Below are 237,761 nucleotides of genomic sequence, written 5' to 3'. Positions count from 1 at the left end.
TCCCAGGTCATTAGCCTAAGAAATACATTAGGACCATGCCCACTCCCACCCTTTGCAAGAAGCTTTCCTCCTATGATACCATTGATTGAGAGGAGAAGGTCTAGCATGCAGCTTGAGGAAAGTTTTAACCAAGCAAATGGAGAACTGATTCCAAGCAGGAGGAAGAAAGGTGGTTAGAGGGATCTCTATTCCTTCCAGAGGAGCCTGATTCCAAATTTGCTAAGAGGTCAAAAATACCAGAGGGGTGATTCACAGAGTGGACTCAGCATGAGCCTGGCTGGAGGTTGTTCAAACTAAAAACGGAGACTTTGGCATCTGAAAGCCTGAGTTTCTATCCCAGCTCCACCATTTATCAGTATTGCCACCCTGAGCAAGTTATTTAGATTCTCTGCCCCTTAATTTTCTCATCTGTAAAATGGAAGATAACAGCAGGACCTAACTCCTAGGGTTGTTTGGAAGTGTGATGAGACAGTACACATAATTTTCTTAGAATAGTAGATAAGAAGCCCTCAGTAAATGCCAGATGTTGTTACTCCCCAGAGCCATGACCAGAAAGAAGCCCTGGGAATCAGGAGCCGTGGTTCTAGTCTTAGAAGTGAATTATGGGCTATGTGACCTTGGATTAGTCGATTCTCTCTGAGCTTCAATTTCCACTGCCTACTGTACCCTAAGGAGTGTCAACAATATAGTGTTTCCAAACTTTAGTGTAGGTGGTAGGCTGAAAAATGTGCCATCTACCTCCTGCCAAAGAGATCACATCCTAATCTGTGGAGCCTACAAATGTTACCATGTTTGGAAAATAGGTCTTTGTAGTTGTAATTAAGTTAAGGATCTTGAGATGGCAGATTATCCTGGATTATCCTGGTGAACCCTAAATAAAATCACAAGAGTCCTTATAAATGGGATATAGAGGGAGAAGAGACACACATAGAGAAGAAGGTGATGTGATCATAGAGGCAGAGATTGGAGTGATACAGCCACAACCCAAGGAAAGCCAGCAGCCCCCAGAAACCGGGAGAGGCGAGGAACCAATTCTCCCCTAAAGCATCCCAGGGAGCACAACCCTGCTGACACATTGAATTCAGCCCAGTGAAACTGGCTTCTGACTCCCAGCCCCCAGAGCTGTGGAGAACACATTTCTGTTGTTTTAAGCTACCAAGTTCTGGGTGATTTGTTATAGCAGCCATGGGAAATTAATACCATGTACATAAGAATCCCCTGGAGCCCATACTTAAGATGCTGAGTCCCTCACAGGCCCTGTCACGGCCACTTCTCCCACCCCCAAATAAAGTTCTGATTTACCAGGTCTGAAGTAAGACTCAGGAAACCACAGTTTTTAAGCCATTACGTCAGAGGTGATACAAATGCAGCGGGGTCTGAGAACCTCACTCGGAGAAGTCAGTGGGAGACCATGAGTTAAGCACTTAGCTAGGTGGGCAGGTCTAGGCAAGGAGAAGGGTCTGCTCCCCAAGTGTCTAAGACAAAATGCAGTTTCCCAGAATTCACCAGAAATTCAAGGCCAAGATGACTTTCAGAGATCCAAGCCAGCATCAGAAGGGCTTGACTATGGCCCCTGCCCACTTGGAGGGCCCACCTTCCCTGATTCCCCTGTGTAGTCCACTCTCCCTGATTCAAATTCCACCCCCACTATTAAACTCATCCAGCGTTCACAGTGACTTTTCACCAACCCACAAAGTTGACCCGGTCTCACTCGGATGGCCCCACCCTCCCGCAAAACCAGAACCCCACTCCCTTCAATCAACACAGAATCCCCTCCAGCACACTGGATTCCAGGAGAAATCTAGCAACCCTGCACAGGAATTGAAAGGAAAAATTTATTTGTACTTTCGAATCTAGTACCTACTTATATGAACCTTGTAGTTGATTTCTGTCTACCCAGAGAGATCGTTTCAACCACAAACCCAACCATGTCACTTCCATGGGCTGCTCATTTCTCTTGGGATAAGAACAAGGGGGTTTTTTGCCAGGCCTCTAAGAGCCTATGCAGACTGGCCCTCTTCAGCTTGTCTCTCCCATGCTGCAACTTCCTCTCTGCTCTCCAGCTCCCTGCTTTGCACCACTGAGCCCTCTGCCTGTGATGCTCTGCTCCCTGTTCCCCACCCCTGTACCAGTGAACTCCTGCTCCTGCTTCACACCCCAGGCGCCCCAGGGAAAGCTTTCCAGATGGCCTACACTAAGCCACTTCCTCTTATACACTCCCATGGCAACCTGCAAAGCCCTGCCCAGCACTGGTGTCTGTGTTCATTTAATCAATGCCCCTCTGCTCCACCAGACTCTGATGTCCACGCGGACAATTTTCCATGCTTCTTTTGCTCATCTTTGTATCCATGGAGCCTAGAAAGCTCCTGGCACATAGTAGGGACCCAATAAATATTTGTTGCATGAATAAACAGCCACAGGGTATAACAAGTACAGTGGTTTAGATATTTACACCATCTATAATGGATCCTTCAGGCAGGTTCATTAGTTAATCAATGAGGATCTATCTCCAAGGATTGTTTTCCCTGGCTCTGTTTCTCCCCATTCCTCCCTGAAATATTCCCTTCAGACAGACTAAAATGAACAAGCCCTTCCTCCACCCAACTGCAGAATAAGCGCAGCTGGTAATTTTCTTTCTCCATCAGGGAACTCCTCTGGGGCTGGAAATCTCCTTCCCACCCCACCGGCCTAAATTATCTCACTTGCTTGCATCCAGATGCTGCACAGACAAACCCTTCCTCATCTAGGCAGACAGGTCAGAGCCACTGCAAAGAGAGCTCTCGTTCACCCCGTCATGAAAAGAAATGAGCAGAGTCAGGAGCAGTCTCTGCTCACAAGCCCCTCCTGAGTAGACAGCCGAATGCCTGCGTCTACCGGTTATGCAGCCAGAGCCCGAGAGAAAGCAGCCAGCACCTGCTGCCTCTCTCAACCTGGACAGATGTCTCTCCACCTTACGCCCAGACACCTGCAAGAGCCAATGCTAGCTCCCATCCAGGAAGCCTCAGAGGCTGACTAAGCTGTCTAGAACCTCATGCCTGACACACACCTGATGGCACCTACACAGGAGGAATTCTCAGCAAACAGCCCAGGTGAATGCCGCTCCCTTTCTGTCCCCCAGCCAAGTGCCAGCTTTATCCACAGACAGCTCCTCCTCGGCTGGAAGGGCCAGGGCTGTTTTAACCCCTTAGCAAGGAAGATAAATGACCCTAGCTGTGCCCAAAGGCCCAAGTGTGCTTTCAGACAATTAAATTTTGCAAAGCTTGTTGTCTTGCAGAAGCATAACCTTGGAAAAGGGAGGGTTGAAATTCTCTCCTGGGGCTTCCCACTTCAGAGTGCTCAGGCAAGCAGGGGAAGAACCCAACATCGAGAACATCCCACAGGGGAAGGGCTGCTATGATCTAAACACTCATTGGTAGCCTCTAAGGAAAAGATTGGTCCCCATCTGCCCAGGACAGCAAGTGCCCCATACATGTCAAAGGGCTCCTGGAGCTACAAGACTGAGCCCCTATCTCATCAGACCCGAGAAAACAGAAGGCTTGGTGGATCAGGGCATGTGGACTCATCCCTCTCCACGTCTTGGCATCTCTCATCACATCTTGGGATAACGCAGCACCTGGCAGGATGAGCTCAGTGGGCCCAGGTGATAAACCAGCTGACTGCCTCCCCGTGGCCAACTAAGATCCTGCTGTCTATGTACTAACACTGTAAAACCTCACATGTGAATAGAAAGGTTAGGTCTTCTTCACTTGCCCCTCAACTTGCCTTAAAGATGATGTTCTCATTTCTTGGCACAGCACCATGACCCTCACCATCTGACCGCTGCCCCAGCCCCATCACCAGTCACAGCTCTACCTGCTCCATGCTTCCTCCAAACAGAACTGTGGAAATTCCCCCAAACTTGCCAGAACTTTTTACACCTCTGTGCTCCCCCTGAATGAAATGATACTCATCTTCTTCTCTCCCAGCTTAGCAACAGCTAATCTTTCTAGATTAAGTTCAGGTAGCACTTCCCCAGAAAGTCTCCAAGATAAAGGCCATCCTGTGCATCCCACGGAATTTTCATCATTGGTTTGCTTCTCTGTTCCACATCTCCCCTCTTACCACTAAACCTTTGAATGAAGGACTGTATTTTTCATCTCTCTGTCTCTATCCATCCTTATCTCAACCCCCCTCCTGTGGCCTAGTAATGTCACATAATAGATGCTCAATTGATTAATAACTAACTAATAACTAATTAAATATACAAGTCACATTCAAACTTCCTACCTCACACTTTTGGATTTGCAAGAGACAGAGTGTGACTAAGCCCAAGAAGGGTATAATTATAGGAATTCAAGATCACCTGTATACTTGCGGTCTCCTATTTCATGCACGATTCTCTGAAAATGTTTGCAAGTGTGACTTAAACCAAGACAACCTAAGAAGGGCTTAGGGAAGGGATAAGATTATCTAGAGAAAATAGTAACTCAAGTGAAAAGTACCATAGTGCAGCAATAAGAGCCCTAGACTGAGAGTCAGGAGCCTGGATTCCAGCCTTGGCTCCGGCACATTCTCACGTTCAGCCTGGAGAAGTCACTTCACTCCTGGGTCTTGACTCATCTCACAGAGGACTGGGAGGCCCAGACACAGCTCTCCCCAGTATCCACTTGCTCTCCAGGTTACATGCTCTGGAGCAGGAGCTCCTGAGCAAGCTGAGTACATCCAGCAGCACCAGAGCCAGGCCAAGTTCTCTCAGAAGAACATCAGTTACAAGGCACACACTGGACATCAAACCCCAGCTGAGCCTTTGATGTACATCATCTCATTTCTGCTAGAGCAACCCTATGTGGTTGTCACTATTATTCACCAGGTTTTACAAATGAAGAAACTGAGTTTCATCACACAGTTAATAAGTGGCAGAACCAAGACCTGAACCCAGCCAGATTCATCTGAGCTAAAAGCCCATGCTCTTATCCTGGATACCATAGTCCTACCATTTTAAACTTTAAAACATACAGACGGAGTTGAGCTGGCGGAGCTATTTTCCCATCCCAGACAAAGTCCCCACAGGGGCTGCTTGGTTCCCGCTGCTCAACATGGGTGAGACACTTCCCCTTTTCCCAGCAGCAGGTAGCAAAGCCCAGGGGTACCAGAGAGCCCCTACTCCTCGCTGCAGCCATCACAGGGATGTGGGCTCAGATCAGCTGAGATCCCAGATAGCTGAAATTAGAAGTGCAAGCAGCGACAGACAGTGGGAACCAGTTTTTAAAGATATCAAAGCCCTGTCCTGGCTCCAGCAGCTGGTGGTCTCTGCTGCCCCCTAGATCCCTGACTCATCCTAGCAAGCCTTGTGGAACTCAAAACCAAGTCCTTGGCATCACATCGTCTGTGTAGTGACACCCTTTTCCTATTCTGCTCCTCAGAGGGTGATTGCTAGCTAGTTTGTTGTTTTGTGTTGCTTTTTAAAACAACCATAAAGAATATTTTAAACCTATTTCCAAATGACTAGGGCATTTTAAGGGAAAGAATTATGCATTTATCCTGCCTTCTTTTTATATGGACTGTATTTTAATTAAATAGTTGATAAGGTAATGTTTATCCTTATAGAGGAATTGCAGCTAATACAAGAAATAGTAATAGAATTAGAAGATCCACCATTTTTCAGCCTTTAATAAAATAATGAACCTAGGCAACATCACCAATAGGTCCTAAAACCATTAGACGAAAGGCTAATGGGGAACTTTATAATGGGTGGATCAGGCTGACAACACCTAAACCCACTTGTCAATGTGAGCATCTCTAAAAATGGTACATTATTGCCTTCTGAAATGATGTCATAGGATGTACAATACTGAACCACCCATAAAGAATTCTGTCCCTTTCCCATAAATGAACCTGAATCTAATCAAGCTCCTAGATCTAACTGCCATTTTAGAGAAAATAAGAGGACAAGCAGGGGGTTTTCAACTTCTGCACTATTGACATTCTGAGCTAGATAATTCTTTGATGTAGGGGTTGTGCTATGTGTAGTAAGACGTTTAACAGCATCCCTGGCCTCTACTTGCTAGATGCCAGTAGCATCCCTTAGTCAAGATAATCAAAAATGTCCAGATGTTGCCAAATGTCCCTAACTGGCAAATTCATGCCCAGTTAAGCACCGCTGGAGAGATACATGTTAAATGACACCTTGTGTATATAATCAGCCAACTCCAGTATGTGGGAAATCCTTGAGACAAATTATCCATTTTCTTCAACAAATGAAAGGCATGAAGAAAGAACAAATGAGGACAAGGCTGTTATAGATCTAAAGGTACTTAAATCTGTCAATCAAATGCAATGCATGGACATTCTTTGGAAACCAATTAGAATAAACTGTAAAAAGGCATTTTGGAGACAATTGGAGAAAACTGAACACAGATTGGGTATTATACACAATATTAAGAAATTATTGTTTAATTTGTTGGGTGTAATAAAGGTAGTACAGCTATAGATAAATTTGTAATCCTTATCTGATAAACAGTAACACAAGTATTTGCAGGTGAAATGATATTTGCCTGCCCTTTGTTTAAAATAGTCAAGAAAAAAGTGTAAGGGAGAGTAGATAAAACAAGAAATTGAGAAAGCTGATGATTATTGAAGCTGAGAAATGAATCCAATTCTTCTCCTCTCTTTCCTTTTGTGTATTTTTAAATTTGTCATAATAAAGAGGTAGAAAATAAAATAAAATGAGTGGGAAAGGTCTTCTAGCAATAATAGTAGATTAGGTAATTCAGAAAAAACCTCCCACTAAGGACAACAAAACTCCTGGATGAAAGTTTTTACATTTTAAAAACTTCAAAATTTTAAGATACCTAGGACTGACCAGACCAAAATCTAGGGAAAGGCAAGAACCCAAAGAGATAAGTCACGAAGGCAAAGCTGCTTTTTTCCTGGGAGTGTTTTTGTTTGTTTGTTTTTGCCACCCCTGAAGGAATGACTGAGAAGTAGCTTTGAAACTGAGCTGACATTTTGGCAGCCTTGTGGGAAGAAGGGGACAATATTCATAGCTCAGGACCTACTCAAGGTGAGAAGTCTAACCCCCTCCCAAACACTTTAAAGCGGGACCCTGCAGGTTCACCTCCTGAAGGTAAAGGCAACCAGAAGTAAATTATCACCTAGAATTGCAACCTGGGTCTCGGTGACCTGTCCAGGGAATCTCAAACCTTGAAGGAGGATTGAGTGGTCCAGGACTCAACACAGGAGTCTGATCAAAACAAATGAAAATCCTCTTTGGAGAAAGGTGACATCTTCCTAGGCCTCACATTATTCCTATAAATGATTTTTCAAGTGCAGTGTTTATCTAGAGTCAGAAGTAACAACAGGAAACAGAGACCCACAAAGACTTATGCTTTAGGAATTTTCATATGCTGACCATAAAATCCTGAAGATTCTTATGATTAAACCAATAAAATGCAAACTTGAAAATATTTGCATGAACAGGAAGCTACAAAAAGTTACACCATGGATTTGAAAAAGAATGTAATAGAACTTCTAGAACTGAAAATTTTAATAATCCAAATTCAGAACTCATTGGACAAGTTTGACAAATTGGATATAACAGAAGAGAAATTTCGTGAACTGGAAGATAGACCAGAAGACTGAAGCATAGAGAGATTAAAAGGTGGAAAATACAAAAGATAGGGCAAGAGACATAAAGAGTACAATAAAAAAAAAAAAGTCTAATAATGTATAATTGAAGTCCCAGAAGGAGAAGAGAATTAGAAAGGGGTAGAGAATCTTGAAGTGATGATGGCTGAGAAAATAAAGGTATCAAACCATGATTCAAAAAGCCAAATAAAGTCAACCAGAATACATAAAAAGAAGTTCACATCTAAACACATCTTGGAAAAAGGAGAAAAACAGAGACAAAATGTAAATCTTAAAGATATCCAGAGTAAAACAGAATAACAGATTGACAACTGACCTTCTCATCAGCAACAATGGAAGCCAGAAAAGAGTGGAATAAAATTTTCTATGCACTGAAAGAAAATAAGTGCCAACCTAGCATTCTATATCCAGCAAATATACCCTTCAAGAATTAAGCTAAAATAAAGATAATTTCAGATAACAAAAACTAAGAGAGTATGCCAAAAGCAGAAAAGGAAATTCTAAATCATATAGTTCAGTTAAAAGAAAACTGATTGCTGATGAAAGGTCTGAGATGTAGGAAGGAATAAAGAGCAAAGAAAGAAGTAAATATGTATGTGCATCTAAATGAAAAGTGGATAAAATAACAATAATAATAATGTTGTATGGAGTTTTAAATATAGAGAAAATGAAAATACATAATTACAATAAAATAAATCAGGATGGGATAAAGGAAATTTAAGTGTCCAGAAAGTGGTGAAAGTTCTAATTTATATCAGACTTTAATAAGACAAAAATATATGTTATCATCTCTAGGGTAACCACTAAAAGAATAGTAAAATCATGTATAACCAAACAAGCTAATGGTGAAATGGAATAATAGAACTTTAATCAATAGAAAAGAAAGAAAAAAAGAGAGAAAAGAGAACACAGAGTAGATGGGGAAAATAGAAAACAAAAAGAAGACAGTGGAGGGTGGCAGGGCACGATGGCAGCATAGGGAGGTGTGGTATCTAGTTAGTCCCCTAGAACAACTAGCAAAAGCCATTAATAACTAGTAACTAATCTGGAACAACTGTTTGGGGGACTTTTGTGACCAGACACACATCGTACACCAGTCTGGAATGGTGGAATGGCTGAGATCACAGCATAGAACTGTAAGTAAAGCTCCCCAAACTGAGGAGCTGTTGCCCCTCCCCCACTGGCCCAGCAGGCTGAGTTGGAACACTTCCCTGTGGGAAAAAGGAGCAGTCTACTAGGAGCAAGGGAAAGTAGCATAACCAAGTTCCAACTGCAGTTTTAATTAACAAATCTGGACTACTGAATACAAGCTACAAGCACAGATAAACCTGGAGCAAGCAGGAAAGGAACCCAGAGGTTTCTCCTGGAAGAGAGGAGGCAGGGCTGACAGAAAAAAAAAAATACATAAATAAATAAAAACAGAGGCTTTTGGAGTTGGCTGAGTTCAGAACACTGGAAAAGGACCGTGTCCCACTGGGTACCAACTCTAGTTCCTGACTGGTCGGGACTGACTCTGAAAAGGGATTTCTTTCCTTTTTCCTTTTTTTTTTTTTTTTTTCTCTTATTCTAAATAGCTCATTAGAGAAAAACTCAGGCATTTTCAATTGTCAGTGCTGACCCAGGCAAGGGTGGAGTTAAGCTAGTCAGAGAGTCAAAGAAGAAGTCAAGCAAAGGAGATAATTCCCTAAAAGGCTTATCTTCCCTAAGGAAAGTAGGGGACAGAGCCCAGCTCAAGTGGCTGCCCTCCCTGAGAGGACTCAGACCCCAGGGCTGGGGGGGGCGGGGAGGACAGAAACAGCTTAAGCTTTGCTTCTGTCACTTTCAGCCCCTGACAGGACTGGGTCCACTGAGAATTAAAGGGACCACACCTCTTTATGCCAGTGGGGAGCTATAGGCTGACAAGCACCACCTGCTGGGCAGGATAGGAAAAGCAGAGTATCTAGAGGCCTCACTGGAAAGTCTGACAATCTGCTTGGTCTCATCCTCAGGGAAACTTGATACTGATTACACCCTTCTCCTGAGACCTGGGACCATCTGGCATGGGAAAATCTGATTGGGGTAATCAAGGAAACCAGATGCCTAGACAACAAAAAATTATGAATTACATTAGGAAAAATGAAGATGGACCAGTCAAAGGAACAAACTTACACTTCAAATGAGATACAGGAGTTGAAACAACTAATTAAAGATCTTCAGACAAATCTGCTAAATCAATTCAAAAATCAAATCAATGAGTTGAAGAAAGAGATGGAGGATATAAAGAAGACATTGGACAAACATAAAGAAGAACATGAAAGTTTGAAAAAACAATTGGCAGAACTTATGGTAATGAAAGGCACAATAGAAGAGATGAAAAACCCAATGGAGAGGTTAAGCCTGTTTATAATTGTGCCTAAGAGTCATCCTCAGAAAATCTCTTTTGTTGCTCAGACATGGCCTCTCTCTCTAAGCCAATTCTGCAGGTAAACTCACTGCCCTTCCCCACCCATGTGAGACATGACTCCCAGGGGTGTAAATCTCCCTGTCAACATGGGACAGGACTCCCAGGGATGAGCCTGGACAAGGCATCATAGGATTGAGAAAGACTTCTGGACCAAAAGGGGGAAGAGAAATGAAACAAAATAAAGTTTCAGTAGCTGAGAGATTTCAAGTGGAGTCGAGAGGTCATTCTGGAGTTTATTCTTATGCATTGTATAACTATCCCTTTTTAGTTTTTAGTGTAGTAGAATAGCTAGAAGGAAATACCTGAAACTGTTGAACTGCAATCCAGTATCCTTGATTCTTGAAGATGATCATATAACTATATAGCTTATACAATGTGACTGTGAGATTGTGAAAACCTTGTGGTTCACCCTCCCTTGATCCAATATGGATAGGTGAGTAGAAAAAAGGGGGACAAAAAGTAAATGAATAATAGGGGGGAAGAGAAGTATAAAATGTTTGGGGTGTTCTTTTTTACTTTTATTTTTATTCTTATTTTTTATTTTGGGAGTAATGAAAATGTACAAAAGTTGATTGTGGTGCAACCTGTGCAGTCTCACAGGGCCCTGCTCTCAGAAGGGCCCCTGCTTGAGTCACACTCTGCTGTCACTGTCCTGAAAGTATAAATTTTGATGACCAAATAAATGAATTTGCAGAAAAGTAAGCCAGAAAAATCTTACATACGATCAAGATGTCACATTAATAAAGTAATATTATATGTTGTATTATAATTGACACCAAAAATTGTATTTTTTGCAATTTGTAAGTTTATGTTGTTACATATCACTAAAACCCTTATTACATACTATCAGTAAAACATATTTTTAAAGGAAAAAAGCTTTATATGTTAGTACCTTATTGGCACTTTTTCCCTGGGTTTGGAACAAGGGGTCTACATTTTCACTTTGCACTGAGCCCTGCAAATTGCATAGCCATCTTTGAGGGTAGAATCATGCTCCACTAATTTGGCTGCCCCCATAGGCATCTAGAAGAGAGGAGCAACACTTTAAGCTATAATCCATTGTTTGTGCCTTAATGCTGAAGAATTTCAGATCCTTTTCTGAGAGATTTTCAACCGTGTGAGAAGAGATCCCAGGGGCACTACATGGCCTGGAAAATAGAGAGAACACCACTAAGGTGGGGAAGAGAGATGAAAGGAGGATCAGGGCCTGAAGACAGATTCCAAATTTTGCCCAGGGTTAGGCCCTGTGAGAATCCAGTTCCTGATATTCCTGAGCAAAGCATACAACCCAGCTATTAAAAACTGAAAATTAAGATGTCATTTATATGAGTCATAAAAAAATTCCCTTATCACCAGAAGTACACTCAACACAATATATAAAATTAAACACTCAGGGACATCATTCAACCTCTTGTTTAAAACTGGATGTGAGAGATCCAATTCCAGAGAAATGGCACTCCTTTTTATCATCTGAGGCTCTCTAGAGGAATATCAATTTCTCAAAGTTCTAAATAGAGAAAAAAAGTCTGGAATTAATTAAAGTGTGCCAATACTGTCATTTTCCATGTGGGGTGAAAGGAACTAATGTGTAGTTAGGATATCATCAAAAGACTAGTAAAAAATGTAAGGAATTGGTTAATTGCACAACTCCTGGGAGATGATCAAAACACATTTTTTTCCATCTGTTATGTGTATATTGGATATTTCTATATGCACAGCTACCGACCAAGATGGCCTTAATGCTTCCCTCAGCTTGACTAAACTTTAGACAGGCCCCCTCCTGCTTCATCTCCCTACCTTCCTCTCCCCCCAGTCCTGACATCATCCACACCCCCAACCAAGGCATCATGCCTTTATCTCCTCTCCCTTTCCCCCAGTGCTTAGAGGACCCAGCCAGCCTAACAACAGGAAACAAACAAAAACAAAAACAAAAGCATTCCAAGCCAATGGCTCCAAATTCCAAGCTCAGCAAACCGCTCGTTCCTTCCCATTGATCAATGCCTCTTAACATCCTCCACTACTTTTCCATTAGCCCACCCTAGCCCTTCAAAAACCCACCACTCCTTGTTTCAACTCAGCTGAGTTCCAGCTTGGCTCTGGTCTCACTCCCCTACGGCAATAGCTCTTAAATAAAGTCACCCTTGTCTATTTAACATTGTCAAGTGCAATTTTCTTTGGCACCATCTTGCGCATAAATGAGAACCTATTTCAAGTGAAAGGAACTTCCACAGTTAGCTACGCTCCAGGCTAGGATAGTAGAATAAACAGAACCACTCCTGTTCTAAACAGATTTCAGACTCAGAAAGAATCTCTTGGGTGCGATAAAAATAATGAATCCAAGAGACTTTTGCCCATAACATTTTGACTGTATACCCTCAACAAATACAAAAAGTACTGTAAACACATATTGAATACTAGTTAGTACTCGGTAGTATGGGTCAGCAATGCTGAAACTGCTTTCTGTGTATTCTAGGATTAAATAAATGAGTAAATAAATGAGAATGATTGGAGCCAAGTTTCTCACTGTTGGAGGAGGGAATTACAAATATGGACAGGGGAAAGGTTAGAAGAATCACGTGGTGTTGATTCAGAATTAGATGTATCAGTATGAACTCGTATTTCAAAGTACAACTTCTTGTAAGTTAAAATTACAACTGTCATAAATACAGAGTGAGCATGGATCAAAGGTTTATTTGCCTAGCTAATGAGAGAAACAACAGGATGGTAAAGCAGATTCAAAGAGAATTTGAGAGATTAAGTATTTATAGGCACTGATTAAAGATTGTTAAAATAGGATTGCTGGATTATACACAAAATTAGTTAATATTATATAGGGCAAGAAAACTATAACCTTTGGGTTTTGGGGGTTGTGATTTTGTTTTTAGTTTTTGTTTTTATTTTTACCTGGTAGAAATTATTTGCATCTGTACCAGACAACCTACAAGATAACATACAACTTTAGAGAATCTGGGCCCTATTCAACAGTGAATAACAAATCAAACTAGTGCTCATAGGTGTTTGCAGTTCTTTTCCTAAAGAATAAGAAAAGCCTTTGGTGGGCCTGTCAGCTGGAGAGTAGGCAGAACTAGAGAGAACAGAGATCTATCTGCCACAAGCACCGAGAAGCATTGCTACTTCAGTAGGATTAAGCACACAGATCTTGGTTTTTAAACACCATTTTCCACAAAAAGGAACCCAGGTTCCTTGAAGAAATGGTCAACTGCAAGATGATGAGGTTTGGAAATTGCTGCTCAACATGCAAGGCTCTGTGGTTTGTGGAGACAGTAGGAAGCACCTGAACATTCTGGCCTCCAAGTCCACCACGACCACAAGACGGCAGTGACTGGATTCAGTGGCCACTCCCCATTCTGAGCTTGCTTGACCTCTCAGCTGCTGTTGACTTTTTCTCCTTAAAAACATCTGTTCCCTCAGCTTTCATTGACAATGATCTTTCTTGGTTTTTCTTGTGTGTCACTGGTCATTCTTTCTTGATCTCTTTTTACCAACTTCTCACCCACCCCCCACCCACCCCCTTCTCTGCCTATTCTGTTAGTGTAGGTGATATTCAAGGTTCTGGTCTTTTCACCCTTCTCAACCTCCCACAGCAAGTTCAGCCAGGTTCATGGCTTCAATCACCACCTCATGCAATGATTCCCAAATCCTTACTTCCTACCCGAGCTGTCTTCTGAGACCCATGGACACATTTCCAAGTGTCCACTGGATATCTGCCCCTGGATATCCCAGAGGCATCTCAAACTCAACATGGCCCAAACTGAACTTACCATCCCACCTTGTTCACTCCCCGACATTCCTACTTCAGTCTTCCCTCTCTCAGTAAACAAGCTGATTCTCAAGACAAAACCCTCCAGCACATCCAGGCAATCACTTGGTTCTATCTTTTCTCTGCCAAGTCTGTCCACTTCTATCACAACAGCCACCCACTGCCAGTCCATTCATCCGTATCTCTCCTTGGATCATTGCAACAAGCTTCACTGGCCTCCTTCCCCCTCCAACCCATTTAACACACTGAACTCAAAAGCCTTGTTTTAAGTCCTATTGATGTTCATTCAAATTCTGGCTCCTGGTCTCCTCTCTGGCCTCATCTCTCAGCACCTCTCCTGTCTTGGACTCTACACACCAGCCATTGTAAACCTCTTCCAGCTCCTCCAACTCAATATTACTCTCTCTTGCACATCCTCATCTGTTTGGAACTCCTTTCTCTTTCCCATCCTCTCTCAATAAACCTGCCCCCCCACACCCACCCACCCTCACATGAATTGAACTTAGCTCTCAGGTCTCAGCTTGGTTATAACTTCCTCAGTGAACCCTTCTAGGACTCCTGCAGTCTGAGTGAGGCTGGCTTGTTTCTGCCATAGCATTTAGCACAACAAATTGCAATGACCTGTTTACTTGCCTATATCCTCTATGAGGACAGCACCATGTCATGCTCATGGTTGAATTGAAGCCTCATTATCAGCATTATGCCTGGCATGTTACACCTGGCACATACCTGTCATAGATAAAAGATACAGATAAGTAGATAGATAGATATATGAGACATAAAGATGACAGATGGATGGATAGATACAGATAGATGATAGATATAGATAGATAGATGATAGATATAGATAGATAGATGATAGATATAGATAGATAGATAGACAGATAGAGAGGACTCTATATCCAACTCCAGAAGGCTCTGGAATCTGGAGTTGTGATTGCCTGAGATTCATAGCAACACACTTTGCCAGTTTTAATTGTATGTGCTGAAAAGTATCTGTTCTAGTTTGCTAATGCTGCAGAACACAAAACACCAGAGACGGATTGGCCTTTATAAAAAGGGGGTTTATTTGGCTACACAGTTACAGTCTTAAGGCCATAAAGTGTCCAAGGTAACACATCAGTAATCGGGTACCTTCACTGGAGGATGGCCAATGGCATCTGGAAAACCTCTGTTAGCTGGGAAGGCACGTGGCTGGCTTCTGCTCCAAAGTTCTGGTTTCAAAATGGCTTTCTCCCAGGACATTCCTCTCTAGCAAGCTTGCTCCTCTTCAAAACATCACTCACAGCTGCACTGAGTTCCTTCTCTTTAAGTCAGCTCATTTATATGGCTCCACTGATCAAGGCCCACCCTGAATGGGTGGGGCCATGCCTCCATGGGAATATCTCATCAGAGTCATCACCCACAGCTGGGTGGGGCACATTCCAAGCAAATCTAATCAGCACCAAAACATCTGCCCCACAAGACTACATCAAAGATAATGAATTCATTCAAACATTCAAACTGGCACAGTATCAAAGGCCTTTTGAGGTAGAAATGTTCTCCACAGCTGAAGAGAAATTGGTGGTTTTCTTGCTTTAAAAGAACAAAGCTGCATTTTGCCACTTGGTGGAGCCAATGCAACACCTAAGAGGCTTGCAGAGGAACCATTTTACCCTCATCCTCTGACTGGGTGTGACATCATCCACTGCTGTTCACAAAGGAGAGCATTATTTTGGTGTTAAAAAAAAAAAACAAAAAAACGAAAGGCCTACATTTATTTTTTCAGGAAATCTTGTTGCTCTCTGAGACCCAAAGAAATCATCCCTGCTCCATAAAAGACTGGAGAGGGTTATGTTCTTACCACTACCAAAAGGGGCTGCAAGGGGCATGTGAGCTTGCTATTTCACTGTGAGTGGGAGAAGACTGGGAGAAGCCATGGGGAATTATTATTTTCTAGAAAAGTGAAGTCCTTTTCCATCAGAGCCTGCCCGAGGGGCAAGTGGAAGCAGGGCTCTGCCACCCTGGCCAGAGTTCAGCATGCTTGGAATGGGGCGCGGGGGCTCTCTCAGCCAGAGCTGCCCAAGATCCTTCCCCGTGCCCATGGTCTGACCACAACACTTACCCCTTAACATTTCCGTGGCTCCCCCATTGCTTTTACAAGGCCCTGCTGAATCTGGCCCCTCTCCACCTCCCCAGTCTACCTCTGGCCTCCTCTAGCCCCTTCACATCAACCCCACTATCTCCATGCACAGAATTCTCAGGAGGTCAAGGAAGCTTCCAGGGTTTCCAGGATCTCCAGCACTTTTTTCACTGGGGTTGTCTTCATTGGTGTTAATGGCCAGTGTAGCCCCACTCCCTCCACAACACCCCTCTTATGCATACCCCCACCAAAGGGGATGGGCAGGTCTGCCCCAGAAGGGGTGAGGACAGTAGAAAACACTTGCTCGGCCTTGGTCCAGGAAAATTCTCACCTTTCTCCCAGAGTAGCTGTCACAAGGGCCCTACCCAGGAGGGGAGGAGTCTTTGGGTGCCCTTGAAAAGAGGGATGGTGCAGCCATCTAAACACAGATACCTGGAACAATCCTGGTGGATATTAAATCTGGGCTCTTCAACACTTTCAATTCAGGGGCCCCTTTATCAGGGCCTGGAGCCCCAAGCAGCGTTCCCCCCACCGTGTCAATGATACCAACAACGAAGGCACCAGCAAGCTTTGTCATCGGTGAGCCCTGCGTCTATGAGCCTTCGTTCAACAGACCTTTCCTAAGGACCCACCTGGTGCCAGGCATCACAAAGGTCAAAGGTTAGTGAGAAAGACACAGTCTCTCCCTTTCAGTAACAACTTACAAGCTAGTGGGGAGTCAGACCCAGGTATTTATAGTACCTGATGATAGGTGCTCTAATAGAAGTTATGTGAAAAGCACTGAGGTGACAGCTCTCCTTATTCATTCTTGTGCTTTTCAATTCATGTTCAAACCCATGTCACAGACTATAGCTTAGAGAGCACTTATGTCCTTATGGGACTCACATTTTTGATCAGTCCATAGACTGCCAGGGTGGAAAGAAACTCCTCCAGGACACTCCCTTCTGAGTATGAATCAGGCGGCCGAGGCCCTCCCAGCCTGACCCGGTCAGAGGCTGAGTGATGGGCCTCGGGACACTCAGCACCAAGCAGCAGACCGGGTGTGGTCTCAGAAGCGGGCAGGCTGTCAAGCCCTCCTCCATGCATCTAGCAACCCCTGTGCTGGCTTCTATGGCTGCTGGACCTTCAGCTGCCACAGCCCTTCTCCGGGCTTCAGCTTCTCTGCAGTGGTTAGACGAGATAAGAGGGCCCTGCCCTTCTTTTCCACTTCTAAGCTCGTGCATTTGTGATTCTCATTCTTCCTACTAAATGCTGAAGACTCTCCGTGCTCTGAGTCAGAAGCTGTGCGGCCTCATTGCTTAGAGGTGACTCAGACCCAGACTTGGCTCTGGGGTCCCTTTTGTAATATTCCCTTATTTGGCCCCAGCAGGGTCTCTGTGTTCCCTCTGGGGAGGTGATGGGCAGAGCCCCACTCAGAGCCAAAGAGATGCCTCCAGCCGACATTCGTGCTTCAGACTGTGACAGCTGGTGCAGCAGCCTCTAGAGCTTACTGGCTCAACCTCGTCAAACACCATTGCAAAGGAATGTTTTTCCAGGATTTTAAATAATATGGAGAATAATTTGGAAGTCCAAATTAATGCTCTTGAAAATAAAATATCTTAGAACTCCCATTCATTGCTGGTGGGAATGCAAAACGGTGCAGCCACTTTGGAAGACAGTCAGGCACTTTTCTTACAAAATTCGTCACATGGCAAGGCACATGGAGGTGTCTCCTGGTCTCTCTCTTCTCTTCCAGTTCAGCTTCTTGCCTCCTGCGTCTTTCTGTTTCTGGTGTCTGAATCCATTCCGCTTATATAAGACTCCAGTAATAGAATAAGATACATCCTGACTGGGCTGGGTCACACACACCTTAACTGAAATAACCTCATCAACAGGTCTTACTTACAATGGGTCTACAGCCACAGGAATGGATGAGCTTTAAGAACACGTTTCTCTGGGGTGCCTCAAACCACCACAGATGCCTTCAGAAGAAAGGTGCCTTTGTTGATGACAATACCAGTAATAGCAACCTGAGGTTGCACAGTTCCCAAAGCAATTGAACAAATGAAGCTGATTTCATGCCTGTAACAACCCTTTGAACTATGAAAAAAATATATATCATTTCCACACTTTAAGAGATAAGAAAACTGATGGTTAAAACTTTGAAAATTGCAAAGTACTGACAAATACAGATATAATGTATTATTAGCAAAGTTATCTTTAGGACAAATCTGCTATGAAAATGCCTGCCAGACTCAGTGTTTGGTGGGTGAGGAGCCAGCAACCCTACAGCTCAGCCCTCCAGGCAGGGGCGGGATCTAATACCCTGAGCTCCACCGACTGGCAAAACAAACGAAAGGCCCAGGAAGCTGTCTGAGCTGTTGGAAGCTTTCTTTCCAGAGTTTTCCACTCTCCTTCTCTCAGCACCTCCCATCTTTTGTAACACCAGGGAAAGGCCCATCCCATCTCCTCTTCAGCCCTTGGAATCCCTACTGGAAGCCCCCCACCCTGCTGAGTGGTGTCTCACCGGCCTGTCCAACATCCACGCTGTTCACGCGAGAGAGTAAATAAATCCTGTAGCCGCTCCAAAAGAGAAGTAAATCTACTTTAAAACAAAATCATTTTTTATAACACTGTCAAATTCATATTCTCTCTGGATTCTGATCACAGACCTGAAAGTGGGAGGGGAAGAAAGAACTGGCTTTTCCTCAGCCTCAGCCCTAGTGCAAAATGCAAGACCCCTGCCATTCCCCTTGCCCATCTAACCAGGCAAAGGGAGACCCAAGAGGACAATGGTCCAGGATTTAAGTACCTCTAACTCACACGAGCTGACCCTCCACTGGACTTCCGTTTTGTCAACTGTAGAATGAGGAGCTATGATGTCCCTTGACCAACTGTGCAGATTAAATGTGCAAATGAATATAAAGCACGAAGCACAGTGCCTGCCACCTGGAGGGGCTCATCTGAAAAAAAAAAAAAAAAAAAGGAGCTTCCATTATTACCTCTAGAACCTGCAGATACATCTGATACATCTCAAACATCCAGGGCCACTAAGTTAGCATGGCCTAGAGATTTTACTTTCTCCTCTTTCCACTTAGAAAAAATAATAAAAAAAAAACAAGGCTGCAAAAAGCAATTCTGGTGCACACACACACACACACACACACACACATATCCCGGCTGTGGCCAAGGACCCTGGCAGCTTTGTATAATCCCAGCTGCTTCTGTCTCACTCACCGCCCTGGGGGCTAGTGATTCATTCCAGGAAGGTTTTTCACAGTGAGGATCATGGTTTGTGTGTCTGCACCTGTGTGTCCCTATGAAAGGGATTGTATGATGAGAGAAAATACAAGACTTTGCCGGGCCCAGTGAGATAGCATTGTGTGAGAGGCTTTGAAAAGTACAGAGAGCAGTGTTTATTCAGATTTTAAAACCAGGCCTTGCCCAAATGGTGGCAGCATTGTGTGTGTTTGCAAATAAATTTTAGCAGCTCTCCCCAGCCTAAGGCCCACGTGACGCTGAGCCCCATGCACAGGGAGCCCTGGAAGGCTTGTGGGATCCACGCTCGGCTGCTCCCTGCATAAAAGAGGGCATTGCCCAGGGTGGAGAAGAGGAAGTTTTGAGTGAGCCAGGAGGCTCTGCCGCCCCAAGGGCTGCGTGAAGCTTCCAATTTGACTGGAGTTAAGTCTCTTCTGTCCAGTTCCTTTGCTGCTTAGAGGACCTGGGAGGGGAGACACATCCACCTGCCAGGGAGGAGGCACTTCCTTCAGGGGTTGAGATTGGCAGGAGGAAAAGTCTGAGAATCTGCAGGACACACTCCCAGATGCTCTGCCACACTGGGCAGGAAGGCAAGCTTACTCCCCAAAGCCCAGAGGCCAGAACCTAGAAGAAACCACCTTGGGCCCAATGGAAATTGGACAATGAAATGAACAGCTTCAAGGAAGGGCTGTCTCTTTCCTCTGTTCTCAGTTGTCATCATTTCATAAAGACCCTTACACCAGAAGCTAGAAATAAATGTTTGCGCCCTCATCTCATCCAAAGGGACAGAAAGCAGACCCTGATGGTGTGCAGATGTACTGTGCACCAGGCAGCATTCCCAGACCAGCAAACTAGAGGTGGAGGGGAAGAATAGGTGAGGGGAAAGGGGAGAATATTGGTATACTTAAAATAGATAAATAAATAAAGTTTAAAAACTCAAAAGTAGGGTGAACACATAGAAATGGGGTGCCTGGTGACTCCACTTGTGAAGCACTTAGTGCAAAGGACTCAGTTCTTAAACCTGAATAAATAACAATGCAATTCATATATCCTAAGACTCCTTTTCCTACATGTGAAATTTAGAACATGAGGAGCAATAGGCAGTCCCCAAAAGACTTCGAGGGGTGAAGAATAGTTCCTTCAAAATGTAATAACCCCTTATGAAACAGGTGTGTGGCCACCCAAGGACAAGGTCAAGGCTGACTTTAAAGCTAAAGAGAATCTGGCATCCAGGGAAGGCTGGAAAAGTACTACAGAGTTGGCTTATGCCACCTGCCAGCAAACCCTCTGGTCGTGGACTCTCTGGCTATGAAAGGACCTCACAGGTCACCAGGCTCCAGCTCTGCAGGGCCATCCAGCAGGAGTCACCAACTTGGCTGGCCCACATCATTAAAGACCAAAGACTTCCTGACCCACTGAATCAGCATCTCAGCTGTGGGGCCTGGAACCTGTATTTTAACAAGCTCCTCAAGTGACTCTGATGATCAGCCACGTCAGGACACCCCTGACCAGAATCAGCCACTGCTTGAACACCACCAGTGGTTAGTACTTGGCATCATAAGACAGCCCACTCCACGTTACACAGCTCCGGCCACTATAAAATCAGCTTTTAGGTTAAATTAAAATCTGCCTACCTTTAAAGTCTAGCTACTCATCCCAGTTTTCCCTCTGGAGAATGAATACATTCCATATTCTCCATGAAAATCTTATCAATACTTGAAATAAGCCTCAAGTCCCCCAATATTGTTATCTTACCCAAGCAAAATGCCTCCATTTTCTTCTAATACTTCTCATCCATTTTATTTATTTAACGATTATTTTCATTTCCCAGCTGCTAAATCAAATACCTTTTGGGTTTGGCTTAAACAACAAGAATTTATTGGCTCATGGTTTTGAGACTAAGAGAAGTCAAAAAATCAAGATGTCACCAAGGCAATGCTTTCTTCCAGAAGACCGCGGCATTCCGGGGTGGCTGCTGGTGATCCTTAGTCCTTGACTTCTCTGTCACATGGCGATGCACATAGTGATGACTTCTCCTTTCTCCTCCATGTTCCTTTGGTTTCCAGCTTTTGGCTACTCCCCATGGCTTTCTTACTCTGTGACTGAATTTCATTCTGCTTAGAAAGGCTGCCAGTTATAGGATTAAGACCCATCCTGATTCAGTTGGGCCACACCTTAATTGAAGTAACTTCATCGAAAGGGTTAAAAGGGTTTGCTCCCACAGGGATGGATTAAGATTAAGAACATGTTTTTCTGGGATACATAGCTCCAAGCCAACACAACTATCAGTCATCAAGAACCTATAACGTGAATGATACATACAAAGCATAAAGCACAGGGCCTATCTCAAAGTGTCTGTTGGAAGACACTTTTTTAAAAAGGTAAAATAATGACTCTCACACAAATAAAAAATGAACACATGTCAAAGATTTTACCTAATTCATTAATGAATAAGGAAACTGGTAAAGCTTTTTTTTCAAAAAAAAAAAAAATGGTTGAAAGGAGAATCCAAATGAGCAAATCCATATGTGTGTGTGTGTGTGTGTGTGTGTGTGTGTGTGTGTGTGTGTGTGTGTGTGTGTGTGTGTGTGTGTGTGTGTGTGTGTGTATAGTACATCAGGAATGCTGAATTGAAAAGATGCAAACCTGACTTGGGAGGCGGGGAGGGTTTTAGGGTTAATTGCATTTCCACCACAGAAAACTAATTTGCCAGGAATTTTTTTTTCCTGCCTTCACCAAGCATTCCCTGCTTCTCTTTCCCCATGCTATAGGTAACTTAAAAAAAAAAAAAGGAAAAAAAGTAAAACCAATACTCTCATATAGAAAGAAAAATGAACTCCTATTAAAGACTTCATTTAACTCTTTAACTGAATGAGAGAACCAGAACCAGGCAAAAGTTATAACTGGTTCAAAGGGGAAGACAACGAAGCACAGATTTACATGGGGCAGGGACTCGGGCACGCGCCGGCCTCCCGCATTTGCTTGGTCCCGCGACGCCCTTCGCGGCTCTCTGAGAAGTATCTGCCGCCCCCCCCACCAGTAAAGGAGTGGGTCTCGCTGCAATTCCGCCGTTAATTACCGCTATATATGCCCAGGAATAAAGGTAAGGGACATAAAAACAGGCGTGGAGGTAAAAACGAGAAAGAATGTGAAAAAGAAAGTTGATGCTTAAAGAAGATGGACAAGAGTATGCCGAGGTGATCAACATGTTGGAAAATGGAAGATCCAAAGCAATGTGTTTTGATGGTGTAAAGATGTTATGTTTATCAGAAGGAGGTGAGGAAAAAGGTTTGGATAAATACCTCGGACATATTGGTTGGTCTATGGGTCAATCAGGATAACAAAGCTAATTTTAAAAGTAATTAAAATGTAATTTTAAAATGCATTGCAAATGAAGCTGGAAGTCTGAAAGCATATGGCAAATTTCCAGAGCATAGTAAAATTAATGAAACGGATACATTTGGTCCTGGGGACAATTTGAAATTCAATTTGTTGACATTGGTGATGATGATGAAATTGGTGACATCTAAATGGAATTCAACGTTGTACATTACAGTTTTTCTGAGGATTGTTCTACAGTTTGGATTTTGGCTGTCACATATTAAGAAAACTAAACCTTCATTTAGCATAAGTATAGTTTGCTAAAACAGTTCAATATTTGGTTTAAAGTACTTATTATATTTCCCTAAAAACTGGTGATGCCAAAGTATCCTAAGGGAAATGTTAACCCACTTTATTCTTTTGATGTTAGGGAACTTAAGGGTAAATATCTGCTGTTATAAAAAAAAGAAATGCCTTTGCTACTGTGACTACTTACAGTAAATAAATGGATATACTAAATAACTTGCTTGGCTTGTAATCACCAAGTAGTATGATGAGCCCTAGTGTGAACAAGTATAGGTACTATACAGACTCTGCATGTTCCAATTACCTAGATGTTCTCTTGTGATTTTGATAAAATTTAAGGAAGGCAGAAATCTGCAGTTGAAGTCAAAATGATTGGGGTATTTTCATATTTATGTAGCCATGTGTATGTCAGATTAGCTTTGATGCTGCATACATTCATTTCACCCTTATTTGTTGCCACTCTCATCAAAAAAAAAAAAAAAAGCAATTCAAAAATGCCGATTTTAGAAAGTGGTTTGAATAGCAGTTTTCAGTTCATGAGAATAGTAGTTGCAGATACTGGGTTGATAATCAATTATCCTAACTTTGGAAATATAGATATATTAGTTGACAGTGTTTTTACTTAAATGTATAGACAATTCCTCAAACAAAAGATAGATTTTGAAGGCAAGATTCACAGAATATTTTTACCATGCAAAAAATTTTACAAACACTTAAGTTAGAAATGTATAAATGAAAAGTTAACTTCATAATAAATTTTATAAAATACATTTTTCTCAAACTATCCCTAAGCTTGGTGTTTTGGTTTGGTAAAGCTGCCAAAATGTAGTCTACCAGAAATGGGTTGGCTTTTAACATTGGGGATTTATTAACTTACAATTTATAGTTATTAGGCCAGGAAAGTGTCTAACTCAAGGTATCAACAGGAGGATGCCTGGACTCTGAAGACAGGCTGCCAGCATCTGGGGCTCCTCTGTCACATGGCAAGGCAAAGGGCATCATCTGCTGGTCCTTCTCTCCCAGGTTTCATTGCTGTCAGCTTCTGGCTTCAGTGGCTCCCTTTCTCAGCTTCTCTGGTGCTCTTCTCTGTGAGCTTCTCTTATTTTCATCTCTTAGCTTCTCTATGTGTTTTATCCTCTCATAATGGACTCCAACAAGAGGATCAAGACCCACCCTGAATGAGGCAGGTCACATCTCAATTGAAATACCCTAATCAAAAGGTCCCACCCACAATAGGTCTGCACTCACAAGAATGAACCAAAAGAACATGGCCTTTTCTGGGGTACATAACACTTCAACCTACCAACTGGGGGAAGGGGAGGGAACCCCAACTTAATGAAAAGATGTTTTCTAATTTCTGAATGGAACAGCTACAACTAAGATCTATGATAAAGAAAATCATGTCAAATATATTTTTTTTAAATTATATGGAGCATGGAACTAATAAGTGATTATAGCAAGAATACCAGGTTAATATATAAAAGTCAATTGTTTTCCTATATACTAGCAATAAACAATTGGAATTCAAAATTAAATTAAAAACACAAGCACAAAAAAAAAGTAAAGTAAAAGAAATACTTAGGTGTAAATCTAACAAAATATGTATAAGATCTACATGAGGAAAACTACAAAACTTTGATGAAAGAAATCAAAGAAAATCTAAATAAATCGAGAGAGAGTCCATGTTCATGGATAGGAAGATTCAATATTATGAAATGTCAAGTCTTCCTGACTTGATCTATAGAGTCAATGAAATCCTAATCAAAATCCCAGCAAGTTATTTTGTGGATTTCAACAAACTGACTCTGAAGTTTATATGGGAAGGCAAAAGACCCAGAATAATCAACACAATACTGAAGAAGAACAAAGTCAGAGACTGACTTCAAAACTTATTATAAAGCTACAGTGATCAAGACAATATGGTACTGTCAAAGAATAGACAAATAGATCAATGACCCCCCCCCCAAAAAAAAGCCAGAAATAGACTCACACAAATATCATGAACTGAGGTTTGACAAGAGAGCAAAAGCAATTCAATGGAGAAATGATAGTCTTTTCAGCAAAAGTTGTTGGAAAACTGAATATCTATATGCAAAAAAAAAAAAAGAATCTAGACACAGAGTTTACACCTCTAACAAAAATTAACTTACAATGATTTATAGACCGAAATGTAAAATGTGAAACCATAAAACTTCTGGAAAATAACATAGGAGAAAATCTAGGTGACCTTGGGTTTGGGGATGACCTTTTTTAGATATAACACCAAAAGCATGATTCAAGAAAGAGAAAATTGATGATGGGCTTCATAAAATTAAAAACTTCTGCTCTGCAAAATACACTGTTAAGAGAATGAAAAAAAAAAGTTAGAGACTGAGAAAAAATATCTGTAAAACACATATCTGATAAAGGACTTGTATCAAAAAGATACAAAGAACTCTTAAAACTCAACAATAAGAAAACAACTCAATTAAAAATGGGCAGAACATTTGAACAAACACCTCACCAAAGAAGATATACAAGTGGCAAATGAGCATCTGAAGATACATTCATCATATATCATTAGAGAATCAAATTAAAACAACGACATACTACTACACACCTATTAGAATGACTAAAATCCCGAACACTGACAACAACCAGATATTGACAAGAATGTGAAGAAACAGGAACTCTCATTGATTGCTGGTGGAGACACAAAATGGTACATCTACTTTGGAAAACAGGCACTTTCTTACAAAGCTTACCATGTGATCTAGCAATTGCATTCATAGATATTTATCAAAATGAGTTGAAAACTTATGTCCAGACAAAAACCTACACATGGATGTTTATGGCAGCTTTATTCATAATTGCCAAAAATGGGAAGCAACCAAGATGCCTGTTCTAGTTTGCTAATGCTGCTGGAATGCAAAACACCAGAAATGGATTGGCTTCTATGAAGGGGGTTTATTTGGTTACACAGTTACAGCCTTAAGGCCATAAAGTATCCAAGGTAACACATCAGGAATCGGGTACCTTCAATGGAGGATGGCCAATGGTGTCTGGAAAACCTCTGTTAGCTGGGAAGGCATGTAGCTGGCATCTGCTCCAAGGTTCTGGTTTCAAAATGGCTTTCTCCCAGGATGTTCCTCTCTAGGCTGCAGTTCCTCAAAAATGTCACTCTTAGTTGCACTTGGGGTATTGGTCCTCTCTTAGCTTCTCTGGAGCAAGAGTCTGCTTTCAACGGCCATCTTCAAAATGTCTCTGTAAGCTGAAGCTCCTCTCTCAGTTCCAGTGCATTCTTCAAAGTGTCCCTCTTGGCTGTAGCTCTTCTTCAAAACATCACTCACAGCTGCACTGTTCCTTCTGTTACGTCAGCTCATTTATATGGCTACACTGATCAACTTAGACCCACCCCAAATGGGCGGAGCAACACCTCCATGGAAATTATCCAATCAGAGTCATCACCCACAGCTGGGTGGGGCACATTCTAAAGAAACACTCAAAGAATTACAATCTAATCAACACTGATAACATCTGCCCACACAAGATTACATCAAAGATAATGGCATTTGGGGGACATAATATATTCAAACTGGCACAATGCCCTTCCAAAGGTTAATGGATAAACAAACTGCGATATAGCCATACAATAGAATATTATTCGGCAATAAAAGGAAATGAGCTATCAAGCCACAAAAAGATGTGGAGGAAAATTAAATGCATGTTGTTAAGTGAAAGAACCCATCTGAAAAGGCTATATACTAAATGGGTCTAACTATATGACATTCTGGAAAAGACAAAGATATGAAGATAGTAAAAAGATCTACAGTTGCCAAGTGTTCAGGGGAAGGAGAAGAAGGATGAGTAGGTGGAGCACAGGAGCATTTTTAGGGCAGTGAAACCATTCTGTATGATACTTTAATGGCAGATACACGACATGCATTTGTCAAAAGCCATGGAACTATACAAGGCAAATCCTAATGTAAATTTTAGTTAATGGCCTAATAGACTTTAGTTAATAATAATGTATCAACATTGGTTCATCAATTATAATAAATGTACCACACTAATACAAGATATTGATAATAGGGAAAAGTGGAAACAAGGAGACATATGGGAACTCCATGTACTTTCTTCTCAATTTTTCTGTAAACCTAAAACTACTTAAAAAAATAAAGTCTATTAAAAATGTATATGAAATAAAGAAATATTGAAATGAATGTGTAGTTTTTCCCACAGAGGAGAGGGTCGTTCCTCCACTGGACAGAATTCATTGCATGTCTAAAAAGGAGAATTATTTTTCATTGCTACATTTATCTGCAACTTAAAGTTGTAAGATAATTCAAAAACAGTGTTCTAGAGCAGAGTTTCTCAACCTCAGAGAATTTTGGATCAAATAATTCTTTGTTGTGGGGAGCTATTCTGGGCATTGTAGAAGGTTTAGCAGCATCCTGCCTTCTACCCAATAAAGAACAGTAGCAATCCCAACCCCTACAAACCATGAAGTCATGGCAATCAAAAATGTCCCCAGACATTGTCAAATGTCCTTTGGTGTGGGTTTGGGGGGCCCAAATTACCCCCAGTTAGAACCACAGTTCTAGACAATGCAGTTTTCCAGTGAAACACAAATTCTTCCCTATACCAAGAGGAAGTAACCTTTTCCAATCCATACACCTTTAGCACATACCCATTTCTTTCTGTGTGCACTGAGAGAATTACATACTCTTTCTCCCACAGGGCAGTCATAGTAACTACTAACATGGCACTGTTCTAAGTATCTACTGTGGGGAACTGAGTCTTCCATGTTGCCTGAGGCATATTTGGGGTGGTGGCTTAGAATGCTGAGCTGCAGGCCTGCATAGAATGCCATGCAGGCCCGCCCTGCAAAGATGTGTGTCTTGTGACTACCATTGTCTTAAACCTAGATTGTATGCACCTGATGTAAACATAAGTATTTGGTGGGCTCTCCCCCACCTGAGCACCTTTAGCATATACACCTGATCTTCTGAAATAAATAGCTGGAGCAAGGCTGCATTGTCTTCCACTTAGCACGAGATGCAAGTGGGCCCCCTGCTCCCTTAATTCTTAGCTTTGTGTCCGTGTCTCATTCCTGCATCGCCCTGTCAGCAATAAGTGGTGCCCGAACAGGGACTTAAGAACCGGACCTGGTTCCTGACAGAAGAATCACTTGAATGAAGGAGATACAGCGGCGCTGGAACTCGGGTGGAGGTAACGGCCGTGTTTGTATGCATTCCATTGTAGAACGACCCCGAGCATTATAAGCAGGGTAATGGGTAATGTTGAAGGACACAATAAATATGTTTCCTATATTTCCCTCTTACAGCAGCTGCTGCGGGCCAGCGGTGTCAAGGTGGGGGAGTCACAAATCTTAGAATTGCTACAGGTTATTGAAAAATACTGCTCTTGGTTCCCTACCCTTGGCTCCCTTGAACTGCATGACTGGGAGCGGGTAGGTAAGGAACTGAAACAAAAACATATGCAAGGAGTTGATTTACCTGTTACTATTTGGTCTACATGGTCTTTAATTAAGTCTGTTCTTAAAACTTTAAAAACTGATGATGAGGAGGAAGAATATGAGTCTGATGACAATACTGGTCCCAATCCTCTTTCTGATGATGATAAGGGTAAAAAAGATCCAGTAAAATCTCAGGTTTTTATTCTTGTCAATGCCCCAAACCTCCTTCTGCACCTTGCTGGGAGGAATGGCCCATGCCTCCTCCGCTGCCTCTTCCTGCACATAGCTGTACCCCGGCAGTTAAACCTGGCTGCCTCTCTGGCATACAGCAGGGTCTGGCAGAAGCCAGGCGGCAAGGAGATTTAGAGGCCATATGTTGTCCTGTTGCCTTCCCTGTTACGGTTCGTGAGGAAGTGCCTCCTGGACAAGACGCTAATTATCCTGATGGAGTTTATACTTACTTCCATGAGCATGTCCCATTTGCAGTTCTTAAAGAGTTGAAAAAAAGCTGTACAAACGTATGGGGTTCATTCCCCTTTTTCAGTTGGCATATTGCAAAATTTAGCTGAAGGTTCTCGTCTAATTCCTATAGATTGGACCACATTAGCCCATACAGTCCTTAGCCCAGGAGAATATCTACAATTTAGGACTTGGTGGACTGAGCGTGCAGAACGACAGGCTGCACATAATCGGCAACAGAAAGTAAATATAAATCTAGATCAATTACTGGGCCAAGGAGTTTATTCCACTGTTGAAAATCAGTCTGTTTATAATGATCAGGCAATTGAGCAGATTTGCTGTTGTTGTTTGCAAGCTTGGAACAAAATTGAAGCTAAGGGTAAAGCTGCACAATCCTTTCAAAAGGTTTTACAAGGGCCAAAAGAATCGTATCCAGATTTCATTGCCTGGCTCCAAGAGGCAATACACCAGCAGATTACTAATTCAGAGGCTGCCAATACTATTTTGCAGCTGCTAGCATATGAAAATGCTAATAAAGATTGTCAACGAGCCATTGCCCCATTTAAAGGTAAAGCTGATCTTACTGGCTATATTCATTTATGCCAAGATATTGGGACTGAAGGTTATAAAGCAGAAATGATGGCTCAAGCCATGGCTAATTTGAGAGTTGGCTCTCGTTTCCCAGGAAAATGCTTTTCCTGTGGAAAAGTGGGTCATACCAGAAAAGAGTGTGGTCACTTTAAAAATAAATCTCCACAAAAGTAGCCTGGTATGTGCCCAAAATGCCAAAAAGGTTGACACTGGGCTAACCAGTGCCGATCTGCTTTTCATAAGGACGGCACCTCCCTTTTGGGAAACGGCAATCGGGGCGGGCTCCCAGCCCCTCACAGAAAGGGAGCGCAGCAGTAGACCTCGCTGCCAATGCTGAGGTATGTCTTCTCCCCAATAATCCTGTTAAGGTCCCCACTGGCTATTACGGCCCCTTACCTAAAGGGACGGTGGGTCTTTTGCTTGGACGCAGTTCTCTCAATCTTAAGGGTGTTCATGTACACACTGGAGTCATTGACTCTAACTATACTGGGGAAATTCAGGTGGTCATGTCTTCTTCTATTCCATGGACTGCCCATAAAGGTGAAAAAATTGCTCAACTCTTATTATTACCTTACGTACCTGTTGGTTCCTCCTCTAAAAATTGGGAAAATGGAAGTTTTGGTAGCACAGGAAAGGCAGGAATTTTTCTCACAGAGGCTCTGCAGGAGCCGCGCCCTATGTGTACTCGTACAATTCATGGGCATAGCTTTATTGGGCTTATAGATACAGGTGCAGACGTCTCTATTATTAGTCAACAACATTGGCCCCGACATTGGCCTTTGCAAGAGGCATGAATTACTGTTGTGGGCCTAGGCTCCCCTCAGGGACTTATACAAAGTGTTCGTATTTTGCCTTGCCTTGGCCCTGAGGGACAGAAGGCCACTTTACAACCTTATGTAGCTGCTCTGCCTCTTAATCTTTGGGGCAGAGACCTACTTGAACAATGGGGTGCTACTGTACATATCCCTCCTCCTAGTGGAGTGTACAGTATTCAAAGCCACAAAATGATGGCAAATATGGGGTATGCCCCTAGCTGTGGGCTTGGCATACATTTGCAAGGTACCCCTTCACCCACCCAAGTCTCACCAAAATGTGACAATTTGGTTTAGGATATAAACCTTTTTAGTGGCGGCCGCTGTTCATTCACCTCCCCAACCTGTCCCATTAGTATGGACGACAACAAAACCAGTATGGGTAGAGCAGTGGCCGCTTACAAAAGAAAAATTAGAGGCTTTACATGAATTGGTTCAAGAACAATTATCCTTGCAGCAAATCAAAGAGTCTTTTAGTCCTTGGAATTCTCCTGTGTTCCCAATAAAGAAAAAATCAAGAAAATGGAGAATGTTAACTGACCTAAGAGGTGTTAATGCTGTCATTCAGCCCATGGGACCTTTACAACCTGGGCTCCCCAATCCTAGCATGATTCCTGAAAACTGGGCTTTAGTGGTCATTGATATTAAAGACTGTTTCGTTTCCATCCCTTTAGCTGATCAAGACAAGGAAAAATTTGCTTTTACTATTTTGTCCCTTAACAATAAAACCCCTTCTAAACGATATCAGTGGAAGTTTACCACAAGGTATGCTAAATAGTCCTACAATATGTCAATATTATGTCGACCGGGTTTTACAGCCTGTCTATTTAAATTTTCCTATATAATCCATTATATGGATGATATTTTGTGCTCTGCACCTCAGGAGACTGAAGTAGAAGCTTTGTTCTATGCTGTTCAAAAAGCTTTACAGAATGTAGGATTGCATATTGCTACTGACAAAGTGCAACGTACTTTACCTCTACAGTATTTGGGTTCTAGTATCAATAGACTTACAATTCAACCCCAAAAAGTACAACTCCGCAGAGATGCTGTTACCACCTTAAATGATTTACAAAAACTACTAGGGGATATTAATTGGCTTCGCCCCAAAGTAGGTATAGCTAACTATGAGCTCTCCAACCTATTTTCTCTCCTTTGTGGAGATTCTAAATTAAACAGCCCTAGATCTTTAACTTCAGCTGCAGAGAAGGAATTACAATTAGTGGAAGCTAAAGTTCACCAAGCTCAGATATCCCGTGTTGAAAGATATTGTTTCTTCCTGTCCTAATTGTCAACTGCTTACTGCTCCACCTTTGCAGGATCCTGGTGTTAACCCTCGTGGTCTAGCCCCTAATGATTTATGGCAAATGGATGTTACTCATATCCCTTCCTTTGGCCGCTTAGCCACTGTTCATGTCAGCATTGACACACACTCTGGCTTTCTTTGGGCCACAGCACAAACCGGTGAAACATTTCGACATGTTCGTACTCACCTTTTTGCCTGTTTTGCCTCTATGGGCTTGCCCCGTGCTTTAAAAACCGATAATGGCCCTGCCTATACATCTGCAAAATTTGCTACTTTTACTACGACTTGGGGCATTCATCATACCACGGGTATTCCTTATAATCCTCAAGGACAAGCTATTGTTGAGCTTGCCCATCATACTTTAAAAGCTATGTTAACAAAACAAAAAGGATGATGGAACTCCCCATGAACGATTATCAAAAGCTTTATTTACTTTAAATTTTCTAAATTTTTATGAAAAACTGGGTGGCACTGCCGCAGAACGACATTTTCCAACTGAAAAAACAACACTGAAACATTATTTCCATAAAGCACCTCCTATATGGTGGAAGGACATGCTAACTAATGAATGGACAATGGGTACTTTATTAACATGGGGAAGAGGTTATGCTTGTGTTTCCCCAGGTGACGGACAAGCACCACTTTGGATACCAGCCCGACGACTGAAGCCATACCATGAACCCAGCAAAGAAAAGAAAATTCCTATGGGACATCGAGCCACCAGTAATGCAGTTCCAGGGTCTGACACTGAAGACAACAGGGATCGGGCCAACACCCTGAACTAGGGAAGCCCGACATCCAACTTGGGGGCAGATAAAGAAATTATGTCAGGATGCTGAAAAACAAGTCCAACGAGACAAGCTGCCTATGACAGGTTCTAACCTGATGGCAGCAATGTTGGCTCTTATTGCTATTGCTGTGAGTATATCTCCGGCATGTGCTCATTCTGGAAATTATACCTATTGGGCTTATATTCCTAACCCCCCATTGCTGCAACAAGGCAACAGTTCGTTCAGTTTTCCCTCCTCCTTATTTTGGCTGCCTGGGTCCAAACCATTGTTGGGCATGGAGGCCACGGGGCATAGGCTGTCAAGGAGACAAAACTAACCCTCTTGGGGGGCATTGCCCCTCCCTCACATCACCCTGTATGGCCCTGGAGGATGGCTGGTTAGCCAGAGACGGGTAAGATTCCTCAGGGAAGGAACAATCTAAGACAGGCACAGTCGCAGAGGGGCCATCAGGAGAAAACTTGGGGGCCAACAGAGGTGGGGCACAGAACCTCACCCCCCCAGCTTTGTGAGGGTCTGAACCCTCACGCCTTTTTAAGGGAAGTCTCCTGCCCCCGTGGCTACTTTGTTTCCCACGCCCGGCTCAGATCGGAACCCCAGTGGCAGACAGAGATCTAACCAGAGGCTAAAATAAAAAGGGGGATATGTGGGGAACTGAGTCTTCATGTTGCCTGAGGCATATCTGGGGTGGTGGCTTAGAATGCTGAGCCGCAGGCCTGCATAGAATGCCATGCAGGCGCGCCCTGTAAAGATGTGTGTCTTGTGACTACCATTGTCTTAAACCTAGATTGTATGCACCTGATGTAAACATAAGTATTTGGTGGGCTCTCCCCCACCTGAGCACCTTTAGCATATACACCTGATCTTCTGAAATAAATAGCTGGAGCAAGGCTGCATTGTCATCCACTTAGTACGAGATGCAAGTGGGCCCCCTGCTCCCTTAATTCTTAGCTTTGTGTCTGTGTCTCATTCCTGCGTCGCCCTGTCAGCAATAATCTACCAGTACTAACTCAATGAATTCTCCCAACAACCCTAGGAGGTCAGAACTAATATTATTCTCCTTTGCCAAATGGGGAAACCAGAGCCATAGAAACCAGAGTCACAGAAAGGTTAGATAACTTGCCCAAGAACAACACACAGCTGCTTAATAGTGGAGCTAGGATTCAAACCCAGGTGGGCTGGCTCCAACATCTATGCTTTCAACTACAGACATACCACCACCTCCACCCCCAGCAGTTACCGCACATAACATGATGCTGAAAGATGTCTGTTCAATGAAGGAATCAGGTTGCTTGCTTTAGAACCTCGTCCTAACCCTGAGCCTCCACATGTGGGCCCAGCTGGCCTGCATTGCAAAGCTAGATGCCCCAGAGTTAGAGCACCATGAAACGTCCTTGATTAGGGTTGCAAGATGAAAAACAACACTCCCGGTTAAATTTGAATTTCAGATAAACAAGGAATTTTTTTTTTAGTATAAGCATATTCTGTTCAATATTTGGGACATGCTTATACAAAAAAAAAAAAAATTATTCCTTGCTTATCTGAAATTCAAATTTAGCTGGGCATCCTATATTTTTATTTGCCAAATCTGGCAACTCCATCTGCAATCCTATAGCTGATCAGTAACAGTGTAACTTCGTGACTTTTAGTTGTGCAACATTAGGAGAGGTCATTTAACGTCTCGGAGCCTCAGTTTTCTTATCTGTAAAATGGGGACAGTAACGGTACCTTCTTCAAGGAGTTGCTGGGAGGATTAAATGAGGTAATGTATATAGAGCCGTTAGTACAGTGTCTGGCACAAAGTAGGGCCCAATTAATGGTAACGAATCTAGTCTTACTGACCCCACTCCCCAATCTCCTCATGACTCACAAGGTGTTTCCTGGATAGGCACAGTTGTCCCGGCCTCGGGTTTCGCCCAGCCTTCCTCCCCGGAAACTGGGAAGTTGCCAATCGGGTTTTGATTTGAGCCACGACAGCCGAGCCCCGCGGCGCCGACTGTGCAGCGCCGCCCCCCTCGCGCCATGCCGGGAGCGGCCCGCAGGTGGCACCACAGGCCGTCGCGCGCCGCCGTCCCGGGCCGGAGCTCTCCAGGCACCGGGCTCGCGGCGTCCCGGGCCTCGCCGCCGAGCAGGCCGGGAGCGGCCCTGGCCACACCCAGCCCGGGCGGAGGAGCATTTCCCCTTCTGGATGAATCATCGTCCGCAGCTGCCGCTCCCGCAGTCCGGTTGCAGCGCGCCCGGGCCCTGCCAGCGCCTCTGACCTGCGCAGAAAGCCGAGACGCCCCCATCCTCGCTCCTCTCTCAGCCCGGGACCAGCACCATGGCGGGAATCGCGGCCAAACTGGTGAAGGACCGGGAGGCGGCCGAGGGGCTGGGCTCGCACGAGAAAGCCATCAAGTACCTCAACCAGGACTACGAGGCGCTGCGGGACGAGTGCCTGGAAGCCGGCACGCTCTTTCAGGACCCCTCCTTCCCGGCCATCCCTAATTGCCTGGGCTTCAAGGAGTTGGGCCCCTACTCCAGCAAAACGCAGGGCATCGAGTGGAAGAGGCCCACGGTAGGAAGCGCGCGGCAGGATGTGTGGGCAGGGCGGGGTGCAGGGCGGGGAGGGGGGCTCCAGGGCCGGGAGGCGCCAGCACCCACCGAGGCCCGGGGGCCAGGGGGACCGGGCCATGTGCTGGAGGCGGGGGCTGGGGGCGGAAAGCAGCGCTGGGGGAGGCCGCAAACCAGAGTGAGCCTTCCCGCTGGCTCCCTCCGTGCTTCCTGAGCCCCGTTACTCTGGGCCCCGTGGGGAGCCTGGGTTTCTGGAGGTCGTTGGACCACAGAGGGGCCTGTCCCCCTCTTCCACTCCCAACACCCAGGACGCTGCACACAGGTCGTGTAGAAGTGGGTCACTGTCCTCAAATCCCGTTTGCAGGCCTGCTAGGGTAGCCGCCTTTAGACTTCACAAAACTTCACAAAAACTCGGGGTGACACAGGGAGTTTGGGAAAACTTTTATTGGACCCTAGTGGGAAGACGTTGGGAGGTGGGGAGGAGGGCCTGCATGAGGCAGTATCTGACAAAGTCAGTCTCTAACTCGGCTTCTGTCTGCTTCAGGGAGTGGGGAAAAGTCCAGAGCCTGGTTCACTTGGTGACTAAGTTTTGTGTCACGCAATTGTGGTGGTTAGATGTATCGCTTAGGGTTTTATGTTAATTTCCCCAAATGGGACCTAGTGAAACCTCCCCATAATGTTCACATTGGTGATTAACAAAAGACATGAGAGTTGCTGCAAAGAGCAAGTTTGTCATCATTCCAATGCCCCCAGAAACCTCACCCAGAGAACTCGGGTCTCCTCCAAGCTCCCTTTTCCCTCCCCCAGGGGATCTGTCCTCCCTGCCCTGGCACTTTTGCAGGCCTGACACCTGTCTCACCTCCTCATCTAGATGTTCCTTCAGTTCCCAAGAAACCCCTTCTGTCTCATGCCCTCTCCTACTGGACATGTCACCAAGCTTCCCCCACCACACCTAAATGAGACTTCCTAGGAAATCCAACCTCTAGATCACTACAGGAATAAGCGTCCCTGCCCTGCTTCCACTTCCTGAGCCTCCCGGGTCACCCCACTCTTCTGGTACCCAGACAAGTAACCCAACAGTCGGTGATGCCTATGGGACTTCTGGATGAGGAGATAGAGATCTGAAGGTCTGGGATAAGTTATGGATTTGGACCTTATCACCATTTTAGGGCACTGCGTAGGGTGTGGCAGACTGTGTGCTACACAACCAAGGGGAGGTGTGGCCGTTATTATTCCCATTAAGCAGCTGAAGGAATTGACGTTTCAGGCGAACATGGTGGAGCCAGGACAGTTAACAGCCTGTGTGTGTTTGGAGTCTTCAACTTTACAGCTCTCCTCACTGCCTGTCTGTCCAACTTCTGTCAAACACTACTGGAGTCAGGCAAGAAAAAAAAATTCCCAATGGATTTGGACATCACTAAGGATCGGTGACTAGCAGAGTCATTTCGAGGGGAAGGTGGTAGTAGAAGCCAGATTGCAGTAGACTGAGGAGTAAATCTACTCCAAAGGAAGGAACTGGGGTGGAGGAAAGCGAGACAGGAAAGGGTAGGTAGAGCAGGACCTGAGGTTGGGGGGGCTGTTGTTTCAGATGAGAGCAACCTGAATGTGCTCTGTGTTGAGCCACCAGAGAGGAAGGAATTAAAGATAAAGGAGACAGGATCCCTGAGGAAGTAAGAGTGTCCCCCTGGGAGTACAGGGGTCTGTTAGCCTTGGCATGAAGGGAGACTGCTCTTCCTCAGGGAGAGGCTGGGGTCCCATGGGCAGGGCCGGAGGACAAGAAGACAAAGGATTTCATGATACTGGCAAGAGTGGGGCTCCAGGGATGGGAAAGGGGATAAAGCAGGAAATGGCTCAAGTCACGGTGAGCTCCTGGATTGGTGCAGGAAGCACAGGGAGGAAAAAGACTGTCGTGACCCAAGGATGTCACATCAGAAGCCCCCAGCAGCAGTCAGGCAGGAGCCAGGGCAGGTATTTTTATTCCCCATTCTTCCCCTGAGGTAACCAAGCCTCCGAGGTGTTTATGACTCACTTACTTTGAGCTGGCTAAATTCAGCCTCAAATCCACATCTCTTGCCTCCAAGGTCAGTGATTATTATCATCAAATTCTTTAATAATATTGCTGATGATAGGTAACATTTATTGAGTGCTTACCAAGGCACATTTACATGTTTATTTCATTTAACCCTGGAAACAAAATGTGGTAGATATACTTATCACCATCCCCATTTTACAGATGAGGAAACGTGGGCCTAAAAGGCTAAGTAACTTGCCCAGCATCAAAGAGCCCATATGACAAGTGGCAGAGCTGGGTTTTAAGTCCAGGTTATCTGAATCCAAAGCCCAAGTGCCCAACCACTTTCCTCCAAATGTTACGTCTTCGATTTAATTCAGTACCTTGATGCCGTGCACAAGGTTCAGCTTTCTGAATCATCTCTGAGCACCACTCTGAAATTTGACTTTTTTGGAGAGGCTGCCAGAGGCAGGAGAAAGTTTCTGAAACATAATGGAAAAACCCTTCAGGGTAAGTACCTGGCACATTGAAGATTATCAATATGAGTCTGCATAATAAAGAGCCTCCCAGCACTACAGCCAATCTATCCCAGCAGCCAGATAACTGCTTCCCTGGCAGGCCTTGGGCAATGCAGGTTTCTTTTGGCTCAGCAGGAAAGCATTCTCACAGTCTCTGGTGACCCCAACTGAGTGACCTGAGCAGGGATAGAGACAATGCAGAGGCAATGAAAGGAATTTGCTGTGCTGCAACATGTGGCTCAGGAAGAGCCTCTACAATCCAAGCCAGCTTGGACAGGAGCTACATCCAGGTGTCACCAGGAAGGATGGGCACACACCCCAGGGTGTGGGGCTGAGGCACCCACATACGATGCTCCCAGCAGACATGAGATGTAGGAGCATCTCGTACGAAACAAGGTCATCCAAATCAAGAGCAGCCCAGATTTATGTCCCCAACTTCCTCTGTGGCTTTGGGGTGGAGCTCTTAAGGATCAGGAAACACACTCAGAAAGGGCTGCTGAAAGACCCTCGGCCAGAAGTGTTCAAGGTTGGTTTCATCCAGCTGCTTGAAGGACAGTTGTCCCTGAGGTTTTAATGCCCTTGGAGTCCTGTTACTAATCAGTTAGAGGCCATGCAGGTGTAACAAGTGTGTGCGACAGAGTCAGACCGGTGAGTTCCGATCCTGGTGCCATCTATCACCACCAGCTGGGTAACTTCAGACTTGCTGCTTTACCTCTTTGAGCCCATTCCCTTATCTTGAAAATGGGGATAATACCCATCTTGTGTTCCCGAAGTTATTTGAGATGAAGCACTAATCACAATATCTGAATCCAGAGCCCAAGCCTTCAACCCGTTTCCCCTGACTGATTTAAAATGGCAAGTTTTACATTATATATATGTTGTATTTTTTAAGAATTTAATATTAAAAAAAAAAAAAAAACTTGCAGGACTGGATGTGAGCATGGCAGGTGGGGCAGCTCCAGATTGTAGAGGGTCTCAGAGCCTGGCATAGGAGTCTGGGCTTGATGCTTGCACAGCCACCAGGAAATAGCCCAATGGGCGTAGGCTCCAGTCAGTTTGGAGTATGTGGGGTTCAACTACTGACCTTCTCAATCAGGAACATCCCTCACCCACCCATTGGGACCCAGAGGGCAGGGATCTAACCATGACTGCAGAACAGAGCCTTCCCTTGAGGAAAACTTTTCCCAGAGGAGAGGGAAAGGGGAAGAAGTGGTCCAACGTACCTATTGGGAACGGAGGCATGCTAAATGCAAACGTGCATGCACGGTGGGCTGACAGCTCTCTGTGGATTGGTCTCATCCCCAGGAGATCTGTGATGACCCCCAGTTTATTGTTGGAGGAGCCACCCGCACAGACATCTGCCAAGGAGCCCTGGGTAAGTGGTGGGACCCAGAGCAAGCTGTGGGGTCGTGTCAACAAGGCTGCGGGTGGAGAGGGTGACAGTGGCTTCTCCCCTTCACAAGTAGCTTGGTGATTTCCATTTCCAGAAACTTTCTGAGCTCCTAGAATGTCTTGTCCCTGAGGGTAGCAGTTCTATACCCAGCCTAATGCTAAAGTGCACAAATGCACACAAAAATGGGCTAGTTGCTGGGGTTACAAAGATGCTCCCCCTGGGAGAACAGAGGCTTCTGATTTCAGCCACTGCTTGGTCTCTACCTCCTGGGCCATTGTTACCAGGTGGCCCCTGAAACGGTCAGTGTCTGGGCTGAGGGTCGGGTGGGAGGACTCCCCCAGGCCAGTAACAGGGTTAAGATATAGTCCTCTGAGATTCAGGGAGGCAGGGTGTGACTCGTTGTGAATGAAGAGGAAACCCTATTGTTTGCTGCTGAGAGGAAGTGCCAGTACCTCAGAGTTCTCAGTGTTTGCAAGACAAGCTCGCCATGGTTTCACAACAGTGGGAAGCAGTGTTTTTTGTTGTAAAGGCAGTTGGAATGCTCATTTAAGTAAAGCTAACTGGAGTAGCTAAGTTGTGAAGGTCTGCAGCTTTTGCTCTCTGAAGGTGAATTCTGATATGTGTTTCTGGATATAGTGCTATTTGTGGATTTGAACCCATAGTCCTCCAACTTTAAAATGAAAGCTCCCGAGGCTTCACCAAAGAAGTCCCAGTGGTGGGGCTTGAGACTATTATTTAAAATTCTCATTGAATCCACCCTTGATTTGTTTTTGTTGATGATAAATATGAGCCTATAATTGCTTGAGCAGATTGTTTGTTCTGGTAAACCAAAAACTTGTTGCCTGCCATCAGTTTCAGCTAGCTCCTTAAATGAGTTCATCAGCTTGAATTCTGACACTCACAATAACTAACATTGATTGGACATTTACGATGTGCTAGAAACTAAACTATGCCTGAGAAAACTCCGAGGTTTCACGATTATTCCCGTTTTATAGATGAGGATTCTGGGGTCCTAGTAACTTCTTTAAGTTTCACAGCTGAAGTGGGGACCTGGTGTGCATGCAGTCAGTCTGTGCACTTAGTCCCTGAGCTAGACTCCCTAGAAGGAAGGGGGCCAGGAAAAATTCCCACCCCTGGCGAATGTCAGGCAGCTATGTGAATCATTAGGGAAGGGAGCGCCACGGGAAATGCCTCTGAGGGACGGCTGAAGCAGCTCTGGGCCAGCAAAACCAGGCTGGTCTAAGTTCATAACCTGTGCACGGATTCCTGAGATGCCAGAGCACATTCTCACCTGCAGGAAACATGCCTCCCTGTTTCCACCTCCCTGTCTCCCATTTCCCCCTCTTCCTTCAAAAGAAGGAAGGCTAGGGGTCCCTGGGCATCTAAGGTGGGTGCTCTGGGGAAATCCATTTGTTAGAGAAAAGGGAAGTTAACAAGGCTAGAAGTTAGACTCCCCGGGGCTTTAGAGAATCCAGAGACAAATCTATCAACTGCCACACCTAGACTAACAACAGCTTCAGAGCCAAATTGCAAGTAACAAACAAATGATTTAAGTCTTATTTAAATACTACCAGGTTATCTGGAGAGGAGGCAGGCGAAGCTTACCTTCTGGGGGGAATGTGCACCAAATCAAACAAAAACAGGGTTAAATGTCAGCCTTTTTAAAGTTTCTCAGTAACTGGTCTGTGCTTTCTAAGGTGTGTTACACCATGTTGGCCTTTTTGTTCTCTTGGCATTTTTATACGGGAGGATCCTGGTTACATTACAGCCTTGGAAATGCCATTTACTGAACTCTCACCCCAATTGTGAACCTTACCAAGTCCTAACAGGCCCAGAAGTGTCAGAAATGGGCTATGGCAGCAACTGCCCATGGAGCCAGAGATATGAGCTGAAGCTCAGCTCTGCCTGTCACGAGTTGGGAGACTGTGGGCAAGTCTTTTCACTTCCCAGCACTCAGTTTCTTCTAAAAATGAGGAGGAAGCAGGGTGAATGAGGTGACTACAAAGACCCCCGAAGATGAGGCATTCAGCTACTCACAGCTGCTCCTCATGCCTGATGCTGGATTTTGTCTTAGAGCATCTTTTGTCTGTAATATGGAGTAATAACAGTGCCTGATGCTTGTATAATAGTGCTTGTATAATAGTATGCACTATTATACCTCTTAGAGCATTTTTCATCACATTATCTCATGTAATCAACTCAACTCTGAAGTAAATATTTTCACCCCTATATGCAGATAAGAAAACCGAGGCACAGAGAGGGGAGGTTATACATAAAGCCGCAATGCTAGGAATTGCCAAAGGAATAAATCCTAATCTTATTTAAAATCCTGCGCTCTTTTCATAAACCCCATGCTCCCTCAGTATTGCAAAATGCTGTACTGAGAAACATGGAGGTGAAATTCTCAAAGCATAATTCTCTATATATACCTATTTGGCTTTCTGCCCTGAGACTTACTCAGTTCACCGAGTGAACCCATCCTTGGACTTGTACGTTTCACAAGGCCCTGCCAGCCTCAGCTGTGCTGCCCAGCAATGGTTAATCCACAAAGTCCACCCTCTTTGCCAGAAGGCTCAGCTTTGACATGCACCACAAAGTAATTTAAACCATGTTTGCAGAACTCTGCTGAATGAGCCACCTACAGTTTAGAACATGGTTGTGCTAAGAATCGACTCAGTGAAGAAAAATCTGCCCATCTGGAGGAAGGGTTAGAGACCCAGACGGAGCCTCAGCAGGCTGACCCTGCATGGGGCATGCAGCTAAATGTGGCTCTGTAATTGCCTGGTAGCAAGTGTATTCTTACAGGTGATTGCCACTTGGTATGGCCCCAAGGGGCCCAGAAAATTCAAAGGCTGTCTCCTCTAACCACTGGTGGTTTTCCCTGGGCGACTGTCAAGCTTTCTCTACTGCTCCTCCCCCAACCTCTCCCAGCTCACAGGTAAAAGTAGCTGCTACAGGCCTGGAAGGCCCAGGTCACTGTGTGCCCATGGGCCCCTGACTCCTTGGGGGCAGCCCAAGGCTGCCAGCACTGTCAAATCTGTTGAAACGGACATAGCCCTGTTTCACTGTAACCTGGCAAATGTCTTCTGTCCTGCTTAGAAGTGGGTCAACTGCCTCCACCCCCACGGAGTCACGCAGGGCCCCCTAGAACGCTAGCTAGGAGGTGTTTGGCTACATGGCACCCCTCTCCACAGCCCAGCTCAGCAGAGTGGAGAGAGGGGCAAAAAGGATGACTGATGGGAAAGGTATGTTAGAAGACAGTTTCCAGACCCTGCTCCCTCTGCTGCTTACTAACCTGTGCTTTCTAATTGGATAACATACTTGATAATAGGTATCTTTTTTATTTTAATAGACTTTTTTTAGAACATTGAGAAAATAGTACCAAGTTCCCATATACCCCACACCCCGTTTGCCCTATTAACATCTTTCATTGGTGTGATACATTTATTACAATTAATGAGCCAATATTGATTCATTATTATTAATTAAAATCCATATTTTATTCACATTTCCTTGGTTTATACCTAATGTTCATGTTCTATTCAAGGATCCCATCCAGGACACCACATTACATTTAGTTGTCATGTGTCCTTAGGCTCCTCTAACTATGACAGAGTATTTCATATTTTGAAATACTTTCAAACTTACAGGACAGTTGCAAAAATAATACAAACCCCGTACAGAGAATTCCAACGTACCCTCTCTCCCTAGATACCCAGATCCACCAATTTTAACATTTTGTCACATTTTCTGTATCATTCTATCTGTCCATTAATCTAGCAATTCATCTCTCCATCTCTCCCTCTATCTGTCTATTTACCAATCTTTTCTGAACACTTGAGTGTGGGTTGTATACATCGCATTCCTTGAACACTTAATACTCTCATGTACATTTCCTCAGAACACGGATATTCACTTATGTAACCACCTTACCTACAGTTAGCAAGTTCAAGAAATTTAATATAATAATTTAATATAAAACTTACTGTCTATATTCCAGTTTTTTCATATTGCTCAAAAATGTCTTCTGGGCCTTTTCTTCTCCCTTATTAGATCCTACCCAGGATCATGTATTGCATGAATTGCTATTGGCTCTTAAGTTGCTCATTCTTTTTTTTTTTCTTTTTTAAACTGTGGGGACATATATACAATATAAACTTTCCCCTTTCAGCCACTCCCAAGCATACCATTCAGTGGAATTACTTATATCCACACTGTTGTAGTACCCTCACAACCATCCACCACTAAAAACCTTCCCATTTCCACATGCAGAAATCCTAAACCCACCATGCATCAACACCCCATTCCCCCCAACCCCTGCCACTGGCTAACTGCACTCTAAATTCTGTTTCTGTGAGCTTGCATGTTCTCTGATGTTTTCTTTGTAGTTACCATGGGGCTTAAATTTAGCATCCTGAATTAATAACACTCTTGTTTGTTTAATACCAACTTAACTTCAATGGTATACATCACCTATGTTCCTATACCCCTCCGTCTCTCCATCTTTTTGTAATTCTTGTCACAAATTACATGTTTTTACATTATGAGTCCACAATTACTGATTTATCATTACATTTTATGCGTTTGCCTTTTAGATCCTGTAGGAAGTAAAACGGAGTTGCAAACCAAAAGTACAATATTACTGGTATTTATATTTACCCATGTTGTTAACCTCACCAGCGATTTTCATCTCTTCATGTGGCTTTGGTCTATTGTCTAGTGTCCTTTCCTTTTAATCTGCAGAACTTTCTTTAGCATCTCTTGTAGGGTTGGTCAAGTAGTGATGAACTCCCTTAGTTTCTGTTTATCTGAGAATGTCTTATCTTCTCCCTGATTTTTAAAAGACAAGTTTTGGATGGATACAGAATTCTTGGTTGGCCATTTTTTGCTTTCAGCCCTTTTAATATGTTATCCCTGCCTTCTTGCCATGAGAAATCAGCATTTAATCTTATTGAGGTTCCCTTATATGGGAAACACTGCTTCTCTCTTATAGCTTTCAGAGTTCTCTATCTTTGGCATTCAACAATCTGCATATAATATGTTGTGATGTGGGCCTATTTGGAGTTCATTGAGCATCTTGGATGTGTATAGTCTGCCTGAAGTTAAATTTGGGAAGTGTTCACCCATTATTTCTTTGAATATTCTCTCTGCTCCATTCTCTCTTCTCCTTCTGGGACGCCTATAATACATATGTTGGTATGCTCGATGGTATTCCACGGGTTCCTCGGGCTCTGTTCACTTTTCTTCATTCATTCTTCTTCCTGCTCCTCAATCTAGGTGATTTCAGTTGTCTTATCTTCAAGTTCATGTTTCTTGCTTTTGCCAGCTCCAATCTGCTGTTGAACTCTCTAGGGAATTTTTAATTTTTGTTTCTGTGGTCTTCAGCTCTGTTTGCTTCCTTTCATGATTTCCATCTTTCTATTGATATTCATCTCTTTTCCTGATTTCCTTTCATTCTTTGTCCATGTTTCCTATAGTTCTGTGAGAATATTTAGGGCTACTTTTGTAAAGTCTTTGTCTGGAATGTCTCAGGTCTGGCTCTCCTCACTGATGGTTCTAAGGCTTTCATTTTCTCCCTTGCCTTGGTCATCACTTCCTGTTTCTTTGTATGTTTTGTAATCTTTTGTTTAAACCTAGACATTTTGATATTTTAGAGTGTTATTGCTGAAATTTAGATTCTGAGGCATCTATTCCTTAAGCTTGTTTCCAGCTAATGTTATGACAGAACTTTCCTTGAATGCCAGGAAATAACACAAAAAAAAAAAAGAGAAAAAATGAAAACACCTTTCCCAGTCTTTGCAGATTGTCGTGGGCAAGCACTCTCCTTCAGAACTTATCCATACAATTAGTTTGGAAAATAGCTCTAGGCCAGAACATAGGGTCCTCCTTGGACCTTTCTACACACTTGAATTTTCTTGGACTTGCATGTGTAGCCCTAGGAATTCCCCCATTTACACAAATACAAATGTCATCTCTTCCTTAGGAAACAGTTTCCTAATGGTCCTGGGCACTGCACTGAATGTCCTGCAGCCAGCAATCCCTTGCCCCAGCAGCCACTTGACTGATCTCCCAGTGTTCTGTAGGAGAGCTCTGTGAGCCGCCTTCAACATGCAAGACAAGTTCTGGGCCAGCGACTCCCTCAGGCCTCCACCAGATAGATTAGGTCAGACACACATGCTTTAAGTATATGCACAAGGGTTACTCTGCTCCCCTGGAACTAGGACCAAGTGTCGACACTGGGAGCACAGGCCAGCTCCACACAGAGCTGGTGAGGGGTGAGGAAGGGGCTGGCCAGGACGTCATGAGATCCTACTACTTTTAAGTAGTCTTTTCTTGATTCAGCCCTTGCCCTGTTACTGCAATCCTTTGAATGTTTTCTGGAACTTTGAGAAAGATGTTCCTGCAAGTTCTTGCTGGTTGTTCAAAGCTTCTGTGGGAGGATGGAGCCCTGAAGCATCTCACTCTGCCATCTTGATTGGGGCAGAGTATATCCCCCCATTAGGATTTGCAGGTATCTTTTTAAAAGTAGTTTTTTTAAAAAAAGACTTGAAAATAGGTATTGGTTGGTTTGATTGAGAAAGTAAATCCATTCTTTTTCTTAAAAACAATGTTTCATCACTAGCCGCAGTGCCACCCTTACTTCCCCAGACCCTACCAACCTCTTGGAGCAGGTGTTAGGTGCCATTTCCCCTCAGCTCCTCTTCTGGTTGTAAATGAATGCTCTCTCACAGCTTTTCTTCCCAGTGGCTACTGCCCATGCTCCCAGCTCCCTTCCCCTGCTGTGTCTAGACAGTTTCATCAACAGGGCAGGGACGAATCTCTAACCTGCTATTTTGCTCAGAGGCTGCTGTCCTGCCCTGGCCGGCCCCAGCCTTGGCTATTACACAGCAAGTTCCAGCCTCATTGATGCCTGAAGGACAAATCTCTCTTTGGCTGTTCCTGGTTCTGGGAACCATCCCCATAAGAATTTCCCTTCTCTCTCATACACTTTCCTCTGAAGCCACAGGATGCCTAGAAGGGATTGCCAAGGTTCCAGCCTCCTACTTGGGTCTGTTAGTCAGGGTAGCTTTTTGCCTGTCGAGGTGCTCTCCAAATTTCCCACTGGCTTCCTATGGGCAGGAGCCGGACCATGCCCCTGTATGGCCTCAGTCATCTCAATTCTGAGATGAGAGGTTCAGATCAGCTTTTCCTAAGGCCCCACTACTTCTGACAGTCCATGACTCTAGGACCTGTTACCCACCACTGGCAGCCACTATTCACCCCTATATCCCTACACATGTTTGTGTACAATAACATCTCCCCTCTGAGGTCCATGGAAACTTGCTCAGCATCAGCCACTCAGTAGTATCGGCCACAAAGGGGATCCCATCCTGAGGATTCTAGAAATGAAGGACCTTGTATTCTGTGAGTTCTGGTGTCATCTTGGCCAGCAACGCCATCTGGACAATGAAGCCCTGTATTGAGGGTGGTCAGCACCATGTGCAGCTGGCCTGAGAGGAGATGGCCTGATCGTCAGAAGCACAGTGAGACAGACTCTACACCAGCAGAGTCCAATAGAACTTTTTTGCAATGATGGAAATGTTTTACATCTGCACCATACAACTTGGTAGCCACTAGCCACACGTGGCTATAGAGTACTTGAAATGTGACTGATGCCACTGAGGAACTGAATTTCTAATTTAATTTAAATTTAATAGCCACATGTGACCAATAGCTACTGCATTGGACAGTGTAGCCTTGTTTGAGCCTTGGGATCCTGTCTCCCATCGTTGGCTCTCCACAAGGTGGGATGGTCCTCACAGGCCTGTGTTTCCAGACAGAGTCAAGCAAGGCACATAAATCAATAAACATCTACGAGCATCAGAGTTAAGAGCAAGGACTTGAGCATCTGTCCATCAAGGGTTGGACTCTTAGCTCTGTCACTTTGGGTAAATTGCTGTACTCAGTTACCTCATCCATAAAATGGGGGATAGTTTTAGTACCTACCTCAGAGGGTTGTAACAATGAAATGAAATAATGCATGCATATCTCAGCACACCAGAGGCAGACACATAGTAAGGGCTTCATAAATGTAAATAAAAGTCGTTTTGGGAGAGAATGTTGCTGGAGGGGAGAACTATGAAATAAGTTTGGAAGGATGGAGCCAGATCACAGAGGATCTTGAATACCTGATTGGGTTCCAGCTTTAGCACTTAGCATGGACAACCAGTGAAATTTTGGGGAGGGGTGTGACATAGAAGAAGGCAGTGTTTGGTAAAAAGTCCAAGAAACTTGGTTTGTCTCCTGCCCCAACTTCCAGGGGTCATCCATGGCCTTTGCTTCCTGCTGTTCTCCCCAAGGGGCCACAGCCCTTTAATCCATCAGCTTGGGCACTCTCCTCTCAGCACACATGCTTGCATTCATGTACCCCTATCATTTTCAACCACAAGCTTCCACTTACCCATCTGCGAAATGGGAACAATGACGTCGTTGGCATACTTCATTTTTCCACGAGGTGGAGAACTTTGAGACCATGGGCCTCTTGTGGTTTCTCCATCTCTTTGGGGATTAGGATTAGAGTAAGAAAACCTCCAATATTTGTGCTTGTTGGCCAATCCACTATATGATCTTTCTCCTGCATTTTGCTGCCCCAACCACAATGAGACTTTTTTCCTTTCAGTTCAGCACTGTAAATGCTCCCAGAAAGTCAAGGAAAGTAGATATTGTTCCTCCAGAGGTGCAGAAGGAGAGTTCTTGAGGGGTAGGAATTTAGGACAGGAGTTGGCAGCTGAGGACAGGGCTCCACCTCCCCCCTCTGAGGTGGGAATCTGTGATGACAATAGGATTAGGGGAGGGAGGGTTGGGTTTGCTGCCTGGTGGTAAGGCAGCCATGAGGAGCCATCTCTGGAGTCCTGGAGATAAAACTCAGCAGGAGTGGCAGTGGGGCCAGGGCCCAGCTGGGTCAGGGCCACAGGGAACCGAGGCACAAAGATGCAACCTGCAACAGGCTGCTCACTGCTGCTCACAAAGTGGGTCAGCCACCAGGGCAGGGGCTCCCCAAGAGTCCAGTAGCTGCTACCAAAATTCAGAGTGGGAGAGTGGGAGCGTCAGGCCTCGGCTTCCTTGTCTGCCCCCTTTCCTGGAGGAGACACAGGGGTAGGGGAAACAGAACGCGTCATTGGGATACTTTGCCCTTGCTCACAGTGCTGATGTACAGTTTACTGCAGCAGGCCAGAGACCTTCATGTTGGTAAGGATTGGGATGTGAGTAGCTTTTGAGATCTTTTTGCCCTCCCCTCCCAGCCCTTGGTGTAAATGAGAGGTGGTTGTGCATGTGTGTGGAGTTCCGGTTGGGGGTGTGCTTTTCTGGGCTGCTGCCAGGCTGTGAAATGAGTAACTTATGTGGACTCATCAGTGTGACTCATCAGCCACCATCTCAGGCCGGCTCGCTGGCAGGGTGTGCACTTCCTCTGGAGAACCCCCTCCCTGCCCACCTCCGGAGGGGGGCTGTCCCTACTTGGCTCTTGGCTCTTCAGAGGGTGGTTCCTTCCACTCCCTTCAAAAGCTAAGACTTCGGCTGCCTGAGAGTGTGGCTCCCTCCCTCACTGGGCTGCATGGAGCTGAACGGTCACCTTGAGATTCATCCCTTGAGGGCAGGGTACTGGTCAGCCAGAGACTGTTAAAACGCCTTGTCTCAGGAAGGGTCAAGTTTAGCCATTGATCACTTATCTATCTGTCACCATGGAAAGCAAAGGAACAAGCTACTAAAGGAGTGGGAACACAGGACAAGCAAGATTTAAGATAAAGCAGGATTTCCCGGCCTTGGTACTGATATTTGAGGCCAGGTAATTCTTTGTTGAGGGGTAGGGTGAGGGGTTGTCCTGTGCTCTGTAGGATGTTGAGCAGCACCCCGAGCCTCTACCCACCAATGCCAGTAGCACCCCCTAGTGTGATAACCAAAAATCTCCATAGACCTTGCCGAATGTCCTGGGGGGTGGGGGCAGGCACAAAGTGGCTCTGGTTGAGAACCACTCATATAGAGGAAGAATCAGGGAGAGAGATGGAAACATTAAGGACAGGGGGCACGAAGGGGATGACTAGGCGTCCAGGGCACAGAATGCCGGTATTGGTGCAGGGAAGTAGCAAGTGAGGAAAGGATCCTAAAATGGGAGTTGGGAAAATACTAGCAGCCGTCATTAGCATGTAAATTGCTGAAAACAAACCTTACACACTTTCTTTCTGGTTTTGCTTCAGCCTAACCCCAGCCACAGTTATGCATGACTATCATAAAGAAAAGAGAAAACAGAATCAGGGTGGCCGTTGCTGGGATGTTTGATGTTGTGGGAGAAGAGCTCCTGCCCCACCAGCCCCATGAGCTATTGCAGTAAAGAAGGAGGTGAGGCCCTCCCCTGCTCTGTGGAAAAGCTCCCCTGCTGGCAGGGCCTGCTGCCTCATCAGCTTCCTTTACCAGGCATGGTCCAAAGCCCTCCTCAAGAGGGCAGGATGCACATCTGGGGTCCAGGGGTGCCCTGGGACCTCGGTGGCTGGGCATACTGGGCCCATTGGCACAGACACCCAGGCACTGGTATCTGTCCACGTTGACTCTGTTCTTTTGCTGGAGCCCCCCAGAAGGGGAAACCCTGTTAGCTGGTGCATCTTATGGTCCCTGGTATTAAATTTCAGACTCCCTGGCACAGATTTCAGGAAGATCTCTATATAGTTACACCTAGGTCTATTGTGTACCAAACCACCCCCAACCAACAATCACTTTATCATCATCTCTCATGGTTCTGAAAGATGCCTGGGCTCAGCTGAGTGACTCTCAGGGTGTCTCACATGGCTGTGGTCAGACAGGGGCTAGGGGACCCAAAGCCTCCCTCACCCACACGTCTGGTGCCTGGGTGGGGAAGGTGAGGGGTGAGCTGGGCTCCCTGGCATCTCGCCTTCTCCGTGTGATCTCTACCACCAGAGCTTTAAGGTAGCTGTGCTGTCGGCCAGAAGACAGACACCCATTACCACCTCCAGGGGAGGAGGCTCACAAGAGCTTACCTGTGCCTGCCACCAGGAACAGCAGTCCTGGGTCCCAACCCACTCCATGAGCAGGTGTCAGGGTCTCCAACAAAAACACGACTCACACAGGCGCTGGACGGAACAATGTCCACTCACAGAGAGAAGAGACAGAGCCAGGCCAGCTTCACCAGTGGGCGTCAGACCCCGGCTGATGCAGGGAGCTGCCTCTACCCGCCCCTCTTGCACTTATGCCATAGTGGATGGAGCCAGGAACAGATACAGCAGCAGCGTGTGTGTGTGTGTGTGTGCGCGCGCGCGCGTGTGTGTAAGATATAGCAGCAGCATGTGTGTGTGCGTGCATGTGTGTAAGATATAGCAGCAGCATGTGTGTGTGCGTGCGTGTGTGTGTGTGTGTGTAAGATATAGCAGCAGCGTGTGCGTGTGTGTGTGTGTGTGTGTGTGTGTGTGTAAGAGAGAGAGAGAGAGGGACAGGAAGCGAGCCCCATAGAATACACGTACCGTAGCCAGGCAGTCTGCGGTGAATGTTGACCTATGCTGGGGTAACAGTGGAAGGAATGTGCCACTATCTGCAAGGGGATGAGTTTTACCTCAAGGCACTCCCGAGAAGGGAGTCAGCCAACATCTATCATCCGGTCCTAGGAACCAGGCAGCACATCTAGTCCTCAGCAGCAGGGTTATTTGTGGGTCAGAGGGAAAGGCTGTGCTCCGAACATCCCCTCCATGTGAACCTTTTACACAGAGCCTGGGAAGCTGTCTTACTCTTTATGACTGTGCCCCAGAAGTCCCAAGGCATCTTATATACCATATGCTAATTGAGACTCACAGGGCCCGGCCAGGTTCAAGGGGAGGGGACAAGGAATCTGTCTCTTGATGGGGAGTGACAGGGTTCTGGAAGAACACATGAAACCTGACGGACTGTTGAGGCCATCGTGCCGCCATTCCTCTCCTTTGGGTAATGGCCTTTTTGTCCTTCACCAGGGTGGGACCCACGGCTGCTTGGACACTAGTTCATCCTGGTGGAGACTGGCCGTGTGTTCTCTGGGACCTCCCAGGCTGTGAGACAATGGGGGACGCAGCTAGCTGGGCTGATGCTACCAGCTCAGGACTCCATTCACCAGCCAAGCCTTGTGGAGACCCCTTGCTGGGCCCAGGAGCCCTGAAGGCCCAGGCCAGGCACTTGTCTCCCCTGCTTCCTCTATTCAGCTTATCATGCGGCTACTGTAGGAAGAGCAATGGGCTAGGACATCGGGTGAAAGAAAACAAAATAAAACACAGCCTTTTCTCTATACAAAACTCTAGCCTCTGCCTCCCCTCCTCACACCCAGCTAGTCCTCTCTATTCTAGGTCCTTAGTTCCTCTCCAGGTGTCCTCCTCCTATCCCCCCATTGCTCAAAGGTGGGCCCTAATTCTCACCTGGACTCCTGCTCTGGGTCCTACCTGTCTCCTGTCCTTTTTGGACATTTCTGCCAGAGGTCCTGCCCTCAGGGATCAGATGGCCCAGTGGTGAGAACAATCGATCAAATGGGCAAATTAAGTATGAATTTGATTCTGCTGTGATAGGGATCAGCTTGGATGCAGTGTGAGCACACAGGAGGGGGTGAGCACAGGGTGGCATTGGGTCCCTGGGGATGACTGGGGGAGCGGTGGAAAGGGGAGAAGGAGAGGTGGAGGAAAGGGGGAGGGGGAAGTGGGGATGGAAGGAGGGGGAGGGAGAGGTGAGGGGAAGGAAGAGAGAGAGGTGGAATGTCTGTGTGTTTGTGTGTTTGAATTCACTGAGCACCTGCCCCACTGGGGCTGTACAGGAGCCTAGACAGAAAAGACCCCTGTCATCACAGCTGTTGGGAGCGTCCAAAGGCAAACAGGCTTCCTTTTGTGGGGGAAAGACAGTAATGGAGGAAGGGAAAGAGGGAGAAAGCACACAACAAATATTATGCTCGTCTCAACAAATATACTCGTCTCTTGCAAAAACTTCCCGCAGCCACAAATGTTAGTAACCCCCCCCCCCGCATTCCACCCCCCATGGGCCCCAGGCAGCCACGGCCTGTGCACAGAGCTGACCTTCATGACACGCTCAGAGGCTGGGGCTCTGGAAACTTACTGACATGGCCCTTATGTGAATTTATCTTTTCCACCCAGGGGCCTGAAGCTTAAAGGGGCCATTCATCAGGGCTCCTTGGGAGTGCTGTGTCCTCAGAGAAGGGGCTGGGTGGGCGTGCCCCGGGCTGGGTCCGTCTGAGTGCTGCATGGGGAGGAAAGACTGTGCAGTACCATGTGTGCTCCCCGTGGGGCTGGGAGGAGGGCAGGGCGTTAGCTGCAGAGCCAGCCTAACTGGAGAGTTTTTCACCTGGAGACAATTAAACCTTTTATCAAGGTAAGACCAGGTTGTGTAAGTCCGGAAGATGAGGAAGCTCTCCTTAACGCTCCAAAAATCTGATTCAAACCACCTTTTAAAAAATAATAATAAACTTTGTTTTAGAGCAGTTTTAAGTGGACAGAAAATTGCACAGAGGGTTCCCATATACCCCCACACACGTAGTTTACCCTATTATTAATATCTTACATTGGAGTGGTATATTGTTTCAATGGATGAACCAATATTGATGCATTATGAGTAACTAAAATCCTTAGCTTTCAGTAGGGATTTATTCTTGGTGTATGCAGTTCTGTGAGTTTTGATGAATGGGACAGCATTGTCCAAAATAGTTTCACTGCCCTAAAAATGCCCTGGGCTCCATATATTCATCCCCCCCTCCCTCCCCCTGAACCTCTGCAACCACTGATCTTTTTATTGCCTTTCAAGGTTTGCCTTTTCCAGCTAACCTCCTTCTCCCAAGCAAATCAGAAGGGGAGGGAAAGCCTGAGCTTGAGGGGGATTCCCTGGGGTCCCAAGCTTAAGTGATCCCCCCACCACTGTCAGGCTCACCTTTCCTGGGGCAGCCTTGCCAGATGTGGCCAACGCTTGGCACATGACATTGCCCTCAGTTGAGACTTCACCTCATCTGGATCTCAGTTTTCTCACCTATAAAATTAGAAAAAGGTAAGAGCAAACACAGACACTGTTCTAAGTGCTTTACATATTTTCTACCATTTAATTCTCAACTGTGAGGCAATTTTCTATTATTATCCGCATTTTAAATATGAGGCCTCTGAGACACGGAAGAGTGAGTAGTTTGCCCAGGGTCAGAGGCAGAATTTAAACTCTGCATTCTGGCTCTCCTGTTTCTTAATACTGGGGGTGAGGGTGGGAGAGAATCCCGATTCCCCTCCCTGAAAAATGCATATATTCACACAAATGCTAATGTAGCACAATGCACCAAGTTCCAGATCTGTGGAGCCCATCCATGGACTCCAATTTACCTTTTTTCATCTGATCCTAATCTTCTCAGGTTACATCTCATTATCCCCTTCCACAAGGGGTGAGCAAGCATAGGTTCAGAGAAATTAGGAAATGTATTCAAGGTCGCACAACCTAGATGGCAGAATCAGGGTTCAAATCCGGATCTTCCAGCCACACATCCATTACTTGTCCCCACTCACCCTGTAGTGGAGCCTGTCCCTGGGTGGGTCTAGGAGACCTTCGCAGGCTGCTCCTTTCTGGTGTTGTGATTGGCTGAAGGCGCGTTGTGGCCATGAGTGCCCGCAGAGCGTTTGTGCTGTGCGGGGCAGCCTGGCAGCAGCCAGCCAAAGTGCTCGGCGTGAGCGGCACATCAGCCCCACCCTGATTCTGTGCACTCATCACCTGGACCCTCGGCCTTCGAGGTTCTGAGTCCGCCGGGCCAGTGCGAGGTGGGGATGGGGGCGGGGGTGCCCACTCATCACCTGGACCCTCGGCCTTCGAGGTTCTGAGTCCACCGGGCCAGTGCGAGGTGGGGATGGGGGCGGGGGTGCCCACCTGACCCGTTGGCCTGTCCCCCTAGCACAGGGCTGGGGCAGAGGGTGCCTGAGCCATGATTTGACCAGCCCCTGGGACAGTGCAGATTGGAGGGAAACACTGCCTTGGGGAGGAGGGATGGGTATTCCTAGAGGAACAAACAGCCAAAGGGAATGAGTGGGTAGCTGAGAGCCTAGAATCTCACTGAGGAACCCAAGAGGGTGGCAGAGTCCGGGGAAGATGCCTCCTCCTGTTGGGATGCAAAGAGATGCATGGGAAGGTAAGAGAGTAAAGCCAGAAGCAAGATATGATGCCAGTGAGGTCAGGTCTCTGAGGAAACTAGTGTGAATCCAGCCTCCAGGAAGACACGCCTTTTACTTGGCTCCAGATCCATGTGTCATATTTCTCAGTGCCAACCTAAGTAAAAGATGAAGGGAGCTCTGGGGCAAGGGAAATGTTCAAAAATAGTTTGGGGGTGATGAATGCACAACTATATGATGGTACTGTGAACAGCTGATTGTACACCATGGATGATTGTATGCTATGTGAATATATCTCAATAAAACTGAATTTAAAAAAAAAAAGACGAAGGGAGCAAGTCTGGCTTTGACACCGTGGCCCCTTCCCTGGGTGACTTCCTCTCCACAGTGCTGGCTCTTTACCTCCCCAACTGAGCTCCAGCCCTGCAAAGCCTTCCCTCTTCCTTCTCCCATCTCCCCCCAAAGACCTGCTTTCAGCCATTTTCACTTTAGGGCATTTAAATACAAAGAGTCCCTTTCCCACAGGCATTTAAATTCTAAGTTTGATCTCTAAATGTGGGGAGAGAGGCTCTTTGTTCTGTTATAGAAATTAAGGCTGGATGTAGGGAGGTTAGTGGAGGAGATGGGCAGGCTGCCCCTGAAATCCCATCCTTAAGGCAGCCCCTCCTCAAGGAAGCACGACGCTGCTGTGGCAGGCCAAGAGGGTTTTTCCTAGGTAGGAAGCAGGGCAGACAATCTCCCCTGCCCCATACCCCCATGCTCTTGGCCTGTGCTGGTTGACTGTCCTCCAGGACAGAAAGCAGAGGACAGAGCTTACCTGGGAGGGAGGGAGCCCAGACGTGGGAATGGCCAGGCTGTCGAGTCTGCGGGCAGAGCCTTTGCTGGGTGACTCGGGAACCCTGGACACAGCCCAGACAAGGATAGGGCCGGGAGCAGCCTGCTGAGAGGAGATGCCCCTGAAGCCAACTTCCTCCCCTAGGGAGATGTACAGTTTGTCCAAAGGATGTTCAAGCGCCTGTGCTGGTTGGACCGAAGCAGGCTGCGTTCTGGAGACCATGCATGAGGCTCCCAGGGTAAGAAAGGCAGATGAGAGGTTGTGAGCCAGAGCTTTAGAGTGGGTTAGGCAGAATTTGCTACTATTTACACATGCCTTACCTCATTCCACAGAAAACTTCAGGCCTAATTAAAAAAAAAAAAAAAAATACAAGAAAACCATATACTAAAAAGAAAAACTTCAGTTCCAAAGAAAAGACCAGAAAGAAGAGGGTGTTAAAACCTATAGAGAAAAAAATAAAAAGGTATAGATGCTGTCAAAAGGATTTCATGGCTGCTAGAGGTAAGCCCTACATTCAGCGCGGTCATAAAACACTCTCATTGCTCTACCAGGGAAAGTTGGCACCTGAGCAAGTAGCTTCCTGGAGAACCCCAAGTGCTTCCTGGAGAACCCCAGCATCCCCAAAAGGCTCCATAACACTGGCTATGCAAGATGTCCACCAGAACGTCTCCAAGGTCAAATAAGTTTGGGAAACGTACATTGTACCCCAATCTCCCTACCCCTGGGAGAGTCACAGTAGTCTATATATACATAGCATTTGAAAAACTCTGAGAAGTCTGCACTTAACCTGGTTAGCTTTGCATTTCCTAAACTGAACTGACTATGGAACCCTTTTCTCAAGGAATACCTGTTAACTTATTGAGAAACTAGCTGTACAAAATACAATTTTTAGAGAAAGCTGGTATAAGTAAATTAATTAACTGTTGATCTTATTAAATATAGACCAATTTTAATAGAGGACTCTACCAAAAATAATAACTTTCATTTTAGAATAATATTAAGGTCTTTTCTGTGTGTGTAGTGTTATTGATATATGTTCATACACCATACAGTCCATCCAAAGTACTCAATCATTGGCTCACAGTATCATCACATAGTTGTACATTCATCACCACAATCAATTTTAGAACATTTTCATTGCTGCCCCCGCCAAAAAAACACAAAACCCAAAACATCCCACATCTCTTATCCCCCTTTATTATTGACCCCTAGCACTGGTGTGGTACATTTGCTACTGTTGAAAGAATATTACAATATTACTGTTAACTATAGTCCATAGTTTGCAATAGGTGCATTTTTCCCATGTACCACTCTTTTATTAACTCCTTTTATTAACAAGTGTAGGGATGTACACTTGTTCTAGTTCATGAAAGAATATTTGTATATTTGTACTTTTGATCACAGCCATCATCCACCACAGGGTTCACTGTGTTATACAGGCCCATGTTTTATCCTTTAGCTTTCCTTCTAGTGACACACACAACTCTAAACTTCCCCTTTCAACCACAATCACACCCATAATTCAGTGCTGTTAATTATGCTCTCCATAATGTGTTATCTCCTCTATCTGTTTCCAAACATTTAAATGCAATTTAGTAAAAAAAAATTCTGTGCACATTAAGCATCTGCTTCCCATTCTCTACCCTCATTCTATCTCCTGGTAACCTATATTCTAGATTTTATCTCTATGAGTTTACATATTATAATTAGTTCATATAGTTAGATTATACTGCATGTGTCCTTTTTCTGTCTGATTTCACTCAGCATAGTTTCCTCAAGGTTCATCCATGGGACTGCATGCATCAGGACTTCATTCCTTCTAACTGCTGAATGATATTCCATTGTATGTATATACCACATTTTGTTTATCCATTCATCAGTTGATGGACACCTGGTTTGTTGTCATCTTTTGGTAATTGTGAATAGTGCTGCTATGAACTTCAGTGTGCAAATGTTTGTTTGCATCCCTGCTTTCAGTTCTTCTGGGTATATACCTAATAGTGGAATCATATTTAGCTTCCTGAAGAACTGCCAAACCATCTTCCACAGCAGCTGTACCATTTTACATACCTCAGTAGCAGTGAATGTGTGTTTCTATTTCCCCACATCCTCTCTAACACATGTAGTTTCCTGTTTGTTTAATAGTGGCCATTCTAGTCAGTGTGAAATGATATCTCATTGTGGTTTTGATTTACATTTTCCTAACAGCTAGTGAAGTTGAGCATCTTTTCATGTGCTTTTTAACCGCTTATATTTGCTCTTTGGAAAAGGATCTATTCATGTCTTTTGCCCAGTTTTTAATTGGGTTGTTTGTCTTTATTGAGTTGTAGGATTTCTAAATCCTTAGCAGATATGTGGTTTCCAGATATTTTCTCCCATTGAGTCAGCTGCCTTTTCACCCTTTTGACAAAGTCTTTTGAAGCATAGAAGTATTCAAATTTGAGGAGGTCGCATTTATTTATTTTTTCTTTTATTGCTCGTGCTTTGGGTGTAAGGTCTAAGAAACCGCTGCTTAACACTAAATATGGAAGATGTTTCCCTACATTTTCTTCTAAGAATTTTATGGCACCAGCTCTCATATTTAGGTCTGGGATCCATTGTGAGTTCATTTGGGTATAGGATGTGAGATAGGGGTCCTCTTTTATTCTGGATATATGGATATCCAGGTCTCCCAGTACTGTTTATTGAAGAAACTGTTCTGTCCCAGTTGAGTGGACTTGGAAGCCTTATCAAATTCAATTGACCATAGATCTGAGGGTCCGTTTCTGAACTCTTAATTTGATTCCATACACTTTGGAGGATTGTATGTTATGTGAATATATCTCAATTAAAAAATTTTGATTCCATTGATCAATGTCTATCTTTATGCCAGTACCATGCTGTTTTGACCACTATAGCTTTATAATATGCTTTAAAGTCAGGAAACATGAGTCTTCCAACTTCGTTCTTCATTTTCAAGAGGTTTTGGCTATTCATGGCCCCTTACTCTTACCAATAATTTGATAATTAGCTTTTCCATTTCTGCAAAGTAGGCTGTTGTAATTTTGATTGGTGTTGCATTGAATCTGTAGACTGGGCAGAATTGACATCTTAACAACATTTAGCCTTCCAATTCATGAACATGGGATGTCCTTCCATTTATTTTGGTCTTCTTTGATTTCTTTTAACAATGTTTTGTAGTTTCCTGAATATAGGCCCTTTACATCCTTGGTTAAGTTTATTTCTAGATATTTGACTCTTTTAGTTGCTATTGTAAATGGATTTTTTTTCTTGATTTCTCCTTGAATAGCTCATTACCAATATATGGAAGCAGTACTGATTTTTGCATATTTATCTTGTATCCCACCACTTTGCTGAACTCATTTTTTAGCTCTAGGAGCTTTGTCATAATCTTTCAGGACTTTCTAAATATAGGATCATGTTGTCTGCAAATAGTGAAAGTTTTACTTCTTCCTTTCAGATTTGGATGTCTTTTTTTTTTTTTTTTCTTTTCCTTACCTAATTGCTCTAGGTACAACTCCTAGCACAATGTAGAATTAAAGTGATGACAGTGGGCATCTTGGTCTTGTTCTCAATCTTAGAGGGAAAGCTTTCAGTCTCTCACTGTTGAGAACAATGTTAGTTGTGGGTTTTTAATATATGCCCTTTATTAAGTCGAGGAAGTTTCCTTCAATTCCTACCTTTCAAAGTGTTTTATCAAGAAAGGGTGCTGTATTTTGTCAGATTCCTTTTCTGCATCAATTAAGATGATCATGTGGTTTTTCCCTTTCAGTTTGTTAATGTGGTGTATTATATTGATTGATTTTCTTATGTTGAACCACCCTTGTATACCTGGAATAAAGCCCATTTGGTTATGGCATATAATTCTTTTAATGTGCTGTTGGATTCAATTTGCTAGTATTTTATTGAGGATTTCTGCATCTACATTCAAAAGTGAAATTGGTCTGTAATTTTCTTTTCTTGTAGTATCTTTTTCAGGCTTTGGTATTAGAGTGATGTTGGCTTCATAGAATGAGTTAGGGTAGTGTTCCCTCCTCTTCAGTTTTTTGGAAGAGTTTGAACAGGATTGGTACTAATTCTTCTTGGAATGATTGGTAGAATTCACCTGTGAAGACCTCTTGCCCTAGACTTTTCTTTGTTGGAAGGTGTTTTGTTTTATTTTGTTATGTTTTTTACTTTTTTAAGTGCAATTTTATTGAGATACATTCACAAACCATATAATCCATCTAAAGTGTACAGTCAATGGCTCACAGTATCATCATATAGTTGTGCATTCATCACCATGATCAATTTTAGAACATTTTAATTACTCCAAAATAAAGAAAAAATTAAAAATAAAAATAAAAGAACCAAAACATCCCATACTCCTTGTCCCCCCTATTATTTATATATATTTTTTGTCTTTATTCTAATTTAAAATGATGTTGAAAATGATTACCTACATTTTTCCTGGTGACTCTTCCCCCAGAGGATTTTCTATTTCTTTGTTTCATTTTAATACTCAGCACCAAAGAAAGAACCAGTTAGAATATTTTTCAATCCCTATCAGTAATTCAAGTCATTGAGTGAGAAGTTTAAAAGGACTTATGAACAAGCATCTTTTCCTTATCCCATATGTGAAGATGACTTTGTTCTCCATTTACCCAAATTTATAATACTCATACAAGAGTTTTAAATGTGTCTCAGAGTTTGTGAATGCTTTTTTTAGACTATTCCAGATACAATGGAGTTTTGTTGTTTCAGTGAATAGTATTTATTTCACTATAATTTCTAGTCAGCTACTTCTGGAATAGAGCATTGTACTCGGAGAAGCCCATGGACCAGTAGCATTGGCATCACTTGAGAGCTTGTTAGAAATATAGATTCTCTGGTACCACCCCAGACCTAATTAATCTGAATTTGTCTTTAACAGGATTCTCAGATGATTCACGTGGACATTAATGTTGATAAATATTGGTACAGAAAAATTTGATGTATAGAACTATTCACCTAATTTTTCTTTGGAGAAAAACACCTTCAGTAGTGGGGGGCAATAGGGGGGACACAGTGATTCGATTGTCCCACAGCACTTCCTCTTCTGCTATTAGCCCCTGCTGTCTCAGATCCCATTTTTTTTTTTATTTTAAATTCAGTTTTATTGAGATATTTTCACATACCGTACAGTCATCCATGGTGTACAATCAACTGTTCACAGTACCATCTTATAGTTGTGCATTCATCACCCCAATCCATTTTTGAACATTTTCCTTACTCCAAAAAGAATAAAAATAAAATTTAAAAAGAGCACCCAAAGCATTCCATCCCTGCCATCCCACCCGATTTTTCATTTAGTTTTTATTCCCATTTTTCTACTCATCTGTCCATACACTGGATAAAAGGAGTGTGAGTCACAAGGTTTTCACAATCACACAGTCACACCGTGTAAGCTATATAGTTATGCAATCATCTTCAAGAATCAACGCTAATGTGTTGCATTTCCACAGTTTCAGGTATTTCCTTCCAGCTATTCCAATACACTAAAAACTAAAAAGGGTATCTATATAGTGCATAAGAATGCCCTCCAGAGTGACCTCTCAACTCCACTTGATGTTTCTCTGCACTGAAACTTTATTTTGTTTCATTTTGCTTTCCCCTTTTGGTCAAGAAGATTTTCTCAATCCCATGATGCTGGGTCTAGGCTCATCCCCAGGAGTCATGTTCCTTGTTGCCAGGGAGATTTACACCCCTGGGAGTCATGTCCCACTTAGAGGGAAGGGCAGTGAGTTCACTTGCTGAGTGGGCTTAGAGAGACAGAGGGCCACATCTGAGCAACAAAGAGGTTCTCTGGGGGAGACTCTTAGTCACAATTTTAAGTAGGCTTAACCTCTGTTGAGAGGTTTTTGATAACTGATTCACTTTTTTTATTTGTGATTCATTTGTTGAGGTCTTCTATTTCTTCGCGAGTCAGTGTAGGTTGTTCATGTGTTTCTAGGAAATTGTCCATTTCATTTACATTGTTTTATTTGTTGGCATACGTTGTTCATAGCATCCTCTTAGGATCTTTTTTATGTCTATGGGGTAAGTGGTAACGACCCCCTCTCATTTCTGATTTTATTTATTTGTATCTTCTCTCTTTTTGTCAGTCTAGCTAAAGGTTTGTCAGTTTAATTGATCTTCTTAAAGAACCAACTTTTGATTTTATTGATTCTCTCTATTGTTTTTGTTCTCAATTTCATTTACTTCCACTCTAATCTTTGTTCTTTCTTTCCTTCTTCTTGCTTTGGGATTAGTTTGCTGTTCTTTCCTTAGTTCCTCCAGGTGTTCAATTAGGTCTTTGATTTTCGCTTTTTCTTCCTTTTTTAATGTAGGTATTTAGGGCTATAAATTTCCCTCTCAGCATTGCCTTTGCTGCATCCCGTAAGTTTTGACATGTTGTGTTCTCATTTTCATTCATCTCAAGATATATTATGATTTTTCTTGCAATTTCTTCTTTGACCCACTGATTTTAAACTTTAAGTGTGTTGTTTAGCCTCCATATGTTCGTGAATTTTCCAGTTCTCTGGCTGTTATTGATTTCCAGCTTTATTCCATTGTGATCATAGAAAGTGCTTTGTATAATTTCAGTCTTTTTAAATTTATTAAGGCGTGTTTTGTGCCTGGAGAATGCTCCATGAGCACTTGAGAAGAATGTATATTCTTTTGTTTTGGAGTTCAATGTTCTATATTTGTCTGTTAGGTCTAGTTCATTCAGCATATTATTTAGATTCTGTTTACTTACTAATCCTCTGTTTAGATGTTTTATCTATTGATGAGGGTGGTTTGTTGAAGTCTCCCACGATTATTTTAGAGATGTCTGTTAATCCCTTCAGTTTTGCCAGTGTTGCCTCATGTACTTTGAGGTACCTCGATTAGGTGCATATATATTTATGATAGTTATTTCTTCTTGGAGAATTTCCCCCTTATTGATATATAGTGTCCTTCTTTGTCTCATAATACTTTTGAATTTAAAGTCTATTTTGTCTTACATTAGTGTTCCAGATTGCTAACAATGCCATTATGTGAAATACCAAAAATGGATTAGCTTTATAAAGGGGTTTTATTAGGTTATAAATTTACAGTCCTAAGGCCATAAAAGTGTCCCAACTTAGGCACCAACAGAAGGATACCTTCACTGAAGAAAGGCTGATGGCATCCAGAATACCTTTGTCAGCTGGCAAGTCATGTGGATGGCGTCTGCTGGTCCCAGGTTGTGTTTCAGCCTCTCTCTCTCAACTCCTGTGTGTCCTTGCTTCTTTCTCCCAGGTTGTTTCTCTCTAAGCATCTGAGGGTCCTCTCTTAGCTTCTCCATGCAAACTCGGGACTTCATCTCTTAGCTTAGCATCTCCAAACGTCCTTCTTCCTTATCTCCAAGCATCTCTTAGCGTCTCTGTTGGCTCTGCCTCTGAAGCTCTCTTAAGTAGTCCAGTGAACTAAGCAAGACCCACTGTGAATGGGCAGGGTCCACATCTATATGGAAATAATTCAGTCAGAGGTTCCACCCTAATCAACAGATTAATCAGTCTGCCCCCACAAGATTGCATTAAAAAATATGGCTTTTCTGGGGGACATAATATATCCAAACCAGCACATTCCTCCCCCTGGACCCCAAAAAAACATATTCTATCCAAATGCAAAAATACATTCATTCCATCACAATATAGGTAAGTACAAAGTCCTAACATTCTCCTCTGGCTGTGGACCTGTGAAACTCAGAACAAGTTATCTGCTTCCAATATTTTCCAGTCATAAGATAAACAACCCCAATGCCATAGTGAAAAATAGAAAGGAAAACAGGGGTCATGGGACCAAAACAGTTCCTAAAACCCACAGGGCATACTTCATTAGATTTCAAAGTCTGAGAGTCATTTATAGAACGATATTTTGTTCTTGGTACTTGAGAGAGCAGGAGTCCAACCCTTTCCAAAGACTTATGCCCTAGGCTTTTTCTCTCCAAATACTGGGGTGAGTGCTCCAGCATATCCACGCATTGGGGAGACCACCTTCTTCTCACTCCCACCCTCCTCAAACATCAGGGCAGCACATGGACTCTTTTCCATCACCAGGGCCCAGACTCTCCCCTTTCCAAACAGTGGGGTGGTGGCCAGGCTCTCCCCCATCCCCAGGGAATGTGCTCTACCCTCTCTGAGGCCTGGGGTGGCAGGGCTTTTCCTGAGCATCAAGGCAGAAGGCCCATCCTCTGCCTCCAGGACAAACTCACCCTCTTCATGTGCACAGTTTGCTCTGCTCTCCTTGTCCGAGATTTCTTGGCTTCAGACCTTGGATTCCAAGGTTCTGCCTTCTCTGAAGTAATTTTCCTTCACCCTGTCCCTTTTAGTCCAGACTGCAGTGGTTCTGTCTATACAAATCTCGCAAAAAATAGTTGGCTTGGCATGCAGCATACAGGGGTCAAAACGTTCAGACAATAGCACTTTCCACAAATCCTTTTTGGATAACTCCATCTCAAATTCTGGCTTGTACTGAAATGGCTGGCTGGTTCCAGGTTTCGTTAAATCTTCACATGGGGCTGTAGCCTCTGGGGTTTCACTTTTTTGAAGCCCAGAGTTTTCCAGACCATCAATTTCTGGTTTCTTTGTACCCAAGAGTTCAGTTCTCAGCTTCTCTCTTTCCTCTCACATTTTACTGTAAGCTGCAAGGAGACACCAGGCTGCATTTTCCACACTTAGTTTGGAGATCTCTTCAGCTAAGAATTCCAGCTCATCGCTTTCAAATTCTGCCTTCCGTCCAACACCAGGACTCAATTTTGCCAAATTCTCTGCCACTTTAAAACAAGGATTGCCTTTCTTCCAGTTGGCAATGACACATTCATCATTCCTGTTTGAGGCCTCATTGGAAGTCTCTTTAGAGTCCATATTTCTACCAACAGTCTCTTCAAAGCAGTCTAGGCTTTTTCTATCAAGCTCCTCACAGTTCTTCCAGAATCTTCCCCTTATCCATTTAAAAAGCCATTCCAATATGTTTGGTATTTGCAAAGTCACCCCACTCTTCTCTTTTACCAAAATCTGTTGCGGTTTGCTAACACTGCCATTATGCGAAATACCAGAAATGGATTGGCTTTCATAAAGGGGATTTATGAAGTTACAAATTTACAGTCCTAAGGCCATAAAAGTATCCAAACTAAGGCACCAACAAGAGGATACCTTCACTGAAGAATGGCCAACGGCATCCAGAATACCTCTGTCAGCTGGGAAGGCATGTGGCTGGTGTCTACTGGTCCTGGGTTGTGTTTAAGCTCCTCTCTCTCAACTCCTATGTGTCCTTGCTTCTTTCTCCCAAGGGTGTTTCTCTCTCAGCATCTAGGGGTCCTCTCTTAGCTTCTCCAGGGCAAACTCAGGGCTTCCTCTCTTAGCTTAGCATCTCCAAACATCCTTCTGTCCATATCTCCAAGCATCTCTAGCCCTCTCTGCAAGCTCTGGCTCCAGAACTCTCTTAAGTAGTCCAGTGAACTAATCAAGACCTACTGTGAATGGGCAGGGTCCACACCTCCTTGGAAATAATTCAATCAGAGGTTCCACCCTAATCAACAGACTAATAAGTCTGCCCCCACAAGATTACATTAAAGGATATGGCTTTTCTGGGGGACATAATACATCCCAGCTGGCATGCTGGCACAATTAGTATGGCTGTCTCAGCATTTTTTTTCCTTTTGGTTACTGCTTACATGGAATATCTTTTTCCATCCTTTCACTTTCAACCTATTTGCCTATTTGTATCTTTGGGTCTAAAATGAGTCTCTTGTAAAAAGCATATAGAAGGATCATATTTTTTATCCATTCTGCCAATCTCTGTCTTTTGATTGGGTGGGGGGTTAATCCATTAACACTCAATGTTATTACTGTAAAGGCAGTACTTACTTCAACCATTTTGTCCTTTGACTTTTACTTATCGTATCTATTTTTTCTCTGTTCTTATCCTTTTAGTTACCCTTATCGGTAATCTTCATTTCTATACTCTCCTCCAAGCCTCTCTCTCCTGTCTTGTCTTTTCAGCTGTCAGAACTCCTTTCAGTATTTCTTGTAGGGCAGGTCTCTTTTTAACACACTCTCTCAGTTTCTGTTTATCTGTGAATATTTTAAACTCTCCTTCATTTTTGAAGGACAGCTTGCCAGATAAAGAATTCTTTGCTGGAAGTTTTTCTCTTTGAGTATCTTAAATATATCATGCCACTGCCTTCTCACCTCCATGATTTCTGATGATATTTGGCACTTAGTCTTATTTGGTTTCCTCATATGTGGTGAATCTCTTGCTGCTTTCAGAATTCTCTATCTTTGGCATTTGACAGTCTGATTTGTGTGTGTCTTGGAGTGGGTTTATTGGATTTACTCTGTTTCGAGTACACTGGGCTTCTTGGATTTGCATATTTATATTTTTTATCAGGGTTTGGAAATTTGGGGGCATTATTTCCTCAAGTATTCTTTCTGGCCCTTTTCCCTTCTCTTCTCTTCTCTTTTTAGGACACCTGCTTGGTGTTGTCAATCATTTCCCTGAGACCCTGCTCAAACTTTTATATTCTTTTCTCCATCTATTTTTTTCTGTTTGAATTTGGGTGCCCTGTCTTCTAGCTCACTGATCCTTTCTTCTGCCTCTTCTAATCTGGTGTTGTGTGTCTTAGTATATTTTTATTTTCATCTATTGTATCTTTCATTTCCATAAGATCTGTTATTTCTTTTGTATGCCTTCAGATTCTTCTTTATGCTCACTTTACCTCTTTAGCCATCTCCTTGAATTGATTTAGGAGATTGGTTTGAACATCTTTGATTAGTTTTTCCAAATTCTGTCTTCTCCAACTTTTTAATTTGGTCATTTGACTGGGTCATATTTTCCCATGCTCTAGTATGCCTTGAGATTTCTTTCTGATATCTGGGCATCTGATTATCTTGATGGGTTTATTCTGAAGGTCAGTTTCTCTCTCTAATCTAGCATTTTGTTGTTAATTGGGTTTGTATTAAGGCTCTTCTCAGACAGTTGGTTTGTCTGTATTTCCCAGCCAAAATAGGGCCAGGTGCCTGTGCAGGGGGCATAGACCAGATCCAGAGGGCCCTGGGGCAGGGTTAGGAAAGGTTCCAAAAAGCTGTTTGTTCTTCCTTCCAGTCACCTGGCTGCCCTTTCCACCCTGCCCACTAGGTGGTGCTTCTTGGCCATCTGGTCCCATCAGACCTATGAAGGCAGGCTGTTATGGCTCTTTGCCAGTTCTACCTCCGATGTAGTTGAAACAGTGGCACCCAGAGGCCATCTGACCAGAACAGGCTGCAACTGTGGAATTCTGTGTTCTAACTTTGCCAGCCAATATCCGGCTCAGTATTGGGCTTTGTCTCCCTCTGTACTTGGGGCGAAGAACTCCTGTGGCTCTTCCAATCCTCAGCCACCCTCCAGGCAAGGATCAGGTCTCCCGCCACTGCTTCCCTCAAGGGTGGGGGGTGGGCACCAGGAGCTGCGAACAGAATTACTCACACTCTCTGACCGTGGTCTCTCATTGTCTTCATCTGCACTCCCCCAGATGTTGTACTGAAGTCCCCTGGTCTCTGTATCCCTGAAGCAGTTGATTGGACAGTTTCTGCCTGGCTACTCTGCTTTGGGGAGAGAAGTAGGTTCTGCTGTTCCCTCCCTATTCCTTCATTTTTCTAAGCTTTTTTTTTTTTTTTCTGATTGTAGGTAGCTGACATAACCAATCTTCTATTGAGAGCAATAAACTAGAGCTTCTGGTAATGAAACCACATTCTACATAATAGATCATCCAAAGATGACTTCAGATTATTAAGATATAAATTACAGAAAGGGGCAATACAGTTTCCCCATTTTTCTCTTTTTACAAATAGTGGCACATGACACTTAGCATATCTTAGAGAACATCCCATATCAACAGAGAACATCTTCATTCTTTCTCATGACTTCCTAGAATTTCATTGTATAGATGTGCCAATCCATTTTTACTAAATTCCTACATTTGGAACTGTTTCTGGACTTTCTATTCAGTGTCATTTATCTATATACTCATGCATAAGGGCTGTACTATTTTAATTACTGTAGCTTTGTATGTCTTTTAATATCTGATAGATATTTAATATCTGATAGATCTCCTTTCCTTTTAGATTGTTTTCAGGCTTTACTTCTGAAAAAGTAAACTTATAAAGTTTAGAATCAGCTAAGTTCCAATTTTTAAAAATATTATTGCTATTTTTATTGAGATTGCATTACAAATGTAGACTAACATAAGAGGAAGAGGCATTTTCATGATGGTGAATCTTTCTAACCAAGAACATGGGTCACTTTTTCGAATTAGTAAATGATTACCTAAGCCCCTCCAGACAGGATCACACCCTGGGAGTTAAGAAGTGATAAACTGGCTGAGGTGAGCCAGAACAAACTAGTCAGGGGAGACTTGAACATTTTTGAAGATAAGCAGCTTTTGTCTGATGCTTTCTGTAATCAAATAAGGAACTCTCCCAGTAGAGGGCCTGGATCTGTGAGTTGGGATGTTGTCAGGACCCTGGAACTGTGAGTGAGTCGTGGGCAGGTGGCTGCCTTGAGCGGTGCCCTGCGGTCAAGGGACACAGAGGGGGCCAGGGAGAAAAATGCCCTAACTGCACTCTCCTCCCGCCCTCTGATCTACCCCACCAGCACCCGAGGGCCTGGGAGCTCATGGTTTTGTCAGCACAGGGCAGCTCCCGTCACCTCCCGGCACAGAGAGCAGGACGTGGGGAGACAAATGGAAGTGTCAGGTACTCAGCCCACCCCAACCCAGGCATGCAGGTCCCTAAGAGAACTGTTTCTGCTCTAAGATAAATGGAATAAATCAAGATCGAAAGGTTACCAGAAGGTAACCAAATATAAACAGATTTTGTACCTGAGCAGGAAGGCTAAAAGCACACAGAAAACACAAAAGGAAAAGAAAAGATGAGTTCCATTGTACAGGGCAGAGTGTTCAGCGACAGTTCCCCAAGGTGGACCAAGACCTGGATGGTCAACCTGCCTCACCTCTGCCAGAATTTCTTCTTGCATGACTGGAGGACAGAGACAAAAAAATGAACATGAGGGGAAATATGTAAAATAATATTTAAGGATTATTACATAACTATATAATAATATAAAATATTTTCACATCATTTTAAAACCTGTATCCAGATCTTTTTCAAGCCCCATCCATGTGGCAACTTTCTAGGAGAGGCCTTGGTCACTGCAAGGCACACCGGGGTCTTCACCAGAGCGAGAAGTAGGAAAGCCGTATAAACATTTTGCAGCTTTGCAATTAAACTGGTCACCTGCCTGTCCAGAACTAGCCAGCCTGGTTTTATCCAGACCAGGATATAACTGACCCAAACAGTCCTTGACAGGAGCAGACTGTGTTGGCTTCTCCATCCAGGTCACCTCTCCAGAAGTAAGTTAGTGCAGAATTATCCAGAAGAAAAAGGTTTTCGTAAGTTATTTTAGGAACAGTAGATTCCACACTGATGGGGAGAGCCAAGGAAGGGAGGGACTGAGTGGAGGCTGCAGCTGATGATATTCTGCAAGAGGGTCCATGATGGGGAGAAAACCCTCCTGGGGAGATGGCCAAACAGGTGGAGTGAGCAGGACGTCTGTGAGAGAACAGTATGAGGCCCGGATGGTGAAACAGAATCGTGTCACCTGTCAAGGGAAAAAGTCCCAAGATAATGTCCTGTTAGATGAATTAGAAATTGACACCAGCCTATTTTGAAAGGACTGTTTAGGTTAGTGATTTAAAAGCATGAGCTTTGCTCAGACAGACCTGACTGCCACTTATTGACTGGGACCTTTGGATAAGCCACTTAGCCTCCTTAAACCTCAGTTATCCTCAACTATGAAACAGGGTGGTGATAACTGTACATACCTCATATTGTGTTTTTTTTTTTTTTTAAATAAATTCAAAGTTATATGAACAGTTGCAAAAACAATACTAGCCCCATACACAGAATTCCATCATACCCTGACTCCCCCCTCCCCCGGTAGCTCAATCCACCAACTTTAACTTGCTGTCACATTGCTATTTCTTTCCCTCCCTATCATCCATCATCTATTGCTCTGTCTTCTGAACATATGAGAGTTAGCTGCACACATCCTTGAGCATTCACTATAATTCACGTATACACTTCCCATGAACAAGAAACATTCTTTCATGCAATCCCATTAAGCGCAGCTAAGAAGTACAATAGATTCGACAATGATAAAAAGCTTACATTCTTTATTTCCTTTTCCTTATGTCTCAACTGTGTCCCTTTTTTTTTTTTTTCATTTTTATTGAGATTGTTCAGATACCATACAATTATCCAAAGATCCAAAGTGTACAATCACTTGCCCCTGGGTACCCTCATACAGTTGTGCATCCATCACAATTAATTTTTGTTCAATTTTTAGAAACTTTTCATTACTCCAGACAAGAAATAAAGTGAAAGATGAAAAAAGAAAAAAAGGAAACTCTAAACCTCCCCTATCCCTAACCAACCCCCCTCAATTGTTGACTCCTAGTATTGATATAGTACGTTTGTTACTGTTTATGAAAAAATGTTGAAATACTACTAACTGTAGTATATAGTTTGTAATAGGTATATAGTTCTTCCCTATATGCCCCTCTATTATTAACTTCTAATTGTATTGTCATACATTTGTTCTGGTTCATGAAGTGATTTCTAGTATTTGTACAGTTGATCATGGACATTGCCCACCATAGGATTCAGTTTTATACAGTCCCATCTTTTGACCACCAACTTTCCTTCTGGTGACATATATGACTCTGAGCTTCCCCTTTCCACCTCATTCACACACCATTCGGCGCTGTTAGTTATTCTCACATCTTGCTACCAACACCCCTGTTCATTTCCAAACATTTAAGTTCATCCTAATTGAACATTCTGCTCATACTAAGCAAGAGCATCTACATTTCTTCCACAAGGCAGGAGGGAGAGTCAAAGAAGGTAGAGAGGCAAAAGAAAGAGGAAACAAAAAAAAAAGACAGCTAGGAAGCAGCAAAAGGAAAAATAACCTTAAATCAAAGTAGAATAAAGAATCAGACAATACCACCAATGTCAAGTGTCTAACATGCCTCCCCTATACCCCCTCTTGTCTGCATTCACCTTGGTATATCACCTTTGTTACATTAAAGGAAGCATAATACAATGATTCTATTAGTTACAGTCTCTAGTTTATGCTGATTGCATCCCTCCCCCAATGCCTCCCCATTTTTAACACCTTGCAAGGTTGACATTTGCTTGTTCTCCCTCGTAAAAGAACATATTTGTACATTTTATCACATTTGTTGAATACTCTAGATTTCACCAAGTTACACAGTCCCAGTCGTTATCTTTCCTCCTTTCTTGTGGTATCTCACATGCTCCCCATCTTTCTCTCTCAACCGTATTCATAGTTAGCTTTGTTCAGTGTACTTACATTGTTGTGCTACCATCTCCCAAAATTGTGTTCCAAACCACACACTCCTGTCTTCTATCACCCTGTAGTGCTCCCTTTAGTATTTCCTGGAGGGCAGGTGTCTTGTTCACAAAGTCTCTCATTGTCTGTTTGTCAGAAAATATTTTGAGCTCTCCCTCATATTCGAAGGACAGCTTTGCTGGATATAGGATTCTTGGTTGATGGTTTTTCTCTTTCAGTATCTTAAATATATCACACCACTTCCTTCTTGCCTCCATGGTTTCTGCTGAGAGATCCGCACATAGTCTTATTAAGCTTCCTTTGTATGTAATGGATTGCTTTTCTCTTGCTGCTTTCAGGATTCTCTCTTTGTCTTTGACATTTGATAATCTGATTATTAAGTGTCTTGGCATAGGCCTATTCATATCTCTTCTGTTTGGAGTACGCTGCGCTTCTTGGATCTGTAATTTTATGTCTTTCATAAGAGATGGGAAATTTTCATTAATTTCCTCTATTATTGCTTCTGCCCCCTTTCCCTTCTCTTCTCCTTCTGGGACACCAATGATACGTACATTATTGTACTTTGTTTCATCCTTGAGTTCCCGGAGACGTTGCTCATATTTTTTCATTCTTTTCTCCATCTGCTCCTTTGCGTGTAGGCTTTCAGGTGTTTTGTTCTCCAGTTCCTGAGTGTTTTCTTCTGCCTCTTGAGATCTGCTGTTGTATGTTTCCATTGTGTCTTTCATCTCTTGTGTTGTGCCTTTCATTTCCATAGATTCTGCTAGTAGGTTTTTTGAACTTTTGATTTCTGCCGTATACATGTCCAGTTCTTCCTTTACAGCCTCTATCTCTTTTGCATTATCTTCTCTAAACTTTTTGAATTGATTTAGCATTAGTTGTTTAAATTCCTGTATCTCAGTTGAAGTGTACGTTTGTTCCTTTGACTGGGCCATAACTTTGTTTTTCTTAGTGTAGGTTGTAATTTTCTGTTGTCTAGGCATGGTTTCCTTGGTTATCCGAATCAGGTTTTCCCAGACCAGAACAGGCTCAGGTCCCAGAGGGAAGAAATATTCAGTATCTGGTTTCCCTGAGGGTGTGTCTTAGAAAATTGCTCCACCCTTTGATGCCTCGGGTCACTGTGCTTTTCTGCCCAGCAGGTGACGCCTGTTAGCCTATAATTCTTGACTGCTGTGAGGAGGTATGTCCGTGTTCCCCCAGGCTCTGGGGTCTGGTTCTGAATGGAAAGGGCCCCACCCCTTTCCTCCTAGAGGAGACAGACCCCTCAGGTGGAGGTCATTAGCATTTCAATGGTCTCACTCTCTGCTTGTGGTGTCTCCGCCCTTCCCCGAGTCACAGCCCTGGAAACTGAAAATGACTGGGGCTTTCTCCACTGAGCCGAAAAAGAAACAGATAGTCCCCTTCAGACCCAGTCCAAGGCAACCCTCCGGCTCTCCTAGGTCAGTCGTCACCCAAAGCCTCTGTCTGTTTTTTGGGGCTGCGTACCTGTAGTGAGCAGTTCACACTCACTACTTAAAACCCCAGTTGGAGCTCAGCTGAGCTGTATTCGCTTGCTGGGAGAGAGCTTCTCTGTGGCACCACGCGGCTCCGCAGCTCGGGCTATGGGGGTGGGGGTCTCCCGACCTGGTTCCGCAGGTTTTACTTACAGATTTTATGCTGTGTTCTCGGGCATTCCTCCCAATTCAGGTTGGTGTATGATGAATGGTGTATGATGAAATTCCCCGCAGTTATTCTGGATTATTTACTAGTTGTTTCTGGTTTTTTGTAGTTGTTCCAGGGGGACTACTTAGCTTCCACTCCTCTCTATACCGCCATCTTGCCCGAGTCCTCAACTGTGTCCCTTTGAGCCACCTGTCCTCTATCCTCCTGTCCCATCCAAGTTCATCCTTAGTATTCAATTGTCATCTAGTTAGACTGACTTTTTTTTTTTTTTCAGTTGTGGAAACATATATACAGCCTAAATCTTCCCATTCCACTCCCTCCCTAGCCTTTCATTAGTGGGATTAATCACGTTTAGAATGTTGTAATGCTCTTTCCCACCATCCATTACTAGAAATTTCCCTTCACCTCAAACAGCAACCCTACACTCATTTCTTAACTCCCCATTGCCCCTTCCCCCATTTCTCTTAACCCAAACTCTACTTTTCGTCTCTGTGGTTATATTCTCTGATAATTTCTTTGTGTTTACTGTGTGGCTTAAAATTAACCTCTTAAATCCATATCAATCATGTTTTTCTTTTATACCACCTTCACTTCAATAGAACACATAAACTATGTTCCTATACTCCTTCATTCCCCCACCTTTATATAGTTGTCTAAAATTACATATTTTACATTGAGTTCAAAACCACTGATTTGTCCTTAGAGTTTGTATATTTTATATCATGTAGGAAGTAACTAGTGGAATTACAGTTCAAAAATTATTGACTTCTATTTGTATTCCATTGTGGTTGAAGAATGTGCTTTGAGTATACTCAGTGTTTTGTTTTGTTTTTTTTTTTAATTTCTTGAGGCTTGTTTTATGTCCCTGCTTATGGTCCCTTCTCGAGAAAGATCTGTGGTCACTAGAGAAAAGTGAGTGTCCTGGTGATTTGGGATGTAAGGTACTATATATGTCTATTAAAATTCTCTATATCTCTTTCTCCTTTCCCTGTCTCTCCTCCAGCAGGGCTCCCCTCAGAATCTGAAGTAGGGCAGGTCTTTCATCGGCAAAGTCTCTCAGCATTTGTTTGTCTGTGGAAAATTTAAGCTCTCCCTCAAATTTGAAGGAGAGTTTTGCTGGATAAAGTATTCTTGGTTGGAAACTTTTCTCTCTCAGAATTTTAAATATGTCATGCCACTGCCTTCTCATCTCCATGGTGGCCGCTGAGTAGTCACTACTTAGTCTTATGTTGTTTCCTTTGTATGTGGTGAATTGCTTTTCTCTCGCTGCTTTCAGAACTTGCTCCTTCTCTTCAGTATTTGAGAGTCTGATCAGAATATGTCTTGGGGTGGGTTTATTTGGATTTATTCTATTTGGAGTTCGCTGGGCATTTATGCTTTGTGTATCTATATTGTGTAGAAGGTTGGGGAAGTTTTCCTCAACAATTTCTTTGAATACTCTTTCTAGACCTTTACCCTTCTCTTCCCCTTCTGGGACACCAATGAGTTTTAAGTTTGGACATTTTATTTTATCTATCGTATCCCTGAGATCCATTTCGATTTTTTTTTATTTTTTTCTCCATTTTTCTCTTGTTGTTTCATTTTCTGTTCTGTGGGCTTCTAGGACACTGAGATGTTGTTCGGCTTCCTCTAGTCTTGTATTGTGAATATCCAGAGTCTTTTTAATTTGGCCAACAGTTTCTTTTGTTTCCATAAGATCTTCTATTTTTTTATTTACTCTTGCTATGTCTTCTTTATGCTCTTCTAGGGTCTTCTTTATGTAGCTTATATCCTGGGCCATGGTCTTCTTGATGTCCTTTAAATCCTTTGCCATGTTTTCGTTCCTCGATTGTAGATCTTTGATTAACTTTGTGAGGTATGCTGTATCTTCCGATATTTTGGTTTGTGTGTTTGGAGTTGGATTCTCCATATCTTCTGGTTTTATCATATGCATTAAGATTTTCTGTTGTTTTTGGCCTCTTGGCATTTGCTTTGCTTGATAGGGCTCTTTCAAGTTGTAAAGAAAAAGGGATATCGATCTAATTTTTCAGGAGCACAATTTGGTGACGTACACTTTCTCTAACTAACCAGCAGATGGCGTCTGTGAGTCACCTATATCCCTCGAGTCAGTTCTCAACCTTTTTTCTGCTTTGTGTGGGGAAACGATTCTTGTGGGTTCAGTTGGAGAACGCAGTTTGGGTGTGTTGCTGGAGCTGTCCGCCCTGAATGTGGAGCGTGTGTACGGATAGCCAGGGAGGAAGGGCAGTTCTAATGTTCAAATCCCCCAGGATCCCGGAGATTCAAGGCCGCCCCAGGAGTCTAAGCCTTCATTTCAGTTCAACCCCAGCCTCTTTCTCTCGCTGATCCATAAACCACCAGACTTGGCGTAGTGTCCCTGGGTTCTCCGAGTGGATCCCCCCTCCCAGCCGCGCTCCTCCAGTAGCTCAGCCGAGGGAAGGCTGTGCTATGTCATCAGTGTGCACCGTCCCACAAGGGAAGCCCCGGGCCGCTGGGCCGTGCAGCGGCGCACTCCCAGCCCGAAGCAAAAATGGCCAAGCAGGGCATCTCAGTCCTCTCCTCCTCGCACTGTTCCTCCTTCCCAGCTCCGGGACAACTGGCGGGGCTTTGGGCTGTGGGCATGGCCCCGGGCAGGAGTTTATCCAGCCCTCTGGGGGCTAGCTGCTAGCCGCGGGGTTTCTTTCTGCTTCCGGCTCTCCCCTCCGTTCCCCCGAACCCAAAGGTATCTGCTGCGGGCTGTCTTCCTGGCCAGACAGCAAGAGGCCAGCCCAGCCCCCTCTTGCTGTGTTTTCCTGCATGACTCCCACAATTGCTACTGGAGCTGCTCCTTTTTTTTTTTTTCCTTAAAACAGACAGATGGTCTCCATATGCTGAACCCTGGCTTCCCCAGCCCGCCGCGCGGCTGCGGGTCTTCCAGCCAGCTTACTCACTCATTTCAGAATGCTGACTCCCGGTTTCACCAAGTATACAGCCCCTCTGGAGCTAGGAGCCCTCATCCAGTTGGCGCATCGCTGTAACCAGTATTCTAGGTCACTTTCTGGTTTTTAGCTAGTGTTTTTCACGGAGGCGTTTTTTTCGCCCTGTCTCAGCTAGCCACCATCTTAGTTCTACCTCATATTGTTTTGTGACAGGGAAATATGATAAGGCAGGAATGCACCTGAAGAGCAGTTAGCACAGGGCCTGGCACAAAGTAAGCCTCCTTGAATGTAAACTGTTTAATCATTGTTCAGATCTTGTTACTGAGAAAGCTTATATGAGCAGATATTGAATAAATAAAAGAAATCAGCTGGGTAAGATAGCGTCCAGACTTAATTCAAAACATTTGGCTGATTGGGGTGAGGGAGCATTAAAGAATCAGAACTATAAAATAGGATTTCAAGTGCATCTACCTTACTAGAAATCAAGACATTCGTCTAATGTCCTAAGTCTCCCTCAACTCCAGAATTTGAAGAACTGATGAAAAACTTTTAGAATCATTGACAGTAAATGCATGTAATTCTTGTTTTCTCTTGCCTTTCCTATGATTTTAGTGTTGTGGTCTTGGCCGTGCAATATCAGATCCTCCTGTGGCATTAGTGAATTGCATGGCTTTGAATAGGTAATGTGTTTTAATATTTCATGAGCCAGTGGGTATTATAGAATTAAGGAAGCTTCCAGCCTGTTCCCCTTAGTTTTAAATTTGAGTTGCAGTCAGATACCTCTAGTGGGTCTCTCCTTAAAGGAATCAGATACTCTTAACCAAAAGAAATCATTAAGTACAGATTTTAAACAAAATCCAGGATTTGGATTCAGATTTGCATGCAAGACCTGCCAATTGTCTTCTATATAAACTTCCTGGGCTTCCGTTTCTTCATCCCAAAAAAAGGTGATGATAATAGTAATAGTCATCTCATAGGATTTCTATGAGGATCAAATAATATGTATAAAATGTGCTTTGTAAACTGCAAAGTATTATACAAATGTTTTCTATTGATTAGTTTTTTTAATGCAATTTTTTTGAGATACATTCATACACCATACAAACCATCTAAGTGTACAATCACTGGCTCACAGTATCATCACATAGTTGTGCATACATCCCCATGACCAATTTTAGAATATTTTCATTACTCCAGAAAAGAAATAAAAATTAAAGAGTTGTGCCTCTGCTCTAGTCAAGAAAGAACATTTTAACACCTATATAGTTAATCATGGACATTGTCCACCACAAGATTCACTTGTTATACATTCTCCTGTTGTAACCTCCAACTTTCCTCCTGGTGACATACATGACTCTATACTTCCCCTTTCCACCACACTCACACACCATTCAGCACTATTAGTTATTCTCACAATAACATGCCACTGTCACCTCTATCCATTTCCTAACATTTAAGTTCAACCTAGTTGAACATTCTGTACATATTAAGCAGCCACTCCCCTACTGATTAGTTTTTTATTTTTGCTAGTGGAAAGAACCCATGACTAGAAGTCGAGGGGCCCAGGCTCTGATCCCTGCTCTGCCCCTTCCCAGATGTGTGACCTCAACCAAGTAACTTAGTCTCTTAAAACCACAGTTTGGTCATCTAGAAAACATTCTAGGATTATAAATCTTTTCAGAGGCAACAGGTTAGTTTGGAAGAACAAGGGATAAAAGAAGCAATGCTCTACAAAGAGTAGGGAAAATGGGGCCTGGCTTCCACCAGGGTGAGCAGGATAAATGCTTCTGAGACATGAAGGAACAGAGCTGGAAGCCACGAAGCGTTGTCACTGGTTTCTGGGATTAGCCATAGCTCCCAGGACTGGTGGTGAGCAGTAATCTGAGATAGCTGCACGGTCAGCACTGCCTAGATACACGACCCACAAAAAAAATAGTGCCACTACCTGAAGCCAATCCTGGGTCACACAGTCACACAGTCCTTGACCCAGGAATAGCAGCATCGGCAACTGAGACCTCTGAGACAATGAAAGCAATTGCCGGGTCCCGCAGACGCGTGCCTGTGAGGTACCCATACGCGTGCACGGTATAAGCACATAGAGTCCGGACATTTGCATGGCCACCCCTGGAATCAGGCAGACCCAGGCAGCTATTCTGAGGAAGCTCAAGGATTTGATGGGAAATAGACAGAAGCATTGGAGTAACTAGTTTTAGGCCTTCTTTCACTCAGATTCTCACACTTAGGCTGTGGCCACTAGCCTTTGCTGCCTCCCTGTGTTGACAAGGCCAAATCAAAACATTTTGCAAGATTTCTAGAAAATCTCAAATAAACTCAAGAAAAAATAAGAATCACAGGCATCTCCAGGGCCCCAAAGAAGAAAAAAGGTAATGAGAAGACCTGATGTTAAAGAAATAGAAATAGATTGAAAAGGAGGTTCTCATGACCCCAGGAACAGCCGACCCAATGAATGCTCAGAAAAGGCCTGAAGGACGTCTTTTTCATTGATAGCCTGGTCCGTGCTGGGCACCATGGGGCATCAGCTGGGAAAAGCATGTCTAAGTAGATTTCTGTTCCCACCAATCATGGGCTCTTCTCAGCTCCCTGTCCCCCTGTCCAAAGGTAAAAGTACCCTCTGCGAGCCTGTGGAGAATGCAGGGGTATTCGCCTACTCCACCTCCATGGTTGCTAACATGACCACAGACATAGGGGACTGGTGGTTTGATGGGTTGAGCCCTCTACCATAAGTTTTACCCTTGGGAAGACGGTTGCTGCAAAGGAGAGGCTAGGCCTCCCTATATTTGTGCCTAAGAGTCTCCTCCTGAATGCCTCTTTGTTGCTCAGATGTGGCCCTCTCTCTCTGGCTAAGCCAACTTGAAAGGTGAAATCACTGCCCTCCCCCCTACGTGGGATCAGACACCCAGGGGAGTGAATCTCCCTGGCAACGTGGAATATGACTCCCGGGGAGGAATGTAGACCCGGCATCGTGGGACGGAGAACATCTTCTTGACCAAAAGGGGGATGTGAAAGGAAATGAAATAAGCTTCAGTGGCAGAGAGATTCCAAAACGAGCCGAGAGATCACTCTGGTGGGCACTCTTACGCACACTTTAGACAACCCTTTTTAGGTTCTAAAGAATTGGGGTAGCTGGTGGTGGATACCTGAAACTATCAAACTACAACCCAGAACCCATGAATCTCGAAGACAGTTGTATAAAAATGTAGCTTATGAGGGGTGACAATGGGATTGGGAAAGCCATAAGGACCAAACTCCACTTTGTCTAGTTTATGGATGGATGTGTAGAAAAGTAGGGGAAGGAAACAAACAGACAAAGGTACCCAGTGTTCTTTTTTACTTCAATTGCTCTTTTTCACTCTAATTATTATTCTTGTTATTTTTGTGTGTGTGCTAATGAAGGTGTCAGGGATTGATTTAGGTGATGAATGTACAACTATGTAATGGTACTGTAAACAATCGAAAGTACAATTTGTTTTGTATGACTGCGTGGTATGTGAATATATCTCAATAAAAAGATGATTAAAAAAAAAAAAAAAAAAAAGTACCCTCTGCCAAATTTCTCTCCCAACTCCTTATTTTCAACATGTCAAAACAGTCTCTAGTTTGGCATATATAAAGGTCTAGTTAACAAAAAGGTTGTCCCAGAGATCTCTAACAGACATTAATTTCATGCTTTTTAAACCTTCACATGTAGCAATTTAACTGTTGGAAATGTTCTTAACCTCTCTAAGACTTGTTACAAGAGGAAGCAAATAAATGGCTGCTGAGTGGAAAACCACAGGGGAATCCATAGCCCCACATCACCCACAGGTACCCCAATTTAAGAACAAAAGGATTTGCTTTAACTTCCTTTGGTTACTGACTGACTAAGCAAGGAGGGGTGTCTCTCCACTTACCATAGATTTGTCATTAGCATACACTGGCCTCCCAAGAGCTATACACAATAATTTGTGCATTAATAGGACAGTCCAAGTAGTGTCAGGATGCTAAGAGGTTGACCAGAACTCAAAGAACACAATGAACTTCAATAACATGTTTGTCTATTAAAATATCCAGTTAGCAAAAAATAAATCAAACAGTGAAAATTAAACTGATCTGAACTTCATGTTCTATTACTGTCATGGGAAGTTTGTAGAAAAGGGGACATTCCTTTCGAATGGAGTAAACTTCCTCATCTTCTTTTCAGATCTCCCTGCAGTCCAGGCCTGTGTTTGTATTTTGAGGTACACTTGACTTCTCCCTGCAAACCTATTGTGCTGTCGCTGCCACCAGCTTGCCTCTAACCACATGAAATGATCCTGGGAGTTGCTATTTGCTTCGCACACATGCTCACATTATGCCTCACGCATTTATACATTTCCCAGAGCAGGACATGGGCTCCAAGAGGGGCCAGGCTGCCTGGCCAGCTGCCCACTTGACTGTTCCCATCCTTGTCCATCCGTTGAAGTGCTCCCCTAGAAGGGATCTCTGCTCACACGTCCCAGCCCCTCCTCACAGGAACCCCTGCAGCAGTCCAGCCTTCCACACCTTTTCCTCTGACTCATGGATATTCCATTTGCACTGCCTTGGTACCTCCTGGGATTGTACTGCCGGATCTCCTTTCTTGTCCCTGCACCCTTCTCCCCGGGACCTCATTCTCATATGTGGTATTAGTCAGCGTTCTCCAGAAAAACAGAACAAAGAGGATATGTATAAATATATATAAATTTTGTGAAATTTATTATAGGAATTTGTTCAGAAGACCATGGGGGTTGACAAGTTTGAATTCAGTGGGGCAGGTCACAAGTTGTGAACTCCAATGAAGGGTTTTTGATCACTTCCTCAGGAGAAGCTGGCTGGCTGAAGTAGAGATTCTTCATTCTAAGTGTTGAAATCATCAGTTCTCCCTTTATGGCATCTCAACTAATTGGATGAGACTGCCCTCATTGCTGAAGGCAGTCTCCTTTGTTAACTGTAGATATAATCAGCCATAGATGCAATCAACTAATGATTTAAATCCATGGAATACTCTCACAGTAGCAGTCGAGCCAGTGCTTACTTGACTAAACAACTAGACAGCCTAACCTAGCCAAGTTGACACATGAACTTAACCATCACAGATCTAAAACATTTGGCCTCTTCCCATCTATCAGTACACTTTCTTCTTCTGACTCCAAACTCACCTTTAAACCCTATTTTCTCAGAAGCTAATGTTGACTAATTAGATTCCTTCACTCTGCAAATATTCTCGGAGAACACAGTCCAGCCATTACAGAGTCTTAGTCTTTCAGAGAATGAACCCTCCCAACTCCGCCCAACCACCAACATGACAACAAAAACATTTCTCCCTTAGCATTCTCCTCAAAGTATCATCCGAATGCTCCCACCTAACCCTAAGGTGAGAACTGACTGACACATCACTCTGTTTCGGTTCCAACATCCTCCCCAACACGGAAGCCCGTCTGATGAGCATTCTTCCCCCGGTGTTCACAGGTGACTGCTGGCTGCTGGCAGCCATTGCCTCCCTCACCCTGAATGAAGAAGTCCTGGGTCGAGTTGTTCCCTTAAACCAGAGCTTCCAGGAAAATTATGCAGGGATCTTCCGCTTCCAGGTAACTCAGTGATTGCCTCAAGCTTCCCTTCAACAGGTCCTGGCCACCAGGAATAGGTCCCCCGGTTTGGCCAAGTTTATTAGTCTCTGGTGCTTGCAGGTTCCTAGAACCGTGCTGCTCACAAGTGTGGGAGACTCTTCCACCAAAGACACTGAGAGAGAGCAGGAAGTTCCTGGCCCTTGGTGTGGGGCCCTGTGCGGACAGCAGTGGTTGCCTCTTGGGACACTGAAAAGAGAAGTAGAACTGGGTGCTCAGGTTGTAATTCCCAAGTTTTTTGTTTGTTTTTTTAACATTTATTATTTGAGGTTTGAGACAAAATGCCAAGGTACTCTTCATTTTCTTCCCTTCATCCTGTTAAAGGAGAAATAATATTTTTAAAAACCTAAGGTGTAGGATAGAATTCTAAAGAAGTGGGTATGGATTTGGAGGGAATGGTAAGTGTCTTCTGTCCTCAGTTTCTTGGTGAAGACTCGCTTGCGGTAGGAGAGTTAGAGGGAGAGTCTCCTCCCAGGACGGGGCTCACGGAACTCATCTGGAGGATGGGGGCAGGAGGGAGTCAGATGCAGCTGAGGCTCAAGGCCCCCATATCCCTGGCTCCTTTTCTAGCCACCCCCCTTCACCCCCTTTCCTTTCCCTTGCCCTGCAGTTCTGGCAGTACGGCGAGTGGGTGGAGGTAGTAGTGGATGACAGGCTGCCCACCAAGGATGGAGAGCTGCTCTTTGTACATTCGGCAGAGGGGAGTGAGTTCTGGAGCGCCCTGCTGGAGAAGGCCTATGCCAAGTGAGTGACCGTGCCCTTCCCCTGACAGCCTGCCCCATATTTGACCCTGGGTTCCCAAACAACAGAAAATAGTCAAGGACTACTTTGAATAGAAGTCCTGTTCTATAGAAGGACAACTTTGGCCAATATTGGCTCTAAATTCAAGGGCATAATGCATGCAGGGTGCCTGGCCTGCATTATGCCATTGCCATTGTTAACCAAATGCACAGGAACAAGTTATGTTACTGATTGTCCTGGCCTTGAGGAGGAGCTCTCTACTTCCTCGGCAGGTCATATTACATTTTTTTTTTCAAAGACAGCAGAGTTTTTGCCAATTGGCAGAATCTACCCAGGTTTTGTAGAGGGATGAAAATTACGGAAATTTTGCCCAGAATATATGGTGTCACTGATTAGAGATGTCTCCCCCATATCCCACCCAGCTGCTTCCCATCTAGGTTGCCCAGAGTCAAGTTTGTTCAACTCAGAGCTGCCCATTCTCACCAGCAAGTCCCCTGCCAGCCCCTCTCCAGAAGTAGCTAGATCTGGCCTTGCTGCCTTGGCCCCTCCATTAAAGTGACTGACTCTTAGAACATAAGGTGGATTTCTGTTGTCATAGCCTTCGGCCAGGAGGAGGGGTCAGGATTCACACACCCAGCTGTGAGAACCTGGGGCCTGAGTGATGCCTCTAAATCACAAGGCTCAAACAGGACAGTCAGAGAAGCCTCAGGACTCCAACACTGGGAACAAGGAGCAAAAAGCCTGCATACACAGTGCCTATTTCTCAGGTCAAATTCTTTGGCTACTGAATTGCTGTCTTTTTTTTTTAAGCTATAAATGCCAGACAACCAATTAGCAGACCTCTGCTCTCCTGTCAGGATGTAGAAAGAATCAATACGCACACTTGATAGGTTGGAACAGATAATCCCTAAAGTCCTTCCAACTCTTAGATTCTATGAGGTTTTCAAAAAAAGTCACAAAGTTGCAGGAAAATGATAACTTTGGAGATGGTAACTTGCCTCTGTGGGTACCCTGAGCTGGAGACAGCCAAGGAGAATTTGAGCAGAGGGTCCCTGGAGCCTCAGACAAGCAAAGGGGTCATCACTTTGAGAGGCAAGAGAGTCAGCTGCATCTACTCCCCTTGCAGGATCAATGGCTGTTACGAAGCGCTCTCTGGGGGTGCCACCACTGAGGGTTTCGAGGACTTCACTGGAGGCATCGCTGAATGGTATGAGCTGAGGAAGGCCCCTCCCAACCTGTTCAAGATCATCCAGAAGGCTCTGCAGAAAGGTTCCCTGCTTGGCTGCTCCATTGATGTAAGTCCAGGCCTCCCTCCCTGGCACCCCATCTCCAGTCTGCTCTAGCTGAAGGGAGGCTTCAGCAGTGCCAGGGAACCCACTGCCCGTATTTATGATTACCCCAGCCCTTGTCCACCACATTGCACTACCTGGAACAGGGGTCGCTAGGGGTTCCAGCTAAGGGGTTCCAGCTAGGGGTGATGATGTCTCCTGCCCTTTCCTCTCCAAACTCTTCTGAATCCCCAGCCCTCAAGAGTCCCCTGCCCTCTGCTGGTCCCTACAGAAGGACTTCCTGGGACAAATCCTCCCCCATCTACAGAGCCTGTGCCCGGAGCCCAACAGCCTTCTGCATGTTCCAGGGTTAATGGCACAGAAAGGAACCACTTCCTCATAATAGCCTTGCTGGCAAACCTCACCAGGGGAAGGGAGATGGCAAGACGTCCTGTCCCCAAGGAGCCTCACGGCAAAGGCTGCACCCAGCCCCCCAGCCCCCCAGCCCTGCCTGCTTCCAGGAACTGGTCCTCACAGACACAAATTCGAAGCCCTGTTCTCAAACTTTTTCTGTAGACCATGCCAAAACAAAAGACCCTTTCTATTCTGAGCCTTCTTCCCATTACCAAGCCAAAAACAACCTTTATCAGAATAGATGGGAGAAAGGAGTGGATTTGAGGAGTTTCTAATACAGTAGAAGCAAATTCTAAGTGCAGACCATAGACCAAAGAACTGCCCTGGTACAGACCATGCTGCTGGGCTAGTGCACCTGGGGGGCTCGTGAGCCACCCATGGCTTTTTAGGCGTCTGTTCTGAGCCACCCAGCGCTGCTCCGCCCGCGAAACACCCACCTGGCCCCTTCCACGGTGTGCTGCCTCTCCGCCCTCCTCTGTCTGCCGAAATTTGTAAAGCGTGCTTCGCAGGTTAATGCGAGGGTTCATTGTCAGACGGTCCTCGCTCTCCGAAGGCCTTGCACCGGTTAGCCTTTTTTCTGGTTGTTAACAGCATTTCAGCATGGAAAAGCAGGGCGGAGGTCCTCCCAGTGCAGCAAAGTCCAGCTCTGCGGCTTCCTTCCCCAGACCGGGGTCCCCACACCCCCACTGTGTGTCCCGGGTCGCGGTCGGCCCTTGGGGCATTTGTAGGACCGGAGGAGGGTGGGAGGGAAGAAGAAGGGAGAAGGCGGCCGGCCCGGGCCGACTCTCGCCCTGTTTGCAGATCACCAGCGCTGCGGACTCCGAGGCCGTCACGTTCCAGAAGCTGGTGAAGGGACACGCGTACTCCGTCACCGGAGCCGAGGAGGTAAGGGCCCAGCCGGGATTCCCAGGGGTCGGAATGTACTTTCTTGCCCGCGATTGCCCAGGGTGGGGCTCTTGAGTTACCACAGTCCCTCTCAAAACAGACCTCGCATTCCTGAAGTTGGAGCGCGAATCGGGCTTTCCCTTCCGGGGCCCTGGCTGCCGCGCGCGCGCTGCGCTGCCCTCTGGTGGCCGCGGCTTGGGCTCCCGGGGACTTGTGTTTTACAGCAGTTTATAATTACAACTTGCCTGCTATTCTGACCAGGCAACTAATAAAAATAATAGAAAAATAGTTCTGTTTTATATTCTTTAAAGGGCTTTCACATCTGATCTCACAAAAGCAGTTATCTCTAAATCCAAGCGGCCTTTGTACAAATCTGCCTCTGCCTCTTACCATCTGTGGGGCTCTGGCAAGTTATTCAAACTCTGTCCCTTAGTTTCCTTATCTTTAAAATTGCTGGGGTGATTAAATCACATTGGTAAGTAGGTAGCTATCCTTGCTGACCTTGTTACTACTACTATTGTTATTACTATAAATATTATTAAACAGCTCAAGTTCACCATTAATTACAAACCCAGACTAGACCCCCGTCTTCTGACATGTCCAGTGTTTTGTTTTGTTTTTTTAATTTCCCCTCCTCCCCTGCCACCAACTTTTTGTTTTGAAAAATTTCAAGTCTACAGAAAAGCTGAACAAATAGAATAATAAAATCCATACACTTTTCCTCTAGAGTCAACAATTGTTAACATTTTGTCCCACCAGATTTTTGTCTAGGTGTGTACTTTTTTCTGAGCCATATGAAAGTTGCAGATATCATGACACTTTCTCCTAAATACTAGAGCATTGATCTCCTAAGAATAGGACATTCTCCTACATATTCACAATACCATTACCATACCCAAGGAAATGAACATTCATTCAAAAACATCATCTAATATATAGCCCATATTTAAATATTCCCAAATGCTCCCAAATGTCCATTAGAGACCCTCCCCCCAGTCCAGGATTCAGTCAAGATTAATGCACTGCACTTGCTTGTTATCACCAGTTTTCTTTTGACAAGTGGCAAAACTTCCCTGAGTTCCTAAGCAAAAGTGCATGCTGATATAGTCATTAAACTGAGGTTCAGAGAGGTAGAGTGCCAAAGCACAGTCTAGAACAAGCATATTTATGCATCAGGCTCACCAGAGAGGTTAGTGAGTGTGACCCTCCAAGACCCAGATTCCACTTTCCAAAGCTGAGGTTTGGAAGTCAAACCTCATTCTGGCTTTTGTGGGTGCCACAACGCACCCCCACACCAATCCTCACCCCTTACACACCAAACCTTCCATGGCTCGTGCGGAAGGAGGCTTTGGGCCCGAGTAAATCCAGGCCTGGCTTGAACTCAACGTCTCTCTCTCCTCTTTTAAAACTCTCCAGGTTGAAAGTAGAGGAAGCTTGCAGAAACTGATCCGCATCCGAAATCCCTGGGGAGAAGTGGAGTGGACTGGGAAATGGAGTGACAAGTGAGTAGGTGCCCCAGGTTGGGGGTCCTGGGAGGGGGTGCGGTGAGAAAGCATCAGGGGGCACTTCTATGGGTCTTTTAACCAGGGCTCTACTTCCAGCAGGCTGGGTGCCTTTGGCAAGGCCCAGAGCTCCTGTGATGCTTGCTCCTGTTACATCTCATGGTTAACTCCCATCTGTAGCTCAAATTCACCCTTCTATTGAGCCTCCAGGAAAAAAAAAAATGCCTTCTCCCCCCACCAAGCACTTGTTCTATTTCAAGGATATGAGTTTTCTGCCAAAGACCAAAGGGAAGTTCCTCTGTTGATTTCTGGAGCTTACCCGTAGTCCTCCATAACTTCAACTATTTGGGGTACAACCTTGTTTGAGCCCCTCTTATGGCCTTCCTCCTGCTCCTCATTTGTTCCCCCTCCAGGGAGAGCACCTGCAGCAATCCCACCATTTCCCTGACCCAATTCCAGCCATCCTCTGCCTCAGCAGAGAGACACCTGGCCAGCCTTCCAGGTCAGCTGCAGGGGCCAAACACTCCTCATCAGATTTTCATTTTCCCCTAAAAGAGATGGCAGCCCCTTCTCGGTTTGGGCAGTTGATGCTACTTCATCTGTCTCTGGTGGGTTGTGGCCCTTTTCTGGGCTCTTCCTTGCCAACATCCTCCAGAATCAATCATCCACTTGCCCTCCTCCCCCAGGCTTTTAGCCCTCACTGAAGTCCAAGCCCTCAGAGTTGAGAGTAAGTGTCCCTGTTCCGTGACTTTGGGGAGCCTTGGGGGAATGTCATCACCCCATGCTGGTTTCTCATACCTCTCCCATGATTTTGTTTTCCAGCTGCCCAAACTGGAATACTATAGACCCAGAGGACAGAGAAAGGCTGACCAATCGGCGTGAAGATGGAGAATTCTGGTAAGATTAGAAGAGGCTTTGGGGGAAAATGCATTTGTCCTGGTATTTTTTTACTAGAAAATTGCTAGAGAAAAAAAAAAGTTTCCAACTGGAAAAAAAGTGTCAACTGGAAATAAGATTATCACTACTACAGAGAAGGGGCGTGAAATCCTAGTTTTATTGTTGTTGCTGTTTTAAACTCCTTTCAGTGATTCACTACATGATATTGAACAAAAAAGTTCTCAAGTCCAATTTACTTCAATTTGTCCATTTCAACAAAGGGTTTAAAACTGAGCAGCTTTACAAACAAAGAGGGAGAAATTCTTAGATTAATGCTCAGATGCCAAGAGAAAACAAGGGGAAACATGGGGCCTTTCTCCCAACCAGTTCCTGGAGATTCCTCCCAGTCCCGTAAGAAACCGGTCCCTTAGCAAGCAGCAACGCACCCACTTGTCTGTGTGTCTGTCCCACTCTGGGGACCGTCTACATGTGTTGAGAACTTACTGTTTACCAAATGAGTCCCCATATACTATCTCACTTGATACTCTTGCTCCCACTTTTATAGATGAGAATTCTGAGCTTCAGAGAGGTTTAAGTAACTTGCTCAAAGTCACCCAGCTAGAAGTGGCAGAGCCAGGACTGGTACTTGGGCCCCTTCAGTCCCAAGGGGCTGTCTCCCGGCTGCTCCTAGTTTGGCCTTAGGTGGAAGGTCAAGGCTTACCAATGTGTCCTCCTGTAACCCTGGGGCGCCCGTGTGTCTGCTTTTGCCAGGATGTCTTTCAGCGACTTCCTGAGGCACTATTCCCGCCTGGAGATCTGCAACCTGACCCCCGACACTCTCACCAGTGATTCCTACAAGAAGTGGAAACTCACCAAGAAGGACGGGAACTGGAGGCGGGGGTCAACCGCAGGAGGCTGCAGGAACTACCCAAGTAAGGCCTGTTGCCACGCTGGGTCCGGAGAGGCCAAGGCACCCTTCATCCTACCCTGATGTGCCACCCCCCAGCCTGGCAGCCCAGAGGAGGCAGCTCTCACTCATGGGGACCCTCTCCACCTTCCTTCACCCTTCTCTATTTTCTTAGCCCCATTACCTTCTGCATGCATTTGCCTCCCTACCCAGGTAGAAACCACGACTTTCAATTTCTTTGATGTCCTTTCCTGGCACCTGTGACTTTCTTCTGTGCCCACTTCATGCCCAGGAGCTCCCTGATCCACCCTAAGCCCAGGCAGCCGAGCCCTGCAGGGACCCACACCCACTGCACCCAGAGGCCCCTCTGCATATTCAGGCCCTCGGTGTTGCCTGCAACCCTCCCATGCACCCCACTCATTCAGCAGCTGAGGGCTGAGCCCCCACTCAGGGGGGGTGGGGATTTCTCTGGGCTCTTCTGCCCTGATGGCTCAGTTCTCCCTCCCCTCCCTCCCTCCCTCAGAGTCCCCTCACCCTGACAAGAGCTGCCAAGTACGGAGTGTGCTAGGAACGTCCTAGGTGCTTTGTGTATTTTATTCCCTTTGATCCTCACCACAAGCTTCCAAGACAGGCCTCTGATTACCACCTCCATCTTTAGGATGAGGGAATGGAGGCCTTGGAGAGGTTAAACCTCACAGTGTAGGACGCCAGCTGTGAACCAGGCAGTCTGATTCTATGTACGCGGTGGGCAGGTCAGGGTCCTATCTGGAGTCCCTGTTACAGATGAGGGGCTGAGGCTCCACGGGCTCACCAGGGCCACAGAGCAGGCAGTCTCACTGGGGCCTGCTGGGGCCTCTAGACCTGGAACTCTTCCTCTCTCACCTCAAGTTTGCAGCCACCAAGTGGTGGCTTCAGGGGTGCTGAGAAGGACCCCTGCCTCCTACAAAACACCTCCCCTACCGGCTAGATCAAACTCTCTGTAAAGGGCCAGATAGTGAAGATTTCAGTCGTTCTACTGGAGTTACTCAACCCCCCTGCCGTAGCCCAAAGGCAATCCTATTTAATCAAACAGGCATGTTCAATGAAATTTTATTTACAAAAACAGGCAGCAGCCCATGGAGGCTATAGCTCGCCAACCCTGCACTAGACGATGCCATTAATTCCACAGTCAGAGTTCCTCCCCTTAGGCAAGCCAAGGAATCGGCGTGGTTACCCTTAACCACGCATGCATACGGGATCCTCCCTGTGAACAGGTTTTGGAAGTGGGGAGGGAAGATACACCAGGAGGGTGGGTGAAGGGATCGGGCTGCGAGGACAAGACACACAGAGCGAAAGGCTGAAATTGTGCAGAGGATGTTCTGGCCTCTGGGTTCACTGTGGGACTCCCTCAAGGGGAGACGACAGCCCTGAATCGCCTCAGCCAGGTCAGCCCGGCCAATCCCCGCCTTTCCCGTTAGAGCGCGATGAGGGGAAAGTGCCACTAGGGGGAGCCGCAAGCCGAGCCGAAGGAAGCCTGCGCCGGGTGCTCCAACCCGCAGACGGACACAGTCTCCGAGAGGAGCCAGCCTGAAGGCAGCAGAGAGGGAACTCCGAGAGGAAGATCTAATTTAGGCCCCATGAGACGCGGACAAGGGCAGGGCATCCTCTCTCCACTGCCCACCCTGGCCCCTCGCTCACCCACAGGGATGCCGGCCAGACCCGCCTGGACTCTGCTGCTGCCGTCCGCCCTCATGTTCATCGCTCTCCCGGGGGCTTCCTCAGCGCGCCCCCCCCCCCACACACACACACACTCACACACGGTGGTGGTGACCGCCTCTGCCCACTCAGGGCTGCCCCGGCTGACTGACCCCGGCCCTCTCTCGCTGCAGATACTTTCTGGATGAACCCGCAGTACCTGATCAAGCTGGAGGAGGAGGACGAGGACCAGGAAGATGGGGAGAGCGGCTGCACCTTCCTGGTGGGCCTCATCCAGAAGCACCGGCGGCGGCAGAGGAAGATGGGCGAGGACATGCACACCATTGGCTTTGGCATCTACGAGGTGTGGGCGGGACGGGGGCGGGGCCTTCCCTCCTTCCCCCTTTGCTCTTCTCAGCCCCGTGGCAGAACTGGGGATGGGGCCCCGACAGGGAGCTTAGCCTAGGAAGAGCTAAGGGAGCGACAGGGAGCCTCAGAGAACCACAAAGGGGACCCTGCAGCTGGTCTGTGTCCCCAGAAGTTCTAAGCCCTTGGCTTCCTGGAACTCAGCACTCTTTAAATGGCATCCACAGTCCTTCTCACATTCTCCAGCCCTGGCATTATGGTTGGCCCACTAATCTCCAAAGAACAGAGGAGACTTATGCTGAGAACAGAGTGTACTGACCCCACTGGAGATTTTGTGAAAGCAGGAGCTGAGCCAATGGGTGTAGATGGTCAAGAGTCCAGCAGAGTCATTGGCTTGGCAGGTGGAGAGCTCGGGACAGGGGACCCTTTGGTCCTTACACCCCTACCACTAGGGGGAGCTGCTGGCTGGGTCCTGCTCCCCACCCACACACACTGCCCACACGTCCGTTTTTCATTCTGTTCCAAGTTAAAAGAAAATCCCCATGCACTGTGGCCAGAAGGAAGCCACCTTTTGCCACCTCCCTCTTCGGGCTGGGGCTGGGCAGAGAGAACTGACCTGGCATGCGGGGCCCCTTAACCTCCCCACTCCTTTCTGCAACACCAGAAGAGCTTCTCACGGCATTGTGTTGGCAGTGGGAGAAGAGGGAAGCAAGGAAGCTTTAATGCAGCTGAAGTGGGGGTGCACTTTGGTTTCATGGGTGGAATCCTGTGCTGTGTGGGAGCCAACTCTTCCCAGCTCCTGAAAGCCAAATGTGTTCATCTCTTCCCAGTCCCTTGGTCAGTGAGGTCACACTGGCAGCCTGGAAACAACCACGATGGGGGGATTTCTACCATGGAAGTTGGCAAACACTACAAGTCAGGGTTCCCGCCTTTCCCCGAGGGCCAATTTACCAGCACAGCTCGGGTGGAACCCAGACAAGGGGTCCGGAGAGGTGTCCTCACTGGCAATGTGGCTGCCCCTGGCAGGACACTGACCTCATACCTGTCCACCCACCTGAGAAATGGATTTAGGCAAGAGCTGGGCAAGCACCATAAGTTCTAAAAGTGTACATAATCCCAAATCCCTCAGTCTCTAAAACAGCAGCTGAGGACTTCAGATGTGGGACAAAATAGCTCCAAGAACAATGCAAACTGAATTGTGAGACACAGTTCCCCACCACCCCATGGGCTTGGAAATCCAGACATAGACTTTCACAGCTCAGAAGGACCTTGGTGATCATTTGGTCCCATTTCAGAGATAAGGAACCTGAGGCCAGAGAGAGGACGTAGGAAATACAGACTGCCTGTGGCAGACAGAGGCCTAGAACTGACACCTGCTCCTAACCTAAAGGTTAGGAACCCATCTACTTCTTCTGGGTACAGCCCTGCTCCCCTGCCAGATGACCTTAGACAAGTCACTTCACAATTCAGTGCCTTGCTTTTAGGCTCTATAAATTTGGAATTTAGAAGTTAAGTAAATTAATTTGGAAGTTAAAATAAATTACCAGGTCATAAGATTTTTTTTTTTCCATGTGGAAATGCTTTGAGTTCCTTGGAAAGTATGTTGATTTGGTTAATAGTGCTAAAGCTACAAGGAAAGGGTGGTAGCAAAAGAAACAGAGTGATGGCAGCTCTCCCAGAATCAGAATTAAGTGTGGTTCTCCTTCCCCTTTGCAGGTTCCGGAGGAGGTACGTCTGGCTTGCATTAGTTCCTGTTCCTGAAGGTTCTGGTTCACCAACAGATAAGAGGCTCAGGCTGCTGGAGCTCAGGGGCTCATGAAGCCCAGGGAGAGCTTGTGGCTACGAAGGATGAGTCCTCTCCTCCTGCTAAAGTTGCTCAGGTTCTAGATCCAGGGCTTCCCTGTGTGGCCTGCTGCCCCCTAGTGGCCTGGCAGAGCCCACGCATGGTTTAATTCCAGGTAGACAACCTGTATTAGTTTCCCACAGCTGCTGTAACAGTACCACAAACTGGGTGGTTTAAAACAATTATTTCGCAGTTCGAGAGGCGAGAATTCCAGAATCAAGGTGTTCTCTGGGCCAGGCTGCCTCAGAAAGCTTTAGGGAAAAATCCTTCCTAGGGGCAGAGTGTTTGCTTAGAAAAGTAAAAATTTAAAAAAAGAAGAATCCTTCCTTGACTCTTCCTAGCTTCTGGTGACTGCTGGCAATCCTGGGCATTTCTTGGCTTGCAGCTGTATCCTCCAATCTGTGCCTCTGTCGTCACAGGGCCTTCTTCTGTATGTATCTTCTGTGCCGCTGTGTGAAGGTTGAGGCACTAACTTCCTGTGGGAAGTAGGGCATCTCTGCAGACAGAGCTGGGTGACTGAGGGGGCCCCGTTGCATATAAGCCTTTTAGTTCCTCAGTGGGCACTTGTTTAGGTAGAAAGTTTGCTTTCTATGTAAATGGTGCAGACATGATCACTGTAATCCTTTTATTTCAATGAGTGAAAATGACATGCATTTGGAGCCTTTTTCCCCCTGCCCCACTCTCACTTGTTTCTCTGTTTGTTCATTAGTTCGCGGGGCAGACCAATATCCACCTCAGCAAAAACTTCTTCCTGACGCACAGAGCACGGGAGCGGTCAGATACCTTCATCAACCTCCGGGAGGTGCTCAACCGCTTCAAGCTGCCTGCGGGCGAGTACATCCTCGTGCCTTCCACTTTCGAGCCCAACAAGGATGGGGATTTCTGCATCCGGATCTTTTCCGAAAAGAAAGCTGACTACGAGTAGGTGGTTTTTGCCCCTTTCTTCCTCTGCACCCCTTCTTTTTCCTATCCGCTAGTCTGTTCCTTGACCCATAAATAGTTCTTTACTCCTCTGAACATTAATTTCTTTATCCTTAATTCCTGCCTTCTTCAAAGGGTTCATGTGGGGATTTGATATACTGAAGAATTTTTAGTATTATTCTCAGGTAAGCAAAGAAAAATGTCACTCAAGGGTATTTTAGTTGTAGAGTGAATTGTAGAATCTAACTTAACAGTTGTATGTCTGAATTATCAAGTTATTTGCATCTGAATGACCTATATTAGACTACCTATGAACCCACTCCCATCACTTGGAGAAACTGGGCAGTGCCGGTCTAATTCTTGTTTTCCCAGGCCACTGGCCTGGAGAGCCACCAAAGGTATAAGTGGCAACCTCTCTCTGTCATAGTCACTAGGTCTCTGGGTCCCGCCACTTACTCATTGAGTTCCAGCTGTTGGAGAACCCTTTTTTGGCTGGCATCACAGTTTCTTGCCACTGTCAGTATTGCCTCTATCCCACTGCTAAGTGGTCTTCACAATGGTTTCTGCCACACAGAACAGAAGAGCACCAACTAATTCCAAGAGTTTAGGGGCCCCCTAAAACTTCTGTTGCCTCAGACATGTATATTCAGTTGTGCACTTGACTGCCAGAGACAGAATCAACCTTGGGCAACTTAAGCAAAAGTAAATTCAGTGAAAGGCCTTTGGGATTCCAGAATTGATGGGAGGCAAAGGGACGGGCTGGGGAAAGGCAGGAACCGAGGAAGTACTAGAGGCTCCAGGGCATGGAGGCAGAGGACAGAGCAGCTGCTATGTCACTGTGCTGTGACCTGTGCCACTCGCTCAGATGCACAGATCCAGTAGAGAGTGTCTGGTGGCCTGGGCTTCGGTCAGCCACTGGCCTCCTGGCTCCTGTAGAGGGACAAGGACAGTGACAGGTAGAAGCAGGGAATTACCCTTGCTTCAAGACAGTAAATGACAAAGAAATAATTTCGCTTGAGAAATCAGGGTGCTATCCAGGAAAGAACAATGCTGGGCAGCTGCAAGCCAGTAAATGTCACTACAGTGCTGCAGCTTTCCTGCCATTAATGGGTTCTCTTCTATTGCTAAGCTTCCCACAGGGAAAGGGCCTTCCTTCTCAGTGTCATTAGGGTCCTTGGAGGAAGCCTCGTGCTTTCCACTTACAGTCTCCACTGACACGGAAATGGGGACTTGACCCAGTGGCATCTGGGTCAAACTCAGTACTGCTCCTCCCTGCCAACCACATGGTGCTATCCAAGGGAAGCCTCAATTTCCCCAACTCTTCTATTCTCTCCACCCCAGTAGTACGGCCCTTCTCCCAATAAAGGTGTCTAACTTCCTTGTCCCAAGATAATAATCTGTTCCAGAGTCTATCAGCCCCAAGGGTCCCCTTATCTTTTCTTCCATGAGGATACTCGGACACAGAGGATACCTCATTATGAAGCAGAAGGAGCCATCCTTGTATGCAGGGACTGTGCATGGGGACACACTAACCTCTGCCTGTGCTTCTGTTGAAATAACACAAGGCCTCCACACTGCCTGCCTTCTCCAACCTTAAGCAGATCAAGTAGACAATAGTTTTACCATGGTAAAGAGCATTTCTGTTGGAACTTAAGAGCTGTTCCTTCAGGACAGATACTGAGTGAGATGTGTAGAATACCAGCACCGTGCCAAATGGGAAGACTGTGCTAATTAATAAAGAACAGAAACCAGCAAACAAAAATTTCCAGCCTTCCAAGTTATTTTCGTCATGACACTTCCCATGGATCATTTGTGTCTTAGTTTCTGCTATTAGGGGACCCATTATCATATAAACTTGGGACACAGAGTCATCCTCTTGCCCCCACCCCATGCTGGATTTTAACATTGCACTTCCATTTTAGCAATGATTTTTGCAACACTTTGTTTTTGCCCTAGCCTCCCTTCCAGTAACACACACTTTCCTTCTATTTCCAGGGTTGTCGATGATGAAATTGAGGCCAACCTTGAAGAGGTACTTGTAACTCCTTGAATCCCACCCTCTCTATCATGGACAACCCAGTACAGAAGAGTAAAACATCATTCCAAGGGTTTAGGAGGCCTCTAAGACTTCATGAACACAGCTTGAAACTGAGGATACAGCCTGCACTGGGAATCAGTCTGCCCCCTGCCCCCAGCTCTGGCCACTGTGCTGGGGGCCTGGGCCAGTCCCTGGCCTGTTAGGGCAGAGTTGTCCCTCACCCCACCCCACCCCTGCATGGGGAGGTGGGTGGAGAAGGATGGCACCTCTGTGCAGTGAGGTTCTTGTCACCCCTCCTTGCTGGGCCTCAGGTTTCTCATCTGAAATGAGATGAAAATGAAAGAGCTGCACGACATGATTTCTCAGGTTCCTGAGAGTTCTAAAAATCGTGACTCAGTAACAAATCCTGAAGGTAATTTAGGGATACAGCTCAGGAATTGCAAACTCTGCCTAACCTTAACATATCCAAAGTCAAAGGAGGAGAGCACCCAAAGGGGAATAGCTTTGGAATAGCATAAGATATATCCTCCTCTTCTGTCCTGGGACCCGAGGTAACATCGGTTGCTGAAACTCTGTGCTTGTCATGTGTGTTGAGTAAGAGACTGAACAATTTCAAAGGGTCCCATGGGCTGTGTTCACTAGCCACTGTCAAAATTCTTCCGGAACACTCCAGCTAGGCATTAAGCTTGTAAGTTCCTATTAGAGTGGATTGTGAAAGGTGATTTGGGCTGGACATTACAGAAGATACCTGTTGTGAGAAATTAGAGCCTAACTCCGTCCCACATAGTTTATATTCCCTCTCATGTGTTTTAACTAGGAAAAAAATTCTGTCATTAATTCTGCACACGTCCTTTATCTCAATCCAAATAACCTTAGAATTCAGGCCCAAGAGAACCTACAAAGGGAGAGAAGGTGGGCTGGTTGCCTTGGTAGGGAGAACCTTGTTATCATTCTTTCCCCTGACCCATTTTTTCCTTATTTCTGCCCTTCACCTTCCAGATTGACATCAGTGAGGATGACATCGATGATGGATTCAGAAGGCTGTTTGCCCAGTTGGCAGGAGAGGTAGGTGTTCCCAAAAACTCTGTTATGCCCTCTGGTTGATGCAAAGGAAAACACTTCCATTCAAAGGGGAGAAGAAACAAACTGAACAAAAGAAAAGAGGAATTGCAAAACTGACCCAAATTTCAGCTCAGACTCCTTGCCCAGATCCTCTTTAAGGCCTCTGCCCATTGCTAGAGGCTTTCATCTTCATGGGCGACTCTGGCTCTGGGTTCCTCCTTCCAAGGGCTTCTTGGTCTCTCCTTGTGGCTGTTTTATTTTCTCTGTCCATGCCAACTGAAACATGGAACTCAGCCCCTTATCCTGGATTTCCACAAAAACAAGCCATTTATTTATAAGAATTTGAGGAGAGGGAAGGGTTTCAAATCACAAAAATCCAAACAGCTTACAACTATTATATTAAACTAACCTGTTCTTAAAAAATTCCTCAGCCATTAAGACTTCAGTTTCCTACAAAGTTATCCAGCCCTCTTTTCTCCCAACAACTCCAAAAAACAAGATCATCCTTCTTCATGAGGCAGAGAAATTTAGCCCTCTCCAGCATCTACCATCAAGCTCATCTGGGCCTCCCTTTGCTTAGCCAAAGACCCAACAAAGTGCTAAACCAGGTGTCAACTGCTCCCCACCCCCTGCACAATTTCTCAAGGGAAGGGGGCATTCTAGAAACTTATTTCCCTGTTGATGTGAATCATGCACACACACACACATCCCCCAAAAGCAAAAATGACCACAGTCAATCTTGGTTTTAAACAATGGTGTTTGCCCCTCAATTACACTAACAGGCATAAGTGAATGGAGGTACCTGAACAGGTCTGAGGAGCCCCAACATAAAGGGCCATGAAGAAAGGGCTGGGCTGTTCTTGGAGGCCACTGGTTTTAGTTTTACAGGAAGCCTAAGATCTTGAGTTGTGAAGGATGAGGAACTCCTCTGGATAGGAGGAACGGCACAACGGAACTAAGACCACAAACATGGGTAGAGTGGAGAACATATTCTTTATTCTCTACAGCAAAGAAATGGTGAATGACCTCTACCTAGGGCACACTTTAGATTAAAACACGGATGGATGGATTGTGGCGGTGCCACTCAAAGTGTGGCCTGGGGCAGCGGCATCAACATCATCCAGGGCTATTAGACATGTGAATTCAGACCGTACCCCAAGCCTACCTCATGTCCCTTGCACAGGGCTGGGACAGGGTTGAACGGAGCAGGTGTCTACTATACATGTGCATCTGGCTCCACAGGAAGGGAATAACAGTGCTCTGTTTAAATGTCCATAGGATGCAGAGATTTCTGCCTTTGAGTTGCAGACCATCCTGAGAAGAGTTCTAGCAAAGCGTAAGTATCCCTTCATTGTGAGTCTCTCACCCTGCACCTTCTCCTAGGGGCATGAGGGAACATGGAATCCATCCCTTCCCACATATTGGCTGCTGTGGCTAAAGCATCACTCCCTGCTCCTACAGACATTGCTACTTCCAAAGAATTGGAAGAAGGGAGTTCTTACATGTTATTTTAAAAAAGAACTAAATGTTCCAGAGTCTAGAGGTTAAAGACCAAGTCTAACTTTCCACTACTTACTAGCTTTGTGATCTAAACCAAGTTATATAGCCTTTTACACTTGTTTCTTTATCAGTAAAATGGGCATTTTTACTTGGCTCTTAGAGTGGTGGAAGTCTTATATATGGAAACTGCCTTGCACAAAGCCTGTGCTCAACAAATGGCAGCTATTATGATGACAAATTGGTCAGAAAAGGTTGAGTTGGCCCAGATAATGGGAGCCAGAAAGCATTCCCAAGTTCCTGAATTCCCTGGCTGTATTTTGTGGGGAAACACTGATATAGTGACAGTATCCCATTGATGAGCCAGCATGGAAAAATAAATGGACCATCGTCATACTTGTGCTCAAACTAAGGGAACGGGAGATTAAAAGGTCTCATCTCCTAATTGCATGTAAATAAGCCTGTCCGACTAGTTCTTTACTGACAGAAATGTTACTTCATTCAAGCCAATGGGCCAAGCAAGCACCTGCGACTCCAGGAGTGGCTGCTCTCGGCCCAGGGTCTCCACAAGGAACGAATACAGCTGGTTAGAGACTTGAGAAATGGGTTGGACCTGTGGTTTCAAAAACCTTTTCAGTCTGTAACTATTTCTTAAGCAAAAATATCAAAGGATTGATTGTTTAACCCATTCACTATTGGTCACCACTGAGAGAAATATATATATATATATATACACACACACACACACACACATATATATACAATTTTTTTTCCTCTCTCTCAAATTACAAGAATTGTGCTGCTTTTGATAAGATTGCAATCTAGTAAGCTGGGTTTTGGCAGTATCAGAATTATAAGTTATAAATCTGGATTGGAAACAGAAGTGTCATGTCCTGAACATTAGCACTGTGCATCACCTTGTGAAGTCATTCCCTGACAACCCAGATGGCTTCCAGCCTAGCCCTCGAGATAAAGAGGAGTCCTCCTTCAGAGCCAAAAGAGAGTCCGGGGTATGTGAAGGACATGCCCCTCACAGAAACCAGTTAGCGGCTCCCTGTCCTGTGGCTGCCACACAAATGGCTGCATTAGAGCTTCTGTGATTCCCTGGGCTCTCAGTCAGTCAGGATTCCTCCACACAGGAAGGAAGGGTGGCCAGTCCACTGCAGTGCTTCTCAAGGAAGCCCTCCCTCCTCTGATTTGGGGGAAGATAAGCAAATGGTGATTACCCTTGAGGTGGCCAGGCACTAGTGAGGTCATTGGTGTGGCTCAGATGTGTGGCTGTCCTGAGCCCTGGAGACTAAAGCCTCATTGTTTCTTCACAGATGGAGGGCGGGGGGTGGGGAAGCATCGGACCATACTTGGATCCCGCCTGCTCCTTGCTGGGGGAGGCACCATTTGCTACACATGTGCCTGAGCTCACTTCCCCTCCCCCTCGCTGCCCGGAGACTCCAGCCTTCTGCCCTAGGGTCCCAGCTCAGCCTCTGGGCTGTAATTCTACACCCAAGAAGGGGTTGGTACCCAGATGGCTTTCAGACAGGTTAGGATAGAACCTTTTATAAGAACACAGTGAAAGTGTGGGCTCTTCGTGAAGTCTGTGGGACACCTGGGTACACATTTGTAACAAGGTCTCACATCCCCTGCCACTCATCAACTAGACTGGACTTACCCAGTAGAGCAGAATAACTCCTGGTCATAGGTTTCTTAGTCATCTGGGGTCCACTGGGGACACACAGACATGCCATAAATGCAGACTGGACAGTTCTAGTGAGGCTCTTCCTCTCACAGGGCATAACCTAAAATGAGCACACGTGCCCTCTGTTTTTCTTTTCCCTGCCTGACAGGCACAGGTGATTTGCACCCTGCTAACATCATTCTTTCATTTATTTAAAAAGCACTTACTAAAACCCTGTTTGCCCATTGCAGATATACAGAGAAGTCATCCCCCGAAATGTCCCAGTATGGGAGCCACTAGTCACATGTAGCTATTTAAAATAATTTAAATTAACTAAAATTAAGTAAAAGCCACATTTCAAGTGCTCAGTAGTCATTTGTGGTTAATGGATGGATGGTGCAGATACAGAACATTTCCATCATTGCAGAAAGTTTTTTTGGACGGTGGTGCTCTAAAAATTTTTCCTTTCTTATTTGTTTTGTCTTCTAGGCCAAGATATCAAGTCAGATGGCTTCAGCATTGAGACTTGCAAAATCATGGTCGACATGCTGGATGTATCCTTTAACATTGCTCCAGAAACAAAAACTGAGGGAATTCAAAATATCATCCTGAAAAGATTCAACCACGTTGCCTTTTACCCCCCTTCAAAGAATGGCCAGCTCCATTCAACCCACTGAATTGTTGTGGGACTAGCGTCAGCACTGGCCTCCCTTACTAAGGTAACGTGAGTAACCTCAGATGATGAAAAAAGAAATCTCATCTCTGCTACCTCCATAGGCTAAGACTGCAGAGCAGCCAGCCCATTCCTCAAGCTGGTGCAGGGGTTTCTGACAACACACCCACCACGCTCTGCCCAAAGGAGCTTAAATTTGTTTCCTGTGTGACAGGATTTCCACTACTTCCCCTGGGAAAATGTCCCCTAAACCATATACTTCTGATGTGAGTCTGTATTCTTTGATCAAGATTTCCTTCTTGATTTGTAGATAAGAGGCCCTGCCCTCCATGGTCTTTCTCCTTCCCCTTTGTTCTAGCGCCTTCCAAGGCCACTGATGACAGTCCACCGACCTGCCTGCTCCTAGGGCAGCTAATTATCGTTTCCCCCCCTTGTTCTGGGTGCTTAATGAGAAGTGATGGTAAGGGGCAGTGGTGTAGTCTCTATGGTGTGAACCCATTGTGTGATTTCTAAAAGGCCTAGGAAATACTCCAAAAAATGGCAAAGACCCAACCATTAGAAGCCATAGGAAGTCCCCTGCATATCATTCTATCGCTCATTTTTAGCAGAATCTGGGGCCACCACAGCATCCCTAGATCAAAACTAACTTGGATCAGGAGGGAGCCAGATGTCTATCTTGCCCTTCCTCCAACCCTTTAGATATGTTTGGGCAATGGGAAAAGCAAGAAAAGAGTCGTTCTGCAAAACCTCCCTGTAGATAAACTGTGATTATCAGAAGTATCCAGTTGAAAGGACAAACCAGGAGGCACTCTGCCCAAATGAACCCAGACGCAGAGCGCTTTCCTTAACTGAAGGCAGTCAGACGGGAGTGGTAAGTTGGGGCTGAAGGAGTTCTACATTCTCTGGACCAAGATTCAAAAATACCAAGTAAGATCCCAGGAGGGCGGATGGGAGGGGCAGGTGGACTGGTGTTGGGGAACATGCTGTGAGCACAATATAAGGCAGCAGCTCAGGAGGGTGGGGAACATTTCTCCAGGGCTTAAGGTTTTACCCATAATGGAGCTCAGACTGAGTAAAGATAGGGCTGGGGAAATGCAAACAGTTAATGACCTAGAGAAAACCAGGGACCTTTCAAATTAAGTAGTCTATTCTCCACCTTCACCTGATTATTTACCAGAAATAGAGACATCTAAAAGCCACCGGAAGGGCTACTGAAAAGGCTGTGTGGTCCTTGTAGTTTGGATATTTGCCAGCTCAAGTACAAACATTAACATAAGGCCCATGGCATGTGGCTAGTTGATTAGAAACAATGGTGAGAATTTGAGAGATGCAGCCTGCTAAGCAGTGGAATTCGCAAAAAAAAAAATAAAAATAGATTTTCTCAGGCAGTCATTATGTAATGATGCGAGTATTTACAAACCAGCAAAATACTATCATATTTAAGGCAGAAATACAGTTGAATTTTTCCAAAGCCAAACTAGAGGCGCAGAGCTAGAAAAACGTCATCCCCACTAAACACAAAGCACAGTGGTAACTTGCCACCTGCTTTGCTTTGGGCCGTGGTTCTTATAACTATTTTTCCTGTTCCAGAAAATTTACCGGGAAATTGATGTTGATAGGTCTGGTACCATGAATTCCTATGAGATGCGGAAAGCACTAGAAGAAGCAGGTAATACTTCATAACTATTTTCTTTTATCTATAGAATAAGTGAAAACATACTCTATACCAGAAAATCCAGTTTGGTAAACTATAAAATAAAGTAGGTGCTGGTTTAATGTAGGCACATCTTTTCATTTCCCTTTTAAAGACTAATTGGTAAGATAAAACTCAGTCCAGGATGCTCCGTCCTCTACTGCCTTCCTGAATCCAAGTTTCCTTCTGAGAAACCTGGCAGGTCAAGCAGGTGAAGCTGGCTCTCAGTAGGCTTCCCCCAAGCTCCTCCTTTCAGGTGTAGGGTTGATGAGATAGAAGTGGATATCAGTAGAAGAGACACAAGCATGTGGTAGACCAACAGAGTGGGAACTGAGATGATGAAGTTGTTCACTTTATTAATTGGGGTATAATGCTGTTGCAGAGACCACAAAAAACAGTGGTTTAAATAAGATACATTTCTCCCCATGTTACAAGCCAAGCTCAAGCAGTCCAAAGCGGGATGGTGCCTTCATGCTGTCAGGGACCTGGGCTCCTCCTGTCATTTGCTTCGCCATTCCTTAGAGTGTTGCCCTCACCATGTGACCAGGACAGTTTGCCACCACAACCACATCCTAGCAGCGGGTTGATGGAAAAAGGGAAGAACAGCTCCTTGCCTTTAATGCCGATACCACTTCTGCTCACGTCCCGCTGGCCAGAACTTAGCCACAAGGTGGAAAATAGCTGCAGGGGAAGCTGGGAAATATGATCTTTAGTCTAGGCAGCCATGGGTCCATTAAAAATTCTCTTCCTGTGGAAAGAGGGAAAATTAATATTGGGGTACCACAAACAGTTTCTGCCACACATATGAGGTAGAATCTAGTCTTTGAGATGATTCTGAGCTAAACAAACAAAAAGCATAAAAATAATGCAGCACAGTTGACGACATGAAGCAGCACAGACCATGGAAATAGCATCAGGCAAGAAAAGTCTTTGGGAAGCAGGAGTTAGGTTTGTCCAAAACAAAAGGTAGCAGTAGCCAGGGAAATGTGAGTCAATAGAAGAAAACAGTAAGGAAACAGTCAGGGTAAGGGCAAACATTGTGAAAATAAAAGAAATAACAGAAGGTACTGGCTTTGCAAAATAAGTCTCACAGAAGAGCAGTCAAGAGACAAGAGCAGTTCTAATTCTGTATCTGGTGAACAGAGCTACACACTGTCATCTAATACTTCACAATCGGTTTGTTTGTTCATTGTAACTCCAGGTTTCAAACTGCCCTGTCAGCTCCACCAAGTCATCGTTGCTCGGTTTGCAGATGACGAGCTCATCATCGATTTTGATAATTTTGTTCGGTGCTTAGTTCGACTGGAAACACTGTTCAGTAAGTGGTTATTTGGGGAAAGACCCATTTCCGTTTTCTCAGTATTAAAGCAGACTACCTTTCACTGCAGGTGAAATAACCTGAAACAGAGACATGCTTTTCTGGGACTTGAGAATGAAATTTCCTCTGTTAATTTGGGGAAGGCGGGAGATACAAGTAGCTTGTGACATTCAGTGAAATCACCTGCCAAATAGGGGAAGAAGATTAATGTGATCCATGGTTCAGCTAATTCACTTATGACATTTTCTTTTCCTTCCTCCAGAGATATTTAAGCAGCTGGATCCCGAGAATACTGGAACAATAGAGCTCGACCTTATCTCTGTAAGTCTGCAGCTTTACACCGACCACCTCACTCCTAAAGGGGATGGGGGGAGAAGGGGTTACTTGAGTGACAGAGACCCATGGATCGTTGACCTGCTTTTTAAAACTTTGCTTTAAAAACCCTCTGGTCTTACGGGATAAGCCTATAAATGCCACTGAGATGCCAATGCCACAGTGCACTTTTTCTTGTGGTTGTTCCCACCAATTGATTCACAAGTCCAAGAAAACACACATGGCTCTGTCCTCCCATGAACTTTCCTTGAGTTTAGACAAGGTTAAAATAAGACGAAAAGAGGGCAGGTTGCTGCTGGAAAAATGAACTGCTAATTAGCATGCAGGAGAGAAGGTGCTTATATAAAGAAACCCTCTGGATGAAATTCAACTTGGGTTTTGGAAAGATCCTTAGAACAGCTCTAAATGCTTTCTGAGCAAATTACTTTTCTCTTCCACCTTTACAATAAAATTAACAGTAGTAAATAAGCTTGCCATATGTAGTATCATTTTACTCATTGTCTGGAATCCCAGTAATGCTCACATCCGAAATAATCATCAATCCAAATTAAGTTGGCATTCCAATTTCACAAAAAGCAAGCTGCAAAATGTTCTCTTGTCATGAAGGAAAGTTCTCTCCCTTCAAATGAACCAGATGGGGAGGAGTGGGTCAGCTGGCCAGCAGAGGGTGGAAATGGCAAAGTAATCAACCCCATCCCCACAAAACAGAGGAGCAAGGTGCTAAGAAGGAATCTGGTCCGAGAATGGCAACTCTTCCTTGAATTTTGAACTCTGGAGAAAGTTAGCAACTAAAAAGGCTGCTAATATGAAGTATGACATAAATCTTTGGCCAACTGAAAATAGATTTTAACTGTTTACAAATAACCTTAACTTGATTAATGCTATATGAAGACTAGGAAATATCCCTGCATTGAGACTGTAAGGCAAAGTAGAGCCAATCACTGTGACATAAAACATATCACATCATTAAGTTCTGGAAACTCTAGCTCCTTATCATCATTGCTAGATATCCTTGTCCATCCCAGCTCCCAACTCTGTCTATACTGGCCTGCCTACTCAGTCCAGTCTCACCCCATTTCCTCCAAGAAAGGTCTTAGCCACTGGCTCTCACTCCTACTCCTAAGCTTCTCCTTTCACAGGTTCCTAGAGATTCCCACATCTAGTAGTCTTTGCTAAGGATGAGCAATGTCAGGATCATCTCCCCTTCAGTGTGAGTGATTCTCAACCTTGGCTGCACATTAAATCACCTGGGGAAGAGTTTTTTTTTTTTTTTTTAATTAAATCCTGATGTCCAGGTGCTATCCCAGTCAATTAAAATCAGAATCTGATTCCCCCAGGGTCATTCTAGTCAGAACCAAGGCTAAAAACCACTAGTTTAAGGGCTTTTGATGTGACTGTTCTGAGGCAGAGATAAGTGAAAATGTTCATTTATATGTTGTCTGAATCTCAAGTTTCGTGTATCCAATCAGCCCTGTAATATGATTTGTGGCCACCTGATTCAAATAACACACAGCTACTAACCTTGTGTAAAATGCTAGACTCTAGGTAGAAAGAATGTGAGCTAGTGCACTTGTATCTTAGCCTTGGATCAGTTTTCCTGAACTTTCAGAATAAACTACAGGTACTTTTAAAGAGCCTTTAATTTAAAAAATGTTCACTGCACTGATTTGTGTTTTTTTCTCCCTTACAGTGGCTCTGTTTTTCAGTACTTTGAAGTTACAACTAATCTGCCTGAAGACTTCTCATGAAAGAAAATCAGCCAAGGACTAAGTTTCCACAGAGAAACACTTTTTATCTGGATCACGAAATTATGGGAACATTTACTTAAACTGATGATTATAGCTGAAACTAATACTACTATCTGACATAAAGAACTTTCAGATATTGAAGTAAAAGATTTGCATATCATATAATAATGCAAAAGTGAGTCACTAAACCCTTGATAAATTCAAAGAAAGTTTTCAGTCTGTAAATAGTATACATTTTTTACTTTCACACACTTTCCTGTTTATAGAAATATTAAATCAGGAAAAATGCAGGGAGGTATTTAACAGCTGAGCAAACATTAAGTCAACCTCAAAGGACAGTAGGCCCTTGCTGATGAGATACAAAGCAAGTGCAAGCTTAAAAATGCAGCTGTGGCATCTACCAGACAGCAGCCCAGGAATTATTATTTCCCTTGAGCAAAATGGGAAATATGTATCATGGAATAATTTTGTCAAGATGAGACAAAATTTGCCATCATTTGGGATAAACAAAAGACAGGGTTTATATATTATCAATTGGCAACAGTAAAATGTTCTTAAACTCAAGTCCTTGAACTTATCTGGCCTTATACATTTAGTATTATCAATACTGAAGGGATTCTGTCTTGATCAAACGAAGCAGTACACCAAAACCAGGCATTCAGTTTGCAAACCAATTGTGATGGACAAAACAAGCTTTTTGCTGCCTCAAAACTTTCCCAACTTCACCATGTCTAGCGTTTGTGCATGGAGTTAGGGAGATACCACAGAGGAGTTCTTGGGAAAACAGCACAAGGTGTTTCCTGGCTCTTTACCTTGGGAAAATGCTAGCAAAACTATAAAAATATTGCCTTGTTGCCTTATCTTCTTCCAAATGTACTGTTAAATAAATAGCCTTGTGCAATCACACCGTATGTGTTTTCCTTCCTGAAGGGTGGCCCCAGCAGGATGGTTTATGAGCACACATAATTATAGCTTGTTTTCACTTTAACAAGGTAGCTAACGTACTCTGCAAATTAACGTATTGAAAGGAAAAGGCATCTTACCTAAAATTAAAATTTGCAACTGTAAAATTCATAAAAATCCAGTTCAGAACTCCTAATAAGGAAGCACAGCTCTAATTTCTATTGCTTGTTAACAAGTCTCTTTTAAGGAGCTATAGGCAGATTTCTTTGCCCCTGAGGAAGCTTCCTGCTTTATTTGCCACCTAAATTTCACTTCAGTTGACTCCCACTTATGTAGGGAACAAAAGGAGCTGAGAAAACATGCAGGTGAAATCACACTGGTCAGCTGTTGGTAATCCTTGAGAAATCATAGAAATGGGAAAGATGCAAGGTGACTGGTGGTGAATGGCAATCCTGGTTTTTCATAAAAAGGAAAGAATAAAGATTTCCCAAACTTACCTTGAATGAGTTTAAGTTCTTCCTGCTTACAGAGTAGTTTTGAGGGTCTAGAGGAGAATGGAGACCATGAGTAGTGATCCTGTTCCACTCCTGGATGAGTTTTCTCTGTTCAGCAGCAGAGGTTTAGGGGTAGAGTTAATAGATATCTGAACTGATTCAAGATGGAAGGTGGAAGGACCGGAGGATGAAGGGATTGAGGATGGTGGAATGGAGTGGCTGGAATATGGGAACACGGAATGTAGGCTGGGAGGGGACAGAAGTGAAGTCAGAAGGGATCTGAGGGAGGGTCCTCAGACACTTACAAGAGAGGAAAAAGGCAAGCCCCTCCCAAATGCACACAGCGGTGCTGAGTGCTGTGCCCCTCCTGCCGCACTTCCGTCTGTAGAGCTGACCTAGTTCACAGTCTCATTTTTAAAAGGCTAAGTCTCAATATATGATAATGATATACGTTTAACAAAGCAGATTTTAAAAAGACTGAAAAGAAGGGGAGGGGAATTACCCATAGAATCAGCATCTAAAGACAACACTTAATATCTTAGCACATTTCCTTCCAGTATTTTTTCCATGCATATTTTATGTAATTATAACCACACCATACATATAAATATATGTAATGACGTATGGCTGGGTTTTCCCACATACTATAACATTTGCCAATTCCTATTTTAATTCACAGGGAGGGAAAAAAGGGTGATGAAGTAATTCCCCACTACATTCTGGTTCTGTACAAACTCCCCTACCTAAACCATTATACCTCCTTCCCTCTGGTCTGGGGAGAAAAAGCCATCCCTGAATCTCTGTTCTGAATTGCAGTCTCAAGCCTCTGCTCTATTAATTAGACCTTCTCTCTTTTGTATCTTCAATTTTTCTTTCCATTCTTCTTTCCCCACAGCATTTAAACATACAAGTGCTTACCACATCCTCACTTCGTACACACACACTCCTCTACCCTTCTCTCTCCTCCTTCCCTCCAGAATCCAGCTTCCTGAGAAGCTGGCCACACTAGACCTCCAATTCCAAATTCCCACTGACTCATTAACCTACTACAGCCTGCCTAATGGCCCTAACACTCTTTAAAAGTGCCTAATGCCAAATCATATGTGCACCTTTCTGCTGCCTTTACCACCACTCACTATTCCCTCCCTCAAAAATCTATTCTCTTGTGGTTTCCCTTCTGCTTCTCTTGCAAACTCTCGGGACTCTCACGTGTCCCTTTCTCTGCTCCGCTAGTTAAAATTCCCCTGTGGCTCCGCTGCCTTTACAATCTGAACACAGCTAAAATTTTCACACTACCATCTTTAGAATGGATTATGCTCCAACTGCTTCACCCCCACCCCTTATTTTTCAAAACCTGGAAGCTCTGCTACCACAAACATGTGACTGCAGCATCAATTTTAAGACATAAGAACTAGAAAACAGTAAGTCACACATTCAACATTAGTTAAATGATTGGACAAATTACATGATGGAATATTGTTCAGCCATTAAAATCATGGTAATAAATATTTATGATACAATGTCAAGAACAAAACAGGAGAATATGGAATTGCTTAAATAGTATGCACTCAACTGTGTAAAGAAAAAAAAAAAAAATCATAGGCAAGATTAGAAAAAAATATGCCCAAATGTTAACAGTGGTTGCCTCTGGAGTAGTTTCATTTCCCCCCTGCTCCATAACCATTCTCTGTACTTTTAAGTATTTCTATAAGGAGCACTATTATTTTCATAATAAACAAATGAAAAGCCAAGAGGAGGGATCAAAAACAAATGATGTCCCAAGCTCAGGATTAAGGAATATAAAACCATCATCATGGTTTCCTAATTTTCACATCTCTTTTCATACATTTGTGGGTTGGGTCCTTCTTGCACTTCAGCATCTCTCTGACCTCATCTCTCCTCATCTCTCCTGTCTGTCCCTCCTGCTGTTAAGGGCTCCTATGATTACCTTCGGCTGAACAGCAACAATTACATCTGGAAGTCCCTTCACAGCAGTACCTAGATTAATGTTTGAATGAATAATCAGGAGACAGGAATCTTGGGGTGGGGGGTGGAGAATTCTCACCACACAAGTCTTCTGACATTTAGTTCACTTTATCACTATTTCTACATTACTATGAAAGGTGTGGTATATTCTGCCTTTCATCTATCTTCCCTGCTAGAATTTAATGAACTCATCAAAATGTTTAAGGAAAGTGACCATAGGTTTTTTTTTTTCATTTATACCATCTATTAAATAAAATAGTTTCACTAAGCAAAATGGGTTCCAACACAATTCACAAACTTGGTAACAATAAAACAAGGTGGAGAATTTGTCTGTATAAGCTTTCATCCCATAAATCAACTCTTACTCAACAAGATTGACAAGCCCCTAGCTAGAATGACAAAATCAAAAAGAGAGAAGACCCATATAAACAAAATAATGAATGAAAAAGGTGACATAACTGCAGATCCTGAAGAAATTAAAAAAATTATAAGAGGATATTATGAACAACTGTATGGCAACAAACTGGATAATGTAGAAGAAATGGACAATTTCCTGGAAACATATGAACAACCTAGACTGACCAGAGAAGAAATAGAAGACCTCAACCAACCCATCACAAGCAAAGAGATCCAATCAGTCATCAAAAATCTTCCCACAAATAAATGCCCAAGGCCAGATGGCTTCACAGGGGAATTCTACCAAACTTTCCAGAAAGAACTGACACCAATCTTACTCAAACTCTTTCAAAACATTGAAAAAAATGGAACACTACCTAACTCATTTTATGAAGCTAACATCAATCTAATACCAAAACCAGGCAAAGATGCTACAAAAAAGGAAAACTACCAGCCAATCTCCCTAATGAATATAGATGCAAAAATCCTCAACAAAATACTTGCAAATCGAATCCAAAGTCACATTAAAAAAATCATACACCATGACCAAGTGGGGTTCATTCCAGGCATGCAAGGATGGTTCAACATAAGAAAAACAATCAATGTATTACAACACATTAAAAACTCGAAAGGGAAAAATCAATTGATCATCTCAATAGATGCTGAAAAAGCATTTGACAAAATCCAACATCCGTTTTTGATAAAAACACTTCAAAAGGTAGGAATTGAAGGAAACTTCCTCAACATGATAAAGAGCATATATGAAAAACCCACAGCCAGCATAGTACTCAATGGTGAGAGACTGAAAGCCTTCCCTCTAAGATCAGGAACAAGACAAGGATGCCCGCTGTCACCACTGTTATTCAACATTGTGCTGGAAGTGCTAGCCAAGGCAATCCGGCAAGACAAAGAAATAAAAGGCATCCAAATTGGAAAAGAAGAAGTAAAACTGTCATTGTTTGCAGATGATATGATCTTATATCTAGAAAACCCTGAGAAATCGACGATACAGCTACTAGAGCTAATAAACAAATTTAGCAAAGTAGCGGGATACAAGATTAATGCACATAAGTCAGTAATGTTTCTATATGCTAGAAATGAACAAACTGAAGAGACACTCAAGAAAAAGATACCATTTTCAATAGCAACTAAAAAAATCAAGTACCTAGGAATAAACTTAACCAAAGATGTAAAAGACCTATACAAAGAAAACTACATAACTCTACTAAAAGAAATAGAAGGGGACCTTAAAAGATGGAAAAATATTCCATGTTCATGGATAGGAAGGCTAAATGTCATTAAGATGTCAATTCTACCCAAACTCATCTACAGATTCAATGCAATCCCAATCAAAATTCCAACAACCTACTTTGCAGACTTGGAAAAGCTAGTTATCAAATTTATTTGGAAAGGGAAGATGCCTCGAATTGCTAAAGACACTCTAAAAAAGAAAAACGAAGTGGGAGGACTTACACTCCCTGACTTTGAAGCTTATTATAAAGCCACAGTTGCCAAAACAGCATGGTACTGGCACAAAGATAGACATATAGATCAATGGAATCGAATTGAGAATTCAGAGATAGACCCTCAGATCTATGGCCGACTGATCTTTGATAAGGCCCCCAAAGTCACTGAACTGAGTCATAATGGTCTTTTCTACAAATGGGGCTGGGAGAGTTGGATATCCATATCCAAAAGAATGAAAGAGGACCCCTACCTCACCCCCTACACAAAAATTAACTCAAAATGGACCAAAGATCTCACTATAAAAGAAAGTACCATAAAACTCCTAGAAGATAATGTAGGAAAACATCTTCAAGACCTTGTATTAGGCGGCCACTTCCTACACTTTACACCCAAAGCACAAGCAACAAAAGAGAAAATAGATAAATGGGAACTCCTCAAGCTTAGAAGTTTCTGCACCTCAAAGGAATTTCTCAAAAAGGTAAAGAGGCAGCCAACTCAATGGGAAAAAATTTTTGGAAACCATGTATCTGACAAAAGACTGATATCTTGCATATACAAAGAAATCCTACAACTCAATGACAATAGTACAGACAGCCCAATTATAAAATGGGCAAAAGATATGAAAAGACAGTTCTCTGAAGAGGAAATACAAATGGCCAAGAAACACATGAAAAAATGTTCAGCTTCACTAGCTATTAGAGAGATGCAAATTAAGACCACAATGAGATACCATCTAACACCGGTTAGAATGGCTGCCATTAAACAAACAGGAAACTACAAATGCTGGAGGGGATGTGGAGAAATTGGAACTCTTATTCATTGTTGGTGGGACTGTATAATGGTTCAGCCACTCTGGAAGTCAGTCTGGCAGTTCCTTAGAAAACTAGATATAGAGCTACCATTCGATCCAGCGATTGCACTTCTCAGTATATACCCGGAAGATCGGAAAGCAGTGACACGAACAGATATCTGCACGCCAATGTTCATAGCAGCATTATTCACAATTGCCAAGAGATGGAAACAACCCAAATGTCCTTCAACAGATGAGTGGATAAATAAAATGTGGTATATACACACGATGGAATACTACGCGGCAGTAAGAAGGAACGATCTCGTGAAACATATGACAACATGGATGAACCTTGAAGACATAATGCTGAGCGAAATAAGCCAGGCACAAAAAGAGAAATATTATATGCTACAACTAATGTGAACTTTGAAAAATGTAAAACAAATGGTTTATAATGTAGAATGTAGGGGAACTAGCAGTAGAGAGCAATTAAGGAAGGGGGAACAATAATCCAAGAAGAACAGATAAGCTATTTAACGTTCTGGGGATGCCCAGAAATGACTATGGTCTGTGAATTTCTGATGGATATAGTAGGAACAAGTTCACAGAAATGTTGCTATATTATGTAACTTTCTTGGGGTAAAGTAGGAACAGGTTGGAAGTTAAGCAGTTATCTTAGGTTAGTTGTCTTTTTCTTACCCCCTTGTTATGGTCTCTTTGAAATGTTCTTTTATTGTATGTTTGTTTTCTTTTTAACTTTTTTTTTCATACAGTTGATTTAAAAAAAGAAGGGAAAGTTAAAAAAAAAAAAAAGAAAAACAAGGAAAAAAAAAAAGATGTAGTGCCCCCTTGAGGAGCCTGTGGAGAATGCAGGGGTATTCGCCTACCCCACCTCCATGGTTGCTAACATGACCACAGACATAGGGGACTGGTGGTTTGATGGGTTGAGCCCTCTACCATAAGTTTTACCCTTGGGAAGACGGTTGCTGCAAAGGAGAGGCTAGGCCTTCCTATATTTGTGCCTAAGAGTCTCCTCCTGAATGCCTCTTTGTTGCTCAGATGTGGCCCTCTCTCTCTGGCTAAGCCATCTTGAAAGGTGAAATCACTGCCCTCCCCCCTACGTGGGATCAGACACCCAGGGGAGTGAATCTCCCTGGCAACGTGGAATATGACTCCCGGGGAGGAATGTAGACCTGGCATCGTGGGACGGAGAACATCTTCTTGACCAAAAGGCGGATGTGAAAGGAAATGAAATAAGCTTCAGTGGCAGAGAGATTCCAAAACGAGCCAAGAGATCACTGGTGGGCACTCTTACGCACACTTTAGACAACCCTTTTTAGGTTCTAAAGAATTGGGGTAGCTGGTGGTGGATACCTGAAACTATCAAACTACAACCCAGAACCCATGAATCTCGAAGACAATTGTATAAAAATGTAGCTTATGAGGGGTGACAATGGGATTGGGAAAGCCATAAGGACCAAACTCCACTTTGTCTAGTTTATGGATGGATGTGTAGAAAAGTAGGGGAAGGAAACAAACAGACAAAGGTACCCAGTGTTCTTTTTTACTTCAATTGCTCTTTTTCACTCTAATTATTATTCTTGTTATTTTTGTGTGTGTGCTAATGAAGGTGTCAGGGATTGATTTAGGTGATGAATGTACAACTATGTAATGGTACTGTAAACAATCGAAAGTACGATTTGTTTTGTATGACTGCGTGGTATGTGAATATATCTCAATAAAATGATGATTAAAAAAAAAATCAACTCTTACATAATTCTATGAAAAACCTGAAATAAAATGAGGACACAAGAACAATCTATTAGAGGCTCTGGGTAAAAGACACAAGTAAGCTTCTATGAACATGATTGCTAAGATCTTTAAAAAAATAAATAAATAATAAACCTCAACTTTATTTCAAAGACCGCTCCAAAACTCATGAATTGCAAATCTGAGAGTTTTTTATGAACAAAGAAATACTTCCTACATTTAATCACACGGCGGTAAGGAAATTTATTACAATAAATATATTTGCATCAAGCAGGTCATTATTTTTCAGCTGGGTAAGATATTCCAATGGCTTTTGACTTTTAAACAAAGGCTATTTATGACATCAAGAACTAAAACCAGTAAAAAGCTTAAAGAAAAAAAGTTCAATTTTATTACAATTGTTTTTAAAATCAGTTATGATTTTGACAAACATTATAAGTAAGCCTAAAGCAAGTTTCTAATTTTCAAGATACAAAAGACAATAAATATAGATTCAAATTCAGCCTAAAAACAGTATTCTAAATCTGATTACCTATAGTGTAGCTTAGTGTCAATATTTCAAACATATGTATAATAAAAAGATGCTACAAGAACTTGTAATAAAGTTATTGCTCCCCGACAACCAACTAACAGTTCTTCACCGACAGTACAGAGGCGTGCCGCACCTTCAGACCTTCACACAAGTGCCCTGAGGGCATTCCGGTGCTGTGGGGACGGAGATGGCACCATGATGCCCCCAGCCCTTCCGGGTTCTGGCAGGAGGACCAGTACAGGGCAGGTGCTGAAATAACCAGCTAAGCAGGACATAAAGTTGATGTTCACAGCAGCAAAACAAATGGTCTTGTTTCTTGCAGAAAACAGGATTGCCGCTGCCACCCTCTGTGTGCTGCATGGAACACCTTCACCCCCCAGCAGCCCGGTCAGCTTACTCATTAGCTCCATTTCATCTAGCTCAATGTACTTCGCTAAAGGGAGTTTTCAATCCTTCATTTTCTTCACATTCTTCAGCACTTTCAAGCTACATTGTCACTGAAATAAGTCTTGTGAAATTTTTTGTCAAAAATAATCATATCATTTCTTCTTAGTGTTAACAGGAATTAGTTCTTCATTAACTAAAATTCTGTAAAGTTCAGGCCAAGCTCCTTTGTCTTGGTTTAATTCTTGGGTACAGCTGTAAGAGAGTTTACAAGTTGTTTTTTACAAACGATAAAGAAGTGTGAAAGCACAACAAAATTTCAAGAAACACTGGGAGAGCAGCAGATATCAGAGGAAGGAAATCAAACTAAGGAAAAGGACTTTCTGCTGCATGAAGGACTCACCTACCTGAGTACACAAAGATCACATCTAGCAAGTGCTCTCTTTGGTCATCCATTCTGCAAAAAACCTCCAAAGGTCACAGGGACCTATCAACTATGACAATATCATGGTGTAGTAATATAAAAATCAAAAGCTAGCCACTCCATGATAGGCCTAAGCATTAACTCAATCTGCACAGCTCACTGAACAATAAATCAAATCTAACAAGGTGCTTTGCAGTATGCTGTAAACTCCAGTGTTCAGAGCTTCCGCTAATTGGGAAGAAAGATGAGAGATTAACTTATAACTTTATTCACAATGGATTTAATGTTGTCAAGGGCCTGCACCTATGAGGAATGAAACTCTGCAGACCAACATTCTACATATTTAAGGAAGGATAGGCAGGTTTTTAAATTTAGGGTTTTTGTTGTTTTGTATTTTCCACAAGGAGGGCTGGAGAGAAGGGTGTTGTGAAGTTTGCAAGATTTCCAGACTTGAGGCCAAGAGCCAGTCAAGCTAGTAATTCAACAGGCAAACTAAACAAAAAACTTCCTCCTCCTCCCCCTGACGAAGAAGAAAAGAAAAAGTTTAGTATAATCGAGTCAGAGAAAAGAAAATTCAACTTCCAGGCAAAACTGAAAAACTAACTGGTGGATTACTTTACATAAAGTATTATTTTCTATCTGAAAAAAAAAATACTTAGCCAACATAATTTTCTAGATTCATATCTGAGCCTCTGACTAAAAAGTCAACATTTATGCAATTACATTTTTTTTAAGACTGCAGAAGAAACAAACAAACAAAAAAACAAGTTGTATAGAAGCCACTTCTACCCAGAAAAGATTTTCAAAAGACCAAGAATGTTCAACTGTAGGATTACGATGAACTCTTCAGCTCAGTCTGTTGATTTGAAAACCTGTGACAGCCATATTCACAAGGCAGAGCTCACGTCCTCTGACTAACTGCTTCCACACTTGGGAATGAATCATTCTCCCCTGTTTCATTAACCACAGAGCCTCTTCTTTAGGAAATTAAAATATAACACTTCAATGAACTATAAAGCAACTAGTTCCAAGAAGGAGAGCTTTTTCCAGGGAAGCGACTATGAAAAGTAATGGTGCTTATTTACTATTAATGTTTATTACAGAAGTAAAGTGCCTACAAGCAACATATGTACTTCTCAGGTTCTACAGACTTTAAGAAGTAAACTGGGGTGCTTGAAAGAGCACAACCTTTGTATTTCTGCTTTCCTCTGGTAATCTGAAAGTTTGCTGTTTTTCATAACAAACGGCCTAATCTTTTTTCACTTTCACTCTTTTTTATAATTTGCATTCTGATCACATAAATGAATATTGTCTAAACCCCAAACGTTTAAATAATAGTAAATTTTGTTATCAGGAAGGCAGCAGTCAAGAAGTATGAAGTCATTTATAATGAACAGTAGACAAACAACAATGGAGGAGGAGGAGTCAAGAGGAGGAGGTACAGCTCAGAATCCAGACTGTCAGCCCCCAGCGCTGGAGTCAGTTCAGTGAACTGCACAGAAAGTAAGGCCTAGGTGGCTACACACTCACAGACACAATCCAGGGCATGCTGAAGTAGAAGCTCCTTGTGGGCAGAGACCATATCTAACATTCGATAAAATAATAATGTTATCTACCATTTGTTATCTACCAGGCACCTGCTTTACCCTTCCAACAATCCTGCCACCCTAGTTACCCAGACAGTAAGTGCTGCAGGTGGATCTGAAGGGCTGTCAGAATGAGCACTCCAGACCAACATGCTGTATACTGCATATTAGAACTGGCCCTTCCTGCCCTCAAGCCTTTCCTTATTTCCTCACCAAGAGCAGATTTTGCAGACACTTGAACCCTTAAAATTTTATTTCAATCTCTCAATTATCTCCACCACTTCTCTCGCTCTTTCACAGACCCAACATGCCCCTTGTAAACACACAATTACATAATAAGGGAATAACTGAACTTCAGAAAGAGCTCCATGCTCTCTCCTCTCCTCTGTCTGACCATACTCTAGCCTTTTCCTGGAAAATACTTCTAAGAATCCTCACCCGATGATAGCAGTCCCATCATACGAACTGTCATTGGTTATATGTGCCTATCTGAATTATTAATTAATTTCTTCTTCTCTTGGTTTTTATGAAACTTTATTATAATCAAACAGTAAAGAAAGAACAAAGTCAAGAAGCCTTGTTCATGTATCTATCATGCACTAGGTATATCATATTTGCAAATCCTGATTTAGACAGATTTAAAATCTATTTCAAATGTCACAATCTTAATTTGCATCCATATTATCCAATTATCTTTACTCTATTTAACAAAGGGCAGGAAGTTGCATTGTAGCCATAAACAGCAGTTTTTGTAAAGCTCCTCTCTGACACATATAAGACCATCATAAGTGTTGGAAGAACTTACTCCCAGCAAGTTGCGTGGAACATATCCCTCCTTATCATTAAGGCGTGCCCACCACCACTCAATTTCATCTTCATCTTCCCGGCGGATGATTGTCATGCAGTCTCCCTCTTTCATGAGCAGCTCATCATCATTCTGAGGTTCATAATCCCAAAGTGCATAAATGACTCCTTTATTCATTATGCCCATTTTTTCCTGAACACCTAAAATCATGGTATAAGATAACAGCACAGAATATGTAAGTCAGAGTATACTGCTCTAAAAAACTTTTAGCTATATAAAAACTAATGGGAAGAAATAGAAACGGGTACATGTTAGAATGTTAGAATTACCACATTAAAGATTCAATAAATAAATTTCGGGGGGGAGGCAGGGGGTGTTGTGTGCAAGAGTGGAGGGCCAAGAAGATATAGGGAACAGACAAAAGACATGTTACATACGTTCTCTAAACAGCTCTAAAAACTGATAAACACCTTACAATATAAGTCTCTCAAAACTAGTCTTTCTCAGAGTAAAAACTTTTTGCAAACCTTTGTGGAAGTAAAAACAGAACTGTTCCTAATCTAGAGTACTAAAAAAAAAAGTGAATGATATGATAGTCAAATTTCAGCCTACTCCTAAGTGTGATGACCAAGGAACTCTGAAAACAGTACTTCTTTCTTTACCTAGCACTAAGAGAAGAGAGAAAGAAAAAAGATGAGAAGTGTTTTGTCAATTAAAGTGCTCTCTACAATTGCCAAATAGGGAAAGAAACAATTTTTAAAAATCATAAAGAATGTTAGAATGCAGAAATATGGCACTTTAAGACATGATACAAAAGTCACAGTGTCTATATTTAACAAAGAAAAAATCTGTGATCAAATGTCCCTAAATGTTTTTAAATTATATTCCATAATTAAACATAGCTCAAGATGGCCAATAAATTTAATATATCAAAATATCCCATGGACCAGAGTTCAAAACTTTAACAAAATGATCATAAATAGCAACAATATGAGACAACTGAAGAAGAGAACTTGATAATCAAAACAGTGTGGTATAAGCACAAGGACAGACATACAGACCAATGTAATAAAACTGAGAGTTCAGAAACAAATCCTCACATTTATGGTCAACTGATTTTTGACAAGGGTGCCAAGTCCACTCAATGAGAAAAGAATCATCTCTTCAACAACTGGTGCTGGAAAAGTAGATATCCACATGCATGAAAAAGAAGGAAAGTGGGCCCCTATCTCACAACATATACAAAACTTATCTCAAAAAGAATTAAACCCCTAAATATAACAAGTAAAAATATAAAACTCCAGGAAGAAAACATAGGGGAACATCTTCAGGACCTTGTATCAAGAAATGGATTCTTAGACATCACACCAAAAGCAGAAGCAACAAAAGAAAAAAAGATAAATAGGACTTCATCAAAATTTAAAACTTTATGCATAAAAGGACAATTATTAAGAAAATGAAAAGACAACCTACAAAATGGGAGAAAATAATTGGAAACCATGTATCTGATAAAGAGTTTAATATCCAAAATATATAAAGGAATTGTACATAACAACAGAAAAACAAACAACCCAATTTAAAAACGGGCAAAGATGTGAACAGACATTTCTCCATGAAGATATACAAATGGCCAATAAGCACAAGAGAAGATGCTCAACATCGTTAGGGAAATGAAGATAAAAACCACCATGAGATACCAATTCACACCCACTAGAATGGCTTAAAAAAAAAAAAATGGAAAATGGAAAATAAAATGCTGATGAGAATATGGAGAAATAGGAACCCTCACATATTGTTGGTGGGAATGTAAAATGGTACAGCCACTGTGGAAACCAGTGTGATGGTTCCTCAGAAAGTTGAGTAAAAATTACCATATGAATACCACTTCTAAGTATATTACCCAAAAGAAAGAAAAGTAAGGACTCGGATATTTGTACATCAATGTTCATAGCAGCATTATTCACAAGAGCCAAAAAATGGAAGCATCCCAAGTGTTTATCAATAGATAAATGGATAAACTAAATGTAGTAGATACAATGGATATTATTCAGCCATAAAAATGAATGAAGTTCTGAAACATGCTACAACATAGATGAACCCTGAAGACATCATATTGAGTGAAATAAGCCTGAAAGAAAAGGACAAATATTGTATAATCTCATATATCATATCAGATATTATATGATATGAAGTGGCTAGAATAAGCAAATTCATAGTCAGAAATTAGAATACAAGTTACCAGGGTTGGGGATGAGGTGGGGAATGGGAGCTAATGCTTAATTCGTACAGATTTTTTGTTTGGGGTGATGGAAAAGTTGTGGTAATAGATGGTGGTGATGGTAGCACAACATTGCGAATGTAATTAACAATGCTAAATTGTGTACTTGAAGGTAATTAAAATGGGAAATTTTATGAAGAAGAGGGAGTAGAAGAATATGGAGAAGGAGGAAGAGAAGGAAGAGGGGGAGAAGAAAAGAGGAAGGAGAAGAGGAGGAAGAAAGGAACTTGAGATTTGTGGTTCTCACTAGTCAGAACCTGAAAACAGGAACAGTAAGACGGAAGAAAAAGGGTTCAACTAAGAAAGAGGCATATGTCTTTAACCTAAGGGGTTTTTCAATCAACTGATAGGAGTTTCTGAGAGCCTCGGTGGAATGAAGTCCTGACACATCTTCGTTTGTCTTTCTGTCTTCCCCTCCTCCCCAATTCCTCTTAAGCCAAACTGAAGAAAATTAACCTCCATCCAAAACTTCAAGTCCATTTCTCTCTAGGTACAGATCTGATGTTATCGGTCAGAACCATAAACTCAAAATCAACAACCAAAAGTATAAAAAAATTAGCTCCAATATGTGTTGTTTTTATTTTATACAAACTTGTTTTAGCAGGAAAACTTGGGTCACCTGGATTCTTACACTGCATTTCTCTTGAATCATCCTGGAAGGAACCGGTTCTATTCACTTATTTGCAGTTATACCATCACTAAGCGCTAAAGTCTTAGAAAAAGATCTTTTGACAGTAAAAAGCCATTAACACCACTAGGTCAGACGCTGCATCACTGCTTTTTGTAGTTGAAGATGTCCCTGACGACAGCTGTTTCTTAAGGCATGCACACAAAAGCTGCATTAATATTTGTGGCTGAGACTGCTCTATTTTTAACGCCTAGGACTATACACAACACAAAAGATTTTTTCCAAAAAAACAAAAATAATTATTAAATTATACCCTAGATAGCAATATAAGATAAATTGACATTTAATTCTAATTGTTACCTACCATAAAGAAACTGAGAACACTGCGTGTAGCCTTCCTCCATTTCCTCACACTTATCTGCAGCAGTCTGCATGTCACTGCAGGTCATAGCAAACACAGCAGCTCCAGATTCCACCAAAAACTTACACACTTGAACATTGTTACATGAGGCCGCACAATGTAATGGAGTCCTGTGAAGTCAAACACAAGGGCTAGAAATGTTTTCCCAAACTGAATGACACCTATTGTGCCAAGGTATCTGTAAAGAAAATTCTTGAGTTTAACACCTAGTAAGCCCTTTCTTCTGGAAATCTCTTAAACAATTAAAAAACAACAACAACAACAAAAAACAGTTAAACTTAGATACATGAACCCATCAAAGAATTACAGTCACAAAAGAAAATGTTACAGAGAATTGGTGAGAGAGAAATGAGTGAAATAAAATGAAATTTATTTAATAATCTAATGAAAACAGGATACACTAAAACGTATTCAGGTCTATGTCCTTGAGCACCCATGTTGATTATTTCTGCCAGAAGAAGTAGAGAACCTAACAGCCCTTAAAGTATAGGCCTGCACTCAAACCATGTGCCTTTACATCCCTTTCATCACCACCAATTTTGAAGGCATTAAATTGAAATTGGTTAAACTGTGCCTTCCAAAAAGATAGGCTGAAGTCCTAATTCCTGATACCGTGAACATAATCTTATTTGAAAATTCAGATTAGAAAAATGACTTTAAAATTCACACATTTTAACATTTTAGGTAACTGGTGGCAGGAACTGAATACCATTAAAGAGACTCTCCCCCAGCATCTCCAATGTTTTATGTATGAGCAGTATTATAAATGACCTTGGAGCAACAGTAAAAGTGTAAGATGAGCCAGTACCACTGTCCAAACTCAGAAGAGGAGCCTGAGACTGGTAATCAAACCCCAAAGTTTGTAAGTCTTAGTTTCTTTCCCCTTTTCTTCCCTTCCTTGGAGAGGGAAGGAGGGAGGAAGGAAGAAAGGGAAGAAAAGGTTGACAAATTAAGCACTGAGTGCTTTTACTAAAAAAGAAAAAGAGTCTTAAAAGAATACTTGAGCCAAGTGCTGCCTAGTAGGGTTTGACCTGAAGGTTAACCCTACTTTATTGCATTCCAGACTGTGCCCATTCTAGTCCACCTCACGGTCTACTGGTGCAGTATCAGGAACACATGAAGAACTCAAAGGTTCTTCAACTTTGAAGCGATGCTAAGGACTCCCATCTCAGAAGTTCTATACCTTTTTTTTTCCTTAACTACTGCTACATTTTGTGTATTCACAATAATAAAATATAATTTCCCTTTCCACAGAACTGAATCAGGAATCCAAGAAAAAGATGCAGGTAACAGGGCGTAATATGTTACAAAGAGATTCCATAGTCAAGTTCTCTAACACACTCAGATGAAAAGTAACTACTGAAAAGGTTTCATTTACCAAAGATTGTTCAAACAGTACCATTACTTTTTTCTCTATTATTATTTCTGTGGGTTCATTATAAAAATTCCAAATATCATAAAAATCTATGAAGTAAAGGTCTGCCATAATTCCCCATCCTCCATTTCAAACCACTATTATTAATAGTCTGGTGACTATTACTACGTATTTCTTAACTGCATGGTTTTTAACAGTGAGAAATAATAATCAACCTACACTCCCAACATTAGAAAAACAAGGAAATTATGACAGATTCAGAATTTATTTTGTTTATGCTATATTAAGCCAAAATATTAGGCTACCAAACTGTATATATTATGAGCTCAGCTCATATAAAAGAGTTCAAAGGAAATACATTAAAATACTAAATGGTGTTTACATACAGATGGCTTATTTTCCTCTTTTTATTTCTCCATTTTGCACATTTTCCACAGCGGGCACACATCAATTTTATAAACTTTTAAACACTGCAGCCAAAATGCTTCTCCAAGCATGAAAGAAAGAAAGAGAGCAAGTGGGGGGGGTGGGGGCAGGAAGGAAGGAAGGAAGAAAGGAAGGGAAAACAATCTAAATGTCTAATAAGAGGGACAAGGTCATAAAAAATGAGTATATAGTCATTTGATAAAATAATATGAGGCTATTTTAAATTTATGTGTATATGTAATTTATATGTGTGTATTTGAGAATGTGATATAACTACATCCAAGAGAAAAACTGGTTATAAGATTAAAATATAGAGATAATAAAGTGTGATTCCAACTTTTGTTAAAAATTCTATATAGAAAAGTCAATTTTCTGTATTCTGCCATAAAGAGAGCATATTAAACTTTAAAACTTTCTTTTTTTTTAAAAAAATGAAGCTAAATACAGAATTTACCATCCACTCTTACAGTTATTGGAATTAACTATAACTTACTGGGACCAATATTATTTAATGTAGACTAACATTTGCATTATCCAATGAACACTATTCATCTTTATAATAATATTTCCTGTTTTATGCACAACACCGATTCCATAAAACGTTCCATGAAAAACGGATTCTGTGGTCAAATATATTTGGGAAATGCTGCAAATTATAATTTCCTCTTGGAGACACACAGTAGAATTCATATATTAAAGACTCTGAAAATTTTTAGGTGATTGGGTATGAACCCATTAAGTAGAACTTTTTGATGCGGTTACTTCAGTTAAGGTGTAGCCCACCTCGCTCAGGACGGGTCTTAATCCTGTTACTGGAGTCCTTTAAAAGCAGAATGAAATTCAGACAGAGAGAGAAAGCCAGAGGGAGCAGCCAGAAGCTGAACATCAATGGAACCTGAAGAGAAGGGAGGGACAAGGAGAGGCCACCATGTCCCTTGCCCTTGCCATGCGACAAGCTAAGGACCAAGGATCGCTGGCAGCCAGCCCCATTACGCCATTCTTTGAGAAGAAAGCATCACCTTGATGATGCCTTGATTTGGACTTTTTCCTAACCTCAAAACTGTGAGCGAATAAATCTCCACTGTTTAAGCCAACCCATAGCATGGTATATGCTTGAGCAGCCAAGGAAACTAAAAAATGGGTAACCTTGCTTAAATAAGCACTTCTCAAATTTGTTTCAGCATGCTAACTTGAACAGTGTGTCACTTTCTGACATTTCTTATTTTATTATTTAACTACTAAACTTCTTAAAAACTCCACCAACTTGCTTTACATCAACTCCTCAAAAATGTATACCATGTTTCTCCAGCTAGGTTGTGAGTTTAAGGGCATATACTGGCATACTTCTTTGCCTTTTGGCAACACCTACAACGCTACTTTTATATAACATACTACAACTGAAACTTGACTGGAATTTAAGAGAAAATCTTACCATCCATCACTGTCAGCAGCATTGACATTTACACCAAACTGTACCAGGAATTTAACAATTTCTGTGTGACCTGCACACACAGCATTATGAAGAGCTGTGATACCTTCATCATTAGGCAGGCTCGGGTCATCAACCTACAAGATCAACAAGAAGGTGAGAATCACTCAGAATTTTTTGTCACATGTACTGCCACTATTAACTGCGTCCTTAGGACCAAGGGAACAGAAATAGAGTCTTGCAACACTTTTTTTTAGGCATAATTGAAACCTACAGGAGCCAAGAAAACTATACCAAGAAAAATTCTAGAAATAAAACAGACAGAATAACCACATTAAGTAGGTGGCTCACTATAAAAAAGTTTTTTAAAAATTGAAAAAGTATCAGGAACTGTATTTTTATAGTCATTTTTGTTTATTCATCCTCCTAACTCCCCACCACAAATTAGTTTCTAAGTAGAAGTTACATCTGCCATGGAATGTTAAAAAAAAATCAACTAAAAATATTTAAACACCAAACTTCTGTAAAGTAGGGATCACATCTGTAATTTAATACTGTAAAATACAAATCCATATACAAGCAATTTTTAAATGGGGGTAATAGTCTCCCTAAAAAAAGAAAAGCACTCTTAGACTAGTCTAAATGAAAATCTAACTTCTGCATTATCAAAAATTGTCACATCTTTTAAAAAGCATATTTTGTTTTGGAACATGCTCAAGAACCTCCCTCTACCACCTCACCTCTCCAAAAAGAAAGCAACTAAAAAATACAATCTCTATAGTAGTTTTCTGATTAGAGATTTACAACAAAATACAGTCATATTTAAGAAATTTACTAATTATAATCATACCTCATAAATAATTCTCTGTACAAGGTCAAATTCTCCTTCCAGTGATGAATCTAGAAGTAAAGCAAGGGGGTTGAATTTCACCCTCATTCCATGAGCAATCCGCTCTGAGCCAGTTTTGCGTAAGTTTGTCCTTTTGCCCTGCAGAGGAGACACATGGAAAACAAACGATCCTGGTCTAAGCAGAAGGGAACAACAACAAAAGGGCAGAAATGACGTCTAGCTAGTCTAGCTATGTTGGTGAAAGGAACGTTAAAAATCTGTAAGTATTTAGCACATTTCACTTAAGTACATTCTGGAAAGTACACCAATCTAACACACAGCACAATGGATTTTCACAAAGTGAATACACCCCTGTAGCAAAGTGAGAGAAGCTTAACTTTACAAAACCTAGTGAAATTACATTTAATGCGAATCAGGGCTTTTTTTCTTTAAATTATAGTATAAATCACAAGCATAATTGGATGTGGCAAGCAGGCTGGCTTTCTGTCAAGTATCAGAATTAGTCAAAATTGGTCTTTTAAATCACCTATTTGATATAGGACAGCAAATCCCACATTCTTAAATAGGTCAAGGGCACAACTGAGAATAGCTAACATTTATTGAATGATTACTTATCTAATCCTCACAAAAACCCTACTATCTCCATTGTTCAGATGAAGAAACAGGCACAAGCCAGTAAACAACGGCAGGGCTGGAATTCAAATCCAGGCCATCTGACTTTCTCTTAACCCTTGCTCTTAACCATCTCACATCACAATGCACATAATTAAAGTAAATAATAAAGATTATTAGTCTGTCTTAAATATATCATGTAGCACCCTACCAATCTTAAAATGTTAGTAAAATTTAATACAAAAAAATTCAACAATACTCAAAGATACATGAGTAGATTAATCAAGTCTTGCTATATTGTAAGAAGTCAGGCTAAAAAAAAAAAGCAAATTTAAACACTAGATCTAATATCCTTATAAAATAAGTTTCTTAAACACAACCAACAAAGTGGAAATGTTTCCTAAAGTGTTACATACTACATATACTTCTCTTTCATTTTACCTCAGATTTTCTTCTGAGTAAAAACCATTTCATGAAATGTGCAATGGCTAAAATGTTTTTTAAGAGAACTGCAAACATTATACGATACGGGGAATACAATTCACAAGTGGGTCAGTGTAAGAACGCTTGCTATACCCACTTTTAAAGATGTACAAACAGTGGCTTCCATTTTACTTGGAATTGAGAAGTAAAAAGCAAATTACTTTCTTAGGAAAAAAGTAACAATCTCAACAAGAAAGTATAACACCATTACAAACTAGTTCCCTTTTTCCTCCTTGAAAATGCGAATTACTTTGCCACCATAACAATAGGGGAAACAACATTAGTAGCTCTAGCGTAGGCTGGTTTGTTTGGACCACTATGACTTAAAACCACTTTTCTTTTCTTATATTTAACGTTCAAATGAAGAGAATCGAGTCTTAGGACTGAGGAGGCAAAGGCAGAGCAGCTTAAAAAGTTTTAATCTCTACTTCAAAACTTTTGTTTCTATAATCAAATGGTGACTATATACAGCTTTTAAAGCAAATGTTTACCATAACTACATGTTAAAGCAACTATGAACTTTCATCTTTGAATACAATCACATCTAAAAAATATAAGGGGTCAAGCATTGAAATCACATTTTTTATCCTAAAAAATGCAATATTGCTTTTGACTAGGTTTTAAAATTTCATAGTTCTGCATCCTACTTCTTTCTGTGTTTAACAAAACAAAATGACTTCAAATTAAACTATGAAAAAGCATTTTTATTTAAAGACATTCTGAGATTTTGATTTTCTGTCACCTATTTAAGGTGACATGCTAAATTTCTGAACAAAAGCTTAATATTTGGAAGGAATGTGGAAGTCAGGCCCAAACTATACATATGAAGTTTTAGAATAACTTTAATGTCAGAGTACAAAGGAACCTTTGGGATCACTGTGTTATCCAGAGATTTTCTAACCATACTGAAGGTGAGGAAGAGGCTAAATAGGTGTCCAGCCCACCCTCTGCCCCAGTTACTTCTCCCTGCCCCCATTTCATCTAGAACTCCTCCAATCTGGTCAGTGAGGTTCCACCTAATATTTCATTAAAAATAAATTTCAGTTAGAAAAAGAAAAGTTTGAGAAAGAACAATATTACCAGTAAGAGAAATTACACCCTCTGCCTGATTTTACAGAGCTAAGCTAGGGATTCCGAGTTTCAAATCCAATTCTTTTCATTCCCAGCCTAGTGTTGCTTCCCTAACATATGGCATCAGCTAGAGAAGAAACAGTAAGCATGTATTTTTAAGTATAAAACAAAATTCTGTTTCCTTCACAAAGTAATGAGTGCTTCCTAAAAGAACAAAAATTGATTTTTATACTCAATATACTACATTTTGATAAGATTTATAAGATCCACTCTGTAGCAAGGGAATTTTAAAATAAAACAGCAAACTAGTACACAATGTGAACATAAACTTATCTTTTGGAAACGGTCATAATTACTTGTTGGTGTTTCACTGATTTTTAACTATAAACCTCCTAGGACAGTAATGACAAGGGAAAAAGATTCCTGAAAGGTCAAGAGATACCACGGTACTCACAGGAGGCAGAGAAACCTGCCCGGTGATTTCAGGTGGGCACATGCTCACAGAGTCTTCTCCTGGCCCTTCAGGCTCACCAGATGGGTACGGTGGGGGTGGGTATGGGGGATACTCCTCCAGGTACACCTCAAGCAGGTGGGGAACCTCTGGATTTGGTTCTTCCACATTATTCTGGAGATTCGGGCCGCACTCTGGGACTCCTTCAGGCACATAGTCAAGGCCCAGAGGAGGAGCTGGTACGTCACTTTTCTCTGTACTGGCACTCCCCGCTTCCTCTGGGGACACTGGATCAGGAGCCAGGGAGACCTCCTCCTTCTCCGGTTCCGCAGGTAAATATGGGTTTTGGATTTCTATTGGGCTTTCTGGGCTGACCAACACCGAAGGTGACTTAGCTGGGTATGATGGGACAGAGATGGTCTCCATGGCAGCTATGGTGGTTCTCTGATACAAAAGTTTCTGAATATTTGGCCCATTGGGACCCTCAGGCTCTGTAATAGAGCTACGTTTTTTCAGTGGCCTTGGCGCATTAGACAGTTTTTTTCGGAGGGCTTCTAAGTCAGCATCACTCTGGTTTCGGTAAGGATTAGATAAGAAAGGCAGTAATTTGGTTGGACTGAGCGGACGAGGAATTCTTTCATTTTCATGGTTCTCCTGAACTGAAGAAACAGGCTCTGGTTCAGGTTCTGGACTACCAGGCTTGCCCTGACTATTGGAATAAATGTTCTCTGGGTGCTGCTGTTGATTTGGGGCGGTAATCACAGGCTTGCCATATACTAATTGGAAAAGAAAAGAAGCCCTGATTAGTATTAATTAAACAAAACTGGCAAGTAACAGATACAGCTAACAATAACTGAAGCTCCTTTAATTTTGCAATTACTACATAGTGCCCTTCAACTAATTATTTTAAATAATAGTTTTAAAAATGACAAAGTAAGGCTTCCATCATTGCATAACAAACTTATTACAGAATCAAAACCCCTACTGATTGAGCATTAATTTATTAACATGTACCAATAAGAAAGAAAATGCTGCCAATTTATAATTATAAGAAATGACTGACGATAAAATGGATCTAAATTTCAGGTGTCAAAATATGGGAAATAACTTAGAACCAATAAAAATTGCTAATGCTTTCACATCCAGATTAAAACACACAATATCTCAGCTTTCAATTTTCAAAAGTCAACATAAGAAATCACGTTTAGCCTATAAAATTATTGAGGCCCACTTACATTTACTAAAGCTATTCCTCTTAGCCCTCTGATTATATCAAAATTATCTAATTCTCAAATTATTATATTAGCAGTTTTCACCTCAAGACTCACTAAAATAAAAAAAAGAAAGAAAAAGATCATATGAATTGATTCTTTATTGTTTAGTTTCCTTTATGACATTTTAGGCCCCAATTACATGCTTATTTGATGAATGGACTTCTTCATTCAATTAAAAGGGTAGATTTTATTCTAGTCCTATAAATCAGGATAATGACTCTTAGAAAATATTCAACAAAATACCAGATTTTTGTATGTTTAACACAAACCAATCATTTTGTGTTTTTGATTTAATTAATGGCTGTGTCCTCATTAGAACAATTTAAAATAGCGTTATTTTTTTAAAAACCTATATATAAGTGCAGTTATCCAATCCTCCATGCTACAAAAACATCTGGTCAAACCTATAGTGTAGTTATAGCCTTTCACATTGTGATTACCAGTGTGCATTTGTTTCCCACTCACCAACGAGCTCCTCAAGAACTGGAACCACATTTTATTCATCTATCACCTTCAGTGCCTACTGCAGCAGCTAACATTTAGCAGACACTCTTGTCAACTCCCAGTTAAAAACAGAAGCCACAATTAAACAAAACTCTTAGAACATAAAGCATCAGTCAAGTTATTTTGCCATTTACTGATAAATAGCAGCTCTGGTGCAGGACATTAACACATCATCTATGCAGGTGAAAATAAGACCCAGAACCTTACCACTAGAAAAGTGTGGCCCTCTGGTGTGGGTCTTGGTCAACGCACTCTGCACTGCCTGTTGGAAGTTTTTTCCAGGAGCCTGATGCTGTGTATACATGGAGTATATTGAGCTTGCTGCCACAGTCTGTGGTTTTCTGAAGGGTGGAAGCAGTGAGTCTTTAGAAGGCTGAGGAGTAAAGGGTCGGACAGCAGCAGCAGGTGGACTTTCTTGCTTAGAACTTGGAGAAAGGGTTTGATCTTGACCAGCTGAAGGTATGCTGGGCGACAGCAGGACCCTCTGCTGCTGTCCTGCTGGTTTTGGTTTATTTCCCATGGATGTAATGGCTGTTGACAACTGCTGAGGATTTCCGTCTGGCTTAGAGTCTGATGGTGACTGATTAGTTTGTCCAAAATAAGGCAAATTAATCTGTTTTGGTTTTGTAGGAACAGGAGGTGGTACTTTAACCACATTTTTATTTGCAACCTTCAACATAAACATAAAAAGCCATTAAGATACTGCATGATTGGATACACAGGATGTTCTAGATAACCTATTTCACAAATGTAAGTAAATGCTACAAAAAATTAGTTCTAACATTTTAAATCATTAAAAAGTTTTAAATCTCTGGATATGATCATATTTAATAATGGACTTCAAGAAAGCAATACACTTCCTCCCCTAAGGCTTCCCTCCACGTCTACTTAGGCAACTTCCCATTTAGGAAGTGCCAACTTGAAAACTCTGCCACCTTTAGTATTCACAGTTGGTACCAATAAATGAAAATCAGTTTCAAGCACTCACCTGTAACCTGGTTGACAAAAGTTAAGATTATAGAAGAGTCACCATCAAATTGTTCAACATAACCTCAGCTCCAAAGTTTAAAGAAACTAGATACTTCAACAACTCAAATATAATGTTCTTCAATGAACTTATATTTTTTAAAGAATCACATGAAATATGACTGAGCAACAAGTATATCAGCCATTCTCCAAGCTAGTGTGAAACCACAAATATACTCTTAGCAGCAGAAATTAAAATAACCATTCAATTTTAAATACCAGAATACTCTTAAGCACCTGAGCATCCCGTAAGATATCTTCACTGCTCTGGTTCTTTCTCAGAGTACCAAACGAGGGTGGGGCAGCAGACTGGTCCACTGTGTCAAACATTGAAAAGGGGCGCACTTTCTTCTCTTTCTCCCTCAGTGGAACCTCCCCATCATCAGCTTGAGAAGACAGAAGAAAATCATATAGATAGTCAAACTTTGTAATTTCTTATTCACTCATAAGTTCTCTGTTCTAAATCTCTCTGGAACTCTGTGTCCACTAAATGCTTTCATATTTTTCAATTCAGCTGATAAAAGAATAACCCAAATGCTATAATGATAGCACCTTAATTCCACAGCTAAATGAAGGTGTTGTGGAAATAAACTGTATCCTATTAACACTGCCTATAGTTTTAACACACTAGAAAATAAACTATCTTAGAAATAATACACAGGTACCTTTCAAATGACCAAAACATAATGCTCAGAAGCAGCACAAATAAACCTCACCTTGTTCCAGCGTATTCCCAGCACTTTTAAGTACAGGAGCAGAGCCCTGAGTGGGGAAAAGATCTGCATTTGAATGACTCCAATCAGGGCCAACTGGGTGGATTTTAGAGCCTAGAATGCAGAAAAGCAGTTATACATAACCCAGTATTCTAAAGTTCTTCATTTTACTGCTAAGAATTTTAATCTCTAAAAATAGATATCAATTTCAGATTCACAACATCCTGATAAGTTTATTTAGAAAAAACTGTTTTCAATTTTATATTTCTAACTTAAGATATTCTCCCCTCACTAAAGCAACTCAAAACTAGATATAGCAGATAAGAAGTCTGTTTGAACCAGCCAGAACACATTACTCTTCATTGTGTAAGAGAACACCACCACCACATGCAAAAAAACAATTTCCAATTGAGCACACCAGGGGTATGAGGCATGTCTTACAGACAATGCCATAAGCTCTGTGTGTACAACCAAAAGGCAAAAACACGGACTTTCAACCCATGACTTCTACCACCATCTTTCACAAATCAGTGTGTTTCGGTTTGTTTCTACACTGCAAGTTAAATTTCAAAGCTATGGCTTTTACTTTTCTTTACATAAATAAAACAAATGTAACTCTTTCCATAATAAAATCCAGACTACACGACAGTTTGTCAGAGTAGCAGCTATGGCAAAATCATGAATAATTTTAAAATTAGTTAGTTTTTGCACAATAGTGATTAGAAAAACAAATAATACTATTATATTCTCCTTCCAGGGTTCTGAATGATAAGATCATTAAAAGATGTTTCCACCTTGCTTTTCCCAAACCTCTCCCTTCATTTATCTTACCATTAAAAAACTCTGGCTTGCAACTTCCCATTTATCTGAGGACTACACAAAATGCAAACATTGCTAAATATATTACTTATCCACATGAGGCAAGGAGCCTCTGTAATCTTCACTTTTATCTCCCCGTATTTTTACCTTTATTCTAAGAATTACCAGCAGGCAAATCCTCATGCATATGTACATGTGAATATTTAACACCATTCATGAACGGAATGGATTCACAACCTCACATTCTGTAACACTTATACATAGTGTTTTTACCCAAAAAGAAAAGTTCTGAAGTTAACAACATCAGATCAAAACTTCTTTACCAAAAAGAAAGAACTTTTTAAAACAATTTTCATATTTCCAAAATTATTATATTATTTCATTTCTTGAATACAATTTATTATTTAGGGCTAAAAAACTTATCAATGCAATAGCCAAGGATACAAGGGGATTCTCTGAATTTAAACATGAACAAGGAATACTGAAGCAAAAAAAAGAAAAAATCAAACAGGAAAAAAAGTAGTGGAGATGAGAAGAAACTAAGTTATGAAAGGACTGGGAAATTACTCTTTTTACCTTTAGTTTGTGAAGCAGCCCCAGTTCTCATATTAGGCAATGTCTGCATTTTCATCGGCCCCTCTGGAACCTGCATGGTCAAGGAACCGTCTGGTAGGGCCGGTTTCACCAGAAGCTCAGGCCTGGAGGGAATCCGTGGCATAGTAGAGGACTGGATATAAGGACCTACTGCAGCCACTCGACTCGGTGCTGACACGGCTTGCTGGGAAAGATTTCCATCAGACGAAACCTTAGAAAGAAGCACAGGTTCTTCAATATTACAAATCACCCTAAACTCAAAAAAAGCCATGAAATTTTCAGTGTTCATAATTTTTTTAAATGAGCACTTTCAGGATCTAATAATAGAGTCCACAAGAAATGTCCCCAACAATAACCCTCCCACAGGGACCTCTCGCCCATTCTTTATTACAAGTTTTGGAAAGAAAAGCAGAGCTACATAGAAAATAAAACAACAGTAGACTTTTTGGGGTGAGGATCCATAAACACTGTACTTTTCTGAGGGCACACCTCGCAATGATTCCGTAGAAGCTGTTTAGGAATAACTGACCTCACTGCACTGGTCATCCTCTTCCCTCCTCCCCAGGCCCCTACAAACAGCCCCACTTACTGGTAAATTTTCTTTTTGCTGCAGTGCTGCCTTCTTCTTCCACAGCCTGTCCCTCAGCTCATTAACGCGCTTATCCATGACTGCCACTTCTGAATTGCGCTTATTCAAACACTCCCTCTGTTGTTGCAGCTTGGCATTCTGCTCTTGATTCAATTTGTTTCTTAACTGAATAAAATGAAAAAAAAAAAAAAAAAGAAAAGAAAAAAGGCAGACAAGCAGTAGGACGAAAAGTTCTCAAACAATCACAAGGGTATCTATTACATAATTTCTAAAAATGTAAGGTTCATTCACCCCTCCACACTTCTCATCTTCTGGTTTAAAATGAAGTGACACATGGTAGACCACTGGCTGTGGTTATGAGGAATGCCTCAAATTTTCTATATGAGGTACTATGAAGTTTATTCTGGATTCTTTAGTGTTTAGGTCCCTCTCCTTCTTTAAGGAAAAGCAACCAAAATCCAGTACTTCTTGCCACTTACATGGACAACTCTGTTTCTGGAGAGGAAGTTCCACTATATTTAGTAAATGGTTAAGTTTTACCTGCAGTTCCTTGTAGAGGCGATCCAGCTCAGCCACTGCAGACTGGTTGTCATGGTGGCCATCTATCCTGCCGTTCTTGAGCATCTCTAGCTGTCTTGTAAGTTCCTCCACTTTTGACACAGCCAGAACGAGCTCCCTCTGTTTTTGCTGGAACAAACTATTCATCTGTTCAATTTCCTCCACTAGAATAAGAAAGACAGAGAACAGCAATAATAGTTAAAAAGAAAAATAACAATGGATTACTACCCAGGCAATAAACTTTCTAATGAAGAGTAGAGAAAATTTTCAGAAATGTCCTAGAGCCAACCTATTTCTTTTAAAAGCAACTGAAATCAACATAGACATCTCTAAACATCTGTACAACTGTCTCTTTAGCAGAATTCATATTATGAATATTATTAAACATTAAACTCAAAACTTTAGAAACAATGAAATTTCTTTAAAACTTTTTTCTCAATTTTATAGTGGCAGATGGAGCTATTAAATCACTAAAATTTTATTTCTAATGGTTTTGTAATAGATGAAACTATTATATGAATAGAAGCCCTACCTTGATCAAACTCTCAGTCAAAAAATGTTCAAGAAAAAAAAAAAATCACCACATTTTCCAAAGGTAACTTAGAAACTTTCTCTAAAATATTCAAGAGTTGAATTCAATTCACAGGGACCAGTAGAATCCAAACTGAATTAAACTTAAAAAAAAAATTCTTACAAAGTTATCTTCAAAGTCTCATCTTCTTATTTACTACAAATTTAGAAACTTCCTACACTAATGTGCTTTCTTATACCAAAACATTTTAACATCTAACCTTCAGTACTGAAATAAACTCACTTACCCAGTTTCCCATTGCTTAGCCTCTTCTGTTCCACATGGCCTTTAAGTGCTCTCACTTTTTTTAGCTTCGCTTCCTGATTCTCAGCTATTTCTTGCAGCCTCTTAAGTTTCTCCTGTTCAGTAGCTTGTTGCTGTTGACGCTGATCTTGTTGTTTCAAAAACTTTAAACGCTGTTCCTAAAGATAAAAGCAATCATCGGATATATCATTTTAAACAAGTATACTACTAACCTGAAAATAATTCTAACTACAATCCTTAGATACTGAGATGAGATGCACCTATAACACTTTTCTAGTCTCAACCATCTGTCCTATACACTGCCATCAGAACCACCTTGTAATTTTGTTAAAAACATTCTCTGGATTTCACAAATCAGAGACACTTGGGGGTAAGAGCCAAGGAATCAGTAATTTTTATCCAAATGGTTCTTACGCAGCAAGCAATCAGTATTCTTGAACTAGTTCTCATGAACTGCTGCTACACTTTTAAGAAAGAGCTCATGTAAAGAGAGTAGCATAAGAAAGAGTTTAAATGCACAGGTTTTGAAGCCAAATTTGGACTCAAACACAATCTCTGCCATTTATTAGCTATGAGACTTTGGACAAATTACATAACCTCACCAGTATGAATATGTTTCTTCAGCTATAAAATGGGGATGATGAATCCTAACCACCTTACAGGGCTGCAGCAAGGACTAAAATGAAACGTGAAATGTAAAGATCTCTGAATAGAATCTTACATAGTAAATGGTAACTGAAAAAAGGTTAAAGAAATACTTCAATACCTTTAGAAAACTGCAATTATGCAATTAAAAATTACATTCCAGTTACATTTTAAAAATCTAACTAAAACTGAGTGACAGTGCTACACAATTTATAATCCAAGGAAAACTTTTTCTCAGCATAATAAGCCTAAAACATGTAAACAGAAATAATTTCAAAATAAGGAACCCCCAAGGGTAGACATTTACTCTGCAACAATCAATCTTTTTATGTCAGTACATGTCCTTGCTACTTACTCAATGCATTGGCATCACCTGGGAAGTTAAAAATGCAGAATCTCAGACCACCCCATACCTACTAAATCAGAATACGTGTTTTTAACAAGTCCCCTAGGTGATTTGTACAGATATTAATCTCAGAAGCAATGCTATAAATGACTCTGAAAAAGCTGGTGTCTGGCATTACAAATAGGAGTGGATACATAGAAACCCTAGGAAGTGGTACATAGAAGGCCACAGTGCATGTTAAAAGCTGCCTTAAAGAATTCCTGGTCATCAGTTCAAAACCATTCTGGGTAACTTGCTATGTCTATCTCAGCTTCAGTGAATCGGCAATCACTGAAAAGTCTGGTCAGACTGGGATCCTGAGTATCTAGACCACAGGTTAGCAAATTACAGCCAGCGGACCAAATCCAGCCCACTACCTGTTGAGAAAGTAAAGTTTCACTGGAACACAGCCATGCCCATTCATTTATGTTATCATGCACAATAAATTGGTTTTACTGGTATTCAACACATCAAGATTCTGTTTGTGCTAAAATGAGAGTTGAATGGTTCCAAGAGACAGTATAGCCTGTGAAGCTTAAAATATTTACTATGTGGTCCTTTACACAGAAGTTTGATTCATCTGGTTTAAATAAGAAGCCTAGGGCTGGCAGAAGAATCAGCAGTGAGAACGGTTTTGATAGTAATGGAGAGGCTTCTTTTATTTCCCTTGTTCAAGACCAGGACTAGCATTAGTTGGTGGGGAGAAATATCCCCAAATAAAGGCAAACAGAAGAGGACACTGTTAGCATTAGTAAACTTTAAAATTCCTCTTGCTGTAAGTAATCAGTCGAGACAAGGTTAACACAGGATAGTTCCTAGCAGCAAAGTGGAGGCTTCTTCATGCCTTCTTGTTTTACTGATACCATCATAGCATGGTTTACATGGACCTGCATCAGGGGTTAGGAAGATCTTGAATAAGTATGATGATTCAAGGATTTTCCTCTTCACATGGAAGTTGCTATAAAATGCTGTAGCAAACAGAAGAAAGCACCATATAGCACCTGACTCTGGGTTGATGTCAACTCATATCTGTGAGGTAATGAGGCTCAATAATGAAGGTGGAGTATAAACAGCTTTACATATACAGTAACAACTGTGGCCTGTTAAGTCTTTTAAAAGAAGACGTTACCTTAGTAGCAAGCATTTGTTGCTGGACCTCAATCTGTTGCTGCTGGCGAGATGCCATTTCCTGAAGTTCAGCAAGAGTCAGATCCATTCTGGGACTATTAACCTACAAATAAAAACACAAAAATCATACTCCAACCTATAAAATGATCACAGAGATCCCTCCCTCAAAGGCCTATTGATAAGCTTCATCTAAACAAACCATGACAAAATTTAGCCATTTTTCTTTCATAACATTAAACACACTATTAATTTTTATATGTTAGTATCCACCTCATTCCACAGATAAAGAAGAAACTTATTAAGATGTAAAACATACAATATACAGCCCAACAATCTTTTATTTTAAGTTGCAAATTTAAAATTAAATAATTTCAACAGTCAGGGACAGAAAAAGAACAATTTAGAATTACCTTGCTCTATAGTTAATTTATTTTAGAAGAGTAGTGTTTGCTCATGTCAAACATATTAAGTGCACTGATATCAAACTAAGAATATGATCCCCATATGATGTTAGCATTAAAAAATTCAAGATACATTGGGCTATCAAGAACAAAGAATGTTTACTCTCTCAACTTCTATTCAACAATGTCTGGACATTCTTGCCAGTGCAAAAAAGCAAGGAAAAGAAACAAACAATATCCAGATTGGAAAGGAAGAAGTTAGCCTGTTTTTATTCCCAGATAACAGGACCATCTATGAGGAAAACCCTAAGGAATCTACAAAAAAAAAAAAAAAGAAAGAAAGAAAAAAGAAAAAACCTACCAGAATTACCAGAATTAATAAGTTAGTTTAGCAAGATTGCAGGATAAAAGATAAAATAAGCAACAAACACTATCATCCTAATATAAATTAACTACTATTCTAATATAAATTAGCAACAAACATTTTTTAAAAAGCAATAACATTTATAATAATTAGCATCAAGAAATATGAAATATTTAGGGATAAATTTAACAGAAGAGTTGCAACATCTATACAATGAACTGCAAAACATGGCTGAGAGAAAGAAGACCTAAATAAACAGAGATATACCATGTTCATAAATGGAAAAGGTCAATATTGTCCAGAGAGCAATTCTTCCCAAACTGATCTACAGATTCAATGGAACCACAATCAAAATCCCAGCAGGTGCTTTTGTATAAATTGGTAGGATGCTACTAAAATTCATGTGGAAATGCAAAGGATCTAGAATAGCCAAAACACTTCTGAAAAAGAAATGAGTTAGAGAATTTATACTACTTGACTTCAAGACTTACAACGTTTCGGTAATCAATACACTATGGTATTGCTGTCCAGATAGATAAATAGGTCAACGGAATAGAAAAGAATCCAGAAACAGACCCACACCTATATGGGACAATTAATGTTAGACAATGTTGCAAAGGCAATTTAGTAAAGAAAGAATAGTCTTTTCAACAAATACTGCTTGGACAATTGGATAGCCACAAGAAAAAAAAAAAAGAAAAGAAAATTTTGATTCTCACACTTATATGCAAATGTTAACTACAAATGGATCATGGACTTAAAATGTAAAACCTAAAACTACAAACCTTCTAGAAGACAACAAAAGAAAAAAATATTTCTGACTCTAGGATAGACAAGGATTTTTTAGATACAACACCAAAAGCCTGCTCCATAAAAGAAAAAAGTGATCAACTGCACTTATCAAGATTAAGAACTTTTGCTCTTCAAAAACCCTGCTAAAGAAAAAAGACAAGCCGCAGACTGGGAGAAATATTTATAAATTATGTATCTGATAAAAGATTTGGATCCAGATTACAAAAAGAACTCTCAATACTCAGTAATAAGAAACCAAACAAGGCAATAAGGAAAAAAATGGGCAAAAGATCTGAACAAATACTTCACCAAGAAGATATACACGGAAGGCAAATAAGCACAAGAAAAGATGCCCAACATCATTAGTCATTAAATAAATATAAATTAAAACCACATTGAAAATTTTTAAAAAACCACAGAACTGTACAACACAATGAAGCCTAATGTAAACTATGGACTATAACAACAGTGTTTCATCAATTGTAACAAAAGTTCCACAGTATCACAGTGTTAATCAGGAAAAATCTGGGTGTGTGTATGGGGAGGGGAGCAGTATATGGGAACTCTGTACTTTCTGTATGATTTTTCTGTAAACCTACAACTGCTCTAATAAAAAAATTAATGATGTGTAACTGAGAAATGTTAAAGAAAAAAATTAAAAACATACTGACATACCACTACACACCTATTAGAATGGCTAAAATTAAAAATATCAAATATTGGCAAGGACGTAGAGGACATGGAACTCTCTGGTGGGAATGTAAAATAATACAAACACTATGGAAAACAGTTTATAACAGCTTTTTTTTAATTAACTTTATCAAAAAATTAAAAAAAAAAAAAATTTCCAGACATAACAAAGCAAAGGAATAAGAAAAACAAATTTCCTAAAATAGCTTCATTGCTTCCAATATGCTCCTACCACACCACAAGAAAATTAATGAACCATAGTCATTCCTGAGCATTCCCATATTGTGAAGATTATCCTCAATATCTTATCTGTTCTTATTAGATTATCGTTCCCCCTTCACTAGCTGCTGTCTATCTCTAGGACTCCTATATTCTACAATATAAGACACCTGTTTTACATTTTTCACATATAACAGCTTCTTAAAAAGGTAAACATACATCTACCATATGACCCAGCCATTTCATACTTCAGTTTTTTTCGCAAGAGAAATGAAAGGATATACAAAGACTTATACCCAAAAGTTCAAAGCAGCTTAATATGGAACAGCCAAAAACTGGAAATGAGCCAAATAATTTACCAACAGGTGAACAGATAAACAAGTTGTAGTATATCCAGACAATGGAATAACTACTCAGCAACAAAAAGCAATTAGGTAATGATATACATAACAACAAGGATGAATCTCAAAATAATTACGGTGAATAAAAGAAACCAGACAAAAAAGAGCACATACTGGATGATTCCGTTTATATAAAAGTCTAGCAAAAACAATTAATCTATAGGGACAGAAAATGAACCAGTAGTTCCCTGAGGATGAGGGAAAGGGAGGACAGAAAGGGACGGATTACGAAGATACATGAGGAAACTTTGAGGGGTGATGGATATTGCTGTTATCTTGGTTGTGGTGGAGGGCATTTCTGTATTCCAGGACTTCTTGGGGTTTCAGAATGGGTTTATATGATTTTTTTGGGTAGTTTTTATTTATTCTAACAGTCTTTTTAACAAATGTTATTGCTGCATCTTTTTTTCCCAGTGTATCGTTTTACCGCCCTTGTAGTACTGGAATTTAGTTGGAAGAATAAAACATTCACTTTTTTACTAATGATTGTGCTGATCATTTCACAGGTGTATCACACATGTCAAAACTAATCAAATTGCACACTCTAAATGTTTGCAATTTTTTTGTAGGTCAGTTATATCTTAATGGGGCAAAAGAGTCAAGATGCACTCAAATCCTGTTAATGGCTGAGATCATACTGGTGATGGCTACATCCTTTCATCATTGCACAATAACTGTAAGAACAAAGAATAGGAACAGGAAGGTGAGGAAAGGCAGAGTAAGAGCATATGATACCTTAGATAAACTGAATTCTAACCTACTTATTGTAGATTGAAAAAAGTTAATTCAGCTAAGCCTTAATAGTATCAAAAGTTTTGAGTCTGAAAAGAAAAATGTCTACAAGCTGCAACAAAGATACTTGCTAAAATTCAGATGCATTAACAGCACATTAATATATAACTCTCCACTCTTCTAAAAGATATCTTGGCAACAAATAAAAATCACAAAATAATGAATACTTCCTCAAACTTACTCAACATTTATTTTGTCCTGAATTGGTGACACATTTAGCATCCAACTTCTTACCATAGTCAGTTGTACAGCCACCATTAAATATTAAATGTTTCTACGAAATAATTTTTATTTTATTAAGAAATAATTTTCTGGATATAGTAGGAACAAGTTCACAGAAATGTTGCTATATTATGTAACTTTCTTGGGGTAAAGTAGGAACATGTTGGAAGTTAAGCAGTTATCTTAGGTTAGTTGTCTTTTTCTTACTCCCTTGTTATGGTCTCTTTGAAATGTTCTTTTACTGTATCTTTGTTTCCTTTTTAACTTTTTTTTCATACAGTTGATTTAAAAAAGAAGGGAAAGTTAAAAAAAAAAAAAGAAAGAAAAACAAGGAAAAAAAAAGATAAAAAAAAAAAAAAAAGGAATATTGAGAAAACAAAGCACGTTTGCAGCACATAAGGAATGGTAGAGAGAATGAGGGGGAATAAGAGAAGTGTCCTGAGGCATTTGATTAATGAAACAAACTTGGTTACAACTTCCATTGTCATTCAATTATGCTTAACAAATCCTTATGTCAAGCCCAAACCTTGGTCTTCTGATCCAGATCTATATTTTCAACAATCTACAAAAGCATATTCTCTACAGGATTATACAGACACCTTAAAAGTCACATGTCCCAAACTGAACTCATTATATATCTCCCCAAAACCAGATTCTCCTCCTTTGTTACCTATGTTGTAAAATGACACCAGCTTCTCCTGGTCACTAAATCAGAAGCATTGTCATCTTAGACACTTTCTTTTCCTTGTCCCCACAACTAGTAACAGAAAATCCAGCTTCTACAAAAGCAATTAATAAAAATCGTAACAGAAGTTTAAAAAAAAAAAAAAAAAAAGAAAAAGAAATAATTTTCTAAATAACCTTTAAAAAAGCCATCCTTAATCTACTGAGTAACAAAGTAATCTAAATGAGATTTAAAGGTGAAAAAAGCAATATTATTATATATAGTACGGGTAAAAAACAATCACTTACACCATTCTCCTTTCTTCGATGTTCACCAGGAACTTTTACACCATTTCTTTTTAAACTTGGATCCTGAGACCTTGGTCCACTCACTAAGCACAAAATTCAAAAACTATGCATTAGCACTAAAGATGACAGATACTGTAAGCACCAGTTCATTTCTGAATCCTGTTGTTATTGCTGTTTGATACTTTAAGTTGAAAGTATGCTTAAAATAAAATATTTTCTAAAAGCAAAGGTTTTAAGGTCTTATAATTCAGCCTACTTTGGAAAATCAATTACTTGGAACAGTGAATAGTTAACACGAAGAAACACGACATACTAACTGTACACTAAGAAAGCTACATGATTCATAAACCAAAGGAGGGAAAATTAACAAAATAAATGCATTTCATTTGCTTATAGTTGCTTCTCCTGGTTCTCTATTTAGCTACACAGAAGTAAAATCAGGTATAGATAGATTCATCAAAAGAAGTGAAAATTAAATCAGTCCATCCTTGTGCTCATTAACAGTTTTTCTAACTTACAGGAGAAGGAAGCAATTGAAAAAGAACAAGTGGTATCTTGAATATTTGGTCTACTGAGGACATTTTGTGGTAATTCATAAGTACTGTGAAGTACTTCCCCATTTATTTAAGTAAAAAGTTTCTATTTTTATTTTGGAAAAGTATTAGCTAGAAAGCACCATATATCCAGGTTTTGTGGCTAAAAAGAAATTTTCAGGCTAAAATATATGGGTCTATCAGTCCCACTTAATGCATCATAAGAAGAAATTAATCTTGGCTTAACACATTACAAGAAACAAACAACATCAACAAAGAGAATTTTCAAAAATAATTAAACTTATACCTGTACTTCCCAGAAATTAAAAAAGTTATTAAACTACCTGAAGAAATTTTAGATTAAAATTTATTTTCAATTAAATGTCTATTGAAACTAACTTGAAGTTTAGCACATATTCCTATGCTAATAAACAGATATGTCAGTCCTCAGAGCCAGACATCATACTTAAACCTAACCTTCTACCATTCAATTCTCCAACAAAATAGCTCAGGTAATCTGTCACAGTAATTCTGTAAGGGAAATAAAACTTCTAGAATTTAAGAATAATTGCTTTCTTTGCTACCTCAAAGGGACAGCACTTAACTAGTCTCTCCTTCACGTTTTCAGTTACATAAATTCTGTTAAAGAGAAAAAAGCAAGAGTTTTAAAAATCATTTCATGTATATTCTGGGTCACAGGTCCTAGTTAAATTGCAAAAATTATATGGTAACAGCCTCCTAATCCTTCATCTAGAAGTCTATACTAAAAAGATTAATTAACACTGAAAAGCTATACTGTTTTATCCCAGTTTAAACACTATGTGGCACTGGTGTTTTGCAACAATGTGAAAACAGTTCCTTTATCTTCAGATTCTATTTCTCACATTACAGACACACCGAAACTGCATATTTCACTATTGAGAGGCTATTTAATAATTTATCCAGTACTAATCAAGAAGATGTTTGAACTGGTAGATGAAAGGTAAAATTCAATTCATTTATCAGAAGATGGACACAGTAATATAAAGAACAAAATAAAAACAAAATGCTAATACCAATTTACAACTACAAAAAAGAACGCACAGGAAAAAAATATATGTTTTTTTAAAATAAAATTACAGACACCAGTATTACTGAAAGACAATAAGCCAGCCTAGTTCAGGTGATTCAGGTTCCACTCCTGGCTCTGCCTCTAGCTGTGTGGCCTCTGACAAGTCATTTAACCCCCAAGGAACAGGGTGTCTCATCTGCAGCAGAAAAGGCCAAACTGAGGCAATTCTAGGGCTCTTCACACTCTAAAATTAAGTTTTAATTGCTTGTATAAAAGGAATATTTAATTACAAAATTGAGATTTTATAACACCCAATAATTAACATTATTTACATTCTTACTCCCAATAATTATACACTGAAGTCTCAAATGACTCTCAACTTTCCATTTTAAAGACTCTGCATTTATAGAAATACACAGCACTCCTGGTTCAACCAGTGATTTTCCACTGAGAACACACCTTCCCCTCAGAGATCTCAGATTTGAAGCTGCTTCAAATCTGATTTCTCTCACATCCTGTAAGATCTCCAGGTCACAGGAATGGTGGTGTTGTCTTCATTGTCTTATGTTGCTTCCACCCTTTTGTATTACCTTCTACCCTGTTCTTACTGTCATCCATAAACAACTGCTCACAACCATCAGTCTTAAAAGATGTGACCACCTGATTCTTTTGTTCTCTCCATCTCCAAATCTTGCCTTTACTTTGATCACCTTATCTTTCACACAGAATGATCCATCCAAAAGCTAGAATCTCGGTTCTGTGGCTATTTCATCTCCATTCTAATCCAGACTCATTTCATGGCCAAACACAGAATCATATCACCTAGAAGTATTCTACCTCTGAAACCTTAAATACAAAAAGAGTCTACTTTTTAATGAAGATTTACTTTCAATCTATTTTTACTCATTTCCTTTCACTACACCTATTCTTTAATCTGAGACTCCTAGCCTCTTAACTCTTGTCTACTTGTCCTCCACAGCCCCCTCCTATCTTCACTTCTTCCCCACCCAGCTTAAATGGCACGGTCCATTACTTGAATCTCTACCTTGACAACACCCACCCCACCCCCCCATCCCACTGACTTCCCACTGAATTTGTCTGCCAAAACCCCAACCTTGGATCAATCCAACTATCTGCTTCTCCACTTACAAACCCCACATGGGCTGCACAACATGCTGAAGAAAAATCACAGTCTTCCATAGTCTCTAATCACAAATGACCTTCAACAGTTCCCAGCAATCTGGCTTCCCTGGTAAGTACTCTCTCCTATTCTTCACAAAAGCTCACACTTCCAACCTCACTTTCATCATCATCATCATCATCACTTTCCCATGACTTTGCCTACTAAACCTCACACAAAAAAATAAATGTTTTCAGGTGGGAAGTCCTTCAGTTTGTTACCACAAAATGCACAAATTTACCTATATCTGCAACACTTTTCTTTCTGTCCTTTCTGTCCTCTTATCTAAAAGGGATCTCTCCACCAGGGTTGTGGGAGCACCTTTCTCAGGGATCTTGCCAAATTAACTATTCCCTCTCTCTTATATTTCTAACTTCTTGCTCTAATTGACTCCTTCCCACCCACATTAAAAAACTATGGTCAAACTTGTTCCATCTTCAAAACAAAACAAACAAACAAAAAAAACTGTAATCCTTTCTCTCTTCCCTCTAGTCTATCCTCACTGTTTCTACTTCCTTACCTCTCATCTCCCTTCAAATTACCTGGCTCCTGATCATGTGCCAACCCTCCTCCAACTACTCCACTGCACAAAAAAAAAGCTCAAATATTTGTTATGATACATAAAATACTACCTACCAGTGTCCCTGCTGGGAGGGCATTCATGGCGGAGGAAGAAACGAACTTCATTCCTCTGACTTCCAAATCGTTGCAGAACATCAAACATTCGCTCATTATCAGCAACTGGACGTTCTAAAAGAAATGAATTGAAATCACATTATCTCTAGGTGAAAAAAAAAAGACATTTAACCATCTATACTTCCTGCAAACTATGCATTATGAATGTGGAAAAACTTAGAAGGTAATCTATTTTGCATTAAAAGAACTCTTAGAAAATGAAGTATCACAGATTTTCCACACATAAAATCAGTGTCAAGCCAGAACGGAGCACTGGAAAGAGGAATGGATCTGGGCCAGCAGTAGGGAACTCAAGATTTTAATCCAGTGGACCTCTAACTAGCTTTACAGCCACAGGGATACCATTAATAAATTCTTTGGGTTTCAAAAGTTTCTGACCAGACTGGTCTCTGAGGTTCCTTGTAACCTCAATGTTCTTTGATTCTATAAATATACAAATAGGAAAATTAAAAACAACTCTAAATAGCCTAGTCTTATTATCCACTAGGCTATTAAACTATACTTTCAAAAACAAACCATATTAAATACTAGACATTCATTTCCAACAAAAGGCTATTTATTACAGTGGAACTACATATCTGCCTCTTCATCCAACAAGATTGCCAGTTCTCAGAACTTTTCTGAAGCAAAAAGAAGGGCACAAAAGAAAGGAATAAAAACAAAATATCAAAAAAAAAAAAAGGCACAGCTAAACAGCCTAAAAAATGAGAGCTACAGGAGAAAAAATGTATAATCTAGCTCCCTAGAAAAATCTTTTAATCTCAAGGGATCCAGGATATAAAAATCCAAACATACTGCTGGAGGATGCAACTGCTAAAAAATCAAAGAAACTCAAAGTTATTATAATTTTTAAATATACGATTATCGAAATAATCTAAGCAAACTCAATAGACTTATCAGGAATCAAAGACTAACATCATCTGAGTACCTCAAATGCAGAGAACACAGCAGCCAAGGAAGCAGCAGCCAATTTTTGAACTAACTCTGAAATTAATCTGCTTGATGGCAACAACCAAGCACAGTTCTGGTTCTATTTCCAATAACAAGGCATACTGGGATGACACAGATAACTCCCTTCTATAAACCACAGAAATTCTAAACAAAACCCTCCCACCCCCACAAAAAGGAAACACCCTTAGCTGAGTAGACACCCCTTTTAAAAAATCCTGATAGACCCTTCTCACAAAAGAAAACATACATAGCTGTATTCAAAAGAAACAAGAGATGCTGCAAAGGAGAGGCTAGGCCTCCCTATAATTCTGCCTAAGAGCCTCCTCCGGAATGCCTCTTTGTTGCTCAGATGTGGCCCTCTCTCTCTACCTGAGCCAACTTGAAACGTGAGAGTACTGTCCTCCCCTCTACGTGGGATCAGACACCCAACGGAGTGAATCTCCCTGGCAACGTGGAATATGACTCCCGGGGAGGAATGTAGACCCGGCATCCTGGGATGGAGAACATCTTCTTGGCCAAAAGGGGGAAATGAAATAAGCTTCAGTGGCGGAGAGATTCCATGGGGAGCCGAGAGGTCACTCTGGTGGGCACTATTACGCACAATTTAGACAACCCTTTTCAGGTCCTAAAGAATTGGGGTAGCTGGTGGTGGATACCTGAAACTATCAAACTACAACCCAGAACCCATGAATCTCGAAGACAATTGTTTAAAAATGTAGGTTATAAGGAGTGACAATGGGATTGGGAAAGCCATAAGGACCATACTCCCTTTTGTCTAGTTTACGGATGGATGAGTAGAAAAATAGGGGAAGGAAACAAACAGACAGACAGACAGACAAAGGTACCCAGTGTTCTTTTTTACTTTAATTGCTCTTTTTCACTTTAATTATTATTCTTGTTATTTTTGTGTGTGTGCTAATGAAGGTGTCAGGGATTGATTTAGGTGATGAATGTACAACTGTGTAATGGTACTGCAAACAATCGAAAGTACGATTTGTTTTGTATGACTGCATGGTATGTGAATATATCTCAATAAAATGAAGATTTAAAAAAAAAAAGAAAGAAAAATAGAAACAAGAGAAATCTCCAGGTTCCAGGAGCAAAGAGGGAACTCAAAGGAAGAGAGGTCACTTCGAGCTCACGCTACACTGCCCAGAGGAATATGACCCTGCTTCGAAGCTCCAGAGCTAGGGTCCTGATGGCTGCTCTTCAATTAAGGCCAAGCTCATTATCTCAGGGTCTTTCCAGTCAGAACTACCTCAGCCCAGAACACTTAACATTCACAACTTTACAGGGCAGGAGCCCTCTCCTCATTTGGGTCTCTGCTCAAGTGTCATCCCGTCAGACAGGCTTCCATCCACTCTCCATCACTGTCTACCACCTCCTTACACTGTCTTCTTTTTCTTCACGGCACTATCACCACTTTTATTCACTTACCTATTTAATGCCTATCTCTACCACTAGATTGTAAACTCTCCGAGGGCTGGGACATCTGTGATCTCTTGTTCACCTAAGAATTCCTAGCAGCTACAATAGTGCCTAGGCACACAACAGGTGCCTAATAAATATGACTGAATGAAAGAACTGTAGATTTTAAGGGTAGCAGCTAAATCAAAGGTTTAGCTTCCCAAACTTGCAGATGCAGGAAACTTGCAAATAAAGAAACTTAATCAAAAGCAGAATTAAGTCCAAATACACCAGGGATTTCATAAATGAAAATGGATTAAACACTACTTTTACAAAAAAGATTCTCATATTAGATTTTTCTAATCCAGCTCTATGCTGTTTAAAAGAGTCATACTTAAATTTTATGACATTGAAAAGTTGAAAGTAAACAGATGTTAAAAGACAAAGTACACAAATATAAACTAAAAGAAGATTGGAGCAGCAATATTAGTATAAGGCAAAATACTGATTTTAACACAAGGTTATTTATAGGGTTAAAGAGGGTCAACATTTTGTGATAAAAGAAATAAGCCACAGGAAGACAATAATCCTAAACCTGTATATATCTAAGAGATACCTGTGTTCTTTTTGTATATTTCTACGATGAACACAGGGCAAAAAATGTTAAGTGTTGAGGTAAAGTTAGCATTTTAGGATAAAATAATTTTGCAATTTGGAGCTTAGATCTCAAGTTTCTTTGCCTGTTGTTTTCTATTTTATCCAAGTACACAATATGGTTTTTTTTTTTTTACATCTTCATTTTATTGAGATATATTCACATACCATGCAGTCATACAAAACAAATCGTACATTAGATTGTTTGCAGTACCATTACACAGTTGTACATTCATCACCTAAATCAATCCCTGACACCTTCATTAGCACACACACAAAAATAACAAGAATAATAAAGTGAAAAAGAGCAATTAAAGTAAAAAAGAAGACTGAGTGCCTTTGTCTGTCTGTCTGTCTGTTTGTTTCCTTCCCCTATTTTTCTACTCATTCATCCATAAACTAGACACAGGGGAGTGTGGTCCTTATGGCTTTCCCAATCCCATTGTCACCCCTTATAAGCTACATTTTTATACAATTGTCTTCGAGATTCATGGGTTCTGGGTTGTAGTTTGATAGTTTCAGGTATCTACCACCAGGTACCCCAATTCTTTAGGGCCTAAAAAGGGTTGTCTAAATTGTGCGTAAGAGTTCCCACCAGAGTGACCTCGGCTCCTTTTGGAATCTCTGCCACTGAAGCTTATTTCATTTCCTTTCACATCCCCCTTTTGGTCAAGAAGATGTTCTCCATCCCAGGATGCCAGGTCTATATTCCTTCCCGGGAGTCATAGTCCACGTTGCCAGGGAGATTTCACTCCCTTGGGTGTCTGATCCCACATAGGGGGGAGGGCAGTGAGTTCACCTGCCAAGTTGGCTTAGGTAGAGAGACAAGGACACATCTGAGCAACAAAGAGGCATTCGGGAGGAGGCTCTTAGGCACAATTATAGGGAGGCCTAGCCTTTCCTTTGCAGCAACAGTCTTCCCAACGGTAAATCCTGTGGTAGAGGGCTCAACCCATCAAACCACCAGTCCCCTATGTCTGTGGTCATGTTAGCAACCATCGAGGTGGGGTAGGCCAATACCCTGCATTCTCCACAGGCTCCTCAAGGGGGCTCTACATATTTTTTTCCTTGTTTTTTTTTTTAACATCTTTTTTTAATCAACTGTATGAAAAATAAAAAAATAAAAAATAATTTAAAAAAAAAACATACAATAAAAGAACATTTCAAAGAGACCATAACAAGGGAGTAAGAAAAAGAAAAAGACAACTAACCTAAGATAACTACTTTACTTCCAACATGTTCCTACTCTACTCTAAGAAAGTTACCTAATACAGCAACATTTCTGTGAACTTGTTCCTACTATACCCATCGGAAATTAACAGACCATAGTCATTCATGGGCATTCCCAGAACGTTAAATTTACCCATGATACCTTATCTGTTCTTCTCCCCCTTCCTTAATTGCTATCGCTAGTTCCCCTACATTCTACATTATAAACCGTTTGTTTTACATTTTTCAAAGTTCACATCAGTGGTAGCATATAATATTTCTCTTTTTGTGCCTGGCTTATTTCGCTCAGCATTATGTCTTCAAGGTTCATCCATGTTGTCATATGTTTCACAACATCGTTCCTTCTTACTGCTGTGTAGTATTCCATCATGTGTATATACCACATTTTATTTATCCACTCATCTCTTGAAGGACATTTGGGTTGTTTCCATCTCTTGGCAATTGTGAACAATGCTGCTATGAACATTGGCATGCAGATATCTGTTCGTGTCACTGCTTTCCGATCTTCCGGGTATATACCGAGAAGTGCAATCGCTGGATTGAAGGGTAACTCTATATCTCATTTTCTAAGGAGTGGCTGAACCATCATACCGTCCCAGCAACAATGAATAAGAGTTCCAATTTCTCCACATCCCTTCCAGCATTTGCAGTTTCCTGTTTGTTTAATGGCAGCCATTGTAATTGGTGTTAGATGCTATCTCATTGTGGTCTTAATTTGCATCTCTTTAATAGCTAGTGAAGCTGAACATTTTTTCATGTGTTTCTTGGCCATTTGTATTTCCTCTTCAGAGAACTGTCTTTTCATATCTTTTGCCCATTTTATAATTGGGCTGTCTGTACTGCTGTCATTGAGTTGTAGGATTTCTTTATATATGCAAGATATCAGTCTTTTGTCAGATACATGGTTTCCAAAAATTTTTTCCCATTGAGTTCGCTGCCTCTTTACCTTTTTGAGAAATTCCTTTGAGGTACAGAAACTTGTAAGCTTGAGGAGTTCCCATTAATCTATTTTTTGTTTTGTTGCTTGTGCTTTGGGTGTAAAGTCTAGGAAGTGTCCACCTAATACAAGGTCTTGAGGATGTTTTCCTACATTATCTTCTAGGAGTTTTATGGTACTTTCTTTTATATTGAGATCTTTGGTCCATTTTGAGGTAATTTTTGTGTAGGGTGTGAGGTAGGGGTCCTCCTTCATTCTTTTGGCTATGAATATCCAACTCTCCCAGCCCCATTTGTTGAAAAGACCATTATGACCCAGTTCAGTGACTTTGGGGCCCTTATCAAAGATCACTCTGCCATAGTTCTGGGGGTCTATCTCCGAATTCTCAATTCGATTCCATTGATCTATATGTCTATCTTTGTGCCAGTACCATGCTGGTCTGATAACTGTGGGTTTATAATAAGCTTCAAAGTCAGGGAGTGTAAGTCCTCCCACTTTGTTTTTCTTTTTTAGAGTGTCTTTAGCAATTCGAGGCATCTTCCCTTTCCAAATAAATTTCATAACTAGCTTTTCCAAGTCTGCAAAGTAGGTTGTTGGAATTTTGATTGGGATTGCATTGAATTTGTAGATGAGTTTGGGTAGAATTGACATCTTAATGACATTTAGCCTTCCTATCCATGAACATGGAATATTTTTCCATCTTTTAAGGTCCCCTTCTATTTCTTTTACTAGAGTTATGTAGTTTTCTTTGTATAGGTATTTCACATCTTTGGTTAAGTTTATTCCTAGGTACTTGATTTTTTTAGTTGTTATTGAAAATGGCATCTTTTTCTTGAGTGTCTCTTCAGTTTGTTCACTTCCAGCATATAGAAACATTACTGACTTATGTGCATTAATCTTGTATCCTGCTACTTTGCTAAATTTGTTTATTAGCTCTAGTAGCTCTATCGTCGATTTCTCAGGGTTTTCCAGATATAAGATCAAATCATCTGCAAACAATGACAGTTTTACTTCCTCTTTTCCAATTTGGATGCCTTTTATTTCTTTGTCTTGCCGGATTGCCCTGGCTAGCAATTCCAGCACAATGCTGAATAACAGTGGTGATAGCGGGCATCCTTGTCTTGTTCCTGATCTTAGAGGGAAGGCTTTCAGTCTCTCACCATTGAGTACTATGCTGGCTGTGGGTTTTTCATATATGCTCTTTATCATATTGAGGAAGTTTCCTTCAATTCCTACCTTTTGAAGTGTTTTTATCAAAAACGGATGTTGGATTTTGTCAAATAATTTTTCAGCATCTATTGAGATGATTTGATTTTTCCCTTTCGAATTGTTAATGTGTTGTAATACATTGATTGATTTTCTTATGTTGAACCATCCTTGCATGCCTGGAATGAATCCCACTTGGTCATGGTGTATGATTTTTTTAATGTGTCTTTGGATTCGATTTGCAAGTATTTTGTTGAGGATTTTTGCATCTATATTCATTAGGGAGATTGCCCGGTAGTTTTCCTTTCTTGTAGCATCTTTGCCTGGTTTTGGTATTAGATTGATGTTAGCTTCATAAAATGAGTTAAGTAGTGTTCCATTTTCTTCAATGTTTTGAAAGAGTTTGAGTAAGATTGATGTCAGTTCTTTCTGGAAAGTTTGGTAGAATTCCCTTGTGAAGCCATCTGGCCCTGGGCATTTATTTGTTGGAAGATTTTTGATGACTGATTGGATCTCTTTCCTTGTGACGGGCTGGTTGAGGTCTTCTATTTCTTCTCTGGTCAGTCTAGGTTGTTCATATGTTTCCAGGAAATTGTCCATTTCCTCTACATTATCCAGTTTGTTGCCATACAGGTGTTCATAGTATCTTCTTATAATTTTTTTTAATTTCTTCGGGATCTGCAGTTATGTCACCTTTTACATTCATTATTTTGCTTATATGGCAAAATACCTGAAACTATCAAACTATAACCCAGAACCCATGAATCTCGAAGACAGTTGTATAAAAATGTAGCTTATGAGGGGTGGCAAGGGGATTGGGAAAGCCATAAGGACCACACTCCACTTCGTCTAGTTTATGGATGGATGAGTAGAAAAATAGGGGAAGGAAACAAACAGACAAAGGTACCCAGTGTTCTTTTTTACTTCAATTGCTCTTTTTCACTCTAATTATTATTCTTGTTATTCTTGTGTGTGTGCTAATGAAGGTGTCAGGGATTGATTTGGGTGATGAATGTACAACTATGTAATGGTACTGTGAACAATCAAAAGTACGATTTGTTTTGTATGACTGCGTGGTATATGAATATATCTCAATAAAATGAAGATTAAAAAAAAAAAAAGACATAATGCTGAGCAAAATAAGCCAGGCACAAAAAGAGAGATATTGTATGTTACCACTAATGTGAATTCTGTGAAAAATGTACAATGTTTTATACTGTAGAATGTAGGGGACCTAGAGATACCAATTAGTGGAGGGGGAATGATAATCTAATAAGAACAGATAAACTATGGAGGGTAATCTCAAGGTTATGGGAATGCTCAGGAATGATTATGGTTTGTAAACTTTCTTGGATATAGTAAGATCATGTTGGAAGCAATAGAGTTATTTTAGGTTTTTTTTTTTCTCTTATTCCATTGTTTTCTTAGGGGTTGTTAATTTTCTTGGGGTATGGTAGGAACATGTTGGAAGCAATGTGATTATTTGTTTTTCTTACTCCCCTGTTTGGACATGGTTTATTAATTTTCTTGGGGTATGGTAGGAACATATTGGAAGCAAAGTAGTTATTTTAGGTTATTTGTTTTCCTTAATCCATTGCTTTGTTTGAAATGTTGTGGGGGTTTTTTGGTTGTTGTTTGCCTGTTTGTTTTTAATTTTTTGATAAACAAAGTTAAAAAATTGAAAAAAAATCAGTAGAAAAATGGGAGTAAAAACTAAATGACAAATAGGGTGGGATGGGGGGATGGTTTGGGTATTCTCTTTTCACTTTTATTTTTTATTCTTATTCTGATTCTTTCTGATGTAAGGAAAATGTTCAGAAATAGATTGTGGTGATGAACGCATAACTATATGATCATACTGTGAACAGTTGATTGTATACAATGGATGACTGTATGGTTTATGAATATATTTCAATAAAACTGAATTAAAAAAATAAATAAACAGGCTAAATTAATTTTAACAATATATTTTATTTAACCCTTTGTATACAAAATGTGAACATTTTCTACATAAAAAGCAGTGTAAAAATAAAAAAAAAAAAAGGAAGCTGATATGGTGATAGTAATATCAAACAAAAGTGTAAGAACTTTTACTTTTACACACACACATTACATAAAGGACACAAAAAAATGTTGGAGAGAAACAGCACAAATTTCATAAACTAAAGAATCAGTCAACTGCTGCAAAAAAACTCAAAGAAGATCAAATTTTGATCTGGTTTTATGAGGACAGATCTCACTACTGGAAGCAAAACTCAGACTGCAAGGGGTTCTCTCCAGCCTAGGCCTCTTTTTCTGAGCTCCAGGTGAAATCAAGCACTGATTCCAAGACGAAGCCTTGGCAAAAAGGAAAAACACTTCTTCCTCTAAGAAAATAAGAAGAAAGGGTGGTTACACATTCAAAAAGAATCCGAGGTACAGAAGCAAAAGCCTGAAGAAGCTCACAATGGATGGTTTCAATTATCTCAGTAAAACATAAAGCAAGGTAATTTGTGGCATGCAAGGAGGCCACCAGAAACAGTACATGTTTGTTTATCTAATCACTAGGTAAATATTTATTGAGCACCTAACTAGGTACCAGCACTCTCTTTGAGCTGGGGATACAGCAATGAGCAAGACAGGCATGATCTCTACATTCTCTACATTCTAGTGAGTGGATTTGGGGTGGCAGGGATTAAAAAGACAATAAACCAATAAACACAAAACATTAGATATGCAAAGGATTAAATCAGGATGGCATGACAGAAAACATCATGCTATTTTAGCAGGGAGTTCAGGGAAAGCCTCTCAGAGGAAGCTATATTTTAGTTGAAATCCGAATGACCAGAAGAAACCACCAATGGAAAAATTTGGAGAGAGAGAAATACAGGCAGTGGGCACAGCTAATAATGCAAAGGTTTAAAAGTGGAAAAGAGCATATTCAAGGAATAGAAAGAGCTGCAGCAATGGGGCAAAATTGTGGAAAATGGTACCAGACGACATCAAAGACAATGAACGTATACTTCATGATCTAAGATGAAGAGTTTGAATTTTATTCTAAGTGGAAGAGAAAACCCCTAAAGAGGTTTAAGTAAGAAAGTGAAATTATCCAATTTACATTTTTAAAATACCACTTGGGCTTTATAAAAAATGTTCCATCTAGCTCCTATTTGAAGGGAAAAAGAAGGAAGTAATGCAGGAAGAGTGCAGAAGACCTTCTAGAACATACAACTATAGAAAGTCAATCAAAGATGAATAAAAGGATTTGCCCAGTTAGAAGTGAGGGCTCAGTTGAAGTAAGATATAGTGAACGGTGTGAATCCAATTAACACAGCATGTAACTTGCGTTGGGACAATTGGCAACATCAGAGGACAAAAAGGAGACAGTGGGGGTTTACCCAGGCCATGTGGGAGCAAGGCAGAAATGATGTAAAATTACTCCCACATCTACAAATTCCTATGGAGCCAAAAATAAGCCAAGCTGTCTTATTTTAGAGCCCAAAAGAACCATACTGAGGGATTAATTTCAAGCCTTAAAATAAGCCTGTGAGTACACCACAGCCCTTTGCCATTATAGCTCTTCAACTATAAAACTGAATAGTTTTCCCTGAAAACCTACAAACACTTAGAGATGGCAAAACAGGATGCCTCAAATTTCTAATTAAGTAAAGCCTAAAAACACAAAAAATACTTTTGAGCACCATACATTTGACTAAATGTGTCATTCCACCCAGAAGTTTCCACCTGATACATCAGCTGCCTGTCACATGACCTTTTATACTATGGTGTCTTCATTTTATTGCAAAAAAAAAAAAAAAAAAAAAAACAAAACAAAACAAAACCAACAAAAAAAAAAAAACAGCAAAAAGACTTTACATGTCTCAACAATGCTAGATGGAGAACACTATGTCGTGATGGACATGTCATTCTATAGTTTCTTTGCAGATAAACACACAGTGCCACTTCTACAAACCAAAAATAAAAGACGGCATAACTAAAGCAGAAGACTGTGTAGGTCTCATACCAGAGCCATACCACACTTCAGCCAGATGGCACTCGCTCTCGCCAGGTTCTTTGCACAGATCCACCACATCTCTGCATATCGTTTCAGGAGTAACTGGAACTTCTGTGAAATGTTGGTCATTGTTACTGAGGTACACAGTAAGAAACATCTGAAAATAAAAAGAGAAACACAACAGTTACTGATACTGTCTGAATTTGTGGTTGTCACTTTTTATTCATCTTAGATTCCCTTCTCCAGACAAAAGCTCAGTGAGAAGCACAAATGTAAAACAGAATGGTATAGCTTTCCTCTGGCCAAAGTGACGATGAAGGATCTGGAGCCCTGACAGCCTGATTCCCCTCCCCTCTCCCCGAGCTGCACCTGCAAAATCCATGGGGATCCTTGAAGTACAGTCAAACCAGTTCACTGTAAAGCTCAAATTAAACATTTTTAGGCCAGTCTTATTATGCTATTTACAAAATACTTACTAGTTCTTAGTATATGCCAGACCCACACTACAAATCTTCCTATCATCCCTACGAGGGTTATGCACAGCCTCTTTTAGGAAGTATACATGAGAACATAACAACATGAATTGCTTATAGGGATGTGGGGGGTGGGAAATAGGAGACAGGACTATGAGGGAAACCTAATTTTTATACCATGTGCATATATTATTTATTCAGAAAATGTATTTTAAAACCTAACATGTTTTAATCAAAGTAAATGCCTACTTTGATGAGCAAAAGACTTCATCAACCTGGGATAAGTAGAAGATTTAAATTTAAAAGTCTTTAACAGTCTTTCTCCTAGTAAAAATAGATGCTGCATTTTAAAAACAACACTACTGAAGAATCCAAGTTTTCTACCTATTAAATTACAAAAAAAAAAAAAAAAATGGTAATTCTCAATAACGACAAAACTGAGTGGAGCAAAAAACTGCAGATGGCAATATAAAAAGCTAAATCCCTTTGTTCATTCAATTCAATGAATAATCTACTCCAAGCAAATTAATATGTATTAGGATAAAAAAATCAAATAATCTGAAAGAATAATCCCTCTGTGAGAATATATCCTAAGAAAATAATCCTGATCAAAGAAAATAGAATGTGAAGGCTATGGACCATAAACTTAATCAAACAGTACACAGCCTTTAAAAAAAAATAATGAGACTATGTTAAACACTGGGAAATGTTTGGGTTTTCAGACTGTTTAAAAAAAAAAAAAACAAAAAGGCAGAATGAGTAGGATGTGTACTATGATCACAATGACACAGAGTATCATACAACAGTCACAGCGCCTGCCAACAGTCACAGGGCTTCCCCTTCCAACTTCAACTTCTCTGCTCACTACCCCAGAACTGAGAAAGCTGCTTTAGGCTATTCTTTGTGAAAAGGTGGTGCTTGATTAGGGATGATGATGGAAACTGGCTAAGACATCAGACTGTGTGCCTCAAGGACTTGATCATCGTAAGAGAAGTCACACACCAGGGAACTAGTAGCCCATTCCAGCAGCAGGCTTGGCCTGAGGGGCTTCCTAGCTCCTCCATGTCCTAAAACTATGTGTTCTTAAGGTAGTCCAAGTCTTCACTTCTTGTTATCGAAAGTTCTTAATTCACAGAGGCATGAAAACACAGACTAGGACTAAAAAGTAACCCAGAGAACATGGCGCCATAAACAGGTACTGAAAACTCCTCTCCAGAGATCCAACGAAAAAAAAAAGGACAATTCTGAATTGTCTGAAACTCTGGAGGAGGATATAAACTGGAGAAGGACCCTGCAGATGCCAAATTAAATAAAGAAAAGAAGTATCAGGTAGAATCTTCCTTCCCAGACCAGCCGGTCTTCTCCCCTCCCCCTCACTCGGGCTCAGCGCAGGAAAGGCACAGAATCAGCAGACAGGAATCCTCTCACCAGGGACACAGATTATAAAATTTCTCACAGCAGTGAGACATAACCCACAGTTTGAGGACCAAGGGGATAGGGGAGGGCATTTCAAGGCCCAGACAGTGAGGGGCAAAGAGACTGCATTTCCAGCCCTGGGTTTGAAAACCCTTCCCCATCCTTGAGGGAAGCAGAACCCAGAGGCCATTTCCTTGCCTTGGGGATAACTGGAGTACTGGGTCAGTTGAGGGATTCCTCTGCCATAGGTGTAGCCCCACATCAAGCCAGATTTTGGCCAACAAAGTGAAGGGGTAGGAATCCCGCAGTTTCAGCTCACCTGTGTAGACACAGCCTGTGTTCAGAGACAAAGCAGCCTTTGAGGTCGATTAAGTTACCAAACAGTGCCATCTGCTAGACAGTCCAGAAAGTGCAAGGGAATACTGACAACTGGCCAGTGAGAAAAACAAATACATATAGAGATCAAAGAAAAGCAACAAGAAAACCCAAGGCAAAAGAGAGAAAACAACCTCCAGAATAAACTAAGCAAGAAAATCAGATGCCTAGACAGCAAAAGATCACAAGGCACACCAGAAAACATGAAGATATGGCCCAGTCAAAGGAACAAACTAACACCTCAACAGATTCAAGAGTTGAAACTAATTAAAGATGTTCAAACAAAATCTTCTAAATCAAATCAGAGAGTTGAAAGAAAATGTGACAAAAGAGATGAAGGATATAAAGAAGACATGGATGACCATGAGGAACAACTCGAAAGCTTGGAAAAACAAATGGCAAAACTTATGGGAATGAAAGGCACAAGAGAAGAGATGAAAAACACAATGGAAACATACAACAGCAGACTTGAAGAGGCAGAAGAATGAATCAGGGAAATAGAGGACAGGTGAAATCCTACATACAAAAGAAAAGACAGGGAAAAGAATGGAAAAATATGAGCAGGGGCTCAGGGAACTGAATGACAACATGAAGAGCATGAATATACATGTTACTATAGGTGTCCCAGGAGAAGAGAAGGGAAAATGGGCAGAAAGAACTGTAGAGGAAATAATCAATGAAAATTTCCCAACTCTTATGAAAAACATAAAATTACAGGTTCAAGAAGTACAGCGTACCCCAAAAAGAACTAATCCAAATAGACCTACTACAAGATACTTACTAATGAGGTTGTCAAATGTCAAAGACAAAGAGAGAATTCTGAAAGCAGCAAGAGAAAAGCAATCATCACATATAAGGGAAGCTCAATAAGACTAAGTGTGCATTTCTCAGTAGAAACCATGGAGACAAGGCGGCAGTGGTATGATATATTCAAGATACTGAAAAAGAAAAACTGCCAACCAAGGATCCTATATCCAGCAAAACTGTCCTTCTAAAATGAGGGAGAGTTTAAAATATTTACAGATAAACAGATACTGAGAGAATCTGTGAACAGCAGACCTCCTCCACCATAAATACTAAAGGGACCGCTGTCACCACTGTTATTCAGCATTGTGCTGGAAGTGCTAGCCAGGGCAATCCGGCAAGACAAAGAAATAAAAGGCATCCAAATTGGAAAAGAAGAAGTAAAACTGTCATTGTTTGCAGATGATATGATCTTATATCTAGAAAACCCTGAGAAATCAACGATACACCTACTAGAGCTAATAAACAAATTTAGCAAAGTAGCGGGATACAAGATTAATGCACATAAGTCCGTAATGTTTCTATATGCTAGAAATGAACAAACTGAAGAGACACTCAAGAAAAAGATACCATTTTCAATAGCAACTAAAAACATCAAGTACCTAGGAATAAACTTAACCGAAGATGTAAAAGACCTATACAAAGAAAACTACATAACTCTACTAAAAGAAATAGAAGGGGACCTTAAAAGATGGAAAAATATTCCATGTTCATGGATAGGAAGGCTAAATGTCATTAAGATGTCAATTCTACCCAAACTCATCTACAGATTCAATGCAATCCCAATCAAAATTCCAACAACCTACTTTGCAGACTTGGAAAAGCTAGTTATCAAATTTATTTGGAAAGGGAAGATGCCTCGAATTGCTAAAGACACTCTAAAAAAGAAAAACGAAGTGGGAGGACTTACACTCCCTGACTTTGAAGCTTATTATAAAGCCACAGTTGCCAAAACAGCATGGTACTGGCACAAAGATAGACATATAGATCAATGGAATCGAATTGAGAATTCAGAGATAGACCCTCAGATCTATGGCCGACTGATCTTTGATAAGGCCCCCAAAGTCACCGAACTGAGCCATAATGGTCTTTTCAACAAATGGGGCTGGGAGAGTTGGATATCCATATCCAAAAGAATGAAAGAGGACCCCTACCTCACCCCCTACACAAAAATTAACTCAAAATGGACCAAAGATCTCACTATAAAAGAAAGTACCATTAAACTCCTAGAAGATAATGTAGGAAAACATCTTCAAGACCTTGTATTAGGAGGCCACTTCCTAGACTTTACACCCAAAGCACAAGCAACAAAAGAGAAAATAGATAAATGGGAACTCCTCAAGCTTAGAAGTTTCTGCACCTCAAAGGAATTTCTCAAAAAGGTAAAGAGGCAGCCAACTCAATGGGAAAAAATTTTTGGAAACCATGTATCTGACAAAAGACTGATATCCTACAACTCAATGACAATAGTACAGACAGCCCAATTATAAAATGGGCAAAAGATATGAAAAGACAGTTCTCTGAAGAGGAAATACAAATGGCCAAGAAACACATGAAAAAATGTTCAGCTTCACTAGCTATTAGAGAGATGCAAATTAAGACCACAATGAGATACCATCTAACACCGGTTAGAATGGCTGCCATTAAACAAACAGGAAACTACAAATGCTGGAGGGGATGTGGAGAAATTGGAACTCTTATTCATTGTTGGTGGGACTGTATAATGGTTCAGCCACTCTGGAAGTCAGTCTGGCAGTTCCTTAGAAAACTAGATATAGAGCTACCATTCGATCCAGCGATTGCACTTCTCGGTATATACCCGGAAGATCGGAAAGCAGTGACACGAACAGATATCTGCACGCCAATGTTCATAGCAGCATTATTCACAATTGCCAAGAGATGGAAACAACCCAAATGTCCTTCAACAGATGAGTGGATAAATAAAATGTGGTATATACACACGATGGAATACTACGCGGCAGTAAGAAGGAACGATCTGGTGAAACATATGACAACATGGATGAACCTTGAAGACATAATGCTGAGCGAAATAAGCCAGGCACAAAAAGAGAAATATTATATGCTACCACTAATGTGAACTTTGAAAAATGTAAAACAAATGGTTTATAATGTAGAATGTAGGGGAACTAGCAGTAGAGAGCAATTGAGGAAGGGGGAACAATAATCCAAGAAGAACAGATAAGCTATTTAACGTTCTGGGGATGCCCAGAAATGACTATGGTCTGTTAATTTCTGATGGATGTAGTAGGAACAAGTTCACTGAAATGTTGCTATATTATGTAACTTTCTTGGGGTAAAGTAGGAACATGTTGGAAGTTAAGCAGTTATCTTAGGTTAGTTGTCTTTTTCTTACTCCCTTGTTATGGTCTCTTTGAAATGTTCTTTTATTGTATGTTTGTTTTCTTTTTAACTTTTTTTTTCATACAGTTGATTTAAAAAAGAAGGGAAAGTTAAAAAAAAAAAAAGAAAGAAAAAAGACAAACAAGGAAAAAAAAAAAAAAAGATGTAGTGCCCCCTTGAGGAGCCTGTGGAGAATGCAGGGGTATTCACCTACCCCACCTCCATGGTTGCTAACATGACCACAGACATAGGGGACTGGTGGTTTGATGGGTTGAGCCCTCTACCATAAGTTTTACCCTTGGGAAGACGGTTGCTGCAAAGGAGAGGCTAGGCCTCCCTGTATTTGTGCCTAAGAGTCTCCTCCTGAATGCCTCTTTGTTGCTCAGATGTGGCCCTCTCTCTCTGGCTAAGCCAACTTGAAAGGTGAAATCACTGCCCTCCCCCCTACGTGGGGTCAGACACCCAGGGAAGTGAATCTCCCTGGCAACGTGGAATATGACTCCCGGGGAGGAATGTAGACCCGGCATCATGGGACGGAGAACATCATCTTGACCAAAAGGGGGATGTGAAAGGAAATGAAATAAGCTTCAGTGGCAGAGAGATTCCAAAACGAGCCGAGAGATCACTCTGGTGGGCACTCTTACGCACACTTTAGACAACCTTTTTTAGGTTCTAAAGAATTGGGGTAGCTGGTGGTGGATACCTGAAACTATTAAACTACAACCCAGAACCCATGAATCTCGAAGACAGTTGTATAAAAATGTAGCTTATGAGGGGTGACAGTGGGATTGGGAATGCCATAAGGACCAAACTCCACTTTGTCTAGTTTATGGATGGATGTGTAGAAAAGTAGGGGAAGGAAACAAACAGACAAAGGTACCCAGTGTTCTTTTTTACTTCAATTGCTCTTTTTCACTCTAATTATTATTCTTGTTATTTTTGTGTGTGTGCTAATGAAGGTGTCAGGGATTGATTTAGGTGATGAATGTACAACTATGTAATGGTACTGTAAACAATCGAAAGTACAATTTGTTTTGTATGACTGCGTGGTATGTGAATATATCTCAATAAAATGATGATTAAAAAAAAAAAATACTAAAGGGAGTGCTACAGTCAAATAGGAAAGACAGGAGAGTTTTGTAGAAGAGTATAGAAATGAAGATACCAGGGGATAGAAACAAGGTAAAGACTGGGCATTTGATGCTGAAGGAGTACAGAATGTTCCACAGGATTGATTATATAGATCCAGAAACGGATAGCACAATATTGGGTGATGGTAGCACAATATTGTAAGTAAAGTGAACAAAGACGACTGTGAGTACTATTGAATGAGGAATGTTAGGGGCATGTAAGATACCAGAAGGAAAGACAGACGATAAAGACTGGGATGGTACAACTTTGTGGAACCTAGAGTGGTCAATGATCGTGATTAAATATATAAATATAAGAATGTTTTTACATAAGGGAGAACAAATGAATGCCAACTTTGCAAGGTGTTTAAAATGGGATGGTATTGGGAAAAAAGTACAATCAATGCAAACTAGAGTCTATAGTTAACAGTAACACTGTAATATGCTTCCATTAACTGTAACAAAGGCAATATACCAAAGCTAAATGTCTATAAGAGGGGGATCTATGGGAGGGGTATGAGATTCTTGGCATTGGTGTTGCTGTCTGACTTTTTTATTGTTTTTTTTTTTTCTTTTGTTGCTTTTTAGTTGTCATTTTTTTTCTTTTCTTTTCTTTTCTTTTTTACTGTTTTCTTTTTTCACCTCTCCTCTTTCTTTGTGTAAGAAATGGAAATGTCCTCATATAGACAGTGGTGGTAAATGCATAACTATGTGATTATATAGAGAACCACTGATTGTTTAGGTAGGATGGAAAGCATGGTGTGTGAATAACACCATCTAAAAAATAAACAGAGGCATACAAGTGCTGGAGAAAATGTGGAGAAAGAGATGTAGCTAATAACCATTGGTGGGTAAGTAAAATGGTGCAGCCCATCTGGAGGTTTGTTACTGCAGCGTGGTGATTCCACAGGAAACTAAGCATGGGGTTGCCATATGGTCCTGCAACCCTGTTATTGGGTATCTACTTGGAAGAACTGAAAAGAGGGACACAAATGGACACTTGCACAGTGGGGTTTATGGTGGCAGTGTTCATGATTGGATGGAGGTGGCCTAAGGGTACATCAACGGATGAACGTAATGGTGAACTGTGGTATTTACATACAATAGAATATTGAGCTGCTACAAGAAAGTATGAAGTTGTGAGAGGAATGGACATTGAGGACAGTATGTTGAGTAAAATAAACTAGAAATGAAAAGAAAAATACTATAATCCCTCACTAATATGGACTAACTATAATGTGCAAACTCTGAGAATTGAATCTGAGCACACAGAAGGCTTATTGTAAAGGTTCCTAGATTGTAAGCTCTTAAAGCAGTTAAATCTATTCCTGAGTTGTAATGGCTATTTCTAAATTCTGAGGTGTTGAGCTTTTTGTGTATAACCTGATCAGTCCTTGGAATCTTGGGTGCCAGAGCCAGAGTCCAGTAGCTATGAATGTCAGCATTATCCCATAGAGCAAATGTTAAAGAATCTGAAAAACAGATCAGAATTCAATTAGAGATATGAATGGACTTGGTTAGGACTAAGGTAAATGAGACTGAAAAGTAAAGGACAATACTGACAGTATTTTAAAACTTCAACTTCTGTGTGGAGACCAAAAGAAGAGATGTTTATTAGGTGCAAAATCTATATTTTTTGTAACACACTATATAATTTAACTTGTATGGTTCGTTTATTCAAACACCATAATTACATGGGACTTTGAATAGGTAGTGAAATCTGGTTGATGTGAAGCCCCAACACATCCCAGACTAATTTGGGCAGAGAATAAAAATGTATTTGCAAAGCTCCCTTGAGGGACTGGGGGGAAATGTAGGAAATATTAAATTTCCCCACCTGAGGAACTAACAATGATAGTCTCACAATATTGGGAGCTACCAATTTAGAAGGCTGAGCCCTCGATCTTGGGGCTTGCCCTTATGAAGTTTGTTACTACAAGGGAGGGGCTAAGCCTACTCAACATTGTGCCTAAGAGTCACTTCCAGAGAACCTCTTTTGTTGCTCAGATGTGGCCTCTCTCTCTAAGGCAACTCTGCAGGTAAACTCACTGCCCTCCCCTGTACATAGAAGGGTGACTCGCAGGGGTGTACATCTCCCTGGCAACGTGGACATGACTCACAGGGATGAGCTTGGCCCTGGCACTGTGGGATTAAGAGAGCCTTCTTGGACCAAAAGGGGGACGAGAAATGAAACAAAATAAAGTTTCAGTGGCTGAGAGATTTCAAATAGAGTCAAGAAGTTATTCTTATGCATTATATAGATATCCTCTTTTAGTTTTTAGTGTATTGGAATAGCTAGAAGGAAATACCTGAAACTGCTGAACTACAACCCAATAGCTCTGATTCTTGAAGACGACTGTATAACTATATAGCTTATACTGTATGACCGTGTGATTGTGAAAATTTTGTGGTTCCCATTCCCCTTATCCAGTGTATGAACAGATAAGTAGAAAAACGGGACAAAAAGTAAATGAATAATAGATAGGGATGGGGGGTATGGGATGTGTTGGTTGTTCTTTTTTACTTTAATTTTTATTCTTATTCTCTTTTTGTGTGTGGTAATGTAAATGTTCAAAAATTGATTGTGGTGATGAATGCACAACTATATAATGGTACTGTGAACAATTAATTGTACACTTTGGATAATTGTATGGTATGTGAATATCTCAGTACAATTGAACTAAAAAAAAAGTAACCCAGAAAAACTAAAACAGTGGGTATTAATGAAATAATAAATAAAAGGTAAGGGGTGGAGGGGGAGCCTGTAGCTTCCCAATACGAACTCAGAAGCTTTGAAGCAAATTATATCAGGTTTTTCACATGCCGATAAATTTTACTACATAAAAATACATAGTTATAGGTCTCAACTTAGCCAAGAAGGTAGTATTTTAAATCGTTATGCAAAATTCAGAATATCTTGACAAAATCACCTGAGAAAACAAAGATTAACTAAATTCACAGAATTCCACACTGCTGCTGTTGCTCTGGCCATAATATACAGCATATTTAATGACAGACAACGAATCTACACTACAGCATTAAACAGTACTTCTGTTCCCCATACTCTTCATCCACATTAAAACTTCCTCTGAAGTTTATCACTTCAAAAATAGTAACTACTTTCCTTGGAAAAATGAGACTTAAAAGTATTCAATAAATTACAGAAATGCTTGATAAACAGTATATCTACTAAATGAGGTTTCTATTCACAAGCTTCCATCCAGATTAGATCTAGAACTGGTCCAGCTTGAACTTATAGGAAGGTCCACTGACAATGAGGGACCAGGAGGCACAGTCAGGGAACACTTTGAGGGACTGGGAAAATTAAACGCAAAGACCTTCACTTTAGCTCTGGTGTGACAAGAACACAAAAGGACATGTGAAAAAGTCTTTGACGTCAATATCCCAAATAAGTCAGTGCTTTTGAAACTGTGGGTTACAACACATTACTTGGTAATGAAATAGTTTCAGGGTGTAGCGCCAGTTTTATAAACAGAGAAATAGAAAATAAAATATTACCTCTTGTAGCAATAAAAGTATTCCTTGAAGGAAAAAAAACAGTATATATACTAAATACACTGTGTCAACAAATAAAAGCAATTATGTAAGATAACAGCACTTTACCTTTGTATAAACTTCATCTTTCAAAGTACATTCTCATACATTATCTCAGAAATTTACATCAACTCTCAGATAAGCAAAGGAGGTATTATTTTCTCTTTACAGATGAAGAAAAGACTCAGAGAAGTGATCTACTTGGTTAAAAAAAGGAGGCAGCCAGGGTACAAGTCTATTCTTCTGATCCATCCTCTACTCTTTGAGCTGTGACTTACAGCAGGAAAATATTAGGAAATATGCTATTTAGCCACCATAACACAAACGAATAGAAATCTGGCCTTTTTCTTTCTATAAAACCAAGAGTTTCTTTTATTTAAAAATATAACAACAAATAAGAATAATGAGAGATGTGTTCTGTTTAAGGTTACCCCCCCCAAAAAAAAAAAAAAAAACAAAAACAAAAACAAAGGACCAACATTGATATGAATAAAAAATGCATGAGTCGACCCTGTGCTGGTTTGGATGTATTATGTTCCCCCAAAACGCCATTATCTTTGATGCAATCTAGTGTTGACTAGATTGTAATTCTTTGATTGTTTCCACAGAGATGTGACCCACCCAACTGTAGGTGATAACTCTGATTCGATAATTTCCATGGAGGCATGGCCCTGCCCATTCAGCATGGGCCTTGATTAGTTTACGAGAGCACTATATAAGCTCAGACAGAAGAGTGAGCTTGCTACAGCCAAGAAGGACCCTTTGAAAAACGCACAGGAGCTGAGAGAGGAGCTGCAGATGAGACACAGTTTGAAGATGGCCATTGAAAGCAGACTTTTACTCCGGAGAAGCTAAGAGAGGACAAATGTCCCAAGAGCAACTGAGAGTGACATTTTGAAGAGGAGCTTCGGCCTAGAGAGGAACGTGCTGGGAGAAAGCCATTTTGAAACCAGAACTTGGAGCAGATGCCAGCCACATGCCTCCCCAGCTAAAAGAGGTTTTCTGGATTCCACTGGCCATCCTCCAGTGGAGGTACCCCATTGTTGATGCGTTATCTTGGACACTTTATGGCCTTAAGACTGTAACTGTGTAACCAAATAAACCCCCTTTTATAAAAGCCAATCCATTTCTGGTGTTTTGCGAAAAGGCAGCATTAGCAAACTGGAACAGACCCCATTTCTATCTTTCACGCATGAAGATTAGCTCTGTGACAATTTTACTAACTGTGAAATTTAACTGAAGTTCTCAATGCTGGGCCAACAATGTGACATTGCTATGGATTAACCAGTTGTGGGTTCTAACCCCAGATTTGTTAAAAATTAATTATACAACCTTAGGGAAGTAATGTCACCTCTCTGGATCTAGCCTCCAGTGTTTACTTGGTGCTATATAGTAAAAGCCAACATCTTTACAACACTCTACCAGGTTGCATGTGATGTACCCATACCTATACATGCCCCCAATATCTTTCCCACCTTATCTCCTCCTAATCCTTCCTCATTCTCTCTGTTCTACCAGTGTCCTCCTTGCAATTCCTCAAACGTGCCAGGCATGCTTCCCATCTCAGAGCCTTTGCCCCTGCTGTTCCCGCTGTTTGGAAATGGCATGCCCTGCCCCCATATTCCAGCACAGCTCACTCCCTGATCTCCTTCAGGTCTTAACTCAAATGTCACCTTCTCAGTGAGGTCTTCCTTGGTCACCCTATCTAAAATTCCAACACTCCCCACCCACCATACAGACACATTTCCTAGCTCATTTCCCTGCTTTATTTTTTTCCTTGGCACTAACACTAACATACATTATTTTTATCTAACTCATTTAACTATATAAGCATGGCCTACCTTCCTATGCTTCTACACAAACAGCATACTATATTCTGTCTTATTCTTTTTTATTATGTAACATTTAAGACATTAAAAAGTATAAATAATACAAATAATATGTGTTCTCACCACTCAGTGAGAAATAAGACACTGTCAACACAGTTCAATCGCATATCCCTCCTCTATACCTTGTTTTACCAAATATCTTAGAAATCATGCCATATCTGTACATATGGAGCTGCTGTATTATTTTAAATAACAGCATAATATTCTTTTGTATGGATGTAATACAATTTATTGAATTAGCACCCTATTGATAAAACTTTTAGACTGTAATCTTTTGGTATTACAACAAAGTTACGATGCCTAACCTTGTACAAACGTACATATGATATACTCTTGCTCGATTATATCTGCAGGACAAATTCCTAGGAGTGGATTTGCTGGGCCAAAGGGTATGCATATTTATAATTTTGACATTTTGATATTATTAAATAGTTTGCCATGGAAGTTGTACTAATTTCTAGTCCCCACATTATTACCAACACAGTGATGCTATCTTTATGCTTTAAATATATCTGCCATACAAATGCAAGCTGTAGAAAGCACTGCTTCAAAATTGAGAAACTGACTACATTTTAGAACCTTATTAGTTTTGTTATTTGCCAGTAAAACCAAGGAAATAAATTTTTAAAAATCAGAGTCCCAAAGTTTATCAGTGGAGAGAAGATTTTCTTAGGTTCAAGAGTTGAAGCTGTCAAGTTCAACTGCCTCTCCCTCTTTTGGGAGTTCTCCCTCTACTGCCAAACTCCAAGAATCACCTATTATTTTATTAGGAAAGACAGATGGTTTCTTTATTAAGGTTGTTCAAACTAATTCAATTTTATTTTATTTTTATTACTTATTGGTGGATAAAACATACTTAGGCAAATGAAAAACAAATCTTCAGAGACACTAAGATAGATTTGCACTTACAACTTTGTAACCAAATAGTCTGACAAACATTTTTAATAATAACTTTTTAATAGAGGAAGATAGATTTGCACTTACAACTTTGTAACCGATTAGTCTGACAAACATTTTTAATAATGACCTTTTAATAGAGGAAGTAATTGTACCTGATGGTCTGACAAACATTTTTAATAATGAAAACTTTTTAATAGAGGAAGTAAATGTCCCATATCTATAAGTCTCTCCATCCATTCCCCAAATCCCACTTCTTTGATCTCTCTCATATCCATAATTACTAAACTCTAGGCCAAAAAAAGCATTCTTCTGACTGTCTCAACCCCACCCAGCAAAGCTCTTCTCTCTAGATTTATTCACCTTATCTGCCCAGGGTCATAAAGAAAAACCACATGGAAATCTGAACTTGAAATTAGAAAACCTCTTGATTTCCAAGACACTCTCATCTACCTCCCTTGGTTAATTCAACTTCTGCTTAACAGTTGTATCTGTACATATCTGGAAGGAAATCAAATTGGGTATTTTAAAGAAAGTTTAGGGCAAGACATATGAAAGTCATAAGGTTTAGTGCAGTATCCTAAAACCAGTAACAGAGAATGTCTTTACTACCCTAGGACTGAAAAGGACAGGGGACAGAACAGTACCAGATTGGGGGGTGAAAAGAAAAGGAAGACACAAGAGCTGCATGCAGAGAAACATAGAGAACCCCTAGGGAAGGAGCCAGGGAAATATACAGCCCAACTGGCTCCCTCTCTCTTACACCCTACTTCCCACTGAACAAACCCAAATAGATGCCAGAGGGCAAAGGAAGCTGCTAATGGAGTTTATAGAAGTCAACCTCTGGGACAGAAACAAAGCAGGGTGGAGAAAGGTGGAGAGTGAATATGGAGGTGCAAACAAAAGATACCCAGCACCAAAGTCCTCCTCTCTGCATTTGTGGTAGTTTGGAACTGTTATGTATCCCAGGAAAGGTCATGTTCTTTTAATCCATTCTTGTGGGTGCAGACCTATTGTGAGTGGGACCTTTTTGTTAGGTTGTTTCAATTGAGATGTGACCCCGCCCATTCTAGGTGGTCTTAATCCTTTACTGGAGCCCTTTATGAGAGGATAAAAGGCAGAAAATCTGAGAGTGAGTTTAAACAGACATTTGGAGAGAGCCATTGAAACCAGAACCCAGGAGAGAAGGACCAGCAGATGTCTCCATGTGCTTTCCCACATGACAGAGGAACCCTGGATGCCACCAGCCTTTCCTCAGAGAAGGTATCGTCCTCTTGATGCCTTAATTTGGACATTTTCATGGCCTTAGAACTGAAAATTCATAAACTAATAAATCCCCATTGAAAAAGCCAATCCATTTCTGGTATACTGCACTCTGGCAGCTTTAGCAAACCAAAACAGTATTCAAACTCAAAGACTTCAACATCTGTATTGAGTTTTTCAACATCCTGGTTTCCATTCTGACCTCTTCCATGACATGACATAAAGAGCATCATTCATTGGAGTTACTTCACTTCCAACTCTAAAATACCTGTTTCTACACATTTCTTCCATCTTCTTATTTTCTATCTTTAAGAATTCTTTGTGCTCAATGAAACCTCCAGTTTCTTGATACCTCCCTAACGCCGCCCCCCTCCCCCCGGTTTTGCTAAGCTTCATACCAAACTCACTGGTCAGCCATTTTTATTCCAACTCAATTCAACATATACTCAATTCATTCATTCAATATTTGAGTAACTTCCTTGAACCAAGCACTGTGCTAAGCACAAGGAGACAGTGGTGAACAAAACAGAGGACTCTGCCTTCATGAAGGCTTTACGATATTGTGGTTAAATGAAGAATTATAAGAATATAACTAAAATGGGAAATGAAACACTCTAATCCTGGTAAGGTGTCAGAGGACTACTAGCTAAGAGAAGAACAAAGCAATGTCTGCCAGGCTTTTAGAGAAGCGCAATTGAGGAAGTGACTGAGGGAAGGAATTTTTTGGATGAAGGTCCAAGGCAACAGAAATCATGCACATTCGAAAAACTGTAAGAAGACTTGCACAACTAGAGAGGCAAGAGTTGAGACTAGAGAATGAGCAGAGGTCAAACCTGGGGTTCTATAAGACAAAGTTTTGGGGCTTTTTCCCAGGAAAGTGATTTGTACTTTTTAGAGTTCACTCTAAAAAGTTCACTCTTGAAGAGAATGAATTCAAAAGTGAATTCAAAAGTGAAAGACTGGAAGCAGGGAGGCCAATTAAGAGGCTAACATAATCCATGCCAAAACATGGAAGGCAAAAAAAAGGAAGAAGGCTTTTTCTATTGTGCCAGGGGTGGGGTGGGCAATCGAAAGGATCTAGTGATTCACTGTGTACAGGAAGTAAGGAAGAAAGAAAAATCAAAAGGTGCCACCAGGTTCTCAGTTTAACCAACTGGATGGATGAGAGTAGCATTTCCAAAGATACGAAACAATGAGAAAGAAATGGCTTTGGGGAAAACAATGAGTGTAGTTGTGGATATGTTGAGACTGGAAGGGTATGAAATACGTGCAAGTGAAAGTACTCAGCAGGCAGCTGGATGCAAAGATCTGGAGGTCATTCAACAAGTAGTTATCAAATGCCTATCACATGCCAGGCACTGTGCTAAGCAATGAGGATGTAGCAGTAAGTAAAACAAAATCCCTACCCTGACGTGCCTATAGTCTAGATAAGAGACAAAGAATAAACTGATATACAGAGGTCAGGAAGAAGTAAATTCTATAATTCTATAAAGAAAAATAAAATGGGGAAAGAGTGATGGAAACTACAACTTCAGATAGGGTGGCCAGAGAAACTAATCGCTTTAATAATACTGTCATTGGCACCCAAAAATTCCCTACAACCTTTGGCTTCCCAGCAGACCAAACTCACATCTTGAAAAGCACCATCACCCACCTAAATCCATTTTTTATGAGGTCCCTATTCAAGACTAAGGTCTTATAGATTAAAGCCACAAAACAATTTTAAGGAAGCTACCACAAATTCATGCCAGTTGACTTTGCTGATCCTCACTACTATTGAGCAGCTTTTTATTCTCCTCTTGATGTCTTTTTCCACTTCCATTCTCATCAATGTTTAGTCCAGTTCTTCTCCTTTCTCCTCAGCCCACAACCCAACCACAAACTGTTACCATCAACTAGGTAATCTCATCCAATGCCATTGTTTCAAATATCACTTATATTCTCTCATTCAACAAATACATATTAAGTGCTTCTTCGTGCCAGGCATCGTTCTAGGCACTGAGCTCACAGTGGTAAACAGAGCAAAGCCTTTGCCCTCATGGAGCTCACATTCCGGAGCTGGAGACAGACAACTAACAAGTTAACAAATCTTATTTCAAGTAGTAATAAATTTGGGGTTAGTATGAAGAAATGCAGGGTTAGAGGACAGAGAGTAAAGGTGGTACTTTAGATGTGATGTGGTCAAAGAGGGCTCTTGAGCAATGATCTAAATAAAATGAGGGCACGACTCCATTTTAGGTCTAACGTCTAAAAGAATGCCCCAAACAGAGGGAACAACAAATGTAAAGGCCCCGATGAATGGACAAGTTTGTTACATCTGTGGAAGAGGAAGGTCACTGAAGAGGGAGCAAGGAGAGAAGACTATAGGAGATTTATTTGATTAGGTAAATGAAGGCTAGATCATATAAGACTTTATAGGTCAACGATTCTCATGCATTGGCTTGCAACAGAATCACTGCAGCAGAATCACTCTGTCAAACACAGATTCCTGGGCCCCATCCTCACAGTTTCTAATTCAGAAGACTAGGACAGGAACTGAGAATTTGCTTTTCTAACAGCCCTCATATTATTGACACTGATACTGCTGGTCCAGAAACCACTAGCTGAGAAATCACTAGGCCAGAGCAAGGAATTTGGATTTTAATCTAAGAGGCCATTGGAGGCAAATCCATAGAGACAGAAAGTGGATTAGTGGTTGCCAGATGCTGCGGGGAAAGAGAAATGGAGAGTGACTGCTAACAGGTACGGAGTTTCTTCTGAGGATGGCGAAAATGTTCTGGAATTAGTGGCAATGGTTGTATAAACGTTGTGAATATTCTAAAAAACACTGAATTGCACACTTTAAAATGGTGGATTTTATGGTATGTGAATCATATCTCAATTTTAAAAAGAAAAAGAAAAAGAGACCACTGGAAGATTTTCAGCACAGTAGTCAAGTGATTTATGTCAAAAAAAAAAAATCACTCTAAGTATTGTTAAGGGGTCAATGAATTCCAACAGACTGAATTGGACAACCAACCATCAAATTCATATGGTAGGATAAGAAGCCCCAAATAGTCAAAAACATCAACTAAGATAGCGGCTAGGTGAGACAGGGAGAAAAAACACCTCGTGAAAAACACTAGATAAAAACCAGAGGGTGACCCAGAATAACGGTTACAGCGATGCGCCAGCTGGACGAGGTCTGCTAGTTCCAAAGGGTCCATATACTTGGTGAAACTGGGAGTCTGCATTTTGAAATGACTGAGTGAGCTGGCTGGAAGACCCGCAGCCGCGCAGTAGTCTGGGGAAGCCGGGGTTTGGAGTTTGGAGACCGACGGGCTCTTTTACAAAAACAGAAGAAGAAAAGGGAAAAACCCAGGAGTGGCTGCAGCAGCTATAGTGGGAACTACACAATAAAACACAGCAAGAGGGGGGTGGGCCGGCCTCTCGGTATCTGGCCTGGAAGATAGCCCGCTGCAGATACCCTTGGGGCCGGGGGAACAGAGGGGAGAGCCGGAAGCAGAAAGAAACGCCGCAGCTAGCAGCTCGCTCCCGGGAGGGCTGGATAAACTCCTGCCCGGGGCTGTGCCCACAGCCCAGAGCCCTGCCAGTTGTCCCGGAGCTGGGAAGGAAGAACCATGCAAGGAGGAGGGTGTGGAGACGCCCCATTTGGCCATCTTTGCATCAGGCTGAAAGCGAGCCAGCATGGCCTGGCGGCCCGGGGCTTCCCTTAAGGGATGGAGCACACTGGTGACGTAGCATGGCTTCCCTAAGCAAAGGTCCTGGAGGATCACAGCTGGGCACGGGGACCCACTCGAAGAACCCAGGGACACTATGACAAGTTTGGTGGTTTGTGGGACAGTGAGAGAGAGGGGCTGGGGCTGAAATGAAATGAAGGCTTAGACTCTTGCAGCGGCCTTGAATCTCTGGGAACCTGGGGGATTTGAATGTTAAAGCTGCCCTTCCTCCCTGGCAACCTGTACACATGCCCCACATTCAGGGCAGATGGCTCCAGCAACACACCCAAACTGCGTTCTCCAACTGAACCCCACAAGAATCATTTCCCCACACACCACAGGGACAAGGTGGAGAACTGACTTGAAGGGTATAGGTGACTCACAGACACCACCTGCTGGTTAGTTAGAGAAAGTGTACGCCACCAAACTGTGTTTCTGAAAAATTAGATAGGTATTTTTTTTTTTTTTTTTTTTTTTTTTTTACAACTTGAAAGAACCCTATCAAGCAAAGCAAATGCCAAGTGGCCAAAAACAACAGAAAATCTTAATGCATATGATAAAACGAGACGATATGGAGAATCCAACTCCAAACACAAATCAAGATATCATAAGAAACACTGTACCTCGCACAATTAATCAAAGAACTACAATCGAGGAACGAAAACATGGCAAAGGATTTAAAGGACATCAAGAAGACCATGGTCCAGGATATAAGCGACATAAAGAAGACCCTAGAAGAGCATAAAGAAGACACTGCAAGAGTAAATAAAAAAAATAGAAGATCTTATGGAAATAAAAGAAACTGCTGGTCAAATTAAAAAGATTCTGGATATACACAAGACTAGAGGAAGCTGAACAACATCTCAGTGTCCTAGAAGTCCACAGAACAGAAAATGAAAGAACAAAAGAAAGAATGGAGAAAAAAATTGAAAAAATCGAAATGGATCTCAGGGATATGATAGATATAATAAAACGTCCAAACTTAAGACTCACTGGTGTCCTAGCAGGGGAAGAGAAGGGTAAAGGTCTAGAAAGAGTATTCAAAGAAATTGTTGGGGAAAACTTCCCAAATCTTCTACACAATATAAGTACACAAAGCATAAATGCCCAGCAAACTCCAAATAGAATAAATCCAAATAAACCCACTCCGAGACATATTCTGATCAGACTCTCAAATACTGAAGAGAAGGAGCAAGTTCTGAAAGCAGCAAGAGAAAAGCAATTCACCACATACAAAGGAAACAACATAAGACTAAACAGTGACTACTCTGCAGCCACCATGGAGGCGAGAAGGCAGTGGCATGACATTTAAAATTCTGAGCGAGAAAAATTTCCAACCAAGAATACTTTATCCAGAAAAACTCTCCTTCAAATTTGAGGGAGAGCTTAAATTTTTCACAGACAAACAAATGCTGGGAGACTTTGCCAATAAAAGACCTGCCCTACTTCAGATACTAGAGGGACCCCTACCAACAAAAAAACAAAGAAAGGAGAAAGAGATATAGAGAATTTTAACTGACATATATAGTACCTTACATCCCAAATCACCAGGACACTCATTTTTCTCCAGTGATCACGGATCTTTCTCCAGAAGGGAACATAAGCTGGGACATAAAACAAGCCTCAAGAAATTAAAAAAAAAAAAAAAAAAAAAATTAAATATAATCAAAGCACATTCTCCAACCACAATGGAATACAAATAGAAGTCAATAATTTTTGAACTGTAACTCCACTATTTACTTCCTACATGATATAAAATACACAAACTCTAATGACAAATCAGTGGTTTTGAACTCAACGTAAAATATGTAATTTTAGACAACTATATAAAGGTGGGGGAATAGTTTATGTGTCCTACTGAAGTGAAGGTGGTATCAAAGAAAAACAAGATTGTTATGAATTTAAGAGGTTAATTTTAACCGCCCCACAGTAAACACAGAGAAATTCTCACAGAATATAACCATAGAGATGAAAAGTAGAGTTTGGGTTAAGAGAAATGGGGGAAGGGGCAATGGGGAGTTAAGAAAGGAGTGTAGGGTTGCTGTTTGAGGTGAAGGGAAATTTCTAGTAATGGATGGTAGGAAAGAGCATTACAACATTCTAAATGTGATTAATCCCACTAATGGAAGGCTAGGGAGGGGGTGGAATGGGAAGATTTAGGCTGTATATATGTTGCCACAATTGGAAAAAAAAAAAAAAAAAAGACAATCTAAATAGATGACAACTGAATGCCAAGGATGAACTTGGATGGTATTGGAGGATAGAGGACAGGTGGCTCAAAGAGACACAGTTGAGACATAAGGAAATGGAAATATAGAATGTAAGCTTTGTATCATTGTTGAATCTCTTGTACTTCTTAGCTGCGCTTAATGGGATTGCACGAAAGAATGTTCTTGTTCATGGGAAGTGTATACGTGAATTATAGTGTATGTTCAAGGATGTGTGCAGCTAGCTCTCATATGTTCAGAATACAGAGCAATAGATGATGGATGATAGGCAGGCAGGGAGGGAAAGAAATAGCGATGTGTCAGCAGGTTAAAGTCGGGGGACTGAGCTATCGGGGGAGGGGGGTCAGGGTATGATGGAATTCTGTGTATGGGGTTAGTATTGTTTTTGCAACTGTTCCTATAACTTTGAATTTATTTCAAAATAAAAAAAAAATCTTGAAAAAGAAGAATAAAGTTGGCAGATTCACATTTCCCAATTTTAAAACTTATTACAAAACTATAGTGATCAGGGGAGAAGCGAAGATGGTGGCATAGAGAGGAGTGGAAGTTAGTTAGCCCCCCAGAGCAACTAATAAACAACCAGGAACAACTAGTAAAAGATCTGGAATAACTGCTGGGGGGCAACCATGACCGTCTACACATCGTGCAACAATCTGGATTGGGAGTAATGCCTAAGACCGCAGCATAAAATATGTAAGTAAAAACTGTGGACCCAAGCCGAGAGCCCCTCCCTTACAGCAGCCTGAACTGCAAAACCTCGCTGTGAAAGAGAGCAGCACTCTCTGAACAAGTGAATATACCTCAGCCCAGCTCCAACTGGGGTTTTAATTGGCAAACTGATCAATGCAAGCTGTAAACCCCAGACAGAGGCTTTTAGTGACAACTGACTGTGAAAAGCCAGGGGACTCCTCTGTCTCAGGACAGGGAGCCCAGAGGACCGGGTGCTATCTCTGACCAATGGGTGAATCTGGAGGCCGTGGACTGACCCTGAAAGGGTGCTTTCTGTCCCTTTTTCTCTCTCTCAACCTCGGCAGCTCAGTGGAGAAAGCCTCAGCCATTTTCAGCTCGCAGTGCTCTGCAGTAGAGAAAGCCTTCAGCCATTTTAAATTCACAGCGCTCGGACCCAGACAAGGGTGGAGGTAGCAGAGTCAGAGAAACAAACAATCTATTTATAAGCAAATGAAAATCCCCTAGGGGGCATATCTTCCCTAAGAGGAAGAAGGTGGTGCCAAGGTCTACTACTTGCCTTTCCATTCAGAACCAGACCCCAGAGCCTGAGGGAAAACAGTCATGGGCCACACCTCCTTACACCAGTCGGGAGTGACAGGTTGACAGGCACCTCCTGCTGGGCAGAAAAGCACAGGGTGTGTCAATCCTCTAAGACACACTATCAGGGAAACGGGATACTGAATATTTCTTCCTTCTCGGACCTGAGCCTGTTCTGGTCTGGGAAAACCTGACTGGGGTAACCAAGGAAACCAGATGGCTAGACAACAGAAAACTACAACCTACACCAAGAAAAACAAAGTTATGGCCCAATCAAAGGAACAAACTTACACTTCAATTGAGATACAGGAATTTAAACTGATGCTAAATCAATTCAAAAAGTTTAGGTACAATATGGCAAAAGAGATAAAGACTATAAAGAAAACACTGGGCGTACGTAAGGCAGAAATCAAAACTTTGAAAAAACAACTGGCAGAATCTATAGAAATGAAAGGCACAACACAAGAAACGACACAATGGAAACACAACAGCAGATCTCAAGAGGCAGAAGAAAACACTGAGGAACTGGAGAACAAGACACCTGAAAGCCTACAGACAAAAGAACAGATAGAGAAAAGAATGGAAAAATATGAGCAATGTCTCCGGGAACTTAAAGACAAAATGAAATGCAGGAATGTATACATGTCATGGGTGTCCCAGAAGGAGAAAAGAAGGGAAAAGGGATAGAAGCAATAACAGAGGAAATAATCAATGAAAATTTCCCATCTCTTAAGAATGACATAAAATTACAGATCCAAGAAGCGCAGCGTACCCCAAACAGAATAGATATCAATAGGCCTACACCAAGACACTTAATAATCAGATTATCAAACATCAAAGACAAAGAGAGAATTCTGAAAGCAGCAAGAGGAAAGCAATCCATCACATACAAAGGAAGCTTAATAAGACTATATGCGGATTTCTCAGCAGAAACCATGGATGCAAGAAGGAAGTGGTATGATATATTTAAGACACTGAAAGAGAAAAACCGCCAACCAAGAATCCCATATCTGGCAAAACTGTCCTTCAAATATGAGGGAGAGTTCAAAATATTCTCTGACAAACAGACAATGAGAGAGTTTGTGAACAAGATACCTGCTCTACAGGAAATACTAAAGGGAGCACTACAGACAGATAGGAAAAGACAGGAGTGAGAGGTTTGGAACGCAATTTTGGGTGATGGTAGCACAGCAATGTAAGTACACTGAAGAAAGATAACTATGAATATGGTTGAAAGAGGAAGGTTAGGAGCATGTGGGACAGCAGAACGAAAGAGGAAAGATAAAGACTGGGACTGTGTAACTCAGTGAAACCTACAGCATTCAACAGTTGTGATAAAAAGATACAAATATGTTTTTTCATGAGGGAGAACAAATGAATGTCAACCTTGCAAGGTGTTAAAAATGGGGAAGTACTGGGGGGAAAATATAATCAATGTAAACTAGAGACTTTAAAAAAAATAACTATAGTAATCAAAGCAGTGTGTTACTGATACAAGAACAGACAAACAGATCAATGGGATCAAACTGAGAGTTCAGAAGTCAACCCTCACATCTACGGCCAATTGATTTTGACATATGTGCTAAGTCCACTCAATGGGGAAAGAATAGTTATTTCAACAAATGATGCTGGAAAAATTGGATACCCATAGGCAAAAGAATGAAGATGTACCCCTACGTCATACAATATACAAAAATCAACTCAAAATTGATCAAAGGCCTGAATATAAGAAACAAAACAAACAAAAAACAAACTCCTAGAAGAAAAATATAGGGAAACATATTCAGGATCTTGTGTTAGGCAATAATTTCTTAGCCTTTACACCCAAAGCACAACTAAAGAAAAAAACAGATAATGGGACTTCACAAAAATTTAAAAATTTTGAGCATTAAAGGACATCATCATGAAAATAAAAAGACAACTTACAATGTACCCTGAAGACATCATATTGAGTGAAATAAAACAGACACAAAAGGACACATATCGTATGTTCTCAATGACATGAAATAATCAGAACAAACAAATTCATAGAGCCAGAAACTAGAATACAGGTTACTGGAGGACAAGATGAGGGTAAAGAATGGGAGCTAATGCTTAATTGGTATATATTTCTGTTTGGGGTGATGGAAGGGTTTTGGTAATGGATGGTGGTGACAGTAGCACAACATTGTAAATGTAACCAACAGCACTGAATTATATATGTGAATGTGGTTAAAAGGTCCAATTTATGCTACTGGAAAAAAAAGAAAAAAAAAACATGGGACTGTACAACACAATGAATCCTATTATAAACAATGGACTAGCTAATAGTACAATTATAAAAATGTTCTTTCATGTATTATAACAAACTACCTCACTAACAGAAGGTTTTAATAGGGTGGTATACAGGAATTCTGCAGCTTATATATTTTATGCATGATATTTCTGTAAACCTACAACTTCTCTATCAAAAAAAAATGAATGATAAAAAATTCTCTGGGACACCTGATTATTCTCAGTGACTCAAGATGCAAAATGTGTTCCTGGGATTTTTTTGAGGTAAAATATTTTCATCAAAAAGAGTGTGGCCTCTAAAAAAGAAAAACGAAGTGGGAGGACTTACACTCCCTGACTTTGAAGCTTATTATAAAGCCACAGTTGCCAAAACAGCATGGTACTGGCACAAAGATAGACATATAGATCAATGGAATCGAATTGAGAATTCAGAGATAGACCCTCAGATCTATGGCCGACTGATCTTTGATAAGGCCCCCAAAGTCACTGAACTGAGCCATAATGGTCTTTTCAACAAATGGGGCTGGGAGAGTTGGATATTCATAGCCAAAAGAATGAAAGAGGACCCCTACCTCACCCCCTACACAAAAATTAACTCAAAATGGACCAAAGATCTCAATATAAAAGAAAGTACCATAAAACTCCTAGAAGATAATGTAGGAAAACATCTTCAAGACCTTGTATTAGGCGGCCACTTCCTACACTTTACACCCAAAGCACAAGCAACAAAAGAGAAAATAGATAAATGGGAACTCCTCAAGCTTAGAAGTTTCTGCACCTCAAAGGAATTTCTCAAAAAGGTAAAGAGGCAGCCAACTCAATGGGAAAAAATTTTTGGAAACCATGTATCTGACAAAAGACTGATATCTTGCATATACAAAGAAATCCTACAACTCAATGACAATAGTACAGACAGCCCAGTTATAAAATGGGCAAAAGATATGAAAAGACAGTTCTCTGAAGAGGAAATACAAATGGCCAAGAAACACATGAAAAAATGTTCAGCTTCACTAGCTATTAGAGAGATGCAAATTAAAACCACAATGAGATACCATCTAACACCGGTTAGAATGGCTGCCATTAAACAAACAGGAAACTACAAATGCTGGAGGGGATGTGGAGAAATTGGAACTCTTATTCATTGTTGGTGGGACTGTATAATGGTTCAGCCACTCTGGAAGTCAGTCTGGCAGTTCCTTAGAAAACTAGATATAGAGCTACCATTCGATCCAGCGATTGCACTTCTCGGTATATACCCGGAAGATCGGAAAGCAGTGACACGAACAGATATCTGCACGCCAATGTTCATAGCAGCATTATTCACAATTGCCAAGAGATGGAAACAACCCAAATGTCCTTCAACAGATGAGTGGATAAATAAAATGTGGTATATACACACGATGGAATACTACATGGCAGTAAGAAGGAACGATCTCGTGAAACATATGACAACATGGATGAACCTTGAAGACATAATGCTGAGCGAAATAAGCCAGGCACAAAAAGAGAAATATTATATGCTACCACTAATGTGAACTTTGAAAAATGTAAAACAAATGGTTTATAATGTAGAATGTAGGGGAACTAGCAGTAGAGAGCAATTAAGGAAGGGGGAACAATAATCCAAGAAGAACAGATAAGCTATTTAACGTTCTGGGGATACCCAGAAATGACTATGGTCTGTTAAATTCTGATGGATATAGTAGGAACAAGTTCACAGAAATGTTGCTATATTAGGTAACTTTCTTGGGGTAAAGTAGGAACATGTTGGAAGTTAAGCAGTTATCTTAGGTTAGTTGTCTTTTTCTTACTCCCTTGTTATGGTCTCTTTGAAATGTTCTTTTATTGTATGTTTGTTTTCTTTTTAACTTTTTTTTTCATACAGTTGATTTAAAAAAGAAGGGAGAGGCGGGGCAAGATGGCAGACTGGTGAGCTGTATGTTTTAGTTACTCCTGCAGGAAAGTAGGTAGAAAGCCAGGAACTGCGTGGACTGGACACCACAGAGCAATCTGACTTTGGGCATACTTCATACAACACTCATGAAAACGTGGAACTGCTGAGATCAGCGAAATCTGTAAGTTTTTGCGGCCAGGGGACCCGCGCCCCTCCCTGCCAGGCTCAGTCCCGGGGGAGGAGGGGCTGTCAGCTCCGGGAAGGAGAAGGGAGAACTGCAGTGGCTGCTCTTAGCGGAAACTCATTCTACTGATACAGACTCCAACCATAGATAGACTGAGACCAGACACCAGAGAATCTGAGAGCAGCCAGCCCAGCAGAAAGGAGACAGGCATAGAAAAAAAACAACACGAAAAACTCCAAAATAAAAGCGGTGGATTTTTGGAGTTCTGGTGAACATAGAAAGGGGAAGGGCCCTGAGGCGCATATGCAAATCCTGAAGAAAAGCTGATCTCTCTGCCCTGTGGACCTTTCCTTAATGGCCCTGGTTGCTTTGTCTCTTAGCATTTCAATAACCCATTAGATCTCCGAGGAGGGCCCGTTTTTTTTTTTGTTTTGTTTTGTTTTTTTAATCCTTTTTTCTTTTTCTAAAACAATTACTCTAAGAAGCCCAATACAGAAAGCTTCAAAGACTTACTATTTGGGCAGGTCAAGTCAAGAGCAGAACTAAGAGAGCTCTGAGACAAAACGCAATAATCCAGTGGCTGAGAAAATTCACTAAACACCACAACTTCCCAAGAAAACGGGGGTGTCCGCCCACAGCCATCATCCTGGTGGACAGGAAACACTCCTGCCCATCGCCAGCCCCATAGCCCAGAACTGCCCCAGACAACCCAGTGTGACGGAAGTGCTTCAAATAACAGGCACACACCACAAAACTGGGTGTGGACATTAGCCTTCCCTGCAACCTCAGCTGATAGTCCCAGAGTTGGGAAGGTAGAGCAGTGTGAATTAACAAAGCCCCATTCAGCCATCATTTCAGCAGACTGGGAGCCTCCCTACACAGCCCACCAGCCCAGAACTGCCCTGGGGGGACGGCACTCACCTGTGACATAGCACAGTCATCCCTCAACAGAGGACCCGGGGTGCACGGCCTGGAAGAGGGGCCCACTTGCAAGTCTCAGGAGCCATACGCCAATACCAAGGACTTGTGGGTCAGTGGCAGAGACAAACTGTGGCAGGACTGAACTGAAGGATTAGACTATTGCAGCAGCTTTAAAACTCTAGGATCACCAGGGAAATTTGATTGTTAGAGCCACCCCCCCCTCCCTGACTGCCCAGAAACACGCCCCATATACAGGGCAGGCAACACCAACTACACACGCAAGCTTGGTACACCAATTGGACCCCACAAGACTCACTCCCCCACTCACCAAAAAGGCTAAGCAGGGGAGAACTGGCTTGTGCAGAACAGGTGGCTCGTGGACGCCACCTGCTGGTTAGTTAGAGAAAGTGTACTCCACGAAGCTGTAGATCTGATAAATTAGAGATAAGGACTTCAATTGGTCTACAAACACTAAAAGAACCCTATCAAGTTCAGCAAATGCCACGAGGCCAAAAACAACAGAAAATTATAAAGCATAAGAAAAAACCAGACGATATGGATAACCCAAGCCCAAGCACCCAAACCAAAAGACCAGAAGAGACACAGCACCTAGAGCAGCCACTCAAAGAACTAAAGATGAACAATGAGACCATAGTACGGGAAATAAAGGAAATCAAGAAGACCCTAGAAGAGCATAAAGAAGACATTGCAAGACTAAATAAAAAAATGGATGATCTTATGGAAATTAAAGAAACTGTTGACCAAATTAAAAAGATTCTGGACACTCATAGTACAAGACTAGAAGAAGTTGAACAACGAATCAGTGACCTCGAAGATGACAGAATGGAAAATGAAAACATAAAAGAAAGAATGGGGAAAAAAATTGAAAAAATCGAAATGGACCTCAGGGATATGATAGATAATATGAAACGTCCAAATATAAGACTCATTGGTGTCCCAGAAGGGGAAGAAAAGGGTAAAGGTCTAGGAAGAGTATTCAAAGACATAGTTGGGGAAAACTTCCCAAATCTTCTAAACAACATAAATACACAAATCATAAATGCTCAGCGAACTCCAAATAGAATAAATCCAAATAAACCCACTCCGAGACATATACTGATCACACTATCAAACACAGAAGAGAAGGAGCAAGTTCTGAAAGCAGCAAGAGAAAAGCAACTCACCACATACAAAGGAAACAGCATAAGACTAAGTAGTGACTACTCAGCAGCCACCATGGAGGCCAGAAGGCAGTGGCACGATATATTTAAAATTCTGAGTGAGAAAAATTTCCAGCCAAGAATACTTTATCCAGCAAAGCTCTCCTTCAAATTTGAGGGAGAGCTTAAATTTTTCACAGACAAACAAATGCTGAGAGAATTTGCTAACAAGAGACCTGCCCTACTGGAGATACTAAAGGGAGCCCTACAGACAGAGAAACAAAGAAAGGACAGAGAGACTTGGAGAAAGGTTCAGTACTAAAGAGATTCGGTATGGGTACAATAAAGGATATTAATAGACAGAGGGGAAAAATTATGACAAACATAAACCAAAGGATAAGATGGCTGATTCAAGAAATGCCTTCACGGTTATAACGTTGAATGTAAATGGATTAAACTCCCCAATTAAAAGATATAGATTCGCAGAATGGATCAAAAAAAATGAACCATCAATATGTTGCATACAAGAGACTCATCTTAGACACAGGGACACAAAGAAACTGAAAGTGAAAGGATGGAAAAAAATATTTCATGCAAGCTACAGCCAAAAGAAAGCAGGTGTAGCAATATTAATCTCAGATAAAATAGACTTCAAATGCAGGGATGTTTTGAGAGACAAAGAAGGCCACTACATACTAATAAAAGGGGCAATTCAGCAAGAAGAAATAACAATCGTAAATGTCTATGCACCCAATCAAGGTGCCACAAAATACATGAGAGAAACACTGGCAAAACTAAAGGAAGCAATTGATGTTTCCACAATAATTGTGGGAGACTTCAACACATCACTCTCTCCTATAGATAGATCAACCAGACAGAAGACCAATAAGGAAATTGAAAACCTAAATAATCTGGTAAATGAATTAGATTTAACAGACATATACAGGACATTACATCCCAAATCACCAGGATACACATACTTTTCTAGTGCTCATGGAACTTTCTCCAGAATAGATCATATGCTGGGACATAAAACAAGCCTCAATAAATTTAAAAAGATTGAAATTATTCAAAGCACATTCTCTGACCACAATGGAATACAATTAGAAGTCAATAACCATCAGAGACTTAGAAAATTCACAAATACCTGGAGGTTAAACAACACACTCCTAAACAATCAGTGGGTTAAGGAAGAAATAGCAAGAGAAATTGCTAAATATACAGAGACGAATGAAAATGAGAACACAACATACCAAAACCTATGGGATGCAGCAAAAGCAGTGCTAAGGGGGAAATTTATAGCACTAAACGCATATATTAAAAAGGAAGAAAGAGCGAAAATCGAAGAACTAATGGATCAACTGAAGAAGCTAGAAAATGAACAGCAAACCAATCCTAAACCAAGTACAAGAAAAGAAATAACAAGGATTAAAGCAGAAATAAATGACATAGAGAACAAAAAAACAATAGAGGATAAATATCACCAAAAGTTGGTTCTTTGAGAAGATCAACAAGATTGACAAGCCCCTAGCTAGACTGGCAAAATCAAAAAGAGAGAAGACCCATATAAACAAAATAATGAATGAAAAAGGTGACATAACTGCAGATCCTGAAGAAATTAAAAAAATTATAAGAGGATACTATGAACAACTGTATGGCAACAAACTGGATAATATAGAGGAAATGGACAATTTCCTGGAAACATATGAACAACCTAGACTGACCAGAGAAGAAATAGAAGACCTCAACCAACCCATCACAAGCAAAGAGATCCAATCAGTCATCAAAAATCTTCCCACAAATAAATGCCCAGGGCCAGATGGCTTCACAGGGGAAATCTACCAAACTTTCCAGAAAGACCTGACACCAATCTTACTCAAACTCTTTCAAAACATTGAAGAAAATGGAACACTACCTAACTCATTTTATGAAGCTAACATCAATCTAATACCAAAACCAGGAAAAGATGTTACAAAAAAGGAAAACTACCGGCCAATCTCCCTAATGAATATAGATGCAAAAATCCTCAACAAAATACTTGCAAATCGAATCCAAAGACACATTAAAAAAATCATACACCATGACCAAGTGGGGTTCATTCCAGGCATGCAAGGACGGTTCAACATAAGAAAATCAATCAATGTATTACAACACATTAACAAGTCAAAAGGGAAAAATCAATTGATCATCTCAATAGATGCTGAAAAAGCATTTGACAAAATCCAACATCCCTTTTTGATAAAAACACTTCAAAAGGTAGGAATTGAAGGAAACTTCCTCAACATGATAAAGAGCATATATGAAAAACCCACAGCCAGCATAGTACTCAATGGTGAGAGACTGAAAGCCTTCCCTCTAAGATCAGGAACAAGACAAGGATGCCCGCTGTCACCACTGTTATTCAACATTATGCTGGAAGTGCTAGCCAGGGCAATCCGGCAAGACAAAGAAATAAAAGGCATCCAAATTGGAAAAGAAGAAGTAAAACTGTCATTGTTTGCAGATGATATGATCTTATATCTAGAAAACCCTGAGAAATCGACGACACAGCTACTAGAGCTAATAAACAAATTTAGCAAAGTAGCGGGATACAAGGTTAATGCACATAAGTCCGTAATGTTTCTATATGCTAGAAATGAACAAACTGAAGAGACACTCAGGAAAAAGATACCATTTTCAATAGCCACTAAAAAAACCAAGTACCTAGGAATAAACTTAACCAAAGATGTAAAAGACCTATACAAAGAAAACTACATAACTCTACTAAAAGAAATAGAAGGGGACCTTAAAAGATGGAAAAATATTCCATGTTCATGGATAGGAAGGCTAAATGTCATTAAGATGTCAATTCTACCCAAACTCATCTACAGATTCAATGCAATCCCAATCAAAATTCCAACAACCTACTTTGCAGACTTGGAAAAGCTAGTTATTAAATTTATTTGGAAAGGGAAGATGCCTCGAATTGCTAAAGATACTCTAAAAAAGAAAAACGAAGTGGGAGGACTTACACTCCCTGACTTTGAAGCTTATTATAAAGCCACAGTTGCCAAAACAGCATGGTACTGGCAAAAAAATAGACATATAGATCAATGGAATCGAATTGAGAATTCGGAGATAGACCCTCAGATCTATGGCCGACTGATCTTTGATAAGGCCCCCAAAGTCACTGAACTGAGTCATAATGGTCTTTTCAACAAATGTGGCTGGGAGAGTTGGATATCCATATCCAAAAGAATGAAAGAGGACCCCTACCTCACCCCCTACACAAAAATTAACTCAAAATGGACCAAAGATCTCAATATAAAAGAAAGTACCATAAAACTCCTAGAAGATAATGTAGGAAAACATCTTCAAGACCTTGTATTAGGCGGCCACTTCCTAGACTTTACACCCAAAGCACAAGCAACAAAAGAGAAAATAGATAAATGGGAACTCCTCAAGCTTAGAAGTTTCTGCACCTCAAAGGAATTTCTCAAAAAGGTAAAGAGGCAGCCAACTCAATGGGAAAAAATTTTTGGAAACCATGTATCTGACAAAAGACTGATATCTTGCATATATAAAGAAATCCTACAACTCAATGACAATAGTACAGTCGGCCCAATTATAAAATGGGCAACAGATATGAAAAGACAGTTCTCTGAAGAGGAAATACAAATGACCAAGAAACACATGAAAAAATGTTCAGCTTCACTAGCTACTAGAGAGATGCAAATTAAGACCACAATGAGATACCATCTAACACCGGTTAGAATGGCTGCCATTAAACAAACAGGAAACTACAAATGCTGGAGGGGATGTGGAGAAATTGGGACTCTTATTCACTGTTGGTGGGACTGTATAATGGTTCAGCCACTCTGGAAGTCAGTCTGGCAGTTCCTTAGAAAACTAGATATAGAGTTACCATTCGATCCAGCGATTGGACTTCTCGGTATATACCCGGAAGATCGGAAAGCAGTGACACGAACAGATATCTGCACGCCAATGTTCATAGCAGCATTATTCACAATTGCCAAGAGATGGAAACCACCCAAATGTCCTTCAACAGATGAGTGGATAAATAAAATGTGGTATATACACACGATGGAATACTACGCGGCAGTAAGAAGGAACGATCTCGTGAAACATATGACAACATGGATGAACCTTGAAGACATAATGCTAAGCGAAATAAGCCAGGCACAAAAAGAGAAATATTATATGCTACCACTAATGTGAACTTTGAAAAATGTAAAACAAATGGCTTATAATGTAGAATGTAGGGGAACTAGCAATAGAGAGCAATTAAGGAAGGGGGAACAATAATCCAAGAAGAACAGATAAGCTATTTAACGTTCTGGGGATGCCCAGGAATGACTATGGTCTGTGAATTTCTGATGGATATAGTAGGAGCAAGTTCACGGAAATGTTGCTATATTAGGTAACTTTCTTGGGGTAAAGTAGGAACATGTTGGAAGTTAAGCAGTTATCTTAGGTTAGTTGTCTTTTTCTTACTCCCTTGTTGTGGTCTCTTTGAAATGTTCTTTTATTGTATGTTTGTTTTCTTTTTAACTTTTTTTTCATACAGTTGATTTAAAAAAGAAGGGAAAGTTAAAAAAAAAAAAAAAAAAGGAAAAAAGAAAAAAAAAAAGATGTAGTGCCCCCTTGAGGAGCCTGTGGAGAATGCAGGGGTATTCACCTACCCCACCTCCATGGTTGCTAACATGACCACAGACATAGGGGACTGGTGGTTTGATGGGTTGAGCCCTCTACCACAGGTTTTACCATTGGGAAGACGGTTGCTGCAAAGGAGATGCTAGGCCTCCCTATGGTTGTGCCTAAGAGCCTCCTCCCGAATACCTCTTTGTTGCTCAGATGTGGCCCTGTCTCTCTAGCTAAGCCAACTTGAAAGGTGAAATCACTGCCCTCCCCCCTACGTGGGATCAGACACCCAGGGGAGTGAATCTCCCTGGCAACATGGAATATGACTCCCGGGGAGGAATGTAGACCCGGCATCGTGGGACGGAGAACATCTTCTTGACCAAAAGGGGGATGTGAAAGGAAATGAAATAAGCTTCAGTGGCAGAGAGAATCCAAAAGGAGCCGAGAGTTCACTCTGGTGGGCACTCTTACGCACACTTTAGACAACCCTTTTTAGGTTCTAAAGAATTGGGGTAGCTGGTGGTGGATACCTGAAACTATCAAACTACAACCCAGAACCCATGAATCTCGAAGACAGTTGTATACAAATGTAGCTTATGAGGGGTGACAAGGGGATTGGGAAAGCCATAAGGACCACACTCCACTTTGTCTAGTTTATGGATGGATGAGTAGAAAAATAGGGGAAGGAAACAAACAGACAAAGGTACCCAGTGTTCTTTTTTACTTCAATTGCTCTTTTTCACTCTAATTATTATTCTTGTTATTCTTGTGTGTGTGCTAATGAAGGTGTCAGGGATTGATTTGGGTGATGAATGTACAACTATGTAATGGTACTGTGAACAATCGAAAGTACGATTTGTTTTCTATGACTGCGTGGTATACGAATATATCTCAATAAAATGAAGATTAAAAAAAGAAAAAAAAAGACATAATGCTGAGCAAAATAAGCCAGGCACAAAAAGAGAGATATTGTATGTTACCACTAATGTGAATTCTGTGAAAAATGTACAATGTTTTATACTGTAGAATGTAGGGGACCTAGAGATACCAATTAGTGGAGGGGGAATGATAATCTAATAAGAACAGATAAACTATGGAGGGTAATCTCAATGTTATGGGAATGCTCAGGAATGATTATGGTTTGTAAACTTTCTTGGATATAGTAAGATCAAGTTGGAAGCAATAGAGTTATTTTAGGTTTTTTTTTTCTCTTATTCCTTTGTTTTCTTAGGGGTTGTTAATTTTCTTGGGGTATGGAAGGAACATGTTGGAAGCAATGTAGTTATTTTAGATTATTTGTTTTTCTTACTCCTCTGTTTGGACATGGTTTATTAATTTTCTTGGGGTATGGTAGGAACATATTGGAAGCAAAGTAGTTATTTTAGGTTATTTGCTTTCCTTAATCCATTGCTTTGGTTGAAATGTTGTTGGGTTTTTTTGGTTGTTGTTTGCCTGTTTGTTTTTAATTTTTTGATAAACAAATTTAAAAAATTGAAAAAAAAATCAGTAGAAAAATGGGAGTAAAACCTAAATGACAAATAGGGTGGGATGGGGGGATGGTTTGGGTATTCTCTTTTCACTTTTATTTTTTATTCTTATTCTGATTCTTTCTGATGTAAGGAAAATGTTCAGAAATAGATTGTGGTGATGAACGCATAACTATATGATCATACTGTGAACAGTTGATTGTATACCATGGATGACTGTATGGTTTATGAATATATTTCAATAAAACTGAATTAAAAAAAAAAAAAAAGAAGGGAAAGTTAAAAAAAAAAAAAAAAGAAAGAAAGAAAAACAAGGAAAAAAAAAAAAGATGTAGTGCCCCCTTGAGGAGCCTGTGGAGAGTGCAGGGGTATTCGCCTACCCCACCTCCATGGTTGCTAACATGACCACAGACATAGGGGACTGGTGGTTTGATGGGTTGAGCCCTCTACCATAAGTTTTACCCTTGGGAAGACGGTTGCTGCAAAGGAGAGGCTAGGCCTCCCTATATTTGTGCCTAAGAGTCTCCTCCTGAATGCCTCTTTGTTGCTCAGATGTGGCCCTCTCTCTCTGGCTAAGCCAACTTGAAAGGTGAAATCACTGCCCTCCCCCCTACGTGGGATCAGACACCCAGGGGAGTGAATCTCCCTGGCAACACGGAATATGACTCCCGGGGAGGAATGTAGACCCGGCATCGTGGGACGGAGAACATCTTCTTGACCAAAAGGGGGATGTGAAAGGAAATGAAATAAGCTTCAGTGGCAGACAGATTCCAAAACGAGCCGAGAGGTCACTCTGGAGGGCACTTTTATGCACACTTTAGACAACCCTTTTTAGGTTCTAAAGAATTGGGGTAGCTGGTGGTGGATACCTGAAACTATCAAACTACAACCCAGAACCCATGAATCTCGAAGACAGTTGTATAAAAATGTAGCTTATGAGGGGTGACAATGGGATTGGGAAAGCCATAAGGACCACACTCCACTTTGTCTAGTTTATGGATGGATGAGTAGAAAAATAGGGGAAGGAAACAAACAGACAAAGGTACCCAGTGTTCTTTTTTACTTCAATTGCTCTTTTTCACTCTAATTATTATTCTTGTTATTTTTGTGTGTGTGCTAATGAAGGTGTCAGGGATTGATTTAGGTGATGAATGTACAACTATGTAATGGTACTGTAAACAATCGAAAGTACGATTTGTTTTGTATGACTGCGTGGTATGTGAATATATCTCAATAAAATGATGATTAAAAAAAAAAAAAAAAAAAAGAGTGTGGCACTGCCCTCCCCTCCACATGGGACATGACTCCCAGGGGTTAAACCTCCCTGGCAATGTGGAACATGACTCCTGGGTATCGGTGTGTACCTGGCATCGTGTGACTGAGAAAGCCTTCTGAACCAAAAGGGGGAAGAGAATTGAAAAAAATAAAGTTTCAGTGGCTGAGAGATTTCAAATGGAGAGGTCATTCTTGAGGTTAACTCCTATACATTATATAGATATCCCTTTTTAGTTTTTTGTTTGTTAGAATAGTTAGAATACCTGAAACTGTTGAACTGCAATCCATATCCTTGATTCTTGAAGGCTACTGTATAACTATGTAGCATATATGGTGTGACCATGTGATTGTGAAAACTTTATGGCTCACACTTCCTTTACCCCGTGTATTGGCAAATGAGTAGAAAAATGAGGACAAAAAGTAAATGAATAATATGGACGAGGGAGGTATGGAACATTTTGGGTGTTCTTTTTACTTTTATTTTTATTCTTAATTTTTTTTTTTTGGAGTAACGAAAATGTTCAAAAACTGCGGTGATGAATGCACAACTATATGATGACACTGTGAATAACTGTTTTACGCTTCGCATGATTGTATGGTATATGAATATATTTCAATTTAAAAAATTTTTTAAAAAGTAAATGAGGTGGGGAGGAGTGGTATGGGATGCTTTGAGTATTCTCTTTTACTTTTATTTGTATTCTTATGAAAATAATCATATGATGAAACTGTGAACAACTGTTGTACACTTTGGATGATTTGTGGTATGTGAATATATTTCAATAAAATCACATTAAAAAAAAATGTAGCAATAATCAGATCAAAACAACACCTAAGCCTTTACAGATGCACCCATACTACAAGGCAAACAAACTGCTGGGGCATCCGAAAATGCTCACATCTGGCTTATACGGCAACCTGAGTAGATGCCTTTTCTTCCCATGTTAAGAGAAATGAATACTAGATCAGCCCTTCTCGGTGATCAAATGTAACTTCTTTCCAACTGGTAAGTCAGGAACTTTATTTTTTAAGGCATGAGCCACAAAAGAGAAAGAAAAAAACAATAAATGATAGACTAAATTCTAAAGCAACTTAAGAGAAGCAAATATAAAAGATCACGCAAGTGAATAAAAATGGTAACACATGGAGGAAATAAATATGAATTTAAAAGAGGTTAAGTGGTGTTCTAGTTTGCTAATGCTGCTGGAATGCAAAACACCAGAAATGGATTGGCTCCCATAAAGGGGGTCCATTTGGCCACACAGTTACCATCTCAAGGCCACAAAGCATCCAAGGCAACACATCAGCAATGGGGCACCTTCACTGGAGGATGGTCAATGGTTCCCGGAAAACCTCTGTCAGCTGGGAAGGCATGTGGCTGGCATCTGCTCCAAAGTTCTGGCTTCAAAATGGCTTTCTCCCAGGACATTCCTCTCTAGGCTGCAGTTCCTCAAAAATGTCACTCCTAGTTGCACCTGGGGTATCCGTCCTCTCTTAGCTTCTCCGGAGCAAGAGTCTGCCCTCAAGGGCCGTCTCCAAACTCTCTCATCTGCAGCTCCTGTGCTTTCTTCATCTTCAAAAGTTCACTCTCAGCTGCACTCAGTTCCTTCAGCTTGTCAGCTCATTTATATGGCTCCAGTGATTGAATTTAGACCCACCCTGAATGGGTGGGGTTACACCTCCACGGAAATTATCCAATCAGAGTCATCACCCACAGTTGGGTGGGGCACATCTCCATGGAAACACTCAAAGAATTCCAATCTAACCAACACTGATAACATCTGCCCACACAAGATTACATCAAAGATAATGGCATTTGGGGGACACAATATATTCAAACTGGCACAAGTGGCAAATTTTATATTCTATATTTTATTTTTTGATGTAAAAAAATAAACTTTTTATGTAAAAAAACACAAAGTAATAGAGTTATTAAATTGTCATTCAATTAAAAAATATGCTCTAACATAGATGTGATTCACTTAAAGACATGATAGTGGTACTTTAAATTGTTAAAAACTCATTTGGAAAGTAAAACGAATCCTGTATCAAAAGCCATAAAATTATGTATACGTCATGACCTTACTCCTAGGAATTTATCCCAAAGAAACAGCCGAAATGAAAATGCCAAAAGCCTGAAAATTTTCACTACAGTGTTAGAACTATAAATAGCAAGAAATGGAAAATTAAATATCCAGCAACCCAGAAAAGTTAAATAAGTTATGATATATTTGAAAGGACCATGACCCAGCTACCAACTTATGCAAGTATAGTGTGTTAAATAGAAGTAGAGCATATTAGAAAAATGTTAACATAAAGTTACAAAACAGAATAATATTAAGTTGTAGATTATAACCATTTAACATATATGTACATATGAACTGACCTGAATGGCATACAAAGAAATGAAATCAGAAGTATTAGGACAGCAGGTATAGATAACACTTCTAAACTTTTAAAATCTTACTTAAGTTAAAATATTTTCACAATAATGTTCAATTTTAAAGTACATTTAATACAAACTGTGATATAAGAATGTGAAAAAATATTTCATTTAAAATGGTAAATATGATTAATCTGAAGACAAAGAAGGTTCACAGAAAGAAAAAGTTGTGTCAAACAACCTTTACACACTCTGCAAAGAAATCCATGCCAAAGTAATATCCAAATGAAGCCTTGCCCTTCCAAAATCCAAGGTCACAGATAATTTTTATTTAAAGGATAATTAGGTTTGAATTCTAATTTTACCCTCTACTGGCTGGGTGACCTTGGGCCAGTTACTGAGTCTCTCTGAGCCTGTTTCTTCCTTCCTAAAAAGGAGACAATACTCATCTTGAAGAACTGTTGTGAGGAGTAAGAGATATTAGACTTGAAGAGCAATCACTCTGTGGATAATGCCCAACCATTGGTAGCTAGCAGTACAAGAGTTAAAATAAAAATAATTTATTTCAACTGGGGAAGAAAAAAAAAAAGAAATGGGTAACAGGTTAATTTGAGTCATGTTTATATCAGACTTGTATTCACAGTAACTATAACATTGTATTACGGCATAAGAATGATTCCTTTTCAAAGAGGAATTATTTCAGATTAAAATTTGGAAGACTTTTCCAAGAAGAAACCCAAAGAACTAACTAGGGCACTTATGAGAAATTTACTTTGCGTCAAAGGCTAAAATTTATTCCTTGGTTAAAAAAAATCATGTGAATTTCCACAGGTGAAAAAAAAAGGAACCACGAGTTTAAGATGCTCCTTGTCACAGAAAGAAAATTAAGTTTTGCAGTAACACCTTCTGAGTTTTTATATTTAAAAAAAAAAAACTCAAATCCCTCAGGTTTACCTAAGAGGAAAAAAAGAATGGAAAAAAAAAATTGTCCTTGAAGAAAAAGGCACAGTCTGCAAAACGAGTGGCATAAATCCTCCCCAGATCTTAGAACAAGAGTCTTTATTCACTGGAAACTCCATAGTAACACTATGCTAGTTGTGAGACTAGAGAAAAGCCTACACAGTTTCTGTGTTTAATAATTCCTATGTGAAGAAAGAAATGTAATTCTTACTTCATTTTTATATTGTGTTGTAATCCTCAGGAAAGCAGGCCCCAGATTGCTTTCTGGAAGAGGATGACGCTACCTCGCTTCCTGTAACCTGGAGCCTCGTCTCTTCAACCATCTAGAAAATTTATTCTGCTGCTAAATCAAAAATGCCTCTCAACAAAGGTGGGTTAATTAAGAAATAGCAACATCAACTAAAGCTTATTTCAATCTCTCAAAACTCCCGGTGCCAGTTTGTATGTCTTGTGTCCCCCAGAAAAAGCCATGTTCTTTGGTGCAGTCTTGTGGGGGCAGGCTATTAGTGTTGATTAGGTTAGAATGTTTGGATTGGGTTGTTTCCATGGAGCTACACCCCACCCAACCCTGGGTGATAACTCTGGTTGGATGGTTTCCATGGAGGTGTGGCCCCGCCCATTCAGCGTGGGCCTTGATCGGTTTACTAGAGCACTATATAAGCTCAGACAGAAGGAGCTCACAGCTGTAGCTGAGACAGACATTTTGAAGCTGACGCAGACATTTTGGAGAACGCCATTTTGAAAAGCAACCTAGGAGCAAGCAGACGCCAGCCACGTGCCTTCCCAGCTAACAGAGGTTTTCTGGATGCCATTGGCCTTCCTCCAGTGAAGGTACCCTATTGTTGATGTGTTACCTTGGACACTTTATGGCCTTAAGACTGTAACTATGTAACCAAATAAACCGCCTTTATAAAAGCCAATCCATCTCTGGTATTTTGCATTCTGGCAGCATTAGCAAACCAGAACACTCCCAGACAGCTATGCAGCCCAAACATGACTTACAAATACAGAAGGGTTTAGAAATGAGATGCAGCTCATTGTGGTCTTTGGGTATATTCTGCCTCCTGCTCCTCACAGATCCAGGGAGACTGCTCCCTGGTCACTCTGCTGGAAAGGACTCCACACCAGCTCCAAGAACACCAGTCTGCTCTACTCCCTGATTCAGACCCTCCCCACCTGCTCCTCTTGGGCTAGGCTGCCACCCTTCAACAGTAAGTGTGCTGCTTAGTTATCCCAACCAGGACTGATCTTCCCCATCTCTCCAACATCAGAATGGGGGACCCACAAGGGTTTCTCTGGGGTCTCTCTCAGGGGCCTCAAGGACACTCATCTATGAGTCCTTTTCCTCAAAGAGACACTCTTCAGCCTCCATGATAATCTGTGCCAACTTTATTACAGCTATCGGAGGATCCCTGTTTACAAAAGCCTATTATCACTTCTAAACTGCTTCTGCCTCCTAGAGCTTACTCCTGGGACCATTAAGCTGCTGTGTGAAATCTTCATCAATTACCATGAGTTATAACCACCAACATTACCCGTTCTAGTCAATGAAATTAAAACTACTTCTACACTAAGTGTACCACTTAGCATCATGGTGTATTTTTAACAGCAGCCCATCAGTTTTTTTAAGCCAAATTTGAGTTATTTAAAGAAAATCATAAAACCATATTCAATGGATTTTTTTTTTTTTACAATATGCACCATTCCTCTAGTCACTACAATAAGTTAGTAAAGTTTGGATATCAACCACACATGAAGTCTCAATACCAATTTGAAGAGTAATCTGTTAAAAAAAAAATTTTATTACACATGGAATATCCTGGCCATTCATTCAATATCATCTAGAGTACTCATTTTCTGAAAGAATCAATATTCTGGAAAAAAATTATATGGAAAATACAAAGTGACTACTTTGAGGAAAAATATATGAGATACTGAAAAACAGTATTCTATCAGAAATTAGCATGCTAGTCCTAGATGTCTGGTTACATAATTACTTCATATATATATATATATATATGAATATATATATATTTATATATATATATATAAAAGCTGATAACATACACCTCTTCAGTGAGACTTACGGTAATGATATTTTACCAAAGCCAGTTACTCTAAAGTTCCTGGTTCTGTGTTTCTCTCAATTCCAACTCCTTGAAGACTTCAGTATCTTTCATTCATTCATCTACTTAGCATTTATTGGTCACCTACTATGCAAACAGTTTAGGCACTAGGAATACAGTGATATGAAAAAGCTTACATTCTTTTCAGCAGGGAGAAGAAATTGATAGTATACAAATAACCATACAAAGTGATGTGACAGAGAATATGAAGGTGACAGGGGGAAAATGGCTATCGTGGTTAGGAAAGGTACCTCTGGTGAAAGAGGCATTTGAGCCGAACCCAAAGGAGCCAGCCACATGAACAGACAACAGCATCACCTGGGAACCTGTCGGAAATACGAAGTCTCAAGTCCCAATCCAAACCTCCTGAATCAAAAATCCTTGCGAGGGAGGCCCAGCAATCACATTAAAGTTTAAGAACTACTGTATCAGAGTTATAAACAGGGAAGTAAGATGAACCTAGGATTCTGAGTAATTTGCTGCAAATAACGTACAGCTTTAGATGTTTCACTAACAGATAACGGCAGCATATGCTAAACTGCACAGTATATATTAACTATTATAATACCAAGTTAACCCAATGAAATCATCAAAGCATCACAGATTCACAGACTCTGGTACTTAATTTTTGCATATTTTGAATTTCAGAGAATTCCCATTCAATTATACGAAATATTAAAACCTAAAGCTTACTTTAAATCATCTGCTCCAGAGTTACAGCCTCAAATCACCAAGTTAGCAATATAAAAAACCTGCAACTTTCCTCCCCTCCCCTCCCTGGAGTAGGTCAGCTGTTCCCCACTCTGTGTCCCTTAGTGTTGAAGTCATCCTCACCCTTCTGGAATAACTTAAAGATCATAAAACTTCCTCCCATCCTCACTCCCCTCCACCCCCATTCCCAGCCAGAAGAAAACTCTCTTTGCCTCTCTGACAACTATTTACACTGTAGTTGTTTGTATCCCTCTCTTACTGTCTGTGCCAGTATGGATATATTATGCCCCCAGAAAAGCCATATTCTTTAACGTAATGTTGTAGGGGCAGACTGATTAGTCTGTTAACTAGGGTGGAACTTTTGATTAGATTATTTCTATGGAGGTGTGGCCCAGCCCATTTAGGGTGGGTCTTGATTAGTTCACTAGTGTATTTAAGAGAGAAGCTAAGAGCTGACAGAGACCAAGATGCTTGCTGACACTTGGAGACGCTTGGAGTTGCAGACAGAAGGATGTTTGGAGATACAAAGCCAAGAAATGAAGCCCAGAGACATATCAGAGAAAGTCATTTTGAAGCACAACCCAAGAACAAAGGACTAGCAGATGCCAGCCACGTGCCTTCCCAACTGACAGAGGTGTCAGGACACCATCAGTCTTCCTTCAGTGAAAGTATCCTCTTGTTGATGCCTTAGTTTGGTCACATTTACGGCCTTAGCACTATAAATTTGGAACTTAAAAAATCCCTTTATAAAAGCCAATCCATTTCTGGTACTCTGCATAACAGCAGCATTAGCAAACCAGAACACCATCTTACTTATCTATAAATTCTTTGGAGCAGAGGCTTTGGTCCTTAAATGCTTCCTCACAGTTTCTCTCCTCCATCACACACCAACCTCCAAGAAATGTCAGTCTAATATTTTTTACATAGCACATCTGCAATGCATGTTTGTTGAATTGAACTGATACTGTGATTCAGAGATTCAAAGTTCCACAGAAGAAGGGAAAGTTAACAGAGCACTAGAACATGACAAAGTAGGTTCACTTCTTGAGGCATCAAGAAATGTTTATGCATAAACGTGGTGTCCCTTTAAAGTGAACTTTCTCAAAGTCAGACAATGTCTCCAATGAAGAAAACAAAGCATTCTGCTTATTTTGGGTTAACTTAAGAAATCTTTTCTCTTCTTTTCACCTATGCTTGAAGTTTAATTTAGATAGGTTTCAAATTATGAAAACATCCTCAAAAGCAATTCATCTGAGGCTACACTGCTTTCAATATCTATCATAAACAAATGACAAATAAAGTAAAAGAACTAAAAATATACATTTAGTTAATTCCTTTCTCCTCCTTTCAAACCACTCTGTAAGTTTAACTTTGGTATGTCTTCTAAAATGAGCACTGTTGCTTCGTCTGTTCTATTGTATACAAGGATATTGTTCTATAGTTCACTTTATTTTTTATTTTTATTCACTAAGCACTATATTTTTATGATCCATAGATGATGATATGAGTACAACTAATCTACTGCTTCTAGTTTTTCTTTTTGACCTTGCACTTTGCTATAAAAGGGTTCCTGTAAAAATCTTTAAGATAGCTCATAAGCCAATAATGGACCTAGATTTAAATGGGTGAAACCTACCCTCACAAAACAAAACCAAAAATAAGAATATTCATTTATTCACCCAAACAATATTTATTAATCCCTACAATGTGTCAAACACCATGCTAAGTGCTCAAACCACAGAGATGAAGAGGCATGGTCCACACCCTCAAAGTGCTTACAAAACAATGCAGAGGCACTGCAAACAATGGCAGTGCAATGTGAGAACTTCCTTATGGAACATATGAGGTACAGTAAGAATACAAAAACACATCTAATCCACCTTGAGGAGTGAAAAGGGGCTTTACAGATGTACTACTGAATTGAAAATGAAAGATGAGTTAGACAAACAGGAAGAAGACCATCTAGGCAGAGAAACTTCGTGTGGAAAGGCACAGAGACTTAAGAAAACCTGGCATGCTATAATAACTACAACCCTGGAAATGCAGAAGCATGAGAGTGGGAGTAAAGACTGGACAAATGAGAAGGGACAACAGTTCAATTCTCAACTCATGAGCCACAAGGCCCCCGGGAAGTCAAGGTAGGTGTACTCCTGTGTGTGTCCTAGGTAACTAGCTGTAGGAGATGAGCAGGGAGAAGGACCACCCAGGCACCCATCATCCATTATGTGTTAGGCCAGAGATGTTCTAGCTCTTCATAGAGAGCCAGAGTAAAAAGTGCAATGTGTGGGGAATAAACAGTGTGACCTTTAAAAAAAAAAGTTTTGTGCTGCAAAAATTTTCAATATATAAAACTGATTTTATACACACACACACACACACATACACACACACACACACTGTTATGGCAAAGTTAAATGGTGCAGAACAGGTCATGAAGTGCGTATACAACAGGTAGAATCTGCTATGAGCAAGATAAATATAATGCAACATCAAGCCCCCCCAACTAGTCCTACTGCAGATTCCTTAAGGAGCATGTATGAGTGAAGTCGAGGCAGTAAACATATCTTTTCCCAAACTACGACACAATTCCAAAGGAAGGCCAAATGACTGGTTGGGCGGATGCTCTTCCAACAGTCCTGTCCTGTCGATTACAAAGCACTTGCACTATTTTTCTACCATAGTGGGTGCTATGTTTTAAATGCTGACTTTTAAATGTATTTAAATGTTTGATGTTTTGAGTCTTTTGATCGCTTCCACTGTTCCGTTAAAAATTCTGAATGAAAGTGTATTACTGACACGAAAAGACTGAACTCCACTGACAGACAATAAAGAAACTTTATATCTAAGGGTTTTATATTTCATGCTGTAGGTAACAGAAGTCAGCGTTAAGGCATTCTGGAGAGAGAAGAGATGGATTTTATGTTTCAGGAAGGCCACAATGGAAGCAATATGTTCAATGGATTGAAGGGGCAGAGAGCAGTAAAGAAAATAAATAAGGAGAGGATTACAATAGTCCAGGCAAGAGAGGAGTAAAGCAGAACAAGATCACCAGGGACATGATGATTAAACAGCTGTGAAAAGTGGTACACTCAGTGAACACTTAGTGCAGAAGTAGGTTTAATATCATTGACACTTAAGAGAACATTGGCAGACATAACTCATGGTAATTGATGGCAGATTTCAAAAAGCAGTTTAATGGTCCCAAGAGTAAACTCTAGGAGGGAGAAGCAGTTCAGAAGTGATAACAGGCCTTTGTAAACAGTGATCCTGTGACAACTGCAATAAAGTTGGCACCGATCAGGGAGGCTAAAGAGAGTTTCTTTGAGGGAAAGGACTCAAAGATAAGTGTCTCTGTGACTCCTAAGGAAGGCCTAGGTCTCTGGCTACTGAAAGCCAACAAGCAAAATCAACCATAGAAAGATCTTATCTACCTTTAAAATAAAAGTATCATCCAAAGTAACCCTCCTTTTCAGGAGATTAACAAATTACAAAAAAAAAAAAAAAAAATTACCTATCACAAGGTACGTAGTAGTTATCTAGATCTTTTGCAAGGGGAGAAAACACTGGCATGAGGAGACAATTTCCACAACTAAAGTGAGCTCTGACTCAAATTTCCTTGATCAATACTTTGTACCCAATTTTGTCAATAAAATGAAGATACCACTGATAAATAATAAAAACAAACAAGTCAAAGAACTTTTAGGTAGAAGCATCAACAACAACAACAACAACACATCAAGGAACTTTTACGTAGAAGCATCAAAAGCTTACAGGGCCATATGGTAAATGTGGTCAAAAATATGGGGTTTTTTTTAAGTATTTTTAAGGTTTTTGGCTCCCTTGAGAAACCTAATGCATCCTACTCAGTTTTAAGGAATCAAGCTCTTTAGAGCTTTCTGATAATATACAAAATCTAATTTCTCTTTAGTCCTGTAGGAAGGAACTTGTGGACAAGGAAGTAATCATCCACTATTGCTGCCCTGGTTCTATTCCTAAACTTGCATGGGTATTTCAGTTTCTTCTCCACCCTTAGGACTTCCAAATGTCACAGAAGCAAGTCACAAACTGTGTTGACTGAGTTTACAACCAGTTCACACTTTCAGCTGAACCCTCACTGTTATCAAATAACTCTTTTATTCATTTAGATGACATTCCCACAGTGGGTTTTCTAAGACTTTCCCATTCTTCCCACTTTTTCCAGTTCTTCCACACTGGGACCCCTACAATCCATCCATTCTCTACACAGCAATAGAGTGAACTTTCCAGTCAATCAGATTATGCCACTTATACTGCTGAAAACTCTTCCAGTGGCTTTCAGATCCCTTCCCATCCTACCTAAACTCTTTAGCCTGGCTTATGAAAGCCTACATGATGCCAACTCTCTTTACCTCTTCTCTTGCCACTCCCTTCTCCACCATCCCCCTCACAAAGCTCTAGCCTCACTGACCTTCAGCCTGTGCATCAGTTCCCAGGAATTCTACCCATATGAAACGCTCCCTCCACCAGCATATCTTCATAACACCAGCTCCTTCTTCTCAGTCATATTTCAGCTGAAATGTCACTTCCTTGATTGTTCAATCTAAGGCAGCCATCCCAGTCACATCACCCTACTTAAATTCTATTTAACTCTGATGTTTTTCCTTTTTATTTTCTGTCTCCTCCACCCAAATCCCTCACCAAACTCCATAAAAGGTAAGCACTCTGAAAACCATCTATTCTCTTGTATCCACTGCACTTAGAACTGTACCTGAAAAAAGATATTCACTAAACATTTTTTGAACAAATGTTGTCCCAAAAAGGCCATCCAAAAACAATCACCAGGTTAATGAGAAAGGGTGAAGAACAATGATTTAATGTGATTTCATTAAAAATCAGTCCCTAATTTATTTCTGATAAATTCTGACTAAAATGAATCACTATTCCTTACTACACAGGCAGTCCTTATACAGCAAGAGGAGACACTGTCACTCCCACCACCCTTTCGACACATCGCCAGGAGTGGGCATTCCTTCAAGAGTCACTGCTGCACCACTCAAGCAGCTGTAAGTGGCTGAAGAATGATGGTGGCAATTACAACAGCAGACAGTATATAGTATTTCCTTATGGCCACAGCTCCCAGTGTGAATATTCCACTGCTGAGCCTTCGCTCCTACATCATCACCTTCAAGCCTTGTTCAAAGAGAACATCAAAAGAAAGAATATTATCCAATGCTCCTCAGACAAAAGCTAATTATTACAATCCTCCTTTTTCCCTGTAGATATGGAAGATCCAAGATCTCTATGGTCACAGTTAAGGTAGAAAAAACTAACAGTCATTGAGATGTTTCACTTGCATGGGGTGAGGTAATGACCTCCATTATTCAAAACTTGATAAGAAAACTAAACATTTACCAATCTTTTCATTCATCTGGCATTTAAATACAGGCCGTCTCAATTTTTCTTTTTCTACTTAAAAGTGATTATAGTTATGCTTTGAAAAACACTTATGCTGTCATTTAAAGTGGCCAAAAGAATACCATATGAGCACTGTTTGTTCTGTCAAGTATATAAAAATATTCTAATCCAGGCATTTTCCACCTTCAACAGAGCATGTGTTTATAGGCAGACCTGGTTCAAATCTCCTTTCTGCTGACTGACCAGGAACAAATTACTTAAACTCTTTGAGCTTCATATTTCATATCTGTTGAATGAGAATGGAAAGGACCATATCATGGGGTAATAACAGGATTAGGATTAGACGGAGTGACTACCAAAATCCCTCTACACAGTGTTAGGCTCCGAGTAGGGGATCCCAAGCAAGGCTCCTTCACCTTCCTGTGAGGGATGTTAGAGGGCAGGGCTTTCAACCCCACTGGTTTACATATAAATTGTTCAATCCACTGGGGAAAATCAGTAAATTGTCTTAACCATATTTTTATTATTACTTCTAGTGGTTTAAACTGTTATCCTATAATAGTTATTCATTATGGTGTTTTTTTTTTTTTTCTTTTACAACTTTTCAACACTCATCCCTTAAGGGATTTGGGGTTGAAATGTTTGAAATTTAAATAAAGTATTACTAAGTTATAAATCTGTTTCTAGAAAAACAACTGAAGTATGCATTTCAAAAGTGAAAGTTCAGTATTCTCTGGCTAAATGAACACTTTCAATGATAATCTGGCTCTATTAAAATTTGAATAAAACATTTATCTCTGGATAAATTTTATGTAGAAAATAGCTAAAAATAACAATTGCTGAGTCTGAAACTACTTTTCCTGCACATCATATAACAGTTTAGAATTTGCATTTCTTTGATAAGACAATTTTATTTTGATAAGAGAGTATGCAAAATGTTTTAGGAATCACTGCCTTTTAATACTTAGTGCTCCTAAATGTTCTTCTAATGACTAAAATTCCTTGGCTCTTCCCAAAAAGATACAGAATATTAAATGTCTCATCTACCACTCTAACATAAGGATACATTTTCTGTACATTAAAGTCATCTATGTTTCCTTTCTCAGTTACATCTTATTAAAGAAAAATGTTACTTTCAGTAGCTAACATACCACCAAAAAACAAGTATTTAAATAATGCCTCGCTTGATTAGGTGGTATGAGCAGAAAAGAATGCTCTGGACTCCTAAACTCTTATACCCACTCTCCTTACTTTTTGAGAATTCATAATTGTTTGTAGAGAAGTCTGGTGAGAGATTTATAACACACAATGGCAAATCATACCAACATGCACTGATATGCAATCCCCCTATTTGAGCTGAAGAGAGGCTGGACAACACATGAGCAAAGACTTTTTTAAGGAGTGCCACACACTGTGATAGATTACGAAGAGAGACAGAGGCCTACAGTATTCCTTAAAGGCTCTAGAAAAGAAAGGTCTGGTTTGGTTTACACTGGTTCCTGATGGGAGAGGATGAAGGACCGGGAGTGTAGGGAGAGGAAAACGTTCTTCCTAGAAGCAGTGTATGAATAAATAACCCTCAGTGTCCCTTCCAGATAAATATTCTCTTTATTTTTTTTTTTAATGTAAGCAGGTGTATACTTGTGCTAAGTTTTTTTTTTTTTTAAGTCTAAATCTTGCTTCTCTGAAACAACTACAAATACAGAAATCTTTAAATGCTTTTCAACTTTTAATTAATATAGAATCACAAGGCAACAAACCTATCTATAACACACGAAATGTGAGATATTTTGCACATTTTTTTAAACAGATGATTTGTTCAACAGCCACTGACAAAAGATATTTACAGGATCTATCCTAAATTTTATTGTGGAATAAAAACTGATCTAAGCTAACTTGCTACATTAGTACTCAACAATAAGAAGGAATGGTGTAATCATATGAGTCTAATGTTCCAAACCTATAACTTGAAGAGTTTTTTAATTTCAAAACACAATTTCAGTTTGGAAAGTATGTGCAAATAAAACCAGACTTTTACTTGAAAAAAGAAAAAAAAAAGTATTTAGGCAGACCTTAAGCTGTCAGTCTGCAGGGATGCATAGTTACCCTTAGAAATACATAAATCCTACTAACCAGGTGCCAAACTTCTAAAGGAGATGCTATAATATCCCAATTTTTGTCCTAGACTCCCAAAACTGGAAGCCCAATCAGATATTATTTTACAGCATCATGGAAAAACTAGAAATTATCGTATCCCTGAAGCACTGACAAAATGCCATAAATTTAAAAATTAAAGCACAGCCAGTTCAATTCATTTTTAACTAAGCTATTATTTTCTTGAAAATATTATCTGTATTAGGGCTATATGATAACACTGGGTTAAAGAGAATGCTAAATTTATCAGAAAATCCATTCTCCAAGACATTTGGGATAAACAGACCATTAATATTTCATTTTTAAAGTGTGAATGTAAACAAAAAGCTGAAAATATGCAATTCAAATGTAAAGTTATTCTGTGTTCTACTCTGTCAAACTGATTGCATGATCAGCACAGTAGCTACCAGGTACATGTGGCTATTTAAGTTTATTCAAAATTAAATAAAAATATTCTAAAACTCAGTCCCTCAGTCCCACAGCCAAATTTCAACTGCAGTGGGCACATGCGGCTGGTGGATCCCATACTGGAAAGCATAAATAAAGAACACACCCATCACAGCTGAACATATATGCCAAATGCAGGCTTCTCCTAAGAGACATAGGCAAATTCAAGCCCTCTGGCCTTTCATTTATCTCTGCAGAACACGCTGAGTGTGTTTTTGTGTGTAGGACATTTTTAAATTTACCATTTCAGTAGTAGGTATGAACAGAAATTGTTATAAAACCATATCTGAAAAGAGCAGTGACTGCTTGTAGTTAGCTAATAAGCTCTTTCATAAAATAAATTTGTGTTTGAATATAACCCTTCACAAAATGAAAGCAATGAATGAAAGATATCTGAAATAATTTTTAAATGGCTGAAAATTTTTGCTTTTGATAATTACTTCCCTATATTTGATAATCAAATTTCCCAAGAGTGGCTCACTATAAGTCACCCTCAAATTGCAAGAGACTCCTTTTTTAATGAAGAAAAATAAAAAGGAGTCAAGTATGAAAGATTAATCAGTTTCTCTTCATCAAGCTGTAGAAATATTATTGAATCAGAGACACCAACCATGGCACGTATCTGAAAATGAGTGTAATTATACACCCATTTCTGCAGTACCCTATCATTACCTCTATTGTGATCCCCAGTGCTTGTCTACTTATTTTTAGTTAGCCTACAAAAATGCATCTTCCACTTTTGGATTTGGGTCCAATTATCACTTCATGTTCCACATGAAAGAAAAACTCACTTATCATTTGGTGGGAATACACATGTACGCAATTTATTTGCACACTCTTAATATAATGCAGTTTAAATAGCAAGCTATTAAAAGCACATCAAGGCAACTCTACATTCTGAGGCTATTCATTTTTTGATATTAAGCATAGTTCTCTTCCCAATAAATTAGCATATTTTAAAGTAAAAAAATACAACAAACCCTCACTCAGATCGGAGGAAAAAAACCCAAGCACATTAAAAACCAAAGCTGTGAACTGTATTTAAGAAAAGTTTTGTTTTCAAGTACCCAAAATTTTACAGGATAAAGACTCATATAACATGAGGTTACTAAATGAAAAACTGCCTCATAGTTTTGTGTGTTACAGGCAAAAGAATCTCCAGTTTAACCAAATTCAGGAGAAGCCCTTATCTATTACCTATTCCAAGCTAGGCACTGTACTAATTCCTTCACAAACAGTAACTCTAACCCTCACAATCAGCCTAAGAAGTAGGCACTATTATCATCCCCATTTTAAAGATGATGAAAACTCAGAGACGAATCATTAATTAAAAAAAATAAAAAAGCCTATGGTAACAAAAGCTAAGCAAATATTGAAGAAGTCGTATGGCTTCAAAGCTGGTGCACATGCCACCACACCACACTGTCAGTCAGTATTAAGGTTCTACTGCAATATCAGAAAGCCAATCAGAAGAACCATAAAGCTAAATTAAATTTAGTCTCAACAGTTGCATAACTTTTTATAAATTATGATGATCTAGTACGTAGTTGGGAGAAGGAAAACTTTCATAAGTTTCAAGGAACCCAAAGGATACCCTGACATAAAACTGATCTTTAAGGGAGAAACCATACTGCAACAACCAACACCTGATCTCTTCCTCCTGTTTTTTTTTTTTTTTAAGAAAACTCCACAGACTACTTGCAAAATTTATTTCAAGACAATGAAATTTAAAGCCCAACAAAAAGTTTAATAAGCAGAATCTTTCACCCTTATCCATACTATACACATTCTAATTTTGGGGCATTCACATCACAAACCTGACTTCATATCTAGGTATTAAACTAAAACAGAATGCATATTATTAACATTTTCAAATTCCTTGAATCCTAGCAGGACAAAACAACCCTAACTAGCAAAACCCATTTTCCAACTCAAATAGATTAAGGTTGTACAGTATATGAAAGTTCGGGAAGCCCTCCAACGACACAAGGGGAACAGAGGACAGCTTATTATTCTCTGTATCTGTGACTGCAAACAATCAAAATTTGCCATCACTTTATTCCACAGTTTGTATAAAAGTAAAAGTATACTGTTCGTTTGAACAGATGAAACCACAGGAAAATACCAGACGACTGCAAGTGATCCTGCTTCAGTAGGAGAGTAGCAAGTACAATTTCGCTTCTAGTCTCCAAGTCACTGCAAGCCTCCCGATTCTGGGATCGTTAAAGACACATTTCAAAACTGTCTCAAACCTGCTGTCCACCTGTGGCCTGGTGGCCATGTCAAAAGCCCGTGGAGCTCGTGAAAACCTCACTAATCCTCTTCAAAGGTCTTGCTAAGGAAGATGAGAAAAATAGAGGGAGCTAAGCACACATATTTTACTACGATCTAAAACTTCTGAAGTTTGTTGTACTAAAACCAGTTTCCGGAAAGCGAAGGTAACTTTGCTGCTATTGCAGATACCAAGATCTAAATTCAATTAAAAAAAGCAAGGATACACATTCAGTATGTATATTTCACGCCAATAAAAAGGTTAAAAAAATAAGACAAAGCAAAAGAACAAGGCTACCGATTTCTCTCCTGATCTCCAAGAACTGCAAAAAGTCAAGACCCAGGTAGAGGTGAAAATAAAAGTTTAAGCGTCTGGCCCACTGACTGCTCAACTAACTCCTAAGCAGCTGCCGGGACCCCTCCTCTCGGATAAGTCTCCCGGCTCCCCTCCGCTGCAGGTCGGGGTAGGTAGGAAGCGGGGGATCGAGCCTCTGCCCTTCTGAAACCCCACGGAGATGCGGCCGCTCCCTTCGGAGGTTCAGAACGCACCCACCCCCCGCGGCGCTGGCACAGGGCCCGCCCACCCCGGCCTCGCCCGGGGCCCGCACGAGGGCGACCAGACCTCCGCTCGGGACCCCGCACACTTCCGGGCCCCACGCCCCGGCCACCTACACGCTCGCCCGACCGCTTACCGGCATCATTTTGGACCCGAATCGCATCGAAGCGGGTGGCCAGACCGCAGCCCGGATCCGAGCAGAAGCGACCTGGGAGGGAGTCGCGGAGTGCGGGGGAGGGGAGCCGAGAGCGAGGCCACCCCGGAGGCAGCGGACCTGTTGCAAGGCGCCGGTGGCGGGAGGCTGAGCTGCGCGCGGGCCCACAGCGCCCGTTCCCGCGGGCTAGGGTGCCACGGAGCCCCCGACGAAACCCCAGCCGGGCCCGCAGAAGTGGCTTTGTCTCCTCCGCGCTCGCGACGGCTCGGGCTCCCTCCCCCTCTCCGAAACCAACTAATCCCGGGGCCTGGCCCCAGCCGAGTCCGCGCCGGCTCCGCCCCCAGCGCGCTGAGTCCCGCCCGCGGCGCGCGAGGCGGGCCTGGGGGAGGGGAGGAGTGGGCACGAGAAAGGGAGGCTCGTGCGCGAGCGCCTGCGCGGGCCCGCGGGCGGGGGAAGGAGGGATCGGGAGCGCGCCTGGGAAAGCGGGTGCCCGGCGACCTTTTCTTTCATCTTTTGACGAAAGTGCCGTCGGGGGCGCGCGGCGGAGCGACGCGAGCGCGCGTCCCCTAGGGGAGCAGGGGGAATAGTGAGGCGACGCCTCAGGGAAAGGTGATAATAATGAAAGACACCGAACTGGCGCCAGGGCTGCCGCCGTCACCTCCACTGCAATTTCGAATTGTTTTAGGGGATGACCACTTTGCCTTGGGAAACGTGGGCCCGAGATTCGGCGCGCGGCTTCAACGACCGAACTGCCTGGAGGCCCCGAGGACCTGCCGGGTCCTAACAAAATGGAGATTTGTAAGGTTGCTTCAGGGCGCTACATTCCCAAAGTTCCTGAGGTGAACGGGCTCGCGAGTTGTTAGCCTTTGCCCGAATTCTAATTTAAAGCTCATGTGTTACTTTACGTAATATTAAGAAAAAGAAAAAACGGTTAAAAATGTTTAATCCTCAGCTTTCTTAGGAGCTTCGTTTTAGCTGCTCGATAATATCCTGGATTTCACCTCTGAAAGGTGCTGGTGACACCCTTATAGTCTCTGATACTATCCTCTTTTTGTAGGGAGGGAAACTAGGGTCTAGGAAAATTGCAGTGGCTCGTTTTGAAAGAGTAGCAGAGTTAGTTCAGGCAACCTCTTCCACCTTCCAGGGAGACATAAAACTCCGGGAAACCCTAACTCCATGAAGCTTTATTTCTGGTAAGTTATTGGTGCAAGCTCACTCAGAATCAGTATTCTCTGTCCTTATACATGATTCTACAGTGTAAATTGGCGTAAAGCACCTGGGTTTAATTGGCTTCCAGGATGGACGGTTCTTTCTTAGTCCAACATATCCCTTACTGGAATCTTCATCAAACTCCATATTAGTCCATCCCAGCTATATTTACCTGGAAATACTAAACTGTGGCTCATTCAATTAGAATTAAAAGTTCTCAAAAAAATCTAGCCTAAAGTCTAGTTCTTTTAAGAGGATTATCCTCAGTTAAGTAGTGAGAATTTATCCCCTCATTTGTTCAGTAAACATTTATCAAATACCTACCACTGCTGAGTATTCTAAGTGCTAAGGATACATTCAAAACAAAAATTGAAAGCATAATAAAACTGATAACTAAGTATACTGATAATAATTACATATGTTACCAAATATAAGGAAAAAATAGAAGAGAGTAAAGGCATAAGGAGTACTGGTAGGTAGGTGGATTTTAATTAGGATGGTCAAGGTAAGCCCCACTGAGAAAGGAATATGTGAGCACAGACTTGAAGGAAATGAAGGAGTGAACTCTCTGACTGATTGAGGGAAGATTTCTAGGCAGAGGGAAGAGCCAATGCTAATACCATGTGGTGTCTGGTGTATTTGCAGCCCATCAAGGAGACCAGTTTACCTGGACCAGACTGTACAAGGGGGAGAACAAAAGGAGATGAGATCAGAGTGATATTAGAAGCCAGATAATGTAGGGCCTTGTGGGCCATTGTAAGGACTTTGGCTTTTATTCTCAGTGAAACACGGGGCTATGGAAAGGTTTTGAATAAAGGAGTGGCATGATCTGACATATTTTCAAGGGATCACTCCAGCTACTATGGAAAACAAAGTTAGTAGAGGGTCTGTAGGAAGATTTTGCAATAATCCAGGCAACAGATGAAAGTGGCTTGGGCAACGGCAATAAACAGTGGATGTGGTGAAAAGTGGTCAGATTCTGGATGTATTTTGAAGGCTGAACTCACAGAATTTCTTGACAGATTAGAAGTGGAATCTAAGAGAAGGAGAGGAGTGAAGGATTATTCCAATGGTTTTGTCCTGAAGGATGGAAATGTCACCAGCTGAAATGGAAAATACCATGAGTGGAACAAGTTGCACGAATCAGAGATCATTTGGAAAATGTTAACTCAGAATCTTAATGAAAATAAGTGAAATTATAATCCTGAAATTGATCACATTTGTGGAAAGCAAGACTCCTTTTTTAGCAACCTTCACTTCATAAAGGGACTATTTTGCGCACACACACACCCAAAAAAACCCTATTTCATATTCCACTGGATTTCATTATTTTCTTGCATACAAAGAAATCTCCAAAACAACCTAACATATCATAACCCACAGTCATCTAGAAAAAGAACCCTGAATATTATTCACTAAACCTCAAGTTCCCAACAATGAAAAAAGTCTTGGTACCACCTGAAAACTATAGTTGCATATAATAGTAAATTTTATTTAGTATGAGTCTTGGCAGTCCTTATTAGTAAAATGATTACAATAGAAAGAGATGCAAGGAGAGAAGAATAGGAATAATATGTTCCAGTTTATTTCTTTACCAACTGTTTTCACAAATGCCCTGCCCAAGGGGAGGGAGGGAAAAAGGGACAGCAGCTTGGCAAATTGTCCTGAAACTCACTTTCAGCCAATTGAGAGTTCCCCGCTGCCAAGTAGCAGGTATGTTTATGTTGAGAGGTTTTGTTTTTCTTTTTTTTTTTTTTTTAATCATAGAAGAATGAAACTAAAGAACTTGGCCTGTGTTTTGGTTTCATTCCCTCAAACTCTGTACCACTCACATATGGCTCTCAAATGAGTTATTTTCTCCCTTCTAGGCTTCATTTTCTTTCTTCACCCCCATCCTCATCTGCTTATTTAACTCCAAGAAAGATAAATCAAATTACCACAATCTAGGTGGGGAGGAGCTGCCTTCTCTTTTGGACCTCACTTCAGCCCCAGGCACACTATAATTAATTTATCTGTTTGGTTTCAGTTCAAATGTTTTAAGTTCCCAGCTTCTGCAGATTCCTTTTATTCAAATACCTTCCCTTTATCCTACTTGGAAAGCTTCTACTCCTCCTTCAAGTCCCTACCTAAATGTCACTCCAGGAAGTCATGTTTGATGTTTCTCAGACAGAATGAATACATATATAATATATACATATAAATTTACATATATATATAAATTTACCATGTTGTATAATACATATATAATATATGTTAATTTACATATATATAAATTTACCGTGTGATATAAAAATAACATATCTGTCTCTACAACTAGACTCAATTGCAAAAACTATTTCTTATTCATTTATGTATCTTCAATTCTAACATTGGGACTAGGGCATAGAAGTTATCCAACAAATATAGAATTATGGTACTTAATAAATGCTTACCAACGTCAAATATGACTCCCGGGGAGGAATGTAGACCCGGCATCGTGGGATGGAGAACATCTTCTTGACCAAAAGGGGGATGTGAAAGGAAATGAAATAAGCTTCAGTGGCAGAGAGATTCCAAAACGAGCCGAGAGATCACTCTGGTGGGCACTCTTACGCACACTTTAGACAACCTTTTTTAGGTTCTAAAGAATTGGGGTAGCTGGTGGTGGATACCTGAAACTATTAAACTACAACCCAGAACCCATGAATCTCGAAGACAATTGTATAAAAATGTAGCGTATGAGGGATGACAATGGGATTGGGAAAGCCATAAGGACCAAACTCCACTTTGTCTAGTTTATGGATGGATGTGTAGAAAAGTAGGGGAAGGAAACAAACAGACAAAGGTACCCAGTGTTCTTTTTTACTTCAATTGCTCTTTTTCACTCTAATTATTATTCCTGTTATTTGTGTGTGTGTGCTAATGAAGGTGTCAGGGATTGATTTAGGTGATGAATGTACAACTATGCAATGGTACTGTAAACAATCGAAAGTACAATTTGTTTTGTATGACTGCGTGGTATGTGAATATATCTCAATAAAATGAAGATTTAAAAAAAAAAATAAAAATAAAAATAAATAAATAAATAAATAAATGCTTACCATACTCTCTTTTCTCTTTGCTAGGTATAGAGAAATTTTTCTCATGACTCCTACGATAACCTCATGCAGGTCTTCCTACAGCTCCCCTTGCCCTTTTTTTTTTTTTTTAAATGCAGTTTTATTGAGATATATTCACACAACATACAGTCCTTCAAAGTGCACAATCAGTTGTTCATAGTTGTACATTGATCACCATAATCAATCTCTGAACTTTTCATTACTCCAAAAAATAAAATAAAAATTAGAATAAAAAAGAACATCCAAAACATTCCATTCCCCACCTCCCCTCATTGTTCATTTACTTTTTCTCACACTCATTCCTTGTTTTTCTTAACTTTATCAAAAAATTTAAAAACAAGCAATAAAAAAACATTTCAAAACCAAAACAAAGGACTAAGAAAAAACATATAACCTAAAATAACTACATTGCTTCCAACATGTTCCTACCCTACCCCAAGAAAAATAGACTATAACTCAAAAAAGGAATAAGAAAAACAAATAACCTAAAATAACTACATTTCTGCAAACTTGTTTCTACCACAACCCCCAGAAATTAACAAACCATAGTTGTTCCTGAGCATTCCCAGAACATTGTTTACCTTCCATAATTTATCTGTTATTAGATTATCGTTCCCCCCTCACTATTTGCTGTCTTTCACTAGGTCCCCTACATTCCACAGTATAAACCATTTATTTTACTTTTTTCCCAGTGTTCACATTAGTGGTAACAAACAGTATCTCTCTCTTTGTCCCTGGCTTATTTCGCTCAGCACTGTCTTTTTTTGTTTGTTTGTTTTTTTGTTTTTTGTTTTTTTTTTTTTTAATCTTCATTTTATTGAGATATATTCACTACCACGCAGTCATACAAAACAAATCGTACTTTCGATTGTTTACAGTACCATTACATAGTGGTACATTCATCACCCAAATCAATCCCTGACACCTTCATTAGCACACACACAAAAATAACAAGAATAATAATTAGAGTGAAAAAGAGCAATTGAAGTAAAAAAGAACACTGGGTACCTTTGTCTGTTTGTTTCCTTCCCCTACTTTTCTACTCATCCATCCATAAACTAGACAAAGTGGAGTGTGGTCCTTATGACTTTCCCAATCCCATTGTCACCCCTCATAAGCTACATTTGTATACAACTGTCTTCGAGATTCATGGGTTCTGGGTTGTAGTTTGATAGTTTCAGGTATCCACCACCAGCTACCCCAATTCTTTAGAACCTAAAAAGGGTTGTCTAAAGTGTGCATAAAAGTGCCCACCACAGTGACCTCTCAGCTCCTTTTGGAATCTCTCTGCCACTGAAGCTTATTTCATTTCCTTTCACATCCCCCTTTTGGTCAAGAAGATGTTCTCCGTCCCATGATGCCGGGTCTACATTCCTCCCCGGGAGTCATATTCCACGTTGCCAGGGAGATTCACTCCCCTGGGTGTCTGATCCCACATAGGGGGGAGGGCAGTGATTTCACCTTTCAAGTTGGCTTAGCCAGAGAGAGAAGGCCACATCTGAGCAACAAAGAGGCACTCGGGAGGAGGCTCTTAGGCACAACCATAGGGAGGCCTAGCCTCTCCTTTGCAGCAACCGTCCTCCCAAGCATAAAACCTAAGGTAGAGGGCTCAACCCATCAAACCACCAGTCCCCTATGTCTGTGGTCATGTTAGCAACCATCAAGGTGGGGTAGGCGAATACCCCTGCATTCTCCACAGGCTCCTCAAGGGGGCACTACATCTTTTTTTCCTTGTTTTTTTTTTTTTTTTAACTTTCCCTTCTTTTTTAAATCAACTGTATGAAAAAAAAGTTAAAAAGAAAACAAACATACAATAAAAGAACATTTCAAAGAGACCATAACAAGGGAGTAAGAAAAAGAAAAAGACAACTAACCTAAGATAACTGCTTTACTTCCAACATGTTCCTACTTTACCCCAAGAAAGTTACCTAATATAGCAACATTTCTGTGAACTTGTTCCTACTATATCCATCAGAAATTAACAGACCATAGTCATTCCTGGGCATCCCCAGAATGTTAAATAGCTTATCTGTTCTTCTTGGATTATCGTTCCCCCTTCCTTAATTGCTCTCTATTGCTAGTTCCCCTACATTCTACATTATAAACCATTTGTTTTACATTTTTCAAAGTTCACATTAGTGGTAGCATATAATATTTCTCTTTTTGTGCCTGGCTTATTTCGCTCAGCATTATGTCTTCAAGGTTCATCCATGTTGTCATATGTTTCACGAGATCGTTCCTTCTTACTGCCACGTAGTATTCCATTGTGTGTATATACCACATTTTATTTATCCACTCATCTGTTGAAGGACATTTGGGTTGTTTCCATCTCTTGGCAATTGTGAATAATGCTGCTATGAACATTGGCGTGCAGATATCTGTTCGTGTCACTGCTTTCCGATCTTCCGGGTATATACCGAGAAGTGCAATCGCTGGATCGAATGGTAACTCTATATCTAGTTTTCTAAGGAACTGCCAGACTGACTTCCAGAGTGGCTGAACCATTATACAGTCCCACCAACAATGAATAAGAGTTCCAATTTCTCCACATCCCCTCCAGCATTTGTAGTTTCCTGTTTGTTTAATGGCAGCCATTCTAACCGGTGTTAGATGGTATCTCATTGTGGTCTTAATTTGCATCTCTCTAATAGCTAGTGTAGCTGAACATTTTTTCATGTGTTTCTTGGCCATTTGTATTTCCTCTTCAGAGAACTGTCTTTTCATATCTTTTGCCCATTTTATAATTGGGCCGTCTGTACTATTGTCATTGAGTTGTAGGATTTCTTTATATATGCAAGATATCAGTCTTTTGTCAGATACATGGTTTCCAAAAATTTTTTCCCATTGAGTTGGATGCCTCTTTACCTTTTTGAGAAATTCCTTTGAGGTGCAGAAACTTCTAAGCTTGAGGAGTTCCCATTTATCTATTTTCTCTTTTGTTGCTTGTGCTTTGGGTGTAAAGTCTAGGAAGTGGCCGCCTAATACAAGGTCTTGAAGATGTTTTCCTACATTATCTTCTAGGATTTTATGGTACTTTCTTTTATATTGAGATCGTTGGTCCATTTTGAGTTAATTTTTGTGTAGGGGGTGCCTTGCCCTCTTTTAATTCATTCTCCACCTTAGGAGTTGGCAAACTACAGCTCCATGGGCCAAAACTGGCCCTTATCCTGTTTTTGTACTGCCTCTAAGCTAACACAGCTTTCACCGTTTTTTAAATGGTTAAAGGGGAAAATCAAAAGAAGAATAATACTTGTGATACCAGAAATTATATGAAATTCAAATTTCAGTGTCCACAAAGTTTTATTGAAAAACAACCATTCTTATGCATTTACATAATATTTATGGCTGCTTTCACATGACAACAGCAGAGTTGAATATTGTGACAGAGACTGTATGATCCCCAAAGCCTAAAATATTTAATATCTGGCCCTTTACAGTATGTTCCAGTTTGCTAGTGCTGCCGTTATGCAAAATACCAGAAATGGATGGCTTTTATGAAGGGGGTGTATTAGGTTACAAATTTATAGTTCTAAGGCCATAAAAAGTGTCCAAATTAAGGAATCAACAAGAAGATACCTTCGCTGAAGAATGGCCAATAGCATCTGGAAACCTTCTGTTAGCTGGGAAGGCATGTGGCTGGCATCTGCTCTGGGGTTCTGGTTTCAAAATGGCTTTTCCCAAAATGTCTCTGGGCTTTTCTCTCTTAGCTTCTCCAGAGCAAACTTTGACTAGCATCTCAAAGCATAAGCAAGCATCTGGGTCTTGGCTTAGCATATCCCGGGGCATTTTTCATCTCTCTGCTCTCTGTGAGAGCTCCCTTTAAAGGACTCCAGTAAACTAATCAAGACCTACCCTGAATGGGCAGGGTCAAATCACCATGGAAACATTCAGTCAAGAGGTCACACCCTAATCAAAAAGATTAATCAATCTGCCCCCACAAGATTGCATTAAAGAAAATGGCTTTTTTCAGGGGACATAATATATACAAACTGGCACACAGCGAAAGTTTGCCAACTTCTGCTCTACCCAGCGGCAAGAATGACCTTTTTTTTTGGATTGAAGTGAAATCCACATAACATAAAATTAACTATTTTAAAGTGTGCACAATACAGTGGCATTTAGCACATTCACAATATTATGCAACCACTACCTCTATCTAGTTCCAAAATATTTTCATCACTCCAAAAGAAAACTCCAAACACGTTTTAAACAGTTGCTCCCCATTCTTAGTGGCCCCAGTCCCTGGCAACCACCAGTCTGCATTGTCTTTATGGATTTACCTATTCTGGATATTTCAAACAAATGGAATCTTACAATATGTGACTTTTCGTGTCTGGCTTCTTTCACTTAGCATAATGTTTTCAAGGTTCATCTGCCTTGCAGCATGTATCAGAACTTGATAAGCATGACCTTTTTAACACAAACATAATCATGTCATTCCCATACTTAAAACTCTTCAGTGGAAGCGGATGGAGTATAAATTGGGCAGGACTGAAGGTTGCAGAGTGTTAGGGCTTTTATAAAACGGGGGTTTATTTCACTACACAATTACAGTCTTAAGGCCACAAAGCGTCCAAGGTAACACATCAGCAATCGGGTACCCTCACCGGAGGATGGCCAATGGCCTCCAGAAAACCTCTGTTAGCTAGGAAGGCAGCTGGCATCTGCTCCAAAGCTCCGGCCTCAAAACGGCTTTCTCCCAGGACATTCCTCTCTAGCAAGCTTGCTCCTCTTCAAAACATCACTCCCAGCTGCACTCCATTTCCTCTTCTTGAGCCAGCTCATTTATATGGCTCCACTGATCAAGACCCACCCCAAATGGGTGGGGCCATGCCTCCATGGAAATATCCCATCAGTTATCATCTACAGTTGGGTGGGGCGTATCTCTGAATCCAAACATTCCAACTTAATCCCCACTATTATATCTGCCCCACAAGATTGCATCAAAGAATATGGCTTTTTCTGGGGGACATAATACATTCAAACCAGCACATTCCACCCCCTGGACCCCAGAAAAACATATTCTTTACAAATACAAAATACATTCATCCCACAATACCACAGAAACTTAAATCATTTCAGTAACAATAGTTAAGTACAAAATCCCATCAAAATCAAATATAGGCGTGGTCAGTCCTAAGGCATACTTTTCCTTTAGCTTGGATCTGTGGACTTAGAACAAGTTATATGCTTCCAATATACAAAGGAGGGACATTCATAGGATAAACATTTCCATTGCCATACGGAGAAAGAGTAAGGAAAACAGGGTTAACAGGACCAAAACAGTTCCTAAAACCTGCAGGACAAACTCCATTAGATTTCAAAGTCTGAGAGTCATTTACAGAACAACATTGCATCCTTGGGGCTTGAGAGAGCGGGAGTCTAACCCTTCCTAAGGGCCTTTGTGGCAGCCCTTTCCTCGCCAAACACTTAGGTGAGTGCTCCAACATACCCACACATTGGGGAGACCACCTTCTCGGCTCCACCCTCCTCAAACCTCGGGGCACTCCCGGATTCCCTTCCATCTACGGGGCACACGCTCAACCCCTTCAGAACAGTGTGGTGGCAGCCAGGCTCTCCTCAATTCCCTGGAAATGTGCTCCACCCTCTTTGGGACCTGAGGTGGCAAAACTCTTCCAGAGCATCGAGGCGGAAAGCCCGCCCTCGACCTCCAGGGCAAACTCACCCTTTCCATGCATGTGGGCTGCTCCGCTCTCCCAGCCCGAGACCTCCTGACTCCAGACCTCAACCTCCATGGCTCTGTCTTTGAAGAGATTTTTCCTTTAATTTTTTCCTTGTCTGTCTCCTCCAGTCCAGACCGGCAATGGCTCCGTCTATAAAGATCTCGCAAAAATTCTGTTGGCTTTGCATGAAGCATGCAGGGGTCAAAGCCATCAGACAATAGGACTTTCCACAAATCCTTTCGGCTTAACTCCTTTTCCAATCTTGGCTTGTACTGAAATGGTGGCTGGTTTCCATGTTTGGTTCCATCCTCACGTTGGGCTGTAGCTTCTGGGATTCCACCCCCTGGAAGCCTGTAATTTTCCAAGCCATCAACTTCTGGTTTCTTTGAACCCAAGAGTTCAGTTCTAAGTTTATCTCTCTCTGCTCGCATTTTACTATAAGCTGCAAGGAGAAGCCAGGATACGTCCTCCACACGTAGTCTGGAGATCTCCTCAGCTAAGTATTCCAAGTTGTTGCTTCCAGATTCTTCCTTCCATCTGACACCAGGACTCAATTTTGCCAAATTCTCTGCCACTTTAAAACAAGGATCACCTTTCTTCCAGTTTACAACACATTCATCATTTCTGTTCAAGTCCTCATCAGAAGTATCTTTAGAGTCCATATTTCCACAAACAGTCTCTTTAAAGCAGTTTTGGCCTTTTCTATCAAGCTCCTCACAATTCTTCCAGAGTCTTCCCCTTATCCATTTGAAAAGCCGTTCCAACATGTTTGGTATTTGCAAACACAGCAGCAAAAGCACCCCACTCCTGGTACCAAAATCTGTTCTAGTTTGCTAATGCTGCAGAATGCAAAACACCAGAGATGATAGGCTTTTATAAAACGGGGGTTTATTTCACTACACAATTACAGTCTTAAGGCCACAAAGCGTCCAAGGTAACACATCAGCAATCGGGTACCCTCACCGGAGGATGGCCAATGGCCTCCAGAAAACCTCTGTTAGCTAGGAAGGCAGCTGGCATCTGCTCCAAAGCTCCGGCCTCAAAACGGCTTTCTCCCAGGACATTCCTCTCTAGCAAGCTTGCTCCTCTTCAAAACATCACTCCCAGCTGCACTCTGTTTTCTCCGCCCAAGTTAGCTCATTTATATAGCTCCACCGATCAAGGCCCACCCCAAATGGGCGGGGCCACACCTCCATGGGAACATCTCATCAGAATCATCTCCCACAGCTGGGTGGGGCACATTCTAAGCAAATCCAACCAGCACCAAAACTTCTGCCCCACACAAGACTACAAAGATAATGGCATTTGGGGGACACAATACACTCAAACCGGCACACTGACTGTTTCTTTTGTCCTTTGAAGGCTCATTCTTTTTTACCAGTCTTTAAATGCTTAAGGTCCTCAAGGTACAGGTGTAGTCATTTCCTCTTTTCACTGATTACCCTCTTCTTAAGAAAGTCTTATCCATAGTCTTAAATCTCATCTACACATGGCTCAAAATTTTATATCTCCAACCCAGATCACTTATCTGGGCCCTAAAACTGCACTTCCTAATGCAAAAGCCACTAGCCATATATAGCTACGGAGTACTTGAAATGTGGCTAGTGCAACTGAGAAACTAAAATTTTAAGTTTAAATTTAAATGAACAAATGTGGATAGTGCCTAATAGATAATGTAGATACAGAATATTTCTATCACCACAAAAGTTCTACTGAACAGTGCTGCTCTATCCAACTGCCTCCTTGATATTTTCATCTTGGCTGTCTCACTGGCATTTCAAACTCAAATTGTCTAAAACCAAAAGCATAGTATTTCCTCCCAATCCTGGTCCTTTCCCATTATTTCCTATTTCAGTGAATGGCACAGGCAGGCATTCATCCAGTTTTCAAGACAGAAACCTAGGGATCATGCTAGGACTTATTTCTCTCTCATCCCTAAAATCCATTCAGTCCTCAAGTCTTGTCCATTGTATCTCATAAATATCTCTTCAAATCTCCTTCTTCCATCTCCATCACCACCACCACCCTGCTCAGGCTTCTGTCATCTCTCACAAATCTGATGATAATACAGCCTCACTTAAAGTCCTTCCTTAACTCTGCCTCTAAGCCTTTGATGTCTGTCCCTGCCTATCCTTCAGCTTTACCAGGTACCACAGTTCCCTCCCTCTGAGGCTCAGCCACATCATCTTTTTTTCAGTCCTCTTTACCCTCCATGCTCCTTCCAGCACATGCTGCAGCATAGCTTCAAGGACCTCACCTTTACATCATGTGTGACCGCTGAATATATACTCTGGTTTGTATTATTAGTGCTAGTCAATCAATGTCTGCACTGCCCGCCCCCCCCCACACACACACTAGACTGTAAGCCCATAAAGATAGGGACGTCTACTCATCTTTGTTTACCACTGATTCCTCAGTACCTAAAACAGGGCCTAAGATATATAGTAGAATGAGCAAATGAATGAGTTGCTCATTTGTTGGTAGCTTACATGGTTAAAGCCGGTATTTCAGAAGTCAAAATAGGTATCTTTTCTCTATCCTTTGGCCATAGATTATACTCTTAACCCCAAATAGCCATCTCAAAAATGCTTGTAAGAGGTTCTGGTTGAACAATAAACCTAAAGTACTTGCCCATCTCAAAAATGCTTGTAAGAGGTTCTGGTTGAACAATAAACCTAAAGTACCAATAGTACCATCGTCCATAAAAACCTACTGATAAAAATTACTATGCTGTGTTAGAAAAAGAAAGAAAATCTACTCGATGAGGTTTCAGAAAGAAGTTAAACTGGGCTTCACTAATGAAATAAGAGAGGTCTAGCCTAAAATACTGAAAACAGACACTTCTAAGAGCTGAGGCATCACAAACGCCCACTGGCCACCAATGGAGCCTGCTGTGGCTTCCATTTTCCCTGTTGTGAAGGTGTTTTTATTCTAATATGGGGCTATCCCTTCAAAACTGTACGTTAATTTCTTCCTGGTCTCTATTAAAACCTGCTATATTAGGTCAGAATGAATTGAGCTCTAGACATTTTTTAACCACAGTTTGGAGTTTATTGAAGCTTTTTTCAAGAGTACCTATGAAAAACACACTGACTTTACAGTTAAATAGCCAAAGTACCTTTGGGAAAAGGCCCAATTCTTACAGTTCTTGCTATTCCTTTTAGCCTACACACAATGTTTCACTATCAATTATTAAGTGAACGAAATCATGTTGCTGCTATAAAACCTACCCCCTCATAGCTCAAGAGAAACAATCAGAAAAGGAAAAACTAATTAGATTTTCTATACTATCATTTAAACCCATTCAGAGAGTCCATAACTCCCTTCTAGTAACTGTTACATGTTACACTTAAGTTAGTTATTAATTGACAATTGAGAACACTCTACCCCACCCTCTGTTGTTGTCAAATGTAGATTAATTGAGGAGTAACATTTCTAAGACTTGACTGAACTCAGTTTTTATTGCCATAGTTAAGGCCTAGAGGAGTTTAAAGGTCCACAGAACAGGTAGACTTAGAAGATTACAAAACTGAAAAAGGAGAGTATTATATGCTTGGAGAGAATTTTTACTTCAAATTGGTGAGTCCTTAAGCTGTAACCACTAAAGATTTTTTTTTCTTAAAGTAGTTTGTTCTCTAAAAGTGTTTATAAATTGATTTGAGGGAAAGTATAAATCTAGTCTCAAATATACTTCACTTTTACCAAATCTAATACAATAAATATTTTTAAAAAACCATCAGTTAAGGCAGCCTTATACATATCATGAAAGGACCAACTATAACAAGTTCCTCCTGTGTATTTAAATATGCTTTTATTTACCCAAACTTTCAACTTACACACAACTTTTCCATTTAATTCAACAAACACTACTGAGTGTCTACCATGAGCCAGGTGCAGCCTGGGGCACATCTATGTAAAGAGAGGTACACTTTCATGGAGGTGAAGACACTTGTTTTAGTTTGCTAATGCTGGAGAATGCAAAACACCAGAGATGGATAGGCTTTTATAAAACGGGGGGTTTATTTCACTACACAATTACAGTCTTAAGGCCACAAAGCGTCCAAGGTAACACATCAGCAATCGGGTACCCTCACCGGAGGATGGCCAATGGCCTCCAGAAAACCTCTGTTAGCTAGGAAGGCAGCTGGCATCTGCTCCAAAGCTCCGGCCTCAAAACGGCTTTCTCCCAGGACATTCCTCTCTAGCAAGCTTGCTCCTCTTCAAAACATCACTCCCAGCTGCACTCCATTTCCTCTTCTTGAGCCAGCTCATTTATATGGCTCCACTGATCAAGACCCACCCCAAATGGGTGGGGCCATGCCTCCATGGAAATATCCCATCAGTTATCATCTACAGTTGGGTGGGGCGTATCTCTGAATCCAAACATTCCAACTTAATCCCCACTATTATATCTGCCCCACAAGATTGCATCAAAGAATATGGCTTTTTCTGGGGGACATAATACATTCAAACCAGCACATTCCACCCCCTGGACCCCAGAAAAACATATTCTTTACAAATACAAAATACATTCATCCCACAATACCACAGAAACTTAAATCATTTCAGTAACAATAGTTAAGTACAAAATCCCATCAAAATCAAATATAGGCGTGGTCAGTCCTAAGGCATACTTTTCCTTTAGCTTGGATCTGTGGACTTAGAACAAGTTATATGCTTCCAATATACAAAGGAGGGACATTCATAGGATAAACATTTCCATTGCCATACGGAGAAAGAGTAAGGAAAACAGGGTTAACAGGACCAAAACAGTTCCTAAAACCTGCAGGACAAACTCCATTAGATTTCAAAGTCTGAGAGTCATTTACAGAACAACGTTGCATCCTTGGGGCTTGAGAGAGCGGGAGTCTAACCCTTCCTAAGGGCCTTTGTGGCAGCCCTTTCCTCGCCAAACACTTAGGTGAGTGCTCCAACATACCCACACATTGGGGAGACCACCTTCTCGGCTCCACCCTCCTCAAACCTCGGGGCACTCCCGGATTCCCTTCCATCTACGGGGCACACGCTCAACCCCTTCAGAACAGTGTGGTGGCAGCCAGGCTCTCCTCAATTCCCTGGAAATGTGCTCCACCCTCTTTGGGACCTGAGGTGGCAAAACTCTTCCAGAGCATCGAGGCGGAAAGCCCGCCCTCGACCTCCAGGGCAAACTCACCCTTTCCATGCATGTGGGCTGCTCCGCTCTCCCAGCCCGAGACCTCCTGACTCCAGACCTCAACCTCCATGGCTCTGTCTTTGAAGAGATTTTTCCTTTAATTTTTTCCTTGTCTGTCTCCTCCAGTCCAGACCGGCAATGGCTCCGTCTATAAAGATCTCGCAAAAATTCTGTTGGCTTTGCATGAAGCATGCAGGGGTCAAAGCCATCAGACAATAGGACTTTCCACAAATCCTTTCGGCTTAACTCCTTTTCCAATCTTGGCTTGTACTGAAATGGTGGCTGGTTTCCATGTTTGGTTCCATCCTCACGTTGGGCTGTAGCTTCTGGGATTCCACCCCCTGGAAGCCTGTAATTTTCCAAGCCATCAACTTCTGGTTTCTTTGAACCCAAGAGTTCAGTTCTAAGTTTATCTCTCTCTGCTCGCATTTTACTATAAGCTGCAAGGAGAAGCCAGGATACGTCCTCCACACGTAGTCTGGAGATCTCCTCAGCTAAGTATTCCAAGTTGTTGCTTCCAGATTCTTCCTTCCATCTGACACCAGGACTCAATTTTGCCAAATTCTCTGCCACTTTAAAACAAGGATCACCTTTCTTCCAGTTTACAACACATTCATCATTTCTGTTCAAGTCCTCATCAGAAGTATCTTTAGAGTCCATATTTCCACAAACAGTCTCTTTAAAGCAGTTTTGGCCTTTTCTATCAAGCTCCTCACAATTCTTCCAGAGTCTTCCCCTTATCCATTTGAAAAGCCGTTCCAACATGTTTGGTATTTGCAAACACAGCAGCAAAAGCACCCCACTCCTGGTACCAAAATCTGTTCTAGTTTGCTAATGCTGCAGAATGCAAAACACCAGAGATGATAGGCTTTTATAAAACGGGGGTTTATTTCACTACACAATTACAGTCTTAAGGCCACAAAGCGTCCAAGGTAACACATCAGCAATCGGGTACCCTCACCGGAGGATGGCCAATGGCCTCCAGAAAACCTCTGTTAGCTAGGAAGGCAGCTGGCATCTGCTCCAAAGCTCCGGCCTCAAAACGGCTTTCTCCCAGGACATTCCTCTCTAGCAAGCTTGCTCCTCTTCAAAACATCACTCCCAGCTGCACTCCATTTCCTCTTCTTGAGCCAGCTCATTTATATGGCTCCACTGATCAAGACCCACCCCAAATGGGTGGGGCCATGCCTCCATGGAAATATCCCATCAGTTATCATCTACAGTTGGGTGGGGTGTATCTCCAAATCCAAACATTCCAACTTAATCCCCACTATTATATCTGCCCCACAAGATTGCATCAAAGAATATGGCTTTTTCTGGGGGACATAATACATTCAAACCGGCACAACACTATTTTAAGAACTTTATGTGTACAAAATCGTTTAATCGTCACAATAATTATGAGATTGATATTTTTGTTATCATCCTTCGGAAATGAGGAACCTGAGGCCCAGAGCGGTTAACTAAATTGTCTGAGCTCTCACTGTTTGTGAGTGGCACAAGCTAGGATGTGAACCCAGGGGCTTTGCATCCAGGGTCTGCATTCTTAATCACTCTGCCATGGTTCCTTCACCACTATTCTATCCTTCACCTCTTCTATGGAGAGGTACTGGGACAGCCAAGGTGAGTGGAACGAGTTGCTACATGGCATGTCCCGGGAACACAGGCTCAGGCATGACAGAAACTTTCAGCAAATGACTGCTTTATTACGTAGACATCACAAAGGGTCCACAAGAGCAGGGGAAGAGATTCAATAGGGGCCAGTCTCCCAGGATGGCCCAAACTGCTCAGGTCGGAGCTGGTAGATGGCAGCTCCACACCCTTCACTTCACATGGGAGAAGAGAGACAAACCTATGCTGTTTGGCTGTGGTATTTATCTCCCGGGGAGGGGGCCAGGGGGAGAGACTCTGCCACTGAGAATTCCTGCCTTGATTAGCATCTGGGGCTGCTTATTCCCTGTTTCAGCGTTTAAGGTCTGATTAGGCCTTTTCATTAGACTTAATATTTCCCCCAGGTTGTGGAATGGAAACAGACTGAAACGTTGCACAATAAAAGAGGAGGCAGGAAGTGGACAAGGGCTGGGAGATGGCTGCTGAGAGTCCATGAATTCCCCAGCAGTGATAGTACAAAAATAAGACTCAAGACACCTGCAGTCTAGTGGAAGAAAACGTACCTAAAAGCACAGGAGTGAAATCAAATGTACAGGTCCTCTGGTTGAAGAAAGCACGGGAAATAGTAACTGTATCCCGTGCCGCTCCTAGGACAGGACAGTCAGGAAAGTCCTCCTAGGGAGGGGCGGCTCTTGAGCTGAGTATAAAAGATGAGCTTATCTCAAGTTGGTGTGTTTTCTATTTCACTTATTTGAAGTCTTGATTTACTGGGAGGAAATTCTTTTTCATTTAAACTAAGTAAATTTATTAAGTATCTACTAAATGCATTGCAACATGAAGGATACAAAGAAGATATCATCTGTGCCCTAGAAGAGATTATAAACTTGGGAGGTAGGAAATACAGGTATGACTAATAATAACTAGAGCTACCAATTATTGCATACTTACTATATGCCAAGCAAATATTATCTCACATAATCTTCATTAATGTTATAGGAAGGTACTATTACATCCACTTCACAGATGAGAAACTAAGGCTTAGAAATGCTAATTCATTGATTAATTAAGTAAATATTCACTAAGAACTTACCATGTGCCACGTAAAATTCTAAGTGCTAGGGAAAGCACAGGGGTGAAAAAGACAGACACCTGCTGTCTAAACTGGGGATAACAGATGATGAACAAGCAAATAAGACAAATGCTATGAAAAACTAAAATAAGACAAGGTAAGGGTGTCTGGAGTGGTGTATTTTAGGAACGCTGGTCAGGAAAGTCCTTTCTGAAGAGATGATAATTGAACTGAGATCTGAATGATGAAAAGAAACTATCCTCTCCAAATTCTGAGAACTGAGCTCTTTGTGTATAACCTGGCCGTTCCCTGGAATTTTGGGTATCTGTCTGACACCTGAAACTCAGAGCTAGAGCTCAGCAACTATGAATGTCAGTATTACCTCATATAGCAACTGTTAAAAAAGCTGAAAAAGAGTTCAGACTTCACTTAGGGATATAAATGAAGTGGATCTGGTCAGGACTAAGGCAAATCAGGCCAAAGGGTAAAGGACAATATTGACTGTGTTTTAAAACTTCAACTTCTGTGTGAGACCAAGGGAAGAGATGTTTATTTGGTGCAGGATCTACATTTTCTGTAACACATTAAATAATTTAACTTGTATGGTCAGTTTATTCAAATACCATAATCACATGGAACTTTGAATAGAAGTGAGATCTGGTAGGTTTGTATAGGTTAGTGTGAAATCTAGATACATCCTAAAGTAATCTGGGCAGAGAATAAAAATGTATTTGCAGGCCCCCCTAAAGAATTGGGAAAAAGGCAGAAACATTGGACTTTCCCACCTGGGTTATTACCGATATTCTCACAAACATTTAGGACTACCAATTTAGTAGGCCGAGCCCTCGATCGTGGGGCTTGCCCTTATGAAGCTTGTTACTGCAAAGGAGAGGCTAAGCCTACTTATAATTGTGCCTAAGAGTCACTCCCAGAGAACCTCTTTGTTGCTCAGAAGTGGCCTCTCTCTCTCTAAGCCCACTTGGCAAGTGAACTCACTGCCGTCCCCCCTACGTGGGACATGACTCCCAGAGGTGTAAATCTCACTGGCAGTATGAGACATGACTCCCAGGGATGAGCCTGGACCTGGCATCTTGGGATTGAGAAAATCTTCTTGACCAAAAAGGGGAAGCGAAATGAAATCAAGTTTCAGTGGCTGAGATTTCAAATGGAGTCAAGAGGTCACCTGAAGGGCATTCTTATGTTCTATATAGATATCCCTTTTTAGTTTTTAGTGTATTGGGATAGAAGGAAATATCTGAAACTGTTGAACTGCAACCCAGTATCCTTGATTCTTGAAGACAATTGCATAACTATGTAACTTACTTGGTGTGAAGTGTGATTGTGAAAACCTTGTGGCTCACACTCCCTCTATCCAGTGAATGGACAGATGAGTAGAAAAATGGGGACAAAAATTAAATGAAAAATAGGGAGGGGTTGGCAGGGTGGAATGCTTTGGGTGTTCTTTTTTACTTTTATTTTTATTCTTATTTTTATTTTTTTTTGAAGTAAGGAAAATGTTCAAAAATTGATTGTGGTGATGAATACACAACTGCATGATGGTACTATGAACAGGTGATTGTACACTGTGGATGCCTGTATGGTATGTGAATATGTCTCTATAAAAGTGAATTAAAAAAAAAAAAAAAACTACCCTCATAGGACCTGGATGAAGAGGGTCCCAGGCAGAGGGAACAGCAAATGCATAGTCCTTGAGGGAAAAGCAAGCTTAATATGTCCATGCCACAGTGAAAGGCCTTCTGTGGGTTGTTAGTAGGCAGTGAGTTTTTAATTAACCTGAGTAAAATCCAAAGAAAAGGGAATATATGTGTGCAGTTTGGATATATTATGTCCCCCAGAAAAAGCCATGTTCTTTGATGCAATCTTGTGGGGCAGATTGATTAATCTTTTTGATTAGGTGTGACCTCTTGATTGGATGTTTCCATGGAGATATTATCCACCCAACTGTGGGTAGTACTTTTGATTAGATTATTTCCATCGAGATGTGGCCCCGCCCATTCAGGGTGGGTCTTGATTGACTTACTGGAGTACTTTAAAAAGAGCCACACAGGCCAATAGTGCCGCAGCTGAGAGACACATTTTGAAGATGGCCGGTGAAAACTGACACTGACATTTTGGAGAATGCTATTTTGAAATGCAACCTGGGAGCAAGCAGTCACCAGCCATGTGCCTTCCTAGCTAACAGAGGCTTTTGGACACCATTGGTCATTCTTCAGTGAAGGTACCCTGTTGTTAATGCCTTACCTTGGACACTTTATGGCCTTAATACTGTAATTTTGTAACCAAATAAACCCCCTTTATAAAAGCCAATCCATTTCTGGTGTTTTGCATTCTGGTAGCATTAGCAAACTGGAACAATATGGAATCAAAAGTAAAAATAGAAGGAAAGCCTTGCAAGCAGAAAGGCTTCCTCTAAGCTGGGAGATAACAAAGCCAAAGCATTGAAATGCACAAGCCATATCAAACCCAGCTTCATCTAACCCAGGTCTTAACCTCAACCCATTATGCATTCTCAATTCTTATCTCAGACTGAAGTCCTTCCAGAGCTGATGGAATGCAGCTCTGATACTTCAGTTAAGGAGTTCAGATAAGCTTAATATAGAAAATTCTTCCAGTTTTTCACAGGTGTCAATTCAAAGCTACTCAGTCTGAAGGGTCCATATTAGCAAGGCTCCCAAGCAAGAGCCCTCAGCTGGCAGGAGCCATCTGGGAGAGAAGTTCCGCAGGAACCAGCACAGGGTTGGCTAGGCAGGCTGTGATTAAAATGGTATGCAAATTGGATGGGTGGTAAGTTCAGACAGGAGTTGTTACTGAGATAGTAATCATAAGATAAGTGGCAGAGGCCCGAATTGTGGGCAGGGCAGGCTCAAGTTGCCAGGCAGGATGTCATAGACAAGGTGGGCAGAAAACCTTAATGGAAACATAACACCACAGATGAATCAAAGAGAGACATGTTGTTCTGACACCTAGCTGGGTCAAAGGGGCCCATTTTAACTCAAGTTGGCCTGGATTCATCTGGATGGTCCTGACTCAAGGAAATTTCTTTTAGTCTTAAAGGACTGGGCCTCTTCCTCCATCCAGGTACACAGACTGTTGTCCTCCCCCACAAAGTTCAGCTCCATTGTCCTGCTGATAGTAAAGAGAAGGTGCTTTTCTTGGATGTGATTTGTACATTCTGGCTACCTGATCTGAAGGTGGTTGGCAAAGGTGCACCTCTATTCTGAGATCTATAGAAGAAGCACCTCTAAAAATGAGATGAATAATAAACCACATTCTTTCATGATTTGATTAGGAATAATCCATGAATAGTAATAATAAGAACTATCTTTGATTTTAAGCTCCATGCTAGACCCTGAAAGTGTTCAAGATATAACATCTTATTAAATTCTCACAACAACCTTAAGAAATTGATGCTATTAATATTCCCAGTTTACACATAAAGATTCTTGGATTTAGAGAGACTAAATAATTTGTGCAAGGTTACGTATTATTGAGAAACAGTAACAGATCATTCTGAAGGGAAAGCCTGTGCTCTTCATTTTTTACATCAAACTTACCAGGGTATAATTTATAGACAATGCAATGCATATATATTAGGGGATGGTCATTTGAGTTTTGACAAATTTATAAACCCTTGTAACCAACATCCAATCAAACTATATAACATTTCCTTCACCCTTGTTCCCCCTTCTATCAATCTTTTCTACCTCTAACAACCACTAGCTACTTTCTGACACTAGAGAGTATTTTTGCTTATTCTAGAATGTCACAGTTTTTTAAAAAAATCAAACAATTTGTGCTCTTTTGTGTCTGGCTTCTTTTGCTCAGCATAATGCTTTTGAGATTCATCCATGTTATTGCATATATCATGTTATTGCATCCTTGTTATTGTTGGATAGCATTCCATCATTTTAGAAATATCACAATTTGTCTATCCATTTACCTGCCGATAGATATTTGGGTTGATTTTTTCCTGATTCTGGCTCTTAAGGATAAACCTGCTATGAATATTTATGTGCATGTCTGTTCTGGTTTGCTAATGCTGCCAGAACGCAAAATACCAGAAGTGGCTTGGCTTTTATAAGGGGGGTTATTTGGTTACAAATTTACAGTCTTAAGGCCATAAAGTGTCCAAGGTAAGGCATCAATCAACAACAGGGTACCTTCACTGAAGAATGGCTGATGGTGTCTGAAAACCTCTGTTAGCTAGGAAGGCACGTGGCTGGCATCTTCTTGCTCCCAGGTTGCATTTCAAAATGGTATTCTCCAAAATTTCTCTGTGTCAGCTTCTCAGGGCAAACTCTGGGCTAGTACCTCCAAGGCATCAGCAAAACTCTGCTTTCAATGGCCATCTTCAAAATGTCTCTGTAAGTTGCAGCACTGATTTCCTTTTGTTTGTGCTCATATATAGGGCTCTAGTAAACCAATCAAGGCCCACACTAAATGGGTGGGACCACAATTCCATGGAAATTATCCAATCAGAGTTATCACCTACAGTTGGGTGGGTAACACATCCATGAAAACAACCCAATCCAAAGGTTCCAACCTAACCAACACTAATACATCCACCTCCACAAAACTGCATCAAAGATAACGGCGTTTGGGGGGCCATAATACATCAAAACTAGCACAATGTCTTTTTTTATTATTAGAGAAGTTATAGGTTGACAGAAAAATCATGCAGAAAGTAGAGTTCCCATAATTAAACTGTTAACTGTAGTCCATAGTTTACATTGGGGTTCACTGTTTGAATTGCACAGTTCTGTGGGGTTTTTTTTAATTTTTATTCTGGTAACATATATGCAACTTAAAATTTCCCCTTTTAGCCAGTTTCAAATATACAGTTCACTGGCATTGTTTACAATGTTGTCCTACCATCACCACCATCCATTAACCAAACATTCCGTCAGTCTAAATAGAAACTCTGTTCCAATTAAGCATCAACTCCCCATTCCCTACCTCCACCCCAACCCCTGGTAACTTATATTCTAGTTACTGACTCTATGAATTTGCATATTCTAATTATTTCATATAAGTAAGCTCATACAATATTTGTCCTTTTGTATCTGGCTTATTTCACTCAACATGATATCTTCAAATAATATTCCATTGTATGTATATACCACATTTTTTTAATCCATTAATCTGTTGATAGACACTTGCTTCCATCTTTTGGTTATTGTGAATAATGCCACTATGAACATCGGAATGAAAATATCTGTTCAAGTCCCTGCTTTCACTTCTTCTGGGTATATACCTAGGGGAGGAATGGCCAGGTCATATGGTAATTCCATTCTTAGCTTCCTGAGGAACTGCCAAACTGTCTTCCACAGAGGCTGCCCTGTTTTACATTTTCACCAATGATGAATGAGTGCTTTTCAGCCATTTGTATATCTTCTTTGGAGAAATGTCTATTCAAGTTGTTTGCCGATTTTTTAAAATTGGGTTATTTGTCTTATTTTTTTTTCCATTTTTATTGAGATTGTTCAGATACCATACAATTATCCAAAGATCCAAAGTGTACAATCACTTGCCCCTGGGTACCCTCATACAGCTGTGCATCCATCACACTTAATTTTTTGTTCAATTTTTAGAAACTTTTCATTACTCCAGACAAGAAATAAAGTGAAAGATGAAAAAAGAAAAAAGGAAAAGGAAACTCTAAACCTCCCCTATCCCTAACCAACCCCCCTCAATTCTTGACTCCTAGTATTGATATACGTTTGTTACTGTTTATGAAAAAATGTTGAAATACTACTAACTGTAGTATATAGTTTGTAATAGGTATATAGTTCTTCCCTATATGCCCCTCTATTATTAACTTCTAATTGTATTGTCATACATTTGTTCTGGTTCATGAAGTGATTTCTAGTATTTGTACAGTTGATCATGGACATTGCCCACCATAGGATTCAGTTTTATACATTTCCATCTTTTGACCTCCAACTTTCCTTCTGGTGACATATATGACTCTGAGCTTCCCCTTTCCACCTCATTGACACACCATTCGGCGCTGTTAGTTACTCTCACATCTTGCTACCAACACTCCTGTTCATTTCAAAACATTTAAGTTCATCCTAATTGAACATTCTGCTCATACTAAGCAAGAGCATCTACATTTCTTCCACAAGGCAGGAGGGAGAGTCAAAGAAAGTAGAGAGGCAAAAGAAAGAGGAAACAAAAAAAATGACAGATAGGAAGCAGCAAAAGGAAAAATAACCTTAAACCAAAGTAGAATAAAGAATCAGACAATACCACCAATGTCAAGTGTCTAACATGCCTCCCCATCCCCTCCTCTTATCTGCATTCACCTTGGTATATCACCTTTGTTACATTAAAGGAAGCATAATGCAATGATTCTATTAGTTACAGTCTCTAGTTTATGCTGATTGCATCCCTCCCCCAATGCCTCCCCATTTTTAACACCTTGCAAGGTTGACATTTGCTTGTTCTCCCTCGTAAAAGAATGTATTTGTACATTTTATCACAATTGTTGAATACTCTAGATTTCACCAAGTTACACAGTCCCAGTCGTTACCTGTCCTCCTTTCTTGCGGTGTCTCACATGCTCCCCATCTTTCTCTCTCAACCGTATTCATAGTTACCTTTGTTCAGTGTACTTACATTGTTGTGCTACCATCTCCCAAAACTGTGTTCCAAACCACACACTCCTGTCTTCTATCACCCTGTAGTGCTCCCTTTAGTACTTCCTGTAGGGCAGGTGTCTTGTTCACAAAGTCTCTCATTGTCTGTTTGTCAGAAAATATTTTGAGCTCTCCCTCATATTCGAAGGACAGCTTTGCTGGATACAGGATTCTTGGTTGGTGGTTTTTCTCTTTCAGTATCTTAAATATATCACACCACTTCCTTCTTGCCTCCATGGTTTCTGCTGAGAGATCCGCACATAGTCTTATTAAGCTTCCTTTGTATGTAATGGATTGCTTTTCTCTTGCTGCTTTCAGGATTCTCTCTTTGTCTTTGATTTTGATAATCTGATTATTAAGTGTCTTGGCGTAGGCCTCTTCATATCTCTTCTGTTTGGAGTACGCTGCGCTTCTTGGAACTGTAATTTTATGTCTTTCATAAGAGATGGGAAATTTTCATTCATTATTCCCTCTATTATTGCTTCTGCCCCCTTTCCCTTCTCTTCTCCTTCTGGGACATCAATGATACGTACATTATTGTACTTTGTTTCATCCTTGAGTTCCCGGAGACGTTGCTCATATTTTTTCATTCTTTTCTCCATCTGCTCCTTTGCGTGTAGGCTTTCAGGTGTTTTGTTCTCCAGTTCCTGAGTGTTTTCTTCTGCCTCTTGAGATCTGCTGTTGTATGTTTCCATTGTGTCTTTCATCTCTTGTGTTGTGCCTTTCATTTCCATAGATTCTGCTAGTAGGTTTTTTGAACTTTTGATTTCTGCCGTATACATGTCCAGTTCTTCCTTTACAGCCTCTATCTCTTTTGCAATATCTTCTCTAAACTTTTTGAATTGATTTAGCATTAGTTGTTTAAATTCCTGTATCTCAGTTGAAGTGTACGTTTGTTCCTTTGACTGGGCCATAACTTTGTTTTTCTTAGTGTAGGTTGTAATTTTTTGTTGTCTAGGCATGGTTTCCTTGGTTATCCAAATCGGGTTTTCTCAGACCAGAACAGGCTCAGGTCCCAGAGGGAAGAAATATTCAGTATCTGGTTTCCCTGAGGGTGTGTCTTAGAAAATTGCTCCACCCTTTGATGCCTCGGGTCACTGTGCTTTTCTGCCCAGCAGGTGACGCCTGTTAGCCTATAATTCTTGACTGGTGTGAGGAGGTATGGCCGTGTTCCCCCAGGCTCTGGGGTCTGGTTCTGAATGGAAAGGGCCCCACCCCTTTCCTCCTAGAGAAGACAGACCCCTCAGGTGGAGGTCATTAGCATTTCAATGGTCTTGCTCTCTGCTTGTGGTGTCTCCACCCTTCCCACAGTCACAGCCCTGGAAACTGAAAATGACTGGGGCTTTCTCCACTGAGCCAAAAGAGAAACAGATAGTCCCCTTCAGACCCAGTCCAAGGCAACCCTCCAGCTCTCCCAGGTCAGTCGTCACCCAAAGCCTCTGTTTTTTGGGGCTGCGTACCTGTAGTGAGCAGTTCACACTCGCTACTTAAAACCCCAGTTGGAGCTCAGCTGAGCTGTATTCGCTTGCTGGGAGAGAGCTTCTCTGTGGCACCATGCGGCTCCGCAGCTCGGGCTATGGGGGAGGGGGGTCTCCCGACCTGGTTCCGCAGGTTTTACTTACAGATTTTATGCTGTGTTCTCGGGCATTCCTCCCAATTCAGGTTGGTGTATGATGAATGGATGGTCTCGTTTGTCCCCCCCGCAGTTATTCTGGATTATTTACTAGTTGTTTCTGGTTTTTTGTAGTTGTTCCAGGGGGACTACTTAGCTTCCACTCCTCTCTATGCCGCCATCTTGCCCCTACTACCTATTTGTCTTTTTATTGTTGAATTGTAGGATTTCTTTATATATTCTGGATATTAAACCCTTATCAGATATTTGGTTTCCAAATATTTTCTTCCACTGAGTAGGCTGCCTTTTCACCTTTTTTGACAAAGTCCTCAAAGTACAAAAATCTTCAGTTTTGAGGAAGTCCCATTTATCTAATTTTTCTTTTATTGCTTGTGCTTATGTTTAGGTCCATGATCCATTTCAGTTACTTTTTGTAAATGTCATGAAATAAGATTGAAGGTTTTTGTTGTTGTTGTTCCTATATGGATATCCAGTTTTCCCAGGACAATTTGTGGAACAGAATATCCGTTTCCCACTGAAATTTCTTGGCCCTTTTGTCAAAATTCAGTTGACCATATACTTACAGGTTTCTTTCTAGGCTCTCTATTCTCTTCCATTAATTTATATGTCTCACAATGTCCATGCTCCACCCTGCACTGGCCCTCTTCACCTGCACCACAGATTCAAGTCATGTCAGCACCCCAAACTCTGATTTCTGCCTGCTCAGCTCGGAGGGACCCTCCACACTGTGTTTGGGCTCTACCTATTTTGCCACAGTTTAGAAATTGACCCCAGGGCAATTGAGCCGGGGCAAAGTGGAGCTCACCTAATGAGTTCCCTTTTTCTCAAGGATCAGCCATGTACTGTCTGTCATTAAAGTCCTGGAAAGAGTTGCCTTGTAGAACTTATCTATTTTTATAATTATTTATGACAGGAAGACTAGTCCAATTAACTTCGTTTTAAACAGAAGTGGAATTGAAATCTTATGTCCCTAATCATAGGTTATATTGCCTCATAAAGCTGAAAGAAATCTTGGAGGAACACCTGAGTGGCAACGAAAGCAGCAGTAGCAGCAGCTACAACTCTGTGGGTTTCCCAGCAGGGGCTGAAGTGTGTCACTTTCATTAGTACATTCAAGGCAACCAAAGTGAAGTGTACAATTAGGATCGGGTAGGGGCATTAAAAACCCTCAAGAAAGATTTCATTATCTCTCAGAATAACATGAGAACTGGCAGAGGTTTTTTTTTCTTTTTTTTTCCCCGTCAGCTGATTTGATTCCTTATATGGACACAAATGCATATGTGACCACTAAGTAGAGACTCCCCCCCATCCACCCAAATTCAAGGTTACCAAAAGTTTCAGGTGACCATAAAGAGGGTTATAAGCCACAGTGTCCTGAGGCAGAGCTGAAATACATCATGTGAGTCTAAACAGTCCCAGCAAGGACATATATGACCTGGCAAGGAGTCTCTTCCTTGTTGTCAGAGCAACAGACAAGTTGGTACTATCATCTTTGGGGATGTATGTGTTTGGGTTTGGAGAAAACAATATTGACCAACAGTCTATGAGAGTCAGGAGCTGGAGATGGGCCAAATCTAGACTAAACCAAGTGGTAAGTTGGGCCCGTGGACCCTAATACTGGTTGAACCTAAAGATGGCGAAAGGTGTTTGCAGATCTTGGTGGACAGTGATGAGGTAAATGGCTCCTTCTGGATAATGCTAGCCGCCTAAATCATGAATGTTAAGTCAGTCAGAGAATAAATCCCCCAACTCCCCTGAAAACAGAGAAGCCACAGGGTAATATATAGAAGGACTTTTCTATAGGCTGGAATAAAACCTCTAGTGAGTATGTTAGAGATACTCAAGTACTGCTGGAGTGGCAACAAATTGATGTGCCAAGAGGTCAAAGACCTGCTGAGTCTCTGTTAATGAATATTTCACAGAAACAAGCAGGGGAAAATTATTCCCTTTAACTAGAAACAACTTGAGTCTATTTGTCTAGCTCTGCCCCTGAAATAAAGTCCCTGAGGTCTTCAAGAATTTCAACTTCTGAGACCAAATATAGCAGCGTGGCTAAAATCATAGGCTCAGTGTCACACACAACTGTATTGCAAGCCACCTCTGCCATTTACTAGCTGTGTGACCTTGGACAATTTATTTAATCTCTCTGAGCCTCAGTTTCCTTAACTCTCAAGTTACTGTAAGAATTAAAGGAGATAGCGTATGTAAAACATTTAGCACAGAACCCAGCCCAAGGTAAGCATTCAATAAGGAGTAGCTGCTATTATTTTTACACAGCATCAAATCAGACCCTTTGACCTTTGCTGCTGGTGGTAATACAGCAAACCTTCTGGGAAAGTCTGAGTCTCTGTCTAGGGTTCAAATCTCCCCTGGCTCAGAAGCTCAGCTCCTGTAACTTTTCTTCTTTAGGTCCTTCATTGCCCAAGCCAAGAAGGTGTCTGGTCTTACCCCAACGATCTTGAGTTCAGGTTGTTCCTTCATGGGTTTATGCTGTCTCAGAGCCCGTCTTGACTTGAAGTTCCCGTTTGCTTGCCTTTAAATGGAAAAAATAATGGTTATCTTTTCTACTCCAAAGGATTGCCTTGGGATAAAAGATTATATATGTGAAGTGAAACTTCACAGAGAAAGATGAGACTTGGGTCAAAATGGCTGACTCAGCCCTAGAACCAGTGGTTGGGGAGGTGTGGGGAAGACTAGATAGGGTGCTTTTCAGGAGAGAGTAAGTGAATGAGCAAGTGAGAGCCACAGTGCCACAGTACTGGGAGAGGGAAAGAGAACAGAACTTCTTAACAGCCGAAATGGCCCAAAACTAATTTAGGATGTGTAGGATGTGGTCTGCTCTGTGACAGCACCAGACAGTTCACTAGAAAGTTAGGGAATGGGATCAACTAGCAGCTCACTCTCTGTACTTCAGAGCAGAGGGTACTTACCACAATAGAGGGGCTACAAAGGGGGCAGGCAGAATCTCTGGGGTTAGATGCTGTAGCTACAAACAACGTGCCACCCAGATGCTTCATGCAGCAGTCACAGAGTACATACCAAGATAATCTGGGGGCAACTGGGGTAACCCCACAGAGACCTGGCAGCTAAAATGCATGTCTGGATGTGTAGGATATGGTAGTCTGAATGATAGCCCCAGGGAATAGCAGACTTATTATATCATAGTCTGACTGCCTCCAGAGTCTGAAGCACCTAGGGAAATATCTGCTACATATGTGAAAACACTTTGTAAAGTGTGAAAGATTAAATGAATAGTTTAAATTAGAAGAAACTGAATTAACACATAACTAACTTACAATTTAATTAATAAAAGATTTGTGAAAATGAACTTCCATTAGATTAAACATGACATAGTTTATGTAATTGTGAATTCTGTAAAGGCGTTAATTTTAAATTTTTAATGATATTGTTTTGCACGTATGAATAAAGTGTTCACTATATGCCAAAGTACACATGGTTCCTCAGTTCTCCAAGTGAGCCTGTTTCTATAATTATATGCTCAAAAATTGCCATATATGCAATTTGTAGGTGAAATCATAGTCCCCTCTTTGGAGTATCTGATGTTAAAAAAATGTCAAAAAGGTCTCTTTATGTGCATTTGTCCCAAAAAAGGTCATGTGCCCAGCCAAACTATCACTTTGGAATAAGTCATTGGATAGTTGATTATATTATGAAGTTATTGTAAACTTAAGAGGGATAATGGTATTGTGGTTATTTTTTTTTAAACTCCTTATCTTTTAGTGATACATACTGAAATATAAATGGATAGAATGATATATCTGGTTTTTGCTTCAAAATAATAAAGGATAGGGGAAGTGGGTGAGAATACAGATGAAGGAGATGTCCTGGAGTTGATAATTGTGTTTGAAGATGAGTGATAGATACATGGGATTTCATAATACTATTTTTTCTACTTTTGAATATGTTTAAATTTTTCCTTAATAAAATGTAAAAAAATAAAAATAAAAACATGTCTTCAAATATTCAAATATTTAAAGCCCCTATGTAGAACAGGGCTTGGGTTCAATGAGTAGAAATCTCAGGAGGAAGTTTGGATGAATTAACCAATAGAGAATTGTCCTGCTTTGTGAGAACATCACGAGAAAGTGGTTACAACTTAATGGATATAGGGCTTGATCACTGATGGAGGCTAACATCCCAGATTAGAGAGACAATCAGACATTCATGCTCCCTGAAACAAGTATGCAGCACTATCTATGTAGTATTATTTATTTTTTTTTCAGGAAGGATTTTTTTCTTTTTTTTTAAATTCAATTTTATTGAAATATATTCACATACCATACAATCATCCATGGTATACAATCAACTGTTCACAGTATGATCATATAGTTATGCATTCATCACCACAATCTATTTCTGAACATTTTCCTTACCTCAGAAAGAATCAGAATAAGAATAAAAAATAAAAGTGAAAAAAGAACATCTAAACCATCCCCCCCATCCCACCCTATTTGGCATTTAGTTTTATCCCCATTTTTCTACTCATCCATCCATACACTAGATAAAGGGGGTGTGATCCACAAGGTTTTCACAATTACACTGTCACCCCTTGTAATCTACATTATTATATAATCATCGTCAGGAGTCCAGACTGCTGGGTTGGAGTTTGATAGTTTCAGGTATTTACTTCTAGCTATTCCAATACATTAAAACCTAAGAGGTGTTATCTATATAGTGCATAAGAATGTCCACCAGAGTGACCTCTCGACTCCATTTGAAATCTCTCAGCCACTGAAACTATTTCGTCTCATTTTGCATACCCCTTTTGGTCAAGAAGATGCTCTCAGTCCCATGATGCTGGGTCCAGATTCATCCGCAGGAGTCATATTCTGCATTGCCAGGGAGATTTACAACCCTGGGAGTCAGGTCCCACGTAGGTGGGAGGGCAGCGAGTTCACCTGTCAAGATGGCTCAGTTAGAGAGAGAGAGGGCCACATTTGAGCAACAAAGAGGTACTCAGGGGGAGACTCTTAGGCACCATTACATGCAAGTTTAGACTCTCCTTTGCAGTAATGAGCTTCATAAGGGCAAGTCCCATGATCGAGGGCTCAGCACATCAAACCACCAGTCCCAATGTTTGTGACAACATCAACACCAGTCCAGGTGAGGATGTCCAACACATCCACACCTTCCCCCAGATCCTCGGGGCTGTAAATATATTTTTTAGCATCTGCCCAAATTACTTTGGGATGTGTCGCTATTTCACTGTAGCCTATACTAACCTACCATATGTATCTCACTTCCTATTCAAAGTTCCATGTAATTGTGGTGTTTGAACAAACCAACTGTAGAGTTGTACTGTTTAGAAAATATAGATCCTGTACCAAATAGACATCTCTTCCCTTGGTCTCATATGGAAATTGAAGTTTTAAAACACAGTCAGTTTTGACCTTTACCCTTTGGCCCGGTTTGCCCTGGTCTTAACCAGACCTGCTTCATTCATATCACTAATTGGAGTCTGGGCTCTTTTTCAGCTTTTTTTTTTTTTAACAGTGGCTGTATGCACTGATACTGACATTCATATCTGCCGAGCTCTAGCTCTGAGTTTCAGGTGTCTCAGAGATACACATTGTTATGGAGTATTATTTTTTAACAGTTTTTTTTAATCTGCAGATTTTACTGAGATATATTTAAAAGTATACATCAATGTCTCAGTATCATCACTTAGTTGTACAATCATCCTCACACTCATTTTTAGACCATTTCATTTTGGGTTTTCCTTTTTTTTATTTCTATCTGATATTTTTCTTCTTGGAGCAATGAAAGTGGTTTAACAGCTTTTTTTTTTTAAGTGGATTAGTTTTCTATTGTTGCCTTAACAAATTATTGTAAATTTAGTGGCTTAAAATAACAGTTTTAAAGTTCTATGGGTCAGAAGCTCTATACAGGTCTCACTGGACTAACATTAAGGTGTTGACAGGCTGTGTTCCTGTCTAGACACTCTAGGGAGACTCCATTTCCTTGCTCATTTGGGTTGCTGGCAATTCGGTTCTTTACAGATGCAGGACCAAGGACTCTGTTTTCTTGCAAGCTATAAATTAGGGCTGTTCTAGCTTCTTGAGGCCACTGTGTTATTTGGTGTGACCTCCATCTTCAAAGCCAGCTCAAAGCCTTCTCAGATGGCATCT

At 41.2% G+C, this 237,761-nt stretch overlaps 2 protein-coding genes, 1 long non-coding RNA gene and 1 pseudogene across 4 annotated transcripts; 2 read left to right on the top strand and 2 right to left on the bottom strand.

The window, feature by feature from the left end:
* Positions 1 to 22,296: 22,296 nt before the first annotated feature.
* Positions 22,297 to 22,739, top strand: LOC119515466 (annotated as a pseudogene).
* An 11,613-nt stretch (positions 22,740 to 34,352) lies between these two features.
* CAPN2 (calpain 2) lies at positions 34,353 to 104,688 on the top strand. Of its 2 annotated transcripts, XM_037823137.1 has the most exons (21): positions 34,359 to 34,807; positions 38,638 to 38,707; positions 80,197 to 80,315; positions 80,962 to 81,095; positions 82,219 to 82,387; positions 83,576 to 83,659; positions 85,076 to 85,161; positions 85,984 to 86,058; positions 86,809 to 86,969; positions 88,813 to 88,982; positions 90,701 to 90,712; positions 91,537 to 91,748; positions 93,744 to 93,780; positions 94,786 to 94,851; positions 96,127 to 96,184; positions 98,507 to 98,571; positions 99,549 to 99,617; positions 100,281 to 100,359; positions 101,585 to 101,701; positions 101,964 to 102,022; positions 103,725 to 104,688. In XM_037823137.1, the coding sequence occupies exons 1-21, from the start codon at positions 34,571 to 34,573 to the stop codon at positions 103,746 to 103,748; spliced, it is 2,103 nt and encodes a 700-aa protein (XP_037679065.1). In that variant the 5' UTR covers positions 34,359 to 34,570; the 3' UTR covers positions 103,749 to 104,688. The 2 variants fall into 2 exon arrangements, 1 of the variants encoding a protein (XP_037679065.1); XR_005214819.1 differs by lacking the exons at positions 101,964 to 102,022; positions 103,725 to 104,688 and having other exon boundaries at positions 34,353 to 34,807; positions 99,549 to 99,561.
* On the bottom strand, positions 100,715 to 105,166 carry LOC119524471. The gene is made up of 2 exons (XR_005214826.1): positions 101,885 to 105,166; positions 100,715 to 101,781 (listed from the first exon to the last, which is right to left on the bottom strand). It is a non-coding gene; the product is annotated as an uncharacterized LOC119524471 (long non-coding RNA).
* A 6,595-nt stretch (positions 105,167 to 111,761) lies between these two features.
* Positions 111,762 to 205,772, bottom strand: TP53BP2 (tumor protein p53 binding protein 2). The gene is made up of 18 exons (XM_037823124.1): positions 205,456 to 205,772; positions 153,115 to 153,262; positions 142,667 to 142,780; positions 139,267 to 139,349; positions 134,415 to 134,516; positions 132,239 to 132,413; positions 131,403 to 131,584; positions 130,863 to 131,027; positions 130,256 to 130,484; positions 128,864 to 128,974; positions 128,385 to 128,533; positions 127,329 to 127,791; positions 125,347 to 126,119; positions 122,727 to 122,864; positions 121,880 to 122,013; positions 118,590 to 118,756; positions 115,320 to 115,519; positions 111,762 to 112,759 (listed from the first exon to the last, which is right to left on the bottom strand). The coding sequence occupies exons 1-18, from the start codon at positions 205,480 to 205,482 to the stop codon at positions 112,718 to 112,720; spliced, it is 3,402 nt and encodes a 1,133-aa protein (XP_037679052.1). The 5' UTR covers positions 205,483 to 205,772; the 3' UTR covers positions 111,762 to 112,717.
* Positions 205,773 to 237,761: the final 31,989 nt, after the last annotated feature.

Source organism: Choloepus didactylus, chromosome 2 (genome assembly GCF_015220235.1).
Source record: "Choloepus didactylus isolate mChoDid1 chromosome 2, mChoDid1.pri, whole genome shotgun sequence".
Taxonomy (NCBI): Eukaryota; Metazoa; Chordata; class Mammalia; order Pilosa; family Megalonychidae; genus Choloepus; species Choloepus didactylus.
This window is presented reverse-complemented; position numbering and strand designations above follow the sequence as displayed.

Coding starts and splice junctions, on each gene's coding strand:
- CAPN2 (XM_037823137.1), top strand. CDS start 34,571: ATGGCGGGAATCGCGGCCAAACTGGTGAAGGACCGGGAGGCGGCCGAG. Junction 38,708..80,196: donor CATCTGCCAAGGAGCCCTGG/GTAAGTGGTGGG, acceptor CGGTGTTCACAG/GTGACTGCTGGCTGCTGGCA. Junction 85,162..85,983: donor ACTGGGAAATGGAGTGACAA/GTGAGTAGGTGC, acceptor TTTGTTTTCCAG/CTGCCCAAACTGGAATACTA.
- TP53BP2 (XM_037823124.1), bottom strand. CDS start 205,482: ATGCGATTCGGGTCCAAAATGATGCCG. Junction 128,534..128,863: donor TGGGAATACGCTGGAACAAG/GTGAGGTTTATT, acceptor TGTCTTCTCAAG/CTGATGATGGGGAGGTTCCA. Junction 122,014..122,726: donor TACAGAGAATTATTTATGAG/GTATGATTATAA, acceptor TTGATCTTGTAG/GTTGATGACCCGAGCCTGCC.